This window comes from Notamacropus eugenii, chromosome 4, assembly GCF_028372415.1.
Source record: "Notamacropus eugenii isolate mMacEug1 chromosome 4, mMacEug1.pri_v2, whole genome shotgun sequence".
Lineage (NCBI taxonomy): Eukaryota > Metazoa > Chordata > Mammalia > Diprotodontia > Macropodidae > Notamacropus > Notamacropus eugenii.
Genome location: NC_092875.1, coordinates 176,266,676 through 176,555,033, shown reverse-complemented (window position 1 = coordinate 176,555,033; position 288,358 = coordinate 176,266,676). Strand labels below are relative to the sequence as shown.

The following is a 288,358-nucleotide window of genomic DNA, read 5'->3' as shown; positions in this document are numbered from 1 at the left end:
TTTTAGCTCTCCTGTCTCCCTTCCCCTCCTCAATAGTATTCACTTTTCTCCCCCTCCTCCTGCAGCCTTCCCCTCCTTCTTTCAGCCCCCCTCCCTTTTACTCCCCTTTACTCTTATTGCTTCTTCCCTCCCTTTTAGCCACCCTCCCCTTTCTTCCCCCTTCCCCTCCTACTACCTATAGAGCTAGTTAGGATTATCTACTTAAGATTATTGTTCCCTCCTTTAAACAAATCAGATGAGAGTACCTCTCAAACAATGCTCATCTCCCTCCCCTCCTTCCCTCTACTATAGTTTTGTACTTCTTCCTGTGATGTAATTTGCCATTTTCTGCTTCCTCCTTTTCACACCTCCTATTACACTCCCTTCTCATACTTAAATCATATTTTTGACATGACATCATTTACTTTATACCCGTTCCCTCTACATATATCCCTTTTATCATAATAGCTGCACAGTTCTCAAGATTAACAGGTATCATCTTCCCTTATAGGGAGGCAAACAGTTTGCCCTGATTGAGTAGCAAGTTTTTGTTTTTGTTTTTTCCCCCCGTTTACCTTTTTATGATTCTCTGGAGATCTGCATTTGAAGATCAAATTGTCTATTGAGTTCTGGTGTTTTGGTCAGGAAGCTCTGGAAATCCCTTATTTCGTTGAATGACTTTCTCCTTGCCTGAAATGTTATGCTGAACTTTGCTGGGTAGTTGATCCTTGGTTGAAATCCCAACTCCTTTGCCTTACGGAATATTGGGTTCTAATTCTTTCTATCTTTTAATGTAGAAGCAGCAAGGTCCTGTGTGATCCTGACTGTGTGTCCTTGATATTTGAATTGTTTCTTTCTGGCTGCTTGTAGTATTTTCTCCTTCACTTGATAGCTCTGGAATTTGGCAACGATATTTCTTGGGGTTTTGAGTTTGGGATCCCTTTCGGGAGGGGAATGGTGGATTCTTTCGATGACTATTTTGCCCTCTGAGTCTAGTACTTCTGGGCAGTTTTCCTTGATGATTTCCTGGAAGATATTGTCTAGACTCTTGTCTTCAGCATGGGTTTCTGGCAGGCCAATAATTCTTAGATTTTCTCTCCTGGATCTATTTTCCAGGTCAGTTGTTTTTCCAATTAAATATTTTACATTTTCTTCTATCTTTTCATTCTTTAGATTTTGTTTGACTGATTCTTGTTGCCTCATTGAGTCATTAGTTTCTACTTGCCCAATTCTAATCTTCATTGTATTGTTTTCTTCAGTTAACTTTTGCATCTCCTTTTCCATCTGACCAATTTTTCCCTTTAAGGAGCTATTTTCTCCATTTAATTTTTGTACTTCTTTTTCCATTCAACCAATTTTCCCAGTTAGGTTTTGTGTTTCCTTTTCCATTTGATTAACTCTTCCTTTTAGGGAATTATTTTCTCCAATTAATTTTTGAACTTCCTTTTCCATTTGTTCAATTTTCCTTTTCAAAGTGATGTTCTCATCAGTGAATTCTTTTTTTATAATTTTAAAATCATTGGCCAATTTTTTTTCTATTTCCTTCTTCAGCTGTTCCAGGTAATCTAGTTGTGCTTGCAAGAAGTTCATAGTCCCTTCTGAAGTTTCAGATGGAAGTACAGTCTCAGCTCTGACCTCTTTGGTGTTTGTGTTTTGGTCCTTATCCCCATAGAAAGATTCTATGGTTTTTTCACTTTTTGTCTGCTTTTTCCGATTCATGATGTTGGCTGAGTGTTGTAGCTTCTGGTTCTTTCAGTCAGAAGGTACAGAACTTTGTGTTGAGCTGATGTGTGTAGAAGCTAAAAGCAGGTTTTTGTTTTTTGTTTCCCAGATCAACCCTGGGGTTAGCTTGTTAGGTGTATGGGAAGGGTGGTCTGGTCACAGGAGATCTCCTCAGCTCACCTGAGGCAAAGGCAAGGTCAGGGGATGGTGATCCCAACTTCCCTATTGTCTTCCCTTTTCCCCTGGAGGGCTGGGGCACGCCTAGATGCTAATGCGTGTTCCCACCCCTCCTGGGGCTCCTCTCCCAGCGCTGAGGCTTGCCTGGGTCTCAGTGCGAATTTTCTCTGCCCTGGGTCCTCTGTCCTTCCGGATCGCCTCTGCCACAGTAGGATGAATCCCACTTTGCTATTTTCCTAGCCTCTGGTGTTATAAGACTATTTGCCCCCTTCTGCTGTTCCTGCTGATCCAGGATTTTTCTGGGGAAATATTTTATGGTTCTTTCACGGTCATCAGGGGGGAGGAGAGAGCATTTACTGATCACTCTGCCATCCTGGCTCCCGGAAGTTCAAGTAGGTGACTTACCGAAGTTTAGTCTTCAGGCTGAAGGTTTCAAGGGCTGCTGCGCTGATATCTGGCGCTCAGCGGCTCTCACCGGCTTGGTTTGGCTTGTCTCCTGCTCCACTGGTTTTGCCCGCCACTCTCGGGCTTCTCAGATCCCTTCCGCCCTGCTGCGCTGACCACGCTGCGCTGTGCGCTGGGGGCTCACCCCCGCGGAACAGATACTTCCCGTAGACCTTCCAGTCTAACCTGGGCTCCGAATCTGTCAAAGTCTGTCACCCACTGGATTCCGCACCTCCAAAGTCTGGTCAGATTCTCCTTTCAGAGATATCCAGAGGAGTTTGTCCAGGAGCTTAGGTGAGTCGTTGCTTTCACTCCGCCATCTTGGCTCTGCCCCTCTGTACTTTCTTATAAAACAGAATTGGATAGCAGAATGGTTCAAAAAGCAGAATCCTACCATATATTCTTTATAAGAAACACACTTGAAGCAAAGAGAAACACAGAGTAAAGGTAAGGGGCTGGAGCAGCATCTATTATGCTTCAGCTGAAGTAAAAACAACAACAAAAAGCAGGGGTAGGAAGCCTGATCTCAGACAAAGCAAAAGCAAAAATAGACTTAATTAAAAGAGATAAGGAAGAAAACTACATCTTACTAAAAGATACCATAGACAAGGGCAGAGCCAGGATGGCAGAGTGAGAGCAAGTACCCAAGCTCTGGAACAAACTTCTTCAAATACCTCTAGGAGGAGAATTTGAACAAATTTTGGAGTGGTGGAATCCAGTGGGAGACAGTGTGGCAAATTTCCAGCCCAGGATAGCCTGGAAGGTTGACGAGAAGGATCTGTTGCATGGACATGGAGGAGGTCAGAGTGCATGGGCTGTACCAACACAGACCCCACCATAGCAAAGCTGAGCAAGATTCATCTGGTGGTCTGAAGATGTGCCAGTTTTCAAACACATCAGTCCAGGATGGGAGTTCAGTGGAAGTGAGCAAGAGAAGCACAGAAACCCAGGTAACAACAACAACCACTCCTGAGACTATCAGCCTGCAGATTAAATGTTTGTAAGTAACCTACTTGAACTTCTGGGAGCCAAGATAGTAGAGTGATTTGTAAATGCTATCCCCTTCCCCTTGTTGACCTTGAAAGACCCAGAGAATATTTCCCAGGAAAAATCCTGGAATAGTGGGATCAGCAGAAGGGGCAAACAGTCTCTTAACCTGTGACCCTAGGAAAATCGCAAAGCAGGGTGGATCCTTCTTGCTATGACTGAAGGGGACCAGTGCAGGACCAGAGCTGTCCCAGTCAGCCCTACTTCCGCAAACTGGGAGGAGACCCTGAGACTCAGGGAGGGGGAGTGGAGCCCATAAGTGTCAAACCAGGACCCCAGATATGCTTCAGCACAGCCAAGGGAATCGGGAAAACACTATAACAGACAGGGTTCACCAACCACTAAGCCTGCCTGTGCTGTAGCTCAGGAAAGAAGACCTCTTGTGGGCAGACCACCCCCTCCCCTACATGATACATGGCTCAGCAAACTCCAGAGTAACTCAGGAAAACTCACAAAAACTTCATCTGGCCTCTGTTTTGACATACCAGCCAGCTCAGCACCAGGTAAGCTGCAGCATTCTAGCTTAAAGCTGAAGTAACCAGAGATCACAATACACAAAGCCACAAGCGCTAAGCAAAACAACCATGGGACTGAGCCCCCTGTGCCTCAGAAGCAGAGATCTACTTTAAAAGCTAGGAAAAGTGTGGTCATCATGAGCAGAAAGAAAACTAGAAAAGAAAAGACCACAGAAGCTTACTGTGGGGACAAGGATCAAAACACAAATATCGAAGAAGTCAGCATTGAGACTGTACTTCCATCTGAAATGTCAGGTGGAAATATGAACTTATATCAAGCCCAAAGAGAATTCTTGGAGGAGCTCAAATCAGAGAAGTAGAAGAAAAACTGATCAATCATTTTAAAAATATGAAAAATGAATTGACTGAAGAGAACAGTTCCTTAAAAAGGAAAATTGGACAAATGGAAAAGGAAGCACAAAACCTAACTGGAAAAACTGGACAAATGGAAAAGGAAGTGCAAAAATCTAACTGGAGAAGACAATTCCTTAAAAAGAACAATTGGACAACTGGAAAAACAGATGCAAAAGTTAACTGAAGAAAGCAATCTATTAAAAATTAGAATTGGGCAAGTAGAAGCTAATGACTCTAGGAGACATCAAGAATCAGTCAAACAGAATCTAAAGAATGAAAAAATAGAAGAAAACATAAAATATCTCAATGGAAAAACAACTGACCTGGAAATGGATCCAGGATAGAAAATCTAAGAATTATTGGTCTACCAGAAAGCCATGATGAAAAATGGAGCCTGGACAACTTCTTCCAAGAAATCAAGGAAAAGTGCCCAGAGGTCCTAGATCCAGAGGGCAAAATAGTCATTGAAATAATCCACTGGTGGGGTGGAGCCAAGATGGCTGAGTAGAGAGACACACATATGCAGGCTCTCCCCACACAGCTCATAAAATAACTGTAGAGAGGCACTCTCAACAAATTTTGGAGCAGCAGAAGAGGAGAACAACAGAGCAGAGGAGTTTTCCAGCTCAGGGTGACCTGAAAGGCCCATGGGAAACGTCTGTTGCACTAGACGTGGAGTGGAGCCAAGCCCAACTTTTGCCACAGTCCCAGTAGCAGCGGTTCGCAGATCACTCAACCCCCAGGCCCCAAAGGTCAGTGACAGGGTTTTTTCAGCTGGCTGGGAAGGGAGAAGGGCCTTCCCATAGCTCTGGCCTCAGGCAGCGGCTGCAGAGGCCACATGGGGCAGGCGGCAGCAGTTCCCATGGCAGCCCCCACAGCAGCCCGCATCCATTGTTGGATCAAAAAACCCCTGGGGGCACTGAGGATCTGATTCTTGCCTTGGCCCTGTGTGGAGGCCCTGGGGGAGCTGGTCTTTATTTCACACTGTGGTTCTGCCCACGCACATCTGAAAATCAGCTCCCAGTGCTGGCTTGGCAGAACTGGAGGCCAGGTGACTGTGGAGAGGAAACTCTGCTAAGATTCTGGGCACAAAAATCTCTCCCTGCTCCCAGACCAGTGTATGCACATGATTGTGCCACCTAGGAGGATCTGAGATCTCTGGTCCCCTCCTGAAAGGGATCCCAAACTGAAAACAACAAGGAATATCATTGACAATCCCAGAACCATCAAGTGAAGGAGAAAATACAGCATGCAGCCAGAAAGAAACAATTCAAATATCTAGGAGCCACAGTCAGGATCACATAGAACCTTGCAGCTTCTACATTAAAAGATCAGAGGAATTGGAATATCATATTCCATAAGGCAAAGGAGCTGGGACTACAACCAAGCATCAATCATCCAGCAAAATTGAGCATAATATTTCAGGCAAAGAGATGAACATTCAGTGAAATAAGGAATTTCCAGACCTTCCCATGAAAAGGCCAGAGTTCAATAGAAAATTCAACCTTAAAACACAAGTCTCAAGAGAGGCATAAAAAGGCAAACAGGGGGAGAAAAACAACTTTTTACTCAATATGGGCAAACTGTTTACATCCCTATAAGGGAAGATGTTACTTCTTAATCCTGAGAATTGTATATTTATTATGATATTTAAAAGGGATATACATAGATAGAGGGAGTGGGTAGAAATTAAATGTGATGATAAAAAAATGTGATTTAAGGGTGTGAAGGGATTGTAATGGGAGGTGGGAAAAGGAGGAGGCAGAAAAAGGTAAATTACATCACAGAAAGAGGCACAAAAACATATTACAGTAAAGGGAAAGAGGAAAGGGAAATGAACACTGAGATTTAATCTCATCTGATTTAGTTCAAGGAGGGAACAAGAAATTCAGTTAAGTATAGAAATCTAACTAGCTCTATAGGCAGTAGGAGGGGAAAGGGGAAAGAAAAGAAAGGGAGGCTAAAAGGGAGGGAAGAAGTAGTAAGGGAAGAGGGGGAGTAAAAAGGAAAGGAGGTTGAAAGAAAGGAGGGAAGACTGAAGGAGGTGGTAGTCAAAAATTAAAACTGAGAAAAATTTTGCAATGAGTGTCTGTGATAAAGGTCTCATTTCTAAAATATATAGAGAACTGAGTCAAATGTACAAGAAAACAATTTATTCCCCAGTTGATAAATAGTCAAAGGATATGAATGGGCAGTTTTCAGAGGAAGAAATTCAAGCTATCTAAAATCATATGGAAAAAGTGCTTCAAATCACTATTGATTGGAGAGATGCAAATCAAAAAACTCTGCGGTATGACATCACCCCTATCATATTGGGTAATGTGACAAAACCGGAAGATGATAAATGTTGGAGAAAATGTGGGAGAGTTGGAACACTAATTCATTGTTGGTGGAGCTGTGAGCCGATCCAGCCATTCTGGAGAGCAATTTGGAACTATGCCCAAAGACCTACAAAAATGTACATACCCTTTGACCCAGTGATATCACTTCTAGGACTGTATCCCAAAGAGATCACAACAATGGGAAAGGGTCCTTTGTGAACAAATATATATATATATAGCAGCTCTCTTTGTGGTGGCCTTGGGTGGCCAAGAACTGGAAATCAAGGGGATGCCCATCAATTGAGGAATGTCTGAACAAGTTGTGATATATGAATATATGGAATACTATTGTGCTATAAGAAATGATGAACAGGAAGACTTCAGAGAGGACTTGAGGGACTTAATGATGCTGAGAGAATGGAGCAAAACCAGGAGAATTTTGTACACAGCAACAACCACAGCATGGAAGGAATTTTTCTAATAGACCTAGCAATGCAAGGACCTAAAAAATTCCAAATGGACTCTTGAGGCAAAATGTCTTCCACATCCAGAGAAAGAACTATGGAACTGGATCTCAGAATGAAATAGATCATTTTCTCTTGTGTTTTGTTTTGTTTTGTTTTATGGTTTCTCCCACTCATTTTAATTCTTCTATGCAACATGGCTAAGGTGAAAATGTATTTAATAAGAATGTATGTGTAGAACCTATATAAGATTGCACCATCTCAGGGAGGGAGAGGGGAGGGAGGAAAAGGAAGTGGAGGGAGGGGGAAAATATCTAAGATTTATGGAAGTGATTGCAGAAAACTGAAAACAAATAGACTATTTTTTTTAAAAGAAAAGAGCTATGGAATTTTACTGCAGAATGAAGTAGACTATTTTCTCTTGTGATTTTGTTTTGTTTTGGTTTGATTTTTCTCACGGTTTCTCCCACTCATTTTAATTCTTCTATGCAACATGGCTAAGGTGAAAATAAATTTAGTAAGAATGTATGCGTAGAACCCATATAAGATTGCATGCCATCTTGGGGAGGGAGAGAGGAAGAGGGGGGAAGGATCGGGGAAGGAGGAGGAGAAAAATCTAAGATTTTTGGAAATGATTGTATAAAGCTGAAAACAAATTAATTAATTAATAAAAAGGTTTAAAAAGATACCAAAGACAATGAAGTAATATCAGCACTGAGCATACTTGCACCAAGTAGTATAGCATCCAAATTCTGTTTTTTTAAATTTTTCAAATTTATTAATTTATTTGTTTTCAGTTTTCAACATTCACTTCCAACTAATTCACTAATTCACTTCCATACATTTTAAATTTTCTCCCCCTTCCCCCTCCCCAAGATAGCATGCAATATCATATGGGCTCTATACACACATTCCTACTGAATACATTTACACACCAGTCTTGTTACATGAAGAATTATAACGTATGGGAGAAACCCTGAGACAAACAATACAAAACACAATGAAACATAACAAAAAAGAAAATAGCCTGCTTCATTCAGTGTCCTGACTCCACAGTTCTTTCTCTGAATGTGGATGGCATTTTGCATCATGAGACCTTTGAAAATGTTTTAGGTCCTTGCATTGCTGAGAAGGGCTACATCTATCAAAATCAGTCCTCACAGACTGGCTGTCACTGTGTATAATGTTCTCCTGGTTCTTGTCACTTCTAACATCCCAATTCTTAAAGAAGAAGTCAAATGAGTTACAGATTCATGACCAAAACAGGAGGCAGAGAACATTATGAGATGTAAAATAATTTTGATTATATCATATTGAAAATCTTTTGCACATACAAAACTAATGCAACTAAGATTAGAAGGAAAACTAAAAGCAGGTAAACAATCTTTACAGCACGTGTCTCTGATAAAGACCTCATTTGTCAAATATATAGAGAACTGAGTCAAATTTATAAGAATATAAACCATACTCTAAGTGATAAATGGTCAAAGGATATGAGTAGGTCATTTTCAGAAGAAGAAATCAAATCTATCTATAAGCATATGAAGAAATGCTCAAAATCACTTTTGATTTGAGAAATGCTAATTAAAACATCTCTGAGGTACCACCTCATTCCTTTCCTGCTAATATGACTTTAAAAAAAAGAAAAAATGACAAATGTTGGAGAATATGTGGGAAAATTGTGATACTAATGCACTGTTAGTAGAGTTGTGAACTGATCCAACCACTATGGAGAGCAATTTGGAACCATGCCCAAAGGTCAACCAAATTGTGCATACCCTTTGATCCAGAAATATCACTACTAGGTCTGTATTCCAAAGAAATCATAAAAAGGTAAAAGGACCTACATGTTCAAAAATATTTATAGCAGTCTTTTTCATGGTGGTAAAATGTTGAAAATTGAGGAGATGCACATCACTTGGGGAATGATTGAACAAGCTGTGGCATATGGATGTAATAGAATACTATTGTGCAATAAGAAATGATGAACAGACGGACTTCAGTAAAACCTGGAAATATTTGTATGAACTGATGAAAAGTAAAATGAGCTGATCCAGGAAAATATTATACATAGTATCAAGAACATTGTGTGATGATCAACTATGAATGACTCAGCTCTTCTCAACAATACACTGAATCAAGACAAGTATAAAAGATTCACAAAGGAAAGTGCTATCCCCACATGCAGATAAAGAACTGACGGACTGTGAATGCAGATGGAAGCATACCTTTTTCACTTTTTCTTTTTTCCCTTTTGATCTGTTTCTTCTTTCACAACTCTGACTAATATGGCAATATGCTTTACATGATAGCACATGTATAACCTATATCAAATCACCTCCCATTTTAGAGAGGGAGAAAAATTTAGAACTCAATCTTATAAAAATGAATGCTAAAAATTATCTTGATAGGTAATTGGGAAATAAGAAAATACTATTTTAAAAAGGAATTGACAAACCTGGAAAAAAACATAAAAATTTGGTTCAGTTTCTTAATTTCTTGTTTGTATTTCTGGTAGGTTTGCTTGTAGCTTTATTCTGGACGTGAAATGGGGTACATTGAAATCCTAAACAATTATTGTTTCATTATTTTTTTTCTTTTAACTTGATTAGCTTTTCCTTTAAGCTCATACGCCAGAATCAAAATTAAACAGAAATGCAGATTTAGAGGTACAAGACACCTTAGATATCATGTAATTCAACCTTCTTATTTTTACAGATGAGAAAACCAAGGTTCAGAGAAAATAACTTTCCCAAAATCACATGAAGAGTAAGTAGGAAGGGCAGGGTATGGTTCTCTGATTAAAAATCTATCATTCTTCCCATTATTTCATGATAGTAAGTATGTATATGTTAATATTGATTTTTAAAAATGTTTCAGCATAATGTTGTTTCCTTGATTATCTTTTAATCATATCTATTTTTACAATTCACTTGACTGAGATCATAATTACACTACTACTTTTAAAAATTCACTTGAAACAAAATAAATTCTAATCCAACCCCATTCATTTAATGCTTTGTGACTTTTTATGTTTTAGGTTCATCTCTTGAAATAAGCATTAGAATTTGCTTTCTCACTCATTCTTCCATTCTCTTTTCTTTCATGGGTGAGTTCAACCCATTCACACTCACAGTTATGATTTGTTTTTTATTTTATGTTATTCTACCTCCCTCCTTGTCTTCAAAGTATACAAAGAAAAATAAATAAAGGAGGAAGGGAATAATTTTTTTTTTTGAGTTTTCTTTCCTTCATTCTGTTTTTGATGATATAGGTTATTTAGTTAAGATTTTACATATTCTGTTCTCAGCACTTTATTCTTCTTCCACTTTCTTCCTCGAGTTTTAATTTCCACTTTTAAACCCCTTAAGACTTTTACTTCATTTTTTTACATCTACTCTTGGAGTTATTGTGGTCAGCACAATTCTTTTTATGAAGTTCAACTTATAATCATTGTAGAATTTTTTTCTTCTTTCAGAACTTTACTTCAGGTTTCTCTTGAGTCATAATATTTCTTCACTGTACTGGCAGTTTTCTTCTATTTGTCTTCATTCTCATTGACAGAAAAGGCTTGAAAATATCCCTCTTCTTGCTATTTAAAAAACTTTTCTCTTGGATCTGCATCTGCTAATGATTTACAAGCAACCACAATGAGCTTTCCTTTCCTAGACTTGAAACAGAGCCACCTAGAAGCCTAACTGATCAATTTTATTAACTGGCAGTCTTTGTGTGAGATAATGAGTGGTTTTAGTCCTGAATAGTGTGATTGAGCCTACAAGCCTAAAATCTATGCTGTGTTCCCTCCCACACTATTAATTGGGATAGTTGATCTGAGAGTGTGGTGGTCTTTCTTCCTTTGCTACTGCCCTCATCAACAGTCTTTCTTAGATAAGGCTTCCCAATTTACTTGGAGCTCCCTCCCACAGCCCTGGACGAGGATACCAAGGTAGAGAATATATTCTCTCATCCGTATCTATTTTAGATGGGATGGTGAAAGTCAGGCCCCACTTACCACTATAGAACTGCCCTGGCACTCAAAGTTTGAACCTGAATCTGCTCCAAAAGTCCTGGCTTAGAATGTGGAGGTGAAACCATGACTTGCCTCCTGTCCTGGACTTGGATGGCTTGGCGAACAGGGGTTCCTGAGGCAGGGTTGCCTCTGTGAGTTTCTCAGAATTAACTCATGATTATTTCTCTTGGATGTATTGCTCCTGATGTGGTTCTAAAGTAATTTGGGTTTAGTTGGTACTTTTCACACTGCCATATTTGCCAGAAATCTAGTATGTCCTTTTTTCAATGTCATCCTTGAAAAGCAAACAAATGAACAGGAAAAAACCAAAGTAAATACATGCCTTCTTTCCTAAAGGAAGATGTTAACTCTTGGTTCACTTTCACTGGAACATGTACACATTTTTTTTTTCCAAAAAGGAGGAAAGTATATGAGATAAACCACCTCTACCCACTTATAACCGTGAGCATATGTCAGTGAGACAGTTTGTCAGGGAAAATGCTCCACTCTGCTACCATGAAACATAATTCAGTGGCTAGGTCACATCTACATCTGTTTGTTTAATCAATTTTTTGTAAACAATGTGCCCATTATATGCTTCCATCTGAATGGAAATGAAAGGGGCATGGCTTGTGAGCAACTACAAGGACTTCTGCAATTGCCTTAGAGGAAATCTAAGAGAGAGAGAGAGAGAGAGAGAGAGAGAGAGAGAGAGAGAGAGAGAGAGAGAGAGAGAGAGAGATCTGGTATCATATATCACAGACTCATTAAGGTTGCTTATAGAAAGGTTTTAATAATGTGTTCAGTTGTTTTAACCAGCAATGTACAGTTGTCTCATATAGCTTGAGTAGACAGATCTTGGCAAATCAAAATCACTACTCCCTCTATGCTAAGGTATACAATATGGATGGAACCCATGTCTGACTCTAAGACTAAAGAGGGCACAAATAGGACATTTCATATTCAGAAGATGTCGGAAGAGAATCCTCAAAAAAGGCAATTTTCCACTTACTTGTGTGTAGGTTGTTTCCTCCCACTAGAATGTAACCACCTTGAGGGAAAGAGATGTTTCATTTTGTCCTTATGTTTCCATCACTTAGCACAGTGCCAGGCACATAGTAAGCACTTAAAAGATCCTTGTAGAATTGAATTCAATATTCTCATTTTTACAGATGAGGTGTCGAAGGACTGATTATCAGGGGTCCTTACACTTTTCCCACTCTTGACCCCTTTTCCTGTTGGCAGCATTGGTTGGCATTATGTGGCCTGAGGGCATGCTCAGTGCAAAGTGCACATGCTTTGTGTTCAGAACCAAGGCTGCAGGGAAGTTGTGCAATGGAACACAAGCAAGCACTGCCAAAAACACCTCAGATTCATTATATGTTTGATTTTTAATTAATTTTTGATCATTGTGTGTTCAAAAACCTTTTATTGGTTCCAAATTTTTCACAACTCCTTATGGGGTCACAACACACAGTTTAAGAAGCACTGAATATCGCTTAAAGTATGAGGGTTAGCTATTATAAATTAAAGAATATTTAGTCAGGAAGAGCTGGCTTCAAACTCTACCTCTGATATTGAAGGGGTCTTAAAGATCATAGGGTCCAAACCTCTCATTTTACAGATAAGAAAATTGAGTCCCATAAAGATTAAGGCACTTGCCTAGGGTTGCATAGCTAGCAAAATCTACAGTGGGATTTCTTCTTGACTAAACCCTATATCTGCTACACTACACAGCTTGTTTGACCACGGACAAATCCTTTAACCTTTTTAAGCCTCAAGTAATTCTTTAACAATGCAGGGTATTCCCACACCAATGAAACTCAAGTCCTTGGAGTATCATCCATTATGATGATGATGACTTCCTTAATCCCAAAGAGGAAAATAAATTTTTTCATAGAGAATGAAGGATTTAATAATTGATGAAGAGGTGCACTTAGTGGAAGGAAGGCTGATGAGTATAGATTTGAGGAATGTATAAGAGAGATGCCATTGTCTTACTGAATTATTTTGCTATGGACTTTTCTGAGCTTGTCTGTTCTTCCCAGTTCTCTGAAATACTATCAACTTGAGTAGTCTTTGAAAGAAACTTCCAAGGTCCACAATTCCAAATTACCATTTAGCATCCCTTCACAGTCCCTTACAACAACATTTCCTTGCTCACTTTGGGAATGAAATGACTCTTTCTAGTGTTAACAGAGGGATCCCAACTTTTGACTGTATAATCATGATGAACTCTCTCATGACATTTTCTTATAATCTAGCTCTTTTCAATGTGGTATTCTCACAATGCTATCCATCATATTCTCCAATTATTTTTATCTTGTGTATGACTGTATTCACCATGAGGTAGTATGGCATGGAGATGTGACTGGAGTCAGAAAGATCTATATTCAAGCCCTGTTTTTGATCCATACTACTTGTGTGTGACCCCGCTTGGTACATAATAGGAGCTTAATAAATGCTCATTGACTAAATGAATGACTCACCCTGGGTAAATCATTTAATCTATCAATGCTTTAGGTATCCCATCTAAGAATGTGAATTACAGATGTGATCAGCATAGGTGGAAGGAGTTTTTGTAACAGGAGCTCCCCACAGCAATGAAATCCTTGTCTGGATATCACCTTCCCCATTCCAAATCCTCCTCTAATATTATTCTCTATACCAGAAATGTCCTGATCTTTTACTAATCTGGATCATGGGATTTGGAATTGGAAGGAACCTTAACAATTATCTACTTTAACATCGTACCCAGAACAGGTAGACCTTCGACAGGATTCCAGACAGCCTTCTTCTTAGAAAACCTCAAAGACTTCATTAGAAGATCATAGATTAGAGATGCAAGAGATCTAGGCTATCATCTAATCTCACTCTCCTTTTTTTCCTTAAGGAAATTGAGGCAGAGAAAGATAAAATCACTTACCTAAGGTCACATAGCTAATAAGTACCTCAGACAGTATTCTAACTCAGTTCATTCTGACTCTAGCTCCAGCACTTTTAACCACTGTTCCCCAGCTGCCTCACTGGCTAGCTAGTGGCATGGCTGAGACTATAAACAAGGCCTCCTTATTCTCATTCCAGTTCCTTTTCAACTACATGGAGCTGTTATACTAATAAGGATCAAGAAATATGGGTATACAATACAACCAAATTTAAAAGGAAAGCAGAAAACTGAGGTGGGAGAGTTTGTGACAAGTATCTCCAATGAAGGCTTTATTTTTTCAAATGAGAACTGAGTCAAATTTATAAAAATACAAGTCATTTCCCAGTTGATAAATGGCCAAAAGATAGGAACAGACAGTTTTCAGACAAAGAATTCAAAGGTATCTATAGTCCTATGAAAAAAATGCTCCAAATCACTATTGATGAGAGAAATGAAAATTAAAACAATTCTGAGATATCACCTCACACCTATCAGATTGACTAATATGACAAAAATGAAAAATGATAAATGTTGGAGGTAATATGGGAAAACTGGGATAACAATGCACTGTTGGTGGAGCTGTGAACTGATTCAATCATGCTGGAAAGCAATTTGGAACTATTCCCAAAGGGTTATAAATAGTGCATACCTTTTGTCCAGCAATATCACTACTAAATTTGTATCCCAAGACATCCAAAAAAATGGGGAGGGGAGAAAGGATCTATTAGTACAAAAATATTTATAGAGTTCTTTTTGTGGTGGCTAAGAATCAGAAATCAAGAGGATGCCCATCAATTGAGGAATGCCTAACAAACTGTGGTATATGATTGTGATGGAATATTATTGTGCTATAAGAAGTAACAAGCAAGATGATTTCAAAAAATCTTTGACTTACATGAACTGATGCAAAGTGAAATGAGTAAAACCAGGAGAATGTTGTACACAGTAATAGCAATATTGTACAGTGAAAAACTGTGAATGACAGCATTTTCAGCAATACAGGGATCCAAGACCAAAGGACTCATGATGAAGCATGTTATCTGCCTCCAGAATTGATACTATCTGAATATAGACTGAAGCATGCTATCTTTCCTTCCTTCCTTCCTTCCTTCCTTCTTTCCTTCCTTCCTTCCTTCCTTCTTTCCTTCCTTCCTTCCTTCCTTCCTTCCTTCCTTCCTTCCTTCCTTCCTTCCTTCCTTCCTTCCTTCCTTCCTTCTTTCCTTCCTTTGTCTTCTTTTCATATTTGAGTTTTCTTATACAAAATGACCAATATAGAAATGTTTCACATGATTGCACATGTATAAACTATACTACATTTCTTACCATCTCAAGGAAAATACAGGGGAGGGAGGGAAGTAGGAAAGGATAAAATCTGGAACTCAAAACTTTTTTAAAATGTTAAAAATTCTTTTAACATGTAATTGAGGGGAAAAGATATCTTTTTTTTTTGATTCCTACTCTTTATTGAACTAAGAGGGTTCATACCCTCTTATTAAAGGGATTCTCTTCTAATTGCTCAATATGGTAAGCACTAGGACAAAGGCCTATCAACATGCCTAGAAATAGTGTATTCTCTGCAAAGAAGGGAAGAGCTTTCTTTGCATTTAGACAAAGAATTTGATAGTTTTTGTCCCAAAGTCGTAGGCTTTTGTTTCTTACTTAGATGATTTTAGTCTTGGCCTTTAAAATACTTTAAAGGAAAAAAATTAAATACCTTTATGGTATACATTTTGTGTTATAGATAAGGTGTTTGCTCTTTTCCCTAACAGCTGTAATGAGAAGCAACTTAAAACACTTCAGTCAACCCAAAGGACTGAGCTATGGGGCTGTAGTTTGAGGGTGAGGTGGAAGAAATGGTTGCCTTTGAAACTATGGTTATGAAACTGTGGAAATTGTATTTTGTTACCACAGTATTTAGCCCTCTTTCCCTCTTTCCTATGACCTATAAAGGATTATCTGGTATAAAACACATGGGTACGAGGGAATACAAGAGTAGGAGAGATAGGAAGAGAGAGACAAGAGGAAGGGAGGTGCAGAAGGTGGGGTAGGATACACAGAGATCAAATAAAACAGAAACTAGAATTAAACTTCACATTGAAATGATACCAATTTGATAAGCACAGGCCTAGAAACCATGCCTATCCTATACATCTGTGTGGGTAGGTACAGGCCCAGAATGTGGGTGAGGAAGTCCTGCAGAACTGTATGTACTTATGCAAAAATCATAAAGTATAAAGTTTTAAAAACAGCTTCAGTAAAGGAAAGCTCGGTCCCAGTCAGGGGGTGTCTGATTTATTACTTCAAACAAACAAAAAAACGAGCTCCTTTCTAATCTAGTCACATAGGGGATGATGGGCGATTGCCTTGGAATCCTTTACTGTGTATGAAGTGCGGAGAGAGAAAGAGGGCAGGGACAGGGATGAGGGATTGTATCTTCCTTCAACAGTCTGGAAATTAAAGCCTTGCCCTGACTTTCCTCCTTACCCTTATCTCGGAAAAAGGTGAAATGAGCAGCCTCCAGAACAGGGCTGGTGTTCGGAAGGAAAGGATAGGCTGGAGGAGCTTAGAGGGGGAAATGTTGAGGCTTGCTGAGTTTCCCCAACAGAGGAAGGGGGATGGCTATAATGAGATGGGCAAAGCTTTGCCAAAGAGCTCAAAAGCTGCTCAACTGAAGAGCCGACCCTGGGAGTGCATCCCAGCTCAAGGAAGATCAGTGGATGATGCAAACGTCCAGGATGCAGAATTTGGCCCTGTAGGTAGGGCAAGGCTGGAGAGCCATGTCTCTGAGTGCTTCTGGTCCTGGCAGCTAGTGAACCGCTTCACCATGCACATCAGACACCACATGGGGTGGCAATAACACTGCTGGCACTCGCCCTCCTTTGACTCCTGGCAGTTTTTCACCTGCTTAATGTTGGTAGTTATCTGCGTGCAGCCAATGCAGGATTCCAGCTTCTGGTTGCTAGAAATGGAATCAAGGTGAGATGATTTCCACGAAGGATGTAAATGTTTCAAAAACAAGTCAGTGAGGCTCTGGTGGGTTACAACAAAGGAGGCATTGCACATGGCATGGGGTTTCTCAGGCAACTCACTGTTATCTGTACAATTAAAGAAAATATCAAAGGCTTTGACCAGGGGATCCACACTGGCCACTTGGATAGTGAAAAACTGGACAGGCAGTTTGGAATTTGGCAAGAGCTCGTGCTAGTGCCATTCTGTCACCTTCACATGGACTTCCTGCTACAGAACCACATGGATGTGATAGTCCTTTATGTTTACTCTTCCTTCATCACCCAGGGGTCGGTCACAATCACTTGGGTGCCCAGAGCACTCATGGCAAAGTTGGCAATGCTCCAGAACTCTGTGTTGAAGGAAGATACCACCGCTGGCCACCCTAACTTTGGAAGGACATGGAGTGCCAGAGTCCCTCACTAGTAGGTGGAGGTCTCACCTGTTCTAAGACCAATAGTAAGCCATGATGCAGGTGATGGTGGGGAAGGCAGCTGAAAGTAGAAGAAACAGCTTCCAGCCTTTGGGGCCTGGTTCAAATAACACAGTTATTTTTCAGATGCTGCAAAGTACAAGGCGAGGTAGTACCCTAGCAGCAGCAGCGGATGGACAAGCATAGTGACCCTGGTCCTGCACTGGTGGCACTGGATGAAAACCATGTCCCTGATGACCAACCAGTGGTATAATAGGTTCTGCATGGTCAGCTCCTCAGAGTGGCACTCCTTGAACATAAAGACGATGAAGAATACCTTGTCTGCCAGGGGCTATCCATGGTGGCCAGCTCGGCATCTTCCGGCTGCCCAGGGAGGTAGCCCAGACCGATGAAGGGCCGAGGGTGGGGGGGAACGTGGGCCTATTTGACCAGAGAAGCAGAGGAAAAAATAAAATCTTATTAAAAAACAAAAACAAACAAAAAAACCCAAGCATGTTAGTTGCACCAGGTGCACCAAAGGTTAAGAAATAGTCCTTTGGGGAACTCTAGGGAAAAAAAAAAACCCAACTAGCTGAAACTTTAGTAGAAGCTAGGTTATTTTGATGCTTCAAAAGCTCTATGGCTTCATCATACAGGGAACTCTATCCACCTATGAGAATTACAGGTCCTCTATAGCCCAGCAGGAAGCTTCATGAGTTGTTATGGCCAAAACAAAGTGCATGCTCTTAGGGCCACCTTCTGAGGATTATCCGTGTGTGTGTGTGTGTGTGTGTGTGTGTGTGTGTGTGTGTGTGTGTTTTCCCTCTTTGAATCAATTTTTTTTCCTTAATAGCATTTTTACATGTAAAGATAGTTTTCAATATTCATTTTTGTAAAATTTTGAGTTCCAAATTTTTCCCTTTTCCTCCCTTCCCCCCAAGACAGCAAGGACTCTGATACAGGTTACACAAGTACAATTATGTTAAACATATATCCACATTAGTCATGTTGTGAAAGAACAGAATCAGAACAAAAGGGAAAAACCATGGAAAAAGAAGGGAAAAAACAAAAAAAGTGAAAATACTATGCTTTGATCTGCAGTCAGACTGCATAATTCTTTATCTGGATGTGATTAACATTTTCCATCATGAATCTTTTGGAATTGCCTTGAATCATTGTATTGCTGAGAAGAGCTAAATCTATCATAGTTAATCATCGCATGATGTTGTTGTTGTGTACAATGTTCTCCTGATTCTACTCCACTCAGTATCAGTTCATGCAAATCTTTTCAGGTTTTTCTGACATCTTCCTGCTCATCATTTCTTATAGCACAGTAGTATTCCATTATATTTATATATCACAACTCATTCAGCCATTCCCCAATTGATGGGTATCTCCTCAATTTCCATTTCTTTGCCATCATAAAAAGAACTGCTACAAATATTTTTGTACATGTAGGTCATTTCCTTTTTTTATGATCTCTTTAGGATATAGCCCTAGTAGTGGTATTGCTGGATCAAACAGTATGCACAGTTTTATAGCTCTTTGGACCTAGTTTGAAACAATTCTGATGAGAGTGAGGTTCGAGCATTGCCTGCCACCCCACCTCCATTTTCCCCTGTACTATAAAAGCTGTTCTTTACACACCTCTTTTATGTGAGACAATTTTTCCCTATCAACCTCTCCCTTCCTCCTTCTCCCAGTGCATCAATTTTTCTCACCCTTATTGTTTTTTCTTCAGGAGATCATCCCAGCATAATTGACTCACATTTATGCCTTCTGCCTATGCAGACTCTTTTAACTGCCTTAATGTTGATAAAGTTCTTAGGAATTACATGAATCATCTCTCCATATAGGAATATAAACAATGTAACTTTATTCAGTCCCTTATGTTTACCTTTTTATGCTTCTCTTGAGTCTTGTATCTGAAAATTAAATTTTCCGTCATTTCATCAGGAATATTGAAAGACCTCTATTTCATTAAATATTCACTTTCCTCCAAAAGGATTATCCTCAGTTCTGTTGGGTAAGTTATTCTTGGTGGTAATCCTAGTTCCTTTGCCTTCCAGAATATCATATTCCAAGCCCTCTGTGCCATTTACATAGAAGTTGCTAAGTGTTGTGTGATCATGACTGCGGCTTCGTGATATTTTCATTGTTCCTTTCTGGCTGCTCATAATGCGTCTTCTTTGACCTGGAAGCTTTGAAATTTGACTATAATATTCCTGGGAGTTTTCACTTTGAAATCTCTTTCAGGAGGTGATAAGTGGATTCTTTCATTTATCCTCTTCATCTAGGATACTAAGGCAGTTTTCCTTGATAATTTTTTAGAATTCACTTGTAAATCCATCTGGCCTTGGAGATTTTTTCCTAGGGAGTTCATTGATGGCTTGTTCAATTTCTTTTTCTGAGATGGGGTTATTTAAGTGCTCAACTTCCTCTTCTGTTAATCTGGGCAATTTGTATTTTTTAAAATACTCATCCATCTCATTTAGATTATTGAATTTGTTGGCACAAAGTTGGGCAAAGTAATTTCTAATTACTGTTTTAATTTCCTCCTCATTGGAGGTGAGTTCACCCCTTTCATTTTTAATGATTTTAATTTAGTAATTTGATTTTCTTCTTTCTTTTTTTAAATTAAATTTGCCAAAAGTTTATCAATTTTATTAGTTTTTTCATAAAACCAACTATTGGTTTTATTTATTAATTCAATAGTTTTCTTAATTTTAGTTTTACTAATCTCTCCTTTGGTTTTCAGTATTTCTAATTTGGTATTTATGTGGGGATTTTCAATTTATTCTTTTTCTAGTTTTTTCAGCTGCATGCCCAAGTCATTGATCTCCTCTTTCTCTATTTTATTTATGTAGGCATTCAAAGATATAAAACTCCCCCTAAGAACTGCCTTTGTAGTATCCCATAAGATTTGGTAGGTTGTCTCATTATTGTCATTCTCTTGAATGAAGTTGTTGATTGTTTCTATGATTTCTTCTTTAACCCACTCCTTCTTTAGAATTAGATTATTTAGTTTCCAATTGATTTTTGATTTCTCTTTCCATGGCCTTTTATTACATATAATTTTTATTGCATTATGATCTGAGAAGAATGCATTGATTATCTCTGCCTTTCTGCACTGGATTGTGGGGTTTTTATGTTCTAGTACATGGTCAGTTTTTGTAAATGTGTCATGTACTGCTGAGAAAAAGGTATATTCCTATTTCCATTCAATTTTCTCCAGAGATCTAGCATATCTACCTTATACAGAGTTTTATTTACCTCCTTAACCTCTTTCTTATTTATTTTGAGGTTAGATTTATCGAGTTCAGAGAGGGGGAGGTTGAGGTCCCCTGCTAGTATAGTTTTGCTGTCAATTTCTTCCTTCAACTCCCCCAATCTCTCCTCTAAGAATCTGGATACTATACCACTTGGAGCATACGTGTTTAGTAATGATATTGCTTCATTGTCTATGGTGCCTTTTAGCAGGGTATATTTTCCATCCTTATCTCTTTTGATTAGATCTATTTTTGCTTTTGCTTTGTCTGAGATTAGGATTGCTACTCCTGCTTTTCTTACATCACCTGAAGCATAATATATTCTGCTCCAACCTTTGACCTTTATCCTGTGTGTATCCCCCCCATTTCAAATGTGTTTCTTATAAACAACATACTGTTGGATTATGGCTTTTAATCCATTCTGCTATCTGTCTCTGTTTTATGAGAGAGTTCATTCCATTCACATTCACAGTGCTGATTACAATCTGTGTATTTCCCTCCATCCTTTTTCCCACAATTTGTGCTTTTAGCTCTCCCAACTCCTTTCCCCTCCTCAATAGTATTCACTTTTCACCACCTCCTCCTGCAGCCTTCCCTTCCTTCTTTTAGCCCCCCTCCCTTTTACTCCCCTTTACCCTTACTGCTTCTTCCCTCCCTTTTAACTTCCTTCACCTTTCTTCCTCCTTCCCCTCCTACTGCCTATAGAGCTAGTTAGGATTATCTACTTAAGTTTATTGTTCCCTCCTTGAAACAACAGATGAGACTACCTCTCAAACAATGCTCATCTCCCTCCCCTCTTTCCCTCTACTATAATTTTGTACTTCTTCCAGTGATGTAATTTACCATTTTCTGCTTCCTCCTTTTCACACCTCCTGTTACAATCCCTTTACATACTTAAATCATATTTTTAACATGACATCATTTACTTTATACCCGTTCCCTCTATATATATATCCCTTTTATATTTCCATAATAGATGCACAATTCTCAAGATTAACAGGTATCATCTTCCCTTATAAGGAGGTAAACAGTTTGCCCAAATTGAGTAACAAGTTTTTCTCCCACCCCGTTTACCTTTTTATGCTTCTCTTGAGATCTGCATTTGAAGATCGAATTGTCTATTAAGTTCTGGCATTTTTGTCAGGAAGGTCTGGAAATCCCTTACTTCATTGAATGACCATCTCCTTGCCTGAAATGTTATGCTGAACTTTTCTGGGTAGTTTGATCCTTAGTTGCAGTCACAACTCCTTTGCCTTACAGAATACTGGATTCCAATCCTTTTGATCTTTTAATGTAGAAGCTGCAAGGTCCTGTGTGATCCTGACTATAACTCCTTGATATTTGAATTGTTTCTTTCTGGCTGCCTGTAGTATTTTCTCCTTCACTTGATAGTTCTGGAATTTGGCAACAATATTTCTTGGGGTTTTGAGTTTGGGATCCCTTTCGGGAGGTGAATGGTGGATTTTTTCGATGACTATTTTGCCCTCTGGATCTAACACTTCTGGGCAGTTTTCCTTGATGATTTCCTGGAAGATATTGTCCAGATTCTTTTTTTCATCATGGCTTTCTGGCAGACCAATAATTCTTAAATTTTCTTTCCTGGATTTGTTTTCCAGGTCAGATGTTTTTCCAATTAGATATTTTACATTTTCTTCTATCTTTTCATTCTTTAGATTTTGTTTGACTGATTTTTGCTGTCTCATTGAATCATTAGTTTCTACTTGCCCAATTCTAATCTTTATCAAATTGTTTTCTTCAGTTAACTTTTGCATCCCTTTTCCATCTGTTCAATTTTTCCTTTTAAGGAGTTATTTTCTCCAGTTAATTTTTGTACTTCCTTTTTCGTTTGTTCAATTTTCCTTTTGAAAGAGATGTTCTCATCAGTGAATTCTTTTTTTATAATTTTAAAATCATTGGCCAGTTTTTCTTCTATTTCATTCTTCAGCTGTTCCAGGAGAGCTCTTTGTGCATACGAGCAGTTCATAGTCCCTTCTGAAGTTTCAGATGGAAGTACAGTCTCAGTACTGACCTCTTTGGTATTTGTGTTTTGGTCCTTATCCCCATAGAAAGATTCTATGGTTTTTTCGCACTTATTTTCCTTTTTTTTTGTTCATGATGGTGATTGTGTGTTGTGGCTTCTGGTTCTCTCAGTTAGAAGCTGCAGAATTTGGTGTTAAGCTGACTTGTGTGGAAAAGGTAAGAGCAGGTTTCTGTTTTGTGTTTCCCCTGATCAGCCCTGGGGTTAGCTTGTTAAGTGTGGGGGAGGGGTGGTCTGGTCACGAGAGATCTCCTCACCTGAACTGAGGCAAAGGCAAGCTAAGGGGATGGTGATCCCAGCTGCCCTATTGTCTTCCCTTTTCCCCTGTAGTTCTGAGGCACGCCTAGATGCTAGTGGGAGTTCCCACCACTCCTGGGGCTCCTCTCCTGGCACTGAGGCTTGCCTGAGTCCTAGTGTGAGTTTTGTCTGTCCTGGGTCCTCTGTCCTTCTGGTTTGCCTCCTCCACAGTAGGAGAAATCCCCCTTAGCTATTTTCCTAGCCTCAGGTGTTATGAGACTATTTGCCCCCTCTGCTGTTCCTGCTGATCCAAGATTTTTCTGGGGAAATATTTTATGGTTCTTTGAAGGTCATCAAAGGAGGAGGAGAGAGCATTTACTGATCACTCTGTCATCCTGGTTCCCGGAAGTTCAAGTAGGTGACTTACTGATGTTTAATCTGCGGGCTGAAAATCTAAGATGCTGCTGCACTGATATCTGGTACTCTGTGGCCACCACTCATTCAGCTCTGCTGGTCTCCGACCCTTGGCTGCTGCTTTGCTGGTTCCGCCTGCTTCTGTCTCAGGTTTCCTGGGGCCCTTCCACTCCACTGTGCTGGACGTTCTGCTCTGTGCGCTGTGGGCTCACCCCCATGGAATAGATCTTTCCCGTGGACCTTCCAGTCTGTCCTGGGCTCTGAATCTGCCACAGTCTGTCTCCTACTGGATTCTGTACCTCCAGTATTTGGTCAGATTCTCCTTTCAGAGGTATCCGAAGGAGTTTGTCCAAGAGCTTAGGTGAGTTGTTGCTCTCACTCTGCCATCTTGGCTCCGCCCCTCATAATTTTTTGAAAGATGATTCTAGGCTCTTTCTTTGATCATAACTGTCAGGAAGTCCAATAATTCATAAATTTTCTTTCCTGGATCTATTTTCCAGGTCAATTGTTTTTCCAAAGAGATATTTCACATTTTCTTTTATTTTTTTCATTCTTTTGACTTTGTTTTTTGTTTCTTTAAGTCTCATGAAGTCATTAGCTTCCACTTGCCCAATTCTAAGATTTTCTAGTTTGGTAAGACTTGTTAGAGATTATGTACCACTAATAGAGCCTCCAAGAACCCAGGGTCATTGTCAAACTGTGATGATGTGTCTAAGTAGAATTTCACTGGAAAAACAGAAGCACTTTTAATTAATATTTATAAAAAACAGATGATTCTTTGGGCAGTGAGATTCCTATAAACTGATTCCAGTGGACATATTCATCCTACCTCCCAAGCACCAACTTGAAAATATTCCTTTTGTCCATGTCCTCCCCATTCCAGTTGCAGTTCTGACATTCTCCCAGTACTTTGCTTCAACTTCCCATCACTCCCCAAATACCTCCACTAAAATTTTTCCCTCACCAGAATCCTTCCCTGAAATAGGGGGCTTATTCTACTTGCTTGAACTTTGGACCTAGCAATGAAGTGGGAAGCTTTGACCTGTCTAGATATTGCCCTATAGACTTTCTTTCTCTGCATTATGAATTGGTGGTCAGTGACATCTGTAAAATAAGATAGTAAACCCAAGAATCTTTTAGGATCAATAGCCCACTTTAAAAAATATATACTTGTGGGTTCCTTTTTTTTTTCTTCAATAAGATAAAAGATAACATCATAACAAAACAAAAATTTGCAAGAGAGGTTGCTTTACCTGGAGATTCTGACAATTATTATACACTTTTATTAACCTGACCTGAAGTTTTATCAGTATAGAAATCTTCCTGTGAATAAATTCCTTTATGAGTTCTTAGTAACACCCTCTCTGAAATGATAGTCTTAGTTGTTTGGGCACTGAAAGATTAAGTGTTTTTCCCAGCTAGGGTCACAAACCAGGCATGTGTCAGAAGAGGGTCCTGATGGTCTTTGAAATTCTTACCACACTCTTTCATCATATTTCCCCTTTCCTATCAGTAAATTTCTTCCAGAGCTTCCATTTTGAATAGGGGTTCAGGACTGCAATGGTTCATTCTTCTCTTATCTGTGCTTCTGACTTTCTGACTTAGCCACCTTCTTCTCACAAATATATCTTCCCCCACCACTTTTAAGTTCTCTTCTATGTATTTTCTTCCCCTATTAGAATGTAAGCCCCTTGAGGGTAAGAACTATCTTTATTTTTACTTAGTTTTGCATCCCTGGTGCTTAGTTCTGTTCCTGGCACATAGTAAGAAACTAAATACTAATGGTCTGCCTGCCTAAGTTAGCACAATATAGCACATGCTAAAGTTGTTAAATTCTTAGTCTTTGTCTCTCTCTACAACTTCTGTAGTCTTTTCATCCTTAATCATCCCCTTGTTTACACTGCCCTTTAGCAGGATAATAGGATATAGATTCCCTTTAAACATCCTGGTCTTAAGCAGTTGTTTTCTCATTGTCGATAACATTTTTAAAGGGCATCCACATTCTAAGAAATAACTATGGCACTTTAGGCATGCAGATGTTTTATTTGTGATAATGGTCATCTTATATCATAACTTCCCATATCTCATCAAACTAGGTTTTGTTCATGGACATTCTTCTAATTCTCTTGCTTAGCTAATCAGAATTTTGCATTGTTTAAGGGCAAAGGGCAAAGAAATAAATTTCTTCATTAAACTTGAACATGGATACATACTTAATGTATTATTCATTTTTACACTGGGTCTTAAGACATTGCAATTCTAGAAATTAACTCTTTACCACGGAGTACTAAGTCCTGAACTTAATTTTCTCAGGGAATAATCACCACATATGATAAAATGAGACTTTCCCCCAGTATCTTCAATGATTTGCTGAAATAATTGGTTTTAATCTTGTCACATACTACTAAGATGACAACTTAAATACTTAATATTTCAATAGTCAATGATGCTGGTTTTTTTTGTGAGAGTTAAGAATTAGAAATTGAGAGGATGCTCATCAGCTGAGGAATGACTAAACAAGCTGTGGTATATGATTGTGATGGAATAATATTGTGCTATAAGAAATAACAAGCAGGATGATTTCAGAAAAACCTTGAAAAACTTAAATGAACTGATGCAAAGTGAAGGGAGCAGAACCAGGAGAATACTATACACAGTAATAGCTATATTGTAAAGTGAAGAACTACAAATGACAGCTATTCTCAGCAATACAATAGTCCAAGATAATCCCAAAGGACTCATGATAAACCATGCTGTCTACCTCCAGAGAAAAAACTGATACTGTCTGAAAACAACCTGAAGCATACTATTATTCCCTTCCTTCCTTTCTTTTTCTTCCTTTATTCTTTCTTTTTTTCATCTTTTAAGACAAAATAACTAATATCGAAATGCTTTACATGATTGCACATGTATAACCTATATCTGATTGCTTACTATTCAGGGAGGGGGCAAGATGAGGAAGGAAGGGAGAGAGAGAATTTGGAACTCAAAGGTCTTTTTAAATGTTTAAAAATTTGTTTTAACAGGTAATTGGGAAAAATTAAATATTGTATTAAAAAACCCTTAAAATTAGTAAATGATACTGGTTAACAGACCAAAAAAATATGCCTGTTTATATCTTGGACCAAAATATAGCAGAGAATGTACTGGGTATAGGGTATAGGGTCAGAGGGTCTGGGTTTAAATCTTAGTTTTTGCTTTTTATAGATCTATGTCATCTTCAAAAGTCACTTAATTACCTTAGCAATCAGTTTTCTTATCTGCAAGGAAAATAAGGAGATTAAACTAAGTGACTCTGAACATTCCTTTCAGTTGCCAATTTATGGTTTCATTTTCATTTTAAATATGTTTATGTTCATTATCTATTATTGATGTCCATGGGTATTTTATAGTATAGGCATAGTACTTTTTGGGCATTCAGACTCATTAATCCTTTTAAATTTCTTTTTTTTTCTTTTCAAAATTAAGTTTATTTATTTTTAGTTTTCAACATTTACTTCTATAAGTTTTCATTTTTCTTCTTCCCTATTCTCTCCCTTCCCAAGATGGCTTGCTGTTTGAGACAGACTTTACATATACATTCCTATTAAACATATTTTCACATTAGTCATGTTGTATAGAAGAATTATAACAAATGGGAGAAACCATGAGAAAGAAAAAGCAAAACAAAAAAAGAAAATAGTCTGCTTTGCTCTGCATTCAGACTCCACAGTTCTTTCTCTGGATGGGGATGGCATTTTCCATCATGAGTCCTTTGGTATTGTTTTGAAAAGGGTTAAGTCTATCAAAATCAGTCATTGCACAGTGTCACTGTTATTGTGTAAAATGTTCTGGTTCTGCTCACTTCACTCAGTATCAGTTCATATAAATCTTTCCAGGTATTTTACATTTTTTTCTATTTTTTCATTCTTTAGATTTTGTTTGACTGATTCTTGATATCTCATAGAATCATTAGCTTCCAGATGCCCAATTCTAATTTTTAATGAATTGTTTTCTTCCATTATCTTTTGTACCTCCTTTTCCATTTGGTCAATTGTACTTTTTAAAGACATGTTTCCTTCAGTGTATTTTTTTTTCCATTTTGTCAATTGTATTTTAAAATTTCTTCTTCTACCTCTCTTATTTGACATTTAAAATTATTCTTGAGCTCTTCCAAGCAGGCTTTTTGGGATTGAGACCAGTTTATATTCCCCTTTGAAGTTTCAATGTGGGCATATTGACCATGTTGTCCTCTCCTGAATTTGTGTTTTGATCTTCCCTGTCATCAAGATATTTCTCTATGATTATTGATTTTTTTTATTTTTCTTGCTCATGTTGCTGGGTTTTTTTGGTGGGGGGGTGGGGTAAATTTGATCTCTGCTTCTGAGGCCCAGGGGTCCCTGTCCCAGACTTCTTATGCTGTGAGTTAGGGGCTTGGTTACCAGTTTTCTGTGTTGGGACCTTAGGTACTTGCAGCTGTATGTTGCAGTGGTCTGATATTTTACCTGGTGCTGAGCTGGAGGCAGTGTGTGCCTAGTGTTGGCTCTTGCCTGCTCCTCCACTCTGGGGCTCAGGATCTCCAGCTGGTCTGCTGAGGTAGGGCCTGCTGCTGGCCTGCTGGGATGCCTCCCATTCTGTACTAGTCCCCTTCAGCAATAGCAAGAGGAAGCTTTTCTGTTAATCCCCTAGCCTCCCAAGCTAGAGCTAAAAGAATTCCGTATCCTGTCTTTCTGCTTGCTCCACTATTCCAGGATTTTTCTTGGGGCAATATTCTCTGGGTTTTTCAAGGTCAAGGGGGAGAGAGAGAGAGACAGAGAGAGACAGAGAAAGGAATGCTGTTTACTGTACCATCTTGGCTCCTGGAAGTTTAAATAGATGATTTTCAAACATTCAGTCTGTGGGTTGATAATCCCAGGAGTAGCTACCTCTGATATCACTGTAGGGCCCATGCAGACTGCTCCTTTCTCTCACCCAGCTCCTACAGATCCCTGCCTGCACAGAGGGGTCTGGGAGTCACCACTGCTGCCAGTAATTCAGTGTGTTGGGGTCCACTCTGGCCTTACTATGATCAGGTCTGCACTGGGTAGCCTGCGTTCTAGATTGTGCTGCTCTCCCAGCAATGGATCCCTCCTGTCTACCCTGGAGGTTGTCCTAGGTTGGAAATCTGCCATACTCTGCCTCTTTGTGGATTCTACTGCTATAAAATTTGTTCAGATTCACAATCTGAAAAAATTTGTTGGAGATATCAGGTGAAACCCTACTTTCATTTCACCATCTTGGCTCAACATTTTACATTTCAAGACCATACGGTGACCCTACAGATAGCATATCATAGTGGTTTGTTCTGAACTTGGAGTCAGAAGAAACCTATATTTTAATTGTGCCTATGATATTTATGAGTTTTGTGGTCTTTCAAAGCTTAGTTTTCATCTACAAAACAGGGATAATAATGCATGTTGTAACGAGTGTTATAATGCTCAAAATGAGGTAACAGATCAAAGGCAAGGCAAACGTTAAAGCACTATATAAACGTGTTATAATTATTATAAGCTTCAAGTGTTTCAGTTAAATTCTTCTTACAGAACACAAAGTGGTAACGGAGCTAAATGTTAACAATTATCCTCATTGGGTATTTCCTAATAAAACATCTACAAATAGGCAGGAATTGGAACAAGAAGGTATCCCTGATTTACTGTCCCTTTGTTATAGACACTACTGATTCAACACTACAGATATGGACAGTCTGTGGGGCATTGTATTTTTTTCTTACTCTGATGAGGGTGTGATTCACTCCCAGATGGAAGTCTTTCTTTCTCATGAATGCCAAAGCTATTGACCTTTATGATGTTAATTTGTTTCTCCAGCTGGCATGCATTTAATGTAGATGTGAAGAAAGAATTTGATCTTCTCCAAAGGTGCCTTCTTTTTTTATGTTTGTCATACTGACTCCACTAAGCAGTTCACACCGTACAAATCTAAGTAAGAGCTGAAATTTCTTACCATCATATATTTGAAGTTTGTCTCAAAATATATTTCAATGCCATAGCCATTTTTTGTCTTCAAGTAAAACTGTTTATAGCTTCTTTCTAGACAGATAATATGGATTTGGGAAGCTACAGGGGGTATAGTCTGAAAAAGTAAGATTTATGATATTGCAAATTACTTATTTGCCAGCTACGATATTTGGAGAGTTTAACAATGCAGCAAGTCAGTTTCACCAAACAATATTTCATAAATGTCCATGATCAGAAATTGAAGAGGTCATACTAACTCTAATCATCTCAAAGATCTTATCACCTGCCTTAATTTAAATTTAAAGAGAAGGGACAGAGCAGATTATCATATAGATGCAAAATCCAATTTGGTGTAATTGATTTGAAAGCCTAATACTTTGCAGATAAATATATGGGACAACAAATTATGTCCTATGTCATCATCATGTACTGAATTCTATTGATTACCTTGCTTGGTTTGAGCCTTGTTCTGACCAGTTATTGTGGACTTTGATTCTGACTGGTATAAATAATTCCTTGTTATACTTAATTTGGCCTCTGGTATCCACCATTTGGATTGTAACTCCTAGTTTAACATTTTTTAAAAATCTTGGCTGTGTTTTTGTTCTGTGGACAATTGTTAGCTTAACTTCATCAAGTATCCTCCTTCTTACTTCCTGACTATGATTTCTTGTCATTCCTGAGGTAAACCTTGACAAAGGGTCGCAGCCTAGGTTATATCTCTTGTCATTTATGAAAAGGTTGAGGTTCTGATAAACATAATAAAAATTTTTATTTTATTTATCTGTTTTATGATTCCCTAGATATTAAATTTCTTGAAGACTTGAAGTCTTTCTCATTTGGTGCAAACTCTTTTGATCTAACATAATGTCATGAGTCCTAGCTACCTCATAAAGACTTTGCAATAAACCTCCCTATAAACTGTGAAGTAAATTATAGATAAAAATTATTATCTCATTATTAATGATGATACAAATTTATACCAACCAAATAATTTCATGTTAAACTTTTTTCTAAGCAACTATCCACAATTGACCTACAAGTATGGATTTGAAAGTAAATGATTATGAAAAACTAATTTCTTTGCCTTTTTTTACCTGTGCACCCAGATATATTCACTCCTCCCACTTGTTGATAAACCATTGTTGTATCCCTCTTACTTCATCCCTTGGGATAATTCAAGTATGCTGTTATTCCCTAAGAAATATTATGAACCAAATTCCTTTTACAACAAAAATATGGTGCTGATACCTAAACCAGGAAGAACCAAAATAGATAGAAAATTATAGACTAATTACCCTAATGAATACTAAGCAAAAATGTTAAATAAAATACTAGCAAAGAAATTACAGCAATATATCACAAGTATCATACACGATGACCATATGGGAATTATATAAGGAACACAAGACTGGTTCAATATTAGTAAAAACTATTAGCTTAATTGACAATATCCAAAACAAAACTAACAGAAATTATATGATTATCTCAATAGATGCAGAAAGAGTTTTTGACAAAATGTAACACCTATTCCTATTAAAAATACTAGAGAGCAGAGGGATAAATGGAACTTGCTTTAAAATGATAAGCAGTATCTATCTAAAACCATCAGCAAGTATTATTCGTAATAAGGATAAACTAGAAGCCTTCCCAATACAATCAAGGGTGAAACAATGATGCCCATTATCCCCTCTATTATTGAATATTGTACTACAAATATTAGCTGTAGAAATGAGAAGAGAAAGAAATTCAAGGAATTAGAATAGGCAAAGAGGAAATAATACTATAACTATTTGCAAATGTTATGATTTTATACTTAGAGAATCCTAAAGAATCAACTTAAAAAAACTACTTGAAATAATTAACAACTTTAACAAAGTTACAAGGTGTAAAATAAACCCACATAAATTATCAGCATTTTTATATATTACTAATGAAGTCCAACAGGAAAACAGAGAAAAAGAAATTCCATCTGAAATAAGTGAAGACAATAGAAAATATTTGGGAGTCTACCTGCCAAGACAAACCCAGGAACTGTCTGAATACAACTACAAAACATTTTTCACACAAATAAAGGCAGATCTAAACAATTGGAAAAATATTAACTGCTCATGGGTAGGCTGAGCCAATATAATAAAAATGGTAATTCTACCTAAATTAATCCATTTATTTAATGCCATACTTATCAAGCTACCAAAAATGATTTTATAGAGCTGGAAAAAACAACAAAATTCATTTGGAAGAAAAAAAGATCAAGAATATCAAGGGAATCAATGAAAAAAATGTGGTCTAACTGTACCAGACTGAAAACTGTATCATAAAACACATTATCAAAACAATCTGATACTGGCAAAGAAATGCAGTGGTGGATCAGTGGAATAGATTAGGTACAAATTATATTATAGTAAAATGACCATAGTAATCTAGCATATGATAAATCCAAAGATCTATCCAAGCTTTTGGAACAAAAACATTATTTGACAAAAAGTGCTGGGAAACCTGGAAACAGTATGGCAGAAACTAGGTATAGACTAACATATCATACCATATACCAACATAAGGTTAAAATGGGTACATGATTTGCACATAAAGGGTGATAACCGTAAGCAAATTAGGAGCTCATGGAATAGTTTATTTGTCAGATCTATATATAAGGGAAGAATTGAGGATGGAAGAAAATATAGAAAGTATTGTAAATGTAAAACAGATACTTTTGATTATATAAAATTAAAAAGTTTTTGAACAAACACATGCAATCAAAATGAAAAGGAAAGTAGAAAACTGGGAAAAATTTTGGCAATAAGTATATGTCATAAAGACCTGTTTCTCAAATATATAGAGAACTGAGTCAAATTTATGAAAATATAATTCATTCCCTAATTGATAAATGGCCAAAGGATATGAACAAGCAATTTTCAGACTAAGAAATTAAAGCCATCTATAGTCATATGAAAAAATACTCTAAATCACTATTGATTAGAGAAATGCAAATTAAAACAACTCTGAGGTGCCACATCACACCTATCAGAATGGTTATTATGACAAAAAAGAATGATAAATGTTGGAGGGGATGTAGGAAAACTGTGACATTAATGCACCATTGGAGTGGTGAACTGATTGAACTACACTGGAGAGCAATTTAGAATTATGCCCAAAGGGCTATAAAAACTTTGATCCAGTAATAATGCTGCTAGATCGATATACCAAAGACATTCAAAAAAGGCAAAAAGATCTATATTTGTACAAAGATATTTATAGCAGCTCTTTTTTGGTGGCTAAAAATTGGGAATCTAAGGGATGTTCATCAACTGGGGAATAGCTAAACAACCTCTGGTATACGATTATGATGGGAAATTATTGTGCTATAAGAAATGGCAAGGAGGACGATTGCAGAAAAACTTGGAAAGACTTACAGTGAATTGATGCAAAGTGAGAACTGTGAATGACGTAGCAATTCTCAGCAATACAATGATCCAAAACAACCCCAAAGGACTCATGATGAAGCATACTATTTCTAAAGAAAGTACTAATATTGCTTGAATACAGACTGAAGCATGCTATTTTGAACTTTTTTTAAATTCGTCTTCTTGTACAAAATGACTAATATGGGAATGTTTTACATGATCGCACATGTATAACCTGTATCTGATTGCTTACTCTCTCAGGAAGGGAGAAGAGGAGGGTTAGATAGAAATTAGAACTCAAAAGTTTAAAAAAATGTTAAAAAATTTTTTACATGTAATTGGGAAATATATATATATATTTTTAAAACTATTATGAACATTCTATACAGCATGACTAAAGTGAAAATGTATTAAATAGGAATGTATGTGTAGAACCTATATAAAATTGTATGCCATCTCAGGGAGGGTGTAGGGAGGGAGAGGATGGGGAGGGGGAGGGAGAGAAAAATCTAAGATGGATGGAAGTGATTGCAGAACACTAAAAACAGATAAAATAATTTAATTTAAAAAAAGAAAGCAAAAAAATTGAAATTCAACATTCTAGTGCAAAACAAATAATTCCATTTTGTGAGTAATCTTATTTAATTTACATTATGTAAGTGCTGTAATTTGTAAGGTTGATGATAATATGAATTATGATATTATATGTGTGTCTGTTATAAATTTTTATATATTCTTTAAATTTTATAGGTTCTTTAACAATAAATGTTTTCTTTTCCATTCAAAAAAATATTACTAACACTGAATGTGGTGGTACATGCCTGTAATCTCTGCTGTCAGGGAGATTGGGGCAGATGGATTTCTTGAGATCAGAAGTGCTGAGCTGCAGTGTCTAAGCTGATCAGGTCACCTCACTAAGTTTGGTGCCGATATGGTCAGCCCTGGGAGCAGGGGACCACTTGCTTTCTTAAACAGGGGCAAACTGGCCTAGGTTGGAAATGAACAGATTAAAGTTTCCGTGCCACCTAATAGAGGAATAAAGCCAATGAATGGCTGCTAAACTTCCAGCCTGGGTAAGGTAGGGGGACACATCCTCACAACAAATAAAAAACAAAGAACAATTAACTAACAGTAACTCCTAAATTAGCCAGAAATGCCTCTGACTTCCTGAGGGCCCAAAGCTTGATGAATGATACCTTCTAACTCTATTTCCTATAATTTTATGATTACAAGAATGCTGCTTTTGGGTGTTTCCTGAGTTTTCCTGCCAGGTGGAATTTGGATAGAGATTGGAGTGGGATTGACAACCAGGTGGTAGCACTTCCCAGACAGAATAAATAGCCTTTTGATATTTTGGTGAATATAATAAATTCATTATTCTGAGAAGTTAACTTTCCTTGCAGAAAATACTTCCTTTAATAAACACAAATACTGAGTCCTCCTAAGTGTATTGGGGAAAATAATAGTTTTGCCTGCACTCTTAGAACTCAGGCTCTTCCCCAGGAGGCCTCTAATAGGTGAACTTTTGCCTTATCTTACCTGGAACCAGGTCACTACACCACTCATCATCATTTTCAAGCCATTACCACTGGCATGAACCTTCCCTGTCCATCCCTAGGACCCCATTATGTTCTTTCCTTCCTTTCTTCTTCCTTCCTTTCTTTCTTTCTCTCTTTCTCTAGCACTTAGCACTGTGTCTGGCACATAGTAAGTACTTACTACATTTTTTTCATTTGTTCATTCCTCTGAGGTGTGTGTGTGTGTGTGTATGCATGTGTGTGCAATGATAATCAAACTTCAGCATATCAGTATACAACATCTGTGGCTCCATTTACATGTATATTCTCTCCAATAATGAAGATTGTGAGCACCTTAAGTAGATGGTTTCATAAATTGCACTGTTCAAAATAAATAAACAGAAGCAAGCAGCTGGTGGTTAACCTGATGATCAGTCCCTTCCAAATGTAACTAGTCTGATCCTTGAATATCAGACATGTATTTTCATAATTTCACCATTTCCAGACACATTCCATCACCAGGACTATTTTTGAAACTTTTCTAACTTAGAAACACCAGCAAAAGACTGGGCATAACCATCCTAGAACTAAAGAATCCAGAGATACCTCCTCACACCAAAGTAGAACAATCAAATACAGCAAGCATTACTTGTCCCAAATCAGTGCTAGCTTCAGTGGTGGAAAGAGCTCTGGACACGGAGACAAAAAACCCTCTCTCCAACACTGTGAGATTTTGGCAAAGTCATTAAATCTCTCTTGGGGTACATATGTCTTCAAGGAGGATTAGCACTTCTAGAGTGAGGGCTTGCGGAGCTATTCTCAGGGCTACCCATCCACCTTTGGTGTCCACCTGACGTTCAACTCTCACCTCTGGCTCTAAGAAGCTGTAATATGCAGCAGCCATACCCTGGTAAAACCAGCAAATGGGCTAAACCAGGTTGAGGGTAACCAATAGGCCAGTAACAAACCCATCAGTGAGTTAGGGGAATATCTCCCCTAAGTATGTGAAGATTTCATCCTGTAGAATAGGCAGATGAGAATAATTTGTTCCCATGCCCATAAAGATGACTGAAGCAGGTGCTATGGAGTGCTTATAGCTTGGTTAGACATTGAAGAGGCCAAGGTCCTCTACTGCATCCCAGGCCATTGCCAGTCATCCTGATTTTTGTCTTGGCTTTGAGGACTGAAAGAGAGAGTGACTGGTCCTTTTTGATCAGAAGGACAAACAACAAAACTCTCTTAATTCCACTTTGCTCATCCATAAAATGAAAGACAATGTGGTATAGTGGGAAGAGTCCTGAATTTGGAGTTAGGAGGGTTCTGAGTTTGGATCCTGAATTTTAGACTTCCTACGACGCTCTGTGATCCTGGGCAAATCACTAATCTTGAATCTGAATTTTCCTATGTGTAAAATGTGAGGTAGGTACCTCACAAGGTGATTGTGGAGCTCAAATGCAAAATGTAAAACACTGTGCAAATATCAGCTATCAATGTCACAATGAGAGGGTTAGACTAGATCTCCAGGGTCCCTTCTGGTTCTAAATCCCATGATCCAGCAAAAAATCCAGTTCTGCCACATAATTTTCATAGAACTTAATAGCTCTTGTAAAGTGATATTTTGTTACACATTTTTGGCTCTTTCTTTTGGGAAATTTTATACTGAATACCTATGGTCATTTGAGTTTTTTGATGAAAATTGAATATACTGGATAATATATAGCTAATAACAATACCTAGTGTGTACATAGTCTTTGGAGGTTTGCAAAAGACTTTACATTTGCTATTACCTTTGCTTCTCACAACAACCATGCTACTATTGCTCTCCCCACTTTACAGATAGGGAAAACTGAGGCTGAAAGAGTTTAAGTTACTTGCCCAAGGTCATACAGCTAGAAAATACCTGAAACAATATTTTATGTTTGATGTAAATATGAAATTTAAACATGGGCAATACAGATAAAGAGTTCAGAGAAACAGAGGAAGAAAAGGGGCTACAGAATGTAACCTAAGAAATTTCACTGAGAGCTCACTACCATTTATTTAGACATCCCCAAAGAGATGTCAACCAAGAGAAATCTTAGTGTGAAAGAAAATAGGATGATCAGATCACATGAAGGCACCCAAAGTCACCTATAGAAGGAAAAGAAAAATAAAAGTGAAAATCCATGTATCATTAAGGAATTGATCAAGAAACAGAAAGAAGGACATCTGTGATAAAGGATAAAAATAGATAGCTTGCCTCTGAAACCAAAGCAGTTGCAGACAGATGGAGGGAGCATGGTGTGGTCCTGTAAAGCATCAGCTTGGCATCCAGGGAGGGTTAGTGTGCAGCACATCTCAGAGAATGCCAAAGGAAGAGATGACCCCTATCAGGTACTTGGGATCTGAATGTGTGTAAATGTTGGCATCTAGAATAAAGAAAGTCGGTGTTCTGGGGGTTCAGTCTTCCTATAGCTGTTTGCCTTTATACTCCAATGCTAAAAAGATTTCTTCAATGCCCTCTTTCAGTTCCTCTGCTCCCTAGAATTGCAGAAACATCAATAGAGGCTAAATGACACTTGAATATGTAGAATATTAATTTTTCTGCTTTGTCTAAGATGACTCAGGCAGCAGCAGAGATTGAAGCTGAAGGAGTTTCCTTATGGGAAGATCCCTATAAAAATGATATCACAGATGCTGTCCAACATAGTCATACATATTTCATTCTTCCTTTTTTAATGAAGTAATTGGGGTTAAGTGACTTGTCCAAGGTCACATAGTTACTAAATATCTGAGACCAGATTTGAACTCAGGTACTCCTGATTCCAGGACTGGTGCTCTATCTACTTTGCCACCTAGCTGCCCCTTTTCTCTGTACTTCTTAAAGTACCAGGCATCTATACCATGTAAATAGACAACAATATTAAATTGAACACTTTTTATATAATGTATCAAATACACTTATCTCCCCAATAAGACTGGAAAGTCCTGGAGAGTGAAGATCATACTTCATACTTACACTTTATACTTTACACATTTATGGGTATATAGATGATGCCTAGTAAACTATGGTTGAATTAAACTGAACACATCCTCTCGAATAGAATGAAGTTCCAATCCAATTGCTACCTCTTTATGTTTCAGGATTAAAACAAACTACAACTAATAACCCCCTGACTTGAAGAGATTGAATTCAAATATACGAATCTCCTTCCATCCCTGCCTCAGCCCCAACATTCATCCTTTGCCAACTTGAGAGACTTTAAGAAACAAGGCTGGATTTTACGAACTATGATGAATAAGTTAAATACCAGCAAATTCACAGACCTAACACAGCAGCTGAAACTGCCTACTAAATGGAAATCAGCGCAGAACAGAAGAAGCTAATGACCGTGGAAAGTGCTGATTCCTTACAAGGGATTCACATCAAAAGTAGAAAACTCTAATGAGTGAACTCTCAGGTGCCTCCAAGCTGTCACCATCACAAAAGAAGGAGAAATCTCAAGTATAAATTCAAAGTAAAACTGCTAGTGTGTCTTATGTACTGAGTCTGAAATAATCAGGGGAATTAGTGACACTGCAGTTAATATAAAAAAAAGCCCAGTCACAGATTTATTATACACACACACACACACATATGTATATATATATACACACACACATATATATATCCACATACCTACACACATATGGGCATATATACATATATATTATATATTTAATCTTTATAAGACACATATGAATGTAAAACTTGGACTCTAACCACAGAAATCAACTGGAAAACTCAAGAATTTTAAGAATGTGAAGATTCTCAAATGTAACCTACATGGTCTTACATCTAATATGTCTATTTGAAAGAGACAGAAATAGACAAGTCTTGTGCTCAATTTAATATTGTTGAGTATTTTATGTATATGCTATAAATGGCAAATGTTTTAAGAAATATATACACAAATATATGTATGTATTGGCTACAGTAAATAAAGAAGTAGATCTCTTTATAGCACCAAAGAACCATGATTATATAATACACAGCTTAAAGTCCATTTGCATAAGACTCTCCTCCTTGTGGAAGTTGATTACACAATGCATGGGGAGAGGGGAGGAGAATGAGAGACCTTGGGAAAAAGAGATCTTAGCTTTTGGCTTCCAGCTTCAAGAAAGAAAATATCTGGTTCCAGATTCCCTCCAGGTTCCTGAAAGGAGTGAAAACATGTAGACAACATGTAGAAAAGCTAGCACCTCAATCATGTTCCTATTCCAAGCTTCACTACTTTAGAGACTTTGGGGAATTTCCTTTTTGGTAAGATCTGGGAATCTCTCTCTTGGTTGAGTTGAGATAACTCACTTCTAATGGAAGAACTTGTTTACTTTGTGTATTACCTCATATATTTTTATCTGCAGACCTTCTCTGATTTCTATTTGTTATCAGCTTGGATAAATGGCTTTATTTGCTATTTGCTGTGTGCTCATTGTAGAACTGTAATTTGACGGGAAGACAGTCAAGCCTTGGATATATAGCTTAGGACACTCCTTCCCCATTAAGGGATAATGATCAAGAGCTCATTTTGAACCTAAAAATTATTTCCCCTACTCTGATAAAGTGGGTAGATAGATATAATTTTGGCCTGATACCCTTTCTTTGAGGTAAGCAGAGAGAATAGCCATTGGCACCAATTGTTCTTGCTTCCCTTCTTGATAGGAATAAAAATTTTATTTGGAGAAGGGTGGGTGGAGGAGACTGCCTATGAACCACATCCAGACAGACCCATATGGACACACTTAATATGTGTTCTTTGCCTTACATGGACAGTGTATACTATACACCCCTAACACAAGCCCACATGCACACACATAGACACACACACACACATACATGTACATCCTTCTTCATGGAACACATGTATCAAGGGGAAACTTATTCAGTTGTTTCTCAGTCATGTCTATCTCTTTATGATCCCATTTAGGGTTATCTTCTCAAAGATACTGGAGTAGTTGGCCATTTCTTTCTCCATCTCAGTTTCCAAATGAGGAAACTGAGGCAAACAGGGTTAAGTGACTTGCCCAGGGTCAGAGACACTCAATATCTGAGACCAGATTGGAACTCAGGAAGATGAGTCTTCCTGACACTAAGCCCTAAGCACTGAAAGCTGCCACTCAAGGGGAAACTAGTGGTATGTAATCAATCAATTGTATGCAGAGGGCAGTCATTCAAAGTCTCTAATTTCCCCATTAGAAATTATGTATGTATGTACATATATATATAAATAATAAATGATAATGACTCACATTTATGTAGTTCTTCACATACCTTGTCTCATTTGATTCTTGCTGCCACCTTATACAGTACATGCTATTTTTCTCCTCATTCTGGGGAAGAGGAAACTGAGGCTTCGAGATGTTTCACCGAGTCATCCAAGTAGAAAGCGAGTGCAGCACGATTTAAACCCAGGTCTTCCTAAATCTAAGTTCAGGTCTTGCTGTTTGTCCCTCGTTCTTGAAGAGGACCACGGGATTAGAAAGGTGATGCCATGACATGCAAGTGAATTGGATTTAAGTGAAGGATGGCTGTGCAAAGTCACCAGTCCAGCTCTATCCACTAAGACAAATTACCTCTTTATAGGATGCACAGCAGTCACTCGGCTCTTTAGGTTAATTTTTATTGTAAAAGAGATTTCCAGTAGCATGCAAAGGCTGGTTTTCCTTTTGTCTTTGTGTTCCCAGCACCTAGCCCAGAATCTCAAAAATGACAAGTGCCACTTAAAATAATAAAGGCTGAATGGATTGAATTGATTTTATTGGGATCAGAGCACTCTGTGAACTACCACTGTTTTAAGTATCTTGATAATCAGACACAAAAATCAGTTCATTTGCTGTAAGAGATCAAGGTTGTATAGTGGAAAGAGGGATGGATTTAGAATAAGATGGACCTGGCATCTCCTCCCTACTCTGCCAGACTTCCTGTGTAACTTTGAACCTCACTGGAAACCTCACAGTTTCCTTCTCTATAAAATAAAAGAGCTGAACTGACTAAATGAATTATCAGGTCCCTTTCAGCTCTTTCTTTATGACCACTTACTTTCTGTAGGTCTCAGTTTCTTTGGATGGGGTGTAGTTAACTGATCTTTGGGGTTCATTCCAGTTCTATGTGACTCATGACATTGTGAAATCAGATATGGATCCTATATTGTTTGAGTGGATACAGTACTAGCCTTAGCTACCCCATAGAATGAGGGGATACAACCATATGATGAATTCAAAAGTCTTTTCCAGTTCTAACATTCTATGATTGTCTGAATAGTCCAACTTGCTTCAGAACACATAAGTAGATTAAATATTAACACCAAAGTGGCTTATTTAAAACATATCATCATCAAAAAAACATTATGAAATAGAAAAAAAAATTAAAAAACACATTCCTACATGACAGATCACAGAAGAGATTTCATTTGCTTTCAAAATACAGACAGAATAATGTTACTAAAGCCAAATTAAAAGTTGATGAAATAAAGTACTGTCTAAAACACATTATCACAGTAGCTGGCACATAGTAAATGTTAAAAATATTTATTATCATCAGCAATAATAAAAATAATAGTGAACATTATTCTTTGCACTGGGTCACTAAAGTAAACTTGATTCATTTGTACTTGGGTGGATTTGTGATTACATCACCCTGCACACACATATCCCAGGCTGATTCAAATTACTACCAATTCATGGCTCCTCATTCTGTAGAATTCTCATTAATGTTTTCCCCCCAAAAAACCCTTCTAAAGGATTTCTAGAGGAACATAAATAGAGGTCCTCCTCTTATATTTCCTATTCCTCTTTTTTCTTGTGTTGGAATCACCAATGTTATCTATTACACTCATGTTACACTCATGTTATCTATTTGTTCTCTCTCATTCATGCTAAGTGACCAGTCTACCATTATCTTTCCCATAGATCATGAGTGATTCTTTTTGTACCCCTTCATGTTCTCTGTCCTCTGATGTTATGCTACTTATATGCAGTGACTGATCCTGACTTCAGGGAACTAAAGGTGAAGCATGCTTCTAATCTTTCAGCAGAGAAGTGACGAACTCTAGGTTCAGAAAGAGGCTTATACTATCAGAAATGGCCAAGTTGCTGGTCTCTTTTGCTTAACTGAACTTCTTCGTTGCAATGGAAGGTTCTATGTACAGGAGAGTTAGTGGGAGAGGAGGACAAGGTACATACACATTATGTGAGTCTTTCCATTGATTGGTTTTAGGTTATGAGTCATTCTAATTTCCTGAAATCACAGGATTTAATGTTTTATATGCATCGAGTATCACTGAGTTAAAAGAGTTAGGATTTGTAGAAGGGAGATCTTTTGGAATCATTGAAAACACTGCATAATTTTGTGTAGTTGAAAGAATTAGGAACAAAGTAGGTGCCCACAGATTGAGAAATGACTAAGCAAGGAAAAAATGACAGCTTTGGAAAATCCTAAGAAGCACAGGAAAACATATGAGCCCATGCAAAGGGAAGGAGATCCAGAGACATACAATATACATTAAATACAGTGTTGATTCTATAGAACAATGGCAGCAAGAAGCAAACCTGCCTGCTGTGTAACTCTAATGATTAAGGCTGGCCTGAAGCACAGATATGTAAATGAACCTCTCTCCCTCTTTTGGAAAGGTGGGGGACTATGGGTATAAAACCCTGCATACATAGGGTTTGGTTGATGCGCTAGTTAGTTTTGTTGAATTATTTTTCTTCTTTTCTTTGTGTTTGTTGTAAGGAATGATTTTCTGGGAGAGAAAAGGATATATTGGGAAGGATAAGTCATATCAATAAAATCTTTTCAAAAAACACGACACATTTTTCTAAATACAATCGAGCTCAATCTCTTGTTCCTATTCAATTCCAGAACCAGCTCACTGTACATTGTAGTGCCTGTCCAACGTTCATATTCTCATTCAATGAACTATCTGTCTATCCACATATCAAAATCTAAACAATATGCAGCATGAATAAAATCATATTCTAGATGGGCAACTTAAAAACAAGCTCATTTTCCAAAATATTTTAACTTTTTCTTTAAAAAAAAAAGAAAGCAAATTATGAGCCTCCACAATGTTATATGCATTTGTTTGGGCATGAAGAGTGGCAAGAGCTTTACATCTAACTTAAAAAGTGAGCCTTACCATAGGACCATCTCAACCATTTGAGAAAACACAGAATCAAAAGCTATAATAATATCTGTTATAGATCTTTGGTTCACTAAAGAATTTCATTAAAAGTAATGCTCAAAGTTGACCTACAGCTGGTAAACATGTGTGCCTATACATTTAGAACCAAAAACTCACTGGTATTTCCTGTTATACTGGAGAAGTTCTTATCTCAGTTTTTCTGACTTAACAAAGGGACATTTTCGTTATAATCTCCTGGGAGCAGGAGTTCGGGTTAAATGATAGGGGGTAATACAAAGGCAAAATGAGTATTTTTTTCCCAAAAATATTGGATAAAATATCTCATCCTATTCTTGTGGGAAAATAAAGAGGTCTAGTTTTCAAAACTGGCTAAAAGGTTAGTTTCAAAGAATAATCAATAGTTTGATGCCAGCTTGCAAGGTCTCTAATGGATTGTCTCTGGGACTAGTGTTTGACCCTGTGATATTTCACAGTTTTTTTATACATGACTTGGACAACCTGATACCATGGCACACACCTGTAATCCCATCAACCAGGAAGGTTGAGGCTAGCAGATCTCTTGAGTGCAGGAGTTCTGAACTGCATTGGGCTATGTTCACTGCGTGTCCATGATAATTTCAGCATTAATAATAACTGCTCACAAATTTTCATATTAATAACCCCTTTTAAAATTTTGTTAGGAATCAAAGTCAAGATTACCAGTCATCTATCCAAAAGACTTTTCATTCAAAGACTTTGCCCTCTTCTCTTTTATGGGACATCAGAAGACAAAAAAAAATCTGTTCCATAAAATTTGTGTTCCATCGAAAGGCCACACTTAAAGACCTAGAAGGCTGCACATGGCCTTAAGGTCACAGGTTCCCCACCCCTGGTATATTATCAATAGTAACTGTTGCTCTTTCCCTCCCAGCTTGATTTACTTTTTTTTTCTTTTGCTTATAAAGGGACCATTCCCTGATTGCTTCTTAGAGAGGCTTATTCACTCTACGTGAGTACCTGAATAGGCCAAGGTCTCCCATTGCATCCTGGCCTTCTGCGATCATCCGGATAAATATCTGGCCACTGGATGCAGATGGGTCAGGAGGGGAAAGCAAGGCTGGTGACCTTGCCCTGCTCTCCCTCACTCAAAACAAAGTCAAGTGTAAGTCATGTCATTATTTCTCTGATGGCATGGTCTTCTTCAAAAACGAAGGATGAAGAGAGAGAGAGAGAGAGAGAGAGAGAGAGAGAGAGAGAGAGAGAGAGAGAGAGAGAGAGAGAGAAAGAGAGAAAGGGAGAGCAACAGGGAGGGAGAGAGAGAGAGTATTAATAATAATGCCTTTCAAGAGCAAGGGACCACTTGGTTGCCAGAAGGGTGAATTGTCCCAGGTCAGAAATAGAGGAGGTCAAAGTTCCATGCTAATCAGTAGTGGGATTGGCCATGAGTATTCCCTGCATTTGTAGCCTGGATGAGATAGGAAGACTCAATCTGTTTAGAAAATGAATTAGGACTAAGGCATAGATGATGTGCTTAACAAATATACAGGCGACAAATTGTTGAGAGAGATACTGAATAGAGTAGATGACAGGGACAGGATTCCCAAAGCTCTTTGTAAGTTTGGATTGTAAAATTATAGTTTAGAATTTAATAATAGGGTTAAATATGAAGTCTTGCACTTGCATTAAAAAAAAAATTACTCTACAAATCCAAGATGGGAGGACATGCTTGGATAGTAGTTTGTTTGGAAAAATGTGGGGGTTTTTTGGGGGGGTGTTTCAGTGGACTGTGTGCTCAGAGTGGTTTAGCAGTCTGATATGGCAACAAAAACAAACAAGAAAGCTAATACAAACTTGGCCTGCATTAAGAGAGGTATAGTTTCCAAAAGAAGGCAGTGATAAAGCCTCTGCATTCTGCCCTGGTCAGTCCACCTTTAGAATATTGTGCTTAGCTCTTGATGCCACAGTTTAGGGAGTACATTGAAAGACTAGAAAACGTAGAGAAAGACAAGTGAGGGATCTTGAATCCAATCCATGTGAGAACTGGTTGAAGAAATTTGGGGCGTTTATTCTTAAAAAAGAGGAAACTCAAGTGGATCATGTCTTCAATAATTATTTTTTTAATTGTTTAGTCATTTCAGTGGTGTCCAACTCTGAATGATGGCCTTTTGGGATTTTCTGGGCCAAGATACTTGAGAGTTTTGCCATATTCTTCTTCAGACCATTTTATAGATAAGGCAACTGACTCAGAAAGAAGTTAAGTGACTTGCCCAGCGTCACATAGTTAGTTAGTGTCTGAAGCAGAATTTTAACTCAGAACTTCTTGACATTAGGTCCAGCACTCCATCACACCACCTAGCTGCATGAGTCTTCAATGAGCCATCAGAGAGATCAGATTTACTCTCTCTTTGGTCCCAAAGGGTAGAACCAGGGGCAAAGGATAGATGTTTTTTTTTAAAGGACAAATTTAAGCTTGATGTCTGAAAAAACTTCCCAGTGATGAGAGCTTATCTTGGGGAATAGTGGAGGTCTTTAAGCGGAAAGTGGATATTTGCTTATCAGGTATATTGTAGTGAGGATTTTATTTGGGGGTTAGACTAGATAGTGGCCATGCTAAGTTTCAGCTCTCAGGGTCTATGATATTGTGATTCCACCAATTCTATTGGTATAAGTGGTTAGCTTTAAACTACCCTTTTAGAGTAATCTCAGGATAAGACTAGGTCTTTCTAATAAATTGGATAAATACCTATTATACTATGCCACTTGATGGAGCTTGTAGGAACGATGTGATAGAAAATGGGACAATAAAGGATAGAGTTCTTAGCATCAAGTTTTCCGTAATGGGTGACATACTCTGTATGATTAGTGCAAATGGAGACAGGGTGTAGAGACAGAGTCTAGATGTGATCCTACTATTCCTCTTCTTCCCTAGAGTAGTGCACAGTAGTCTGAAGACCCCACATGTTTATTTTCATAATGATCAGAAATCATGAAACAAGCATCTATTTATATATAACAGAGCCATAACTATTTTGGCACTTTCTATAACCAATCCAAAAAGATCCCTCAAATGAGCTGGTGTTGGGGGACAGGAGAGAATCTCTGGTTATGGATTCCATGATAGGGAGTGGAGGGAATACTGCAGTCAGGATAGAGGCATGGGTAGTGAATGCTGAGTGAGCTTAGGAAAGGTATCAATTCATGGGTTTATATCTTTTTATCTTCTTTTGAGTTCTGGGTGGTCTATACCATGGAGACAGTTGAAGATGATATATTTTTAATGCATAATTTCTGTTTTAGAGAGGATGGAGAAATCATGAAGATCAGAGAAAATATCTAGCCCTCAGTGTTGGTCATGTGACCTGGAAGGGCTCTGGTAAGGTTTCAAAAACATGATTTTATGGATAAGGTTGAGATCAGCATTTAGTGGCAGTCACTGATTCCTGTTAATTTGACCTACTTAGAAACTGTTTCTGAATCACCCATCATATACATATAAACAACCAGGGATCTTCAAAGGAACACCGTTCTTCATGAGATGCCATGAATCCCAGCTCCTCTGATCCAATGGCTCAGACCAGTATAAACAGAAACTAGCACAGGATGCTGACTAGCACAGGAATGGAATTCTGCTGAAAGATATATCCAGACATAAGTTTTCCCCAGCAATCTATCTCTCAGAGGAAAAGCTCTTCAGGATAGTAAAAAACACCAGGTTCTCCATAATCAGCACAAAAAGTGTTTTGTGTTGGATTTTTACAGTCTCTTATGAATGGGAAAATGTAGCTTCAGGAATGGACTTATCCACCGTTTAAGGCACAGATAATTTCTCCCAAGCTTTACACTCGGCCAACTTCAGTCAACAAACATTTATTAAGCACCTAATAAGCTCCAGTGGCTCTACTAAGCTACTAAGTTCAATCAGGTTCTATAATACAAATAAAAGGAAAAGACAGTCCCTGCCCTCAAGGACCTTATATTTTAATGGTCATGAGTCCTTGAGGGCAGGCACTGTCTTTTTCTTTTATCTGGAGAGTACAGCCATCGTTATATATTTGAGTCTCCTCTATAACTGCTCAGAGAAACCAGCACTGGGTATAATAGTTCTCTTTGGCTATAATCTCATCAGGAAACCTGTTGTTGTTTGTCCTTCATTCTCAAAGAGGACCATGACATCATGGAGGTAATGCCATGACTTGTAACTGAATTGGATTTAAGTGAGGGAGAGCTGTGAAAAGTCACCAGCCTCACTTTCTCCTCCTGAGCCATCTGAGTCCAATGGCCAGATATGGATCCAGAGGACTGGAGATGGCCCTAGATACAGTGGAAGACCTTGACCTTTTCAAGCTAAGATCTTTCCCAGGTCTCAGTTTGACTGAGGCAATGTTCATTCAGTGATTAAGGCTAGGTAAGAAATGAGGCAAAGAATGGCCTTTTTACCCAGTCAAAAAAAAATCAGTCTAGGAGGGAAAGATCCTCAAGATCGCTGACCAAGAGGAGCCTAAAAGAAATTTTGCTGTGGGTAAGACAATTTTAAAAAAAAAAATTTTTTCAGCCTGTTTTCAAGCTGTTACCTTGACTTGGTTAACACTAAACATTTTGTTTTATTCTTCAATTGTTCATTAGAATAGATACATATGCATTATATTACATATATGTGACAATACATTGCACACATGTGTACATGTGTGTGCATGAACACACATGTACACATGCATGCATTTGTGTATATAAAAATCAAGTCAGTCTCCAAGTAAGTGAGATAGTGCCCCCAAGTCTGCAAACATATATAGCCACAAGTCAGGGAAGCAATCAGTCAAGAAACATTCATTAAGCTCCTGCTATGTATGAGGCAGCATGTTAAGTATTGGGAAAAAATGATTACTAGCAGCCAATAAGGGATATTTCTATACCTACTTATCCAGCCTAACACAAATAACTAGTGGAAAACCTTGTTACTCCTCCTAGAACTTGATTGTGAGTCACTGCCAACACCCTTATGGCCTTTACCTAAGGGACCGATCACAGCAGTGGTAATTTTCAGTTTCTTCAGTCAGTTAATACACATTTGAACTGTGTAAGCTAGGCTTACAAAGAGGGGCAGAAGATAGTCCTTAGACTCCAGGACATCACAGTCTAATGAGCAGATTCTATGCTCTGGGTAGGCATTACCAAATTAATATACAAAAAAGGGTTTCTATGTCAGGCTTAATAGGAAATATCCCAAGTGTGGTCTCTGTAGAGCCTTCTCTCTCCTACTTTACCACCATGTTTCCCCAAATCTGCAGTCTATCACACTGTGGTAAAGCTATAAGGCAGAGCAAGCAGAGCTTGTCCGAAGGTCCAAAATCTAATGGATGATTTCAATATTTGCTGTTTTTCAGCCACATAGAGAAAATTGAGCTGATCACTTATTAAACAAAAATGATTTGCCAAAATAAGAAGCTACCAGGTGACGTGCCTATGACTACACCTCAGATGAATTCCTCCTTGTTCCATAGTCTCCCCTCCCCCAATCCAAGGACCCCACAGAAGCATCTGAGGATATATTTTATATCACTTGTTGGGAGTCTGTGCAAAAATTGCTAGTTATGACTTTTTATCTCATTGTTCTCAGAGTATAAAGATGCGCTAAGTAAAACCCCAAGGATTAGGGAAAACGAAAGGGCAAATAGTTATGCCTCTGGGGAAGAAACTTAGAGCTTTGTTTGATCTTTTTCCTTTGATCTCACTGTTTGTTCCCTGACTCTGTGTACAATGCAATATGTACACAGTACTTAAGCGGGAGTTAGAAAAGCTTTGTTCACTAAACACTATGTATGGATAAAGATGTGTGGGAGGCTAAACCACCAATGGACGATGCGTATAGGTGCTTGAAATTTAATTTTCTTCTGTATGGCTCTCAGCTACACTAAAAACTAATTTCAAGGCAATAGATGGCCTCCTTCTTCAACTAAGACAAAATAGATTAATGATCAATGCTTTCCATACACTTTTAAAGGACCTTGTGAGGTGCTCCATCTACCCCTGCATCTTTTGGGAAAATGTCTGTGCTGTCCATTGGAATTCTTGACTCATCATTGTTTCTTTTCCTTTCTTTACCCCATACAACTCTTCTGATCAAACAAACATACACACACACTATGTGTGCATATATACATAACCATATTCTTGGATATGTATATATACACATACGCACGTGTGTGTATGTGTGTGTGATCTTGGGGTTATTGAGATATAGTGTCTAGCACAAGAAGACAGGCTAGAGTCTTACTGTAAGTGGTCCTGGTCAGGTCCCATTTGGGGCACTATGATCAAATCTGGGGTGGAGCAAGAAGACAGCTAGGATGTCAATGCTTCTGGAAGTTATACGACAAAAGGTTCAACAGAAGGAACATCTATATAAGCAGGAGAAGAGAAGACTTGTCAGGGAGAGGTAAGCATGGGAAGAAGGAGTCGTAACAGTTCTCCTTCAGTGTTCAAAAAGTTGTCATGGAAAGACAAATTAGTTTTGTGCTGCTTGCTCCCATAGAACAAATCTAACTGCCACAAGTGAAAGCTGCAGAGAGGTAGATTTCAATACAATATAAGGAAATCTCTCTTTACATAGCCCTTGAACAGCAGAGCAACACACCTCAGAAGGTGAGGAATTCTGCCATCTCAAGAGGTCTTCAAGCAAAACCTGGACAACCATCTGCAAAGGCTATTGTAAAGTGGATTTCTCTTCTGGCAGAGGTTGGGCTAGGTGACCTCTGAGGTCCTTTCCGGCTTTGGGATTTTGTAATTCTAAGTTTGAAGGAGAGAATTCTAAGACAAATAAAATGAAAATAAAGCACCACTGCCAAGAGCACGCAATAAATATATAGAACTAATTAACCCCCATGAGGCTATGCATGCTGAAAATATAAATACAATAGAACTTCATAATATTATGACCAATTATTGCAAAGTTCTGGATATGCTCAAGAACAGAATGTACTTCATGGGGCAGAACATAAGATAAAATAGAAATCCATCCTCTCTCCCAACACGATCATTATAAAAAGCAGAAGTTCCAAGGAGATGATTCATAGACTACCTAACAAGTCAATACATATATCAGGTGCTTAATAAATGTTTGTTGTGTAGATCTTTATTTATATATGCTCATGATCCAAAGGGCTATAGAAGACTTTAGGGATTTTTTTCTCTTTTGTGGTTCATGGGCCCCATTCAGGAAACTTCGACAAATGTATGCAAATACCTCCTCCCCCAGTCCAATAAATCCTACTTACATTTCTCTCAAGTGTACATTTCACAAGGGAACAAAAGAAAAATATATTACAAGGAGGGAAAATAAAACCAAGATCCCTGAAGAAGCAGCTGCCAGTACAAATGATATATGTAAATCCTAAATCTTGAGGAAGAGGATTCCTCCAGCAGAGGCCTGCTTGGCCCTTCAGGTTTGTCATGCCTCTCGGTTCTCCCTTGTAAGAGGGGTGATTTTCCCCCATCTTTCTTTTTGCCTTTCTGTACTGTGTTCTCCAATTTAAGGAAGAGGGATGATTTTCTCCATATTTTTTCTTGCCATTCTGTTTTGGATTCTCCACTTCTATAGCATGATCACCCCACCAGTTTCTCAGACAAGTTGAAGACAAATCTCTAGAATTTTCCAATCTTTTGTTGTTATATTCCCTGTATGAGATGAGAGGAAAATCCTCTGAGTTCTCCTCCTTTCCCCCATTACTGCTGTTCCTCTCCTGTTAGCTCTTCCATTCGTTTTTCTTCTCTGTCCTCTATATGTTGCCAGCTCCATCCAACTGACTTCTCTAGCTTCTGGAGGGCACAAAATCAGAAGCAGTTATTGTGTGAAAAAATAGCACCTGAATGAGAAACTTCTGCAATACACTCAGCAAGTGGTCGTCTAGCCTGGCTTACAAGATTGCAAATGAGAGAAAAACACCCTTGCCTCTCTCCAGTTACTCCAATGGCAAAGAAAGGAGAAAGAGGAACAAGGTACAGCCAAAGATAAGAGAAGGGAAAAGATACCAGAGTAGGGAAGAAACGGGAAAGATATGGATGAGAGGCACAGAGTCTGTAATGAGGAGAGTGATGGTCCAGCTTAGGTGTGGGGAACCTGAGGCCTTGAGACCACATGTGACCTTCTGGGTCCTTGGATGCAGACTTTTGACCAAGTCCAAGTTTTACAGAACAAATCCTTTTATTAAGGGGATTTGTTCTGTGAAGTTTGGATTCAAAGGGCTGCACTTGAGGACCTAGAGGGCCATATGTGGCCTCAAGGCTGCAGGTCACACCCTGCCCCCATCCAGCTGTTCTCTGCTCTGTTTAGACAACTCCTAGCGTGTTTTATTCAGCTCTAGGGACCACATTTTAAGAAGGACATTGATAAAATGGAGTGCATCCATAGGAGAATGACAAGAATGGAGAAGGACTTTGAGTTTGTGCCACATGAGAAACAACCGAAAGATCTGGAAAAGATGGAAAAGAAAATACTCCACTAGCACATTAATGTATTTATTTTTTTACATCCCCTTAAGCATTAGTCATTTCCTTTTCTGTCACCTTTGTCAATCTGATGGGCATAATAAGGTAATTCTGAGTTGTTTTACTTTGCATTTATCTAATTATTATTATGTATTATAGATTATTATATAATTATTAGTGATTTAGAACCTTTTTTCATGACTATTGATAACTTGGATTTCTTATTCTGAAAACTTTCTATTCATGTCACTTGGCCATTTTTCAACTGGAGAATGTCTCTTACTTTCAGAAATTTGGATCAGTTCCCTATGTATTGTAAAAATGAGACCTTTATTAGAGAAACTTACTGCAAAGATTTCCCCTCCCCCCTTTTACCTGTTTCTGCTCTAATTTTAGCTGCATTGGTTTTGCTTGTAAAAAGCTTTTCAATTTTATTTAATCAATTTAATTTTAATTTTATGTAATCAAAGTTGTCCATTTTAAGTCCTGTGAACCTTTCTATCTCTTCTTTGGCCATCTTTCGTCTTCACCTATCCATATATCTGACAGGTAACTCATTACATGCTCACCTAATTTGTTTATGATCCAGTATTTTCCACTCACAGCAAAACCTCTATGTCTTCCAAAAATCCCAGATATAGAAGGGACTTCAATAGTCATCTGTTTGAACCCATACCCCCAGTAGAATACTCACTACAATGTACTTGACATACCATCCAATCTCTTCTTGAAGACATACCTAAAATGGCACAGTTCTGCACGACCCCTTGAAAAAGCCAATTCTACTTTTATATAAGCCTAAATATTAGGCCTGACACCAAGCTTAAATTTACCTCTTTACAAATTATACCCATTACTCTTAGCTATGTCTTCTGGATCCAAGGAGTACAATTTCAATCTATCTTCCACATGGCAGCCTTTCAAGTCTCTAAAGACAGCTATTGTGTCCCCTCTGAGGTTTCTCCAGGCTAAACATTGCCAGTTCATTTAACCAGTCTCCATACAGGATAAACAAGTCTTCACTATTCAGATTGTCCTCCTCTGGACACTCTCTAGCTTATCCTAACATGTAGTACCCAGAATTTAACACAATATTCTAGATATTGTCTGGTCAGGGTAAACTACACAGGGATGATCGATTCCTTATTTTTGTTAACTATCTTAGTTTAGGTAGGATGCCAGAAGAAGGTCAACCTCCACTAACAGAGAGCTATTATCTCTCTCTCCCCTAATGTTAAACTCAACTCTTTTTAATCCCTCTTCCCAGGTTCCTCTCTAATCTCATAGTCATGTACACTATACAGCTATCTATCTGAATGGACACCCCAAACAGGGTGACCATATTAACCCCTGGAAATCACTGTTAGAAACTGAATGCCAGATATGGACAGATCATTGGTCTGCCTAAAGAGGATATTCCTTACATTTTATGCCTATATTCCTTCCTCTTCCAGAATAAATCCAAAATCATATAATGTTCATCTAAAATACAGAGATGACCAAATATTTTAGTTGCAAAAACATTTTCCTTTAGAATTAAAATTGAAGGTGTAAAAAAAATTAATTAGTTCTGTCTATCTATCTATCCATTCATCCATCTATACATACATACATACATACATACATACATACATACATACATACATACATACATCTATCTATTAACAATAACAACAACTTACCTACCTAACATTGTTGGGATCCACTGGCAAGACTAAAGAGACTTCACAAAAAAATTAGACAGGTATAGTAAATGCTGAGAGCAAAAGATCCTTCTGTTGTTTGGTATATTTACAGGAAAGACACATAGAGGTACCCAAGGGAACATGGAGGGGGATACAAGGACTCCAAAGGAAGAGAGAGTACTAAGGCAACATCCAAACCTACAATGGGACAAATGCTATCTCCAAGGCTAGATCCTCTTACTGAGGTTGGGATTGTACTCTTTAAAATAGAGAAGTCTGATGCCACCCATTGAGAAAGGGATTGATACTTCCAAAGACAGAAGAGGACACGGCAGGGATCCAGTTATAGCATTATTAGATAATCTATGGCAAGATGCAAGCTGTGGAAGGAACATGGCTCCATCAGACCATGGAAGGAACTGGGAGTCCACCATGATCTTATTGGAGGTTACTCTAAGAATGTGTCATGTAACTATAGCAAGCTCTTGCCAAGACTCTGGGGCCATCATCAGGTCATCTCTGGGACCAGAGGAACTCTGTGGTTTTATAGGGATGTGTGGGATCCCATTCATGTGGGTCTAACTGGTTCCAAACTGCTGAGGTGACAGGCATGGTACATTCCAGACCAGGGGCAAGGAAGAAGGCAAGGAGTACTAGACTGTAGAGGAAGAGGGCATGCCTGTATAGTTTGCTAGAAATATAAAGACTAAGATTTTGAATGAGATAACATATGTAAAGTGCTTCTTAAACCTCAAAACTCCATATCAATGCTACATATGGGGATAATGATGTCAGAACAACCAGTGGTTTTTCTATGCTACAATAATCATATCTGTATCAACTATATAACAATAATTATTAACCATAGGAACAATGAACTAATAAAAAGTCTAACCAGAAAGAGTATTTTACATATAACCCAGTCCTTTATGAGTCTCACTTGGAAATTACAAAGCAAACATCAAAGATTCATAGTTGTAATAAATATAACATTTATTTGGAGCCAGAGGACCTAGGTTCATATCCCATTTCTGCTACTTTCTGTGTGACCTTGCACAAGTCATTTCCCCATCTGGGCCTACATTTCCTCATCTCTAAAATAAAGGGGTTGGACTAGACAGTTTCAAAGTTCTTTTCTTCTCTAGATGCCTGCCAAACTTGCCAAATGTGTGTGCTAAGTACACACAAATCTGTATAAATATTCAATGAACCTTGAGTTGCTTTGGTAATGGATTTAGATCACCATCCGAAGTTCGTCATTTAAGCACTTATCATGGAACAGCATGTTCTTTCCATTTCCTGTCTAGCCTCATGAGTCTCCTCTCCTAGTTTCAAAGTTGCATTCATGCCCCTGCTGACATGCACAGATCTCAACTTAGCTCCAGGTCTGCTGCAACCAGCTACTTAGTTCATGAGCAAAAGGAGTTCTTTTTTTTAATAGTATTTTTTCCCCAATTATATGTCAAAAAAATTTTTAGAATTCAGTTTTACAAGATTTTGAGTCCCCAATTTTTCTCTCCCTTCCTCCTTCCCTCCCTTCCCTCTTAAGCTCAAAGAGCAGCTTTGCTGGCTCGTGTCTGTGGAGTCTCATTAGAAGAATCTGATGACGTGCAGGGCAGAATTGCTGTTTTGACCTACCTGGAAGATGCCTTTTCACGAGTCTTGGTCCCTGGTCATATTCAAGTTAGTCCTCTCTCTTAATAAAGTTTATCTATTCCTCTGACACCAAATTACATCTGTGACTCATTACCTTGGAAATTTAACTTTGTTTTATTTTTACTGTGGAAGGAGGTTGACTTCAGCTGAAGACAATATCATATGTATCTAATTGCAATGAGCTAATTGTTTGGATCCTACCTATAAAGTCAAACATTTACTGAAAATCAAAACTTCTGTGGGAGAATCCATAGGAAAGATGATTTAAGATATGCCCAAAGATAGAGGTATGAAGTGCCCTTCCTCCATTTCAATCAATCCAAAATGATTCATGAAGAAACCCACTAGTTGCCAGGCATTGTTAGGTGTGGGAAACATGAATGCAAAAAGTCCCTTCTCAAGGAGCTTGCATTCTACCCTCAACTGATCAGTTTTTTGTTGTTCAATAATTTTTTTTTTAGTCCAACTCTTCCTGACTCCATTTGGAGTTTCCTTGGCTAAGATACTGGAGTGGTTTGTTTGCATTTTCTTCCCCACTTCATTTTCTAGATGAGGAAACCGAGACAAACAAGGCTAAGTGACTTGCTCAGGGTCACACAGCAAGTTAATGTCTGAGGCCAGGTTTCAATTGAGAAAGAGGAGTTTCTGGATTCCAAGTCAAGTGCTCTATTTTCTTTGCCACCTAGACACCCCAACTAATTAATTACAAACCTTATTTATGAACTTCAAGATTCTCTTTACATCATGTTCCATTGAACCTTATTTTCCAGTATGCCCACTACCAACATACTCTGTTTCAGACCAACATGTCAATGTACTGTACCCCATAGACCAGTGGTGTCAAACTCAAGTAGAAGCCCAAGTACCTAAGGATTGCTAAAGGATGAATATTGACTTAGAAAACCTCAAATTTATATTTTCTATGCTTTGTTATATTTTTATTTATCTTAACAAACGTCTTTAATTGCCTTTTATTCTGAGTCCAGGCAACACTCAGCCTCTTTTGCCATCTCTGCTGTAGAAAATCTGTCTCCCATGTTTGGTAGTTCATGTCTGTTTCATCCCTGCCACCATTCCACACCCTCTGAGAGGATTCTATGAAAGACAGGAAGAAAGGAAGGAAGGAAAAAAGAAAGAAAGAAAGAAAGAAGGAAAGAAAGAAAGAAGGAAGGAAGGAAGAAAGAAAGAAAGAAGGAAAGAAAGAAAGAAGGAAGGAAGGAAGGAAGGAAGGAAGGAAGGAAGGAAGGAAGGAAGGAAAGAAGGAAGGAAGAAAATGAAAGAAAAAGAATGGAAGAAAGAAGTAGGGAAAAAGGAAGGAAGAATAAGAAAGAGGGAGAGGGAGGGAAGGAAGGAGAAAGGGAAAGAAGGAAGGGAGGAAAAAAGGAAGGAAAGGAGGGAGGAAAGAAGGAAAGAAGGAAAAAAAAGAAAGAAGAAAAGATTCCATTTCCTATCCATGATTCTGTGTACATTACACCATACTTTGGGGTGAAAACCAGTCAAAGAGATTGGATGTAACCCAAACTATGCATAGATTGGATCTAAAGCCTTGGTGAGCAATATAGGGTAGTGGAAAGAGAGTTAAATTTGGTGTCAGTGGGCTAGGACTTAGATCCTGGCTCTATTGCTGACTGTTTCTGGGACCTTGAGCAATAACTCATTTACCCTCCATGACCCTCAGTTTCTCATCTAATTGTATAATCCTAATATCTCAAAATTTCCTTTCAGCTCTAGATTTATGATCTTACATTCATGATGGAATACCAGACACTCAGTATAGCTAAGCTTAATGATGGAAATAGTGGTTTCTCAAGGCCATCACTTTTAGACCTAGGATTCTATGATCAATAAACATTCAATAAATAGCTCTCCTCCCTTCTCCAAGTGGGTTCTTTTCAGATTTTAAAAGTCTGTCCCACAAGGCCATCTTATAAACCTACAGAACTGATTGACCTCTGTCAGGCTCCATCTATGTCTCTGAAGAATCTTTAAAATTTAAAGATTCCATGAAGACTCTTTAAATTTTAAAGGTTCTACTAGTTCTATGGAAGAGGGAGTCAGTATGACAAGAAGTAGTTTCTGAGGCCAACCTTACCTCAGAGAGAGAGTCTAAACGACCTAGAGTTTCTTCCACTGTCCTCTTTTTGTTCATTCTCATAATATATACCACTAAGGGCAGATATTAGGAACTCAAAGCAGGTAGATGATTACTAATTCTGATTCCTGTAAGATCTTCCTTAGTTAGGAAAAAAAAGGGAATGATGTATGCAAACAATAATATGAGTATCCTTGGTAAAAATATCACCTTAAAGAAAGAATTATTTTCAGTGGAAATTCTTAGAGTAGGGGCTAAGGAAATAGACTTTTCTTTCACTTCATTTCTCAGTGAGAGCTCTCTCTGCCAAAAGCAGAAAGTGAGAAAACTCTAACAAAAGCAGGTGAGCATTTTCTCTGCAATTTATATAACCTTAAAACACTTCCGAGTTACAGTGAGAGGTTAAGTGATTTGTCCAGGGTTGTATAGCCAATATGAGTCAGAGATGGGACTTAAACCTAGGCCTTCCTGGCTTCAAGATGCACTACTTACAACCGAAAGACCAAGGTTCCCTACTGCATTCTGGATCATTTTCAGTTGTCCTGATCTATATCTTGCCACTGGACCCAGATGGCTCAGGAGAACAAAGTGAGACTGGTGACTTTGTCCAGCCCTGCCTCACTTAAATCCAATTCATTTGCATGTCATGCCGTCACCTTTTGACGTCACGGTCTTCTTCGAGAATGAAGGACAACCAACAACACTGTCTCTTCATTATTAGAATGCAATAGCTAATCCTTCATACCTGAGGAAACCACATCTTTCTCCTTTCTCTTCAATCACCTCTGCCAGGAGAGGCAGCCTAACTTTCCATCTGCTATTCTATAGGAAGGTAAATTAAGGGCAACTCAGGATAATGGTCAGAAGGAAGCAGTAGAAGCGACAAGAACATTTCTACCATCTGGAGCTGTCATAAGCATGGATTTCCCCCTCTCCTAAAAGAAAGAAACTTGGGACCTCACTTTATTCAGATGCAAAGGTTCACTGCTGCAGCTGCTGCTGCTGTTTCTCCCACCAACTCCTTCTCTCTACTTCCAAAGTCATTGTCAGACTTTATGAAAAAATCTCCTGTGGCCTCTTTAGGGCTATAAAGGGACTGAAAGGAACACTTTGTCACCAACTGCCCAAATGCCATGCATGAAATATGATTCCAACCATCAGGCATATCCCTGTGTGATCACCACTGTCCCTACTCCCATCTTAGGGCAGACAAGTTTTTCTCCTGGATCTGACAAACTCATGGCCACTCTGGAAGGAAAGACAAACGACCTCTCAGAACTGAACATGTAGCTTTGGTGTCAAAGTTTTGCCAACACAGTGTACATGCCAGTTGATTTTTCACCGTTCTCCTCACTCCTCTGTTACCTCTACACCAACTTTCAGAGTGTTGTTTAGCTGGAATGAAGAAAAAACAAAACAGACACAAATGTTTCTTATCTCAGATGACACGTTTTGCGCGCAAATCAAGCCACATCCTTGGCAAATGTGTTTTGACTTCTTAGGTACAACCAGTCTGTGCGAAGGACAGACAATTACTCTGAATGAATAAAGAGTCTGCGCTCAGGAAATTGAAGCTCAAAATAAAACAAAAAGGTAAAGGGGCCCAGGATTTCTCGTTTCAGGCATTCTCTGTTTACTGAGAGCTTCCTGAGGGTTGTTATTAATTTCTGTAGAGTTCAGTTCCCTAAACTTTGGTATTAGACTTTTTTCTTATGGCATCACCTATAAGTGAGAAGGTGCGAAGGGCTGCTCTCTTCAGTTTTCAGTCCATGGGGAAATGCTATGGTCATGGCAGCCTGCCCCCTGTCATCTTCTGCTGGAGAAAAGTTCAACATTCAATCACCTTCCCTGCCCACTGGAAATGAAGCATTCTGAGAATTCTTCAAGGCAGTCCGTCCCCAGTTAGTGGACACTGGATAAGCTTCTATTAGGAGTTTTCTTTTCCTTATTGTAATTTGAGGGTAATAGAAGTTACCTCTCAGGGTTTTCATAAGGAAAACATTTCAAAATTATTAAGTGTTACACAAATGTGAGATTGTTATCATTGCTATATTCTTAATATATTTTTTCCTTGTCTCTCCAGCTGCTGGAGAGTTTTCTCCCACCTCAGGGAGAGTATAAGGTGGCATTATTTAGCTGGGTCAGTGTAGGGGTGGGGCTGGGCACATGTGAGGGACTGTGGTCTAAAAGGGGGAATAACAGGTTGCAGCCACTATGACTAAGAACACACCAATGTGATTGCCTTGGTAGCCACACCTTTGCCATGACTCAACCGCCAGGGTCCACTCTGTGCGTGAAACAACTGTCCCAGTGGACTCATAGGTCAAGGGTTAGAAATTCAATTAGGCTAACAAATGAGCAAGAATGTTTATGAAGGAATGCTCTGTGTTGGAGAAACTGGAATTTTTGTGTGGTTTATCCTTGCTGGGGTGACTGTCAAGTGTAAGAAAGTTGGAGCCAAAGTTTTTCTACTGGACTGGCAGTTTGGGGGTTTCAAAGTTTAGTGCAACGATAAACTAGCATCAGGTGTAGAGTATCACTTGTGGGTACTGTTATTATGGTGTTTTCCAGAGAGGATCCAGAGTAACAGTTCAGCATTTGCAAATGGCAGTGAAGAGCCAGAGGGCCAATCTAATCTGAGAGCTGCAAGCCTTTCTCTTTTCAGCTCTATCACCAAATGTGTCCCAGTTCCTGGAACTATGGGAAATCAAGAGCAGATGTTAGCCAGGGGAACAAAGAGGATAAGGCTGATAGGCTTTATTGTCGAGGCCTTATTATATTGCAATGGTATTTCAGAGATATGGCAAACAGGATTCTAAGACTGGGTTCGTTAGTGGGGTAGAAAGCCCTGAGTATCCTGAGTGAAGGTAGGCAGTGTTTGTGCCTGGCATAAGCAGGTTAAAGATATAAGTGGAAGAGAAGAAATGAAGAGAAAAGGATCAGAAAGAGTGTTGGAAAGTAGAAAAAGAGAGAAAACAGAGCTACCTGTGATAGGTTTAGAGAATCACTAACCACTAAGCTCCCTCCTAGATTGAAGGCTGCATAAGGACAGGAACTTAGTTTAACTGAACCTTGCACATGCATACACACACACACACACACACACACACACACACACATATGCACACCCATCCCAGTGTGCAGCACAGTGCTACAAAGAGTGGGTACTTAGCAAATGTTTTTTGATTATTTTCTTTCCCTTGGGGAGAAGTATAATACTTCAGAGATTTAAAAGTCATGAGATTAGAAGGAAATATGTACATATACCATATCTGTGTAAATGATTTATTTTAACACGTTTTTCTTTTAGTATCTAAAATTACTTAATTAACCTAGGAACATAAAAATGGTTGGACAAAATTTGATTTTCTCTTAAGATCATTGTGATTTGTGTATGTGAAATTACATAAATAGGCAAAAATTTATTGGGGCAATAAATAGGCAAAAAAATAGGGAAGTGGTTCCTGCTTTTAAAATTTTTTATTAAAAATGTGTATGCATGTGTTTTCCCAAACTTTTCTGGAAATAGTCTGTGCCTTCATATCACTGCCTATATTTGGGTTAGACAATATTGATTGCAGGTGCTGTAGGAAGTTGGGTCATGGTTAAGGCTGGCTGGCTGATTCAACAGGTATAGTCTCACCTTTATTTCTATGTCTGTATCACAATTGTTATATGCCACACTTGTGTGACACGTTGTCATAAATGGCTACTCAGTGTATCTGCAGGTTTTCAATCCTTCTCTCAAGCCATTAAAGTTAATTTTTAAATACTGCAGAGATACCACTGTGAAAAATAGATAGCCCAAGGGCTGAAGAGGAGCATGGGGAATGATATAGGGAGTAGAGCAAAGAGAAGTTGAATACAGAAATTAAGATGAACTTTTTGGAGGATCGACAGGAGAAGCTTTCTTCTGACATACGTCAGAAAGATGAAAGAAGGGAAGGGGAGAACCTCTTTGGAATAAGGAAGATAGAAGTGAATGAATGGGAGTGGACTGAAATCCTGGCTCCAGCTGTTAGGGAGGGAGGAAACCCAACCCTCTCAAGAGGGGGAGGGAGGAAAAGAAAAAGGAAGGGAGGGAAGTCTTTAAATTACTTAAGAGCCCCCAACTTCTGGTATTTTATTCCTTCCCTGACAGACTCTGTCCAGCTTGAGGAAGTCTCAAGGAGTCTCAGGAGAGAACAGCCAGCTCAGGGGACCCTCAAAACAACAGGTAAATGAACACACAACAGGAATTAAAGCAAATGTCTCTCATCCTGGAACCCTTAACTCTGACCAGCTTATACCCAGGTATGACCCATCCTCTCTGCCTGGGCTCCTGCGGTAGCTGGAGCCTAGCCTTCTCCCGGTTAAAGGGATCTGCTGCTGCTGCTGCTGCTTGCATGAGCGGGGAAGGGAACTCTTTAAAAAGCGGTCACTTTCTCTAATTCCTGTCTGCTTGTCCTTTCACCATCAGCTCTGACCTAGACCAGGGAAGGGCCACTTTCTATCAAGTTTGTAGAAAGGGATTCTTGAAGCTGGCCCTTGTCACTTTCTAAGAAGTTAACACGTTGGGGCTGTTTGGGGTTTACTCTGTGCGCCCCAAGGCACTGATGCAGGGCGAGGAACAAGGAAGAGCAAAGAGAAGACCGGGGGGGTGGGTTGAGGGGGGGAACGGGAGGGGAGGTGTAGGTGAGTGTGGCTGGTGGAGATTAGCAGGAAAGAGAAGACCTGACTGTGTGTGCCCTTCTAAGCAACTTCGATAAGATGAACTGGGTGCAGACTGGTTTCTCTGAATCCCTTTTCTATGTATGTTCAAGTTTTACCAGCAATACACTCCACTCTGCCCCGGCAGGGAAATCTCTTCTCCCCAGGTCTTGTACAGTACAGGGCTCTTGGAACTCCTGCAAACTGTCATTTTTTGGTCTTTCATCTTCAAGCTGATGGTCCTTCTTTCAAGTTCTTTCTTTTCTCTTTCGATTTTTTTTTATTGTGAACTTAATCCGCAACAAACACAAGCACTTTAATATGCATTCCCTCCTCCTTCCCATAGCTCCTTTTCCTGCTTCAAATCCATAGCCTCTGTCTCCGAGGTTTCCCAAGCAGTAGGAGAGAACCTAATGGTGCCCTAGTGAATCCTAGCCCACTCTCCCCATCTGTCTTCCAGATAGCAGACTTTCTCTCCTTTTTACCCCTCTTTCCTCTCCCTCTTAATACCTCCCTTTTGTCTTTCTTTTCCCAGTGGTCTGTCTCTTCCCCTCTCTTCTTTTCTCCCCTCAGCCATGCAGTACTCATTTGTGTATGTCTAGCTCAGTTTTATGTTTGGTATCCCCCAGGGTCATCCAGTAGACTTTAATAAATGCTTAAAAAAGAATAACATAATATACCTAGGCAAAAACAGGTTGTCCACTTCGGAGTGGTAACCTCGAGAAACTATACGTTTATTCTAATGATGTTATTTGAAATGTTTCTGGAATTTCTCCTTCAAAATTTCATTTAGATAGCACTTCATTCAGTACCCTCAATAATAAGAAATTACAGTGGTTTAATTAGTATACTGGTTTTCATGTGAGGCTTGAAGGCTTGTAGACCATCCCAGAAAATAATTCCAAAGGGAGTATTCCAAAAACGTTTTTGAGCAACAGTTTTGGAGTCAGAAGCCCTGGGAATGGATCTTCTTGCCACTTAACTAGTGTGTGTCATTTAACCTTTTAGAGTCTTTATCCTCATCAGAAAAAAAAAAAGACACTAGCTGCCCTGAGAGGCATTGGAATGGAGCACATGGAGATCTGAGCTTGAAGATAGGATGACCTGAGTTCAAATACTTTCTCTGACATACTAGCAGTATGACCTTAGTCAAGTCATTCAACTTCTCAGTGTCCTAGTCAACTCACTAATGTTATGAACTGAAGAATTGTTGCAAAATTCATTACCAATGAAATCACAGGATCTGACACCAGTTCTCTGCCTTCCTTGCCCCCCCAAAAGACCTCATTTTGCTTGACAATCAAATGATCAAATGAATTAACACAGGTAAATTGCTATATAAAAAGCTGGACACTAAGGGACAACTAAGTGGTGAAGTGGATAGATCACTGGACCTGGAATAAGGAAGACCTGAGTTCAAATCTGGCTTCAGAAACTTACTAGCTGTGTGACCCTGGGCAAGACACTTAATTGTGTAAAATGCCAAATGAGGTCATGAAGAGTTGGACAAAACTGAACACAATAGAAGGCAGCTTGCATCCCCAAATTTTTAATGGTACAAAAGGTGGTTATTTTATAAACCTATCCACTGTTTCATAGAATATTAAATATATATTTAAGTTCAAAATGAATAAAAATAAAAATTGCAAAAAAGAATAAGAAAAAATAAAAACCCTGAGATTGAATGCTGTGTAATTATAATGACCAAGCTTGATGCAGAAGAAGTCAATTGTTGACAAAATGAATCCTTGCTTTCTTTGAAGAGATTGGGGACCATGGATATAGAAAGTTGCATATGTTGTCAGATCAAATTGATATGTGGGTTAGTTTTTCTGAATTGTTGTTTTTTCCTCTTCTTTATTCTTTGTTTCATTCTTTAGCTGTCTGGGAAGGTGAGAGGGGAGGAATATATTCACAAGTGAAGGCGATATAGAAATAAGATGTACCAGTAAAAAAAAGGGTATTAAATCTAAAGGAATAATAGCAGGATTATATCTTCTCTGAGGACCATTCCTATCTGAGTTTCATCATGAAAGATGGAAAGGAGATGATTAACAATAGCTGATACTTAGTGTTGTTTTGTTGAGTCATTTCAGTGGAGTCCAACTCTTTGTGACCCCATTTGTCCTTTCTAATAGCAGAGATACTAGAGTGGTTTGCCATTTTCTTCTCCAGCTCATTTTACAGATGAGGAAACTGAAGCAAACAGGGTTAAGTGACTTGCCCAAGATCACACAACTAGTAAGTAGCTAAGGCCAGAATTGAGCTCAGAAGATGAATCTTTCTGACTCCAGACCCAGAACTTTATCTACTGTGAGACCTAACTGCCCTTGGTACTATACCAGGAAAGAAATAGATGAGGAAACTGAGTTAAAAGACTTGCCCAGGGTCAAAAAACCTAATAAGGGTCTGAAGTCAGATTTGAACTCAGGAAGATGAGTCTTCCTACCTTTAGGCCTGGCATTGCATCGACTTTTATCACCTAGCTGCTCACCTTCTATAGGCTCCCTGACAGCATTTTAAAGATATCTCCAGTAGCAGCCAGGATGATGGAGAAGATGTACACTTCATCCTTTTTCCACAAGGCTTTAATTTCTTTTGTTTGGTCTCAATATTTTAAAAATCATTTTCTGCCACATAACTTGGAGATCATCAGTATTTGTCATGGCAACGTGTATTAAAAACATTATTCTTAAATTTTAATAGATGAATGTTGTATGCAAGCAATTGTGTGCAAGCTAAGGTTTTGTCCGTGGTAATGCTCCAATTCCGATAGAGTTTATTGTTGTTGACTTTTTAAGGATATTTGAACTCTCTATTTGTAGCATGGGGATTTGACATTTTATGAAAAGTAATGCATTTCTGATCTATAATTCTAGTCACGAGGGCATCTTGTTAGATATTCTGTAGGTACTAAATCTTTGTGACCTAAAATGAAGCATTGCACAATTTTTGCAGTATCCTTACATCATCATCATCATAGCTGAAAGGTTTGCAAAGAACCATACAAATATTACCTCATTCAATACTCACAACAACCCTATGAGGAAGGAAGCATTATTCTCTTATCGAAGAGGAAACTGAACCTGAAAGTGATTAAGCAACTTGTCCAGGGTCATAGAACGATGAAGTATCTGAGGCCAGATTTGAACTCAGGTCTTCCTAACTCCAAGTCCAGTGATCTATCCTCTGTCCCACCTAATCTGTATTAACTAATGTCTGCAATCCTTAAAGACAACCCTTATGTATAATGCTTGTCATAATCCAGTCACATTCGATTATTGTTCTACTTTGTATATTTATGTATCCATATCACATATGTGAATGTATTTACATACACAAATAAAATCTCAAGAGAGGTAATGTCTTTGAGGAATGGAGAAAAAATAGCCCTAATTCATGAAATCTTTAGAATTTTTCATTTCCTCAAATAAAGGGTCCTTATGGAAATGTCTTCCCCTCCCCCCACTTTTCGTGTTTTGACAAGCACAAAATATCTTCTAAGCCCTTGGAGAGATGTATTCCATCGTTAAATTGATGCTTGTTGCTGTCTCCGTTTTTTATTTATGAGAAACTAAAAATGTGTATCTCAACTGCCATTCCACACTAATAAATCTCTCTCTATTTTTGAATCTCTCCAATATAACTCACTTCATGTATCTTTTTCTACCTCTTTTTCATATCAAGTTGCTGATAAAGCCGACAATGTCTGGAGGTACCGAGCCAGCCTTTTCCGGCAGGAGAGCTCTACCACCCAATAATTCCAATGGAGAAGAAGATAAGCTTCCCACCATGGAGATTGTGGGCCTTTTGCCTAAGGGAGTTCATCTACAAGGTACAGCATATGTCATAACACAGTCTGGCAGCTGCCTGACTCTGTGTCCCTTCTATCACAAAATACACAGCATTTGGGCTTACATGTTTGGTGGTGATTCTTCTTGCCAAATAGAACAAGGATGATCAACCCCTCTTTTACCAATCTACCAATGGGAAAAAAAACAAAACCTCTTTTCAAACCATCATGGTTGTTTTATTAGTCTGGTTTGTACCTCCTCCTTCCTTAGTTTGTTGTGAATTTCAGTGCTAGGAAAGGTGCCAGACCTTGACAGGGTTGGAATAGAAGCCCTTTATTTATTTCCAGAGCAAAAACAGCCTTAAAAAAAAGCAGTACAAGATGTTGTCCTCATCCTGAGGGAATGTTGGGGGAGGAACCTTAGGACTGGTCACCTTCAGGGTCATTGGCATTGATGGTTGGATGATTCAACAATTTGATCCTTGGGTGATTACTCTGGAAACTCCCCTCTCATGCCTCTGTATGCCACCTCGGTGCATCCTACATTCAGTGGCTAGTTCTCATTCTCCCTGGTGAAATTTGATCCTTCTTTTATGTTTTGCTGTTGAGTGTGGTTTGTGGTAGTTTTCACCAAGAAGTGAACATTCATCTTACTGTGGTAGATCAAGATATTTACCCAGGGGCTTTGTGGTACCTTCACCGCAATCAGAAAAACCTTAACTGTTTAAAGGCATTAGTTGGCTACAGCCCTCTTTGCAGGAAAAGGACAGAGGAGAGAGAGATAATAATTGACAAAAATATGTAGCACTTTAAAATTTTCAAAATACTTTGTGTACTTTAGGAGTGGAATTAGTGCTGGAATTGAGATCAGAAGATCTTGGATCTAATCCTGGCTCTGTCTGGCCAAGACACTTAACTTTACTGGGCCTCAGTTTGTTCACCTGTAAAATAATGAAGTTAAACTCTATGACCTCTGAAGACCCTTACTGTTTGAGCTTCACAAGATTCCTGTGACTTATGGTGGCATAACAGATAGAACCCTGGACTTCGTTCAGGAAGATCTAAGTTCAAATTCTGCCACAGACAGGTCCCAAGCAAGTCTCTTTCCCTCGTTTCCTCATCTGTAAGTTGAGAGTGGTTAGACTGGATGGTTTCCAAAATCTTTCAGCTCTGATCCTATGATCAGAGATACTTGTTGTAAATGCATTTAACACAGTTCCTGGCTTATAGTAAACTCTATACCTTTCCCCTTTTCCTCCTTTCCCCCATTTCACAAACTGAGGCTTAGACACATTAAGCCACTTGCCCATGGTCACCAAACAAGTATCATAGATTTTGTTGACTTCAGGACTGGTATTCTATTATGCCAGGTGTCTCTCTTATCATACAGACTAAGTCTTTGAGATAATTATTGTATCACAAGGGACAGCTTCTCAGGCCCCAAGGGAAGCCTCAACTGTGTTTTTAAATGACACCAGAGATATATAGGCTTTGGTATCCCTAGACAGCAACTCAGTGCTGAAACCAAAAAGACATCCAGTGCTGCAGCAGGCACCAACACTCTTCTTTAGGTGTTGTCAGAGTGGCAGAACAAAAGGCAGGGTGTCTCTCACATGGTTTTCTGATGATGGCTTGCAGAGTGTTAAGAGGCTTCCCTAACCCCAAATCTGTTTCCCTCAAAAGTCTGCATGTTTTAAATTCTATCTTTTCTCCTATTTAAGAGGATGATGTGTCTCTTTTCTTGCGAAAACTAATCCTTCTGCTTGTGCCATAGATAACATTCCTTCTCCACTAATTTTGGGTGTCCCTTAAAGCTCTATCCCGGGTCCTTGTTTCTCTCTATATGGAGATGGTGTGTTGGGTATGAGGTAGAGCATAAAGACTAGTTTGGCTGGACCAAAGAGTATGGGAAGGAGACTAATATAGAATAAGGCTATATATGAGTCAAGTTATGAAGGGGTATAAATGCCAAGGAAAGGAATTTACATTTGTTCCCAAAGCCAATGGTAAGCCATGAGAATTTTATTGAATAGGGGAATGACATTGCCAGACATGGACTTGAGGAAAGTCATCTTTGCAGTCATGCAGAGGATGAATTGAGATAGGGAGATCGAATTATAGGCTGTTATAATTGTTCAAATGAGGAGCTATTGACCTACGAAGGGAGTGGCTATATGTGTAAGGGAAAGGAATACATGCAAGAGATATTGTGTGATTGAAATGGCACAATTTGTCAGCTGATTGCCAAACTGGGGTGAGGGAAAGGGAAGGGTTGAGGATAATATTTAACATCCTAATTTATGTATCTTCTAACAGCCACTCCTTTTTATGATGCATTCTTCATATAGCTGTCAAATTATCTCCTTAAGGTATAGGATTAACTACAACGCTCTTCTATTCCAAAACCCTTCAGTAACTCTGCATGACCTCCTAGAAATACAAACTCTTTAGCATAGCATGGAAGGTAGGACACAGTTCTGCCTTCCAGTCAAACTGGACTATCTGTGGTGCCCTGAACCCATGACACCATCTCCTGCCCTTGTGCCTTTGCCATGATGTCTCCTATCCCGATAATCAAGAATCGAGTTCAAATCCTATCCCTGACACTTACTAGCCATATGACCTGAGCAAGCCACTTAGCCTTTCTTAGTCTCAGTTTCCTCAGCTGTGAAATGGAGATAATAATAGTACATGCCTTCCAGGGTTGATGTGAGGATCATATGAGAAAATATATGCGAAGCACTTTGCAAACCTTAAAAAACTATACAAGTGAGTGCTATTACTAAAAAGCAAAAAAGAATATGGAAACATAAATTGGAGAACCTCAGAAATTTGCTCCGTTCTTTCAGAATTTTGCCTGGCTCTGACAGTGCATTCGTGAAGAGGGAGTATTGTTGGCCACAAAACCCAAGAAATCAGTTGCCTAGAGCTCTTTCTCTAAGGCCAGCATATGTGACTTGACAGAAATGGGGGTGCCTTAAACTTGAAGTCTAAGATTGTGTCAACAGTTCCTGCCAATCCCCCTCCCCTCCAAACAATCAGTTAATTCAGGTGACTCAGTTTAAAAATCAAACAAACACAGAAGCCCAGGCAAATAAACAAGTCATAGGATTTTCAGCTGGTTGGGACTTCAGAGGTCATGTAGTCCAGATTAAATTTAAAGTCGTTTAAATTGATTGTTGTTTTGGTGCAACCAATGCTCAAATATAGCTCAAATGTTCCTCTGAGGGATACATTCCCCTGAGGGATAAATGGCCACTGGGCCAGCATCATCATGTCCTCTAGAAGGGATTCCTATTCAGATGCTGACTGGATCCAGATGACCTCAGAGGTCTCATCCATTTCCAAGAGTCTGTGATGGTAAATGTTAAAAGTATTGGAGATCTTTAAGAAGCACAGCAGGCAATCCAGATTGGCTGGGCCCTGAGAACTGCTGCATGCTAACTTTTGTGAATAAGAAGGGTAGAAGTAAACTAATAGGCCCCCAATATCCAGACTTCTGTTTTGTGGTTAAAAATAATCAGCACTGTGGGTTTCCTGGAACTAAACATGCCCAATTTTCTCTAAGTCATTTCCTGCTGGAAAGATGTAAAGCTCGCTCTTTTAGAGCTTAATACATTATTTCTGTAATTTGCTAATGTCCAACGAGAGGAAATATGCCTCCCTCCCCACTTGCAACTACTACCAGAGAGTACCATCAGTTCAGTTCAGTCATGTCTGACTCTTTGTGACCCCATTTGGGGTTTTCTTGGCAGAGATATGAATGGCTTGTCATTTCCTTCTTCAGCTCATTTTACAGATGAGTAAACTGAGGTAAAGAGGGTTAAATGACTTGCCCAGGGTCACACAGCTGGTAAGTGTCCAAGGATGGATTTTAACTCAGGTATTCCTGCCTCCAGGTCTGGTGCTCTATCTACTTCACTACCTACCTGCCCATCATTATTATGTTTCACAAATATTTGTAAATCCCCTGCTCTGTACGTTTTACTATCCTTGGGGGTGAAACTGATAAAAAAAGATAAAAATGATATGGTCTTTGCCTTCATGAAACTTATGTACGCAATTAAGCATAACACAAACAAAATAGAATCTGAGTGCATATCTAATGTACAAGCAACATAAGGTACCTTACATAAATTTCAAGAAAGAAGAGTGACTTAGGCACCAGGAAGAACAAAGACCTAAGTCAAAAACTCCCTCTCCTCCATTTTCTCTTGTAATACGCATTCCTTCCATCCTGTGACACTAGCTTCTTTGCATTTCTTCTGGCATGGTGCTCCATTTCCTGACTCCAGGAATTTTCACTGGCCATCCTTGGTACCTGATTTTCTCTCTCCTTCTTTATCTCCCTCTCCTGGTTTCTCTAATATCCTTGAAGTGTCAACTAAAATCCACTTTCTTCAAGGAACTAACCTATTCAGGTTTTCTCCCTATACTAGTGGCTTCCCTCTGACATTATATTCAATTTGTCTTGTACATATCTTGTTTGCATATAGCTTTTTGCATGTTGTCTAGCCATATTGTCTATGAGCAGCTTCAGAGGAGGGACTATTTGCTTTTACCTTCCTTTGTATCCCCAACATTGAGTACACTGCCTGGCACACCAAGGCAGCTCAAGCTCACAGCAGATAGAGTACTGGGCTTGGAGTCCCAAAGATCAGCATTCAGATTCAACTTCAGATATTTACTAGTTGTGCAACCCTAGGCAAGTCACTTGACAACTGTTTGCCTCAGTTTCCTCACCTGTAAAATAGAGATAATAATAGTACCTACTTTACAGGACTGTTGTGAGGATTAAATGAGATATTTGTAAAGCACTTAGTGCCTGGCACATAGTAGGTGCTAGATAAATGCTTGTCCCCTTCACCCAAGTAGGTATTTAATTAACACTTATTTACTTGACTTGACTAGGTCCTCTGACTCCAGAATCAATATAGGTTTGCTGAACCACACTTCAAGGTCATCAAATGAGTCTCAGGACCAGGATTCTCATGTCAGTCTTCCTGGTTTCGATTGCTGTTTTCCAGTTTAGAACTCTACTTCTGGTTAAATTTCTTGACTAAATACATTAGGCCTATAAGTCATGATGTTAGGAAGTACATAGTTAGGAATTATTTTGACAAAGAGATAGCACTATATGATGTCCTTCCATCTCAATAATGCAATTCACCACACCCCACCTTCCACTTTCCCAATATGATCAGAGTTAGAAAAAGAATTATAAAAATTCATAGCAAATTGGGTATTTTTTCATGTCAAACACTAACATTTAGCTGAACTACAATACAAACTCAGTCAGGGAACTTGGACTTTCGATAAACCACTTGCATTCACAAAGATACTTTTAGATGGGAACTTGTAAAAAATTGGCTTAGGGCCTTGTGACTGATTTAACATTACTTTATCAGCAATAAAAAATTGTTTTCTATGGTAGCTGTACTATTTAGCTTCAAACCGTGGTATAGTGAATACAAACAGAAAAGTACTTCTGTCTTCAGAGAACAAAATAAAATCTCATCAGTACTTGATATAGACATTCAATCTAAGATGAAATGACAAAGTTATCCAGATAATTTGTAATTATCTGAATTCTCAGTAATGTAAATGCTGATTATACCAAAGATCTAAGTCAACATTTGGCCCCGGTGGTGATATTGGGTCAGCAAAGGCTGTGCCAACAGAATAGATGATTTGGCAATTCCTACCAAGCCAGGGTTCAAGTACTGGCCCTGTGGTAGCAGACTCTATATCTTTTTCTAAAGTTAAGTAACTAAGTTTGGAAAGAATCATCTCTAAGTTGTCCACAAGGTGGTAGTTTTTTGGTGACAAGCCCCAGAGTAAATCAACACTTTCTTTATTGAGGACCTACTTTGTGTAAGACACTGCGCTGGTTAATCACTGTGGTATGAAAGAGCAGATGATGTTGGTCTGGAGCCAGAGGATTTGGGTTCAGATCCTGGCTTTGCCGTATGCTACCCGTATGACCCAGTGCAAGTCACTCATCTTCTCTAGGTTTCTAATCTAGAATATGAATATGCTTAGGGGAGGTAATCTCTAAGATTCCTTCTAGCTCTAAATCCATGATCCTCAGAAGCTTACAATCTACAAATTAATAATAGAAGACATATGAAGATGCTATATGCATCCAACAAAAGACCTGATAAATGAAAGTATGTATAGAATGGTTTTAAATATACATGTATATGTATGTATGCATGTATGTATACTATATGTGTACATACATATAAATATATTTACATATTAAATAATTATAATTAATTATATACATATAAATCTATTTATATACACACATATTTGTGTCTAATGGCAGTCATCTCTAGGGAGGGAAGGAAAAAAGGAAACAAAGAAAATTACGTGATAACATTATATATTTAAAATGAATAACAGATTTGCAGTTTCATGAACAATCATCTTATTTTTCTATTCTGCTATGTTATAGAAATGCTTGTTTTATTTCTTAAAGTTCAGAATAAAATAAATTAAATTAGAAAAAATTACAATCAACTCAAAAGAAAGTTTGGGGTCACTAGAGATATTCTCTTCTTCCTAATGCCTGCTTCCCAGCCATTTCCCAGAAAAACCAGCAAAATTTGAAAAACGTGCACAAAACATTAAATATTCACCATATGTTTTGTTCTGCTCATGTATTGGTCTCCATGGGCACTGTTGGGAACAATGGTGCTAAATAAGTAGGACCATAACCTTCATTTTCCCCTCTGATACATATGTCAATTCCTTCACTTGTAATTTTTAGACTAAATGTATGGCTTCAGTGGCTGCCTCTTCCCTTCTTTTTTTTCTACCCATCATATCCATTTGTCTTTTTCTTAAGTTCCATTACATTTTATAGTTGCTGCTATGCTATTTCAAGTAGTCACTGGACTTTTGGCGATACTTTCACACTTCCCAAGTACCTGAATCCTTGTCATACTCAAAATGTGTGTGTGTGTGTGTGTGTGTGTGTGTGTGTGTGTGTGTGTGTGTGTGTGTGTGTGTGTGTGTGTGTGTGTGTGTGTGTGTGGTGGGAGGCTGGGTATTTATTTCTTATTTCCCTTCCCCTATCTTTGAATGACACCATAGCTTCCTTCCTGAGTTGTTATGTGCTCCTAGAAAGGTTTACTTATTATGCTAATAAAGGGTGTCCCAAACATCTTAGTGCAGTTTTAAAGTACTAAATCTTACAACTGCATTAAAATCTTTGGGATACCCTGTATTTGTGAAATAATATGGTAATATTAATAAAATGGAATGAAGTATGAAAAGACCATTTGATATCACATCATATTTCTCCAATTCCTTGTTCAAAGTTAAAATTAAATTTTCTCAAAAGCATTGCCCCAAGAAAAGTCCTTCTTAAATCATCTCTAAGTAGTCAAGAACTAGAAACTTTAGTAAAGTCTTCTCTTTAGAGCTTTTGTCTTTGGTTTGATATACTCAAAATAATATTTTAATCATTCTCTTGCCTGGAAAGTGTTACAAGACAAGTTGGTGTAATGAACAAAGCCTTAGCCTTAACAGCTCGAAGGACCTGAACTCAAAGCCTGACTCTGACACTTACCATCTATTTACTAGTAGCTAGTTACTTAACTAAGTAACTTGCTTAGGTAACTTGGGCAGGTTACTTAACCTGTCACTGCCCCAGGCAACTTTTCTTTTACGCAGAAGTTGTTGATTTGCATCAGTGGAGAGAATTTCTACAATGGAGATTCTTCATACCTTTGAAATCATGAGCCTGGACAAACTGTGTGTATGTGTGTGTATGTGTGTGTGTGTGTGTGTGTGTGTGTGTGTACACATATATTTGTGCTATTTTGACTTGATATGTTACTTTTGATACTGACAGTGAAAACTCATCTTCATCACCATCCCCATCTTTATCAGCATACTTTTCCACACACATATTATGTACACTATTCTTGTGTACAAATTAAAGCTTTGTGAACCAAATGGTCTTTTCAACCAATCAACAAGAACTTATTAAGCACCTATTACTATAATAAGGAGGGGAGGATTTGCTATTTGGAGGAATCAGGGTGTGAATATTAAAGAATTAAATTAAATTAAACATTAAATTAAAAATTAAATTAAAAAAATTAAATTAACAAATTAAAGAATAAACCAACCCCTAACGAGTTTAATTTAAGAAATGTTTATTAAACTCCTACTTTGTACTAGCATTATGTAGTTGCTGGGCATACAGATCTGAACAATAATATAGTCCTTGCTCATAAAGAGTTTACCATCTAATAAACAGAACTTGGTATGTTAAAGACAGAAGATAGATGCTTTTGAAACAAAGGAAAAGTCAAAACAAAGAAATCTAAGAAAATTTGAGCAGAGATGGAATGATGTGAGCTAAGGAGATCAGAGAGGTAGATATTCATGCAGGAGGTGTCAATTGAGCTGATTGTTGAAGGAAAAGGATTTCAACAGGTGAAGATGAGGAGAAGGGCCCCTCCATTTATGGGGATAATCCAATACAAAGAGGAGGGAGCGACTGGAGGGTAAGAAATATATTGATAAAGCTGGCATCTCATCAATATGGGTATGCCCTTCCTTAAGGCAGATCACCACCCATGTCTCATCCATGTTCTCTCATAGATTCTCCACAGAGTATCTACCAAAGGTTCTGGAGATCTTCCTTTACAGCTAGAGTTCTTCACCTTTTTCATGTCACCCTTTGGCAGCAGGGTGAATCCTATGGTCTCTTCACAATGTCTTCAAATAATTGAAGGAAATACTAAATTTCAGTTAGAAGTTAGTGAAAATAAAGTCTTGGCTTTTGTCATCCAAGTTCATAGACCCACTGAAATCTTTTTAAGATCCCCGTTTTATACATTTTTTTATATTTTCTGTGTATTGACTTAGGACTTGGCTGTCCCTTAGTCTTGACAAAAGACCAGAATACTTTTTTTATGATCATACACTTCCTTAATGATATTCCTTGTGCTACTTTTTGCTCATGAGTCATTATTAATATATTGTCTGATGTAATACTCACAATAATCCTGGGAGGTAAGTGCTAGGTGACTTGCCTAGGGTCACATAGCAAGTAATTACTGAGTCCAGCCATATTTGAACTCAAGTCTTCCTAACTCCAGACCCAGCACTCTACCTACTGTCTAAAAGGGACATATACATCATCAAGTGGAAAAGGGATTAAACTTTTTATTGACTCCTCAAAGGACAGCACCTGGATCAATAGTGTTTGAATTTTTATGCTATTTGCATCCTTTCCCTCTTGTCCTGTGCTCTGGAGCTCATAGACTGGACCATAAGTCCCCACCCACCTAGTACAGAGTGGATTTAAATACTAAATAGTAATTGTTTCTCTTTTACCTAGGAACCCTGAGGGTCTTCTTCCAGTTTGATTTTTTTTTTTTATTAAAGGGACCATCCCTTGAGCAACTACTTAAAGAAGCCTGCCTATACATTGAATGGGTGTATCTCAGTCAAAGTGAGAATGCTGTAAGACCTTAGCCTGAAAGAACAAGGTCTCCCATTGCATCTTGGGACATCTCCAGCCATCCTGATGAAGATCAGGCCACTGGACCCAGATGGCTCTGGAGGAAAATGTGCAGGTGGTGACCTTGCACATCCCTCCCTCACTCAAATCAAAATCAACTGCAAGTCACATCATCATCTTGATGTCATGGTCCTCTTCGAGAACAAAGGACAAACACAACCCTGCTAGTTGTTGTTGAGTTGTTTCAGTCATATCTGACTCTTTGTGACCCCATCTGGGGTTTTCTTGGCAAAAAAAGTGATTTGCCATTTCCTTATCTTTTTGTAAGTGAGGAAACTAAGACAAACAGGGTTAAGTGACTTGCCCAAGGTCACACCCATGATAAGTGTCTAAGGACAGATTTGAACTCAGGTCTTCCTGGCTCCAGGACTGGTATTCCATCCACTATGCCAACTGGCTGCTCAGTGCAAGCCATGGATGAAGGTCACCATCTTCTTTCCATTTCTAATTGTATATTGCTGAACCCAGTTGGAGGAAGTGGTAGGATCATGCTAATTGGATGGACTGCAAATTGATATCAGCTAGTATCGGCTAGGCCTACTCTGCTGCACAGAAATTTTTTTTGGTCTTTCTTCCCTGATTAATTATCACACTCCCCACTGAGTATATTCTAAACCTTCATTTCTCCCCCCAAGCCATCTACTCCATCCCCTTCTCCCCTCTCAGCAAAATTCCTCACCTTTTTCTTTATTGACAAATCGAGATTGTGTCATGAGCTCCCTCTACTCCCTATTCTGTTCTAAAAATACTCTACACCATCATCCATCCATTCCCTCCTTTGTTCTCATCTTGGAGGTGCTCTTTCCTTTTATTAATCCCAGCTCCTCAACACATGTCCTTGATCCAGTCCCCACTCTGTGTTTAATCTCTATCAATTGACTCTTTCCCCAAATGTGTTCAGATCTTCTTCATTTTTGCAATTTTTTCTTCCTTTCACAGCAAAATTTCTAAAACAAATAAAGAAAATGCAACTGGCTAGATTCGTTGCTTTCTTTTTTTATCACCCTGTCACTTCTCAACCCCTTACAATGTGGATTCTGACCCCACCACTCAACAAACTTTTCCCTAAATTTATCAGTGATCTAGTTGCTAAATCCAGTAGCCTTCTGTCACTCCCAAATCTTGTGAGCTTTCCTCAGTATTTGACATTAGTGGTTATTTTTTCATCCCGCATTATCTCTCCTACTTATATTTTTGTCATTCTTCTCCTTCTCCTCCTTCATTTCCTCCTCCTCCTTCTCTTTCTTTTCTTCATACTCTCTCTCTCTGTCTCTGATTCTCTTTTTTTGTCTAACTGTCTCTCCGTGTCCTCATCTCCTCTCCTCCTTTTACTTGTCTGACACTGACTTCTTGGTTTCTTTTGATAGATCATCATGCTTCTTCCACCCTCTTTGTGCCTCAGTGCTCTGTGTAGGATCCTCTTCTCTACTCTCTACATTCTTCCTCATTTTAAAATCTCATTTACTTCTATGGGTCAACTATCATCTTTATGTTCTGACTGCTATAATTTTTTAGTTATTTCAGGTATTTTTTGTACTTTTTCTATGTTCTCCCTTCTTATTAAGCTCTTATTTCAAGGTTTCACTATGTCTTCCTGAAGTAGTTTCTTTACCCTCTTCTCCTTTCCCAACTTTAGTGATCTGTGGTGTCGGAAATCAGACAACCAAGATAGGTTACAACTGTGTGCAAAATGAAAGTAAGTCATAGCTTCCTGAGGGCATGAGCAGCTATCCTACCAGTCAAATCCATGAACTTCAGAGTGTGGATTTTCGGACATGTTTTTTTGAATTTTTGAAGGTTTTTTTTCCTTTTCTGATTCTCATCTATGTTTTGGAAGACCTTCCCCCTGGGTCGCCTAGCTCTGGAGAGATAATTTGTTATAAAGCAAAAAATTTCCAGCAAAATGAATCTTCATTTAAAAAATTCATATGGTATATTCCAAAGCAAAGTGAAAATTACTTAATGTAAATCTACTGCTTTTGATTATCCATGTCAATGTTCCTCTCCATTAAAGCAGATTAATGAAGAGTTCAGAAGACTTATGTTTTCAGTAATTTGTATAATAGAGACTGATGTGACAGAGTACTTTAAATTTTACAGAGCATTTTATATACATTATATCTTTTGCTCTTTATGACAACTTTATGGAACAGATACTTTTAATCTCGATTTTACAGATAAGGAAAATGATGCTCAAAGAGACAGTGACTTGTCAAGGATGGTGCAGTTAATAAGGGCTTGGGGTAGGATTTGAACTCAGGTCTTTCTGATTCTAAAGCTAGCATCCTAGTCACTATGCCACAAAAAGCAACACATAAGAGAAGCCACATCCTTCTGAGACTGGTTCTAGACTGAGAACACAGCATTACAGAAGATATAGAGCCTCGAGAAGTGGTAAACTTGCAAATGTCAGTCTAGAGAATTAAGCATAGACTATCACATAATGGAAGGGAAGTACTCTTTAGGGGATATGTGCTATGATGAGGCAGGGTAAAAATAAAGCTAGGAAGCAGGTTGCAATCTTGCTCTACTATAATACCGTAGCCAGGTTAACTCATTAAGCCTGTTTAAAAGGTCTTTCTGAAAGCCCATAGAACATTCTAACTGGAATCATATTTTTCTGAACTACAACTGTGTTTGTACTATGATTGATTCTCAGAGAGGAATTGAATTTTAATCTTTTGTCAGTAAGATTGACATTAGAATGAATTACAGATCCACAAAATACCTTCCTCATGAGACCTTGCTTTTGCCAACAGCCAGAGCTTTGCTTACAGTTGGGAAATTCCAGTTCCAATAGAGGTAAGATCCTCATAGAGGCTTTTAGCACAGATGGCTAAAGTTTTGTTTGGGTAGGAAGACAGCAGCAGAGAAGGATGAGTGAGACAGATACCAGAGGCTTGGAGAAATCTATAATTCAAAAGCAAAGTGAGATGTGTGACCCAAGTCAAAACAGTAATCATGACATGGAAAGGTAATTCAAATTTCAATCACTGTGAATGAACTGTGATAAAGGCACAAGGATTCATGGAGAGGAGTGCCCTAGAGCTGAGCCAAAAGAATAAAAAATCAGACCAAGCAAATGGTTTTTGGGCAAATCCTTCTTCCTCTTCAACTCCTGTTAATTTAATTCAATAATAATGGAATGACCTAGATAAATTCAGGTCCAAAGGGGCTTGCTTCAGGAATTTAGGATCATAGATTTAGAGGCAGAGGGGACCTTAAGGATTATCTAGTTAAATCACCTTACTTTGGAGATGTGGAAACCAAGGCCCAGAAATGTTGAGAGACTTGCCCCAGGTTATACAGAGGGATACATGGCAGAGCTTAGACTTGAAACACAATTCCCTGACTCCAAATCCAGCTCTCATTCCATAAGTATAAAAGAAAAGAAGGGTAAAGCCATCTTCATCGAGACAATTTTGTCCGAGGCATTGTAGGAGCAGACTCCTATTGAGATGTGTAAGAAGGCTCCAGGTATCCTCATGCACTCCCCCATGTCTCACTATATGTGTCCAGCGAGGCACAGCTCCGAAGGGCCCCAGCTCAGTAATTTAGCTGCTATGCTTCCACACCCATGCAGCCAAGTTCCTGGGAGCTCCATGTGGGTGGTTAGCACGTACTTACTTTATTGCTTCTCTCACAGAGTATACACACTATGGGATACTTGCCTTCAGATCCAGACAGAAACTGTGAGAGGGCAGAGCAAAGCTGGCCTCCCCTCCACAAGGTCATATTGTGGTACCTAATTGATGAGGCTAGGCAAAGAATCAAGTTTACATATTCTAACATTTGTATTATATCATAGTACTTAATTTACCAAATTCTGCTTTGAATGAAAACAAACTAAAAAACAAACAAACAAACTAGAGTCTCACCTTTTTTCCCTACTTCAATTAAATACCAAGCATAAAAGGGAAACAGGAAACCAAGAGGCAGTGACAACTCTTTTTCCCTTTTCCTACTTTAAAAATATCTCAATCTCTCTCTGTCTCTGTCTCACTGTCTCTGTCTGTCTCTGTCTGCCTGTCTGTCTCTTTCTCTCTGGTTCTGGGTCTGTTTCTCTGTTCCTTTCTTTCTCTTCTCTCTCTCCATACCTCCTCTCCTTTTTGTTTCTCCTGTCTCTCACTCTCTCTCTCCCTGTCTCTGTCTCTCTTTCTTTCTCTCCCCCTTCCTCCTCCTCCTCTTTCTCCTCTCAGTCTTTTTCTTTCTCTGACCCTGTGCCCAAACATAGCATTCTTATAAGTGCATTAAATAACTGTGTGTCTCTGAGGAGATCTTGGCTTATCATGAAGGAGGCTAATATACTCATGTCATCTTAAGATAATTTCTTTGATTAGGGAATTGCTTCCTACCATTACCCAAAGGAGGTTCAGCACTTTGTGGCATTGTAGAATCTATCTACTCTGGGGTGATGTGTGTGGGGGGGGGCAGGAAGGGAGGGAGACATGGAAAATGGTGAGGGGCAGGCATTTCAAAAGAGAAGTGCGTCCCACTAGGGAGGTGGGAGGACCTAGTAGCTGCATAGAACTAGAAATCCACACAGTTAATTCCTTTATAAGTTTCTCCAAAGTAGTGCAGCTGTGTGTAGCCTATGGTAACCTGGCTTTCTCTGCCAGAGTCTGTCTACCTGCCAGTGGCTGAAGGCTTGTACAGCTCTCTAATAAGACTGAGGGGAAGGAATCACAGAGTTGAGAGGACCTCAGAGGCATAGCTAGTGTAACCCTTACCTTCCTCTCCAGCATTCTCAGAAATGGTCATCCAGGTCTTTAGACTGTATTTCTTAAGGGGTACATTCTACCTTTGGAGAGCTCTAACTGAAATGCATTCATGGAGTAGTGGGCAAAGACGTAAGTATGGTGTCAGGACGACATGACCTCAAGCCCTACTTCTGACACACATATTAGCAAATCATTTAACCTTCCATTAACCACAGATGACTCTGTAGAGAGGCCAGTTACTCATTTGCATTTAGAGCAGAATTATTACTATATCAATAAAATAACAAGTTTGGACTCTGAAAAATGTTATGAAATGTTTTCCCCCTATGAAGCATCTATTTGCAATTTCTACTGATTTTTTTCCACGTCTTTCCTCTGGAGTCAAGCAGAACAAATCTAAGCCCTCTTCCATATGAGAGTCCTTCAAGATGAAATGTAATGGCAACAAATACAAAGTCTTACATATGGGATCAAAAGCTCATCATTATGGGTACGATAGAAAGAACCCATGACTAACTTCACAGCAATTCTTCTGAAAAAACAAACCTGAGTTTTTAGTGGATTACAAGCTCAAAATGGGTCAACAGCAATAAAGTTAACGTGATGTGGGTCACATTAACCTAACATGGAAGATTTCATCAGCCTCCATGAATTCAGTGATCAACTCCAAGCCGTTGATTCCCAAATCTGTTTATCTATTACTAACTTCTCTGCTTACTTCCATTATTACATCTCAAAATACCATTGGTCTTCTCAGCCTGGATGTCCCATAGACTTCTTAATACTCAACATGTCCAAAACTAATCTCATCTTTCTTATTCACTTTATTACTATGAAGGATACTGCCTTCCAGGCTCACCACAGAGGTATCATCTTTGACTTCTCACTTTCTCACCACTTGTATATTATCTGTTGCCAAGGTCTGTCTATTATTACTACATAACGTCTCACCTTCACCGCCCCCCTTCTCTCTTCTGACACTGCCTGGGATAGGCCCTCATCGCCTGACACCTAGGCTATTGCAATCATCTGTTGATTGATCTCCTTGCCAAAATCTCTTCCAACTCCAGTCCCTCCTTGACTCAGCTATCAAAATGATTTTCCTGAAGTATAGGCTTGACCACATCATACACCGTTACCACCACCATTACTTTCGCCACTACATTACCACCAACAATCACCCTGCCCCTCAATAGACTCCAGTGACTCACTATTGCTGCCAGAATCAGCACCTGGGAAATAGTAGGCAATTACTAAATACTTGTTTATTGATTGCTATTATGCCCCTATTCCTGGTTCATGGTATCTCCCAAAGTCCCCACCTACTTCATCTCTATAGCCAAGTATCTGTAGCACACAGAAGTAGCTATACTCAAGATAGAACATCTTATTTAGAACAGCTAATCAAAGATAAAAATACATATGTAAAAAGATCATAAAAATACTTATTCTAGTTCATAAGCATACTTATTTATTCATGCTTCAGATATTAGCAGATCTTAATCATTACCTTTACATTTTGCTATCCCATACATGCTTTTTTTCTACCTAATGAGAATCACTGACTGTAGAGACTTCCTTTTAATTAGTTAGGAAAATGAGTATTGTACAGTATACAAATGCAGACATATTCTCCTCAGTGTAGCTCTCTTACATACTTCCTCACTAAAGCTAAAGACTAGATACTGTTGTTTGTCCTTCATTTTTGAAGAGGACTAATGACATCATGGAGTGATATCTAGACTCTTGCCGATTTGGATTTAAGTGAGGCAGAATTGCACAAAGTTGTCAGCCTCATTCTCTCTTCCTGAGTCATCTAAGTCCATTGGCAAGACAAAAGTCAAGATGACTGGCAATGGCCCAAGGTCTCTGATCTCTGACCAAGTTCTAGGCTATCCACAGCGTCTGCTTCAGCTACCTTCATGACCCTTGGAACAAATTATTCTCGTACACAATCAGCCAGAGGAAGCCTTCACATGGAGTAGACACCCTCCTAACTTACCAATGGGTTTGAGACCTGTTGGTTACCCTCAACTTGGTTTAGCTGGTCTGCCATGATGGTATTACTGGGGTGTGGCCACTGTGCATGCTCCAGCTTCTTGGAGTCTCAGGTAAAAGCTGTGTGAATCAGGAGGACACCAAAGGAGGATGAATAGCCCTGAAAATGGCTCAGCAGTCCTCACACCAGTGCTGCTGGTCCTCCCAGGGCTTCGCTAAAGAATATGAAATCTCTCATTGTCATTACAGGCTTCATTCAGTGTAGCTCTTTTTCACGTTGTAATGAACATATTCTGTATCATTAGAAAAAGCTCTGAAAGTTCTCAACATAAAACTGCAATATTTCTTCAATTCAAAAGAGAAAATATTCAGAGGAACGTGCCTTTTCTATGAGTACCTGGGATTATTAAGAAGTTATTTTTATCTTCGAGCTTTTATAAAAATTGTTAAGGAGTTGCAGAGTATGAAAAGCTACATAAAGTAAGATTTTTATTTTAATATATGTGGTTCCCCTAATCCTGAATGTTAATTAATTCATCTTCTGTTTGTTTTGAGGAGTTTCAGGCGTTTTCTTACATGCTGGTTGCTTTTTGATTTTGCTAAAGAATGTGCTAAAGGTTTTGGTGACCATTTTTGTAGCATTTGTGAAAAAAATATCATGCTATTTAAAAAAGTGTTGCTATTTTAAAACATCTTTAATCTTTGATTTAAAAGAAAAAAAAACCTGTTTAATTGGAAAGAGAGCTGTATTCAAAATAAAAGCCTTTGAGTTTTAATCCCAGATCTGCTGCCTGCTCTCTATGTGGCTCTAGGCAAGCCACTTTTCCTCTCTGAGTCTCAGTTTTTAATCTGACAAATGAAGAGATTAAACAATCAATAAGTTTTTGTTAAACATCCACTATGTGCCAGGCATTACAAAGTCAAAAATGAAACAGTCCTTGCCTTCAAAGATCTTACATCTTATTGAGGGAGACAATGTGTACATATATAGGTATTAATAAAACAAGCAAAATATATATGAGGTGACCTAAGATAAGGAAGGCACTTGGAATTGGGGGGGGGGGTTTACATGGTGGGGGGAGAGAAAGGAATAAGAAAAAAATAGTGCTTAAGCTCTGCCTTGAAAGAAACCAGAGATTGTAAGAGGTAAAAGTGAGGAAAAGAGCATTCTAAGCATGAGGAACAGGGAATGCAAAGGCATGTGGGCAGGAGATGAATTGTCACTTGTGTGACAAGACTAAAAATTAAAATGGAGCAAGGTTATTAAGAGCTTTAAATGTTAAGTAGAAATTTATATTTGATCCTAGAGGTCATGGGGGTCGAGGGGGCAGCTAGCTGATGCAGTAGATAGAGTACTAGGCCTGGAGTCAGGAAGACTCATCTTTCTGAATTCAAATATGGTTTCAGACACTAACTAGCTGTGTGACCCTGGACAAGTCACCTAACTCTCTTTGTGTCAATTTCCTCATCTGTAAAATGAGTTGGAAAAGGAAACAGCAAACCACTCCAGTATCTTTGCCAAGAAAACCCCAAATGGGGTCCTAAAGAGTCAGAAATGACTGAAAAATGTTCAGACAACAACACAGAGGTAATACAGAGCCAATGAAGGTTTTTTTGTATGTAAAGTTGGAGAAGAGATGACATGGTTATACCTATACTTTAGGAAAACTACATTGGTAGCTGTGTGGAGGATGGATTAGAATTAGTGGATACTTGCTAACTTGAGGCAAAGTGACCAGTTTGAAGACTAGTAAAGAAATCCAGGTGATTGGAGTCTGTATTAGGGTACCAATTTTGTAAATGGAGAGAAGGGAATGAATGCAAGAGACGTTGTGTAGGTAGAAGCAAAGAAATTTGACAGTAACTTATGTCTACGGAGTGAGAGAATGTGAAGAGCCAAGGATGGTACTAAGGTTGTGAACTTCAGTGACTGGAAAGATGGTGGTGCTCTCAATAGAAATAGGGAGGTTGAGAAGAGGGATGGGATTGGAAGAAAAGATACACTCTATTCTGAATATGTTGGGTTTGAGATGACTATTGGATTTACAATTCCAAATGTCCCCTGGCAGTTGGTGTGAAGGGACCTGAGCTCTAATTGAACCCATGAGAGCTGATGAGATTGCCATTTGAGAAAGTATAGACAGAAAAGAAAAGACTGGATTAAATGACCATTAAGGTAGCCCATTCTCCTCTTGGACAGTCTAGTTCTTGGGAACCTTTTCTTCACAAAAATCCTAAATTTATCTTGCTTTGTGGAGAACCTGTTTTGGGAAAAGGGTATTGCTTGATGTTCCTTGAAGAGACAAATGGTCGGTATAACCAATAGTATAGCTTTTCTTCAATATATCTTTGGAAAGTTTCTCATTTTTAAAACATGGAAAATCTAAAACAGAAATTAGATGACTTATCCAAGCATATTTAAGTAGTAACTAATAAGAGCCCTTTCTCTCAGGCCTCACGTAGTACTTTGTGTGCAGTTGTCTAATGTATTTATCATATATTATTGTCTACTTTCATTATTGCTTGGATGTAGTCTTTCCTTGATAGGATGTAAGGTTCTTAAGGGCAAGTACAATCATATTTGAACTTTGTATCTCCCCCGGTGTTCATAATAGGCATTTTAGACATTTGCCAAATTAAATTGAATTGATAGAGGTGAGTAGATAGTAGTGTTGTGTTTTGGAAAAAACATTGGTTAGATAGAGGTCTCAATCTCACCCTTCTTCAGTAACTAACTATATGACCTCTGGAAACTTATTTGACCTTTTTCTATCTCAGTATCTTCATCTATAAGATGAGATAGTAATAACTGTACTATCTACTTCACAAGATCATTGTAAGAACAAAGACTTGATGATGTATATGCAATTTTAAGGCACTAAAGTGTCGTGAGATGGGATTGGATCCCAAGTCTCCTAAGTTCATGTCTAGGTCAGTGTTTCTAAGACACTTCTGCACTCCTTTCTGGGGAAGAAAAAGAATTCATTAATCTTCCCTATTTGTCTTCTCTACAGATCTAAAGATGTGGTTATCAAATCAAAGATACTTACTGATTTCCTTCTATTGAATTCTTTGAACACAGATTATCTGAATGTCACGGATGTCCACCTCTTCAAGGAATCCTGGGATACCAACAAGGTGGAGCATCACACAGACCGGTATGACAATGAAAAGTTGATCGTTCGCCGAGGGCAGCCTTTTTTTGTCCAAATTGACTTCAATCGCCCCTATGATCCCAAAAGGGATTTCATCAGACTGGAATATGTCATTGGTGAGTGCTATGACTAAATAAGAAGCATAATAGCAGGGGATTAGCGGGGTAGAAACTGGGGTGGTGATAGAGATGGTATTGACTGATGTTTGGAACAAGGATGTGAGTTGGGTGGTTCAACGAACTGAGAGGTAAGTTGGCACTAAAAAGGAATTCCCTACAACTGGATAGACATTAAAATTTATTTCCCATTACTAACTCACTGTGCTATGCAAAGTGGGTCACTAGACTGCTCTGTGCTGTAGATTGTGGAGCAAAGATTAGCTATAGGCATCAGTAAACTGGAGAGTGTTCAGATAAGGGCAACTATGATGGTAAAGTGCCTCAAGATCATAAACATTCATTCATTCAATTAATATTTATTAAGTGCCCACTATGTACCAGGTACTGTGTTAAGTGCTGGGGATACAAAAAGAGACAAAAGGCAGTCTCCATTCTCAAGGATCTTAGATTTTAATGGAGGAGACAACATGCAAACAAATATACGCAAAACAAGCTGTATGCAGGATAAATAGGAAATAATCAAAAGAAGGAAAGCAATGGAATTAAGAGGGGTCAGGGAAAGGTTCCTGTTGTTAAGGGAACTAGGGAAGGAAGAGTTAGATTGAAAAAAAGGAATATTTGGGAGGAACAGCATAGCTCTCTTCAAGAATTTGAAAGGTCATAATATGGAAAAGGGATTAGAATTGTTTTACTTGGATCCATAAGGTAGAATCATGAGCAATGGGAAGAGTCAATAGGAGGCAGAGTTTTACTTGATGTAAGGGAAATTTCCTAACAATTAAAGCTATCCCAAGTGGAATAAATTGCCTTTAGAAGTAGATGGTTCTTTTTCAATCACAGCCTTTGACAGAGGTTGATGATGACTTGTTAGGGATACTGTTTAAGTATAGAGTTGGACTAGGTGTCCTCTAAGGACACCTATTTCCTTTGAGATTTTCTGATTCTGTATCTACAACAATACTCCAATAAATTATGCCAGTCTAGGTATAATTTTTTTAAGGAAGAAAGAAAGAGAAGAAAGGGTAAAGAAATAAAGAAGGAAAGGAAGAAGGAAAGAAGGGAAAAAGGAAGGAAGGGAAGGAGGAAAGGAGAGAGGAATGAAGAAAAAGGGGGAGGGGAAGAAAGGAAGGAAGGAAGGAATGAAGGAGGAAGACCCAAGCCTTGGATGATTCCAATTGGCTGTATGTGATTTGTAGACATGATATCTGACTGACTGGATTTTTCTTCTCACTGTTTTAATTAACATACTTTGTAGGCACAACCTTTCTTTCATCCATACTGATTATTGATAACCAAAACAATTCTAAACTGCATTGTGTATAGTATGCCCTTTCTAAGTACACAAGAGTAGCACTTAAAATGTTGGCTAAAAACATATATCAAATGCAAAATTCTAATGACTTGTTGAGTACAATGTGATTTTATTCAGCATGTGAAGTTTATAGTTGTGAAAATAAATGAGATAAAATAATTGGATGAACAACAGAATGTACAGCATTTACAACACTAAATTTTAGATCTGGAAAAGACCTGAGCAATTGCCTAGTCCATTCTCCCCATGTTACAGGTGAGGAAACTGATATCCAGAGAAATGAAATGATTTACACAAGGTAATACAGATGCTTAGAACACCTAGAGTTGCAATCTATTCTTTGCATCACAGTATAACACCCTGGTAAATGCTTTTAGATAACAGATAAAAGTAATTTGCAATGTTTCCTTCAATATATTTCCCTTATTTTTTTTTATAAAGATCAGTAAAACTTTGACTAAAATGTCCTTGGTGAATTTTTAATAGAATGGACACTCTTGCCTTCTATCCATGTCCAATATCTAATAGTTTTAATGATTGCTACTTTATAACATAGTTTGAGTCCGAAAATCTTGTTTCCTCCAACTTTTTCCCCATTATTTTCCTCAATATCTCAGACCTTCTGGTTCTCCAAATGAATTTTGTTATTATTTTGTAGAGCTCTATAAAGTAAGCTCATAGAAGTTTGATTGGTATAGCACATTATATTTATTACCTTGGCATGGTTCGGTCATGAACAGTAGATGTCTTTACATTTATTTGTTTTCCCTTATTTATTTAAAAAGTGCTCTGTAATTATATTTTTATTTCTTACATGCACTGTGATATGCTTTTGGCTATTCTATGAAATTTATATTTTGAATGAAATATCTCTGTCATTTACTCCTTTTTATTGTCATTAGATATGTTAACAATTTATGTTATTGATTTTGTATTTTGTAATACTGAAATAATTGTCTCAATTTGTTTCTTTGATGATTCATTGAGGTTTTCTAAGTAAACTATTCTGTCTGTAATTAGGGGAATTTCTTCTTTTTATTGATAATTTACACCTCTAATTTCTTTCAATTTCCTTATTGTTATTATTAACATTTCTAGAAAAATGTCAAATCATAGTGAGGATGAGAGAATCTTTGCTTAATTTATGTACTCATTGGGAAGTCTTCTAATGTTTCTCCATAGTAAATAATGCTAGCTTTTGGTTTTAGGGTCATACTGTTAAGCATGTTAAAATAATCCTTGCATGCTTGTGCTTTTTAGTGTTTTGATCAGGAGTGTTCAATTTTGCTAAAGGGTTTTTCTGCATCTATTGATGTGATGATGTGGTTTTGATTGTTTTGTCTCTAATATTGTTAATTTTGTTAATTGTTTTCCTAATGTTTAATCACACATCTATAGTACATATTCATCTTGGTCATTTTGAATACTTTTTTGGCTATATTGCTGTAATTATTTTGGCTAGGTTTTTATTTTTTTATTTATATCACTTGTTATTAATGATACAACTTTATAGTTCTCTTTACTTTATCCTGTGCTGATTTATACATAGAACTATATTAATTTAATTTTTTAAAAAGTTTGGTGGAATTTTCTATCTCAATTCATAATAATATTAATAAGATAGGTATTAATTGTCCTTTGTATATCTAATAAAATTCAGCTGAAAGTGTGTCCAGACCATGGGGTTCACACCACCTCCATGTTTGGAAGTTTCTTATTCAATTTTACTTCTTATAATTGGGTTGATAGAAATTTCATCTTCTTTGAATTGAATATTTTAATATACTTTTGTAGGTAATTCTTTAAATTCTGAATTTTACTAGCATATGATTGTTATACTAATTTCTGATAAGTTTTTAAGAATTCTTTTCTGTCAATTCACCTTGTCAATTTTTTATTTTGGTGATTTGTTTTTCTCTGGTTTTTTTACATTTAGGTTAGCATAAGTTTATTGATTTTTGTCAGTCTTTTTAGAGAAACAGCTTTTAGTTTTCTCATTTCTAAACACTTAATGTTTTCTTTTTTTTGGCCTCTTCTCTGATTTGCAAGGCATTTTTCTTTTGTGCTTAGTTTGTGTTTGATAAATTGTTGATTCTCTCTCTCTTTTAACATTGCATAGTCAGACCATTATCCACCCATTCCTATTTTATTAATGTGTGTTTTCAGAGTTATAATTGTTCTCTGAGTACTACTTTAGCTGTATCTCAATTTTTTTTTTTTGGTATTTTGTTTCAACACTATTCTCTCTCATAGAGTTGGTAATCATTTCCATTTTTTTAAAGCTACTCATTATCCAAATTGTCATGATTAAATTTCCATTTGGGTCTGTATCTTCTACATGTATTCTCTTTTTTAAGTACTATTTTTATAATGTTATAGTCTGTGAAGGATGTATTTAATATTTTTCTCTTTTGAATTTATTTTTTTTATTTTCCCTATCACGTGGCTGATTTTTATAAAGGTATCATGAGATGCTAAGAAACTATATATATATATATATACATATATATATATGTATATATATATACATACATACATACATACACACATATATATACACACATATACATACACATACACACACATATATGTATATGTATATATACTTTTTTTAACACTCATTCAGAAGATGCCATAACTCTTTCAAACCTAAGTTTCCCCCACAGTCTGTTCAGTTCTATATTTTCTTTTGTTTTGTTTATCTGAATTTGTTTAGGTTTATTCAGCAGAGCTACATCCAAGTCTCCTATCTATCTATGTTTTGGGTTTTCTTTATTTTTGCTACTGTTTCTGTTATTTAGCAATTCAGACAATATTTCCTTTAGTCTTTCAGATGTGGTGCCACTTGGTCCATACACATTTAATGAGGATATTGGTTTGTTGCCTGTGGTGCTTTTAAGCATTATGTTGTTTCCCTGTTAACCTCTCCTAGAAATGTAAATTTTCTTTCTTTTCTTATTGCTTTTTCTGACAGCATGATCAAAACTCTTGCTTCCTTCGTCAATGTCAATATGTCCCACAAACATTTATGTCCACTCCTTACCATCCTATCCCTATCCCATTCCAGGAATATGAAGTAAATCATACTTCTGCCCTCTCTGCCTTCAAGGAAGCAAGAGCAGAAATCAGGAAGTTCTTTCCCCCCATCCAAGGTGTGGGCCTCCTTGCTCATTGTTAAGTCAGAAAATAATTGGATACTGAAAGTCTTAGGTAAAATGATGAGTAACTAGCCTTGAATTTGAGAGTATTTTCAGGGCATTTTGAATTTTTTCCCTCTGGCTATATATTCCTTGGTATAATAAAAATAATTTCTTTTTTAAACCTTTGCGCTAAAGTTCTACCACAATGCCTTATTGTAGTGCAGAACCGATCCTGGTTTTCTTCCAAGTTTGGTCAGTGGCGTTTAAGCTCCGGAAAGGCCTGAGGTATGGGTCCAGGGATGAATTACATCTGTTGGTGTATGAGGACCAGCTTACTTAAATTCTGAGACACTCAACAGAAGCTCTGAGCTCTGAGGTGATTAATTTCTCAGCTATAGGAGCTCTCAATGCTCTTCTGACAAGTTACAGAAGACTTGTTATCAGTGTTGGACTAATTGCACACTGACACAATCAAAGATTACTTGTTTTGTGGCTCAATGAATAGATTATGGGATTTGGAGTCAGAGGACCTGGTTCCAAATCCTGGTTCTGTCAGTTATTACCAGTATGACATTGGGCAAGTCTAGGTTCCTCATCTGTACAATGAGAGTGGGATAGGGTGAATTATATGACTTTAAAGATCCCTTCCATCTCTAAATCTAGGATTCTAAATATACTGAAGCATATTTTAAACCTATGTATATGCAAGAAAGGTGTGAGGTTTTCCTTCTTTTGTCCATTATCATTTTCAAAAACAACTAAACTTTATTCCAATGTAAATAGCTTTTTGGAGAATTTCATTGCATTTGAAGATTTTCTGTTTCATTACTACTGTGAAGAAAAGGAAATTAAAGAATTTTCTGTTCAACCCTGAGAAGGGAGGGAGGGAAGGAACAGCATTAATATAACACATATTATGTTTTAGGCTAAGTGCTTTACAAACATTGTTTCATTTGATATTCTCAACAGCCTTGTGAAGTAGGTGCTATTACTATCTCCCAATTTACAGTTGAGGAAACTAAGGCAAATAAGTTAAGTAATTTGTCCAGCAATTTGTCCAGTAATAGGTTAAGTAATTTGTACAGCCAGTGTCTGAGGCAAGATTTGAACTCAGGACTTCCTAACACCAGATCCAGTGTTATTCCCAGTGTTCCTAACACCAGACTCTATCCACTGTGTCACCAATCTAAGGATTCTCTTTAGTTAGAATTTTCACTAAAGTCCTTCTCCACTGCTTTATAATAATGTGGAGTGTTCCTATACTCTCAAAGGCTACACCAGGGTAATCTATATTCTGGCAGATCTTACCAAGCTAAAAAGCCTTGGAGTATCAGCCTGGCAAAGGATTCCATTTCAGACACCCAAAGATCAGCCTACCTAAGTTCAAAGAGGTTCATGAATTTTATCAGCCCCAGTAGACTACAAAACCATCTGCTAAAAGTATGAGAAGCTTAGTGTCTTTGTCAGCAGAGGGGGTATGCACATGAAGATATAGATCTCATAAAAATGAAGAAGCATATGAGAAATACAGCCTGTTTCAAGAGAATCTAGAAAGACCATGGTATATGACTTTTCTCTAACTGCACATCATAATGGAGTCTGAGCTTCAGAGAGGTCACACGGTTACTTCAGGACTTCAGTCATGAATGCAGTACTGAGCCACGTTTTTGCCTTTTAAAAAAAAATGTATTTCTGTGGCCTCATTTGGACTCAGAAATAACTCTTGAAATGCAGTGTTTTTCCTTTTCCTGTTGAACTGAATAAAGCTATGGAAATTAGGCTTTAAAGCAATTGTCTGTAACAAGAACAGACAAGAGCAGAATGCCAACTGGAAAGAAAATGGAATGTGAGGATCTGGTTTTATAGATCCTAGGTGTGCCGCAAGTCAAGGAAATTCAATATATGAAAATTGGGTTTAAGAAAAAAAGGAAAAAGAGAAAAAATAGATGGAGGGATGGTAGATTTTACAGAGGCATCCTTTGCTTTCTCCAATGAAGTCATCATCTAGTTCCTTCAAATAGCTCTCAGTGCATTTGAACTATGAGAAGATTCACCCAAGTTTGATTTACACATTTTCAGGAACACAGCTATTTCATAAAGTAAGTCACAATTATAGAAAATAGAACCCTTTCATTTTCTTTTCAATATTTATCACTGGAATTTAGAGCTGAATGAGATTCTAAAGATAATTTTGTCCAACTTCCTCCCCAACCCTACCAAAGTCCCCAACATTTTACATCAGAGAAAAATGAGACCTAGAGAGATGAAACGACTTATATCCCCTGTTGATTTATATCAGGTGAACTAGGTTGTACTAACAATATAGAATTATATCATTACTTTCCTCTACATCCAAGCTGTGCGGCCAGTTGATAAATGTGAATTTCTCTGATAACAAAATCTTCAGTCATCAAATTCTCTTAGTTTGACTCTAAGGTAGTTCATCTTATAAAGTATAGATAGGATAGTGGAAAGAACACTGAATTTGGAGTCTAGTGTTTGTAGGGTCAGATACCAAGTTCTATTATGGACTACTTGTGTGACCTTGGGTAAATCACTTAATTTCTTTGGGCCTCAGTTTCCTCAGCCATAAAATGAAGGGATTGGACTAGGTCAAGATTTCTTAACTTTCTTAACTTAACATGAGTCTTTTGACAGTTTGGTGAGAACTATAGATCCCTTAATAGATTATAAATGTATAAAATAAAAGATATAGGATTATAAAGGAAACTAATTATATTGAAATTTAGCAATATATACACATATGTATACATATATAAATTTATTATTTCTTTTAAACATTTTTTAAAATTTTGAATTCCAAATTCTTTCTCCCTTCCACTCCTCCTTCATTCATTGAGAAGACAAGAAATATATCAACTATACATGTGAAATCGCATGAAACATATTTCCATATTCTTCATGTTGCAAAAAAGCAAGAAAAATAAAGTCAGAGAACTATACTTCAATTTTCACTCAGAGTTCATCAGTTCTCCCTCTGGGGGTAGATAGCATGTTTTATCATTGGTCCTTTGGAATTGTTGTGGGTCACTGCCTTGATCAGAGTAGCTAAGTCTTTCCTGGTTGATCACAGACTCAATACTGCTGTTGACATGTATAATGATCTCTTGATTCTACTCACGTCACTTTGCATCAGTTCATATACATCTTCCCAGTTTCAAATGTACATTTTTTAGAAGTTCATAGACCTCTAGGTTAAGAAATTTCTCTAAATCCATTCCTACTTGAAAACAATGAACCTATCAATTCTTCTTGATTGTAAGCCATCATAGAGAGTTCTAGCATATTCCTCCTCCTTATCTCAATGTACTAGTTTTATTGATATTCTTTATGCTTTAATAACCCTCCTCTTTTAACTAACCATTGGTAATATACTGTTACTCATGTGAGTGAAGTGGGAGGTGTTAATGAATGTGAGGTGTGGGAGTGGGAGGGAAATAGACTCGGTGGTCTATCCACATCTCTTTTTCTTTCCACCTCTGTCTGTGGCCGTGATAAATCATGAAAGGTGCTGAACATTAATTATAGGTTCCTGTAACCTGGAGCCTGAGCTGTGAAAACTTAAGGACGGCTTGTGGTGTTAATTTGCTTTTACTGAAACGTATGCCTCCCTGCTGCTTTTGATATAATGTGGAAAGAAAGAAAAAAAAAAAGAATTCATTCTAAGGAAAGAATTCTCTTTTATATATCTCAAAGAACTGAAATATCTCAACCTCTTGAGCAACCTGGTACTTTGAAATAACAATAGGATTAGCCAGCAAGATTTCCCCTGGTACTTCAACGACTCCCAGGTAGTAAGCGAGTGAGGTCCGTAGGGGTAAAACACCATTTAGTGAAACATAGCTGTAATTGAAGGGGGAATTGTGCATGGAGCATTGCAGTCTTTCTTCAGCTCTCCTCAAGTAGCATGATGCTCAGATCTGACCTACAGACATCTGAATTTACAGACTTCCCATATCAGGTGAATAATTCCATATGTGCCCCAATGAATCAATTTACTTAAAGTTCAGGTCTTCTCAGCTGTGTTTCAGTAAACATGCCCTTCTCTTCAGGCTTTGTCTTAGAAGTAATGTATAAATGATTGCCACAGTATCTGAAATTCCACCATTAAAGATTCATTCTCTGGGATTTCTTTCTCCCTGTGGTCTTCTTTTAGAATATTCTTTGGGGAGGTAACACAAAATAATTAACCCTGAGGTTACCTTAGTGAGGCAGGTACTTCTGTCTCTCAAGGTTGTTGAAAGGAAAGCAGTTTGTAAGATTAAAAGTGCTATAACTTGTTACTGAGAGATAGAACCAGGGGAACTCATGCTAGAGAGATCCATCCTTCCTCACTTTAGAGCATAGGTTTTCTGGATAGTCGTTTACTTCCCTGAGAAGAGTCTGTGGGAGATTATAATCGTTCAAGTACATTTAACCATTGAATGAGGCTGAAAGCTACTCACTGGAGAGTCCTAGGTCTACCTTAGTGGCTTATTCATATCCTTCTATTGCAAAAGTTCTGAGTCAATACCATGGTCTCTAAGGTTATCAAAGGTTTTGTCTATGTTCCATGCTTCAGCTCTATGGCATGTCACCACTTTTTGCTAGGGGTAATTGATCTATCTTACCTACTAGCTAATCCTATCTTCTTTTAAATTAATATATCAATGCACATTAGACATATGACATTGGTGTAGCAGAATTGGTCCTTCCTAAAAGTAGACACATTCCAGAATAAGTAATATGCATTATTTGTTTCTCAACAAAGGGCCAAATAAATAAATGGTACTTAATAATCAGAGAACACCATGCATTATAAATAGTAACGTGTGACCATGAACTCACTCCTCTTATATCAAATGAAGCTAATAGTCCAAACTGAAACTGTGTAGAGCACTTTGTTTGGAGTGTGGTATGCACAAAAGGAATTACTATGAAATAAAGATAGAAAGAGAGGTTATAATCAGCTTGGGGATATCTTTAAATTCTAGGCTAAGATGTTAGTATTTTATTTGGTAGGCAATGGGGAGCTAAGGTTTTTGAGCAAGTGTGTGAAGTGATCAGAATCATGAACTTGAAAGATGACTTTGACCGGTGTGGAAAGGTTGAATTACAGAGGACTGCAACTGGTAGCCAGCAGAGCAGTACTATAAATAGAGATTATAAGAACCTGAGCTTAGAACTAAGATGGCAGCAGTGGGAAAGGGTAAGACTGGACAAAGGTGAAAGATGTCTCAATGCAAAATTGACAGAACTATAAATTGATTTGGTTTTGGAGACAAAGGGAAACAAAAGGTCAAAAATGATTCTAAGATTTTTGAACCTGAGTGACTGGGAAATGGAAGCACCATCAATGGAAGCAGAGAAATCAGGAAGTAGGACGTAGATTTTAAGTGAAAGATGATGAGTTTAGATTTCCAAACCAAAATCAAACCCAGCACTTGGCACAATGTCTGGCCCACAGTAGGTACTTAATAAATGCATGTTGATTTAACTTGAAATCAGTTGTTTATTTTAAAGGTACACAATTTTAAAAGCAACTCAAGCTATATTCCTTACATTGTTACTTATGAAAGTAAGAAATAAATGTCTAGGAATGTTTAGGAATCATAATGAGGATTTAATGTGAAATCAATTAAAGATATATCAGTGTTATAAACATGTAATAGAAATTTCAGGTGAAAATATAACAATGTCTTTCTACTTCATACTTTGTCAACAAAAGTTCATTAACATGCCTGAAAAATGACTTTAAACTAGTCATACTTAGCATCCTTTAAGTCATCTTTAAGGCATTCTCATGGTACACAGCTCATGATGTTTCAGTTCAATAGGTAGATGATGCAAGTCTGAAACTTGGGCAGAAGTGAGAGCTAGAAAAAGAAATTCATGAGTAATAGGAAAAAAGTGATTACTGAAGCTATAAGAATATATAAATACCCTAAGAGAAAGAATATACAGTGAGAGAAGAGCAGAGAAATTCCAGGAAAGGGTCATGAGAGATATTCACCCATTTTGTTGTTGTTCAGTTTTATCTGACTCTTCTTGACCCCATTTGGGGTTTTCTTGGCAAAAATACTGGAGTGTTTTGCCATTTCCTTCTTCAGCTCATTTAACAGATAAGGAAATTGAGGCAAACAGGGTGAAGTGACTTACTCAGGGTAACAGATACTCATTGTCCAAGGCCAGATTTGAACTCAGGTCTTCCTGACTCCAGGTCTGATCCTCTATCCACTGCACCACCTACCTGCGCACATTCACCCATAGAGATTGCTTTCCTCTCACCAGATGGAAGGGGGCAATGTGACTATAGAATGAAAAAAGGGTTGAATGTGTTGGAAAGGAAGTAAGAAGACAAATATTGCAACTTTACAGTTTTGCTGAGAACTGACCACTAATTATGTTGCCTCAGTTAAGTCCCTTGACCTCCCTGATCCTCCAATTCCTCCTTTTTTTAAATGAGTAGGATTGGACTGGATGATCTCTATGATCTCTTTCAATCCTAACATTTGATGATTCTTGGACTCTTTGAGCCTTGTCCCTATTTGCCCACTTATTGCACCCATCTGAAATAATGTCTCCATTGAATTTCTGCATCTCCGCCTTCCTTCAGCCTGCATTGATTTGTCCATTTCCAAAAGGTTAGCAGCTTTCATAAAAGTGCTAGGTGATAGAGTTTGAGCAACCAGGGAGCTGCATAATATCCTCTTCTAGAATATCGAGGAGAGGGATTGATAGAAGTGTAATGATTTTTCAGCCCGATATATTATATTCCCTTTAGTTTTCATTGTTATTTTTCTTTTTGACCTTTAAGTCATCATTCCAAACATAAATATAATTCTAACTACATGACTTTCATATTTTACAACTTTATCTTTTGCTAAAAGAAAATATTTTTTAAAAAATATTCAATTTTAAAATGTTACTGAATTATTGCATTAGATTTTCTTATATTGTGGTATGTGGGTATGAAAGTAAGTGGTTCCTGTGCACACTTGTCCTGTTCCCATCCCAGGAACCAATCTTTATCAAAGGCAATAGCTAAATAGGTTTCAATATGCACACATTTCTTTCACATTTTATCCATTTTATGAACTATGGTCTGATTGTGAGTCACTGAGTATATGAATAGTTTGAAAATGTACATGTACGTACCCAAGCAGGTACTAGGGAGTGACTTAGACAGGAGAAAAAAACCAACTAATAATTATTGAATTGACTCCTGTACAATTTCTGAGATTGTCTGCTTATTAGATTACACTTTCACTATTTTACCAGTCTTGCATAATTCAACCTGAGAAAAAAAATAACTCAATAAACATTTATTAAGGACCTACTATGTGCAAGGTTCTATTATAGGTACTGGGGACAGAACCATGAAAAATTACAGTCACTGACCTCAAGGAGACTAAAATTTAGTATAGGCAAGGAGACATGGACACCAATACATATAATACAATTTAGAAAATGGCAAAAAGTATAAGGATATGTCAGATAGTGTCCTGGCAGAGAAATTTACACAGGAGTCATTTCTGCCTAAAGGATTGGGCAAGCTTGCATATGGGAAAGGTGTGCTAATGTGCTGGGACTTGGACATTGGTGTTCAACTGAGGAGTAGAAGGTATAAGGAGCTAGTTGATACAGTAGGTAGAGTGCTGGACCTTGTTGTTAGAAGGACCAAAACTCAGAGCTGTGTGACCCTGGGCAAGTAATCTAGCCCTCTGTCTGCCTACATCATCCATAAAATGGGGGTAATAATACCACCTATCTCCCAGGGTTGTTGTGAGGATAAATGCAATGATGCTTTTAAAGCATTTTGCAAACCTAAAGGTGCTATATTATGGTAGTTATATTATGCTATTTGCTAGTAGTAAACAAAGATAGTTCAGATAAAATGTTAAAAATAGTTTATTTCAAGAGGATAGTGTGTTCAAAATCATGGGTGAAGAAGAGGAAAAGACAAGGTTGGAAAACAAAGAGTAATCCAGTTTGGCTTCAGTATAGAGTGTGTGAAAGGGATTAATATGAAATGTGCCGTAAAAGGAGTTTAGAACCATATCTTGGAGTCCTTGAATGTTAGTTTAAGAAGCGTGTAGTTTTATTTAGTAGACAATGTAGAGAGAGTCACTTAAGGTTTCTCAGCAGGAGACGGAAGTGGGCAGATTATGCATCAAGGAAATTGTTACCCTAACAGTATTAAGTATTAAGTATTAGAAAAGGAAGAGACTGGAAGCAGAAAGACTGGTTAGCAGGTTCTTTAGTTATGAGAACCTGAACTAGGAAAATGGTCAAAATGAAAAGGAAGAGATACAGGTAAAATTGGCAGGCCTTGGTAATTGATTAGATGTCAGTGGAGGAAAGGGAAAACTCAAAGACTGCTTATAAGGTTTCTGTAGTGTAATTAATAGTGGTTTTATATTTATTTTTTCAGCCTACTTTATTTCTGAGCATCCATGGTCATTTTTAGGATTAAGGTATATATTGGTAAACCTCAAACTCACAAAGAATTGTAGAGATGTAGTAAGTGGGCGAAGGAACTTCCTAAAAAGCAATTGGGAAATTGGGGAGGTGATGTCTTCTCATGGTAGAAGGATCCCAATATGCACAGTGTAGTGGGAAGTACATTTAAAGTACAAGGATATGTGTTCAAATTCTGGCTCTGTTACTTGCTAATTTGAACAAGTCATTTCATCCCTTTGGCTCTCAGTCACCTCATCTATAAAATGAAAGAGTTGACTTAGATGACCTTTAAGATCCTATTCAGTTTGACATTGATAATGCCATGATCTTATATCTTTGAGGTTTGCACTATGGGTGGTTGAGACAATGTGGGCACCATGAGTTCAAAATAATGCATGGTCAGCTTCTCTGTTCTTGCCTATCCCTATTCAGTTCACCCCATTTGAATTTAGATAGTCTTCACAGGTGACAGCCAGTAGTAGAAGACATTTCTCCCTTTCTTCCTCTTCCATGACTATCCTGTTCACAGTGTTTTAAGTTGCATGCTGATGGGTATAGTTCCAAAAGGCTACCCACCAAGTAGACCAGGTTCTTTAAATAAAAGGCTGCTATTAACAGGAAAATTCTTTCTGGAAGGGTACAATGTTCCACTATGGTTCTGCCAGTGTTTGCATGTTGGGCAAAGAGAGGACAGTGTGCATACTTTGATTAAATATAGCACCAACACAAATATCACATGTGAACACCCAATATCCATGCAACTTTGCCAATTAAAGTTAAAAATTCAAAACCACAGAAGCTGTGCTTTGCCCAGGGCTACCTGCCCATAGTTCCTGCTGAGGCAGTTTAAAATTAGGGGCAAATGGCTGAGGAAACAACTTAGTCACAAAATGGTGTCTCTGGAGCAGTTGGTCTCAGAATTGATTCACTTCTATATTACATACAAAGCACACTGCAGATTCTGAGTTGGTGGAGGTAAATGAGACTCAGAGTCCCCGAAGAGATCAAAATCTTGGTGAAGATGGAACTCATAGACAAGCAGTAGAAGGGACCTCAGAGGTTATCTAGTATCTTTATTTCTCTCTGTATCAAAATGGAAAGATGTCTCGCCATCTCTCTGTCTCTCTGTCTCTGTCTCTCTCTCTCTCTCTCTCTCTGTCTGTCTGTCTCTGACTTTGTCTTTCTCTCTGTCTCTGTCTCTCTGTCCCTCTGTCCGTCTGTCTGTCCATCTGTCTGTCTGTCTGTCTGTCTGTCTGTCTCTCTCTCTCTCTCTCTCTCTCTCTCTTTTTCTCTCCCCTCTCAGACTACCCATTCCTCATAAAAGGAAGCTGAGGACTAAAGAGGTTAAGTGATTTCCCCAAGGTCACACAGGTGAGAAGTGACAGAACTATCATTGTGTTACTCTTTACCTGGACAGGCAAAGGTACCAGAAATAATTGATCCATATTAAGGACATCACCCAGCTTGTTCTTAGCATGTACTGGGGAAGCAGCATGGTATGGTGGGAAAAGCACTGCCTCTTGAGTCAGGACCTGAGTTCAAATCCTACTTTTGCCACCTCCCATCTACATGACCTTGAGCAAATCACCTAATCTGCTCACCTTAGTTTCCTCATTTTAAAACAAGGTGCTGGACTAAATGAACTCTGCGTTCCTTTCAATCTCTGGATTTATGAACCTGTGATTGAGATATCTGAAGAAGTTGTCTCATGTGTATCACTTGCTATTCACAACTTTCTGTGTCCCTGTCCCCCATGTCCTTCTCTGTGTGAGATATTCTTTGTCACTTCCCAGAATTGAGAGACTTGGCTAACTAACACTTGTATAATTGAAATTGAGTAAGACCAGAATTCCATGTTCTGAATTAAAATATACCACAAAGTATATGCTTCCTGACTTTTGACATAAAATCATTGTGATTCATGGAGGAAAAGGGTCAAGAAGGTGAAGAAAATATTTAATGAAAATGAGTGTGCCTTATCTTGTTTTGTTCTCTCCTGATTTGTGCAAAGGGGGAAAGGGGATGGTGTCTGAGAAGAATTAAAGCCCTCTTAAGCATGACTACAAACTGGACCAAATATTCACATGTTTTGTCCTCAAATTTCCTCATTATAAGAATTAAAGAAAGAATGCCTGGCACGCTTTTTGAACTCCTTGGAAGGAATGACTCAATAATAAGATTGCCCTATTACTAACCTTATTTTTATTATTGCAATAGTGTAGGAGAACATTCTAATATTCCTTGAGGAGGCTTAACCTTCATAGCACACTCTTATGAAAGCCAGGGTCTTTCTGCTGTTAGAACGTCATATGAATGATCAATGAAGAGCATAAAATCTGAGAATCTATAAAGTGTTTGTCCCTCTCCTTCTTCCCTCCTCTCTTTCTTTCTCACCTATCCCTCCCTATTTCTTCCCCTCTACTAGCCTTTTTCTTCCTCCAATCTCTCTCTCTCTCTCTCTCTCTCTCTCTCTCTCTCTCTCTCTCTCTCATCTGTCTCTCTGTGTGTGTGCCTCTGTGTTTGTGTCTGTCTGTCTCTCTGTGTCTGTCTCTCTTCTCTGTGTCTGTCTCTCTTCTCTGTGTCTCCCTGTCTCTCTCCATCTCCTTTCTCTCTTCCTCTCTGTCTGTTTTTCTGCCTCTTTCGGCTTTAGGTCTCTTTATATCTCTTTTTCTGACTGTCTCTCTGCTCCTTGTATGTCTCTGTCTCTTTCTTTTTGTCTCACACTCACAGCAGTACACAACATGTATGCTGCACACACAAAATCCTTCCCTTACAGTACTCTCTCTAAACATATAATTATGGTATTTTAAAATAGTCTTTCACAGGATCGATTAGCAAAACCGTTCCTCTCTTTACTAAAAGCTGTTCATTCACTTCCTACAGAAAAGGAAATCTAGGCTCTAATATCCCCTTCACCCCTGTCCCTACCCCTTCCCTCCTCTGTCTGGGACAGACCCAGATGGTCATTTGGTTGTTCATGTTTCCTAATAATCCATACATTGGTTGCTGCCCTTTTAGAATTTCTTCAGTGAGCCTTCACGTTGCTTCTTTAGCCCACCCTTACCTTTTACTTAAGCTTGCTGGGGCCTCCTTCCATTATATTCTCAGTGCATCACCTAGGGGTGGTTTCTGTTAGAATGAATGAACATTGTTTTGGGGTCTCTAGAGAACCCGTGCTTTGCTTCAGCACAACTTGATTCAATTTTGAATATTTGTTCCATGTCTGACATATGTTGGGTATTGTAAAGGACTCAAGAGAAGAAGACCTGGTTTCTTTACTCAAAGAACACAGAGTCAGATTGAGGAAATGAAGACAACACATATGAAACAATTAGAGAACCATATAAGACAAGTGATACACTCAGCTGACTATAATCAAGTACTGAAAATACATAGCAAATATAATCAATCAACAAGTATTTATTAAATATATATTATCTGCCACCAGTTACTGTGTTACACTATGATATTTAGGAAGGGAAGAACTGACCATTGACTAAAATTCTTGGGGAAAGAGGAAGGATTTAAGATAGGACTAGAATAACTGGTAAATAATAGATTGTTAGAGAACAGAAGGAAAGCTATTGAAGTATACTGAGAAGGGGGATAGGACTGGTGGACAGGACATCATTGTTCAGTGACTATACAGTGCTGACAAAACAAGGATAGGATAAAACATCACTTGGCAGTTCCAAATTGAAAGAGACAGCTTAGGCCACAGTCAAGTTTTATGGAACAAATCCTTTTATTAAGGAGATTTGTTCTGTGAAGTTTGAATTCAGTCAAAGGGCTGCACTTGAGGATCTAGAGGGTCACACGTGGCCTTGAGGCCACGGGTTCCCCAACCCTAGCCTAGGGTATTTGGAGCCATTGTCTCATTTACAGATGTCTAAATTCCAGATTAAGCCAGGTGGTACAATAGAGTCAGGAAGGTCTGAGTTCAAATCTGTTCTCAGACACTTACTAACTATATGACCCTGGACAAATCATGTAATCTCTGTCTGCCTCAGTTCACTCAACTGTAAAATAGAGGTCATAATAGCACCTACCTCAGGGCTATTGTAAAGATCAAATTAGATCAAATTTGTAAAGTGCTTAGCCTAATGCCTGGCACATAGAAGTCTCTTAACAAATACTTGTTGCCCCCTTCTTCCTCACTTAGTAATTTGAGCAACCATCCTTTTCTTCCCACTATATCCAAACCTCATTAAATTTTTGTGAGTTTTCAAGGACACTTGCTAAGTAGCTAGATCAGTGCCTTAAGTCTCAATGAGGAAACATTTCATGTAGGTGAGGTATGAGGAGTTCCTTGAACAATACCTATGTCCTTTTATTTAAAACCTTTTGTGCAGATCTGTGTGTGCAGTTGAGAATTTGTAATTTGAATAAACTTAGCTGTTCACAATTCATTCAGCCTTGTACTGATCTGAAATAATGACTTAGCCCTGAAGAATTTGAGGGAACTATGTTTTGACTGCAGGAGAAGAGTTATCATGAAAAGGCCTTTTAAACTTTAACCATGACCATGGCAGCCCCATGATGTATGGTTACACACAAATTATTGTTGCCAAAAAGAACATAGGCCTAAAATATCTCCCCTAGTAGCCCTATATAGGCTCTGAAATTCTACTTATAGCTATTATAATAACTCTGATGACCCTTGTCTAAATGAAAATCTGTTTCTAGAGGTGGATAATGAACATAACAACACAGATTATCTGAACAGAAACAAAGGGAATAGGACAGCAGGACAGAAGACACATAAACATGCATATATGTCTATATAGGGAGAGAGAAAGAAAGGGAGAGAGATAAGGGGAGAGAGGGAGGGAGAGAGAAAAGGAGAAAGAAAGAGCCAAAACACAAGATGCTGCCCGAGGAGGGCAGATTTGGTAGGGATGCCAGAGTGTGGTCTTCTGGGAAGCAAGAATACGATATACAGGAACTAGGTATAAGGGAAGGAGAAAGGAGTTCTATTATAGCATGAGAGCTGGAAGAAGATATAAATGAGGGAAAACCTCCAAAATATGAAGCTGGTTTGGTTTAGGTCTGGGCTGAACATAAAATTCTCTCTTTAAAATGCTCTAGAATTCAGTCCACCATTTTTACCCTGCATATCCAATGGCATATTAGTTATTATGGAGTTTAGATAATACTGTACTTTACCTACTGTTCAAAGTGACTATTACCTGGTTCATCAAGTGATAGATTCAAAGAAAGAAAACTTTTTCAAATATAGACCTAATGCCCCACAAAATGTTTTCAGATTTTTCCATTGGGACCTCAGAGATTCCATTTTAAACTGTTTTGTCAAGCTTTTGCATTATTACAAGGTACATTTCATTTGAGGAAAAAAAGATTTCTCCCTCTGCAACTCTCATCTCTTCCTCCTAAAAAGGACAGTCCATTTTGATGTTCTAGCATCTCCAAATTAGGTTCATTTTGAAATTACAAACTTGTCAAGAAATTAGTCCTCAGTGAATACATCAGGCTTTCATGTTTGGAAGCAATTTGTTTCACACTCCCCCACTTCAAAATTATTCTGACTGAAATGATGAAAAGGAAGTAATAGAGACAGCCAGGACATCATTTTCAATCACACAACTTTTTTATTGGTGCAACATATTTCTAAGTGATGGAAAATGACACCCTGACTGTCTGCAGTGCTTCATTTCCATCAATCCTAACTTTCTTATTTGTGAAACAAATTGTTTGAAACATGTCAAAGACAAGAGTGTAGCATTAGCCATATTCAAAGGGAAAAAGGGTGACTCATAAGAAAAACAGTTTGAATCATAACCACAAGAACCATAACTTAAGAAGTCATTACCCTTGCTCTTTGGGACATCAACATCAGGCAATCAGTGACAGGAGGCAGGAGGAAAAGTTCATTTCCATGGGCTGGGATAGCCATTCACAAGAGAGGAGACACTTGCAATCCCTATCATTAAGGTGGAATTTTGTACAATGAAAATATCAATGGTTTTGAACTCAAAGGTATTAAAGTTCAAAAAATTACCATTGCCACTTACTACATGTGTGGCCTTGGGCAAGTGATTTAAAGTTCCTGGGCCTCATTTTCCTTATTTATAAAATGAGAGGGTTCAACTTCCAAAGTCTCTTTCAGCTTTAGGTCTGTGATCTTATCCTGTGAACCATTATCTAGTGCCATGTTTATTAAGCACCATAAAGTGTTGTGAGGAGCAAGTGAGATTATACCTTTAAAGCTATCTGCTTTATTAAACTATTAAACCACCATATAAATGTTAGTCATCATCTCCTTCATCATCATTATTGTTGTTTAGCTCTTGGAATACTGATTTCTTACTACACTTATAAATAAGTGTCAAGGGATGGGTCTTCAGTTATTTCCAAGACTTAGCTCATCAGTTTGATTGAAAGTTCCGGAAGAGGGGAGCCAAGATGGCAGATTAGAAGCAGTCAGCCAGCTGAACTGTCCCAACATTCCTCTCTGAGCAACTCTAAAATAACACTTCAAATAAAATTTTGGAGCATCAGAGCCAACAAAAGGTGAGAGTGAGACATTTTTCTGACCCAAAACAATTTAGGAGGTTGACAGGAGAGGTCAGTGACATGAGGATAGAGGCGTATCTGGAGCATATACATGAGGTGGCAGTAACAGTGCTAGGAGCAGCAGTAGCTTTGGGAGTTCTCAGTCCAGAGACAGAAAGGGGGTCAGAAGACTAGTTAGAAAGAGATCACAAGGGACCCATTCCTGGCACTGGTATAGCTGACACTGACTGGCAACTCTACTGGGATATGCAGTTCTGGGTCACAGGGCCAGAACACAGCAGAGTGATAGTAGTTAATCACAAGGGAGCAGGAGCCCTGGTCATAATTCCAAGGCAGGGAAGAGCCCTAGCAAAGTGGCTGCAGGAAAGCAGTGGACTTGATCACAGTTACAGGGCCAAGAGGAATGCTGGCATTTGCAGCTTCAGAGGAACAGGGGACCTTCATGGGTAAAGACCAGAGCACAAACCAAGAGAGGATGACCACATCTTTCATCAAATCACACCACCTTGGAAACACCAAAAACTTGTAGACCTCCAGGACTAGCTCTGAAAATAGCATCATGAAAAAGCCTGAAGCTTGGAACAGTGCCTCTCCATCCCTAGGTGAGCAGAACCCAATTTTAATATAAAATTAAGAAATAGGCTAGAAAAACTAGTAAATACAACCATCAAAAATTTTAAAAAAGAAATTGACCATTAAAAGCTACTATGGTGGCCGGGAAGACCAAGGCACAAACTAAGAAGCAATAACGAGAAGCTAAAAGAAAAGACTAAAACAAAAATGTTAATTGGACACAAACCCAAAAGGAATTTCTGAAAGATTTTTTTAAAAAAAGAAAGAAATGAGTGATAGAATAAAAATTGGGAAAAGAAATGAGAGTGATACAAGAATATAATCAAAGGACCATTAACCACTTGGAAAAAGGGGTACAAAAATGCTGAAGAAAATAACATTTTTAAAAACAGAATTGGTGTAATAGCATAAGAGGCACTCCTTAAAAAGTAGAATAGACAAAAATGGAAAAGGAGGTAAAAAAAATTCAGTGAAAAAAATAATTCCTTAACGTTAGCATTAATGATTTTATAAAACACCAAAAAACAGTCACAAAGACAAAAGAATTTTTAAAAATAGAAGAAAATGTGATATATCTCATCAGAAAAACAACTGCCCTAGAAAACAGATTGAGGGGACATAATTCAAAAATTATTGGACTATCTGAAATCTGATTTTTTAAAAAGATCCTAGATATCATATTTCAAGAAATTATCAAGGAAAAGAGCCCTGATATTTTAGATCTAGAGGGTAAAATAAAAACTGAGTCCACTGATCACCTCCTGAAAGAGATCCAAAAATGAAAACTCCTAGGAATGTTATAGTCAAATTCCAGAGCTTCCAGTTCAAGTAGAAAATAATGCAAGCAGTCAGAGAGAAATAATTCAAATACCATGAAGCCACAGTCAGGATCACAGAAGATTTAGCAGCTTCCATGTTAAAGGAGGAGAGAGAAAAAGAGATAGGAGAGACACACACACACAGAGAGAGAGAGAGAGAGAGAGAGAGAGAGAGAGAGAGAGAGAGAGAGAGAGAAATAGAAGAAAATGGGATGGAGGGAAATACACAGTAATCATAACTGTGAATGAGTGGGATGAGCTGACTCATAAAATGGAAGCAGATAGCAGAATGGATTAGAAACCAGAATCCAACAATATGTTGTGTACATGAGACACACTTCAAACAGACAGACACAGAGTTAGCATAAAAGGCTAAAGCAGAATCTTATATGCTTCAGCTGAAGTAAAACAGGCAGGGGTAGCAATCATGGTCTCAGACAAAGCAAGAGCAAAAAAAAATATCTAATTAAAAGGGATAATCAAGGAAACTACATATTCCAAAAAGGTATCATAGACAATGAAGTATATATTATCAAACATTTTTGCAGCAAGTTTCTCTAATAAAGACCTTATTTCTCAAATACATAGAGAACTAAGTAAAATTTATATGAATAAAATAAGAGACATTCCCCAGTTGATAAATGGTCAACAGATATGAACAGGCAGTTTTCAGAGGGAAAAAAATCAAAGCTATCTGACAGTCACATGGGAAATGCTCTAAATCATTACTGACTAGAGAAATCCAAATTAAAACTATTCTGAGGTATCCCCTTGCACCTTTCAAAAATGACAAATGCTACAGAGAATGAAAGAAAACAAGTACATCAATGAATTGTTGGTTGAGTAGTAAACTGGTTCAACCATTCTGGAGAACAATCTGAAACTATGCCCAAAGAGCTATAAAACTGTGTATACCCTTTAATCCAGTAATACTGCTACTCAGTCTATAGCCTGAAGAGATCAAAGAAAAAGGACATAAATGTACAAAAATATTTATAGTAGGTCTTTTTGTGGTGGCAAAGAATTGGAAATGGAGGGGCTGCTCATCAGCTGGAGGAATAGCTGAGCAAATTGTGGCATTACATTAGAGTATCATTGTGCTATAAGAAACGGTGAGGAGAGTGATTTCAGAAAACCAGAGGAAGACATATCGAACTGATGCAAAGTGAAGTGAGAAGAACCAGGACATCATTGTGCATGATAACAGCAATGTTGTGATGATGATCTGTTGTGAAAGATTTGGCTACTGTGATCAATAGAATGATCTAAGACAGTTTTCATGTCCTCTCTAGTTTAAGATTGCCTGATAGTGTTACCTCTGCCATATCCCCTGTCCTAAAGAAATTGAATTTGACATATACAGTACTGATGGGAATGAGTGACTATATGAGGTATAGGGGCAACGTTAACATTTATACCAACAATTCCAACCAGTTCTATTGTGTTCAAGGCACTGTATGATGTGCTAACAATATGAAGACTATAACAAAATAGACTCCGCCCTCAATAAGCTTCTATTCTACTGGGAGTGTATAGCATATATACTGATAATCAAATACAAAGTATATATAATTCAAATTTAGTACAAAATGATTTCTAGAGGGAGTATATCCTATCCGCCAGGAGGATCAGGAAAAGGCCTCATGAAGCTAGATGAATCCCTAACAGGGCTTTAGAAGGAAACTAGGAGTTCTAAGAGAAGGAAATAAAGAGGGAGTACATTCCTGGCATGAAGAACCCTATGGAAGGTGACACAGAGATGGAACACTGAACACATAGAACAGCTAGAGGCCTTTGGATTATAAGAGAGAATGTAACATATCATGAAACAAAGACAGAGAAGGTAGGGTGCAAATGCATTGCTTATAGAGAGGAACAAGTTTGAACAATGAGAGTTGTATGATCTGATGGACTAAAGATGGGATGAAAATTGACCTCTAACCATTTTGAAAGAGGCTTTCAGGAGCTCTTCTAAATATCGTTTTCCTTGTACTTTCCCCTGTTTTCTTCAAATTAATCTGTATTTCTTTTTTTCTTCTTCCTTTCTTTCTCCTTCCCTCCATGTCTCTCTGTCTCTATCTCTTTCTCTGTGTCTCTGTTTCTATATCTTTCTGTCTCTGTCTCTGTGTTGTTCTCTCTCTGCCTCTGTCACTTTGTCTCTTCTCTCTCTCTCTCTCTCTCTCTCTCTCTCTCTCTCTCTCTCTCTCTCTCTCTCTCTCTCTCTCTCTCACACACACACACACACACACACACACACACACACACACACACATACACACACACATATTAATTCAAGATTCTATTTAGGAACTGAACACTCAGTGTCTCCTTGGAAATCTGTGTAGGTCTGTCTGTCAGTTGTATTCACAGCTTGGGTTTTGGAGTAGATTAAATGTGACCAAAACAAAAATAAGTATTTGTATTTCTTTCTTTGTGCTCTCTGGTAAAATGCCTCTTTTTGAGAAAACTTTGTTCTATGTGAAGAACCTTTTGAACCTGTGATAAATTTTAATGGAACATCCCAAGAAAAGCGTCTAGAAGTTCAAATAATTTCATTTTGAGCTTTTTCAAGGCAAGCATCTGTATAAATTCTATGCAGGATTATTAATAGCTGTTGGAGGAAAAAAAAACAGTTTAGCTACAGTTTTGAAGTAGAGGTGACCTAAAGGGCTTCCTTCTGGTTCTTATATGGCTGATTAACACTTGAGTTAAAATTTGAAAATCTATGTCTTTCTTTTTTTTGAAAATATTAGATTTTATTCATATGTCAGTGATAAGCAATAAGCTTAATATGATTATAAAGATTTTTGTAGATGACTATCATATTAAAGTAAAGAAAAATCCATAAACAATTCAACTCTTATGAATATTAGATGTGGCCTTACCAGAAATTTTTATCCCTATACTAATCTTTTCTTAAATCAAATTTCAAAATACATCGTCTCCTCATTAGTACAAGTCATGGCATTTCTGTAATAACATTGCAAAGGCACAGTTAGTAAATACAAACTTAAATCTATTCAGCTACTGGGTTGGAAAACTTAATTTAACTGGTTCTTCAGGACAGTTTGAACTGTGACAAAAGCAGCTTCCAAAGATTCCTGCTTAATACCCTGGAGAGCTTATGATTTCTGTTCCATCAGAAGAGAAAGAATCTGAATCTTCTATTCCAGTATATCCAATATAGTTTCTTCAACCCTTCATTTGTGAAATATCCATTGGGTTCAAAGTGAAAACTCTAATAAGAAACCTATAGATTAGGTAGCATCTGAGGACTTCACTTTAATGTATTTCAAGTGCTTCGGAATAGTTTAATCATGTTACTGAATCATATCAATGAGCAAGTAAATATTTTTAAAGCTCTTTTTAAATTTCCAGAATTTAAAAATTCAGAAATTCCTTTAAGGTTTTCTATTTCTCGATTTACCGCCCCCCCCATCTTCAATATTAGCCTTCTATTTCATTTCCTCTGAAATGTCTTTATCATCATCCGTTTTCCATTCACATTCTTCTGTAGACTCATAAATTGCATTGCGGATTTCATTCTTCTTATCAAAAAGTGGCTGGTAAAGAACGACATGCTTTCTTTCAAGGGCATGAACTTCCTCAAAGAACTTAACAGATCCAAAGGAAGAAAAAAATGATACAGAATAACATAGCCACAGTTTTAGGGGGAACAGCCCCCTACCACTTCTAATAATTCTGGTTTGTCTTCTCCTAACTGTCAGGTGGCTCCTGATAAAGTAATAGACATTCATTTTAATATTAATTTAAGAAAAATCAATTAGAAAGGTGAATCTATTGGGAATAAATAACATATTGCATTCCAATGTCAACCAAAAGTGATGCATGGCTGATCTGTTATTTTGGTTTCTCTACACACTGTTCCTTTTTATTAATGACCAAATGTTGACTGTGCTTTTCCTGGAGAGCTTCATCAACAGATTAGGAGATTCTTCATCAAGATTATGATCTAAGCCATTGTTGAACATTTGTTATGTAAAATCATTTGTTATGATTTTAATTAAGTGAATATTCATCTGGGGACTTGCACAAGTCTGCTCCCATGATGAACCGAATAAACATGGATGGTGATGTTGGCTTCATGTGATTTCCATTTGCTGAGATGTTTCAATTCTTTGTGAGAGGGAGTGATTTATGGCACGTTTCTTAAATGTGATTAAGAAGATAAAAGGAAATTCACACAAGCTGCTAGCAGTCAAACAACTGGTTAGTGTTCCTCACCTGAAGTCAGAAAGTTGTTTTTGATAGATGTTGTTCCCCATCCCACCCCCAAAGAGTAAAAATAGCCAGGCATGAAAGTGGCAGAAATCCAGGGATTCCGGTAATATCTTTTTCCAGTCCAGAGGCCTCCATAGTGGCTTCATTAACCCATGGGAAAGGGTTGTGGTGTGAGGTTTGCTCTGGGCTTTTATGGTGAAGAACCAATAAAGCTGAAATAAATTGGATTTCCCTTCCCGCTCAGCCACCAAGGACTTCATTGTCAGCTCTTCTCCCTAGAATCACTTCTGCTGATAACCAGGATTTTGCTTTTTGGTTGATTTGAAAAAATAAAGCATAGACAAATTATTCTAACTCTGGTACTGTGGCACACCAACGATTAGGGAAAAATTGCAAAGTAGGCAACTTTACAAACATAGCTGCTATTTCCTACTATATTTTCCCCTCTATGACATCTCCCATTCCCAGAAGACCATACTATGAGAACGAAGACAATACCTATTTTAATAAAGTACCTACTTTAATAAAATAATAATAAAACTTACATAAAGGCCTATGGCACTGTGTTAAATGCTTTATAATTACCCTCTCATTTTATCATCACAACAAACCTGGGAAGTAGGTGCTATTATTATCCCCATTTTACAGATGAGGAAACAGAGGTCAAAAGATTAAATGTCTTGTCAAAGGTCACATAGCTAGTAAGTATATGGGTTTTGATTTGAACTCAGGTCTTACTGACTTCAGGCCCAGAGCTCTGTCTGCTTTCCTCCCAGAGAGCTGTCTCGGAACTAAGGGCTTAAGTAGCATGTCCAGAATTACATAGACAACACTGTTAGAGGTAGTACTGGAACCCATGTCTTCCTCTCAGCATAAAGCTTTGTATTCCACACAAGTGAAAGTTTGTTTGTGAGGGAGCAGTATAGAGAGGGGAGCCTTAGCTCCTGGTAGGATGCAACATTGAAAAAAATGATCAAATTATGTAAAGTCCTTTGCAGATCTTAAAATACCAGATACATGCTTGAAATTAAACTTTTAGAAGAATTTCTGGCTTAATTAAGCAGCCCTTAGACATTATTTATTAAGTTAAGACCTTTCTAAACATCCTGAAAATTGCACCATCACTGTTAGTCTCCATTTAAAAGTAAGGTAAGTCCTATACTGGGGTTATAATAACCACTTTATAAGATTTGCATTCTCTCTTTGAGTCATTTCAGTCTGACTTCATGACTGGTGTTTTCTTGACAGAGATACCAGAGTAGTTTGCCATTTCCTTCTCCAGCTCATTTTATGGATGAAGAAACTGAGGCAAACAGGATTAAGTGACTTGCCCAAGGTCATGTAGCTAGAAAGTGTCTGAGGTCACATTCGAACTCAGGAGAATGAATCTTCCTGACTCCAGGCTGGCACTCTAGTCTACTTCACCACCTACCTGCCCCATTATATTCTCTAGGGATTAACATACTTAAACCTTCAGTATAATCCAACCTATAGAATACAATAACACTTTGTTGCCATGTTTCCGAGTACTTGAGTAGAAGATATAGGGGTAGGGTGGGGTGATCTTAACAGAGAAAGGTAGCTTGATTCAGAAAGACTTCAGTTTAAATTGTGCCTCAGACACTTATTAGCTTTATGATCCTGCGCAAGTCATTTAGCAGCTCTGTGCCTCAGTTTCCACCTCTGGAAAGAGGGATAATAATAGGACCTACCTTCCAGGGTTGTTGCAAGGACCAAATAAGATAATGTGTTTGTTAGGCACTTAGCAGTGTGCCTGGCACAATTACCTGCTACATAAATGTTAGCTATTATTAAACTAGAGAAGTCCTTTCACTGGGGACGTGTGGGGTGGATATCTGGTTTGCAGCAATGTCAGAGAATTTGGTAAATCCCACTTAACTAAACTGGACCCCTTATTTTTAAAAAATGGGGTGGATTGGGTACTATGTTTATCAAAGTATGTAGGATATTCATAGAATGTTGGAGCTCCAAGGAATATTAGCAATCATCCCATCAAACCTCCTCATTTTAGAGGGGAAAAACAAAGAGGTTAGTTGGTATAGGGGGCAGCTAAGTGGCATAGTGGGTAGAGCACTAGAACTGGAGTCAGGAAGAGCTGAGTTCAAATCCAGCATCAGATACTTACTGGCTAAGTCACTTAATTCTGTTTGCCTCAGTTTCCTCATCTGTAAAATGAGCTGGGAAAAGAAATGGCAAATCACTCGAGTTTTTTTGCCAAGAAAACCCCAAATGGTGTCATGAAGAGTTGGACGCAACTGAAAAAACTGAACAACATTTAGTAGAGTGGAAAGAACCTGGGTTTTTGAGTCAAAGAACTTGGATTTAAAAATGTCTGAACTCTGCTACTTGCTACCTATATGATCTTAGAAAAGTTGCATCACATCTTGGGAACTAATTTTCTTTTTCTACAAATTATGGAAAAACTCAATCAAAGTTTTCCAAACTTCGACCTTTCTCATCCCCATTGGAGTAACAGAGGAAGAGTAAAAATTATTAGACATTTTTCAATATAACTCCTATGTAACAAATATATCTACTTTAATACATGAAAACAAGGTCTAAATCAAAGGGACCAAGTACAGATCCTTGGAGGTCTCCCACTGGAGACCTCCTGGCAAGTTCACATTGAAACGTGAACTACTACTTTCTAAAGTCTGATCATTCATCATGTACTGAATCCTCATTGAATTGTTAGCCCACATTTCTCATCTTTTGGTTTTCTTTACAAATATATTATGAGATACATTAGTAAATATTTACCTAAGATCTAGGTAAATGTGCATATCTCAGATCTACCAGTTTAGCATCTCTGTCAAAGAAGATTACTCTGTCATGATTTTTTCTTGATTAAGCCTGGCTAAGCTCTTGCAGTCACTGCCTTTTGTAGATGTTTATTTATCAAAGGGATAGGAACAAGACCTGTGCTTGCATTCCACTCCAGAAACTAGTTTCCACCAATCACTCTGAATCAGACCCAGTTTCATAGGGAACTCCCTAGGTGAGAAAATTCCCTCAACTAATGCAGGCCAGCACTTTCTGTGAGAATTCTAGATAGTTGCCCAGAGTCCTGAGAAGTTAAATGATTTTCTAAGAGTCCCACAACCACTATATATCACATTTGAACTCAGGTCTTCTTAATTCAATGCTAGCCCTCTGCCAACTATACTGGGGCCTCTCTCACTAATAACCTATAATTTTTAATAACTTGTTCCAATATTTTGCAAGGAATCAAAGTCAAGGTCACTGGTCTACAGTTTATAAAGTCTGCTCTCTTCCCCCCTCCTTTTTTTTTTTTTTTTTTGAAGATCAGGATATTTGCCTGTCTCCATCTTTGCAGAATCTGCTTGACAGTCTGTAACACCAATGCAATACCCACAGCAGCCGCTATGGATGTGGATATGCATGTGTATTTCCAGGGTAAATTTGTAAAATATAAGTTTTCTTACACAAAAATGAAATCAAAATCTTCATTCAGATATCAGAAAGTCAATTTCACCATGCTAACAAAGAAGTTTGTACACATTACCAACCCAGGGAGCATCAACATCCCCAAGCCTTCCCTCCATTAGGCCTCCCCAGAAACAAGCTCCCCTAGGCAAAATTCCTCCCTCTCTCACTCATGCTAGCTGCTCTGCCTCAGCTCTGCCTCCCTCTCTCCCATCTCTACCTCATTCTTTCTTCCTGCTCTACCTGTTCAGCAAGCTCCTCCCACAATGCCATGTGACTCAGGCTCCATGTGGCTCAAGCTTTGAGTTGGGGCAGAGCTTGAAGCAGGTCACATGGGCCTATTAAGGGGCAGAGAAGATCTTCAAATTCCCTTAATGTTACACAGTCATGACCTCCAGGTGTTTTAGTACCTGAAGATGTAGTTCATATGAACCAGGGAATTTGAATTCATCAAGGGCAGCTAGGGACTCTCTTACTATTTCCTCCGTTATCCTGGGGAGTGATTCCCTATTTGCCATTTTTGTTATCCTTTCCAGTCCAAAGATTGTTCTTCTCAATAGAGAAAATAGAAGAAAAATCTGAATTAAGCAGTTCTGCCTTCTGTTGTCAGTAATCATTGTTCCATCCACCCAGGAGTCCTTCACCTTCTTACTTTTCTTCCCACCCATGTAGCTTTAAAAGGTCATTTTGTTGCCCTAATTCCTCCAGCGCTTCAACTCATTCTTTTGCTTTAGCATCCCTGACATTATTATTTCAAGATCATGCCCCACTTTTGTATTTATTCTCTATTGCCTACACTTGCTTCTAATTTCTGCATATATTTCTTTCAACTAAATTTGTTAGCGGGTGTTCTAGATATCTAAAGTGGCCTCTTCCAATAACTCCTATTCTTTCCGCAGAATTGTCTCATAATTGTCGTGCTTCAGAATTTCATTCTTGAGTTTCTCATCTCTCCTCAGCTTTCATCCATTGAATTTTTATTCCATTGAATCCTACCTTTATTTTCTTATAACTTTTAGAAATAGTGCATTTCAAAAAATACCTGACTTTTCTAATCTCTTTCACAAACCCTAGGTGGGAATGATCTCTTCTCTACTACATTCCCATCATTTCCACCCTAGATGTTAGTTCGAATGTATAAAGGAGAATCAGACCCAGAACAGTATCTGCCTTGTTGACTTCTCTACTTTTCAAAGAATAAAATTATCATTAGAATAAGCGAATGTTGGTACTCCCTGTATTGGTAATGTGTACAAACTTCTTTGTTATCATGGTGAAATTGGCTTTCTGGTATCTGAATAAAGATTTTGATTTTGTCTTTGAGGAAGAAAGCTTGTATTTTGCAAATTTACCCTGGAAATACACATATATACGCACATCCATAGCAGCTACTGTAGGTATTGCACTGGGTGTTACAGATTGTCAAGCAGATTCTGCAGAGATGGAGACAGGCAAATATCCTGATCTTCAAAAGAAACAAAAAAACAAAAAACAGCAATAAACAAAAAAACAAGAAGAGGAAGAGAGCAGAGTTTATAAACTGCTTTTTTGCAGGGAGAACTCCAGAAAGTGTTTGGATCATTCAGGTAGAATTATACTGCTATGTGATACACCTGCACAGCTATTTTATTATTTTATTTCCCAAACTCCATTCTATTTCCCCCTTCTGCCTTGATGATTCACAATATATTCTGATTACAAATAGCTTTTGTTTTTCTCTCCATTATCTTCATTCAAATACTCTCCACCAGGTTTCTTTCCTGCGTATTTCTTTTCCTTTGACAAATTGAATTCACCAACACTGATTAAAGAGTAAACCTAGAGGGAGGGAATTAGGAGAAGAAAAATCCAGGTAGGAGAGGACAGGTTCTTAAATTCCATATTTTAATGATGCTGTTTTGAGAATTTGTTTTTCTTCTTACTAGCTGTGATAGCTAAGATTTTAGCAATTTGCTAATTTATTATTGCCTCTAAAAGTCTTTCATGGACTAATTATGCCATGGCCTCAGAATACTCATATTACTTCCGAAGGTTGTTTGTTAAAGTAAGGTGTGCTGCTCTTTACACTTACATGGTATTCAGACTCCCAGCTCTGGTTTATTTATGCTATTACAGGAATCATTTGTAAATAAATTCAGCATTTTAAGTGTGAAAGTTGGAACTCAGTAAAGCAAATGAATCAAATCAAAAGACAAATTAATACTGTATCTTTGGTGACATAATGTATTCTTGCTTTCTTGAGGAAAGTCTTCTCATAGCATTTTAACAATAATTCTCCAGTCTAGTTGAAGTCAGAAATGTTGATACTTCCATAGTAGATGTAGACAAAACTTGCCTCTTTTTTAACAACTTAATGGAAAATATTATCCAAAAATTTAACTCTAGAATGGAATTTTTTACTCAATACTCAAATCTCCTTAGTCAGAGGTACTGGTTATCTATTTGTGGGGCAGCTAAGAATTGACAACCATGCTTCCACAGGTCATTAATTTCATTTTTTTAGGCATAACACATGATCAATATCAAACAGGCCCAGTAGGACCTCCAATGCTATTGCATATTTGTGGTTGGTACATATTATCTTATTCAATTAACCCTCTGATTCTGAATTGACTTACAATTTTACAGAAGTCCCACAAGCTGTGACCAAATCTCCTCAGCCAATTCCATCACACTTCGTGGGGAGTATCACTCCATTTTATCCATTGGCTTTCAAGGACTTTTTTCAGTTAGTTTAATGCCCTTGGTTGATTGATTTAATAGAGGGGCTCTGACCTGGTTAAGATTATTTCTTTAAGGAATTAATGAATTGATTCAATAAAGATGGGTTAGGCCTTGTCACACCTAGTTTTTACCTCTGATTGATTGACTCAAGGTACTACAAGTGTATGTACAATCACATACAGAATAACATTAAAAAGAATAAATAAAAGAAATACAAACTAGTTAAATACAAGATAAATTGAGATTGTCATTAGTACTTGAAAGGATCAAGAAAGGCTTCGTGCCTATGCCCAAAGTGCTATGAAGCTGTGCATGCTCTTTGACCTAGCAGTACACCTAGCTAGTCTATATCCCAAAGAGATGAAAGAAGACGGAAAAAGGATAAATTTGTGCAAAAATATTTATAGCAGCTCTTTTCATGGTGGCAAAGAATTGGAAATTGAAGGGATGCCCATAAATTGGGGAATGACTGAACACTGTGGGGTATGATTGTAACGGAATACACAGTCCTTTAAGAAATGACGAGCAAGATGGGTTCAGAAAAACATGGAAAGACTTGTATCAATGGAAGCAAAGTGAAGCACGCAGAACCAGGAAAACGTTGTACATAGTAATGCTAATATTGTATGATGAACCACTGTGAATGATTTAGCTATCCTCAGCAATACAAGGATCCAGGACCATTCCAAAAGACTCATGAAGGAAAATGCTACACACCTCCACAGAAAGAACTGATAGAGTCTGAATACAGATTGAAGCATACATTTTTACTTTATTTTTCTTGTGTTTTTTTCATCTTTGTTTTCTCTTGCAACATGGCTAATATGGAAAAACGTTTTTCATGATTGCATATATGTAGTCTATATCTAATTGTTTTCTGTCTTAGGGAGGAGGAAGGAAAGAAAGACAGGGATAGAATTTGGAACTTAAAATTTTTTTAAATGAAAATTACAAATTATTTCTACATGTAATTTGAAAAATAAAATATAAAGTGTCAGAAAAAAATAAACCATTTAAGGGGGAAAGAAAGAAAGACTTCATGTAGAAGGTGATATTTTTGTTGCATCTTGAAGGATGAGAGGCATTCCATGAAGTAGAAGTGAGGAAAGATGACGTCCTAAGGGACAGAAGATGGGGTACGCCGTGTGGGGAACGAAAAGAAAGCCAGTTTGTTGCATTACAGAGTGGAAGAGAGGAGAAATGTCTAAGGAGGTGGTTGAGGCTAGGTTTGAATGGTTTTAAAAGCTAAACAGAGGAATTAATCATCTTCCTTAGAGGAAATAGAAAGCCACTGGAGCTGATTAAATAGGGGACTGACATAGTCATCAATGTGCCTAAGGACAACTGGAAAATACTGAAGGATGAACTAGAGTGAGGAAAGATTTGAGACAGAGAGAACAATTAGGAGGTCATTGCAGTAATCACAGAAAGAGGTGATAAGGCTCTGAATTCAAATGGTAATTGTGGGAGTATAGAGAGGGGATCAAGTGTGAGAGATGGTGTACAAGTAAAACAGCAAGGTGGGACAATTTGACTTGGTATATGAAGAAATTGAGGATAACATCAAGATTATAAATCTAAGAGCCTGGAAGAATGGTCATTCCAGAAGACATGGAGAAGTTTGGAAGAAGAGTGAATTTGAAGGGAGAGACAGTGAGTTCTGTTTTGTACATGTTGAGTTTGAGAGGTATCTGGGCCTTCCAGCTTGAAGTATTCAATAGATAATTATTGACACAAGATTGAACCTCATGAAAAAAATAAAACAGGCTGGATATAAAAACCTGTGAGTTATTGGCATAGAGATTATAATTAAATCCATTCTGAGAAGCTAATTAGAGAGAGAGGGAAAAGAAAGTAGGAGGTATAGAACAGAGTCTTAAGAAACACTTATAGTTAAAGAGAAAAAATGTATGATAAACCAACAAAGGACTTTGAGAAGGAGTAGTTAGACAGATAGGGGCAGCTATGTGTTGAAGTGGATAGAGTGCCAGACCTAGAACCAGGAAGATGAATCTTTCTGAGTTCAAATTTGGCCTCAGACACTTACTAGCTATGTGACCCTAGGCAAGTCACTTTATCTTGGCCTCAGTTTCCTCATCTGTAAAATGAGCTAGAGAAGGATATAGGAAACCACTCCAGTATCTTTGTCAAGAAAACCCAAAATGGGGTCATAAAGAACCAGATACAACTGAAATAACTGAACAGTAACAACAAAATGGAGGATATGGATTGTGAAGGGGTAGGGATGGCATGAGAGCATAGAATGAGGTCTTTCCCTGAATATCATTCAAATGTGTGGGAGAATCCAGAATGAAAGTGCCCAAGTTCCCATCCCTCCTTTCTACCTTGCAGATGATATCATTATGTTGTTCATTCATTCAATTTGATAAACATTCATTTAGCACCAAGAGACATGCTGAAAGGAGACAGAAAGAAATCAGAAATCTGAGAGGAGCTGACTTAATTTCTTTTATTTCATTGAGAGAGAGGAGGCAGGAAGGGGGCGGAAGAGAATCTGTGTTGGAAAGTACTGCTGGGTTGGCTGCAGGCAGATTCTGATGTTCTCTTGGCCTACCACAGCAGAGAGGGTTCACTGAGACAAGGGAAGCATGGCAGTGGCATCTGTGGTCAGGACCCATGTGAATTCTGAAGAGCATGGAGCATTTGTGTAGGGCTTATGGCTTTCTAAAAATAATTCGTAAAACCCAATTAAGGAAGAAACTAAGAGTATATGTTAATTTCAAATTCTCTTGGGGAAAGTAATCAACTTTATATAAATTGTGAAAGAATAAAATGAATATTCTTAGCAATTAAGTATTTAGGAGACCAGTTTCACAGACCCTACATTAAAAAACAGAAGAACAGCATCATTTAGAAGGAAATATTTTTTCTTGCATAACCTTTTTTTTTTTAAATCAAAAAATGTTCCAAACAGTGAAAGATCAATATACATTTATGTAAATACATACGTATGTGTATATATGCGAAATAGTGAAAAGGTAATTTACATATGCAAATATGTTTAAATTGATGTCTCACTGTTTTGTAACATACATATGTTGCATATGTGTACATATTTGTATGTAACTCCATGCAACTCATAGAGGTAATAGGTAAAATAGATTTATTACGCGTGGATAGTGCCTTGGTATAGATAGAGAGATAGATATCTAAATTTACATATCCAGACACTATTCACATGTAATAAATATGTTTATAGCTGACATCTGTGTGAAGCATATGTGATATATAAACACGTCTATATCTAGGCACTATTCACATGTAATAAATGTGTTTACGGCTGACATCTGTGTGACACATGTGCAATATATTAACACACGTAATCTATATCTGGGCACTGTTTACATGTAATAACTGATAGCCATCACGAGTGTGACATGTATAATACATGTAACATATAAATGTAGATATATCTACATTTTGTTGTTAATTCATTTCAGTTATATCCAATTTTTGTGATCCCATTTGGGGTTTTCCTGACAAAAATATTGGAGTGGTTTACCATTTCCTTCTCTAGCTCATTTTACAGATGAGGAAACTGAAGCAAACAGGATTAAGTGACTTGTCCAAGGTCACACAGCTAGGAAGTGTCTGAGGTCAGATTTGAACTCAAGTTTTCCTGACTCCAGGGCTAGTGCTCTATCCATTGGGCCACTTAGCAGTGTATGTATATGTACATATATCTATATCTATATACTGAGGTACTAATCACAGGAAATAAATGCGTTTATAGCCATCATCTGTGTGACCCGTGTGTGAAACATAGGTATATGTATACATATGCCTATATTTATGTCTATACATGTATATACATATATTTCTGTGTATGTCTATATAGGCACTATTCACATGTAGTAAATATGTTTATGGTCACTGCCTGTATGGCTTGTTTGGAGTTGTTTTGTCTTTGATTTTCAGACCAATGGATGAATGTACAGAAAAACAAGAGTGGTGACAATTGTGTACTATATAAACACATTTCTATATGTAGACAAATACATTGGATATGTAAACATATGTAATTGGATACACTATGGAAGCACTGTCTTGCATCTGCAGTTCAATAGTTAATAGAGCCCTTTTCAGCATGCTAGCAGCTCAAGGTGAGAGGGTTATTTCACTGGAGGAAGCTTGCTCCTTTGCGTGCCTTCCTTGTTCCCAACTTAATCACAGAAGGCTCCTCCATGGTGCTGTCACTGAAGAGGTTAGATATAGAATTAAACATGACATAATAGAGTAACTGACAAGACCCTGAGGTTCTATTGACACTTCAAGCTACACACTAATAACTAGCTTTTATGTACTGTACATAGGAAAGTGTTCACAGATCTTGGTGTTCATTTTTTTTCCTTTGGAATTAATATGCTCACTAACAGTTCTTAACATAGCTACAGTCTTGGATTATTTATCTCTATACACTGATGTGGGATTGTGTTCATATTTAATTCTATTATTTTTTCTTCTCTCCTCTCCTATACCACTCTAGCAACCTCTCCTAATTCCCAAATCCCTTTAGCCTTCTGGAAATCTCCCCCAAATAACATCTTCAACTGCTCATGATTACTAAGGGCATACTTCTAGGGCATTTTTAGAGGGTGCAGAGCCAAGACATACTTCCATCACTTCCCTTCCTTTCCTTTACCTTCTTCTCACCCCTAATATATACAGATAGACTTAGATTAAAATGACCATTAATGGAAATCTTCAAGAGCACCAGCTCTGAAGCTCTGAGTTCAAATCTCCCCTTTGATGCTTGTCGTACTCATGTGTTGTTGAGCAAATCACTTGACATCTCAGTTTTCTCATCTGTAAAATGAGGAAGTCAGACCAGATGACCCCTGATCTATGATCTAAGAAGTCAAGAAAAAAGAATATACAGCCTCGAGGGGAGGCATAGCAGAGTCTAGGCAGAGATATTTCTCCCTTCCTTTGCCCTTAGTACATCTAGAGTGAAATACAAACTCCTTTGGCATTTAAAGCCCCTCACAGTTCAGCTCTAGTATATTTCCAGGTTTATTGTACAGTTATCTCCTTCACATAGTCTTTGTTCTAACCAAACTGCCCTACTTATAGTTCCTCCTATATGAAACGCCGTCATCTGTCTCTGGGTCTTTCCATAGATTGTCTCCCATTCCTAGAAGGTACACCCTTCTCTTAGAATCCATGATTCCATTCAAAGCTTCATTCAAGCATCACCACTTGCAAGTGGCCTTTTCCAATCTCCATCTGCAACCAGCACCTCCCCATTTTGATGGTATATATTTTGTAATTACTGAAATGTGTACATGTTACTTTCCCTCATAGAATATAAGTCCTTGAATGCAGGGATGGTTTCATTTTTGACTGTGTATGCCCAATATTTGTCATAGAACCGGGCAAATATTAGTCATATTTAATGACAAATATTAGTCACAATATTGATACGTTTGTTGATTGATTGATTGATTTGATTAACCTGGGGCTAAGGTTAAATGAGTTGATGATGTGTATATGAGTCTCCAGTCTTTCTGAGTATCCTCTTTTCCCTTTGTTGACTGTCTCACTCCTTTTTTTATTGTTTTCAGCCATAGCCGACTCTTCTTGATCCCATTTGGGGTTTTCTTGGCAAAGTTTTTGGAGTGGTTTGCCGTTTCTTTCTCTAGCTCATTTTACAGATGAGGAAACTGAGGTGAACAGGGTTAAGTAACTTGCTTAGGGTCAAACAGGTAGTAAATGTCTGGGGCCGGATTTGAACTAAGAAAGATGAATCTTCCTATCACTCTATCCACTGTACCACTTAGCTGCCTCACTCTATCACTGCCTAACTCTCAGTCACTGCAGAGCTTCAGGGACACCAAAATTAGAGGATTAAGAGTCCTGATTCCACCAGGTTAGGTTTCTTGTCTTAGCTCTTTAGATACCATAGAACATAATTTCTAATTTCATTTATTCCCACTGCTGCCTATTGATCACTTTCTCCATGAACTTCCCACTTTCTAGCATATTACCTCCTATTATGTTTATATGATATTGCCCGAACATTTCCCTGGGTTTCCTAAACTTTCATCCTATTCTGATATTCTCTCATTTTGCCCTGTTCTCTTCCATCATCTGCTACACACCTACCCTTTCCAAGGATCCTCATAATTCCCTATACTAGTATCAGACTTTTTTAAACTAGCTCTGTGACCCTGGGCAAGTCACTTACCCCTTTTGGCTTCAGTTTCTACATCTGTAAAATGAACTGGAGAAGTAAATGGCAAACCATTCCAGTGTATTTGCCAAGAAAACCCCAAATGGAGTCACAAAGAGTCAGACACAACTGAAATGACTGAACAGTAATAACATGAGCTAACTTGGTAAATATTAAATATCCTTTAAAATATTAAAAAAAAATTTAAGTGTCTTGGCAAGTATATGTTGGAAAATTAAACAAAAATTTAAAATATAGTCTCCCGTGATGGAAACAATCTTTGAGACCACGAGAACTTAGATGAGGTTGAATTTGAGGAAAATGGAGAGGGAGCCTAAATCCAATCAATAGCTGGAAGCATTCACTATTAGGTTGGCAACAAAGCCCTAGACAGAGTAAAAACTTAGTGGACTGTTTGGTTTTTTAAGTGCTTGTGTTTGGGAGTGGGAGGGGGTAAGGGAGAGAATAGAGAGATTAATGTCCCCAGAGTATAAAATAGAACCACTCAGAACACCAAAGATTACCTTTAGGCCAGCCTGTTTCAGGTAATCCTTCTGTGGTTATCCAGGAATCAAGAAAGCTTTATGGGTAATGATGAATGCACCCATTATTGATGGCCTATGCAGGACCCCTTGACAGTGTAATGATTCCTCCAAAGCCATTTGCACCTTAAGGGAAAATGCCATTTGCAAGGGGGTTTTGATCATGTGTATTTGCTGGCAACATATGAAGGCAATTCAGCCACAAAGCTAAGAGAAGAAAAGGAAGAGAAGGAAAAGGGGGATGGGAAATGATGGCAAGTAAGTTTTCCCAACATGAAGCAGGCTTTCCTTGGGTCATCTGCCTCTTTTCAGGCTCAAGATTAGACCTGAAACAGATCATTGCTCCTTTCCCCAGTCAGACAGAGCTGACCCCAGAAAAGGATTTTCTCCCACTTTATCCTGAAAGAACCTAACCAAACCATAGTGATGGAGGTGCCTGACAAGAACTCTGAGGGTACTTTCTATTCCCTATCACCACCACCATCTTGTGAACCAATAGGTTTGCTGACAATATGGATCGTTCTGAACAAGACTTCAGAACAAGACTTTGGCTATAACAATCTCATGTGATTAATCATAGGATTCTAAATTTAGAGTTGCAAGGGACCTTAGAGGTCATCCCATTCAACCACATCATTTTTCAAATGGGGAACCTAAGTTCCCATAAAGTGAAATGGTTTGGTCAAAGTCATTAGATAATAAGTGACAGAGTGAATCAAGATCCTGACACCAAGTCCAGTGCTCTGTCACCTGCACCTTGCTGCTTCCCTTAAGCTACCTTCTCAGTTATCTTCCTTCAGTCTCTCTCTAATCATTCCATTTTATGTGTCACTGACATTCTCATCTTTCTGGGTTTTTTTTTAATACCTACCACTCACTTGCTCAGGCAACCATTCTGTTTCTCCATAACTTATAACAGCTTCTCTTTTATTCCCTTGAATGAACCTCTGGTAAGACTGGTCTTCTTGCTGGTTCACAAGCTCTATTCAGTCTTAACTCTGTGTTACATTTGTGATGCTATTTTGATTAGAGTGGATAGAAATCTCCTAGATGGGATTTGTAAAGTCCACAAACCTTTAAAAAATAAAAATTAAGTTATAGGGAACTATGACTTTCCATAGATCTATAAAATACAAGAGCTAAAAGTAATCACAAACATGCATGTACACAAATATATGTATATATGCTATGTATACATATGTTTATATGTAGGTATGTATATATAATATATGTATATATTATTTACATTTTGCATGTGTAACACATAAAAGAGCCTAAATAAATCATGTATGTATAAATAGACACATATATACAGTATATGCATACATATATGCATATGTGGTCATCTCCCGTCATCTTCATGTATATCCTGTCACTGGACCCAGATGGCTCTGGAGGAGAGAGTGAGGTTAGTGACTTTGCACATCCCTGCCTCTTTTAAATTCAATTCACTTGCAAGTCATGACATCACCTTCCTGATGTTACGGTCCTCTTTGAGAATGAAGGACAAATGACAGCAACAAAAACAACACACACACACATATGTGTATATATATATATACATATATATATATACACACATATATATACATATATATACACATACATACATATATAGTGTATACTCACAAATTTTGTGTGTGTGTATATACACATGCAAATATTCATATATATGCATGTGTATATACATATATACACATACACATAATTGAGTCAGACCCATTTATTTTGCATATGAAGAAACTGAGGTTCAAAGGTGTGAAGCAATTTTGTCAGTTTTGTAAGTGACAGAGTTATAAATAGAACTCAGTTTTCCTGACTGCTAGTCCAATGTTTTCTCCATTGTACTATGCTTTCTTTTCCTTACTACTAGAATGCAAGTTCCTCGAGGGCAAACACTGTCCTTGGCACCTTCAATGTCTAGCACAGTGCCCTGCACAAAGTAGATACTTAGCAAGTGGTGAATTTGGATTGACTTGAGTCCCCCCCTCACCTTGTCCACAGTGATGAATCCATGTTCAGTACTTATTACTTGTAGGGTTGACTAAATGATGGCTGGCATGAGTGAATAAGTCTATACATTATTCTGGGTAGAAGGACCAGGTCACCCATAGTCATCATTTTCTTTTTCTTGGTCAGATCATCTTGTACATATTGTGTAGAGGTGTTCACACACACACACACACACACACACACACACACACACACACACCACCACCACCACCACCACCACCACCACCACCACCACCACCCATATTTTGTCCCCTATAATACAGAATAGTTAAAGATATTCCTGTTCCAATCATATCTGTGGTGTAAGAGTGGTGTACAAAGCTTGTTGCATGAATTAATTATGTAAATTCCTGTGAATTGTTTATTATGACCAGTGACATAGAAAAATGAGAAAAAGGAGCTCCATTTAAAAAAAAGTACAAGTCTAGCTGTAAGGGCTAAAAAAAATAATAGAACTGCTATTTTCAGAGTGGTCTTAACAACACCTTCAGTAATGAGTATTTGTCCCCTTCTTTCTGGGTCTACAGAGCTACAAGGAATTGTTTATGCAAAGAAGACCAAGACACTAAAGCCCTTCTGCCCACCTTCTCCTTAGCTCTCAAGCTGGTGGCTTGGTTGGCCTTTTTCCTAGAAGCATTGCTGCTCTCTAGAGCCCTCATCACTCTGCAGAAGCATAGACATCAAAGACAAACTTCCCAGCTATGGGTCCATAGTTCATTTATTAAGCTGTTTCACATAGCAGCTGATGTAACTAAAAACTGCCTTAGATTAAAAACATACAGTACTAAGCAGGGCAGGAAGTTTGCCACCAAATCTCTCCTGGCATAAAAGCCCAGGAGATAATAACAAAACATAAATGAAGAAAGATGAAAAGGATTGAGAAATGATTACCAAAGTGTGAACTTTTAGGTAAAACAGAGAATGGGGCCAGCAAACCTGACTTCTCTCGACTTGATTGTTATGATTCCTATCCCTTAAGTACTTTGAGCCTCAGTTCTATTTCTATGAAATGAACAAAATGGCATCGCCCTTCACAGAGAATACTGTATGAAAAGATACGCTACTACATAAATGTTAAAGATGATCATTGGCCTCTGCTCCAGAACTCCAGAAACTCTATCGGACCCCTGACTATGATCTATAAGCTCACTTGACAAATTTAAATTTTTTTAATAAAGAAATAGAGAACAAGAAATCAATATATTCTAAAGGTTGCATTTCAACACTAAATCACAGGTCCCAAAGACACTAGTATTTAAAAGGGAACACTTTAATGTTAAAAGTTTTATTATAGTTTTTTTTTTTAATGTTTGGGATCAAATCTCCCTGAGAGTTAGGGGTCAGATCTCCAGCTTGCTTCCAAGAGGACTCATAATTACAGTTCCCAAGCACAAAGACTATAAAAAGGGCAGTGATTAGCTATTTTTACTTTTCACTGAAGATAGAAAGGGATATAAAATGGCATAAGAAAATAGGTTATCAAAAAAGATGAACTTTTTAAGATCAGGAAAAGATTATGGAGTTTTTGTCCAGTTTACCTTTTTGGAAGAGTGCTTCCTCCTCCTCCCTCAGCTTTCTCTAGTCTTTAATTGAGGGGAGCTTGAAATTATATATGTATGTATACATGTATGTATACATACATACACAGACACATACATACACACACACATACGTACATACCTATATATAGCTTTTTTTTTTTAATCTGAGGTTTCTTTACTCTGAGATGGAAAGGATCTCAAGCCTTCCGGTCCAACCCATACCTGAACAAGATTTCCCTTTATAATATCCAATGTCAATTTGGAGAGCTTTGGTGTTAAGTAACCCAATACCTTCTAAAGTGTCTAATTTCATTTTTAGTAGCTCTAATTATTAGAAAAGTTGCATTTGCATCAAAACCTTCTTTTCTGCAAGCTTCATTGCTCTTAGTTCATTGCTTAAGTAGAAAAAAATCAAAGCTTTGTAATAAGCATTCCATACTACTACACTATGGGTTCACTGGTGGGGCATCCTTTGAGCCCTATCCTGTATATTCTCTACACAAATCAGAGGAACCAAAACTCAAATGACAAAGTATGCCACTAAGGCAGAAATATCAAGAAATGAAGCAAAAGTAATAAGAAGGAAGTGCCAAGAAATGGAATCATTCTCATCCCTCCCTCCCTACTCCACCTCTTCTACACAAATGGCCATATTCTCCCACAGTATTTTATTCACTAAACTATCTAGCTGTTTAAAACATGTAAACTGGCAAAACAACCATCCAAACCATCCAGTATGGAGAGAAATATTTAGGGGTTAATACCCATAAAAGGGTTTGGGGGCAGAGTAAAAAAGAAAGAATTCTAGGATAGAACACTTCCCTCCTTGCAATATTCAGGAATGAATAAGTTTCTCTCTCTCTCTCTCTCTCTTTCTCTCTCTCTCTCTCTCTCTCTCTCTCTCTCTCTCTCTCTCTCTCTCTCTCTCTCTCTCTCTCTCTCTTTCTCTCTCTTTCTCAAATCTTATTTAATTGGCTCTTTGTTTTTTGAGGGCAGAACCCGAACCTCTGATTTCAGTACGGTAGGGAACCCCTGCTCTTAAGGAACTCCCTCTCCCATTATAAAGTCAGGCACTTGTTTGAAATTTATCATCTTACAGAGCTTCCCAGTGGCACCAAAAATGAATGACTTGTCCAGGGTTTCATGGCAGTATGTCACAGAGGCAGGGTTGAAAGCAGGTTTGAACCTGAAGCCAAGACTTCCTGGCTCTGAGGCCAGCTCTCTATCCACTACGCCCTGCTGCCTATTATGAATTTCTTTTGTTTTTATATTACTTTAATATCTGAATAAAACTCTTCCTCTCCCCTACCTACAGAGCCATCTCTTTAAAAAATTAATTCAACAAAATCAACCAACACATCAATCACTTTTGAAAAAACATGAAATATTCCATACTCATAGTTCCCCACTTCTGAAAAAAGGAAGAGGACATAGATCTTGTCAGGTACCATGGAGAGGGAAGGGACCTAGACTGCTGAATCTCCTGCTCTGATAGATTCAAAAATCGATTTTAAGTAATATAGCCAATATAGTAAAAATTGAGGTTCTATCCTTGTCAAAATGCTGCTGGAAGATGAATATTTATCTGTATATTTTTTTAAAAAGAAAGTACTAAAAAAATAGGAGATTCTGCTCATAATAGATTAACATGGATACACAGAGCTGATTCATGTATGGAGACACCATTTATGTGGACACTGGAGCTGAGAACAAGGATCAAAATCCTTACTTTACTGTCCTCTTAAGGATCTACTTTATTGGGAAGATAGTCTCATGAAAACTAAAATTCTGTGTTCCTGCTTTTTCATCTTGATTGTATGTCTTTACATTGCTGAGCACAATGTACATGTAAAGTAGGAGAAGTTTGAAAATTCTTACTAAATTCTACTTCATATATTTTTTTTAATAGGTCGCTACCCCCAGGAAAATAAAGGGACTTACATTCCTGTTCCCATCGTGTCAGAGTTTCGGAGTGGAAAGTGGGGGGCAAAGATCATTTTGAAAGAGAACCAGTCTGTCCGACTGTCTGTCCAATCCTCCCCAAAGTGCATTGTGGGGAAATTCCGCATGTATGTTGCTATCTGGACACCCTATGGCATCATCCGAACAGACCGAAATCCAGCAACTGACACTTATATACTCTTCAATCCTTGGTGTGAAGGTAAGGGAATATATTATACACTTCTTCTTTCTCATGAAAATGCTGTAATTCATTTATTTCTAATCTGTGAATCTTTGGTAGAAAAGGGATTGTTTTGCAAAGAGACTGACCATAGCAACAAAAAAAAAAAAAAAAAAAAAAAGGAAAAGACAGAAAGAAAAAGAAAAGAAAAAAAGCCATAAACTTCCATTATCTGCCCATTAAGTATCGGTCATTATTCCATTAAATGAGGATATACATTCCATGGGTTATGACCCCAATGAGGAAACTTGGGTCATGTGTCCCTGGCTTTCAAAGGTGTTATAATAGTTGCCTCTGTTTTCAGATGAGCCAAATAACCAAATCTCTTACCCAGTACCCATTGATGCTTGTGGCCTTCCTCCTATTTTCTTTTTTCCTGATGATCCATTATAAGCTTAATATCAATACAACCTGTTTCACAGCTATTTAAATTTAAATAAATTAATTTTCATGCATGAATGTTCTGACCTAAAGTCTCTATTAGGATTCTCTGTACATTCATTCCCCTTCATTATCTTTTCTCTTAAGTGGTCATAATCAATGAGCATTCAGTTCTAGGGTTTTTTTCCCCATTTTGTATTGTTTCATAGAGATCTTTCTATTTTTCTTCATGTTTCTCACACATATCTCAAATCTTTCTATCCCATAAAAGCACAGTTCTGAGGCTCAGAAGTACCCTCTGAATCTTATTATTGCATTTATAAATGTGAATAATTATAATAAATGCAAATAATTTCATATCCACATTCTTTTGAAGCATGTTAACATTTTTATTGATTTTGAATGATTCCTCATAATGTTTTTTTTAAGTGAACAGGCTGCATGGGATATGACATATATACTGAGGCTAGTGACCTACTCTCTGTAGAATTAATGTTTTGAATTGGTTGTTAGAGTAGTGGTGACAGGTTTCATTGGGCTACCCAGAATTGTTTTTCTCCCTGGCCTTATGCCTCACAACATATATTTGTAAGGTAACTGGCCAGCCTCAGGACATTGAGAAACTAACTCAGTCATATGAAATTCAAAATTGTATCTTATCTTTAATAACATTGTCTTCCAGCCAATTGGCAGAATTTGATATCTATTATTATGTGGCATTGGTATTCAGGTTAGAGATGGAGGAATGTTTAGAGCCTTAATTTTGATTTCCCAGGAATCTGTCTCTTATTTATAACATTGTTCCATGAAACTAAATGCCCCTGTAACATTATCCTAACTTCATCTTTTCATGAACCAATTAATGACATTAAGTAGAGATGTGCCTACAAAAAGCTGCACCAATTTCCTCCTCACCCCTTCTACTTCACTACATAATCAGACACATATAAGCACTGAATATATTTCTTTCTTATCAATAACTATGGGTGCTAAGGAAGTGAATATCTCTAACACAGTGCTGATATTTTTTATGATTAAAAAAATATGTCTAGATAACAGAATGATTATGGAAAAGGATAAAATAAATGGACCATAGAAAAGATTGGAAATTATGGAGGTCTTGATATTGAGGGAACTTTTTAGATATATGATTAAAATTTACTTTGTTTAGTCTCATATGTTTCCTTAGTCTATGTTTCAAAGTGTTAATTCCCCACTTCCTTCTTTTTTCCCATGCCCTTGGAAACAGATTTATGCAAATGTATACTGAAATGCTTAGGGTATTTTTACATTCTGGGTGTGTGTGGGAGGTACAGGTGGGAAGAGGAAAATGAAATATTCTTCCTCGTTCCATTCACTGTCTGGGTCTTCCCTGCATGGTCCCCTAGGGCATAACTCTGAAAGGAGGCCTGTCTGAAGATGAGTGTCCTGGAATTAGCTATTTGGAGATACTCCATAACCCTTCTCTATATTTAAAGTGAATGACTATGCCTATATGTGCTAATTTATAAGGAATAAATCATCAGGGCCTGAGATGAGCAACAAAGGAGGGGTGTAGTGGGTCCACAGACCTAGAGGAAAAAGAGATCATGATAAGTAATGGGAGAGATGCTTTTGTGTGTTAAAATTGAGTTGAAACATTTTTATAAGAGGGGTTTTTAGCCAGATATCAATGAATTAAAAAATATTTTGATAACTTTATTGTAATATAATTGGTTTCCTGTATAATGCTATTTTAGGCTTTTAGAAACATTATTCTAAGAAGGGGACCCATGACATAGGTTAAGAACACTAGAATAGAAGAGAGAGTCAAAGAATCAATAGAGGTATAATTTGATTTGAACCAGGAAACCAGTGGGAGCAATCTACTTCCTTGAGTGGCCAGGGAGAGAAGACTTGGACAATAGAAAGAAAGAGGGAGCAAGAGAAGATAAACTTCTTGTTGACTGCCAGGCTTAGAAGAAACTGAGTCAGGAAAATAAGCTAGATAGAGGCATCAATGTGATGCAGTAGATAGAGTGTTGAGCCTGGAATCAGGAAGCCCCGAGTTCAAATTTGAGCTCAGACACTTACTAGTCTTGTGACCCTGGGCAAGTCACTTCATCCTGTTGGCCTCAGGTTCCTCGTTTGTAAAATGAACTGGAAAAGGAAATGACAAACTAGCCAAGTATCTTTGCCAAGAAAATCCCAAATGGAGTCATGAAGGGTTGACTCGAAGACGACTGAACAACAACAACAACAAAAAAAACCAAAAACTGGAAGTTGATGGGAAAGGGCAATATTCCCCATTCATATCCCCTCAAGAAGAAATCCTTATGTTCTAAGGTTGTGTCAGCAGAAATGCTAGCAAAAACAGGAGCCTGGCATTTTTTTTGCAGACTGTTCATGCTGGGCAGAAGAAAAACAGAGTGACTTAGGAGCAAGTGGCCATTAATATTTTTTGGGTATGCTCACTGTTTCCATGCTTATACTTTAAGTTTGTACCATCTGGGATCTCCCCACTCAAGCCTCCCTCCAGCTGCCTCAAAGGCTGTGGGAGGACATTTCTTGTTCCTCTCTACCTACACTGCGTGTTGCTAGTTATTTAAGAGAAGAATATGTTGGCCAGTTCAGTTTTGACCAAGTTTGCTGAGTAGTCCACTCGGGTCTAATAATGAATTAATAATGATAGTTAAGTGGTCTAATAATTAATTAAGAATTAGAATTAGCATTTATGTAGCCCTCGAAGGTTAGTAAAGAGCTTCACACTTCATCTCCTTTGATCCTCACAACAACTCCAGGAAGCAGGTGTTATTATCTCCATTTTATAGAGGAGGAAACTTGCCCTTGGGTGGCTAGATGGTGTCATAGTGCATAGAGTGCTCCACCTGGAGTCAGGAAGATTCATCTTGCTGAGTTCAAATCTGGTCTCAGACACTTACTAGCTGTGTGACCCTGGGCGAGTCACTTAACCATGTTTGTCTCACTTCCCTCATCTGTAAAATGAGCTGGAGAAGGAAACAACAAACCACTCAAGTATCTTTGCCAATTTGCCCATGACCCTCAAATAGGGTCATGAAAAGTTGGAAATGACTGAAAAATGACTGAACAAAAGGGATGCCTAGGGCCAAACATAGTTGAGCTATGGGATTTTTGGTAGTTTTATTTTCATTTTGAATTACTTTTTGATCCTTGACTAACGTTTTCAGAAACTTGGGTACCTATTAGAAACTATCAGAGGATATTAGAAGGGATCTTAGAGATCATGTAATCCAGGACCTTCTCAGATGAGGAACTGAAACTCATCAAGATTAAATTACTTCAATCAGTCAACGTTTTAAAGCACCTACTATGTGCCAGGTACTTTGCTAAGTGCTAGGGATACACAAATAAGCAAAAGACAGTCTGTGCCCTCAAGAAGCTTACAACTGCATAAGATAAACAGCATGCAAACGAATATATACAAAGCAAGCTATTACGAGTAGGATAAATAGGAGATAATTATCAGAAGAAAAGCACAAGAATTAAGAAGTGTTGGAGAAATCTTCCAGTAATAGATGGAATTTTTAGTTGGGACTTAAAGGAAGCCAGGAGGAGCAGTAGGTAGAGCACTCAGAGTATTCCATGCATGGAAGGCATCCAGAGAAAATGCCCAGAACTCAGAGATGGAGCATCTTGTTTATGGAACAGTCAGAAGGTCAGTGTCAGGGAGTAAAGTGTAAGAAGACTGGAAAGGTTAGAGGGCTTTGAATGCCAAACAGAACATTTTGTATTTGCTCTTAGAGGCAATAGGGAGTCACTGGAGTTTATACATTTGAGGGGGTGGGATGATATGATCAGATTTGTGTTTTAGCAAAATCACTTTAGTAGCTGAATGGAGAATAGATTGGAATTCAGAGAGATATGGAGCAGGAAAACCCACCAGCAGGATATTGCAACAGTCTAGATGTGAGGACATGAGGGCCTGTACTAAAATGGTAGCAGAATCAGAGGCGAGAAGGGGACATATTTGAAAGATGTTACAAATGTAAAATCAAGAGCATTTGGCAACAGATTGGATATGGGATGGGGGTTGGGAGAGAGGGGAGGCTGACAAATAATGAGAACTCCAAGATGACTCCTTGGTGGCTAGCCTGAGGGACTGGGAGGGATGGTGTTGCTCTTTACAGTAATGGGGAAGATAGGAAATGGGGAGAATTTAAGGGGAAAGATAATGAGTTCTGTTTTGAACATAGTGAGTTTAAGATGTCTACTGGACATCCATTATAAAATATGAGAAGCAGTTGGAGATGCAAGATTGGAGGTCAGCAGAGACTGGGTCAGGAGAGGTAGATTGAAATCATCAATATAGAGATGAGAATTAAATCCATGGAAGCTGATGAGAAGTTGTATTAGAGAAAGAAGAGAAGAGAGCCCAGGATACAACCTTGAAGGACACCTATGGTTAGAGGGCATCTGAAAGAGGATCCAGCAAAGGAGACAGAGGACTGGTCAGATAGGTAGGAGCAGAATCAGGAGTTGCCTATAGCTATACAGAGTTCAGGTGGTTGCAAGATGGCTGGTTGGTTGTTGACCTTTGTTCTTGAAGAGGACCAAAATGACACCACCATGATAAAGTGAAGTTTCAGTGTGTCCGAATGTGGCTGATCAGACCAATACTAGAGCTTGGAATGCTCTACCACAGATTGGGCACAGATAGTCTGTGTGAATATTTGGGATGGTTACTCCAAATTTGTGCATCCTATATTTCCTTTGCGCTGTCTCAATTCTGCTTCGCTCATAGAGCACAGCACCCTTTCTTATGGACAAGACAGGGCAAGACAAAGAAAGAGATTCAAGCACTCATGAAGCAGCAGCACTAGCTTCTTTGAGGCACTCTGTCTTCCTACTCTGCTCCTTGTCTTTGGTTCTCTCCCATTCCTGGAATACTCTCCCTCCTCATCTCTGCTTCCTGATGTCTCTGGCTTTCTTCAAATCTGAGTGAGGGATCCCATCTTCTTTACGAAGCCGTTCCCCATTCCTTCAATGCTGGTGCCTTCCCTCTAACTTTATCTCCAATATATAACAACAAGGGTTCTTCATGAAGTCTCTACACAGAGAGAAGGACTTTAAGAGCAGATGTTGTGAGGGAAACCTTGTCATGCATATTTCTGAAGCATGTGTCTCATTACAATTATGGTGGTCTAAGTTTAAGCTTACTCCTCACATGGAGACTGTATTTGTGGAAAGGAGTGAACTAGCTTCATAGGAGAATAGCAGTCACACTGCCTTCTGGGGACCCAACCTGACAATTTGTGCAGAATTGGGAATTCCTGTCTTCTTCTCCTCCTCCTCCTCCTCCTTCTTCTCCTTCATCTTCTTCTTCTCCTCCTTCCTCTTCTTCTTCTTCTCCTCCTCCTTCTCCTTTTTCTTCTTCTTCTTCTTCTCATTCTCCTCCTCCTCTTCCTTCTCCTCCTACTTCTTCCTCTTCTTCTTCTCCCTCTTATTCTTCTTCATCTTCTTCTTACATGTTAAAACTTCTTTCAAGTTTTATGTTCCAAATTCTATCCCTCCCCCACCCCAAAATGATAAGCAATCTGATATAGTTGTACATGTGAAATCATATAAAACATTTCTATATTGGTTATTTTGTACAGGAAGTTTCAAAAAAGAGAGAAAGAAGAAAAGAAAGTGAAAAACCATATGCTTCAGTCTGTATTCAGACAATATCAGTTATTTCTCTTTTCTTTTTTTAAAAAAGCTGGGACAATTTACTTTTGGTCCTTCCTGTTTTTCATTTTGATTTCTTGACATATAGCTCGGAAAAGATAGACTTTTAAAAACTCATTGTGTTTTAAATGGAGCTACTTGACTCCACCTTACAATTAAATCACTCTGGCCTTCATGGAAAGGCCAATAATAGTCCCAACTCAAGCTTCTGTGACTTATTGTTCAGATTTTGATGGTTTAAGTGTAAATAGGAATTGTTTTCTGTTCTGCCAGAAACTGAGGGTCTTCCTCTCCTAGATTTATATCTTTGGAATGGTAAATTGGGCCATCTTTTGTTTCAACTCTTACCCAACCCTTAGTCATTTAATGGGCATAACCTCAGGCAAACTGAGACTTGGAAAGACTTCAATTTAGAAAGGCCGAGGTCACTCACTGCATCCTGGGCCATTGCCAGTCATCTTGATCTTTGTCTAGCTACTGGACTTCTAGGACTCCGAAGGAGAGAGTGAGACTGATGACTTTGTGTAGCTCTACCTCACTTAAATCCAATCCTGGAGCAAGTCAAGACCTCATCTTTGTAATGTCATCAATCCACTTCAAGAAGGAAGGAGGAACAACTACAATAGTTGTTTGCAAGTTGTCTTCCTCATTAAAATATGAACTCCTTGAGGGTAGGGATGGTTTTTGTCTTTTTTGATATCCCTAGTACTTAGCTTAGTGCCTGGCATATATTAAGCATTCAATAAATGCTTGTTGGCTTATTTGAACTTTGTTACCCAGGAACTAATAAGCATTGCAAGACTTTCTTCCAAGGAAGGAGTAACAAGGCAGGAACTGGATTATTCCTACATTGGAGTTCTAAGGCCTAGACCTATAGAGTCATGGGCTGCTTACTCCAGCACTCCCTGATCCATGGTACTCTTCCTCCTTTGAACCAGCCATTTCAGTACCCGGCTCAATTAGGTCATCTTCTGAGTTCTAGCTGCCACCACTTGCCTTCTATTTCTTGAATTTCTCCATTCCGACCTGGTCCAGAAGGAGGAGGCTTCTTTCCTTTTCCTCTCACAGCTTCCTGAAAACAGCGCATACAAATCACCTTCTTATGTGTTTTAAATGAAAATTTATAGTAATAGTATTTATGTAGTTCTTAAAGGTTTACAAAGCACTTTATATTAATAATTATTATTGTTATTAAATTATTAATAAAATTCATATTATAATAAATTAATAATAATAATAAATATTGCACTTACTATGTGCTAGGCACTGTGCTAAATGTTTTACAATTATCTCATTAGATCTGAACAATAACCTTGGGAAGTAGATACTATTATTATCCTTATTTTACAGATGAGGAAACTAAGGCAAACAGACATTTAGTGACTTGCCCAGGGTCACACAGTTAGCAAGTTAGTTTTTAAAAAAAGAGGCTAGATTTGAACTCAGGTTTTCTTGACTCCAGGTCCAGTGCTCTATCCATTAAGCTATCTAGCTGCCATCTTATTTGATACTCATACCAAACCTGTAAGTTATTGTTATTATCCCTGTTTTATAAATGAGGAAACCAAGGTTGCCCAGAGTCACACAGCTTTATTTACTATAAAAAGGAGCAAAATAAAAAGTGTTTCTGATGGCTGAATGTTTATACAAGTGAATTCAGACTATTATTGTGACTGTACAAGAATTCTGGATAATTCTATACATTTCAATAGGTTTGAGATCCTGAATGAGCTAGATAGTTAATTTAGTCTCCTAGGAATCCACTGGGTAATAGTAGTTTTCTTGCAGCTATGACCTTAGGAAATATATCCATTCCCAGCATCAGATTTTATTTATTTATTCATTTTTATGTAGTTTTAATGGGGAATGGTTGACTCAGCAGTAACTTTTTTACTCACAAACATTCACTCTACAAAATAAAGTTTTATTTTCCTCTAGACCTGAGTTACTCCCAGAACACTAGGTGAAGTTCATTCAGTTATTCAAATGAACCCACAGCCCCTCCTCACCTCAGTTAGAACTCCACTGCTTAGCTCCTATCAGTGGTAGCCTGGAGGACTCAGATAGTGAAGGTGCTCTCCTAAGAATGGTGCTGACTCCCAGGTAAAAAGTCAGCCGAATAAGAAGTCTCCACACCTGGGCTATGTTTGTATGCTCATTTATTTATCAAATTCTTGCACCATTAATAACACTACTAAATATGCATAGCACTTCATACTTTTCAAGATAATGTCCCATCATTATTTCATCAAGGGCCAGTCCACTGAAAAGTGTTGGGTTTGGAGCTGGAAGTCCTAGCTCCTGGCTCTCTCATTTAATATCCTTTATGACCTTAGTCAAATTACTTTACCTCTCATGATCTCAGTTTCCTCATCTATAAAATGAAGGTGGAGTAATGAAATAACTGACCTCTAGGATCTATAATCCTCATAACAACCCACTGAGATTGATGGAGCATCATTTACCCTAATCACTAAGTATTATAATAATACCCCATTTTACAGATAGAGAAATAGATTCATTGACTTGCCCAAGATTACACAGAAAGCTAGTAGTAATAACTTAGGTCTCTGGACTCTTGGCTCAATACCTTGACTACTTTTTTTTTGGAAAGTCAAAGTCCTTGATTCCTCTGATTCCATATTGATCAAAAGACATGCCTGGAAATTTCCATAATTGTAGTTTCCAGGGCTCTAACCAAGATGGTACAGAACCACTGTGAAAGAGAAAAGGGAAGGAAGGTCCAAGTTGATATTCATGAGATCAAACAATATTTTTCTGTGCAAAGAAAAATAATGTATAGCATCAAGGGCACTCTACTCCCCAAGAGGGTAAGTGCTAAATAAGGAAAACCTGACATTTTCTTTGTAGATACTGTTCTGTGAATAGGAGTCATATTTCTGAAGGTATTTGAATATGATTGAAAATTCCTTAAACAGCAAATCTGCAAATGAGCACAAATCAAAGAAATTTTCGGAACAGATATAATCTGTAATGCATGCAGCATTTTAGCAGGTTTGGCTTCAGGAATTTGTTAGACTGTAGGGTCAAGAGGGCCATCTTCTAGTCTGTTTGCCTCCTTTAATGACAAGAAGGTCATTAAACCATTCTAGAAAGATGGATGAGTCTAAAATTTCCAGAAAAGCTAACTCCAGAAATGCCATTTTTAATATGTTACCATGTCTCACAACTCCTACAGGCAAGATGTTGTTCCTAATGTCAATTCCAAATCTCTCCTAATGTAGCTTATCACCCCACCTGCTTAATTTTAAAGATGAAAAATATTTTTTAGGCTGAACTCCTTCATGTTGTCTTTCTCTAGTGATTCAATCTCCAATTGCCTTTTAAATAGTTAACAGTAATAGCTAACATTTGTATATTATATATTTATATGTAATCATATTATGATATATTTTTACATATGTAGAATTCATATATTTATATTACATGTGTATATGTATATTTGTATATGTGTGTATGTGTGTGTATTATATATACATATATGTACATATTTCTGTGTACTAGACATTGTCCTAAGCACTTGACAATTCTTATCTTTTTTGATCCTCATAACAACACCGGGAGGTAGATGGTATTATTATCCCCATTTTATAGATGAAGAAACTGAGGAAAATAGAGGCAATGACTTGCCCAAGGTCATAGAGTTTCTAAGTGTCTGAAACTAGATTTGAATTCAGGTCTTCCTGACTCCAGGCCTAGTGCTCTCTCCACTGTGCCACCTAGCCGTGGAGGTATGTATTGTGTGTTATTTCCCCTACCCAGTTATTACAAATCTCCTCATTCAGGCCTGCTCCCTTCAGGCATTTTCAAGGGGACAGATCTTTTACTTTTCCATGGTTTTTGAATAAGGCAAAGGATATTTCTAAGTATGTAAAAGCTAAACACACATCCTCAAGAAATCATTAAGAGAGAAATGACTTGAAGGTTAAAGGTAACATGGGATCATAGCTAGAAAGTGGAGCTTGGAGTTAGGAAAACCAAGGTTTAGATCCTGTCTCTGAGATACATTAGCTGTATAACCTTGGAGAAATCATTTCACCTCTATGTACATGAGGCAGCTCCTTCAAACTAATCTACCACATCAGAGAACGCCTTGGCAGGTCCTTTGTACATCGCCAATTAGTAGGAAAAATCTTAGCAGTCTTCTGAACAACAGCTTTGGATTTTCTTTGATCCCTAAATCCAACCTGCTGGAATCCAGACCTCTAGGAAGTGAAATACTTCCTAAATTTGTAAGTGACTTACATTTTACCTTAAAGCAGCATATGAGTAAACTCAAAAGACTTATCAACCGATAGCAGCTAATGGACTACTCTCTCCAGTAGAGATGATTCCCATAGTCAAATTAATTAAGTCAGTATTCCTTTCTACTATTCTAGTATAAATTCTAATTTTCCCTGGGTGAGTAGGCAAATAGCAATTTCCAAGGCTGCCTGAAATCAATTCTATAAACATGTCCTAAAAATTTACCAGCCCACAATTTTATTTTTAACTATTCCAACATCTCTACAAATGGCAACAGTAAAATAAATGAGATCATCTTTCTTTACTATTTGCCTGGCATAAAATGTTAACTACCATTGGTGACTGGTTATTTGCAAGATTGACTGAAGATATGCTCTGGCCACCCATGGGACAACATGATTTTATGCTGGTGGGGTTAGTATCTTTGTGTGTAGTCTCCTGTACCATGATCACCATCAACACCACTGGTCTTTTTTTGGATGGGGGGAACATTCATTGTTGTTTGCCTTTACTGACCCACCCCCAAAAATCACCTGAGACCTCTAAGGGCTGTTACATTATTTCAGACCCATTGAACTATGGGATTTTTGTGTCTCAGCCTGGTTCTATGACCTTCGGAAATGTGAAGTCTAAGGTAGGAGATGGAGAGCCAGCACTGAATCAAAAAGATCTGGTTTTAAGTTAGGCCTCTGATATGTGCTGGCTGTATGACCTTAGGTAAATTACTTCACCTCTCAGAGCCTCAGGCTTTAAAGTTCCAAAGTTCTAAACTGCAAAACAGTTGTGGGGATATCAGCTGCCTTTGACGATACCAAAGAAATCACCTTCGGAACTGAAAATACCCCAAAACATGAGATGTTGTAATGTTTGGCTTACAGAAACGTGAGCAACTTTGCTGGATCTGTCTTTGTTGCATGTTAGCTTTCTTAAGTACAAAGATTCCTTTCTCTCTCCACTCTTCACAAATGACTCAAAAAAAAAAGGCAGATAAAAGACAAAAGAATTCTAGGGGTTAAATCACCAAGTTTCCACTTTTTTTTTAGCCCATCAAACAAAGATTTTGGGAGTTTCCATAGAGATGTGAATATTTTTTACCTAGCTCTAGGACAACTGTATTTTAAAGTGACACATGTGCTTTACCCCTTCAATCTTCCCATAAAGTCAAGAAAAAAATTTAAATTTAAAATGCAGGCTCCTCTATTTGACTTTCTATGACTTGCCATGGATTCATGATCATGCCTGTCCATCTTGTGGCATGATTTAGTTGAGTGGCTAGAAGGAAAAGGAGACCTATTCTTGAGTCACAAAACTAGCCCCTGTCCCTGGTTTATGGCTTTGATTTATAATGTTCTATCAATAATAACCCAAAGATACCAAACAAATTCTTGGGTAAGGAAAGAGTCCCTTTTCCAAGTTTCTTTCAGTTCCAATTTTGTTATAAGTATATGAAAACAATTCATAATAGCAGAGAAAAAAATGAGAATTATTATAAGTATATAGCCCTAGCTAAGATTTGCTATGAATGTGTCAAAGTAAAGCCAAGTCAACAAGCATTTCTTAAGCACTTACAGTCTACCAAGCATTGTGCTAAGTGCCGGGGGTATGGAGGAAAGGAGATACCACGTCACAAACTGGTAATGACAAAAACAAGCAGTTATCTCATAGAACTGGGATAACAGGCATCGTCATGGGAGCTGACATGTAGTTAGTGGTTTAGGGTTTATATCTGGCTTATCTTCTTTCATTTGATCTTCACATCAACTTCTCTGAGGGAGTCAGGGCAGTATCGTGATTCTGACTCTCCAGAGAAGTTAAGTGGCATGCACTCCCAAGTCTACACACCTCATTATGGGATAAAAATGGATTTGAATACAGAACTTCTAAGCAGAATTCGAATTCCTCCTACCATAGCTTCCAGACTTTTACTGTACCTCCAGTTGGCTTCTACTCCATTTGTAGATAACTGTTTAATATCATTTTACATACACTATTACCTATATATGTATAATTTTAAAATTCCTTTCTCACTTTCTCTTAATTCATATTCCAAGTGTCCCCATTTAGCTTTATCTTTCACTTTATTGAAAGTCTTTAAATCTAAAGTTAAATTAGTCAGATTGCTTGTTGATTGATAGATCTGAAAGCAGCCAATTTTTGATTAATGTTTCTTACTGTGTGACCCTGGGTAAGTCACTTAACCTTGTTTGCCAATGGCAAAATACTCCAGTATCCTTGCCAAGAAAATGCCAAGTGGGGTCATGAAACATTGGATCTGATTGAAAAAGACTGAAACTACCATGTGCAAATCATTGTTCTCAACCTTGGTGATATAAATAGCAAAGTGAGAGAGTCCCTGCTCTCGAGGAGCTCACCTTCTAATGGGGAGATAACATTGTTTGAAGGTTTCAGCTACAAGTCAGATGGAGAGGTCCCATGGTCCTTAGGGGCAAAGCAGATATCTTTTCTTTAATGTTCCACAGATAAAAATCATACTCACTTCTGATGTTGAACTGTTTGACAATGCCAAGAATTTTGGTGGCAAGAATAGTCTTTTCTAAGTCCAATCTAACTATAAGATATTACAGTAAGCCCTAAGGATATAAAGATTTTTTGTTTTAATGATACACCTCCTGCTTTCTTGTAGCTTACTTTTTCTTGAGAGCAGAGGGGAAGACCCTAAATATACAAGAAAGCATCATGGAAGATAGGAAAACTATTACCTCTAGGATAAAACATAAATCACTCTATTTGGCACAAAAACAAAAAACTCTTAACAATCTGGTTCCAACCTACTTTTCCAGGCTTATTGCACACACCTTCTCCTTCCCACAATCCGTCTTCCAGTCAAACTGGCCTCCTTACTACTCCTCACCTGGGACTTTCCATCTCCAATATCTGCCTTTGCAGACGTTATGACTTCCAGTGCCTGAGATGATCTTCTTCCTCATCTCCACCTCAGGAATCCTGGTGCTGCCTCATGTAAGAAAGCCACCCGTGACAACCCATTTCTGCCCACCATCTGTTAATTATGATATTATTTATTGTTTATCATAACTTTGTATTTAATTTTCAACGTACATGCTGTTTCCACCCCCCATTATATTTTACATATTCTTGTATATACACACCTAATTATTTGCACACTGTCACCTTGATTAGAATATAAGCGCCTTGAGGGCAGGGACTCTGTATTCCCTGTGACTAGCACAGTTCCAGGAATTTAGCAGGTGCTGAATATTCAGTATAACTGGATAAATGCTTTCTTTTTTTTTCATTGATTAATTGAATTGGAGGGGATCAGGGAAAGTTTCACAAAATAAATGGCCCCAAAATGGAGTTTTGAAGGGAAAGAATTCTGAAAGAGATGAGGAAGAAAAAGCCTTCCAGGCACAGGGGAAATAACCGGTATAAATGAATTAAGGGCAGAGAAGGCAGAATGAAGGGAAGTAGGTTGTGCTAATGATGAAAAGATAGTTTGGAAGTAAATTATGGAGGGACTTAGATGCTAGAATCTTTTTATTCTAGGAAGAATAGGGAATCATGGTAGATTTTTGAACATATGAGTAACATGGCTAGACCCATGCCTATAAGACAGACATAATATTGTGGAAGGAGCTTCCTAACTTAGTCGTCAATTTGAGTTCAGATGTGATTGAACCTAAGGAGATGAGAAAAGGCTTCATTACAAAGACATATGAACTGAGCTTTCATTTTGCCAATTAGGGGAATAACTTGCTATGTCTCCTTAAAGGACCATGGATAACAAGGAAAATGCAAAAAGCATGAGAAACTTGATTGTTAGCAGAATGCTGGACTTAAATTCAGGAGAAATTTCTTTTAATATTTAAAAGTTATGGGACAGTTCCTAGATCATGTTTCCTCTCTGAGCCTCATGTACAAAATAGAGATAATAATCCAACCTACTCACAGGAGTGGGTGAGAATCAAGTGAGATAACGTGTGTTGCGAACCTTAAAGGGCTAGAAAAACATTAGTTATTGTTTTCACATTACCAAGAATCACTTCTGTGTATAAGGGACCATTCTGGAAAAATAAGACCAGGAAAGGAGCTAGGGTGATCATATAAGTCAGTCAGCAAGCACTTACTATGTAGTGCTAGAGGTATTAAGATATGCAGTGGCCAAGGAGCTTGTTCTGATGTGGGAGACAGCATTATGTACATGCATACAAGTTATATACAATAAAAAAGATGGAAAACAAACTCAGAGGGAAGACTTTGCAGGATGACAAGGGTGGGGGGCAGGATTTAGTGGGAGAAATGAGAGAGACCTGCTGTGGAAAGTAGAATATGAGCTGGGTCTTGAAGGAAACCAGAAGAGAGAGGTGAGAAAATAGACTATTCTAAGCATGAGAGACATCCATTTGGGAAAGTTGGGGAAATAGAAAATGGGGTATCCTGTGAGAGAAACAGCAAAAGCCAATAGAAGGACAGAGAGTTGTACAGATAGCCATGTAATAGGCCTGCAGCATGGTGGATAGATCATTTCTATCAGGTGTTTGCCTGAACAAGAGTCCCCACAGGATGAGAAGGAATGGATGAGTTGTGATTAGCATTTCTGGAGGGGAATACACACCTTAATGAGATTAACAGGTCATTTATGATATTCAACTTTATAATGTTATAACTAGAATCTTAGAGCTGTAAGTGACCACAGAAGTCAACTGGTTGATCATCTTATTTTGCAGATAAGAAAATTGAGACCCAGGGAGGTGCTATTCCAAGACCATAGTGAATTAGTGGAAGAAATGGGTCTAGAACCCAGGTTTCCTAACTCTCTCAGTCTCACACTCTTTTCACTAGATCACCACCTGTTATATCTCTCCAAAGGGAATCCTGAGTTTGCTGCTAGTGAAAAGAAGAGATGAAACATTTTACCATTCTCTTTTATTCTGGTGCGTTTACTGGTAACATTGAAGAGAAGGTAAATAGGTCTTTTGAGCACATCAGGGGTTGGGCAAATGATGCTTCTATTTGCCTAAAGCTTGGCTGGATCAAAAGGGGGACATGGGGAGGGAATGGAGCAGGCTCCTTTCTCTTGCACTGGCTGGAGAACACAAGTTCCTTGGTGCTTCAGGGAAATGTAATTGAACCCTGAGTTTTTAAAAGATGTCATAAATACTTTTGCAAGGGTAAAACCCTGCTGTGTCAATGTAAGGTACAACTTTATGGCTAAATTATAAATACAGTGGCTACAGCACTTACATCAGTAGTGCCAGTTCTATTTTAAGTAATCTGACAGATATATGAGAGCTTTAGGGCTTTTAAAATTGAATCCATATTCTTAGATGGGAACTTATGAACACAAAGCCCAGTGGTGGGAAGAAATAATCAAAGGATACAGGCCTTAAAGGGGCCTTTCGTGATCATCTAATCTTAATGCTATTTGTCATTCAATAAACATTTATTAAGCACCTACTATGTGTCAGGCACTTCAAACTTTCCTTCAAACTTTCTTCAGGTTTCTAGCATTATTGCCATTTCTATGAATATCGTGGTTGTACAATATCTCCTTAACTTTGTCAGGATCAGAGCTACATTTGACCTTTAATTGTTGATGAGATGGTAGAGAGAGATAAGGAAAGGAAGGTACTGAGATAAAGATATATATAATATATAAATATATATACATATACATATAGAGAGAGAGAGACAGAGAGAGACAGAGAGGCAGACAGAGATAGAGAGAGATACAGAGACAGAGACAGACAGACACACACACACATATATTATATATATATATGTATATATATATGTATATAATGACTGTGAGAATTAATTGTTATTGGGTAAACAAAACGTACAGCTCAAGATCTCCCAAAATTCATTAAATAATTCTTCGATTTAGGGAAGCCAGATGTCTGGGAAGAAGGCAAAGCGAAGGAGGGAAAAGAATCAAAGATTTTTCTCATAGAAGCTGACCACCAGCAAAGAGGAAATATTCAGATAAATGTTTAGCTCACTCTGTAATGGGAAAAGAAACAAATTAAGAGTGGAATTAAATGGCAGATTTTTCAGCAATACCAGGGAAAAGAACCAGAAACTTAGAATATCTAGTCTCAGATGCTTGGGGAGAAGAATCCAGAGCTGAGAGAGGGTAGTAAGATTTGTTCTAAACTAGACCAAGGGGGACTCATGGACGTGGAATCAAGTTCATACTTCATTTATACTCTTAAAGTACCCTCAGAGATAAGATTCATACCTTCCTGGTATCCTCAGAGACATAATGAAAGCATTTTTGTTATGCTCAAAAAGCCTAGACTAAGAGTGTTACAGAATGCTCACTATGAAAAGGGGAGACAGAGTAATGGTGGAATGTATTTTCAAGGCTATAGCCACAGAAAAGAAGCCCCAAATCCACTGGGGAGTGAGGGGGCAGTCAACACAAGGAGCTATGACCATGAACACTCACATGGAAAAAGTGAAAAAAAAACTAACGTCCTTTCAATCAATCAATAAACATTAAATAAGCATCTACTGAAGGCAGTTAGGTGGCGCAGTGGCCTGGAGTCAGGAAGACTCATCTTCCTGAGTACAAATCTAGCCTCAGACATTTAGTAGCTATGTGACCCTGGACAAGTCGCTTACCCTGTTTGCCTCAGTTTCCTCATCTGTAAAAATGAGTTGGAGAAAGAAATGGCAAATCACTTCAGTACTTTTGCCAAGAAAACTCCAAATAGGGTCATGAAGAGTTGGAAATGATTGGAAAAAGAACTGAACAATGACAAGTATATACTACATGTCAAGCACTGGGGACATAAAAATAGACAAAAGATAGTCCCTATGTCAAGGACCTTACAATCTAAGTTCCCTATGAAATGGACACCCTGAGTGATGAAACAGCCTTCTAAACCACTGAGAGTGGTCACAGGGCAAGGATTAGTAAATGCCAAATAGGTAGGCATCTATCTACTTCTCTACAAGTAGGTACTGGTATTCTTAAGGTATCAAGGAAAAGTGATATTTTGGTTAGACCCCTGTCATGCACTCATGAGAGGACAAAGACAAGAATCTCTCTTGCAGGATGGACAAGACCAGAGGGGTTGCCAGCTGCATGGCTGGAAGGAATATCAAAATTGATGCAATTATATATTCTGAATATTGATGTTTTTGATGGATGTGTGATTTCTTAGGCCATGGATTTATTTTAAAAGTCATCTGTCATTCAGCTGTTTTCTATTAACATTAATAGGGTAGGAATTGTTCTTTGATCTGTGGTGCTGATTTGGAGCTGCCTCATAGAATTCTGATTTTGAAATTGCTGGTGCATGGTAATCATAAAATGCTTGATGAGACATGGTGATATAATTGTGCCATCCTGAGCACATGCAGAAGAGTCTGGACTTGTCAGCATTTCCCAGCATGCCTCATTTACTTTCTGATTTTTAGTGCTGATTGTGCTCACTGTTGACTCAGATTCCATAGGAGGAAATGAGAGAAGACGCTGTGAAGTAGAGACATTTTTTCATCATATTTTTCATGTTTCAATTAAAAAAATGAGACATTACTTTGGAGTATTTGAAAGTTGCTTAGTAATGACTACTATTATATTTAAACCCTTCTTCAGAGGATGCTGTGTATCTGGATAATGAGAAGGAAAGGGAAGAGTATGTCCTGAATGACCTTGGGATTATTTTCCATGGAAACTTCGATGACATGAAAACTAGGAGCTGGAACTATGGTCAGGTAAGCCATTTTGAACTTTATCATCACCTTCCCAAACATTTATTTAAATCCACAATGCTCAGCTTTTTGGGACCCTTTTATAATGGCCAAAAAATAATAATAATAAACTGTGCTCTTCTACTTGAGAGTAGTTGGATTATAATCTGTTGTTTGAAAAAACTAAAATGCCCTAACGGATTTGTGATCTCAGTTATGTGGATACGCCCAGCAATCGTACAGATTTCTATACATACATACCTGGTTTTACCCTCACCCTCATCATCCCTTACATTCATCAAAGAAATCTACCCAATGTATGAGGGATCTTCCTCAGTTTCTCTGAACATCATGAGAATGGCAATGGACCATAGATAACCAATAGGCTGTCCATTGATTATGCCTCATCCTCACCACAAGACCAGCCCATATTTCTTGATTATGCCTTTCTTTTTGGAAGTCCTTTGCTCTTATTCTTCTTCAAAATTTCTCATTTACACGGTGTTTCATCCCACCAATGCTCAACATGTATCTTTCCTTTGCCCTTCAGACAAATCTTCAATTTCAATACTTCAAAGACTCATTATGAACCCCATAAACCTCAAGATAGTGTCTATGAATTCTAGTTTGCATTTTATTCATTGCTGTAGTATATCCATACATGTTTAAATAATGAGCCTAGAAATGCAAAAAAGGGCCATGAAAGATACTCCAGTTGTAGAGTGTCTTCCAGTAATTGCATAAATGAAATGCATTGCACAGGAGAAGAGCCATCTCAGGCCCTAGATTCTTATAGTTGGGGTTTGCATAGGCCATGCCAATGGGGAAAGGTTCTACAAGATTTGTGATCTTATACCAGAACAGCATGAATCACACTTCTCTTCAGATGAAGGATTTGATACCCAAAAGAAAAGCTGAAAAGAAAAATACTGACAGCCTTCTCGTGACCCTGGGGAGTGATTTTATGACTGTTTCATTTGGTGATATCCTCTCTGAGATGACCTAGGGAAGTGTGTCTTTAGGGAAGACAGAAGCTCAAGTGAAGTGGTACTAAATTGCTTTGTCTCAAGGTAGAGAGGAAAGGCAAGTTCTAGAGAAAAAGAAGATACAAAGAAAAAAGAAAGGCAACTTGTGGAAATTTGGGAGTTGTTATCAAAGAGATGCCCCTACCTTCTTCTACCCCTTTATTTATGTTATTTTGAATTCTCATAATAGAAAGACTTCAAAATATTCTTTTGTTCTACCATTTCTCTTTCAAATTTAGTCTGGTATTGCAAACATTTATGTCTCTTCTACATAGGAAACCCATATATTTCATGAGGATGGTATCTGAACACTTAAAAGGAAAAGACCATGTTTTTGGAATCTGGACCCAAAAGGGAAAAGCCCAGGACTCTCCCACATGGCCTAGGTCCCTGGCATTCACCAGAGGCAACAGGCCCTTCCCAGTTAATTAACTGCCCTTTCATTGTGGACTCACACCCAATCTCCCCAATTCTCTGTTACACCTAACCCAGCCCAGCCCTCATTGTCTGCACCTGGCCCCACCCTAGACCACCATCTAGACTCCTTCCATCTGACCTAGGTCCCTGAGGTACCCAGTCCTTCTAGGTCCTTCTCTGTTACCTCCCAGTCACTCCAGACTACTTGGCTACTCTTAGATGCTTCCCATAGTCTTTCTGTATATAAAGTACATCTTGCCCCTGATTAAATTGCTTAGATTTTTTAAGAGTCTGATCAATGCTCAGATTCCTGAAGAGTCTGGTCAATGTGGTGGATTTTTAGAATCATGCCCACTTTGACCAGTGTTCTAATAAACCTTGTCTTTAGCTGAAAGAAGGCTTGAGTCAAATTCATTCAAAGCAGAACCTACACATCATCATTTTGGGGTGCCAGTACCTCTAAATCTCAACATATCTACATAAAATATTCTTTTTTCCCTTTGTTACCAATGAATTTTAAATTTTACCCTACAAGCAATAAAGAGTCATTCAAGGAGATGAAAGAGGGGATGACATGGACAGATATTGTTTTAGAAATATCAGTTTGACAGTTTTGTGAAGGTTAGATTGGAGGACAGAGAGACTGGAGGCAGATAGAAGTTCAGAGGCTGTTGCAATAATCAAATTGAAAGATGATAAGGGTCTGAAACAGGGTAGGAATGAGTACCAGTAGCATTGAGGGATTAGATGCAGGAGATGTTGTTGAGGCAACTGATTGGATAATGAAGTTAAGGAGAAGTAAACAATCAAGGATTACTATGAGGTTGTGAATTGGAGAGCTGGAAAAACGGTGATGCAATTAACAGAAATGGCATAAATTTGGAAGATGGGGATAGGTTTGGAGAAGCAGAATAGAATAATGAGTTCCATTTTGGATGTGTTGAGAACAAGATACCTATGTGACATCCAGGTGGAGAATAACTCAGGCAAGAGAAAAAGATTAAAACTATAAAGATATAATGGTGCCATCAAAACTTGTTGCTCCCAATTTCTCACAGTAAGGGTATGCAAGCACACTTGGTCCTTGTTACTCTGTACTTCCCCTATTCTCCTAAGAATATTATACATGTATTTCTTTTGATTTCTGCTTAGCTTTGTAAATCATCCCCTTATTTCTGTCACTCATGACTCCTCTTACTCACAGTTTTCTTAACTATTAATACATTGGACTATGTAGCTGGTATATTTCAGACTTTTTGCTTTCTTTCTTTTCTACACAAGAAGGTTAGGTGTTGGTAGAAAGGATTATTAGAAAAATGTTTTGTGTCTTGTTACAGAACCAGAAGGGACCATAGAGGTGAGAGGGGCACTCAGTTTTTTTGTGGCCTGCCATATGTTGTAAATTGAGCTTATCTATTGTTTCTGGGCCTCTTTTAATCCTTTAAAAATCCTGAGCTGCATCTTATCCAATATTTCTATCCTATATTTTATTTCTGCCTGTTTCCTAGACCAGATCTCCACTATTCTATATGAGTATACAATATACTTCAGGTACATCTAATGGATTGAGTAGACTGTTATTGGACAGGCAACCTAACTACTCTTTATGAAGGTCCTTTGGCAAAATATGCTTAGTTTTTTTTCAAAAAAATTTTTGACATCTTTGGTTTTTTACATTAGAATTTCTCCCAGTATCCTGCCCCCTTAGCCATACTATATAACAAATAATGATATTTTTAAAGAAAAACTAGAGGAAAAAGAGGGGGAAATCATCAAAGCCAGTCAATAGATGGAAAAAAGTCTGATAATAAATGCAATGTTGCACATGTGTGGACCTCTACCTCTGCAAAGAAGGGATCTTCCTATGTTTCTCCTTTAGGGACATGCTTGTTCATAAAACACACTTAATTTCAAACAACTCAAGTAAAAAAATAACCATTTTAGAACATAGATTAATCATAAATTGATGGATTGTCATTATTACTAGCAAAGTCTACATTGTCAGTTAAGAACATAGGTTTTTATGGGCTATTAACACAATGTTTCTATGCATGAATGCTATTAATTACAAATGGGTATTATCCCTGTATTAAAGCAGCAACTGTAATTCCTCTCCTTAGAAATGTGTTGTTAGCAGCTAGTAGAATTATAACTATCTGCACTTAAAAGTGATGAGTATTTCTTATTTTTTTATTGCAATTCAGCCCATTTATTAATTCAGCCCAGAAACCTTTGCCCCTCGAAAATTAGAACTAATTAATGAATTCTAGTGTACTTCCCTAAGAGCACACACCTTTCAAGAGGGAAACATTTTGTAGCAATAATAAGAGGAAAAATAAATAGTTGTGCTGCATCTGTGAGAACATTTTTCTCGAGGTCTAAAAATCAACAGCTAGCATCTTCCAAAGGTGAGATATAGTTTTGTCTTTGATGTCTGTGCTCATGAGTGATGTTTTAAATAGCGTTGCTGTATGTGAATGTTTGTGGGGGAATAGTAATGAAGGTCTATCTTCAAGCAGTGTTGCTCTCTATGGCATAGAGTCACTGTTAACTTGAATGCCCCATGAAGCTCAACCTATAAAGATGTTGAGTGGTTTGAAAGTCTTTGAACTCAGTAAGCTGCAAACATCATCCTGAAGACAGATGTCCAGGAGCTGGTATATGACTAAGGTTGTACTACTGAATTTTGAAAATGCAAACACAATGAAATGAAAATGAAGACAGAATATTTTGCAGAAACAAAATAGTCTTATGAGCTGATTAGCCAGAAAAAGACAAAGGTAGTGTGCTAGGATACATCAAGGAAATCCAATACATGATAACTTACATTACTAATTGGGGGCTTGTTTTCAGATCCTGCTTTCTGGGTAATACATTATGTAATCAGTGTTCTTTTAATTATCAATAATCAATAAGTTCAGTGTCCTATGGGAATCAGTCAATTAGCAAACATTTATTAAGTACCTACTACATGCCAGACACTATATTAGGTACAGAGTATACAAGTAAAAAATTGAAATAATTCTCACCCTCAATGAGCTTACATCCTACTGAAGGAGACAACATGTAAATCTTGAAGGATTCTATAAGACGCAAAGGAGGAGGGAGAGCATTCCAGGCATAATAGATGGCTATCACAAGGGCATAGGGATGGGAGATGAAATACTGTGTGTGAGAGACAGATAGAAGGTCAGTTTAGATATGTCATAGAGCATGAGAAAGGAATAATGCATCAAACTGGCAAAATAGGTTTGTGCCCATTTATAAAGGGCTCTAAAAGTCAGAGAGGAGTTAATATTTTATCTTAGAGATAATAAAGAAACTATTAGAATTTACTGAGGAGAAAACTGACCTGGTCAATTTGGTCCTTAAGGAATGTCATTTTGGCAGTTGGTTGGAGGATGGATTGGAGTAGAGAGAAATCTGAGACAAGGAGACCAATCAGAAGACTATCCTCATGCCCACCCATCCTCCACACAACTGTTAAACTTATTTTTGTTGTCAGTCTACATGTCCCTATGGACCTCCCTGAAATCTGATGCCTAAAGAGCTGGTGGAAATGTAGTCTAGTCTAATCCTTTACCTATACCAAGAATACTCTCTCCAACCTCTCTGACAAGTTGTCAATCAGTCTCTGTTTGAATACTTTCAGTGATGGGGAACTCACTATCCTGCAAGTCAGCCTATTCCACTCTTAGGGATCCCTGGTTGTTAGGAAGCTCTTCTCTGTGCTGGACTGAAGTCTTTCACCTAAAAAATTCAGCTCATTGACCTTAATTCTGTCCTTTTCTAGAGCCACATAGAATAATCTAATCCCTCTTCCCCCTTAGACTCCTGCAAGCGTACATAATCCCTTTCATTTATCCTTAAGTCTACTCTTCCCTGAGCTAGATATCCTCAGGTCTTTTAACTGATGGCTTTAAACTCCTTCACCATACTGTCCTTTGGATTGATTCCAATGTGACTGGTACAGAGGTACTTATTAGCTCCCTTGTCCTGGAAGCTGTGTTTCCATGAACACAAGAAGTTCAAGTTTATAATATATTGTAATGTCCCCAGTAGCTTCCCCACCCTTCCTTTTTTTCTCCAAATTTATTAATTTGTTTACAATTTTCAACAGTCACTTCCATAAGTTCCAGATATTCTCCCCCTCCTTTCCCCCTCCCTCTCCAAGATGGTATGCAATCTCATGGATTGTACACATGCATTCCTATTAAACACATTTTCATATTAGTCATGTTGCATAGAAGAATTAAAATAAATGGGAGAAACCTTGAGAAAAACAAAATAAAATGTAACATAACAAAGGAGAAAATAATCTGCTTCATTCTGTGTTCTTACTCCATAGTTCTTTCTCTGGATGCGAATGGCATTTTGCATCATGAGTCTTTTGGAAATGTTTTAGATCTTTGCATTGCTGAGAAGAGCTAAGTCTATCTAAAACAGTCCTTGCACACCATGGTTGTTATTGTGTATAATATTCTCCTGGCTCTGCTCACTTCACTCAACATCATTTTATATAAGTCTTCCCAGAATTTTTTTCTTTTTTTAAAACTTATTTATTTATTTTTAGTTTTCAACATTCATTTCTACAAGATTTTGAGTTCCAAATTTTCTCCCCATCTCTCCCCTCTCCCCCCACCCCAAGATGCCATGCATTCTGATTACCCCTTCCCCAAATCTGCCCTCCCTTCTATTATACCTCTCCCTTCCCTTATCCCCATCTTCTCTCTTTTCTTGTAGGGCAAGATAGATTTCTGCACCCCATTGCCTGTATTTCTTATTTCCCACTTGCATGTAAAAACAATTTTTGACATTCATTTTTAAAACTTTGAGTTCCAACTTCTCTCCCTTCCTCTCTCTCCACCCAACCTCACTGAGAAGGCAAGCAATTCAATATAGTTTATACATGCGTAGTTATGCAAAAGACTTCCATAAAAGTCATGTTGTGAAAGACTATATTTCCTTCCATCCTATTCTGCCCCCCATTTATTCTATTCTCTCTTTTGACCATGTCCCTCCCCAAAAGTATTTACTTCTAATTACACCCTCCTCTCATTTGCCCTCCCTTCTATCATCCCTCTACCCCCCATTTATCCCATTTTCCCCTACTTTCCTGTAGTGTAAGATAGATTTTCATACCAAATTGAGTGTACATGTTATTCCTTCCTTAAGCCAAATGTGATGAGAGTAAGCTTCACTTTTTCCCTCTCACCTCCTTTCTTTTCCCCTCCATTGAAAAAGATTGCCTCTTTTATGAGAGATAATTTGTCTCATTTCATTTTTCCCTTTCTCCTCCCAATATATTGCTCTCTCGCCCCCTAATTTTATTTTTTTAGATATCATTCCTTCCTATTCAACTCACCCTGTGCCCTTTCTCTACATGTAGATAATCCCTCCAACCACCCTAATATTGAGAAAGATCTCAAGAGTTACCAATATTATTTTCTGATGTAGGAATATAAACTGTTCAACTTTAGTGAGTCCTTTATGGTTTCTCTTTCCCGTTTACCTTTTCATGTTTCTCTTCATTCTTGTGTTTGACAGTCAAATTTTCTATTCAGCTCTGATCTTTTCATCAGGAATGCTTGAAAGTCCTCTATTTCATTAAATTATCATTTTTTCCCTAAAGTATTATACTTAGTTTTGCTGGATAGGTGATTCTTGATTTTAATCCTACCTCCCTTGACTTCTGGAATATCATATTCCAAGTCCTTGGATCCCTTAATGTAAAAGCTGCTAGATCTTGTGTTTTCCTGACTGTATTTCCACAATACTTGAATTGTTTCTTTCTGGCTGTTTGCAATATTTTCTCCTTGACTTGAGAACTCTGGAATTTGGCTACAATATTCCTAGGAGTTTTTCTTTTTGGAATGTCTTTCAGGAGGTGATTGGTAGACTCTTTCAATATTTATTTTACCCTCTGGTTCTAGAATATCAGGGCAGTTTTCCTTGATAATTTCATGAAAGATGATGTCTAGGCTCCTTTTTTGATCATAGCTTTCAGGTAGTCCTATAATTTTTAAATTGTCTCTCCTGGATCTATTTTCCAGGTCAGTTGTTTTTCCAATGAGATATTTCATATTGTCTGCTATTTTTTCATTCCCTTGGTTTTGTTTTATAGTTCTTTATTTTTCATAAAGTCATTAGCTTCCATCTGCTCAATTCTAATCTTTAAAGAATTATTTCCTTCAGTCAACATTTGGATCTCCTTTCTCATCTGGCCAATTCTGCTTTTTAGGGCATTCTTCTCCTCATTGACTTTTTGGATCTCTTTTGCCATTTGGGTTAGTCTGTTTTTCAAACTGTCATTTTCTTCAGCATTTTTGAGGTCTCCTTTATCAAGCAGTTGACTCATTTTTCATGATTTTCTTGCATCACTCTCATTTTTCTTCCTAATTTTTCCTCTACATCTATTACTTGATTTTCAAAATCCCTTTCGAGCTCTTCCATGACCCGAGACCAATTCATATTTTTTTTAGAGGCTTTGAATGGAGGAGCTTTGACTTTGTTTTCTTCTGTTTGCATGCTTTCATCTTCCTTGTCACCAAAGTAAGATTCTATAGTCTGATTCTTTTTCTGGTTTTTGCTCATTTCCCCAATCTTTTGAGCTGTTTGTCATGGTAGATCTCTGCTTCCAGTGGGGATGGGCGGTGTACTGTTAGCCACTCGATCCCTCCTCAATCTGTGGGCCTAGAGCTCCAGAAACAGTGGCTGCAGCTGCCCCTGCTGCTGCCTTGGGGCTGGGGTCAGACCACTCCACTTTCTTGCATAGGCTTTTCCCATTGACCTTCCAATTTATCCTCAGCATTTTTGGGTCCTGAAGTCTGGAAACCACCACAGGTAGGAGAGATTCAGTCTCCCCAAGGCCTTCTCAAGTCCCCTCTGTGCAGCACAGGTGGTCCACACTGGACAGTGCTCTGCCCCCAGCATGGTGTGATAGACCCTTCATGGTGACTTTCCAGACTGTCTTGGTCTAGAAATTTGCTTCACTCAGTCATCCTATGGGTTCTGCAGCTCCAGAATTTGTGTAGAGCCATTTTTTACAAGTATTTGACTGGGCTTGGCAGGAGCACTCTAGAAAATCCTTGTTGTTACTCTACCATCTTGGTTCTGCCTCTTTCTCCATCCTTCTAAATGAAGATGCCTAAGGGAAACTTAAAACCCCTAAGTCTGCATTAAAACATACATTAATATAGCATTTTTGTTTTTTGCAATTACATTACTCTGTTCCCTAATTAAGTTTGCAATCAACTAAAATCATAGGTCTTTTGTCAAATATGTTTCTAATTCCGTATGGTTTTTTTTTTTATTCCAGTGATGAATTTTAAATTTATCTCTTTTAAATTTCATCATTAAATTATGAACATGCCTTCATTCATGTTATTGGTAGGCATTTCATTTAGAAGCAAAACAAGGGCAGAGCCCTACACTAAGGCTTTAGTGATTGACATTGGTCCACTCTTTGGATATGGGTGTTTACCCCAAACTGAACTTTCCTGAAAGTATTATCATCTAACTCACATTCTTCCATCTATCAATAAGAGTATCTTGAAAGATCATCATATATCCCACATGAAATCCAGGTATCACCTATGTTAGGTAGTTTTAGTTACTCAAACAGATCTGTGACTCATTCATTTGGAAGTTTCCTTCCTTCCTTCCTTATAGCTCACAAGCCATCAATGCCTACCCATTTTGTATGACTCCCATCCTATCCAGGCCTGCCCCACATTCACCATGCTGAGTCTATCCAACATGCTCGAGGTCTACCTTGCTTTCTCTTAGCATCACAGAAATACCCAGGGAGCACTTGAGAAGTTCACTTCTCAACTCTGGTCCACACCCCATGATTAACCCATCTTCATTCCTGTAAAATTTTTCTTGATGATATCTTTGAATCTTGTTCTTATTCAAAGTGCCCCATTGGGTATATGTTGTAGGTGCTCACTCCCACCATGTGCCCCTCCATTGCCTTTTATTTGCTAGATATTTTTAATTCCTCCAAGAAAGTTGTGTTACATGTATTGAAGATGTACAATAAAGACAGTAGAATGATGCCATTAAAAAGATGAGCTTTACTTTCTGGGAGGAACTTGAGGTCATTAGAGACGTTTTGTAACTTCCTGAAAAGAATCTAGATCATTCTTCTCCTTGGGCTTCATTCTGGGCCCAAATTCGATGTCCATTTGTACTGTACAATGCTATGTCCATCCCAAACCTGGGTACTAATAGAAAAATTCTAAAGATTGTCCGTCCAACTGGACATTCTATGCTTGGAAGTGGATATTTTTCATCCACTTGGTCTTTCTTATTTGGATAGTAAGGGCAAACACTTTTGAATGGCTACTGATCTCTTCCAGGATGCTCTGCATTGTTCTAGGACTTGAAGCAACCCAGACAATGTTATCTGTAGAAAGGAGCTCCTATCTGTATGATGAAAATAATTTTCTGTTTATATGATATGGAAACAACAATAGTAACAACTAATTGAGTCAATCTGTTCATACAAAAAGCTTAGTCAGATAAAATGTGAGTGACGAAGAAGCCAAACAGCCTATTGTTTGACTGTTTTGTTTTCTCTTTTACTTTTCAACTGGAGGCTGTGCTATGAAGTAGATGGCTCCACTGACTCACTTGTACACTTGATAAACTACTATAGTAATACACTCCTGCATCTTATGTTTGAGGGCTCATGCTTCACTGGTACATTAATTGGTTCCTTAAGGAAGGATTAAGCATCAATTACTCACACAGTCAGGCTAAGATCAGAGACAGAAGCATCTGAATAAATGAAAAATAAAGTATAAGTGACAGGAGTACAGGGCAAATGCACTTTCATTGATTAATCTCTGAGCTTTGACACTAGCTTGATGGCTGGATGTAAAGAGAAGTCTCCTTCCTTACACTGGCAAAAGTGATGAGTGACAGAAGAAGGCCATGGGCAAGGGGAATAGGGACTGAGCAACTGTGAGATACCCTGTGTGTATATATACACCTCTGTGAAGATAATAGATAGACACAGACCCCAGGCAGTCTTTGCTGGGCTTATGATTATTTAATAACCAGAGAGACACAACTTGGTCCCATGCAGTCTCTTCAAGTAATCTTGCTAGTAATTTCTGGTGACACCCTATCCCAGTAGGCCTTTTCTTTTCTTCTCTCTCTTTACTCCTCCATTTTGCCTCACTCTTAGCTATGTCCCTTATTCCTCAAGTTTTCCTCTAAATGAAGGTGATACTACAGTCATCCTGATGAATATCTGATCACTGGATTCAGATGGTTCTGGAGGAGAAGTAAGGCTGGTGACATGCACAGCCCTCCCTCACTCAAAACAAAGTCAATTGCAAGTCATGTCATCATTTCTCTGATGACATGGACTTCTTCACCAATGAAGGACGAACACAACAACTTTCTCCCTCTAGTGATTCTGACTAGGTAGCAGTGGGTCCTAAGTGCTTTATCCCCACTGAGAATGCTTGGGACTTGAATTGCTAACATGACCTATAATGGTCATTGCTCTGGATGAATTGGGGTATTTGGGTTATTTTGGGGGTTTGTCATTAATTTTTCATGGACCCTGGCCTATCAGCACTCTGGAATCCTCTTCCTTTCCTTTACCTGGAACCCTCTTCTCTTTGTTGGTAACTCCTTCCTTGGGACCACCATTGTAGGAAGGACCCTAGATGTGTTCTACTCTACCTCTCCTAGACTCTCCCTTCTTTCCCTTGCCACAAACTCCTGTTTTCTAGTTCCCTACTATGTGTTGTCTTCCCCCATTAGAAAGTAAATCTCTTTACTGCTTACTTGTATTTGTATCACTAGTGCTTAGCACATACTGGTACATACTAATTGTTTACTAAATGTTCTGTCTATCTATCTGTGTGTCTGCCTGCCTCTCTATCTACCTTCAATAAAATAATGTAAAGGAGAGTAATTACCAACTGCTTCTTTCACCAGAGGATTTGAAGATTAACTGAGATTCATGAATCACACTTTGAGCTGCAACCTTCATTGGAAGGCAAGCACTGTATAATTATGAATTATTGTAGTAGTACAGCCTGGACACATGAGGTCATTGAGAACCTCGCCTTAAAAAGAGCTTTGTGGTAGTCCCATGGAAAATGACTCTAATCATAGCTTCTAATATGATCTCAGTTCTGAGCTATGTCCCAAGGTCAATCCCAAATGACTATTTCTCAAAACGGCAACAACAACTAAACTTAAGGTCATCGCAAGGAAGAAAATAACGTTATAGGAAATATAACCAAAGACCCATGGGTACAATGATCAGTTGAAGAAAGGGTATGATTTTATTTTTTCTATGTTTTGCCATAATTTTAGAGATGATGAAATCTAATACCCATGCTTTAAAAACAAACGAGCAAACAAACAAAAGCCTAATTAGTCTAGTGTGGAATCAATTAACAGTATTAACTGCGATCTCCAGCAACTTTTCCAGCTGAGCCTGGTCTTATGACTTTCCTTCTCCAGCCAGATAGAGATAAACAATGTCTTCTTCCCTCTCCACAAAACATCATTTTGGTTCCCAGTAATGCAATGGCACTCGTGTCTTATGTCCCCATCACTGAGCACCATGTTTGGTCATAGTAGGTCATGATAAATGTATGTTGAATGGAATTTCCAAGATACATTTTGTTCTGACCCAGACCCACAGGGAGACATACAAACCTAAAAAAGAATAGCTGAGAAAAGAATGTCAGAAATTGTAGGTGAGGCAGTCTTTCAGGGTTTCTGCTACAAAGTTCTGCTTGTGCATTCTGCCTGTGGAATCATACAGCAACCCCCCCCCCCCCCCCCCCCCCCCCCCCCGCCAAAGTAATTTTCTTCAGCTTACCAAGGCCTGAGGATAGAAGACAGAACCAATAACAATTGATTTACCACCATTAGACAAGTTCTCAATGCTGGTTGATAAAGTCCTAGTTGGATTTCATTTTGCATGGGAAATGACTGATGAATAGTGAAACTTATGAGCTATTAGTCTATGGATCCATGCTTCTGGTACCCAGAAGCCTTTGTCTTTTGTTAGTATCAAGAATTTTTGCCATTAACAATAGCTGATATTGGAAACTGGTTTTTAAGAAACTGGGGAAGACAAATTCACTTTCTCAAGTATCTATAGAAATTCATAATCAATGAAAATCAATTTAAAAAAAGATACATTGGAAAAAGCAATGAAGTCAGATTACCTGGATTCAGATTTTACTTCTTATAGCTGTATAACTTGGAGAAAGTCATTTAATATCCTTATGCCTCAGTTTTCTCATCTATAAAATGAGGAAGTTGGATTAGATGGCATCTAAGATCCCTTGCTGCTCTCAAGCTATGGTCACTATGGACTAAATAGTCACAGAAGATTTTGTTTCTTGAGCAAAGCTATTTTCCACCCATTCAGAAGATATGCATGCATTACCGCTTGTAGGTAAGCCATAGGATTCACAGATGGACAGGATATTAGGGGGTCATCTAAAACAAGTCCTTTCTTTTTTTGACAAGGAAAGGTCCCTAGAGATTAGTGATTTGCATAAGGTCATACAGATAGAAAGGGACAGAGTCAGGATTTGAGCTAAGATCTTCTCACTCCACTCTTGGTCTATCCTACAGTATACACGATAGCTGACTATAATGGTATTAATGATTGCCTCTAATCATTATAAATGATTCTGGCGCTTTCTGTGACTAAATAATTTGTCCTAAACAGATTGAATTGTATTATTGTAGTTGCAAATAGGGTAAATTCTACCCTATGTAGACCTATCTGTCGTTCTGTTGATGCTGGGACCCATTCTTGTCTCAGAAGAGTAGAAGCCTTAGACTTTCATTCTCCAGCTAAGCTCACTCATTATTTCAGAATACAATCTGAATAAGCCAGGAATTCTTCAGAGTGATATACCTAAGAGGCAGTTTATTTTTAAAACTCACAAGGACTCCTGTTGTTTCTGAGGCTTAGGGACTTTAGTAAATCATTCACTGTTTAGCCTTGGGCATTCTAACAGACGAGTTTGAAGAGTCTTCAGAAATGAATAGGTCATTTTCAGAAAGACTTAAGTTTTATGTTCATTAAATGAATGAGCACTTTTGTGGTTATCTTAGTAGTTGTGGCTTAGTATGTTGGGGTTTTTTTAGGTATGTTAAGCTTTATGTCCAGTATCTTAAATGTAGTAGGTACTTGATATTTGTGGGATTGAATATACTATTTATTTAGAAATATAATTATCACCTTTCATATTCAGTCCCCTAAAATTGCCTTGAAAATAAGAATATTTTGCTCCCTTTCATCAGAGCATTTCTCACTAAATGTGGGTGATTAATATATTTTTTAAAAATCTAGGTTTCCAAACATTGGACTAAAATACAGTTTTACTTCATCTATTTTTAGGCAAAGAACATTTGCTGTGCCGAATTGATATTAAGCAGTTTAAATTTTTTTCTTTCTTACTGCAATAGTTTGAAAATGGCATCTTGGATGCTTGCCTATTCGTAATGGACAAAGCACAAATGGATCTCTCTGGACGGGGTAACCCAGTGAAAATCAGTCGCGTTGCATCTGCGATGGTAAGCAATAAATATCAGTGATTATGGTGTATTGGATGTGATTTCTTCGATCTGATTTAGAATTGCCACTTAATTAAAAACTATTGAAATGATGAAGAACTTCTGGATGAACTTTTGATAAATGTTCCAATGGTGATTACTCTTGGGATTTTTTGAATAATTAGTTGAAAAAGGGATCTCTTCTCAACGATTTCATATTACTTATATTTCAGATGATTGAAGAAAAGTGATGATTAAATAATCTGAACAAGTGATTCTTAAAAATAGTCTGATTTTGGTGTCAAATGGGATCATGTCAACACTATAGACAATGGCTATAATCAATCTGTTGTATTATGAAAGGTATAAGGATGATTTGTAGAGCACTTTAAAGTTTACAAAGCACCTTTGATCCTCACAACAATTCTATGTTGTAGGTGCTATTTTTGTCCTGATTTTACAGATGAGGAAACTGAGGCTGAAAGAGGTCAAATAACTTAACCAGGTCACACAAACTAAGTGTCTGAAGCAGGACTGGAACTCAGGTCTTCCTAACTCCACGTCCAGTATTCAATCCATTGGCCACAAAAAAATTATGTGACATCATCTCTCTGAACAAAAAGTCTTTTCTGGTCTAGTTGTAGACATATTACATATGTGCATTAAGCAATTAACAAATAAATAATTATGTAAAATAAGGTGCTATTTGTATGGGAAAGTGTCCTTACACAGTATAGTCCATTGAAGGCCAACTTTGAAATCAGGAAAAATGGATTCAGGCCCTTCCTCTGACACATATAATATTTGTGATCATAAGCAAGTCTCTGAATTTCTCTATGCCCCCAAGCTACCCCCTTCAATTATACGAGTTGCATATGTATGGCAAAGTGAGTTTCCACATTGGGAGTTCCCAACACCAATTTTTTAAATTGTGTGTGTTTCAAATATATCTTCAAAAAGACTGAGGGGTGAGAGAGAGTACTGTATATTGGAATCATCTGATTACCAATCTACAGGGATTAATTAGAAATTAATTAATAATGAGGAATGAATCTGCTTCTTAAAAAGGATAGGTAGGAGATTTATAAGCTTGACTTATGTAAACTTTTCTGATATTTTGTCATGCCCTCCCCTTACTACACAAACCCCAAATCGATCTTGAGGTAGAGGAAGCCCCATGTTTCTTCCTCTGTTCCCCTCAGTCCTATTTTTAGTCTCTACTTCCAGTTGTTCAAGTACCTACATTTTTTCAGGAAGGTTAAACTCTGAAGTTATTTTTGTGAATGTAAGTATAGACTGCCCAATAATCAATTTTTAAAAGCATTTTTGAGTGTTGTGCTGAGCTCTTTTCTTAAGGAATTCATTAGCAATCATCCCTATCCTCTAAGACAGGAAATCATTATATGTACATGAAGAGAACACACAAACAGGAACTAAACAAGGACTGCATAGAGGATAAACATGTATTTTTTAAGTCAGGTAAAAGAAAAGTTAAATATTTATATTATATTCAGGTGGAGGATAAATAAAGCCCTACATTAGACAAGGAAACATTCATGGAGGTTGTACATTCAGAAGGCTCTTGAATGAAGAAAGCAGCAAGGTTCTGGCAAAATGGTTGGGGCTTAGCAAAAATGAGGCAGAAATGGGATGATAGGAAATATATTCTGGAGTAGAATACCCACTACCCTGTGAGGTAGGTACTGTCATTAACCCCATTTTATATTTGAAGAAGATGAGGCAGACAGAGGTTAAATGACTTGCCCTGAATCTCACATCTAGTAAATGTCTAAGGATTTGAACTGCGGACTTCCTAAGTCTAAGACCAGAGCTCTATCCAGTGGGCCTCTAACTAGGAGTACACAATGGTAAACTGATTCTTCCTCAAGCTTTCTTACGGTGATATTCTTTAGCTGAGGAAACTTACTCATAGATATCATGAATTTTTTTTTAATTTAAAAAATTGTACAAACCACAGCAATTGGGAAGCAAACATCAAGTGATCCAAATACTACATGCACAGGCACTTAGTCAGCCTGAAACTCTGAGTCTTAGACCAAGGAAATAATCCTAATATAAACTATATATTTGTATTAATCACACAAAGTCAATGAAGTTCCAGACTGGGGAATTTAACATTGCATAAAATTCAGTTCACATATTTCTAGCTAGTGGTGGGCGGAACTGGTTTGAGAACGTTACCACTGCCTTGGACTCCTCAGACAAGACATGTTCTCCAAAAAATCAGTCTAGCTTGAAAAATTAAAATATTGAAAATATTGATATCTCACTAAGAATTTCTAATCATCTCAGAAATTTCTCCTCTTCCTTTCAAATTCTGGGTGGTTTTAGTAAAATGGAAGGGAAGTAGACAAACCTGTAAATTTTTGATTATGATAAATCCCCTTTATCTAATGCAGAGAGTCTGGGAAGTGAGCCTTGGAATGTAAGTTCAAGAGGAAACTGTAGGTGAAAGTCTTCACTACAGTTATCCCTCCCCCATGGCAAGGGGTTAGGGGGTGGTTAGGAGCACAGTGCCCCTTTGATCTAGAAAATCCACAAAAAAATTTTTGGTCTTCCCTTCATAGCAGAGAAGAGTCTGAATTTTTTTTCTTTTATGGGGTGCTTATAGTACTTTATTGTGAAATTTGGGTTGATATTCTACAATACTATACATATATTTTATGCATTCCTGAGTTTCTAAACTTTTTCTGTGTAGTGTAATCTGCAGCTTCCAAATTCCCCACCCCATAAATCCCATTTAATTTCTTATGCTGACCCATAATGTATTGATGGGGAAAGTCATGATGTGGAAGGGAGAACTGTATATCATGTCTGGGTAAGTCCCTAAGCCCCTTAGCCAGAGTCCTGCCTAGTAAATGGAGCACTGTGCTCTATCTTCACAGACAAACTTGGAATATTCAGATGACTTGTGTCTGAGGCACCCTAGAAGAATTGATGGAGTCATGAGTAAATCAATAATCACTTATTATTTGCCCAGCACCCTGCTAGGTACTGGAGATAAAGACTAGATTTGGATTTCATTGGAAGGGGCAAATCCAAGGTGAGGAAATTTCTTTTACCAATGCAAGAAGGCAACTCCTCTACAAAAGAGAGCCTTAGGCGTTGCCTAGGGCATTGAGAGAGTAGGTCACTTGCCCAGGTAACAGAGCCAGTATGCATCATAAGCAGAACTTGAACTCAAGTCTTTAGTGACAGCTCTCAGTTTATTTCATGTTGCCTTATGTGGTAGACCCTGGAAATTTAAAAAAAAAAAGGGGGGGGGATAACAACAACAAAAACCTAAGTTTAAATTTATTTTATTATTAATTTATGGACTAAAACAAGCATTTCCATAATATATTTTAGTAAAAAAATGATTGCACATGAAATTTCAAATTATTATGTACAACTTGCTATTCCTTCTAAATATATAATAAAATTATCAATTTTTCCTTTTTTTTCTTCTCTTCTTACCCCCCACCCTAAAGATAGCTACCATTAGACACAAAAGATACACACACATGCACATACTATACACACACACATACATATACACACACACACATATGTATGTATGTAAAATTCTATATCTACTTCTATATCAGTTATTTCTCTGGATGCAGATAGTATCTTCCTTCATATGCCCTTTATTAGTTTGAGTATTCATAATAATCTTATCCCCTGATATTTCCTACCTGGAGGACCCTAAGCAAATCATTTAATCTCTGAGTCTCAGGCAACTTCCTATTCACTAACTAATAGGAGGACTGTATATTTAACTACCCCAGGCTAACTTAGCTAAGTTTGGAGAGGTTCATAGCCAGAAGTGTGGTCAGCAAATGAAGAATTTTCCTTCTTGGCCATAGTCATTTACAAAGACTTCCTGATAAAGTGTGGAGGAGCAGTTGTCTGTGTGAGAGGAGTGAGTACCCACATGGATGAAATAGCAGATCCTTGGAATGCTGATGTAAATATTTTGCTTTTACCAAAATATCATCATAAATTAGATGTGGTTGACTAGCCCATCATACTTAAGTTCCCCTTGGTCAAAGGAAGGGACAATTTGGTTTTCTTTTCATAGTTAGTCCAGATGCCTAAATATCTGACTTTTCTTCAAAACATTTTCCTTGTGGTTTTCTTTTTTCATTCTGTAGTACTGTAAATTCAACATTTCCTCTGGATCCCTTTACTGAATACTGCAGCTTCTCTGTAATGTGAAAGGGGACTAGTTTATAACCTTGACTGCTTGAGGCAAGAGGACTTTCCCAGAACAGAAAGAGCATCTCATAGTTGAAACATTTTTGCTTGGGTACAGAGACAAGACCAGTACCTGGGGATTGAGCTAGAGATGCTACAGACCTTTACAAACCAATCTGTATTTAGATTTCTGAAAGTGCTAAAAGGTATGTGCTACCAAAGAAAGGATGGTTTAAGAAAAGAATAACTTTTTCTAGACAAATTGATACTACTAACCCTCTTGAAGTCCTAATATTTAACTGCTCTTTTCTTTCTTTTTCATTTCTGATACGATGCTCACCACCAAAAAGGAATATTTTATGCCATCTAAAAACTATGGTGTTAATGAAACAAAAGGTACTAGCCTTAAATTATTGCAAAGGAACCAGATGTGGGTAAAGGGATGTTAATCACAAAGTCATAGCAGTCCTGCCATGGCATGTCTTGACAAGGTGAATCTAGGATAGAGGAAAGAGACGGGTATTAAAGACAACCAGTTCTTAGTGCTATATGGGTCCCTGCCCCTTCTTACCTGTGTCAAGATGGCTATTCCAACATATATATGGGGCAGGAAAAATTTCTCACTACTAGTTGCTGTATCTGTTGTCATCACACTATTGCTTGTTAGTATTTTTTGAATGGCATTGATGGAACCCAGTGTTCCCCACCATCACCAGCACCACTGCTTTGACTTAAGATAATGGGATCCTATTAATTTTGCAAAAAACAAATAATCTTAGAACTCTAAGGAACCTTAAGAATAACCTCACAACCATTGACAATCCTTCAAGAGGAAAAAAAATCATTTGGGGGTAATAGTCTTAGAACGTAACTTTTTAAAGAGCCTTAAAACAAATATTAGGGCAACTGGGTGGCACAGTGCTGACTCTAGAGTCAGGAAGACCTGAGTTCAAATCCAGCCTCAGATATTTACTAGTTGTATGACCCTGGGCAAGTCATTTAACTCTGTTCGCGTCATTCCTTATCTGTATAATGAGCTGGAGAAGGAAATAGAAAACCACTCCAGCATCTTTGCCAAGAAAACCCCTAAAGGGGTCACAAAGAATCAGACATGACTGAAAATGACTGAATAACAACAAAATAAATACGTCACATACGTAGATAGCACCTAGCACAGTGCCTGGCATATAGTGGATACTCAATCAATGCTTGTTGAATTAAATTAAATATTTCTTTGATGGTAGAAAAATTTTATACCAACTTCATCTGGTTAATATACAACTTAATTATTCCATTTTATTTACACAGGAAAATATATAACTAAAAGACCATATATTTATTCATCTCCACAAGTATCTTGTTATTATGTTATAAATTATGCTTTAAAATGTTCTAGGAACTGAAAGAAGAGTTATGAGGAGATTCCTATAGCCTTCTCTCATTTGTACATTAATATAATTAATTTATCTGATTAGAAAATATTTCTTAGGAAGTCAGAGAGACTCTGGTTCTGAAAGAGTATGTGTGTATGTATAAAGAGAGAGAAATGTAGATATGTAGATATATTTATAGGTAAATAAATACTCAGATATATGTATATGTGTATATGGATATATTCATATATGTATATCAATATATATTTAAATCAGAAGTCCATAGAATAGGGAAAGGGAGGTATGGGAGGATCATGTTAGGGAGGGACCTTTTCCCTTCTAAAATTTCCTCTGTCTTTCTAATATTTTATCTTTCTTTTAGACACTGACTTTTCTGCCTAAAAGTTTAAAAAAAGAAGGGGACATTGAGGCATGTTGTAAGTAGCAGAAAAATCTGTGATTGATAGCTCTACAGAGCTATCTGTACTCGTATTCACCTCCTCTCCTCCCACTCACTTTTCTGCCCCAGCAGTTTGGCTTCCAATCCCACTGCTCCATTGAATGTCTTCCATCCAAGACTCGTGATGATTTCTTAATTGCCAGATCCAATGGTCTCTCCTCATTACTCATGCTTTGAGATCTTGGTTCACTGCCAATCACCCTTCTTCTTGGATACTCTCTCTTCTTTATGTTTTCCTCTCTCCTGATTCTCCTCCTACTGTTCTGACACTTTCTTTTCAATCTCTTTTACTATATTTCATCCCCATTGCATGGGTCTATCCCAGGATTCTGCCTTTTGCTTTCCTTTCTCTCACTAATACAATTTTTTAGTGATCTCATCCGTTCTCATCGATTCAATTATTAGCTCTGTGTAGATTGTTCCCAAATGTACTTAGCCAGCCTTCATCTCCTAAGATGCAACCCTTCATTACCAAATGCCTGCTGAATATCTTGCGAGTATCTCACAAACAAGGGGTGGACTATTACAGCTGGACATCCAGATGCCATAGTCCAGGTTCTGGAGTAGAAGCTGTATAACTGGAGTAGTTGAGGAATGGAGGGGCAATTCTGATATTAAGGGGTAAAGGGCACTAAATATAAACTTCCACCTCATGATTTTACCTAAAGCTAGACCCAGAATAGACTCTAATATTTTTAATCAGGTGATAGTGGGATTGAAGTGAGAGACAAAAAGGCGGCAAATCCACTGTACAAATGATGGCTAACAAGTGATGACTATTACCGTCTAACAGAATCAAAAGAATCCATTCTACCTCTTGGCTGTCTTTTACAAGCTAGAAGGCAAGAGATAAAGGTTCTAGGCCTGACGGTGCCCCTGGTTAGGTATATGACCTTGGACAGGACACAATCTCTGTGGACCTTCTTTTCCTCATCTGTAAAATGAGGGAATTGAAATATTAGCTAATCTCTTAGGTCTCTTCTAGTATTAAGATTCCGTGATTCTAGTCTTTTTTCCTTTTGGTAAACCCAAGCAGACAGCTCATGAAAGAGGAAAGCTCCTTCCTACTGAAAATTGGTTTATTTTACAATTAATTAGGGGAAAGTATGACTCTTATTTGACTTTTATTTTTTCATGGAAGTCATCAGTTTAAATATACTCCTTGGCCTTTTCTCCAGGATATTTATATACTGTTACAAAATATAGTGACATTGACAAGATAGGGAAATGGGGTACAAGAGTAACATATTTTTTAAAGTCCAGTACTTTATATCACTGCTAACTGAGAAGTTCTTATTCCTTTGAGATGTACACATTTATTTTTAACCCTGGTCTTTTGCTAATATTGAGCCATGATTCTCTCATTAATCCACATTAATCTGCTGTCTAATAGAGCCTTCTGGGAACTTGATCTAGGCTTCACTTTGGTTTTTAACTAGTTAGTGAAAGATATGTTTCTTAGCACCCTAACATTTCCTGAACTCAGGCTACTAAATCAAATTGACCATAGCTGATGGTGGGGGCTACGAATATTTAAAAGGGGGAAATGAGGAAATACTGACCCAGTGTGAGTGCCACATGGGGATCATTGGTTTCAAAAAGTGTGTTGCCTCTATAGAATTAGACTGCCTTCTGGTGCCTCTTAGGACTGCAATTTAAGGTCTTAGAAATAGATGAATAGTCTCACCAGTCTGCAAAATCTTATCTCATACCATCCCTACAACAATTGTGTAAGGTAGATACTATGATCTTACAAATATGATGGTTTTACCAATGAGAAATGTCTCAGAGGTTTTATGTATAATTTGCCCAAGGTCCCACAATTGGCAAATGCCAGAGGTGGGAATCAAATCCAGGTCACTCCTAATTCCAAGTTCTATATCACACCACAATGTCCCTTTTGGGAAAAAGTGATGTTCTACTTTGTGGGTCTGACCTCTGTAATCTAAATGTTAAAGCTTATGAAGCATGCCCAGGACAGTAGCTTTATTCCTACTATTATTGGAAGGAGTTTTTACGTAGGCATGCCCCCAAAGAGCACAAACTATATCATCCCAGAGATATAGGATCAGAAAATGAAGCTGATTATTCATGAAGTGAAGATAAGGTTAACAGATAGATTAAATTCTATACTAGTATTCATGGAATATTCAAAAGATTGAGAGCAAACATTCTTATCTTGATCTGTGATCTTATTTTTAATGATAATTTGATAACTATATTTCAGTATGATTGATTTTTTTTATAATTCTATATATTTTATTTTTTTACATTTAAAATATGATTCTGCTTAGGAGTCCATGATGACACAAAAAGGGATAAGACCTCCTGGCTTAAAGGAATAACTCTAAGATATGGGTGGATCATTTATGGAAGACTTTTGGGAAGCGTGGGAAAGATTTACTCAGAATTGAAAGAGAATTTACACATATAGGAAGAGAACCCATCTTTATGAGCCTGCAGATCCATTATAGAATTGAAGTTTCAGCAATCTTTGCTGAAACAATGGAAATTGGCCATAAACTTTGCTCTTAGATCTTTGGGAGGGGGATGGGGAGGCAGGGTGGAAAGCCCAACATTTTCTCTTCCTTCTTCCAGAAAAGGATACCCTCAGTACTAAAGATTTATGACAAAACTCACTTCTTTTTTTTCTTGCCCTCTGTCCAACTACACACTACTCCAGCATTAATGCCTTTTACCCTTATTGTTCCAATGTTCATACCTTGCTAATATTCCTAGCCCTGGGTCATCACCATACAGAGCCATGTAAAGTTGTGTTAGAGATAGTAAACCAATCTGACCAAGTCCACCATGAATTTATGTTATATAACTTCAGTTTGGCCCTTTATATTGCATGAAAATCTTTTTATTGACCTCTAATTGGCTCCATGTCACCCAACCAACCAACTCTATCTCCACTGCCTTACTATCAATAAATGACCTCAATGCCTACTTTATAGGAAAGATCAATGTTGTCCAATTTTAGCTCCTGCACAACTCCCTTTCTTCATTCCATAAAACATTTCTGTCTTCTTCCATATCTTGCTCTTTTTATCCAACTGCAAAGGCAGCTTCATAACCGAGAACCTAAATCCTATACCTTTACAAGTTCTCTGTGTCCTTGATCCATCAGCTATCTCCCTGCTGATCTTGGATATCTCCCTCTCCATTGACCCATTCATCTACAAACGTGCTTAGATTTCCTCTGTCCTAAAAATGCCCTTCTTCTGAACCTTCTAGTTCCTTGAGCTATTACTGTCTGTTCTCTCCTCTCCTCTTCAATGGTAAGTTTCTAGAAGTAGTCTAACCTCTGCCTTCAATTTTTTATCAGTCACCTACCATTTTTGTCACTCAGTTGTATCAGTTGCGTCGGACTCTTCATGACCCCTTTTGGAATTCCCTTGGCAAAGACACTGGAAGGAGTTGAAATACTAGTTAATCTCTAAGTTAATCTCTAACTCAACCCCATAACTTTATAGAGGAAAAAAATAAGGCCTAGACTTGAATCAACTTACTTGAGGCAATTTTTTCAGTCATTTTTTGCAGTGTTATCCAAATCTTGGTGACTCCATCTGGCAAAAATATAACTAAAATGGTTTGTCATTTCCTTCTTCAGCTCATTTTACAGATCAGAAAATTGAGACAGACAGGGTGAAGTGACTTGCCCAGGGTCACACAGCTAGTAAGTATCTGAGGCCACATTGGAACTCAGGTCTTCCTTACTCCAGGCTTAGTACTTTATCCACTGCACCACCCAGCTGCCCTATCACTTAAAACCCCTAAATTCTCATTTCCATTCAGACCACTTCACTAGAATTGCTCTAAGTCCAAATGCCAAATCTAATGACTTGTACCCAATTCTCCCATTCTTTGACCTCATTCTCTCCTCTTTTATAACTTTATATTGACTTCTGTGACATTGCACTCCCAAGTTCAATCCACTAAACATTTATTAAGTGCCTACTGTGTGCCAGGCACTATGCTAAACACTGGGGATACAATTAATTAAAAAGAAAGGCAAAGACAAGTCTCATCACGTTACTTCCCTGTTCAAAATCCTTTATCTAAACTGAAAACTCATTGCATAGAAGGCTAAAATTTGTTTTTAGCTTATTCTTTAAACTTTATGCATTCTAGTGTCTGGTGTCTAGTGTCTAGAACTAGTCTCCATTCTTAGACTAACTACTCCTTCACTTATTTATTTTATGTGTTGTCATCTTTCTTTGCAATAGACTCTCCTCATTTCTCCACCTATTGAAATCCCTCCATTTTTTGACTGGGTCCTTTTCCATCTGCCTTTCTCTGATCCACTCAAAGAAGACAACACTGCCCCTGACCTACCACACATCCATCGACCTCTCCTGAGCTCTTCCCTCATTCCAACTCATATTACATTATATCTATACACATGCCTCATCCCATTACTAATAGTAAGCGCCTTGAGGGCAAGAACAGTGACATTTTTCGTCTTTGAATTCCCAGTGCACAAAGTAGGTGGTTAATGTTTGTTGACTTTGTTGAACTGTGGATTTTTTTTTTCCAAAAGAGAAAAGATTTCTCACACACACTTGCCTCTCAGCAATATCAGAGCAAACCAACCCTTATTCCAAATAGAGAGGCTTTTTTCTTGAGGTAAAATGGCTTTTACCTCAAAGTAACAATGCTTCCATCTATGGTTAAACAGCTGGGTTTCTCAATTACAAAGGTTAAATTTCTTATGGTTTCACTCCTTGTATTTTTAACAGAAATACTAACATTTATTACAAGCCATCTCTTGAATGCAATAATCACAGTCAATCTCAGTGTCCATGTTTTCAGAATTGCTTCCTGGAATGAGGTTTCAATACTACGTCTATTTTGTAATCACAGTCTATTTCTGAAGCATGGGAATATGATTTTCAGCGCTCCCTCCCTACCGTGAAGTTGGCTGTTGTTCTGATCTCCTGGGACAGGCATCCTGTAGCTAATGGATAGAAGCAGAGCAAGACACTTCTTGCCCTTTAGAATGTGGTGTGATAGCTTTATGCAATTTACCTTTCCTTCCATCTCAATTCTTCTCCTTCCTTCTTACCTCCTTCCTTCAGACTCTCCCTCTCTCTTTCCATATCTACTTTCACTTTAATTGTTATTTCCTATCAGTTTGATAAATGATTGTCCAAATGAGGACAATATGGTTAGAGGCAGAGTGAATTACCTATTTATATAAATAACCTAAAAATTTGTCTGATTATAACCATTCTCTCCATTCCTAAAGGGGAGAAAGAAGAATGCACTATTGTAAGCCTCAGAGTAGGTGTTTAACCCTTGCCCTTGAATGTAGAATTACCACATAGTAGGCCTGCATGCATTTCCTTGTAATCTTTATTATCATACCCCAAAGGGGCCAGGATGAAGAGCCAGGGTTAGGGAGAAACTATGGGGGAAATGCCTTATTTTTTTTCTGATATAATTTTTTTCATAATTAGCTTGTTTTCAGTTTTCAACAATCACTTTCACAAATTTCAAATTTTCTCCCCAACCCTCCCTGAGATGGCATGCAATCTTATATGGGTTCTACACATACATTCTTTTTTTTTTTTTAAATTAATTAATTAATTTATTTATTTAACTTTTAACATTCATTTTCACAAAATTTTGGGTTACAAATTTTCTCCCCTTTTATCCCCTCCCCCCCAAACACCAAGCATTCTAATTGCCCCATGACCAATCTGCTTTCTCTTCTATCATCCCTCTCCGCCCTTGTCTCCGTCTTCTCTTTTGTCCTGTAGGGCCAGATAGCTTTCTATACCCCTTTACCTGTATTTCTTATTTCCTAGTGGCAAGAACATTACTCGACAGTTGATCCTAACACTTTGAGTTCCAACTTCTTTACCTCCCTCCCTCTCCACCCCTTCCCTTTGGAAGGCAAGCAATTCAATATAGGCCAAATCTGTGTAGTTTTGCTAATGACTTCCATAATAGTTGTGTTGTATAGGACTAACTATATTTCCCTCCATCCTATCCTGTCCCCCATTACTTCTATTCTCTTTTGATCCTATCCCTCCCCATGACTGTCGACCTCGAATTGCACTCTCCTCCCCATTCCCTCCCTTCTATCATCCCCCCCACCCTGCTTGTCCCCTTGTCCCCCACTTTCCTGTATTGTGAGATAGGTTTTCATACCAAAATGAGTGTGCATTTTATTCTTTCCTTTAGTGGAATGTGATGAGAGTAGACTTCATGTTTTTCTCTTACCTCCCCTCTTTATCCCTCCACTAATGAGTCTTTTGCTTGCCTCTTTTATGAGAGATAATTTGCCCCATTCAATTTCTCCCTTTCTCCTCCCAATATCTTTCTCTCTCACTGCTTGATTTCATTTTTTTTAAAGATATGATCCCATCCTCTTCAATTCACTCTGTGCACTCTGTCTCTATGTATGTGTGCGTGTGTGCATGTGTGTGTGTGTGTAATCCCACCCAGTACCCAGATACTGAAATGTTTCAAGAGTTACAAATATTGTCTTTCCATGTAGGAATGTAAACAGTTCAACTTTAGTAAGTCCCTTATGACTTCTCTTTGCTGTTCACCTTTTCATGGTTCTCTTCATTCTTGTGTTTGAAAGTCAAATTTTCTTTTCAGCTCTGGTCTTTTCATCAAGAATGCTTGAAAATCCTCTATTTCATTGAAAGACCAATTTTTCCCCTGAAGTATTATACTCAGTTTTGCTGGGTAGGTGATTCTTGGTTTTAGTCCTAGTTCCTTTGACTTCTGGAATATCCTATTCCATGCCCTTCGATCCCTTAATGTAGAGGCTGCTAGATCTTGTGTTATCCTGATTGTATTTCCACCATACTTGAATTGTTTCTTTCTAGCTGCTTGCAATATTTTCTCCTTGACCTAGGAACTCTGGAATTTGGCCACAATGTTCCTAGGAGTTTCTCTTTTTGGATCTCTTTCATGTGGTGTTCTGTGGATTCCTTGAATATTTATTTTGCCCTCTGGTTCTAGAATCTCAGGGCAGTTTTCCTTGATAATTTCATGAAAGATGATGTCTAGGCTCTTCTTTTGATCATGGCTTTCAGGTAGTCCCATAATTTTTAAATTGTCTCTCCTGGCTCTATTTTCCAGGTCAGTTGTTTTTCCAATGAGATATTTCACATTATCTTCCATTTTTCCATTCTTCTGGCTTTGTTCTGTGATTTCTTGCTTTCTCATAAAGTCCTTAGCCTCCATCTGTGCCATTCTAATTTTGAAAGAACTATTTTCTTCAGTGAGCTTTTGAATCTCCTTTTCCATTTGGCTAATTCTGCTTTTGAAAGCATTCTTCTCCTCATTGGCTTTTTGAACCTCTTTTGCCAATTGAGTTAGGCTAGTTTTCAAGGTGTTCTTTTCTTCAACATTTTTTTGGGTCTCCTTTAGCAGGGAGCTGATCTGCTGTTCATGCTTTGACTTCATGTCTCTCATTTCTCTTGCCAGCTTTTCCTCCACCTCTCTAACTTGATTTTCAAAATTCTTTTTGAGCTCTTCCATGGCCTGAGCCCATTGAGTGGGCTGGGACACAGAAGCCTTGATTTCTGTGTCTTTGCCTGATGGTAAGCATTGTTCTTCCTCATCAGAAAGGAAGGGAGGAAATGCCTGTTCACCAAGAAAGTAACCTTCTATAGTCTTATTTCTTTTCCCTTTTCTGGGCATTTTCCCAGCCAGTGACTTGACCTCTGAATATTGTCCTCACACCCACCTTGCCTCCTGATCCTCCCAGCCAGCGTTTGGGGTCTGAGATTCAAATGCTGCTTCCAGCCTCAGGGCTTTGGGTGGGGGCAGGGCTGCTATTCAGTGTGAGATTAAGTTCAGATGCTCAGGTGGGGGCAGGGCCTCCTCTCAGGCTCAGTTCCCTCAGGGAGTTTATGCACAGACCTTCAACAATGGATCCAGGCTCCTGCCTGTTTGGGGAGCCCTGGTCTGCCGCCGCCCCTCAGCTTCTGCCTCCCGAGGGGGCCCGAGCCATGGGGGCACCCCACTCCCCCCTCGACCCGCCAAAGAGAGTCTCTCACCAACCCCGTCACCTGTGGGTGAAGGGACTTGTGCGGCCGCTGGAGATCCCGTCCCTGAAGCCTGCTGGGATCTGCTTTCCTTGGTGCCGCGGCCGTGGCAGGTCTGGGCTGGGCTCCACGCCTGCAGCGCGATGGACCTTTTGCAAGAGGTTTGCAGGTCCCTCTGTGGGTGGAGGGACCCACGTGGCCACTGGAGATTCCGTCCCTGAAGCCTGCTCGGATCTTTTCCTCTCAGTGCCGCGGCCGCGGCAGGGCTGCCCTCAGCTCCCAGTCCCAGCGCCCAGTCCACAGCGCGAAGGACCTTTTGCAAGAGGTTTGCAGGTCTCTCCGGAACAGAAATCTCCCTCGCTCCAATGTTCTGTGGCCTCTGGGTGCAGAATTCGCCGTGAGTTACTTCTTTGTAGTTGTTCTATGGGTTATGGGTTCGGAGCTATGTGTATGTGCGTCTTTCTACTCCGCCATCTTGGCTCCTCCCCCACATACATTCTTATTAAACACATTTTCAAATTAGTCATGTTGCATAGAAGAATTAAAATGAATGGGAGAAACCATGAGAAAAACCAAAACAAAACATAACAGAAGAGAAAATAGTCTGCTTCATTCTGTGTTCTGACTCTGGATGTGGATGGCATTTTGCATCATGAGTCCTTTGGAAATGTTTTAGGTCCTTGGAAATGCCTTATTTTTTTAGTGTGTGCTTGCTAATAGGGATACCCTAAGTAAAATTGTGAGCCAGAAGAATTGACTAGCAATCAATCAACAAGTGCTTTTAAAGCACCTGCTATGTGCTAGATCCTGGGGATACAGAGAAAAAAGAGAAATAGTCTTTGCCATGAAGGAGAATACATTCTATCAAGAAGGCAACATGTGCATGTATAAGTATATTAAAAATACATACCAAATCAATACTAAAAATATTTAATAATTTGAGGAATGATGACACTAGCAGCTGGGGGAATATGGAAAAAGCTACCTGCAGAAGATGATGCTAGAGCTGAGCTTTGGAGGAAGCAAGGGATTCTAAGAGATAAAAGCAGGTGGTGAGTTCAAGTGGTGGGAAAACCTGTACAAAGACCTGGAAGATGATTAATGGTGGGTCATTTGGGAGCAAAGCAGCAGGAAGGCCAGTTTGGCTAGACTGTGGAATGTATGAAAGGTTGTAACATGATAAGACTAGAAAAGTCACTTAGAGTCAGGTTGTGAAAGACTTTAAATGCCTGACAGAGGAATGTGTAGTGAACTATAGACAGGAGTAATAGCGAGCCACTAGAGAGCTGGCCCTGGAGCCCAGAAGAACTGAGTTCAAATCTGGCCTCAGACTAGTTGTGTGACCTTGGGCAAGTCACATAATCCAATTTGTTTCACTTTTCTCATTTGTAAAATGAGCTGGAGAAGAAAATGGCAAACCATCTTCCAAGAAAACCACAATGGGATCACAAAGAGTCAGATGTGACTGAAAATCAACTGAACAACAACAATAAAAAGAGTTTTTTAGTAGGAGGGTGACATGGTTAAATTCATACTTTAGGGAAAATCAGCTTGGGGACTCTGTGAAGGACTGATTGGACAGAAGAGGAACTTGATTTAGAGAAACCATAGGAGACTATGGAAAAAGTCAAGAGGTGAAGAGGGCTTGAACTAGGTTGATAACCATATGTGTGGGGAGAAGAATACAGATGTGGAAAATGTTGGGGAAATAGGAATGAGTTAGCAACTGATTGGACATGTGGGGTGAGGAATAGAAAATGGCTCCAAAGGTGTGAACATGGGTTACTGGAAGGATAGTGGTGTCATTCCAGAACATACCTTCTAAAAACATGGTTATAAAGAACACACTAATTTTTAAAATATAGCTAGAAAGTAATCTCATAAAAGATATTTCATACTCACATAAAAATACTTTTAAATGTTTACATTTTACATATTACAAGTGAATGTATTAAGAAATGGAATATGTAAGTCTTAAGAGGATCTATTAGATTAATGTTTTATATGACCAACTTCCAAATGGTTGTATTTTATGGATATCTATAGGCTGAAAAAAATTTTAATGATAATTGTAACTTCTCTTTCAATTGGTAGTATGTTTCTGTTCATGTCACATCATGTCTTCCATTCATCTGGTTCAAAAACATTCACTGTCTGATGCATATAACACTATGTTAGGAGAGATTCAAAGATAAATGAAATGTGGACCTTGACTTCCAGAAATTTATAATCTAGTAGTCACTTGGTCTATATTGAATTGCAACTGAAATGTATCTAATTAGATAATGCTGATATAAATAGTATTTTTAAAGGATCAAATGAAATAATATTTGTAAAGTACTTTGAAATATGTGTCAGTTACCATCATCATTACCATCACCATCATCATCATTGTTGATTGAATGATTTCGTCTGGTAATGAAACATCAATGTATGTCATGGCACTACATGGGAAGAGCTTGGAAACATTGGTCCTAGAGTGTATACCAGAAAAATGGCTCCAAAGAAATGAATTGGACCAAGTATATAGTTCTGTTAGACTTGGCTACATGTGTGTATGTGTGTGTGTGTGTGTGTGTATCTGGCCTCCTAAAGATTTCTATTAGACTTGTGTAATAGGGCATTGCCCTTTTAGTATACCTGACTTAGGGACAGCTAGATGGTGCAGTGGATAGAGCACCAGTGCAGGAGTCAGGAGGATCTGAGTTCAAATCTCACCTCAGACACTTGACATTCACTAGCTGTGTGACTTTGGGCAAGTCACTTAACCCCAATTGCCTCATCCTGGGTCATCTCCAATCATCCTGATGAATATCTGGTTACTGGATTCAGATGGCTCTGGAGGAAAAGTGAGGCTGGTGACCTGCACAGTCCTCTCTCACTCAAAACAAAGTCAAGTGCAAGTCGTGTCATCATTTCTCTGATGGCATGGTCTTCTTCGGCAACAAAGGATGAACACACACAGTACCTGACTTAATATTTCCTAGGATTATCTAGTCACATTCCTAAGTTCTGTAATAACCTGTATTCTTAAAGAGTTGCCTAAGGCTCTGAGAGTTCAAGTGACTTACCCACGATGCTCAGTTACTAGATGTCAGAGGTAAGACTTGAACCCAGGTCCTTCCTGACTCCTACTCCAACCTTGAATCTATTACCCTCTGTCTTGTAGAGTTGCTGATCTGTGTCAGTGAAGGGGGTTTCTATTTCCCGGAGTTCCCTGTACTAGGACAATAGTAGGCATGAAAAACAACAATAAATACTGAATAAATAAATACTGAGAGTAACACAAGCTTCAAAAAGGGAAAGGAAAAGAGAGATTATCTTGGGCAGATGAGACTCCCCCTGAGAAGATAGAATGAGATAACATTATAAATCTCTTTGCAAATCTTAAAGCATTATATGTGCTAGATTATTATTATTGTTACTGTTAGAGACTGGCTTCATTTCCTGTTTCCCCTAGAGATCTGTTCTACTTTTAGGTAGACTTGAAAGTCCACTCTACAACGGTTTTCTGAATCTCATCTGGACAGTTCCAGAGCTCACAAGCTGCCAAGGCAAACCCAAGATCAAGGGTGATTGTGTGATGACACATTGAACCCTTCACAGCTAATCATTCAGATAGTTAGCATTTGCAAGGAGAAGGAACAGCATGTCCTTGAAGTGTTACTCCCCCAGATAGACCTCTCTGGTTAAGGAGGTGGATATCACCTTAACCCTTTGGGTCTGTCAGGAAAGACATATCACTTTCAATCTCTGGGCTCTTTGGAAGTCGATTTTCTAATTAGAAAACAGTAGCTAATCCAGCCAAATACTTTTAAATGAGAGTTGTGATTTATCTAGCAACAGGGGAACCATCCAGTATTAACATAATTAAAAGGTCTGGAGTAGAAAGAGATTTTTAAAAATACTCTTCCCTATGGCCTCAAATGATTGGGTTCAGCTTGCTGCTATAAAAAAAAGTTGTGCTAATTAATGACCATCTTTTAAAAAATCAATCATTAGCACACTTTTTGTCGCATTACCTGGTGTGGACTCTCATATTTCTGAATGACAAGGGAGGTGATAATTGGAGTACCAGACAACATATTGTCTATGTACTCCATATGACAAGGGCATAGTGTGCCCTATCATTTTGACCTTCTTAACAATAGATGCATATTGCTACATAATCAATTCAGCAGCAAGAATGACCATGAAGGTTATGGATTATGAAGACAGTTAAAAGGATTTAAACATTCTACAATCCACTCATTTCATGGCTGTTCTCAAAAGGATGGGTTTGCAATTACTCACTTAATTCAGCTGTGGTAGATGGGCCAAATCAAATTGTTCTCCCAAAATGCTCAACTCTCTAGGCCTGTTCAAATGATTAGTGTAGTACCCTATTCTCTCCTTTGTTTTGCAATGAATAAATATAGTTTCAAATAAAAGAGTCCTGGCGAGTCTAAATGGGGAATTATAATGTCCCTGTGGAGAGGACTCATTAAAATCGGTGCCTTAGAGGATTGCCACCACTGTTATAAGTGCATCCTACCTTTCAGTAGACACTTTGCCCCAAATCTAAAAGCTTTTGAAACCTGACTCAAGAAGACTATGCTTTCTAGCCTTAGGTGTTTTCCATCTGATATTTTTCATATCCTCTCATTTATATGCTCCCGGGGCAACATCTCCCTAAGTTTGCTAAGAAGGGTAACTAATATTCAGAACTGGCATTCAATGTGACTTTAAGGAAGACTGGCCATTTTAGGAAAGATGAAAGCAATGAAGACAGGAGAAAGGAGAAGTTAGCATCAGAACAATTGGCCATTGCCAGTCACAAAATGAAAGAAACTTAAAAAGTATGCCCCTAAGAATAAGAATAAAAATTCTTCATGTGTGATTTAGGGTGTTTGTACTGAGGAGCTTAAAATATCAGACAAAGCTTCTCTTTGACCAGATGCCCTGGCCTCATTCGGAAAGGGCACTAATATTTGAAGCTTGTGAGACTACTCAGGCAATGTTGGAAGTCATATTGTACTAACTTCCCCTTTCCAAAAAACAGGGGAGGGTTGGTTTTACTTTAGATGTTTCCATGACCTCATAATAGAACCAATCTACTTTTTGATCTCCAAAGGCAACAATTATTCGCTTTTGTCTTTGTGGTCTCCTGGGTCTAGCACATAGTAGGAGAAAAATAAATGTCTGTTGATTGATTTTTTTCTCACTAGTACTCTTGATAAACTCTCTATGACAGGGGTTCCTCAGTCACCTTGAACATCTGTGGAGAGATTTCAAGGGGTCCATGAACTTGGATAAGAAAAAAAAATTATTCTTATTTGAATACCAATGATTTCCTGTTCTATTCCAACCAAATGAACCTACTTATTATTCTCCAAATGTCCTATATACTTTCCTGCACCTTTTTATACAACATTCAACTAACTTACAAAATTCACAACTACCACCAAAAACCCTGCCTCTTTGACCCAATCTAAATCTTTCCCATCCTTCTAGTTCCAACTCAAATCCTCCTTTTTCTGTGAATCTTTCTGTGATTACCTACTATCTCCAAGGCCACTGACCTTCAATGACCCTTGTGATCTATACTTCTCATTTAGCTGTTCTCGTTTATCACCTTACCTCTTTACTGGATTGCAAGATCTTTGAAGGCAATGGCCTTATTTTAGAATTATTTTTATCACTCTAAGGGTTTTAGGTATAGTCGGCACTCAATAAATATTTGATTGGTCTAATTTATAATTATCAAAATAGGCTTGCAACTAAAAATTACATTAATGAAATTGAGTAGGAATAGGATAGAATTTGATATTTTAAATAGTTAAACCAGATCACTAGGTTTTTTTAGGTTCCTTCTAGCTCTAAAACTTTATGATTCAAATAACAAATATGTGAGATTTCATTGAAATTCCATCTGATAGTCATTTAAAGAATTTACAATTAATATTTAGATTTTAAGAATTTACCACTATTTAAAAGTACAACACTAATAATCCCTTAAATTATGTATAAAATTTTTGCTGCTTAGAAAATGTTTTTACATACATAATCTCATTTGTAACAGGGGAGGAAAGAGAGTAAGAAGGATTGTTAGTTTTCTAACCTATCTTGGAAAAAATATACAAGAAAGGTTATATGCCATGAGTATTTCATTGCCAACTCTGGCCAACTTTAGTAGGAAGTCATTTGGTCCATACACTTTTACTTTACCAATACTCTGAAACCAGGATTTGTCAGAAAGAAATTGTTTTGGGCAAAATGTTAGCATTTTGTCCTGAAGTTCCCTATACCAAAATATTTCTGTTATATATGGTCATTGAGAGAGCTTTTAAAAATCTCTCAGTCATTGAAATCTCCTAATCTTCATCTGACTAGGTGTTATTTTTTATGAAAGCTTATGTTTTTAGATGCTTTTAGTTCCATGTCAAAGTTATGAATTAATTGTAAAGCAGTGATTCTAATATTATCTTGAAAATTACACATTCAATCACATGGGGAAAAAGAATACTTTTTTGCATAGTATTTTACAAAAAAGGTTATGTATATACACATATATGGGTTTTATATATGTATGTATGCATATGCACATGAGTATATGTATTGTATACATGTACAAATACACACATACATGTATATGCATACATGTATACATACAGAGATATATGTGTATGTGTACACACACATATTATATATATTTATGCACACACACAGTATAAGCATAAGTGTTTCCAACACAAAAGGAATTTGTTCAGAAAGGCTAGGTGACTTGTTGTTATTTAGTCTTGTGTGACTGTGACTCCATTTTGGATTTTCTTGGCAAAGATACTAGAATGGTTTGCCATTTCCTTCTCCAGTTCATTTTACAGATGGGGAAACTGAGGCAAACAGGGTGAAGTGACTTGCCCATGGCCACAGAGCTTGTAAGTGTTGGAGGCCAGATTTGAACTCAGAAGATGCATCTTTCTGATGCCAGGCCTGACACCTTATCCACTGGGCCACCTAGCTAGGTGATTTGCTCATAGTTAATTAGGCACAGCTTAGTGGCGCAGTGGATAGAGTTGTTGGGCCTAGAGTCAGAAACACCTGAGTTTTCCACAAGATGAAAAATAACTGTGTCCTCCAAGGAACGCACTGCCAAACAAGGAAGATATGGTATATAGACAAATATGTATGAGACAAGAGTAAAGAATAGGTGCGTTGTAAGTGGTCTAAGCAAATTTGAGACACCTGAAAGTTCTCTAAAATGGAGTGATAAGGAAAGCAGAGGAAATAGTACCTGGATTTAATCTTGAAAGAAAAGAAGGCTATGAACAGGTGAAGGTGAGGAAGGGATATATACTGAGCATGGAGCATAGCCTAAATGGATGAATGAATGCATGGAGGAAGGAAAATGCACAATAACAAAGAAGTCAATCATCTAGTTTGACTGGGAGGTAAAGTTTGTACAGGGAAGAAATGCGAGGTAAATCTAGCTGGGTGGACGGGTGCCATATTGTGGAAGACATTCAATGTAAGGCTGAGTTGCTTGTGTTTTATCCCGTACTCTCACAAAGGAGCTTTTGAGGGTTCTTGAATAGAGGAATGACATGGTCAGAACTGTGTATTAGAAAGATTCTTCTAGCAGCTGATGAATCTACAGATGGGAGAGCCTGGAAGCAGCCTTACTTGCAGGAAGGGTAATGTTTTAGTTCAGATCTGGCATCAAAAGTCACAAAACTCATCATAATTTTCAACCCAGGAATTCTGTTGCTAGGATTCCAAAATATAGTATAAAAAGGGGGAGGAGGACACAGCTATAAAGGAAATATATTTACTGCTGCTTTGGAAAATCATATGCCCAACATTTGGAGATAAGCTAAATAGATGATGCTATATTAATGCAATATAATATTATGGTGCCATGAAAAGCAATACATATGAAGCATATGAGAATATCAGAAGCCTGTATGAGGTGACATAGAGGGAAATCATGGGAATGGTGTGATAATAGTAATAATTAACATTTAGAGAGTGTTTTAAAATCACAAAATACTTTATGTACTTTGCTTCTCACAACAGTCCTGTGGGATGGATGCCATTATTATCCTTATTTTACAGGTGAGGAAACTGAGACTGAGAGAGATTATTCATTCAGGGTCAACTAAACTAGTGTCTGAGGTAGATTTTGAACTCAGTTCTCTGTGACCAGAGAGTCCAGCTCTCTATCCACTATGACACCTAGTAACACAGTGTATTAGGTAATGTTTTAGTTTCTCCATATAAACCTATGATCCTATGAACTTTTTTTAAAGAGAAAGAATGAAGGAAGGATGGGCACAAAGTAACAGAATTTCAAGCCTGTTTTCAGGGAAACACAAAACAAAAGCAATTTCTTTGTTTTGGGGTTTTGTTTTTTGCTTTGTTTTTTTTTTCTTTTGTAAATTTGTCCACTTCTCCCTTTGTTTGTTTTGTTTTAAGACTAGATCCCCCTGTCTTGCCCAGGCAGGAAGGAAAGTGGCCACTAAAGGGTCTAATCCCACTACCTGATCCATTTCCAACCTATGTCTGTTCACTCCTCCTTAGGCAGTGTGGTGACTTCTCATATTGATGCCAGACTTAGTATGGGTGTCCTGTTGGCTTAGCCCTATGTACTGAAGCTCAGAACTCCAGAGATCAAAGGATTCACTAGCCCCAGACATCCTGGTAGCAAAGATTATAGATGTGTAATCTCCACCATGCCTGGTTGGTTATTTGTTTAAGATATTGTTAAAATATTAATCCTTGTTTTGTATATTTGTTTTTATTTAGCTAAGAACTTGAAAAGCATGTTCAAATACAGGGTGTCCCAAAAGTCTTGATGAAGTTTATATATTATTCCATATATTATCTCATTTTGTCCTCACAACCCTAGAAAGTTATAATTATTATTACTATTATCTCCATTTTATAGATACGGAAACTAATGTAGGCAGAGGTTAAATGACTTGCCAAAAGTCATACAGTTAGTAATTGTCTGAGGTTACATTTGAATTCGGGTCTTTCTGACTCCAGGTCTAGAACTGTGCCATCTAACTTTCTCAATTTGATTAAGTTTATAATTAATTAAATGTAAGAATACTAGGAAGAGACTATATAAATGCTAGCTGTTACGAAGGAAAATATCTTGTAAGGGTATATAGATAAGAGCCAATAGGCTTTGAATTGGATGATAAATATAAATAGCCTGAACTTCAAAAGTGGGAAAAGATGGTCGAAGAAAGGGGTTTGTACATTAGCCCCCAAGGGTTCAGTGTCAATGGCATATGGGATGAATCTAAGAAGATAAGAGTATATTGGAGTTCATTTACTAGTTCAAGTATATTTTACCCCCTGACAAAATGCTAATCTCAACATGTTTTCTTCCTTCCTTCCCCTTCTATCCTTCATATAGATCAATGCCAAAGATGATCAAGGAGTTGTTGTTGGATCCTGGGACAATATATATGCCTATGGAGTTCCTCCTTCTTCCTGGACTGGGAGTGTTGACATTCTGTTAGAATATCATAGTTCTGGGAATCCAGTACAGTATGGTCAGTGCTGGGTTTTTGCTGGTGTCCTCAACACTTGTAAGTATCCAAGTGAGACTTTCTAGAGAACTTACAATTATTTAAAGGGTAAAGAAGAATTTCATAGAAGTCCCTTCCAGCAGATAGAGAGCTAGCCTTAGAGTAAAGAATTCTTGCCTTCAAGTCTTACCCTTACACTGACACTAGCTATGAGACCATGGGCAAGTTATTTGACCTTTCAATTCCCCAAGGCAAATCTCTAAGGCTGTAAGTTACAGATGAGTTTCTGGTCGCATCACTGGAGGGCTTCTCCATACCAAAGAATTCACATCACCAATGAAACAATTTGTTTACTCATTTTTCAGTTGTATCCAACTCTTTGTCACCCTTTTTGAGATTTTCTTAGCAAAGATATTGGAATAGTTTGCCATTTCCTTTTCCAGCTCATTTTACAGATGAGAAAGCTGAGGCAAACAGGGTTAATCAATTTGCCCAAGATCACACAACTAATAAGTGTCTGAGGCTGGACTTTAACTTTTGGTACTCTATCCACTGTGCCATCTAGCTGCCCAATAAAATAAAAGGTTCAGACCAGAAAAAAATTTTTCATCATAAAGCATTTCATTTGGAACCTAGTTTCCCAGTGATGTTCCCACAGCATTCCTGTAGTGAATATTTGAGGATATAGTCAATACAGAATGAAAATACCAGCTATGCACCTAGGTTTCTTCGGTCTTAGAATTCTTTACACAAAGATTACACTGACCTGTTTAAAGCCCAACTCTCTATACATGTATACATCTGAAGAATTCAAAGAGAACACGAAATGGGAATGTGGTTATAAAAAGTCATACCCTTTTTTATCTCTGAAACTACAAATTTTTAAAAAGAGGTTTCAAACACAAATACTCAAATACCACGAAACGAAGTGTCTCCTAGCCTTCCTAGGGGAAACGTGGGGCAGGGGTTGATGATTTATCCAGTTAATTCTTTTCCCTTGCTATAGGAAGGGCGGTGGCAGGTAGTGATGACTTTATTCTAAACAGGGAGAAATAGGTTAAATGAATTGCCTAAGGTCCCTGAGCAATTAGGTAGTATAACCTCAAGCATAATCCATGTCTCCCTACTTCCCTCCCGCTGTCCTATCTGCTGTTATGTTTTCTCTATGGGAGAACAGATAGAGGCAGAAAAGAATTCTTTTTAGTTCCCTGTGTACCATTTAAAAATGATGTTTGCATAACTTTAGCATAGATATTGCTTTTTCTTTTTTGTAAAGTCCCAAAGAAATGTATAGAAAATATATTTCTTTCACTGCATGTTAGTTGAGAGGTTGATAAGGTTGCTATAAAAGTCAATGAGTTGGAAATGAATTTTCATTTCTCTACTATATACGTAGCCTTGGAGAAAACCAGCAATCTAAGGCTAGGGAACATTTCTGAAAGATCTCTATTTTTTTTTAATACTGATTTAATTTTATTTATTGATTCATTTTTATTTTTATAAATGAGGAAAGCCAAATTTTCAAGGGATAGGGAGTCAAATGGATTTTCTTTTTTCAGTTAGTGACTTTTTTTATACTCACTGGCAAGGCAACATATGACAATACCATGATCTACTTGCAATCAAAGATTGTGACTATCAAAGAATTGGTCAATAAATTTACAGGAAAAAAATACCTCTTTTATATGGACTCTTTAATCTGATGACCTCAAAGTCCTATTCCTAGGCAGGCTAGATGGGTGGAAATATCTAGTGACCTATAGATGAATTATATATGTTAAGAAGTTTTCTGGATATAAAGAGAAATGTCATTAGTTGACTGCTGTATTTTCCCTGTCTCTCTTTATTCCACATGGACTGTTGCTAATCCCTTGAAATTAGGATCCATGGAAATATGCCAACTGGAAATGACCAGACTCAAGGCCCTTTACCTTCAAGTACAATACTCTTAAGAATAGGGTAGCCTAGGAGCTGTGGGAAATTATTTCAGCAAGGCCTAGAATATAATCCTATCCTTCCCCCCTCATTTTTCCCACCTCCCCCTCATGCCTGAAATTCCACCATAATGTCTTTGCTTTGTGATATTGACTTTGAAAATGCAAACTATGATAACACTTTCATCTTTATCAGTCATCTATAGATTACTGTGAATGAAATGATCAAATTTTTTCCCATGAGCATGTTTTAGTATGAGGTATGGAGAGAAATCTAGAGGGCCCTCAAGCACTTGTTGTGGAGGTAAAGTACCCTATAATAGGGGGTACCACAAAGAAGGAAGAAGAAATGGAGGCTAGAACCCTAAATTCAACCTTCCCCCCAATAACAATTATGAGTTTGACTGACACTCGTGGAGTCTTTCTTATTTTGAACATGGCTTAACTCAGAGGAAGGCTCAAGGAGTAGAATAAAAGAGTCTACAACATTAGCTTTTAAAGCCACTATAGCTCAATTAGAGGTGAAGAGGTAAGTAAGAAGGAAGAGGCAACCTCTCTCACTATTTGGGTGTTATGGATTAAGTCATTTAAGGAGGCTGACAGCTGACACTGTCCTCCATTACAGACTTCCAAGGTTATCCTATTGAATGGGGTTGGACAGCCATTGGTTAAATATGCTAACCAATCTCAAAAGAAAGAACCAAGCTCAGTCATTAATCTTAAAATTGTCAGCTGAATTATTTTCAATGAGCCCTGATAGCTCAAGTCCTGGTAGCCAGGGAGGGCATTTGAATTAAGTTTAATCAATAGGTACATATGGCAAAAGATGCATCTGAGTAATTTATTATCAAGCAATTAAAATGAATCTTTGGTGTCACCCTCTACAGAGAGGCACCAGAGAGAATTCCAGCCAAAGATGAAAAAACAACTGAATTTCTGCCCTATAAAACCCTAATTCCTAAATTTAGCTTTCCTTCATTCTCAAAGATAGGTCTCATTAGCATATCACAAAGCCTGTTTAATATGATTAAAATGTTTATTAATTATAATGTAATAATATCTAATCAAATTATTAAATAAATAATACTTAAAATAATGTAGAATGAGAATTATTTTTGTGTTACTAGCACTGACACCTTCTAACAGTGGTCGGGATTCTGTTATTAGACTATTCAGTTTCATCCTGTCGTGTAATATCACATAATTTTCTTCACAATGAAGGAGTTGGTCTAGATAACCTCCCACATACCTTCTAGCTCTAAATCTATGATCCTTTGTTCCTCACATGGTGTTTTCATTACATTACAATTGTATTCAATTTATTAAACATTTATTAAGCACCTACAATGTGCCAGGCACTCTGCTAAGTGCTGGGGATACAAAAAAAAAAGCAATAGACAGTCCCTGCCCTCAAGGAGCTTACCATCTAACTGTCTGGGGCAGCTAGGTGGTGAAGTGTACGGAGATCTGGGCCTGAAGTCAAGAAGACCCAAGGTGAAATCCAACCTCAGACATTTAAGAACTGAGTGACCCTGGGCAAATTCTGTCTGCCTCAGTTTCCTCATCTATAAACAGGGATTCTAATAGCATCTACATCACATGGTTTTTGAAAGGAGCAAATGAGATAAGCACTTAGCATAGTGCCTGGCATGTGGTAAGGGCTATATAAATGTTAGATGGTAGTAGTAGTAGTGGTAGGACTAGTGGTGGTAGTAGTAGTAGTAGTAGTGATGGTGGTGGTGGTGGTGGTGGTGGTGGTGGTGGTGGTGGTGGTGGTGGTGGTGGTGGTGGTAGTGGTAGTAGTAGTGGTAATAATAGTAATCATAAATACAACTTAATATTCTAGGTCCTCCATCAACTGGTCCCATCTGACCTATCCAACTTTATCTCCCACTGCTCCTGTAATTGGTCCCTCTACTCTGGAAGGAGGGGAAGAAGAGAAAATTTTTTAGCCCTGACTCTTCTATGAGTTTATTTTTAAGATTGTTGAACAGGATAAGTCACAAATATAAGGTTTTCTGAGCTATAAGATGAGGAAGTTGTGTAAGAAGAGTTTTGGGGACCATTCTAGCCCTGAAAATGGCAGTCTATGAAGCCAGAGGTGTCCACTTAGCTCAACTTTCTTTGGATTAGCTCTATTCGTCCAGTTCCTGAAACCAGACCTGCTGCATATCAATAGATAATTTTATTCCTTCTTTAGTGGAATATTTTGAGGAAAAACCATATAGTAAAACTCTTTATTATGATACTACACTACTATTTTTATCAAGTAGGATTTTTTCCTGTTTGTGTTTATCAATGTCTGATGGTAATTTCAGAAGGTTAGTCCAAGTTTGTTTGCTTCTTTTTCTAGTTTTTCGTTGCCTTGGAATACCTGCAAGAGTTGTCACCAATTATTTCTCAGCCCATGATAATAATGCCAATTTGCAAATGGACATATTCCTGGATGAAGATGGGAAAATAAATCCCAAACTTACAAAGGACTCAGTGTGGTGAGTTGTACCTTCAATGACATTTGCTAAGAAATAGTAGATTTGATGGTTCATAATCACAGCAAGGAAACTCAGTCCAAACTTTCTGTCTTTCTTTCTCTCGGTTCAGCATCATGAGTAAAAATGTCTGATTTTTACTGATGCTGTTTGTTTTTAGATCAACCCATCAACAAGTATCTATTTAAGTGCCTACTATGTGCCAGGTGCTGTAAATATATAGGCAAAAGTGAAACAGTCCCCTCCCCCTATTAGAACGTGAGCTCCTTGAAAGTAAGAACTCTGCTTTTTCTATCTTTATACCCCAAATCTTTAGCACAGTGTCTTCTTCGTAATAAATGTTGATTGATAGAAAAGACAACATGTCTATATATGGATGCATGTAAAATAGATATAAAACATGTAAATGATAACTGGGGGGATTAGGAACTAGGGAGATAAGAAAATGTTTTATATTTGTAGGAGGTGGTATTTCAACTGAGTCTTGAAGGAAACAAGGTAAGGAGGGATACTGAGCAGGCACAATTCCTGGTATCAACCATTATTCATTTCCTAACAATAAGAAAAGACCACAATTTAGTGTCTGGATTTGCTCCAATGAATGTATTTCAGACATAATACCTTTCCGTTGCAAATGATAGTGAGAGGATTGTTATAATGATTTGCTTTTCTATCTGTTTTCCTTTGAATCTAAAGATGGTGCTGCTTTCACTGTTATTCATTGTCAATTTATCACCATCAGTTAGAAATGTGAGCAAAGTGGGAACAGTGGACATGGGACCATTTTCCATCTCCTCATCCATCTGCTGCCTCTCATTGACCATAACAAGATGGCTGACAGGAGTCTGCATAATCTGTTCAACATCATGCTCTATAGATTAGTTCATTAAGATACCAGAGAAATATTGTATCTTGTGACCTCTCAGTCCAATAGGTTTAGAAGAGGAGGAAAAAAAAAACACACAATGATAATTTCCCAGGTGTCCCAACTTAAAGGTTATTTACAATGACATTTACAAGGGGAAATGGGACATAATTTTAGCTGTTATCATGCATTGAACAGATATGGGATTTCCAAGCAAGTATCGTCTTTACCCTTAAGGTTATACTCTGCAAGCAATAAAGGTAAACCACCATTGTGAAGACATTTAGATTGGGGTGATGAGAAGGTAGACGCTCATCTGAAGATGAGGAGTGCTCCATTTTCTCTGCTACAGATGACTCAAATGGCTGCCAGAGCAGCATTAACTCCCAGGATCAGGGAGAGCTCATTTGGCAGTGTAGAAAGAAGGAATCACTGAACTAGCTGCAGAGAATTACTATGAATAAAACATAGCCTGGTTCATTTTAAGGGCTGGGGTAAGCTGAGGAGGAGCGAAGCCGAGAGGCTGTGCTGAAAGAAGCGATCTGACCTCAGCAGACAGAGTGACAATTTGAGAAACACTTTAAAGAGAGATTTGCGGTGTAAAGTCTCTGAATGTATAGTATGGAATTAAAACAAACCAAAGTAGTTGCTGTAAGGGCCCACCAGGACTTGATAAAATGGTAGATTGATGAATTTTAGGCATTCAACACTCTGTATCTCTTCCTCCAGTTATACACACAAACATATACATAAAGAAATCTTGCACCTTCATTGCAACAGCCCCCAACTCTTAGTTTTTCCCCTCTATTCTTCTCCTCCCACTTTACATCTGATAGATCTCACACAGCTTCCACCACAAACACCTATATCCTGCAAGTCTTTCCCCTTCTCAAGTGCCTAGGTTAGGAGTTCCAACACAGGCCTTAGGAGACCTTGGAGATCATCTATTCTAGGGGTTCTTAATCTTTTTTTTTTTTTTTGTGCCATGGACCCCTTTGATGGTCTGGTGAAACCTGAAGGCCTCTTCTCAGAAAAACATTTGTAAATGCACAAAATAGAAGATATAAGAAACTATTATGTTGAAATAGAATTAATGAGGAAGGAGAGAATTTGGAACTCAAAATCTGAAAAAAAAGAATGTTAAAATTGCTTTTACACGTAATGTGGAGGAAAAATAAAATGTTAGATTTCATAAAAATAGATTTCATAAAAAAATAGAATTAACAAAATATTTTAAAATATATTTATAGACCCTAGGGTAAATACCCTAGGCTAAATTTAAATTTAGATTAATTTAAATTTAGCTACTAATACCAGAAAGGTTCAGCATATTATCTATGGTATACATGTTAAATGGTAGAGACAGTCCAAATCCAGAACTCTTTCCAAGATAAAATACAGTGTGGGCCAATGTTCTCTAGCTTAGAGGCTTCCTGGTTCTTTCCCTACTCCTCACTGTCTGTCTGGTAACCTCTACAAGGCTGCCCTACCTCTCCTCCCAACCTAGCGCTTGTTTTGTGTGTGTCCCCAGGCTATCTCCCAAATTGAAACATTCCTATTTAGTAGTCTCCCCTCTTCTCCCTTCCCCCCTCCTCTATATCTTCAACTGACTAATGAAATATTTATGCTAACAAATTAAGGCAAGGACAACATGAATTTTTATAATGGCCTTCTAGAGATTATGCCAGGGATAGGAAATGGGGGCCTCAAGTCCATATGTGAGCCTCTAGGTCCTCAAGTACAGCCTTTTGACTGCATCCAGACTTCAAGAACAGATCTCTTTAATAAAAGGATTTGTTCTGTAAAACTTGTATTCAGTCAAAAGTCTGCACTTGAGGACCTAGAAGGCCACATATGCCCTCTAGGCCACAGGTTTCCCACCACTGGATTATACCTCTGCCTTTGTTTTCTAACTCAGCAAGGGGACTCCAATGTAACTTTTAGGGCAGGTAAAAGAGGAAGACAAGTGCCATACTAGGTTGGTGGTGGGAGAGATTTAAGAGATATCCTTATCAAATTTTTCTGATCACAGTGTATAGTTAGCTCCCTAGTCTGTCTATGTGCTGACCTGGACATCCTTCGAGACAACCTCTTGGGCCCTCCTCCATTCATCACCTCTTCCTTACAGACCTGCACATGATCAGTACAGGTAGCTCAGTAAGGTATTAAAGACAATAACTGTTGTTCATTTTCTCCTCCCAAATACTCTCTCCTCTCAAAGTTTTCATGACAGAGCTAAAAGCTGGTTCTATTTTTTTTTATCATTCCTTCCTATTCTCTGCTGTTTCTTCATCTGAGTCATATACAGGGGTGTCCCCCAAGGCTCTGTCCCAGACCCTCATTTCTTTCCCCTCCTTATTATCTTACTTGGTGATCCCATCAGTTCAACTATCATCTCTATGAAGATAATTCCCAAAAGATACTATCTTCCTAGTCACCAAGGCTCGTCATCTCAATGAGATGCCTCACTCTTCTACCTTACACATCTGATCCATTGCCAAATCTACCTTCACAGCATCTCTCACAAGCCTCTTTCTAGTCACAGAGATATCACTTTAGTTCAGGACCTCACCCTTAGCTACTACAATAGCTTTCAGGTTGATCTCCCTGTCTCAAATCCCTTCTCCTTCCAATCCATCCTATAACTCAGTTCTCAAAGTGATCTTTCTGAAGTATGGTCTGACCATGGTGCCCTCTCCCCAGCTTAATAAAACTTCATTGCCTCTAGGATTAAATCTAAAGTCCTCTGCTGAGCATTTAAAGCTTGTCATAACCTGCCCCCTTCCTACCTTTTCAGGCTTCTTTAATTCAGGTCCCCTCCATACACTCTTAAGATCTAGTTATAAGTAAATTGTTCCATTAAGCTACAGTTCTATCTCCTTGCTGCCCCTCATGCATAGTGCTCTCTCTCTACTACTGCCTGTTCCCCCATGCCTGGAATGCTCTCCCTCCTTCACCTCCATCTTCTAGCCTCCCTGGAATCCTTCAAATCTCAGCTCAAATCTTTCCCTACACAGAAGGCCCATCCCATCCCCCATCACTTCTTTCCAACCCAGAAGTTGGACTTTTCTTCTGTGAGGACCTTCCACTTACTTACTCCATACATGTCCTATACAGACCTAGTTATTTGCGAGTTGTCACTCCAGTGGGAATATAAGCTCCTTGAGAACAAGGGATGTTTTTGATTTTCTTTGCATCCTCAGGGCTTACATTTGTTCAGTTGTTTTTCAGTTTTGTCCAGTTCTTCATGACTCCAATTGGAGTTTTCTTGGCAGAGCTCCTGGAGTGGTTTGCCATTTCCTTCTCCAGCTCATTTTACAGTTGAGGAAACTGAGGCAAACAGCATTGAGTGACTTGTTCAGAGTCATTCAGCTAGTAAGTACCTGAGGCCAGATTTGAACTCAAGGAAATGAGTCTTCCTGACTCCAGGTCCAGTGCTCTATTCACTGAACCACCTAGCTATAGAATACCTTACACATGAGTAACTACACAGAACAATAAATATGGCCAGAGCAAAAAGATGAACTGTCACATAGCTAGAGTGAGAATTAACCAAAAGAAAATTTGGGTGCACATTTGGTATCCATGTAATGACAAAAAAGACCCTTCATACTTTTGGTGAACTTTCCTGTGGTTTATTGAGGCAGTTAGCTGGTACAGTGGAGGGAGCATAGTGTCTGGAGTCAGGAAGACCTGAGTTCAAATCCAGCCTCAGACTAAATTAGATGTTGAATCTTGGGCAGGTCACTTTATCTCTGCCTCAGTTTCCTCAACTGTAAAATGGGCATAATAATGACATCTACTTTCCAAGGTGGTTGTGAGGATCAAATGACACAATAATTGTAAAGTGTTTAGCATAGTGTCTGGCACATGGCATATATGTGTTACATACATACATGCATACACATATGCATATATACACATATGAAACATATGTGTGTTATCTATGTGGTGTATGTAAAATATATGACTTTATATATATAACATATACATTTATATATAAATGTTAGCTATGGCTATTATTACTATGTGGATGAAAGTCCATAAACAAGAATTACCCAGAATGGGCAGGCATGAATAGGCTGAGATTCAAATCATTATGGGAAATAGGGACATCAATAAGTTAGAGATCAATGGGTGCACTGGGCATTCTTTCCACCTTTAAACAATGATTTTTGTCTTTTCCATATACATATTTGCAAACCATGTTTCATTGTTCAGCCCAAAGTTTCTCCCTACCCCCTTCACTGAATCAAATGCCATAGATCTGAAAGAGACTTTAGAGGATATCAATTCAAACCAGTCCTGATGAACTGTGGATTTAATTTCAGGAAGTTCCCCAGGGCCAAGTAGGTAGGCAGGGAAGGTTGGGGAAGTGAAAATTTAAACTTTGTGCATCCCTGAATCTCTCCACGTTCAATCTATCTGTAAACCTCAGGCCAAACCTCACTTGATCTCCCAATCACCTATAGGCTTGATTTTTGTCAAATTCCAGGTGACTTTTAAAAGCAATTTCAGAGGAGCCACAGACACCCAGAGGGCACCCTGTCCCATCTAATGTGGGCTGTAAGTGACTCCCTGGAAACATCACACCAGAAGGTGGTTCTGATTCAGGGTTGCTGGAGCCTTGTCCTGAGGAAGCCTTTCACACACACTTTCATCCTGTCTAAGTTTCCCCAGAGATATTGGAGCATCTCAGGAGGTGTAGATTGTCTGAAACAACTTAAAACAGAAGCTGGATGTCATCCTAATTCCCTTCATTGAAAGAGCTGGAGATTGTTTCCGTATGAGTTTAGGGATTTTGATGTCCCTTCTTCTGTGACTCCATCTATAAATGCCTGTCTATTCAGGGGGTTGCCCCAAACTGAATCAGAAGCAGCAGGTCAAAGAAATGACACAGAAAAGAAGCATGACCCTCCTTGATGTTGACATCCTTGGACGAACTCCCATTCATCCCACCCTAGTGCGTCTTGCATCATCATCTACCAAAAAGTTTCGCTTAGGTTTGCCTAGACTGGAAAAGGTAATGAACAGATAAAATCCTTACCTACAGTAAACTCTTTCTCTCACCTTATACTCCCTATGTAAGATCATTCTTTCCCACTACAAACTCTAGTCAAATAGATTTCTTCTCTTAGCTGATTTGATCACTCTTAACTTGGTGCTTTTATACATATCACTCCCTCCAGATGAAATGCCCCATTTCCCTCTGTTCTTCCAGTCTCTTTCCCCTCCCTCCTTCAAAGCAATTCTTCAGGTTGTCCTCTGCCATGAACCATTTCTGGACTGAATCCATCTGGCTCTCCTCTCTTTGATCTATGGCCCATCCTCACTTATAGTCTGTATGGTATTTCTTTACACCAGCAGGTACCAGTTCTCCACTGGGTCTACTTCTCCAGTGGTTAAGAGATCAAGCTAGAAGCAGAGCTGGGGCCAGGGATGGTGGGGATCAGAGTAGACATGAGCGTGTGTGTGTGTTTGTTCTCTGATTACAAACCAAATAAAATTTATTTTTGATGATTGGTTGCTTTATAGGATTGCTACTAGACCTGTAGTTTCACTCCCACGGGTAACTCCTGAACAAAGGAGCTCCCTGTTCCAGTGCAGATCAACCCCTTCTCTGCAGCTTGTGATCTTAGAGAGTTGGCTCTAAGAGGTTAAAGGACTTATCTAGTGTCACTACAACCTGCATACGTCAGAGTCAGGATCTGAATCCAGGTTATCCTGACTCTGAGGTTAGTTAGCACCCTAGCTATTCCCCCCTGCTTTCCTTTATTATTTTTCTTAAATGTTTTCCACTCATGACACTTTCGCATGTTTTGGCAGTATTTGCTGACCATAACGGAAGGTATGCACGGTGCAAAATGCACCTGCTTTGTGTTCAGAATCAAGGCTGCATTGAAGTTGTAGGATGGAACACAGGCAAGCACCGCCCAGAAACACCTTGGATTCATGACACTTTGCATTTCTAATTAATTTTTAGGCGTTGTTCATTCAGAAACCTTTCACTGTTGCCAAATTTTTCACAATCCCACATGGGGTCATGACCCAAGTTTAAGAAGCACTGCATCCCACCCATAGTGACTCATATGGTATAGAAGGTAGGAAACTAGCCTTGGAGTTGGAAAGACCTGGGTTTAAGTATTGCCTCTGCACACAGTGCCTGTGTGACCTTAGGAAAGTAACTTATCATCCTGGTTTCCTTCTAATTCTGTGAGATACACATCTGCCAATGCATTCTTGGTGGTGGAAGTTTCCTCAAGGAAATCACAAATCTGTACAAACAAAATTTGCATTGTATTGTCCTCACTATGGATAATATTCTATAAATATTATTGCTTCCAGTTTTGCAAAAGGAGAGTCTCCCCATTATCTCTTCAATCCTCCTCTCCTTTCATTTAGTACATCATTAAAGCTAGACTCTAAATTTCTTGATAGGTGAGAGGTAGTAGGCAGAAGGCATAGCGGATAGAGCACTAGACTTGGAGTCAGGAGGACCTGGATTTGAATCCTTCCTCAAGCATTCACTAGCAGTGTGATACTGGGCAAGTGACCTGAACTCTCTATGCCTTAGTTGACTCATCTGTAAAATGGGAATAATAGATATCAGTTGCCTTATAAAGCTGTAGTGAGGATCAAATGAAGTAATACGTACTAGGCACTTTGCAAATGCTTAAAATGCTATCTAAGTGTAAGTAATCATCATCATCATTAGTTATTCCTGTATTCTCTTTGTAAGTGATTTTCCTGTTCTCCCACAGCCACATTTAGTTCCTTAATGGGGTTTTCCAACCTTTCCATATAATGTAGAAGAGGGCCATTGTCATCACATTATAAATGGTGAGTGACTGAGTGAGTAAGTATTTCAACCAGTCATGAGGAGAGGAGAATGGTAGACCATCAAAAGGACATATCCAACCTGAGCTATTGAACCTCATGGAACTGAATGAAATTCAGTGTAGACAAGTACAAGGTAACAGACATTCCAAGAACCAACTTCAGTTACTTGTCCCTGGTGTGCTGATGGTTTCTGAATTATTTGTAACCTCTGGGAGAAAGTACCTATGAATCACTGTGGATTAAGTTTAATGAAGATGCTTGCTCAGGGTTCAACCACAGTCAAAAGAGTAAATGGGTATATTTGAGTGTCCTGGCAAGAATCAGGAGCATGCTCAGATGGAATGAGATAAATTAGTGGTTTGATCTCCCCTTGGAATAACTCAGTTTTGGTCACCTCATTTCATAAAGGACATCATAGAATAGAAACTATATAAAAGCAGGTGGTGAAACTTACAAGTGGCTTGGGAGAAACCTTTCCTTCCAAGCACAGTTGCCATCATTCTCCTTACCTGAAAAAGTCCTCACTCTCTGGGAGTAATGGCTGTCTTTTACCATTCTTTGCATCCCCAGCACTTAGTACAATGCCTGGCACATAGTAGGTACTTAATAAATATTTATTAAATAACTGACTCCCTGATGGTGATACTATGTGAAAGAATAAACCCTTGGTAAGTGGAACCAAATAAATGAAATAAGGAAGCCTCAGGAGGAGATCATCAAGTCTGATCAGCTCCTAATTTTTTCCACTAAGGGGAGCAGATGTGTGGATGAAGCTAAATAGGAAATCATCTGAAGATCATTCTTATTTGACTTTCAGAATGAGTTTTTATATTTTGAATATGTCTGGGAATACTCTTTTAAAAGTTGTGAGCCACACTTTAAAGATGTGACTTGGGAGGAGCTGGGAAACGATCCAGTTTACCCATGCTGGATTCTTACTCAGATCCTCTCTGCAGCATACCCCAGGCTAAGAATAAACACTTTCCATGCTAGGAATAGGTTTTCTCTCTTCCAGCTGGATAGAAAGTTTGCTCTCTCACACATCGTATTTGGAGCAAGGGAGGTGGTTAGTCGCTTGATTTTCAAAGGATTTCTTCCACATGCAGAGTAAATAGAGAGAATTGATTTTGTCAACACAAGAAGTTCTTAGGTAGAATGATATTAATAACTTGCATTTATGTAGTGCTTCAGGGCAGTTACAAAATGTTCCACAAACATTATTTCATTGACTTCTCATAACAGCCTGACTGCCACCCCCATCCCAGATAGGTAGTCTAATCATTATTATCATTCTCTAATAGATGAGAAGACCTAACCTCATAGAGGTTGTGACTTGCCCAAGGTTACAGACCTAGTGAGTGAGAGACCCAGAAGTTGAACCAAGGTCTTTTGTATCCAAATCCAGGGTTCTTTACACTGTCATACTACATCCAGCAAACAACATAAAATTTCCCTAAAACAAAGCACATTGTCATGAACCATCTTTCTCTAAGCAAGGGAGTCAAGCAAAACCCAATCCACTTGTATTATATCTTCCTGTATACAAAGACTGAGGTCCAATATCTTACCCAAAGTGGATAGTCACTAGTGATACAGCATTGGTGGAGGAAGGAGTAACAAGTTGCTGAAAAGCAGGCACTCCTCTGCCTTGATGGAAGGAATTTTCTTCCCTGAGGATTCCATAAACCAAGGAAAGTACAGGTCTAGTCTATACGTAAGTTGTTGTTTAGTCATTTTTCAGTCATGTCCAGCTCTTCATGACTATATATATAGTGTGTGTATATGCATATGTGCATACATATGCATGCATACATACACATATGCAGATATATAGAAAGAGATAAAAAGAAGATCCTAGGCAAGTCACTTTACCTTGTTTTCCTTAGTTTCCTCATCTGTAGAATGAGCTGGAGAAGGAAATGACAAACCCCTTCAGGATCTTTGCCAAGAATATCCCAAATAAGGTCATGAAGAGAAAGACAACTAATCTACAGAACAACAAATAAAATATATGCAAATATAAGCATGCAAACCTACACATATCTGTATATGTAGGATATATGTGTGCATATATACATGTATACACACATATGTATGGCAGTGTGGTAGAGTGAATAATACAGACAAGGAAAGCCAGGAAAACTTGACTTCAAGTCCTGCCTCTGATCATAATGGTTGTGTGACTCTAGGCAAGTCATTGAATTTTCTTGGTGCTCCAGGTAGCTTTCTTAGACTATAAATTGTAGAAAAAGTACTGACCCCTGTAAAGGACTTACCTCACCAACCAGAACTTAATTTCATTGATCTAGGGAACTCTCAGTGAGGAAAATCCTCCTGCTAATGCAGATAGCTACCTGCTCTGTACATTATAGACTTTGACAGTTATCTGGGGGCACTTAGAGTTTAATGGTTTACCCAGGGGTCACACCACCAGTAAGAATCATAAGAGGGACTTACACATACACATGCATATGAATTTTATCAGATTTGGAATATCATATTCATGATATTCCATGCAGAAGTATAATTCCGGGGCTTACTCAACCTGTTGGTTTACTTTTATTAAAAAAAAAAAAGTCTTCTAGATAATAAAAATGTACAAATATGTACTTTCTTCCAGAATGTGTTTTTTTAAAAAAAGCTGTCCTACAGGATATGGGCTCAGGCTTTTGTTGATATGTTTTGTCATTTTTCAAAGGAGAAAAACCCTCTGAAAAGTGGGGGAGGGAGCAAGCTCTGATATATTTTCAGAACTATAGGCATAAATGTGTTTACTAGCAGTATGGGATAGTCTTTTGTTGGGGGCAGTGCTGGGTAATAGAGCACTAGCCATTCCTCACTCCAGTTTCCCTTGGCTTCTTTGCCACAGTGAGAAATGAACAGAAATGCTGAATGATTTTTTAAAGCCCTATATTAATACTCCAAGCACTGCTAAACTCTTGTTTTTCCCTGCAATGAGAGGAAAGGTCAACACAGATGCCTGAAATCTGCAGGTAATCCCCAAATCTTAACTGAACCATTCCTGTCAAGCTCCTTCTTCACCAAGATCACTGTTAATGTGAAGCGGCCCTGAGGAAATGAATTCTGCCTCTGTTCCCATCTCAATCCCTGTCACCACTGGTCACAAATGACAGTGGGCAGAAGGGTGGCTTGAGAGAGGACAGGAATACAGGATCTGATAAGTTGACATTATTTTCATGTTAAAGACCTTTCGTTTCATTACTGTGGATTATTTCACTAAGGCAACTCATCAGCCTTCCACACCTTCGTGAAAGAGTGATTAACGTTTTTGTATGTTATGGAGCCTTTGGAAGTCTGATGAAAACTTTGGATTCCTCAGAAAAAACTATTTTTAAGTACACAAAATAAAATATATAGTATTATAAAGGAAACCAATTACATTTGATATGGTTATCAAAATATTAAAAAAATTATGGACCCGCTAAAAATCTATCCACAAACTTCCTAAGGATCTGTGAACCCCAAGTAAAGAACCCCAGCTTCGATTGATGGTTTCCTGAGCTGAAATGGTTGAAACAATTTGTTAACTAGTAATCAACCTGAAGATTGCTGTCCCTTTACTTATCTCCTCTCTCTCTTCTCTCTCTCTCTCTCTCTCTCTCTCTCTCTCTCTCTCTCTCTCTCTCTCTCTCTCTCTCTCTCTCTCTCTCTCTCTCTCACACACACACACACACACACACACACACACACACACACTGCTGTCCTTCTGTTAGTAATGCCAGAATCTGTACTCTGTATGCCTAGTTTAAGAACTCAGCCTTACTACCAAATGAGCCAGTGGAGTCAAGCCTGGATAGAGGGGATGAGACACAAATCACAGCATTAGCTCCTGCAGAATCAAAGGCTGATTCTTCTTCTTTTTTTTTAAAGGTTGATTATTCTTAAGAATTCATGAAAACCCCTTTAAAGACATTTTCATAGGAAATAACTATGACTACAGACTTAACAAGAGAATCTTCTCAAGAGGAATGGAAAATCACGGTGTGTGTATATATACATACATGTATATATACACACATATATACATACACACATGTGCTATTATATGCAAATGTATATATGCTGTTCAGTCATTTCAGTTGTGTCCAATTCTTCATGAACCCATTGGAGGTTTCCCTGGCAAAAGTGCTGGAGTGGGCTGCCATTTCTTTCTCCAGTTCATTTTTACAGATGAGGAAACTAAGGCAAATAGAGTTAAAGTGATTTGCTCAGCTAGTAAGCATCTGAGGCCAGATTTGAACTCAGGAAGATGAGTCTTCCTGACTCCAGGCCTGGCACTCTATCCATATGCCACCTAGCTGCCCCATATATGTATATGCATATACATATACATGAAACTCAGGAATCTATTGTATAGAAAATTTTTAACATGGAAACTTCAGAGGTATTTTATTATATATGTAAACAAAGAAATCCATTTTTTTATATTTTAGAATATGCCACAAATCTCTCAAATTACTTAGAAGTAATTTACCCACCCCCAATTTCTCTAATATCAGTGTTGTTTAGGCAGTCAACAAAGATTTATCAAGCCAGGACAATTGTAATGACAACCTTATGGGTGTGGTAAGCTATCTAAGTTCTAGATAGATCAATGGAGAGAGAGAGAGAGGGAGACAGGGAGAGAGAAGTGGAAGGAGAACATAACTCAAGATTCTAACCAAAACTAGTGATTCTGCATGAGATGCTCATGATTGGTGGAGAAAAAGCTTTGGAGTCAACTTCCACCCTCATACAACTAGGCATGGTCCAACATTATTGAGTCAGCATCTTCTCCATTAATTAAATGTGCTTCATTCAAAATGCTTCAAGCTTCTCTGGAAACCTGGGTTATGAGAGATAGAAAGTAACAGAAACAGAGGAGAACAAAAAGAGATGGGAAGACAAGAAGGAAGAGAACTTGTTTTATACTGGGGTTCTCTTTGGTAAAAATGTATAGCTGATATGACTTCTTTTCTACATGCTTTCCTCTTGTCTTGACTGATCAGTCACTTAGGCAAGAAGGAGGCTGGCACAAATCCTCCAAACATCTTCCTCTCTTCCATTTGTTTGTTTGGTGATTGTTTCCTGCAATCCCATCCTTTTCTATATTAAATTTTCCTTGACAGCCTCCATTCATCTCTCTCACAGCCCTACTGCAAAAGTTAGGCTATTTCTGATTGCTTCCTTAGGGAATTCTTTAGTTAGCTGCCAACATCAGAAAAATAAAGGGCCTCATAGGACACTGATTCTGCAGAGCTCAAGTTGGCACATACCTGGAGAGGCCTCTGGCAAGCCCCACTGACTCTCCTGTCCCTGGAGAACACCAAGGCTTCCTGCTTCTTAGCTCCTCCCCAGGCCCTAAGAGGAAACAGCAACATCTCAGAGAACAAAGCAGGGCGCAGAGCTCTCACTCAGTCACATAAAAGATTCCACTGACATGCCTCCCTTTTCCTGAATAATTTCTTTTCTGTCTTCTTGCTTCATTAACTCTCCTAACTGACAAGTTTTTCCTCCATCCAGGCTTTCATTTCCACTTTGAAATGTCTTGTTAGACAAGCCTCAGAGCCCACTGATTTCTTTCCATTTCCTTTTTTTTAACCTATTGTGAATAGAATGGCCAGAATTTAAGAATGCTGGGACACCAACATTTTTTCCTTATTGAGAATATCATTGCCAGCATTAGGTGCCCATCAGCAGAACAGGGGAGGTGGGTCTATTCTATCTGCCACAGGAATGCAAATTATTTCCCAGGTAAGTGACTTACTCCCTTCCACCCCCTGCCATTTTTTTTCAATAAAAGAATTCAAGCATTTGGTTTACTCTTAAAACTCTTCCAAGCCAGTCCCTCTAGGGTTTTTCTCTGTCTTATTTGTGCTTTCTCTTGGGCCTTAATAAAACTGTAGAAACAAAGTTACAAGCCTATCTCTCTTTCTTTGCTTTTAAGAACTATTTCTCTTTGAAACTTTCTGGACAGATTGTAAATGAGATGACCCTGTGGTGTGCTTAAGCATCCAGCCAAGTGAAGGCATTAAAGCCCTCATTGCTTTAATTAACCACTTTATTACCTTGAACATACAGCACTTGAAACTGCTGAGGCTGACCTTGGGTGGGTGGAGAATATTCTAGGTCTGGCTGTCACCCTTCCTGTGGCTACCCCCCCATAGCTGATATGACCTTAGCCAGATGTTAGGGATGGCACAGCTTTTGGAGCTGGATTCTTGCTTCCGAGTACTGCGAAACCAATGCACCAGCCTCACGTTAGGAGCTGTCTCACTGTTAGAGGTGCTGTTTGCCTAAGGAGAAATAAAAAGGCGCTCCTGGCCATTTGCCATTGGTGAGGAGCCACTGCAGAAAACGCTGAAGAGTTTCTTGCAACAGCACTGCCAGAGAATTAGCATTCTGCAGGGATACAGCAATGCTTTGGAAAGAAACACGAAAAATTGCCTTTTGAGAGGGGCCCAGAAAATAAAATAAATGGTGTCTTTTACTTATCATTATCAGAAGCATTATTAACACCTCAATTTATCAGACCCCCAAATGAAGTGGAGTTTGTGGAGGTTTTGACCCTTCTATGTGGGGAAGAGATACGCTTAGAGCAGGTATTTTTGTAAAGAGACAAAAACATACTTGAGTTGACTCCCATCTCCACCTCCTGCTATCTTGGGGATCCTGGGCAAGATGTTTAACCTCTATGGGCCCCAGTTTCTTCATCTGTAAAATAAAAAGTTTCAATTAGATGATCTCTAATATTCCTCCCAGTTCCAAATTTAAGATCCCATGACCCAAAACATTCAGGGTTTCTCATCCAGGACCCTGCCTGATAGTCCCTACGTACGTCACAGGTGTCAAACACTCCAGTGCACATTGGTCACCACATACCCAAGTGTTCCAAAACCAGATTAAAGTATAACTGGGAAATATTTAAAAACAAACAAACCCAGAAATAGCATAGAACATAGATAATGTTAATGTGTAGTTTTCTGAGTCAATATATGTCCTTCAGGGATCCTTATTATGGTTTGTGTCCCTGCCTTTCTATTTGAAGTTGATATCACTCTCCTATATTTATAATCACAAGACTACATGATAATAATTGATGTTTAGAAATGACTGGGGCAGCTAGGTGGTGCAGCAGACAGAATGTTGGGCCTGAAATCAGGAAGACTCATTTTCCTGAGATCACATCTGGCTTCAGACACTTACTGGCTATGTGACCTTGAGCAAGTTTTCTACAATCACTTCCATAGGGCTTAGATTTTCTCCCCCTCCCTCTTCCATCCCTCTCCAAGATGGCATACAATTTTACATGGGTTCTACACATACATTTTTATTAATCACATTTTCACATTAGTCATGTTGCATAGAAGAATTAAAATGAATGGGAGAAACCATGAGAAAAACCAAACCAAACCAAAACATAACACAAGAGAAAATAATCTGTTTCATTCTACATTCTGATTCCATAGTTCTTTCTCTGAATGTGGATGATATTTTGCCTCAAGAGTCCTTTGGGAATGTTTTAGGTCTTTGCATTTCTGTGAAGGGCTAGGTCTACCAGAGATAGTCCTCACACACTGTAGGTGTTACTAGTACAATGTTCTCCTGGTTCTGCTCATTTCACTCAGCATCATGTATGTCCTTCCAGGCCTCTCTGAAGTCTTCCTGTTCATCATTTCTTATAGCACAATAGTATTGCATTACATTTATATACCACAACTTGTTCGGTCATTCCCCAACTGATGGGCATCCCCTCAATTTTCAGTTCTTGGCCACCACAAAGAGTGCTACTATAAATATTTTTGTACATGTAGGACCTTTTCCCATTTCTATGATCTCTTTGGGATACAGTCCTAGAAGTGAAATTTCTGAGTCAAAAGGTATGAACATTTTTGTAGCCCTTTGGGCATAGTTCCAAACTGTTCTCCAGAATGATTGGATCACCTCACAGCTCCACCAACAATGAATTAGTGTTCCAACTCTACCATATCTTCTGCAACATTTATCATTTTCCTGTTTTGTCATGTTAGCCACTCTGATAGGTGTGATGTGGTCACTCTGGGTTGCTTTGATTTGCACATCTCTAATCAAAAGTGATTAGATCATTTTTTCATATGACTATAGATAGCTTTAATTTCTTCCTCTAAAAGCTGCGTGTTCATATCCTTTGACCATTTACCAATTGGGGAATGATTTGTTTTCTTGTAAATTTGTCTCAGTTCTCTATATATTTTAGAAATGAGGCCTTTATCATGGACACTAGTTGCAAAAATTCTTTCCCAGTTTTCTGCTTCCTTCCTAATCTTGGTTACATTGGATTTATCTGTGCAAAAACTTTTCAATTTAATGTAATCCAAATTCTCCATTTTGCAATTCATAATGTTATCTATCTCTTGTTTGGTCATAAATTTCTTCATTCTCCATAAATCTGATAAATACCCAATTTCTTGCTCCCCTAATTTGTTTATAGTATCATCTTTATACCTAGATCATATATTCATTTGAACTTTATTCTTGTGTATGGTGTCAGGCATTGTTATATGCCCAGTTTCCACCACACTGTTATCCAGTTTTCCCAGAAGTTTTTGTCAAACAGTGAGTTCTTATCCCAGAAGCTGGAGTCCTTGGGTTTATCAAACAGTAGACCACTATTTTAATTGACTACTGCATCTTGAATACCTAACCTATTCCACTGGTCTACCCCTCTACTTTTTAACCAATACCAAGTGGTTTTGATGATTGCTGCTTTATAATACAATTTAAGATCTGGTAGGGCTAGGCCACCTTCCCTAGCATTTCTTTTAATTAATTCCCTTGATATTCTGAAACTTTTGTTCTTCCAGATGAATTTTGATCCTCCTGATTTTTTAAGATAAGAAGAGAATGAAATATTTAAACTTATAAGCCATTGAAATTGGTAGAATGGATCTTTAAAGGGATGATCAGTGAAGATCTAGAAACAGAAATAGTCATCTTAGAAAACCATCATATTCATCAAGAATAGGTCATGGTAGACTGACACATATATTTTTGATAGGCTGATAGATCAGGGAAATGTAGATATAGATTATCAGGGTTTTCACACACACACACACACACAATGAGTCTCATATTATTTTAATGGAAAAGACTGAGCCATCTGAGTTAAACAATTGTAAAGGTAAATAGATTTGGACCTGATTGAAAGTCTAGACCCAAAGAGTAGTCATCAGTGGTTCAGTCTGACCTTGGGAGGAGTTCTCTAGTGTAGTACTCTAATGATTGGTGCCAGGATGTCTTCTGTTTGACATTTTTGTCATGATTTGGATAAAAGCAAAGAGAAGTGAAACTGAATCAATAACTTTCTTTCCTATCCTGAGCTCCCAGTCATACTCTGGAAAAATATAAGTTTTAAATTTATTTCCATTTCCAAATTCTCCTGATTCTGAATCTTCCTGCTGTACTGAATTCTAACACTAATATAGAGTTTCATAATATATTATCTGTTTTAAGAGAAAAGGTAAGTCTTTGACAATAATGGCTAGTAGTTACCTGAAAAAACCTTAGCCTAAAAGGTCAAGGTCTCCCACTGCATCCTGGGCAATCTCCAGTCATCCTGATGAATATCTGGTCACTGGCTCCAGTGAGCCCTCCCTCACTCAAATCAAAGTCAACTTCAAATCATCCCATCATTTCTCTGATGTCATGGTCCTCTTCAAAAACAAAGGACAAATATAAAGGTCTACAAAATGTTTTACAACATTATATCATTTTATCTTCACAACAGTCTTGGAGGGTAGGTGCTATTATTATTCCCATTTTAAAGTTGAGAAAATTTAAACAGGCAGAGGTTAAGTGACTTGTCCATGATCATATTATAGTTGTCTGAGGTTCTATTTGAACTGAAATCTTCCTGACCCTGGGTCCGGTGCTTTATACCTCCTAACTACCTTTTTAAAAATAAAGGTAAATAAATGTTTATGAAATAGATGTAAACCTCTTACCAGAAAACTCCAGGCTCACACCCTCTCAGAAGTGAAAAAGCAAAAGAGGAGAAGGAAAATGTATAATCCTCATCTTGGTGGTGCCCAAAATGGATCTGCCATCTGGACAGGTTTGCAGTCCCTCTCCCATTCCCATTGTGGCCTCACCTAATCTGTCCCCCTTGAAAGTTTCCACACAGTTCTCCCTGCCTTCTTCTTCTACCTTTCCACAAATCCCAAGTGTTAGAAAAGAAAAATTTGTCTTTCAAAATGAAGCCCTCCACCAGGTTCCAAGGATAGCCTAAAATCCCTGGGGGATCACAGAGAGGGATGATGGCAGATCTTTTTCCATCCATGTCTACGTCTCCTGATCTTGTTAGCAATGTCTGGATTTGGTGTGACCAAGATAGTGCTACATTCATATAAATATGAATGGCATGTAAATACATGTCATGTATATATATATATACATATACATGTAAACACATGTTATGAGGTCATAGAGTTGGACACAGTTGAGCAGTGACTTAACATATATACACATATACATACACATTTATATACATATATGTATAAAATACCTATGAAAACATGTTTTCAATTTCTTCTTAGCTAGATAGTCCTCAGGATGTCTGTTATCATATTGTTTTAGGTCTTTCCAAGGGCATAGTATTACTTTTAATCACAGCAACAATATGATTCATACTGACACTTTCTTTCCCCCTGCACCTTAAGAACTATGTGTCTCTAAGGCAGCAGACTGAACAATTCCTATTATGTGAAGGTCCCATTCTTACCCCAAATTTCCTTCTTTATTCAGCCCTAAATGTGAATTTATAATGATTTATATAGAATTATAGTGAATACAAAACGATTTCTATAGCAGTGGTCTAGGACCATAAGCACCAGATGGATTATCACTGTAACAATCCTTATGAAGAACCATGCTTTTTATAAATCAAAGCTCAAATGGGCTCAGAGAGGGAAAGGGAAATGGGAAGAGGAACCAGTGATGGAAGGTTGCCTCAGAATCTGCAGGGGAGATTGGCTAGAGAATGGTAGGAAAACCAGCCTTACCAGATGGGCTCAAATGTTGAGTTTCCATGGCACCCAGTAGTTTCAAGTCAAAGCTATATATAAAAGAATACAGAGGCATGTGTTTCCCATCCAAATAACCTCTGTTCTCCATACCAACCACATTTATACACAGCTCAAATGATAAAATTCTCCTTTTTCAAATTACTTTTTATTATCTTGAATACACTTTGTATTAGCTTATTTGTTCACATTTTGTATGCCCCCAATAGAAATATGAGCTCCCTGAAGGGAGTAACTATTGGTTTTGTCTTTTTTTTTTAATTTTGAATGCCTTACATATAGTAGGTGCTTAATAAATGTTTTAAATTGAACTTTAAATAGGTGGCATAAAAACCAAACTGTATAATCCAAAGTTTGGAACTTTCTTGGTATTTCTAGCCTAGCAGATACCTGTGGCTGACTTCAGTACTCATACTAGAATGGGGATGAAGCCTCGCAAATAAGCAGGTGCCAATCCAGAAGTCATTTGATAGGTGGATGATACATATAGGAGGTCAACATTTGGTGTCCCAACACCCACCTCCCCCATTCCAGTACTGCTGGCAGGCAATCCCTACATTTCTCCATTTCTATAAGTTAGCAATAGCAATCTATGGGACATTCATAGCTAGTGTTAATTTAGAGTCCTGAGTATATAATGGAAAGTTCACTTTTGTGTGTTCTTTTTTAAGGAACTACCATTGCTGGAATGAAGCTTGGATGACTAGGCCTGATCTTCCTGTTGGTTTTGGAGGATGGCAAGTGGTGGACAGCACCCCTCAAGAAAACAGTGATGGTAAACTGCTACGCCTTGAGACACTGTTTTTTGGCTGATCCTTTCTTTGTTCTTAAAATTGCTTTAGTTACTTAAGGAATCGCTGCCCCTAGCAGGCAAAACCAGAATTATTTCTGTTGTCTAGGTCTGAATCTCAGATCTGCCACCCAGTGGCAGAGGCTTGGGCAAGTCAGCTAACACGTCTTGAGCCTCAGTTTCCTTATCTGTAAAGTGGGATTAGTCATACTTGCAACTACCAAGGGGAGTGCTTTATAAACCTTAAAGTGCTCTCAAATGAGATATTTGTAAATTATTCTGGAAACTTTGAAGTGCTCTATAAATGTTAAATATTGTTATTATTATTGATAGTTGTAGTTGTGGTAGTAGTAATATTATAGGTATGCAGTATTCCATGCCTTTACATGGAGTTGTTTGCAAGTTCTTTCTGAAATTCCAATTTTGTCATAAGGTCATAGATTTACAGCGACCTCTAGTTCAATCTCTTAATTTTATAGGTAGGCAAACTGAGGCCAAGAGACATTAGAGGCTTGCCCAAGTTTACTCAGGTGCCAGAATAAGGATTCAAACCCACATCCTCAGAACCCAAGTCTGGTATTCTTCCCATGGAAGCAACTACTTGTTTCATGGCTCTTACAGGAAAAGAAAATACAAACAAATCTAATGGAATCTCTCTTGTTTTTTATAAGCTGATAGAAAGGAAGGAAAAAGGAGAGGAGAAGAGAGGAAATCTGTGGAAATATTTTAATCTGCCTATAAAAAGATATTTTTCTGCCCTCTCAGGATGTGACCAATTAAAGGTCTGATGGTAGAAGGAACATTAAAAAAAACAAATATAACCGTGGATTATCTCTGCAATTCTTGTGAAACTTATAATTTACAATGACTTGATTTTTTAAAATAATCTATTTTTTTGGAACAATTTATTTCAGACTCTGTGTGTGGATGTGGGCTAATGGGTATGATGAGTATTAAAAGGTGATGGGAGCTATGGCCTCCCAGAGATTCTAATTAAACCAGAATAAAGGCTTAACCTTTTTTTATTTCACATGAAAATAGGGGTCACAGTAGTATCAAGAAATGCGTATATAAATTCACAAAATTAAATCTCCACTGTAATCCAGGCATTGAGTTAAGTACTAAGAAATCTAAGTCCAAAGGGTAAAATTCCTCATATGTATGTATGTATAGAAATACATGTGTGTGTGCATATACACACATACAGAGGAGAAACATCTGTAGGGTGACCAACTCAGTAGAACCTTGGAACACTGGTAATGTCTAAGGCTATATAAATTTATTTGTATACACATATATAAGTCTCAGCTAAAAATCTTACCTTCTGCAAGAAGTCTTTCCTTATCCCTTTTATGGTAGTACCTTGCCTCTGAGATTACCTCTAATTTTCAGATATATATATATATATATATATATATATGTACATAAATACACATTAAATATGCAATCTGAAATTATCTCCAATGATTTCATAAATAAAAAATATATATGTATGTACACATGTGTGTATATATATATACACACATGATACATATAAACACATATATTTTATACACTCTATATTTACATACATATGTATATATGTGTGTGTGTATGTATGTTTATATGTATTAGATTTAATCTGAAAGGGAAGGCACTATAGCATTAAGAGGATAAGTAAAGACTTCTTGCAGAAGATAAGATTTTGGCTGAGACCTGAAGAAAGACAAAGGAACCAGGAGGGAGAGCTGAGGAGGAAAACCATTTCAGCCATGGAGATAGCCATGCACACAGTAGGGAGGTGAAGTGTCTTGGGTGAGAAAGAACAAGAGACCACTGTCACTGATTATAGAGAAATCTAACAAGACTGGAAAGGTAGAAATGGGCCAGTTTACAGAGGCTGAACAAAGGAGATTTCAACCTGCATGTAACAGTGAGCCATTGGAATCTATTGTGAATAGAGGAGTTCTCTTTAGGAAGATCATTTTGACAGCTGAATGTCGGATGAACTGGAATGAGGAGAGACTTGAGTCAGGAAACCAACCAGCAAGCTGGTCTGAGGTGATATAGATTTCTGACAAGGTGGTGACAATGTCAGAGGAGAGAAGGAGACATCCTGTATGAGAGATGTCATGAAGGTAGAATTGATAGGACTCAGCAACAGATTGGATATGGAGGATGAGAGAGAGTGAGGAGTCAAGGATGACATCTTGATAACTGGAGAAATGGTGGTGCCCTCTAAATTAATAGGAAAGTTAGGAAGAGGGGAGGGTTTTAGGAGCAAAGATAATGAGTTCAGTTTTGGCCATGTCAAGTTGAAGATGTCTCTGGGAGCTCCTGGTCAGGATATATAATAGGCAGTTCGAGATGTGCGATTGGAGATCAAGAATGAGGTGAGGGCTGGATAAACAGATCTGAGGATCATCTGTGGAGAGATGATAAATGAACAAGTGATAGTATTATAGGGCAGAATTTGAGCTGTAAGGTAACCAATGCAGTAGAGCACTGGCAATGTCTAAGGTCTAAGGAGAAGAGAGGAAAGAAATATACATTTAAATAGTGCTTGCTAAGTGTCAGGCATTGTGCTAAGTGCTTTGATGATGAGATTTATTTACTAGAAAAAATTACTCTGTAATTCTGTAACCTAGAGTATGTGAAAAATGGCTCAGAGAGAGAGAGAGAAGGTCCAGATCCTGGAAAAAGTTAGGAAATTTTTACAGTGATTACACTGGTCTCAATGAAAGGGATGAGGGATTGAACTAGGGTGGTAGTGATGACTATGGAATGCATCTCATATTAAAGAATCAGAATTCACAGGACTTAGCACCTGATTGGATATGGAAGTTGAGGAAGGGAACTGACTTAAGGCTGACTGTGGGTAACTGGCAACATCTTGGTGCCATTAATAGGAAAGGGAAAGAAGTTGGGGGGAGGGGTAGGTTTTCCAAATTTTCAAATTTGAGGGGACTTTCATGAAAAATAAAAGACTCTTGGTTCATACCTTGTCTTTATATACCTTTCTCAGTCCCTCGTAAATCAACCATTGAGAAGGAGGAAAGCATGCAGGGCCAATTAGCACAAAATAAACTAGAAAATTTTGTCTCATATAGCCATAGCTTCAGCATTATGAAGGATAATTTCTCTAATTTCTAGTGATTCCCTAATGTAACCTGGAGGCAATAAGCTCATAATTTCCTTTGCTCTCTCATCTAGGGATGTACCGCTGTGGCCCTGCCTCTGTCCAGGCTGTTAAGCATGGCCATGTTTGCTTCCAGTTCGATACACCGTTTGTTTTTGCAGAGGTAGGTGAGAGCCTGGGGACAGTGGGGGCAGACCAACGTATGTGCTGTCCCCTTCCAATAATATCCCTACCCGCCATTGCATCACACTAAATGCTCTACAATCAGAAAGACGGTATCTATAGCCTATAGGCAGAGTCATAATTGGCAATTTTGAAGCTAGAAACAAACACATGCTCTTACACGAACATGTAAATCGGTAGGTATGATGCATAAATGGCCAAACTTGCATTCAGGCAGATCTCAGTTCAAGTGTTCCTCTGACTTAATACTTACTAGCTCTGTCAACAGGAGCAAACCATTTAATTTCTCAGTGCCCCAAGCAATTCTCTAAAACTACACATCACAGAGGAGTTTCAGTCTGCGGTGGTGGGGAGATTTTTCTCACTGGGAGTTCCCAACATCATCATCATCATCATCATAACTAACGTTCATGTAGCATTTTCTTTGTGCCAGATACCATACTAAGCACTTTTTTTAAACAAATATTATCTCATTTGATGTTCACAACAACTCTAGGAGATAGGTGCTGCTATTATTCCTATTTCTACAGTTGAGAATACTGAGGCAAAGAGAGGTTAAATGACTTGCCCAGGATCACAAAGTTAGTAAGTGTTTAAGGCTGATTTTTGAACTGAGGTCCTCCTGATTCCAGGCCTGGTGCTCAATCCACTGCACATGAGACTAGGAAAAAAAATTTTAAAAATTAAAACAAAAACCAATAAAACCATATTATAGGCAAGACATTATTCTAGTTAGTATGAGGAGAAAAGGGATTTCAAAAGAGTACAAGACTTAGTTATTAACCACCCCCCTGAAGTCTATAATTGAGTCAGTAAACTAAGACATAAAGAAAAGTTATATAACAATGTGTGGGATGAATATTAGTTTCTGTACTGGGTGCATTCCCATATTGACCTAGATCCTTGTTGCTCCGGTGGATTTTATTCTAATATCTGGTATTGGTCCCCTAAACTAGAACTGACATTTCCTTGACAATCTTAACACTTTGATAGAGTGTGAATTTCTTGCCTGGTCCTGGAATTTGTTACCTAATTGACACTATATTGATAATGATTGATTGAGTCACAATCAGTTGGCTTACTCTTTAAAAGGAAGATGGAAAACAAAGGGGGAATGACAAAAGCTTAGAGCTTATACAAAGACAAACCAGTCAGAGTCTTCCTGCCCCACCAGGAAGTCAACCCTATGCTTCAAGAACTCTTGGTTGCTCAAGCACATAGCTCCTTGAAGGGATCACTTGGGTCTTCCCCTCTAGGGAATCCAGTCTTTGACTTGGTATAGCCCTGTCTTCTCTGCCCTTCTCTCCAGCACCTTTTTAAAGGCCGAGCTCCCAGGTAACTCAGCTGTAGGAACTAACTGTGAATTATTGCATCAGTTATTCTCAAAGTGGGGCAATTACCCAGGACAAGAGAAAATTTACATCTTATCAGTGAGTTAACCCTGACCCTTCTGTAACAAGCCAGTAGCCATGGGAGAAAAAGATACTCATCTATGAGACAATAAAGATTTTAGAATATCAAAGAAAACTAGGATGAATGGGATCTTCGATTTAGAAGAAGGAACTTTAGGGATCATCTCGTTATTATACTGCTGTTATACTGTGCGAGAGGGAAGTGAGGCCCTTGGGGTCAAGAGATTGGCCCAAGGTAGTAAGTTGCAGATCCAGGTTTTGAATGCAGGTCCTCTGACTCCAAATACTGTGTCATTCTTACTGCCAAAAAGAACAAAACAAAGAATCATTGGAAGGGGGTGAGGTTTGGAGCAAGGAATGGAGGGACCCCAATGGTGCTGAGGAAAAAGTGCTAAACCTGAGTTCAAATCCCAACTCCACCATTTACTTATTTGTGTGACCTCAGACAATTTATTTAACCTCTCTGGTCCTCAGTTTTCTCATAAGTAAAATTAGGAGATTAGGCTAGATTTCCTCTATGGTATCTTCAAACTCTAGCTCTATAATCCTATCTGTGACTCAATCAACATCCTCAGCGACAGAATATGGGCCTCACCAGTGGGAATAAGATTCAAAACATAGTACCTGGGAATACCCACTACATATTTAAGGGCTGTCATGAGGCAGTGCATGACAAACTGCCAAATGAGTGGCAGAGACATAAAGTCCTATGATTTTTCCGAGTATTCACATATATCTATGTCCTCTAAAAAAGGATCTTTGCTGTATTTTCCTCTTTGTAGGTCCCTGTTATAATTTGCAGGCTCTCCAGAAGGGCAGACATATTTGGAACACTGTCTCTATAATGTCACTTTGGGTTTTTGTTGATTTACACAACCCTCTTGGGTTGCATTCTTCTAGTTTATGATGCTGTAAGAATCTCTTGATGGAAATCATGCTCTATATTTCACAAATCCTTATATTATTATTATGTTTTATTACCAGAGAGAGGTAGACAGGACTTCCCACCAGGAACAAATTGATTTAATCACTGCTAATGTCAACACACAGTGTCATTATTAAATCCAGATCTTGATTGTTAAGAATGCTGTTAAGATTTGCAAATGAGAATTCTTTTTCTCTTATCCACTGAAGTCCTCAGTAACTATCCGCAGCATTTCTCATGCTTTCTGTCAGAGGTCTGAATCGGAGGGCTATCCATTTTTGAGGGATGTTCAGGTGGCTAAAAAGTGAATAGGGAAGCTGTTCAGAGATTCCAAAAAAGGAACTTCATGCAGATGCAATAATCTTTAAAGAGAACCCCCATGAATCGAGCTCTCAACTGAATGTGCTCTTTCCCTCCCTTCCCCTCCCTCCCCTTCCTTTCCCTTTCTTTCCCTTCCCTTTCCTTCCAGTCTCTTCCCTTCTTTCCCTTCCCTCCTTACTTATGCAGTATTTTAAGGTTTGCAAAAAGCTTTACAAATGTATTATCTCATTTTATCCTCACAACAACGCTGGGAAGTAGGTACCATTATTATTCACATTTTATGGTTTGAGGAAACTAAGTCAGACAGTGGTTAAGACTTGTGCAGGGTCCTACAGCTAGTAAATGTGGAAGACTGACTGAACAGAAGTCTTCCTGACTCCAGACCCAGCGTTCCATCCATTGTGCCACCTACTGAATGACTTGACAGATATAATTGCTGAGATACCATTAAAGATCTATGAAAGCTAATATGGAACAAGAAAGATGTTGCAGGATTAGAGAAGGGCAAATGTTTCCATTTTCAGATATAAAAAGAGTGGAGTTTGCAAACTGCAGGGCAGTGAGCTTAATTTCCATTCCTGAGAAGTTCCTAGGAGGCATTATTCAAAGGATAGTTAGTAAACATCTAGAAAGGAAAATAGTTATTACAAAAAGTCTTATCAACAACTGCTCTTGTCAAACAAATTTCATTTCCACTTTTGCTAGGATGAGATTGGTAGATTGGGAAAATTCTAGACATAGCTTCTCTAAATTTTAATAGAATATTTGACAGTATCTCTCATCTTGTTCTTTTAGAAAATATTGATATTATAGAGGTTAGATGATACTATAATGAGGTGGATTTGGCAGTGGTTGAATGGTTGGACCCAAAATATCATTACTGGTTCAATTTTACCTTGGAAGGGAATTTATAGTGGTGTGCCCCTGGGATCTGTGCTTGGAGTTGTGTTGTTCAACATTTTTATGTTCAATTACTTGAATCCAGTCATAAAAGTTCTCCTATTCAAATTTGCAGATATCCCAATGCTGAGAGATAGCAAGAACTTTGGCTGAACAACTTAAGAATGTGACAGGCTAGAACAATGGGCCTAATGTAAAATTTTGCATTTGAATTTGAAAAATTGACATCATAAACACAAGACAAGAGTACATGTGGCTAGATAGCCATTCATCTGAAAAGGATATGTGGCTTTATGAAACTGCAAACTCAATATGAGTCAACAGTGTGATATGGCAATGAAAAAAATTAATGCCATCTTATTAGAAGGATAGTGTTCAGAATGAAAAAGGTGATAATCCTGCTAGGGCAGAATTTTGGGAACAATGAGGGTCACATACAGGAGCAATCTCATATGGTCAATGAGGGTCATAAACCCCAAAAAGAGAAGCTGTGTCTTGTTTTTTTCTTCTAAAACCAATGTGATTCTACCAATTTAGTCCTCAAGTGGTGATAGTGGTGGTGGTGGTGGTGGTGGTGGTGGGGTGTGTGTATGTGTGTGTGTGTGTGTATGTGTGTATGTGCATGTGTGTGCTCATGTTGGGTAGGAACTGGGTAAAAAGAAGAGAAGGAAAGGGAAGAGAAATTTTATGAAACATCTTGAAATAGCATTGGGAATCAGGAAATGCAGAAGCTATAGAACACAATTTGTTAACAAATAATTTAATTGAATTAACCTTTTCTTTGCATCAACTGGCAAATATAGAAACAATGGGTAGAAATTGCATAGCAGTACACTGCACTTCATCCTTGATATATAGAAATGTTTCCTAATGCTGAATGCACTCCAGAAACACAATCTCCTACTTCTGGAGGTAGATTCCCTATTCCCAGAGGTCTTGCAGAGAGGTTAGATAACCATTTGTCAGGGATATAGTCCAGGGGTTGAACTAGATAGCATCTCAGATCTCTTCCAACTCTGAAAAGCCTTTGATTCTAGGCCCAGATTTATTCCTGAGAAGCTGTGTGACCTGGAACAAGTAATTGAATCTCTCTCCTCCTCAGTTATCTGTTAAATGAGGAGGTTGGACAAAAAAAAATGAAAATGAAATTTGTGAAATTACAGAGAATATGTTTGGCTCCATAGAAGATATATGAGAAGACACCTCCTTTTGACTCTCTACTGAGGGAAGGGCATAAGTATTTAAGTGCCTAAGTACTTTACAAATATTATCTCATTTAATCTTCAACACAACCCTGGGAGGTAAGTGCTACAATTATTTCCATTTTACAGTCAAGGAAACTGAGGCAGATAAGGGTTAAGTGACTTGCCCAGAGTCACAAATGTAGCAAGTCCCAGAGTCCAGATTTGAAATATCTTCTAGATTCCAGGTCCAATGATCTATCCACTAGGCCCACCTAGCTGCCTTTCCTTTGTGGAGGTGGTGGTAGGAAAAGTTCATAAGTGTAGGATATTGCATATGTCAGGTATTTTTACTTTTTGATGTATTGATCAGTTTTGATGACATTTTTCTCTTGTTTTTTTTCTTAACTCTTTGTTATAAAGCATGACTTTCCAGGATGGGGGGAAGAGAAGGAAACAACAAGAAATCGAGGCAATGTACATACAAATAAAAGTTGTCAATAAAAAAAAAAAATCTCTTTTTAAAAAATAAAGGTGTATAAGGTCTCTTCCAGCTCTAACATTCTGTCTATAATATAGCTTCTGGAGGTAAGCTTTCATGGACCAAGCATAGGCTTCAGCAATATGAGTAATAAAATTGATCTTGGGGAGAGCTTGGGTACTGGCCAACATTGTTTTGCCATCCCACATTTGATCCCCCAAATCTTAGGTACCCAACTGCAGGCTACTAAAGTTTTGTGTGAATTTCTGCTAGACTGCTCCTACAGTTTTATGGAAACTATTTGATTGTAGAATATTAATCTTCCATTGAGGGAGAAAAAATCCCAAAACATGGAAGAAGGGAAAATAAATTGATATGTTAAAAGTGTTGATAATGAATCTCTATAAATGGGTTTCAAGATTATTTAGATAACTACACCTAACAGAAACAAATGTTTTGGTGGCCAAGTCAAAAGATGACATGGTGCCCTCTTCTTTTTTCTTTTCAGGTCAACAGTGACCTTGTGTACATTACAGTCAAAAAAGACACCACTCACTTGGTTGAAGCTGTTGATAAAACCCACATCGGGAAATTAATCGTGACCAAGGAAATTGGTGGAGATGGAAAGCAGGACATAACTGATAATTACAAATTTCAAGAAGGTAACTTATTGCAAGTGGCAAAAGGAAATGCTAGTTGAATGCATGTGTTTGACTTGATCGAATTCTCCCGGTTGTTTAAGTGTTTATTTGCTGCTGCCCCTGAGGAAATGGATTCAGAGAATACAGTGGTATTTGTAGCACTTTGATGTAAGTACTTATTTGTACGGAATCATATATTTTAGAGTTGGGAGGGTTTTCAAAGGTCATCTACTTCAACCCTTACCCAAATCATGAATTCCATTTACAGTATCAGCAAGTGATCATGAAACTTCAACATGCAAACCTCCAATGGTACAGAACTCACTTGTCTGAGGAAGTCCATTTCATTTGACCTCTTCCTAATTGTTGAAAGGTTGATCTGCATGCTTAGTGGATATTTCAGTCCCCATAGCTTCCACCCCTTTCATCCCCAAATTGAGCTAAACTCTTTGATAGGTCTAAAGCTACCATGCTCCCTCTCCCAAGTCTTCCCTTCTTCAGGCTAACCATGACCACTTCCTTCAGCAATCATCATATGATATGATCTGTAACTGAACAAATTCATCTAGCTGGGAGGTCCAGTGAAGCTATCACCTTCCTCAGTGCAAGCACTCTGTTTCCTTTACTGCCACCTGATGCCCCATTAGCTCTTTCAGTTGCCACATCCCATTGTTGCATCATAACTGAGTTTATGGTTTAGTAAAGCACCAAAGGAAAAGGAAGTTCCCCTTATGCATTCCCTTGATTTTAAGCACTAATACATAGCCTCTGAAAACAAAGCCAGGAGTTAAAGAAAAATAAAGAGCAAATGGCTTCTTATTAGACTTGAGAACTAACTGGTTAATTAGTTATAAAGATCTCGGACTCTTAATGAAAACTACCGACACATAGCAGCAATAAGCATTTCACAAGTTTTTGCCATGGTTAACTTTACATTTTTTGCCAACTAATTTTACAAGCTAATTTTTATGTTGAAGTTGAAAATTATCTTTCTCAGAACTTGCCCATTGACTCTTTAACCCTCTAAATGAAACAAGAAGCCTTTCTTACAGCTCTAGGATTTCATGATTGAGACAAAGAAAATAGAGAGCTTTCTTATGAAATGTTTTCAACTTCCTCTTAGCTCATGTGTAAGGAACTTCCTTCCATTTTAGCATATTGTGAGCGATTGTTAAACCAAAGCTCCTGGCCTACCAATCTTCTGTCCGGGTCAGAAATAGAAGAATATTTTGGCTTGAACCAAGCCAGGTAATTTCTCCTTCTTTCAAACCTCAACCTGAACTTTACAGTTCTCAGCTTTACATTTTCAGTTGAAGAAGCTGCAGTTTCCAGGCAAGAAATAGCTTTTTGCCAGCTAGCTTTGACATGCTGACATCCACTTCAGTGACCACCTTCATAGGTATGCACTATTAAGTCAGGAATGGCTTTAAAGTATAAGTTTGTTCTGGCATAAGATGAAGTACTTCTCAGCTGTTTCAGGGAGTAATCCATATTACAAAATCACCATTTTTTTTCATCTCTTTTCCTGCATAGTGAAAGCACAATTTCACCATGTGTATTGACAAGCGAAGTTTTTATTCTCCTTTCAACAATTTCCTGTGACTACTTGAATTTTGCAGATGGTCTACAAATGTTGTATATTAGAACATAGAATACATCCAGAAGAAAATATAAGCCCTACCTGACTCTGGGAAAAATGTGGATCCTCTCCCTACTGGCACTCCCCTCTACATGACTTCAGAACTTCCATCTGCTTATTTGTTGCTTGGTTCAACACATCCTAGGAATAGTCATGCTTCCCAGAACCACCAGTGAATTTCTGAAACACATCATTTCAAAGCTATAGCTAGGGAAAAGTAACTGGGGCTTACTCCTAGGGCACCTGAATTTAGAGGGCACAATATTTTTTAAAATTATTTTTAAGTGTGCAATTGTTAAGTTTGTTAAATTTAAGATTTGACAGCACTATGTCCCTTCTGTGCTGTAGCAACAACTAGTCTCAACACCTAATTAGTTAGAACAAATAGTTAATATACAAAGCTACCATTCTATGCTTCTTTCCTCCACTAGTAAGTGAGCTCCTCCCTAGCTTTGCCTGCCTTGTTCACCCAAGGCAATGGCCTTGTGACTCATGTCATCCTCAGGTCTCTCTGCTGTCTAGTATCTAATCCCACAGGATTGTGTGCAAGGGTCTCCTAGCATTAGGCACATCTACAAAATCTAGTTTCAGGGTCTTTTCCCCTATCAGGGTCTCTCCTCACATTGTTTTGGTGTACTGTAGTCTTTCCATTTATTCAACTAAATTGGTTTTAATTACTTCTTATATTACTTTGATAAGGTGAATTACAAAGTCGCTTTAAAGGCCTGCTTCATGTTGCTTTTCCCAGGTGTCAAACTACTTGACTTGCTTCTAGTCCTTTGTTTCAGGTGTGTCTGACTCTTTGTGACCCCTGGGGAGGTTTCTTGGCAAAGATACTGGAGTGGTTTGCCACTTCCTTCTCCAGGTCATTTTACAGAAGAGGAAACTGAGGCAAACAGGGTTGAACAACTTGCCCAGGGTCACACAATTAATAAGAGTCTAAGACTGGATTTGAACTCAGGTCTTCCTTACTCCATGCTTGGTGTTCTGTTCACTGTGCCACCTAGTTGCCCTCCCCCAAAAGTACTAGACTGCTCTACTTCATTTCTGTTTTATACTTGCAAGTGGCCCTTGGTAGGGGATTTTCTATAGGGTAGGCTGGTGATTCTTTTAATTCTCTCTTTCAGTTCCCCATTGAAGCTGTGTTGCTAATGACACAAATTCTATCTCTTTGTTCATTGACCCCCATTTCCACCTATCACACCAACATACGCTTCCAAAACCGAAATAATGATAATAGCTAGCATTTACATAGCACTTTAAAACTGGCAAACTGCTTTACAAATATCATCTCATTTGATCTTCACAAAAACCCTGACAGTTAGGTGCTGCTTAACTGTTAACTTCATTTTACAGATGAAGAAACTGAGGTAGACAGAGGTTACGCAACTTGCCCAAGGTCACATAACTAATAAATGTCTGGGGCTGGATTTGAACTCAGGTCTTCTTCAAGTTGCAGTGCTCTATCTGCAGTGCCACGTGGTTACCCTGCGCTATTATTTTTAGCTTTTCTCCTCTCCAGTTTTATCTGATCCCCACCAGGAATGATAAGAGCTCATTTGGAGTTGCTTTTTTTTCTATATTAGCATAGATAAAGCAGATAATTGGCCTGTGGTATTTTAATTCCTCATTTCCCAATAAATGGAATAAATACGCTTACTTGATGATGCTATGAATGTGCAAGTGGGTGCCAGCTTCCCAGATCCATTTGATCTATTCTGCAATTATTTTTATCCAAGCACCCATGAAAAGACTTCCAGGTGTGTCTTCATACCATATGCTGGCATGTTCCATGCACTTGCCAGAATCAATGGGGCAGCCAGAACCACAGCAGATTTGCATATTGTCTAGTCCAAACATGTCACTGTACAGCTAAGAAAATAGAGCTCCAGGGAGGTTTCATGATCTCCCCAAGGTCAGGTACATCATAGAATCATTGCAGCATAGATTCAGAACTGGGAGAAATCCTAGAGGTCATCTAATCAGACCTCCTCAGTTTTCAGATGAGAAAACTCCATCTCCATCCTCTCACCTAGGCAGATCCTACATTTCCAACTTCCTAATAGTTGTATCAACCTCTGCCACCTCAACCTCAACAGGCTGACCACTAAGTTCATTATCTTTCCCCCTAAACTAGTTCCTTTCCCAACTTCTCTTTTATTGAATAATAGCACCATTATCCTTCCCACATTTGGAATCTTGGAATCATCTTTGATTCTTTTCCTTCTTTTAAATCATCCATCCAAATCAGTCAGCAAATTCTTCCATTTGTAACTGCACAATACTTTAACTTCCATTTTAGCTTCTTATCTGTTCCCATGATAACTGCCCTACCCTAGGTCTTCATCTCTAACCTAAACTACTGTAAGTCATTGGTCTCCTAGCCTTCAGTCTATTCCTTTGCTAACCCATCCTCCACCCTGATACCTTAGTAATTCCTTAATGTATAACAAATATGATTCCCCTCTTCTGCTCAAAAACTTTCTGTGACCCATAATTTCCTGCCCCCCCCCAAAAAACATTAACATGATCTTCAAAGCCCTACATAATCTTACTCTCACCTTCTTATCCGTCCTTATGTCATATCATTTCCCCTTTGTGAACTCTTATGTTCCAACTATGAGCAGCTAGGATCAGACATCTTTTTTAAAAAATTTAATTAATTTATTTCTTTTCAGTTTACAACAGTCACTTCCATAAGTTTTAAATTTTCTTCCCCCCTCTTTCCCTCCCCAAGACGGCATGCAATCTTATATGGGTTCTACACATACATTCTTATTAAACACATTTTCACATTAATCATGTTGCATTGAAGAATTAAAACAAATGGGAGAAACCATGAGAAAAACCAAACCAAACCAAAACATAACACAAGAGAAAAGTCTGCTTCATTCTGTATTTCAATTCTACAGTTCTTTCACAGGATGTGGATGGCATTTTGCCTCAAAAAGACTCATATTCTTGAGTTCAAATCTGGCCTCAGACATTTACTAGCTGGGTCAGTCACTTAATCCTGTTTGCCTCATTTTCCTCATTTGTAGAATAAGCTGGAGAAATAAATGACAAACATTCCAGTATCATTGCCAAGAAATCCCCAAATGGGGTCATGAAGAGTCAGACACAACTGAAAAGCAACTGAACAATAACCAAATATTCCAACTAGACTAGTATATTGATCAGTCTCAATTAGTTCTAATAATGAATCCCATGAAATGGTGGCATGTCTTAGAATTTGCTCTATTTTAAGTTTAGTTGTGCAAAATGTGTTCAGTTATTACAGCCCAATAGAAATATGCAGTGCCAATTTGAATAATGTCTCCACTACATGGTACTCATTATTCACACACTAATCAGACCTGTATTATAAGGATGATCCCATGGGATTATCCATGGGGAATGGGACAGATAATTTCCCTGTGTGCTAAAGGATATGCTAAAGAAATGACCCCTATTGCATTAGATTTCTACTCTTGCTCATCCTGTCCTCTCATGTCTCCATGCCTCAGTTTACATTGTTCCCCAAAACTAGAACAGAACCCTCCCTGATCTCTATCTGTCACTGTCCCAACCAATAAAACAAGGCAGCCATGACTACTACTTAAGTGTATAACCCCCAGAAAACATATGGGTAAATAAAATAGCTTTAATTTAAATAAAAGAAAGGTTGATGAAAACATTTGTCTAGCACTTAACGGTATTCAGAGCATCTTCACAAACATTACCTTACTTGATCCTGTCCAAGAAGACAAATGCAACAGTAATTCAGGGATCTGCCATTTTGTTGGTAGATTCCTTCCGCTGACTCATTTTGAAAGTGCTCCATAATTCAATGGATTGTCTTCAAGAGCTGCTATGCCAAGTTGCAAAGTATAACAAAGGTGATATTGTCCCTGCATCATCATGTGCTAGAAATGATACCATCACCCTTCCTCCCATGAGCTGCCAAGAGTACTGTATAAACTGCTCCAGCAGATGCTTTGCCCACTAGTATCCTCATGTCACCCTTCTCTTACCAGAAAACAGCCAAACATTCTCATTAGGTCCCTTGGTCATTATCACTATCATTGTCAGATAGTTTGTTTTGTTGTTGTTCAGTCATTTCAATCATGTCCAACTCTGTGACCCCATTTGGGATTTTCTTGACAATTATACTGGAGTGGTTTGTCATTACCTCCTCCAGCTCATTTAACAGATGAGGAAACGGAGGCAAACAGGGTTAAGTGACTTGCCCAGGGTCACACAGCTAATAAGTGTCCGAGGCCAGATTTGAACTCATGAAGATGAGTCTTCCTGACTCCATGCCCTGTGTTCTATTCACTGCAGCACCTTGTTGCCCTTTTTAGGTAGTGTACTAATTCCTAAATGATCCTATTAATGTTTGTATCTTTGGGAATACTACAGTGTATCAGTGTACCAAGTATTGTATATGAGTGGTGTCAAATTCAAATATGAACAGAAACCTCTGGGTCAATATTGACTTAGAAAACCACAAATTAACATTATCTATATTGTATTGTGTTTTTTGTTTATTTTGTTAAACATTTCTCAATTATGTTTTCATCTGGTTCGGCTATACTTGGGAGTTCTGTGGGTCACTTGCAGTTTGAGTTTTATACCTATTTTACAAAAGAGTTACTATTCTTATGCTTCTGAATGCCTCATACCATACACTGCCACTTTGCAAAGTATCCTGCTACCCCACAAAGCTTTTAAAAACACCATCACCAACATCTAGTGGTACTCATTAAATTAATGGTCCTTAATGTGAAGCAGTTCCCATGAAAGACAACCAATCTTTTAATAACTGAATAGCCATAGGAACTCTTTAAACTAATAACCACAGTGTTTTACAATATTCAGTAAAGTTAAATATAGGCTAGCCTCAGAGTGATACATATATATGTATACATATATGAGAAGAGAGGGAGACAGGGAGAGAGGAAGTGAGGGGGAAACAGAGAGACAGAGACACAGAGAGAAAGAGAGAGACAGAGGAAGAGAGGGAGAGCAAGAGAGAGAGGAACAAGAAGAGAGTTGACTTTGAAGTCAAGAAGACCCGGGTTCAATCCTCACCTGTTACACTTACTTAACCTCTTAATGTTCTAAGCAGCTGCCTAAGACTAAGATACCGAGAAGGTGTCCATCTGGCTTGGTGAAAGGACATTCCTCACCTAGGACAATGAAATCACAGGTCAAATCCCCAATTCCCCATAAGCAGTGATGCATCAATGCCACCTTGACACATAAGAGTAAAACAATTGGTCCAGCCTATAAAAGTCACATCAGAAAACCCTGCTGTACAATGCCAGTCTAGGAAAGGTAAGATATTTTTTGAAAAAAGAAAATCTTTAGTGGCTCCCAGTAATGTTCTGTGGGTATCCAAGACAGAGATCCCAGATGAGTTCTTCAACTGTATTCTGGTGTTTTGGGCCCTCAGAAAGCTAACTCAAGTTAACCACTCAAAAAACATAACCCATGGCTCCACCCTACTCGGCAAGATGTGTTTCTTTTATGGAACCAAATAGAAGAGGACTTAATTCAAAGGGAAAGCATAGCCAAAAATGTGATAAGATCCCCCCACAAGGACATCACAGTTCCATGGTTTCCTCTCCCGCAGGTTGCCATACCATCTTTAGAGGAGGGGAACACATACAGGGAACATTTGCAAAGAGCAAACAAACAGGGAGGAAAGCAGGGTATCGGGAGTAGGAGAAACGTAATGTCTCTGAGGCAGAAGTGGAAGGAAGAATGCTCTGCTTGAGCCAGGCAGAAGAAAATTAGACTACATTCAGAAGCAGAACTCTAACTAGGGTGGGATAACTATGACTTTTCTCCAGGTCACCTACTTTAGAGGGTGCTTTCAAAGTTCTTCAGCAGCAGGATCAGCAGCATAGAAACAATGGAGCTACATGCCTAATTAACAAGAATAATTAGATAAAATAAGAAACTACAGGATTTGAGTTCCTCCCCTCCCCTTCCCTACTTCCCCCGCCCCCACATGGCAACCTTTCCCAGAGTTTCTGTCTCTCCTCCATGGGGTGGTATCCTGCTGCTCTTTCTCACCCTTTCCTGTTTGCCCTACATGCACTTTTTGGTATTTTCACCAGGTACAAAAATTCATAATTAGGCTTTGGTTCACAAATAGAGCTAAGTTTTAGTAGCTTCATGTTTCTTACTTCTCAAATGCCAAAAATAGCAGTAAAGAAACACATCTTGGAGAAACTTCTAGTGTATTTCCAGAATTCAGCCCCCGGACAGATGGGTAAATTGATTAAATAAATATCTGGGCCTCTATAACTTCATTATTTTGGTTTCTTTTCCTCTAGGCAAAGAAGAAGAGAGACTTGCCCTAGAAACTGCTCTGATGTATGGGGCTAAAAAACCTCTTGACACAGAGGGCATCCATCAGTTCAAGGCTGATATTGACATGGACTTTGAGGTAGAAAAGGCTGTACTTGGAAAAGACTTCAAAATCACCATCACTTTCCGGAACAGCACCCCGAGACGTTACACAGCTACGGCTTATCTCTCTGGCAATATCGTCTTCTACACAGGTGTTGCAAAGACAGAATTCAAGAATCAGACATTCGATGTGAAAGTGGAGCCCTACTCCTGTAAGTTGGGGGGGATTTTTTCTCAAATTTCTGAGCCCCAAACTTTCTTCCTAGCATCTCATTGGTGATGTCTCCCACTTCGTACTTTCCTAGCGCATGGACACCAGGCACCAGGAAGATAGCTCACTCACTTGTTGTCTAGATCAGCCTTTTTGGTCTTCAGTCTCCAACAGAAAGGAATGAAAATTCAGATATTGTGCCTCAAGAATTCTGTGAACTGAGAGATTAGGTGTCTCCTGGGGGTTAGTATATTTCTCTAGAGAATCTCTTTGCCCACTTAGGAAAGGAGATATGTCTAATGGACACCTTTGGGAGAATCTCAACTGCTGTGAACCATTTGACTTTTGAAGGGCATAATAAGAATTGCAGTTTTAATTCCTTCACCCCTAAAAAAAATTGAGTTTGGGAGGAAGACTCAGAATCTATGATTTCACTAGTGTAAGGACCTCCCAATGTGGGAACTCCCTTCACAAATTCAGATAAGCAGCTGTGCTTTAATTTGTAATTGTTGGAAGTTGCCTGGGGCATGAAGTTAAGTGACTGCATGGTCAAAGTCTAACATATGACAGAGGTGAGACTTTTTGGTTGGTTTGTTTTAAATAATAGTTTATTTTTCCCCTAACTACATGTAAAAATAATTTTTAACATTCCATTTTTAAACACTTTGAGTTCTGAATTCTCTCCTTCCCTCCCTCCCCTGGAGATAGTAAGCAGTTTTACATAGATTATTAATGTGCAATTATGCAAAACATATTTCCATATAAATCATGTTATGAAAAAAGATACAAACCAAAAACATCCACACAAAAAAGGTGAAAAATAGTGCTCTTCATTGTGCATTCAGACTCCATCAGTTTTTTTCTCCAGATGTGAATAGAATTTTTCATCATGAATCCTTTGGAATTGTCTTGTTATTGTATTGCTGAGAATAGCTAAGTCATTCACAATTGATCATTGTACAGTATTGCTGTTACTGTGTACAGTGTTCTCCTGATTCTGCTTACTTTACTTTGCATCAGTTCATGTGAGTCTTTCTAGCTTTTTCTGCTTGTCATTTCTTATAGCACAATAGTATTCTATCACGATGATGTACTACAGCTTGCTCAGTCATTCCCCAATGGATGGACATCCCTTCAATTTCCAATTCTTTCCCACCACAAAAAGATCTGCTATAAATATTTCTGTACAAATAGGTCTGTCTCACCCCCCTTTTAAAATCTCTTTGGGTTGCAGACCTAGAAAAGGCATTGTTGGATCAAAAGATATGTACAATATTATGACAATTTTCATCATAAGTCCTTCAGAATTGTCTTGGAGCAAACTACAATGCTTTAGACATGGCTCTGCTGCTTCCTACCACTTTGAGTTCCCCTATCTTATCCCTGACTTCTCCCACCGTGCTTTTTTTACATACCCTCCTAAGTGTTTTCACTTTGGAAAAATTCAGAAACTTATCCATCAGGGCTCTCATACACCATCTTGAACCTGAAAGAGATACTGGAGTGGTTTGTCATTTCCTTCTCTAGCTCTCCAGTTGAGGAAGCTGAGATAAATAGGGTTTAGTAGCTTGCCCAGGGTCCCATAGCTGGGAAGCATCTGAGGCAATATTTGAACTCAGGTGTTCCTGAGTCCAGATCCATCATTGTATCCACTGCACCACCTAGCTACCATAGCCTATAAATCAGCAGCTCTAGCTACCTGTTCTAAATTGGGGAGGAGGATTTTAAAATTTGCCAGCGGAAGTCCTAGGTTCTGATCATCCAGAAAACTCTGAAAGATTCACTTGGATGTTGTAGAAAGCCCTGCAGGTATCATTGGTCTCCCATACCTGCAGTATAAAAAGTAATTTCTTAATTATTAATGAAGAAAACTATTTTAGATTCCTGTTATTCTATGCATATTAAGAACTCAAGATAAGGTAAAAAGGCTGCCAAATTATAGGATACTTTAGTGAAGTGTAATGAAACTGGTACCTGTTTTGGATAAAATTGTATGATAATTAAAGTTGACCTTTAAGGTCTAGCTGCTTGTTACAAGTTTCCCTAATTTGAGTCCCTTTCTGTTCCACTGATACCTATTTCCAGGGTACTACATTTGAAAAAAAATTAGCTTTAGAGTCAGAGGCTCTGGGTTCAAATCCCAGGTCTGCTAATCTATACTTGTGTGACTGTGATCAAATCATTTAGCCATTTGGGGCACCAGATCCTCTTCTGTTAAATAAGTAAGGTTACATTAGGCAGCCTCTCTGGTCCTTTCTAACTCTAAACACCTTGTTAGTTGTTGTTCAGTCACATCTGACTTTTTGTGACCCCATTTGGGGTTTTCTTGGCAAAGATCCAAGGAAATTTGCCATTTCCTTCTCCAGCTCATTTTATAATGAGGAATCTGAGGCAAACAGGGTTAAGTGACTTGCCCAGGGTCCTACAGCTAGTCTGTGTCTGAGGCAGGGTCTGAACTCAGGTCTCCTTCACTCCAGGGCTGGGGTTCTATCCACTGTGCCACCTATCTGCCACCATTGAAACATGGCATACAGAATTAAAAACAGTACTCTAGATGGTATCTAATTGGAGCAGATAGATACTAAACACTAAGTTGCTATTAATGGAGCCTAAGACTGAATTAAATTGGGGAGCTATTACATCACACCATTGGCTTATATGGAGCTTGCAGCCCACAAAAAGAAACAAAGGAAGGAAGGAAGGAAGGAAGGAAGGAAGGAAGGAAGGAAGGAAGGAAGGAAGGAAGGAAGGAAGGGAGTGTGTGTCTGTCCTTGGTTGCTGAAGAAGACCATGCCATAAGAGAAATGATGACATGACTTGCACTTGACTTTGTTTTGAGTGAAGGAGATCTATGCAGGTCACCAGCCTCACTTCTCCTACAGAGCCATTTGAATCCAATGACCAGATAATCATTAGGATGACTGAAGATGACCCAAGATGAGACAACTGGGGTTAAGCGACTTGCTTAAGGTCACACAGCTAGTGGGTGTCAAGTGCCTGAGGGAAGGAAGGAAGGAAGGGAGGGAGGGAGAGAGAGAGAGAGAGAGAGAGAGAGAGAGAGAGAGAGAGAGAGAGAGAGAGAGAGAGAGAGAGAGAGAGAGAGAGAGAAGAAAGAAAGAAAGAAAGAAAGAAAGAAAGAAAGAAAGAAAGAAAGAAAGAAAGAAAGAAAGAAGGAAAGAAAGAAGGAAAGGAAAGAAGGAAAGGAAAGAAGGAAAGAAAAAAACACCTGTCTTTTTCATGTAAACTGTTATCTAGTTACATCTTCCCAATCCTCTGCCTGTATAGTTCATTCTGTAATTCAATTATAAGACTTAACATTCATCCCCATTAAATCTCATCTCTTTAGACTCAGCAGATTACTTTAGCCTGTCAAGATCTTCTGTCCTGATTCTGTTGTTCAGCACATTAGCTCTCCCTCCCAGAATAATGTCACCCCCAAATTTAATAGATGTGATTTCTGTCTTCATCCTAGTCATTGATTAAAAAAACTTGAAGAACATTACAATCTAGATGCTGAAATGAGGTGGGAAAGGTATTTTCACACTAGAACTTAAACAAGCAGGTCAAAGACAGGTATTTTTCAATCTATTGAAATAAAAGTTTCCCAACTGGAATTGAATGCATGCTTTCCAGATTGATGATTAAAGGGAATGTGTGGGCTGGAATCAGCTTGGAGGATCTGAATAACTTAAACCTTCCAGTGCCTTCAAAGGTGCTATGATTTCAACTTGGCTATATTTAGTTTTCTTTTCTTTGGGGAAAGGAGGCAAGGCAGCTCAGGTCTGTGTCTCCCCTGGCTTTCCCCAGGCACAGTAAGTGATATTGGCAGCAACCCAGCTCTACCAATAGTACAGGGGAGCTCTATTCCTCTTTCTCTTGCCATGATTAATAAACTTTATCTGGAACAATTTCTTGTTCAGTAACAAAATACAGCAGTTACATAACATGCTATTTCAGGAATACTGTTCTCCTGGGCTCTGAAACTGAACCTAGGTTCTTTAGTCCTACAATTGAGGTGACTCTTTACGTGGCACTCAAGGAGTGAAAAGGGTCTGAGTGACCCTCAGATTATCGAAGATAGCAAGAAACCAGGGATATCCCCAAACCTTGAAATCTTGCCAAATGGTCTCACATCAGGAAAACTAGGAGAATTTTTATCATTATTATTATGACTAGAGCTAGCCCTAGGCAAGATTATCTCTTCTGTAGATTCTTTCATTTTGCCATTTCATCAGGCAGCAGTCTAGTTTATCAGCTTCCTTGACAATGGGCCAGTTTAGAATATAATTTAGGGGCTGAATGGTTCCTGGGTTCCATTCACCACTCTTGGTTTTGGAGGTGCCTTAGTTGGAAAACTGATAAGGCAGCCTAGGAGGAAGGATGATGAAGGCAAGTCAAAGCTAGAAGGAAATCCAGAGCCTAGGCACCACATCAGGAGGCAAGGTTATATCCTCAGTGGGCTCAGAATGGAGTCAGAGCTACTGCGTGGCAGAACGAGGAAGCTGTGTATAGAACACCAGGTCCCGATTCAGGAAAAGCTGAGTTCAAATCCAGCCTCGGACATTTAGTAGCCCTGTGACCCTTGGGCAAGTCACTTAGCTTTTGTTTGCATCTGTTTCCTCATCTGTAAAATGGGAATAATAGTCATAGTACCTATTTGTTGTTGTGAGGATCAAATGAGAAATTAAATCTGAAGTTCTTAGCACAGTGGTTGGCACATAGTAAGCACCATATAAATGTTAGCTATCATCATCTTCCTCTTTAGCCTGGAACTCTGAAGGTTTATATGGTGGTTCAGGAACAAAGATATGGACAGTGGAAGGGGTGTGTCTTCAGTTATGAAGAAATTACAAGTTTGGGTTGCTCTTCCAAGATAGAAATGTTCCGTAGTCTGTTTCTAAAGTCAAGTGTTGTTTCATCTGACTCATCCCCTAGGTTTTCCCCTTTTCCTACCATAAGGAGGGCTCATGACGTGTAGCCTGGAGAATCCCATGCTCTGCAGTTCATGAGCTCATCTTCATTTTTCTCCTCCACCCATCTCTCACCTCCACTGGTCACTTTGCTGAAAGGTTTGTCTTTGGGCCTTCCTACCATTCAGAATCCCAAAGTCGTTACCCAATACCTATTATTGTTCAATACAGCTAAAATGAATCATTTGCTGGAGCTCCAACTACCAGTCAGGGAATTTTTTTCCTTCGATAATTTTCATTGAGGAGCACAGTGAAGGATCTATGGAAGAGACAGAGTTATGAGCAGGGAAATGATTGGGGGAAAATGAGTGAAGCAGTTGCCTTCTTGTATTCTGCCTGTAGGTTTGTCATAGGTTGAAGTCTGACCTGAGTCACCCAGCACTGAAAGGTTAAAGGTTTTGCAGCCCTGTATAATGAGGCACAGAGTAGGTTCTCCACAGGAGGGTTTTTGCAGGCATGGGTAGCCATGAATCCTCTTTACCTAATTTTCTCCAGGAGCTTGGGACCTACAAAGGGGAAAGAAAGTGAGAAAGAGAATAAAACAATGCAACAGAATATAGTTCAGTTACTTATCAGGTGAAATAAGCAGTCACCTACATGATTTAATTTAAAGGTTCCCAGCAGTTCCACATACCCCAAAATATCTCCTTTTAAATGGCTTATCATGGATTCCTGAAAACCATTAGAGACTGGCTAAATATTGTCCATTCCCTGAATAGAACATAGTAATTAATATCCTAGGGTTCATTTTATAAAATTATTTCCTCTGTGGAAGAAAAGACTGGGATCAACATGAAAGCATTCAGTTCTTAGAAGGTAGGTGATAAGAGGGAGGCAGAATTTTTTATTATTATTAAGAATATATTTAGAATATTAAGAGAATCTTTATAATAAAGAAAACCTATTTTATTATTTGGTAGAGGGGCCACCCTGGCCACAGCTCCAGTTTAAGACTGGACTAGGATTCCTTCTGTTGTTCCTTTATACTCCAACATTCCACACTATGTCTAAAGTCCCCTTAGCATTCCTAGTTAAAGATACTTTCAGTTCAGCAATTCAACAAAAAAGTTGCCTAGAACAAAGTAAGTGTTTAATAAATCCTTTTCCTTCTTTTTTCCTTCTTTTTTCTTTCTTTTTCTTCCTTTTTTCTTTCCTTCTTTTTTCTTTTCCTTCCTTTCTCTTCCTTCCTTCCCTCCTTTCTTCCCTTCTCACTTCCCTCCTTTCTCTTCCTTTCTTCTTTCTTTCCTTCCTTCCTTTCTCTCTCTTCTTTCTTTTTTCTTTCTTCCATATATTAAGTGTCTTCTATATGCAAAGCACTATGCATTAAAAGCCCTTCTCATTGAAGATGGCCAGAAGGTCATCCTTTTGGGGAAATAAAAAGAATAATTGCATTGTGACTGCCTTTTGACTCAATCCAGTGAGCCTTTACAATTTATCATCCTTTAGTCATTTCACTGAGATCTCCCACAACAAATGCGCACTGCTCCCAGTTGACTTTCTCCTCTTTGTCCCTACCTCTGTGGCAGTCCCAACCTGTTATTTTGTTATTGGAAAGCTAGATTAAGTTGAAAAAGCAACAGGCCCCTTTTCTGGCTTCACTCTTTCACGTGTTTGCTTCTCTTCCTGGCCAGTTACAAATGAGGAGGTGCAAATCAAAGCTGGAGAGTACATGGGCAAGCTGTTGGAACAGGCCACGCTCCATTTCTTCGTCTCATCTCGGATCAATGAGACCAGCAAAGTTCTCGCCATGCAGAAATCAACTGTGCTGCATATTCCTACAGTGAACCTCAAGGTCAGTTCCAACAATTCCAAAGAGGGGCAAGACCAATGCATGCCCTAGTTCTTTGAGAAGTTGGGCATTCATTGATCCCAACTGGGTGTCAGTAACAAGTAGCCCTGTGTGTGAGTGTTTCTTATTGCTCTAAAACCTGAGCCAGAATCTTCTGTTCTTTGAAAGAAATAAACAGCCCTATATATAGTCACACAGACATTTCTCCACATATAAATATGTAGCTATAGCTGGAGATATAAATGTATCTCTGGTTATAAATGTACTTATAGAAAAGTAACTAAAAATGTGATAGATACAGAAACACAGCTCACACTATTAATTATTCAGAATAAATCAGGGAGAAACAGCATACACAAATGAAATACTCCCCCCACTCTCAGGTAAACTCCCCCACTGTGCTCTACCCAAAAGGTTTTCAGCGTCGTCAACCTCCAGTACCTAAAAAGGTACACAAATAGACTGGTTTGTATCAGACCTTTAAATCTTTGCCAATCTCTTGCTTCAACCTTCAGAGTCTGTGGTTTCCAGTTACTACCAGAAATCGTGGTGAAGATTTAGGGCCAATTCCTTCAAATTTTGGGGTGGAGGAGGTTTCTTTTCACACCACCCTCCACAATACCATTGATAGTTCCTAGGAGCAGTGAAGGCAGCAGCAGCTGTGGGAGAGGGGGTGTGTGGGAAGAGCTACTTTCCCATATGCCTTAGCTTAGAATATAAACCAATCAACATTGGTTTATGGATGAATTCATTGATTAATTCAGTTCATTGATCAATCAACATTGGTTAAGTACTTACTGTGTTCTAGTCACTGTGCTAAGTGGTGGGGATTCAAAAAGAGGCAAAAGATAGTCCCTGCCCTCAAGGAGCTTACAGTCTAATGGGAGAGACAATATGCAAACACACATACACACACATACATATATATACGCATATATGTGTACATATATACACATATATGTATATGTACACATACCTATACATATATACATAAACACATATATGTACATATACACATATGTATATGTGTATATAGTGTGTGTGTATGTGTATATTATGACTATTAATGAAGGATAGGCACTAGAATCAAAAGGGGTTGGGGAAGGGGTTTCCTGTGGAAGGTGGGATTGGGGGGGGGGTATAAAAGAAGCCAGGGAGTGGAGGAAGGAGAGAATTCCAGGTATGGGAGACAGCCAGAGAGAATGCCCAGAGTTAAAAGATGGAGGGCTCCTGGCAACACTCAAGGTCACAGCCAGTGGCACCTCACCTATAAGCAAAAGCCCAGTTTTGATAAAGGAACTGAGATTCCCAAAGATAAAGGCACCATCAGATGTCCAGCAGGCATCCTACACTAATGGGTGCCAGGAGATTTCTCAGGTTAGTGACAGCTAACAACTGGCACCCAGATCTTAGACAGGAATACTTCAGGCAATAGTCATTTTTCTGAAAAATGGTGTTTAAATTACAGAATTATTCAAAGTTTCAGATGGAAGCAGTTTTATAACAACCATAACTATAATAGCTAGCATTTAAGCTAGCATTAGAGCTTCAAGTTTGCTAAGCATTTTGCATGTGTTATCTAATTTGATACATACAAGAACTTATATATGTATACATATATACACACATATATATGTATATATGTGCATAGACACACACACATAATGCCAGAATTTTCCTTTTCCTCACTCGTACGTCTAGTTGCTGATAGTAGGCCTTTGTATGTTTTTACAGACTCCTAGTCTCACACATTTGAAGCTGAAATGAATCTTAGAGGTCCTGTAGTCAAGCCCCCTCAATTTTACGTTTGGTATATACAAGTATGACACTGTATATGGAAAGATTTTGGTGATTTCCTTTCACACCCAAATATCTTTAAAGTCCTTTTATGAGTGGCTCCGCGGATTCACTCCTGTCCCTAGTAGTAAACTATATTTGATAGTCTTTGCTTCCACGTCTTTGTTCACCCCCTCCCCCCAAAAAGACAAACATGAACTGGGTAAGTCATTTCTCTGGGCCTCAGGCTTTCCTCATATATAAAATGAGAGTGGACTCAGTACCTCTGAGGCTATTGTCCCTTCTACCTCTAAATCTGTAAAGCTATGAACACTGAACTAAACGTTATAGAGATGGTTAGAGAAAGCATTGTTCTTCACCTTTTAAAGCTTCCATGTAAATAGGTTCTGCTAAATTTTGAAGCCCGTTCCCCCTTGGGGTGACTCCTCTGCATAGCACCCTCATTCCCAGATGGGTACCTGTCTGGAAGACCATAACTCACCCCTCTTTGGCAGGTTTTCCATTCCACACGCATCTCGTGAATCATGGATGATTTTGTCCACAAAAATATTTACTGTCATAATAAACAACTCATCCCCTGAATGTATATTTGTCGAAAGACTTGGGTTTATGAGAGAACCCTACTATTACAGAAGGCACATTTCACTTCCATTTTTTCCTATCAAGAGAATGATAGAACAATATACTTTAGAGAATGAAAAAAAGTAGTATGCCATTAGTGACTAAACTGTTCCCTAGATGGAATTTGCATTAACTCAATGGATTCAGTGCCATCTGATTCATTCTAAAAGTGTTCCAAAGAGGCATGGGGAAAATTGCCTATAAGTCCCAAATCACTGTTTTCTGCTGTATGAGAACTGGTTTTATTCTGACACCATTTTAATGAATGATAGTCCCCTTTGCCCTAAATGAAAAAAAAAATGCCATTATCATCAATTAATATATATTGAACACTTGTACCAGGGTGCCTGGCAACTTAACTCTGATGTATCATGCAGGAATCTGGTTTGGTTTGGTTTGTTATTATCTACCAAGTGAAAAAGATTGGTAGGAAGAGTTCACCTCTGTTTCTTTGAGAATTTAACTGAAGTTAATTCATGATCATTGACCTTACCTGGTAATAAGTAAAGAAGGTAATATAGGAAGCCATCCTTCAATGTCTTCCAGGAAATAAATGTAACCTTCCTTTTAAATAGATGTTAAAATCTTTGCTCTTCCACTATCAGAAAGCCCTAGTTGTATTTTCCCAGCAAGTAATTGATTATAATTGGTTACAATTACAGGCTGATGTAAAGGACAGAAGACAGTAGGATGGGTAATTAATTGCTGGTAAGATATATATGTATGCATCACATATACATATATAGAGCAAATCTTGACTGATTTCAATCAAAATAAAAGTTATTATAACTCTTTCCTCCCCCACTTCATAAATGACGTAAACATAAACAACTAAGATCACTCTTATTCTTCCTCCAAATATTTTTCTTCTGAGCTCTCACGTTCAGCTGCCCTTTACAATAAAGATTTTCTTAAAAGCACACACTAAATGAAAGAAATTTTTAGAAAGAAGTTTCTTGACAAAAGCCTGTAGCCACAATAGTGACTTTCCAAGACACCAAATTTTGGGGGTTTTCTATTGAAATAAAACACTGACCTTGTCCAACTGGCCAAATTAAATGTCATGGACAAGAAACCAATATGTGAACATTGGTGAACTATATTTAAACTGGAAAAGTGCCAAATAATGTTTCTTTTTTTGAAAAGGCGAAACATGTTTGAATGTTATATAGAAAAAATCAGAAACGAGGAACTTTACAAATATGAAAATTGATATTGATGTCACTTTACGTGACTATTTGGAAGCATTAGAGTGACTAAACTAATTTGTAAAGCAGACGCATGTAAAAGACTTTTCTTCTGGATGAGACAAAGGGTTCCTTCATTAAAGGTTTTATAAAGGCAAGAATTCCGAAATACAAGTAGGCTAATTGGGAATGCTTTGCCCAGCAAGAGGATTGAGTGCAAATAAGCAGAAAGCTATGGAACACCCCTTAGACACTAATATGAAAAACCAACTTTTTCTCTTTTTTTTTGCTCCAACTAAACTGGCAATAAGTTAGAGTTTTCAGTGCTTCATAAATACCTTATACTGTGATACATTTTTTTATTGCACCCATCCCACAGGTAAATTCAAAGTACAACAAAATATTGTATTTATGCCTAAACTGATTTTTCTTCTGTGATAACAAGGGGAAAAGCATAATAGAATTTCCAACCAAAGCTGATAATGCTGAACTTGGCCTCACTTTTCACAATTATTTTATTTCTAAGGTTAATTACAACATCTCTCCACACAAAAGTCCTACTCAGACGTTTCATTGTGATGTGGAGGTGACCCTAGGGTCTCTAAGGCTAACCCAGTGAAAGTAAAGCTCAGACAGATTCTACCAAACTTGAAAGGCTTCAAACAGAGGTCCAAAAACAGACTGTACAACCTAAATATGGAATAAAAGAGTGTGACTTTGTGCCATTAGACTTTCTATGTGAGGCTAAAACAATCTCTCAATGCACCTGAAGGGAAAGGGGGAGTGGGGACAGGGTACCTAAAATAGCTGTTTTAGATCATAGAACCCCAGCCAAAAAGATAAATCCCATAGTTGCTGACTGATTTAAAAAAAAATACTTCAAGTTCTGATGGCATTAACTCTTTGGATACTAACTTCTAATCTCAGCAATAGCAAAGGGTTGTGGTGAAAAGAAGGGAGAAGGAAAGAGAGAAGGGAAGGGAAAAGAAGGAAGGAAGCAGAGAGAAGAAGAGGAGAGGGGAGGGAAAAGAAGAGAAAGGAAGGGGGAAGGGAGAAAAAGAAAGGGAGGGAGGAAAGAACAGGGGAGAGAAGTCTTGAGCCTTAATGCATTAAAATGTCATGACTCAAAATACAAACACCTTTTTGCCCATTTATGATTTCTATGTTCATTGTGGTCAAATCAGCTGTGACATCCTCCTGTTCAGCCATGCTGATTTCAAGTGCGTCCTGGAATCTTCAGAGGCAGGTGCAAAGCCGTGTGGAGACTGTCTTCCACTTCTGGCATCCAGCACCTGGCCCAGCTTTGTTCTGCCAAAGGAACTCTGAAATACAGGCTACCTGGCAGGAAACCTGAGAATCACCCTAAGAAAGGGATTCATCTGGTGGCCCTCACCTTTGAAACCTGACATCCCAAGGAATGACTTCCTACCTCCTGTTGACAATGAACAGCCAGCGCTCTTAGCAATTATCCCTCACTCTAATTAGATGTATAGGGTTTTTTTGGGGGGGGGGGGGGCTGGGAATGTTGTTTTTTATTTTTGTTTTTTAAGAAAAGGAGCACCATTTTGAATGACATTTTTCTGTCTTCTTGATGCACATCCCTCAGTCAAAGAGACAAATGACTCTCTCCTCCTTAAGATTCTTCTGACCAAATCAGTTGCACTAAATCTTTAAAATGAAAAAAAAAAGGAAATTTTGTTTGACTCTGATAGGTTGCACTTGTGTTCCCTTTGCTCCTTAGGTTCGAGGACAAAAAGTAGTTGGTTCAGACATGGTTGTTACAGTAGAATTTACCAACCCACTGAAAGAAACACTGTACAATATCTGGATACATCTTGATGGACCTGGAGTAATAAAACCAATCAGGAAAATGTTTCGGTAAGATTCACTCTGATATTAGTGGGGTCACTTCCTCTGTTTCTCATTCTTCCCTTTCCTGTAGCCTAGGAGAAGAAAGGGGGCTCAGGATGATGGGTCAAAAGCTCTGGATTCCAAGGCCATATCTGTCATTTACTACCTGGGTGACTTCCAACGGTTATCTCTCTGTGCCTCAGTTTCCTTTTCTATAAAATGATGTGAATGGACAAGATGATTTCTAAATCCTGTGAAATGCCCCCAGTAAATGAACAAATTTCTTATCTGTGAGGGGGCAAAGTGGAGAGGCAGCATAAGGTAGAAGTAATAGAACTGGTCTCAGAATCAGGAAGATATGGATTCAAGTCCTGTCTCTGATACATCTGGACTCTGTAACCCTGGACGAGTGATTTAATTTCTCTGTGCTCCCAGACATCTTTCAAGTAGAAGAGCATGTGCCATCTGAACTAGCTGATGAAGTTCCTCACCAGGAACTCCTTATACCAATGAAATCACAAATTGAGTGCCAGCCCCAAAAGTATAATTAAATAAAAGCATTATTGATTTCTCTTCCTAACTACTTTAAACCTCTTCAGGGCCCAGCCCATCCTAATAGAGGAAACTCAAATTCTGAAGGTCCTTCCTAGCAAAAATTTAAGGAGGAGCCCCATTTCCCTTTATTGACTATAATATAAATCCATTTCCAGCAGAGAGGGCTAAATAATAATAATAGCAATATTTTTTAAGTACCTACTTTGTACCAGGCACTGTGCTGTGCTTTACAATTATCTCATTTGATACCCACAACAACCCTGGGAGGCAGGTGCTATTATTATACTCATTTTATAGATGAAGAAACTGAGGCAAATAGGATGCCCTCCCTTCAAGTCCTGCCTATACACACATCCTGAATTGTTTCTTGGATAATTTTTATGACTCTCTACTCCTGCACTGTCAACCTGCTTCCTTAGCTGCCCACAAGAAAATGCTGAGTACAGGGGTAGAGAATGAGGTCTTGGAGGGTCCAGCATTTGAGAAAGGCAGAAGCTACTCCAGGGTCCATGGAGTACTGATGGAGCTGAGCCTCAGTCAATCTTCATGCCAAAGTTTATCTGATATGACTATCAGATCCCACAGCGTTGCTGACTTCAAATTCCTTAAGAATCAGAGACGCTGGGAGTCAAAAGACTTCAGATTTCATCTAACCTCCTACCCATTGCAGAAACTCATTCTTCAACATCTCTGACAGATAATCATCCTCTTCTGTTTGAAGATTTTCAGTGACAGGGAACTCACTCATTTCACAAAAGTCTATTTCTTTTTATATTTTTTTAAAGAACTCTGTTAAAAAAAAAAAGTTCTTCCAAAAACTGAACCAAAACAGATCTTAACATGCAGATGCTATGGTAAGAACATGGGATGCAGAGTTAGAAAAGCCAGGTTTAATTCCAGTCCTACTCCCTATTACCTGTAGTAACCTTAGGCAGCTACATGACCCAGTGGATAGCACTATGGACTTGAACTCAGGAAGACCAGAATTCAAATCTAGCCTCAGACACAAACTAGCCATGTGTCACTGGGCAAGTCAATTAAACTCCCTAGGCATCATTTTTTTTGTACAAGTAGTATTATAATAATGTTAATAATTGTTATTATAATATTATTGATATAATAATAATTATGATAGTATTACTGGCATTATAATATTAATAATTTTTATAGTAGTATTATAGTAAGAATTATTACAATAGCATTATAACAATATTAATAATTATTATAATACTATTCATTGTTATAGTATTTTGATGATATTAATATTATAATCATGTTAATAGTAGTATAATCATGTTAATAGTAGTATAATAATGCCTACCTCCCAGGGTTGTTTTAAGAATTAAGTAAGATAGTACAAGGAAAAGTACTTTGCAAAACTTTAAGCTATTAAAACTGAACTGAGACATTTGAGATGCCCTGTGTAAATACTATTATCAATCAGTCATTCAATAAACATTTATTACAACGGCTTACACTAAGCTCTAGAGATAAAAATAAGTCAAAAGATGGGCCCTTCCCTCAAAGAACTCACAATCTAATGGAGGAGACAACAAACAGATATATTTAAGCAAGCTGTATACGGGATATGTAAAAAATAATTAACAGAAGACAGCACTAGAATTAAGATGGGTTGGGAAAAGCTTTCAGTAGAAGATGGGGTTTTAGTTCGAACCCAGGGAAACTGATAGGCAGAGAGGAGGAGGAAGAGTTTTCTATAAATGTGGGAGAGACAGCCTAAAAAAATTCCTGGAGCCAAGAGATGGAGTGTCTTGTTGAGGGAATAGCAGGAGGCCAGTGTCATTGGATTGAAGATTACTCAGTGAGTAGAAAGGTGTAAGAAGACTGGAAATGAAAGAGGGAGATAGGTTTTGAACACCAAGCAAAGAATTGTGTATTTGATCCTCGAGATGAAAGGGAGTCATCAGGGTTTATTGAGAAGAGGGGGTAATATGATTGGACCTGCTCTTTAAAAATATCACTTTATTGGTTGAATAGAGGATTGAGTGGAGAGAGAAAAGACTTGAGGCAGGCAGGTCGACTAGCAGGCTGTTACTTACAGTGATCCAAGCGGAGGAGGTAAGGGCCTGTATGAGAGGGATAACAGTGTCAGGGGAGAAAAGGGAGCTCATTCAAGAAATGTTGCAAACAGAAAATCAGCAGAGACCTTGGTAACAGACTGGATCTGAGGGGGAGAGGTGAGAGAGTGAGGAGTTGTGGATGACCCTAGACTGCTAGCCTGAAACACTGGAAAGTTACTATTACCTTCTACAGTATTAAGGAAGATAGGCAGGGAGTGTGTTCATCCTTTGTTTCCAAAGAAGAGCATGCCATCAGAGAAATAATGACATGATTTGCACTTTGTTTTGAGTGAGGGAGGGCTGTGCAGGTCACCAATCTCACTTCTTCTCCAGAGCTATTTGAATCCAGTGACCAGATATTCATCAGGATGACTGGAGATGACCCAGGATGAGGCAATTGGGGTTAAGTGACTTGCCCAAGGTCACACAGCCAGTGAGTGTCAAGTGTCTGAGATGAGATTTGAACTCAGATCCTCCTGACTCCTGCACTGGTACTGTATCCACTGCACCACCAAGCTGCCCCCAAGGCAGGGAGTAGGATGTAGGAGGAAAGAGGAAAGGTAATGAGTTATGTTTTAAATAAGTTTAGTTTAAGATATTTACTGGACATCTAGTTTAAGATGTCTGAAAAGCAGTTGGGGAAGCAAGATTGGAGGTTAGCAGAGAGGTTCGGTCAAGATACGTAGATTTGAGAATTGTTAACATAGAGATGGCAGTTAAATCCATAGGAGCTGGTGATATCAACAAGTGAATTAGCATAGAAGGAGAGAAAAGAGCCTGAGAGACGTCTACAGTTAGAGGGCTTGATCTAGATGAGGATCCAGCAAAAGAGCCCAAGAGGGAGGGGTCAGTAGATGGGACAAAAATCAGGAGAGAGAATGTCTCCAAAACCTAGAGAGCAGAGAGAGACTAAGAAGAGATTGAGTATTGAGAAGAGGCTATTGGACTTAGCTATTAAGAGATCATTCATAACTTTGGAGAGAGCAGTTTCAGAGGAACAATAAGGTCAGTAGCTAGAGTGTAAGGGGTTAAGAAGAGAGTGGGAGGAGAGAAAACAGAATCATCCATTATTATTATTGTTATTGTTACTGCTGTCACTATAATTTTATTAATTTGCCTCTTGACAGACCTGCAAGGCAGTTTCCGCGTACCTCACCCATCCCTCTCCCTTGCTGTCCTCTTTTGCCCCAGACTTTTCCCTCCACCATCCTTTATATACATGGTTTCCAGACCCTTTTCCATACAAGTCACTTTCCTCTGTGTCCAAATTAGTCAATCTTCCTTAAGGTTTGTGCCTAGAACTGAACACAGTTCTCTAGACATGTGCTAGTATTCTTTCCAACTTTTTGATCTCTAAAAAAAATATACTCTGCCCCAAATGTCTTTAAGCTTTAATAATAGCTTCAAATAGCACTGTCTTTTGGGACATTCTATTAATTACTGGAATTAATAGCTGGCATTTCTATAGCCATTTTACATTGGAAAACACTTTGTAGCAGCAAGCATCCTGACACATCCAGGAGGTCCTGCTAGCCCAGGTTTCTTTGATCTTCTTTTCTAAAAGGAAAGCAACTTTTGAGAGGTCAACAATCTTTAATTATATATCCCAACAGAGAAGATACAAGCAGAGAAATAAAGACCAACAGACAGGGCTTCTAACTGTCTGACCATAACCAATACACACATCACAGATCAACAGACAGATCCAACTGTCTAACCATTACTTACAACATCTGGGTTTTCAAAGCAGGGTAGGGGGGCTCCTTAATGGCTACCCAGAGTCTCATCTGGCACAAGAGCCTTCTTTCAAAGAGTAATCCTACAAAGCAAAACCTCACCTCAGAGTATATATACACTTTTCAGAGATAGAGGCCATTACAACCCTCATGATCCAGTGCCTCATTAACAATTAACAAAAGGTGTGGGCTTCCTAAAAAACAAGCCTCCGCTAATCAAGCTTCTCTTCATGGGCTCCACCTGAGGCCTGTTAAAGGGTGAGGAAGATCTTTCATTAATATTATGCACTTTATGTACCTGAAATATGTGTTAGTCTCACAACTCTCTGAGCTGATACAAGTATTATTAATGCTTTTTGCAGATAAGGAAATAGTTGACTTGAGATGGACAAGAGACTGACTTGTCCATGGGTCATATAATGCTATGTACCATAGGCAGTATTTGAACACATCTTTTTTTTAAGCTCCATGAGAGCAGGAACTGGTTTTGTTTCAGTGTTTTTTGGTGTTTTTGTTTTGTTTTGTTTTGTTTTGTTTTTTTGTATCTCCAGTGCTTACTTAGCACAGTGTCTGGTACATAGTAGGAGCTTAATAAATGTTTATTGAATTGGATTTTTGACTCCAGCTCCAGCCAGGGTCAGTTAAACACTGTTTTTGTTGCTGGTTTTTGTCCATTTTCTAAAAGGGCCAACAATAACATCACAGGCAATATATTGTCTTGTGAGTGAAGTGGATTTAAGTAAGGCAGTTATACAAACTCATCAGTCTCACTCTCTCTTCCAGAATCATCAAAGTCCAGTGGCAGAATAATAGTCCTCTAGAGTGTGACCTTAGAAGGCTTGGGGAAGGAGTTATGGGATTCACTTCACCCTGGAAACTGCCTTGTGACTTGATAACTGTGGGAATTTGCTCAGCCTACTTTGTAGAAATCCTCCTCCTCTGAGTTATCCCTGTGGCAATTGCTCCCAGGCCTCTCTCAGTCCTTGTGTTTTACCATTTTAATACTGAGATTTCCACTAATATCATTTGTATCTCTCAAATGTCAAAACCCCATGAGCTCCCTAGCCCATGCTTACTCCCTGTGTCATCTTAGGCAATTAACTTAAGCTTTCTCAGGGGCAAAATGATAACATTGGACCATCAGAGATATCAATTACAACACTCCCAAGTATGTCCACAACCAGATCAAAATGTGATTGGGAATTATTTAACAAAATTAGTAAAAATACAATAGAACATAGATAATGTTAACATGTGGTTTTCTAAGTCAACATGCTGCTTGCAGGAATCCTTATGTATGATTTAGTGCCCTCCCACTTGACACTGCTAGACTAGATGAGTTTTAAAGTCCCTGCCAGCTCTAACTCTATCTATTCTGTGATGTGCAGTATCAGAAAGAAGAGCAGTCACTTTGGTAATTTTGCTTCCTCTTATTGATGCAATAAGTAGGAGGAAAAAATCATGAGGTTTCTACTTAAAACTGGCATGCAGAAAATATTCAGCTATTCACTTACATACAAGTTGCAGGAAAATGAATTAAATTAAAAATCATGCTCAGCTAGAGAGAGAGGTCAGAACAGACCACCCTGCTTCAGTCAGACACTGCAGCCTCAGTCACCCATTCTCACACCTCCCCACACTAATCAGCTAAAGGAATGTCTCAGGCAAAGGCAAACAATGTTTTCTTTTTTTTTTCCCCAAACAGTCCCCTTGTTACTGCATCCATTTTTTTTCCTTCTCATCCACTATCCCCCAAGCTTTTGATCAAGACTCACCGTCCCCCTGGTCATTATTACAGTATCTAGAAAAAGATCTGTTCCCATGAGCCTTTCCCTGTCAGGCATCTGTTGTGTGGGCATAAGCCTACATATTTGTCTGTAGGTGAATAATATGCCTGCAAATACAAAGGGACTTAATGTATAGGTATACAGTAGGGGATAGGGGATATGTGTCATTTGAAAACATGGTCCCTGAATCAATTTTGCTCTATCCTGTGAAGGCTCCCCCCATTATGGAAACTTGAGGTTTTAATCAAGATGAGATCCTACAAGAGCTTAATTTTAGTATCTCCCCCTTACCCTTCTTGAGATCTGTTGTGGAGGAAGGTCAAGAGGAAGGAGAAAGAGGGAGAGGAGCTATATGGTGGCAAAATAAATGGTCCAACCTCAGCTCCACCAAGAAATATGTCCTTAATTGACGAGATAGATATGTAGGATGGCTTTTAGGCCATTAAGGCTCTTGTAAAGAAACATATCTAAGGTATAATCAATTCCAAATACATGAAGCTTTGTGGTTCAAAACTGGTCAGACCTTGGCAAGAATAAGCCATGGCAATATCATACATTACTTAGATCAGTGAAATAAGTGACATTTGCAATGAAGAGGGAGGGTCTGTCTCATCCTAATATGCCCTGGTCAACACAGTTCAACTTAAATGCAGAAGCAACAGGGAACCTTAGTGCTGTAGAGGTCTAGTCTGAGAATGACTGCCCTATTTTAGTAATTCAAGGTCTCAGAACAGGTGAATCAGGAAGATCTGAGTTCAAGCTAGTCCCAGACACTTACTAGCTGTGGGACCTGGGCAAGTCATTTAACCCTATTTGTCTCAGTTTCCTCATCTATGAAAGGATCTTGAGAAGGAAATGGAAAATTATTCCAGTATTTTTGACAAGAAAACCCCTAAAGGGTCATAACTGAAAAATTCTCTCTCTGTCTCTGTCTCTCTCTCTCTGTCTCTCTCTCTCTCTCTCTGTCTCTCTCTCTCTCTCCATCTCTCCCTCTGTCTCTGTTTCTTTCTCTCTGTCTCTCCATCGCTTTCTGTCTCTCTCTTTCTCTGTTCTCTCTTTCTCTGTCTCTCTGTCTCTGTCTCTGTTTCTTTCTCTCTCTCTCTCTCTCTCTCTCTCTCTCTCTCTCTCTCTCTCTCTATATATATATATATATATATATGTGTATATATATATATATATACACACACATATATATATATATATATACACATACATAGATATATGGTAATTATATAATGAGTCAGTGCCAACTTCCTTTATTGACTTGTTCTAATTTTAGGGCACAAAGACCACCCTTGGTCGTCCAGAGTTGGGGAGGGCTAGGTGCCAAGCTACTAAATGACAGAGAGCCTGAGAATTCAGTGGCTCAGGCATATAAAATTGAACCAAGAGTGGAGAGGAGAGAGGACATATCTCATTCTTCATCTATGCTCCCATCTTCACTGTCACACAACTCTTCCTACCACAATTCTAAATTGTATCATATGTGCCTTGTGACTTTCAACTTCTAAGTTTATATTTTTCGGAGGGTATACCAACAGCTTATCTTCCAGACTTAATTTTCTTTAACAAAAAAAAATAGGAAAGATTACACTCAATGAGTTATTTAAAGGAAAATGTCCTGGCTCTTATTTTGGTTTTTCATATTAAGTTTCCTGGGCAGATCAGAGGCTGAGAGTTAGACACACAGGACAAACCATAGGTAGTAGCAGTTTATTGTAATAATAATCTCATTTGCCTGCATGTATTCAAGATGATAAATGGCTATTGGATGCTGATGGCTCAGCACATTACTTGGAATCATTTATCACAACATCTATTCCCAGGCAAATAAGATTATTCCAATGCTACTCCATTTACCAATGGAGGAGGATGGGAGGGAATAACTGTCTTCTCTTTTTATCTAATATCTCTGTATATAAATATAGATAAATAAATATGGCACATACACATACTCATTTAGTATGTATGAATAATCAATACATTTCTATTTGGGGAAAGGGAACACTGGACCTATGATCTTTTCTATAGGGAGCATTCCATAAGGAACCTCCCACCATCCATGCAGAATGGCAACTGCTATAGGACCTAGAGAATTTTCATCTTCGGGAGTTGCCCTGGGAGCTGAGAGAGAAATTGATTTGCTAAGAGTCACGTAGCCAGCATGAGTCAGAAATGGGATTTAAATTCAGGGCTTATTGACTTTGAGACTAGCTCTCTATCCACTGTGCCACATGTCCCTCTAGTATATATACATTGATATGTGTGCACATAAATGAGTGGTTGGCTCAGTCAGAGGAGAATGCAGAAATGGTTATGAGTCATTAAAAATTAACTGAAAATATAAGCAGTGCTGTATCTAAAGCTAGCAAATTTGGGTTATGGGTCTTGGCGGCTCAGCCATAAACTCTTTAGGTGACTTTGTGTGACTTGTGTCGTCTCTCTGAACCAGTTTTAGAAATAATGATAACCATAGCGACAGCAGCAGCTAACATTAATTTAGAGTTTCAAAGTTTGCAGAGCATTTTACAAACATTGTGTCATTTTAGCCTCAATAATTGTGGGGAGTGTAGGTGCTACTATTAATTCCATTTTACAGATGAGCAAAGACAATATAAGTGACTTGCCCAAGGTAATACACGTAGTAAGTATCTGAAGCAGGATTGAAACTCAAGTCTCATTGGAGTCCTGTACTCTATCTGCTTGCCACCTAGGAGGTGGTGAGGGTGATGGTGGTAGTGGTGGTGGTAGTAGTAGAAGTAATAGTAGTAGAAGCAACAGCAAGTAGTTGTTGTTTGTTACTTTCTCATCTTTAAAATGAAGGGGTTCAATTAAACGTCCTCTAAGGTTCCTCTTTGTTCTAATTTTATAACCATCTCTATACTAGAAGCTTATTCATCCCTTTATGGCCTGGCCTTTTCCTAAAAGCCCCCAATCAAGACTCAGGCTTCTAGAAACTCACTTTCCATGGCTGTTAAGGATTCTCCTAACCAGGAACTCATTTCCTAGTCTATTGTTTCTTCTTGAACTTGAACTTCAAGCGTAAAACACTGACTTATTTGTAATTCAGATATATTTGGATTTCTCTGATCTTAGATTAAGTGCTTTTTAATACATATATGAATGGGATGGAGGACAGGTAGAGAAATCCTAACCCTATTATAATCACAAAGCACTCAGCATAGTAACAGGCTTAAAAAAAATCACTTCAGACCCTAAGCAACCTGGATTGATCATCTACACTGAGTAAAGAAATTTTGCTAATGAAATCAACCACATTTCCCATTTTATATTCAACTGAAAATATGTCCTAAAATAGGCTATATCTACACAACACCAAAACAAAGTCAAATTAGTCAGTTTGTAAAGTAGCCAATCAATTTACAAACAAATGTAAGGTTAAATTATATTCCTGTCATTGTGCTATCCACTAGGGATTCAGAATTGCCCATCTTACCGCTGTGAGACAGTAGTCATCCTGTAAAAAACAGGGAGGAAGGGGACAAACATTTAGTATGTGCCTATTGTGTCCCAAGTACTTTAATATTTTACAAGTATTATCTCATTTGATCTTTACAACAAGTCTGAGGTACTTTAAATTATTATTTTTCCCATTTTACAGTTGAAGAAATTGAGGTAGACAAAAGTTAAATGACTTTTCTAGGGTCACAGAGCTAGGAAATATCTAAGGCTGAATTTGTACTTAGGACTCAGGTCCAGCATTCTATTCCCTGTGCTTCTCAGTTACTCTTTAATAGCAAAGTTAGCCATGGAGACAGCTGAGTGCCTTAATGGATAAAGCACTGGGCCTGGGGCCAGGAAGATCTGAGTTAAATCTGACTTCCAACACTTACTGGACAAGTCACTTACCTCTGTTTATCTCAGTTTCTCATTTGTAAAATGAGCTGGAGAAGGAAATGGCAAATCATTTTAGTATCTTTGCCAACAAAACCCCGTGGACAGTATTGACATACTAGGGTCCATGTGGTCACAAAGAGTCAGACATGACTGAACAGCTCATCTGATTAATTTTTTTTAACTTTTCAACCAGGTACTTGGTACAGACCCACTCATAATGTATTAATTGTATAATATAAATAGAATGAATATTATAACTAAATTGTAAGATTATGATAAAAATAAAAAATATTAATTGTATAATATAAAACTACTCATTTTGTTTTGGTTCAATACTTTGTTTTTTTTTTTTGAATGGAGACAAATAAACTTCCTATTATCATAATAGGTGCTTCTAATTATCAGCATAAACCACATATTCAGGCAGGACTATTCTGAATATAAATGGATCCCAGAACATACAAGGTCAGTTTTCACTCACAATTATTCATAGCCCATGCACTAATATTTCTAACTTGTTATTAACTTTTAAGCAGCTAAAAATGTGTTAGGTATCAACTCCCTGCAAAATCAACAATTTCAGTAACAGTGAAGCAACTCAGAGCTTTAGTCAGATTTCTTTTGGTGTGCTATAACTTTTTTTTTTTACTGCTACTTTTGCCCCTCTGGTCACTATCAACCCAGGTTGTCCATTCTGCTGAGCAGGTCCTTTCTTTAGTCAAGTATCAACTCTTCAGAAGACAGCATTCAGCTCTCTGATGAAATGCAGTGAATCATGTCCTAGACAGATAAATACAAAAGCATGGCGTGCGAGCATGACAGTATTTGGTGCTCTAAAGCTGAGTCTGGGAATGGACATGTAAAAACAAGAGCAAAAAGAATTTTTTTTTTTTTAGAGTGGGGAGGAGAAAGACAAAACATCCTAGAACCTGCATTAGCTAGCCATCCAGTAAATCCAGGTTCAGGGGTTAAAGTAGTAATAAAACCAACTTTACTCATTAAAGAAAATGAAAAGAATAGATTTCTAAACTTAAAAGGATATCAAACATTATTCCCCCCCCCCCCTGCCCATGAACAGTCACCATGGAAACCAATCAAATAAGTTAGGAATATAGAAAAGCTTTTTTTCACCTGCAGTAGGAGCTCAGGTGCATCATCCAACTCCAGTTCCCAATTGTTTGGGCTTTCTACGCTTCCAAGGGCAAAGAAGTCAAACTGCCTCCTTCAGTGACTGACCTAGCCTAGGGGCTGCCATACCTAATATGCCAGGTATTGGAAAGGCCTGCCAAGGGAAAGGGAGAGAAAGAGAAAGAGGCTGCAGTTAACCATGCTGAATATGCCACACCCCACTCCTCCTCAGCAGCTGCCTTGAGCCATCCCTACTTCTACCCCTGGTCCAGATGTCCCAGAAGAGGGAGCTCCTACCATGGAGAAGAAGGGGAAGAAGGCTATCAAAGGAACGATAGGATGACTGCTTAGGGTAGACAGGACAATGGAGAGAAGGCAGAATGTCTCTACAGTCTCACTGACCACCCTCCATAATTCAGGAAAGGCATATATTTCTATATAATCACAGATTCATAGAATTATTAGTTGTAAAAGAAAACAAAAAGATCCACTAATAGACCCTCTTCTTTTACTGATGATAAATGGCTTTCAGTCATCTGAGAACCAGAATGCTGAAGTGACATAGCCAAGTTCCGAGTCTAGGAAAAGCAGGGTGATTTGGCCAAGGGTTAAAAGACTTGATTTGAGTCTTAGCTCTGTCCCACATATAAGCTGTCAAGTCACTTAAACTTTTCTGATACTTATGACCTTGGTCAGTCAATGATCAGTCAAGCAGTCGGACAGCAAGAGCTCTAGCTATGAGGGACAGCCAGTGCGGACAAAGAGATGGAAAGGCATTATCTTTGTGGAACTGCAATAGGTCAGCATAGTCAGATTATATAGTCGTAAAGAAACTACACTGCAGTCTGTCCAATCTAGGGTAACAAATAAGAGATGAGGGCAGATCTCATGCAACTCAATCTAGTTCTAGCTGGAAAATAAGAAGGGACCAGGTTAAAATAGCCTATAATACCAAACTGAGTAGTTTGCATTTGAGGCTACAAGTCACTTACCCTCCATGGTCTTAAGTTTCCTCATCTATAAAATGAACTTTAAGGCCCCTTCCAGGCCTAGACCTATATTTGAAGACCAAAACACTTGAAAACAAAGATTATAAAAAATGCTGTACAAACATGGGGTAAAATTAGGAATACATCCTTTAGAGATGAGATCCAGAAATGCCAGTCCTCCCACTCTAAGACACCTTCCAAGAAACTTGTCCTATCAGGCCTCATGGTATCAAAAAATTGGCGTCATAGAGACATGGATCCACAGAGTGAAGTAAATAGAGACATACACAAGCCAGGACCACCTTGCCCTCACTTGCCTTTAAATGTGTCTGTAGACCAGAAATAATCTAGAAAGTACTTTCTGAGGCCTGAGAGTTAATGAGTAAAATCTGCAATGAACCTTTTAGTTAGATTCATTCATTCATTCAACAAATATTCATTCATTCAACAAACATTTATTAAGCACCTACTGCATACATCTGTGCCAGATGCTGGGGAAGATAGAAAGCTTCATCCCATTCAAACTTTAGGTGTTCCCTAACCCCTGACCTCATGGTTTATAAAGGAGGTTAGAAGTATTAGTAATGATAATAAATAGGTAGGGGTAGTGGTAGATAGTAGTTGTATCAGTAGTCTTAAGTAGTAGTGATAGCAGTAGTAGTAAATAGTAGTACTAAGTAGTAGTACCACTAGTAGTAGTAGTAAACAGTAAGTAGTAGTAGCAATAGTAATCGCAGTAGCAACAGTAGAATTAAGTATTAGCAATAGTAATTAGTAGTAGTAATAGGATTAGTAGTCATCTTAAGAACTATTACTAAGTAGTAAGTAATTGTAAATAGTGGTGGTAAATAACAGTAAGCACTAGTAGTAGTAGTGGTAGTTGTAAGTAGTAGTAGTAAGAAGTGGTGGTTGTCGTTGGAGTAATTCTTATTTATATAGCATGTTAGGCTGGCAAACACCTTTCTTCACAACAACCCTGCGAGGTATAAAAGGCAAGCATTATTTTCCCATTTTACAGATGACAAAATTGAGTGATTCATCTGTGGTCATACAACTAATAGGCATTTTCAGTATGATTTGTCCCAGGCCGGTGACTCTAAGTCTAACATGATATACAATATTACATGATGGTTGTATTATACAGTCCAGTAATGATGAAGATGTACCATAGAAGGTTGAAGGGGGAGGAGTATTAATCACAGAGTTAATTGAGGAGGTAGCATTTGAGTTCAGCTTCTAAAGACTGGATAGAAATACAATAGGAAAAGGGTAAGGAAAGCTTTTAAGACCTAAGAAATGGCATCAACAATGTATATGAGAGGGCACATCACATGTTTAGGGGATAGACAGAGTAGATCACCAAAGGAACTTGAGATGGAGAACAACACTGCAGTCTGTCCAATCTAGGATAACAAATAAGAGATGAGGGCAGATCTCATGTAACTCAGTCTAGTTCTAGCTATAATTTGTTCATGGTGCCTAGTAATAGAACACTCCACAGCACAGATGAGCAGCATGGTACAAAGGAAGAGTCTTGTTTTTCAAGTCAGGGGACCTGAGTTCAAATACCAACACTACTACTTGCTATTTGTATGACTTTGGGCAAACTACCCAATCTTTTTGAACCTCAATTTCCCCATCTCTACAATAAAATTAGGCTAGCTGGATTCTCTAAGGACTCTCCTAGCTCCATATCTGTGTGATCTTGTGTTAGTGAGTAGTAGTTAGTGCTCCACATCTCCACTTCTCCACGTCTGGATTTTCCCATGTGTAGTATGGGATGCATGTTCCTTCAAGAAACCAGGGTGAATGACCCACATAATTCTTACTACTCCCTGTTGGGAATCAGGATCTGCCTTATGAAAAGTAAAATGTTTTTGTGTTCACTTCTTTTTTATTCTTTCAGTGAACTTCCACCCAATTCTACCTTGACATGGGAAGAAGTGTGTCGGCCCTGGGTCCCCGGCTCACGAAAACTGATGGCTACTCTGAATTGTGATGCCTTGAGACATGTGTATGGGGAGCTTGAGCTACAGATTCAAAGAAGGCGATAGGCATAAACCTGCAAGGGAGAAGGTGGAAACAGCTTCTCCAAGTCTTGGTTAAGAAATTCTGATGCAAAGATAGGCCAGCTCTTCTTTTATCTTAAGTGCTAGCACATTACACATTCCAGAAGGCAAGGTCAAGAAGGAAAGAGTCTGGTATGCATTGAACATCCCCACTGAGAAGCTCTCTTCCACACTTTTCCCAATTCCGCCTCCTCAGTCTGGAGGTGCAAGCAGACAGACTAGAGAGATCTTGAATAATTCCAGCTTCTAAAGTGTTCTGAGCATTCGCTTTAATTAAGCTCTAATTAAGCTCTAATAGCTCATCAAACTAAAAGTTATCATTTATCATGGCAAACGGCTCAGATTCCATTAATCAGAGGGATTTTCTAACCCAAGTAATTTGCCTGTGACCTGATTTGATTTCAGACAAGATTTCCAGTGCCTAGGGAAGTAAATCTACAAATGAACAGAGAAAGACCTCCAAAAAGACCTGCCTCCACTCCCCCCCATGATCCAAGTTCTTTCTTTTTGTCCTTTTTGCTATGAATATTTCTCACCCCATTGCCTCCCACAGGTCACAATTATATTCTGTATATAGGTTATGGGAGGGGAAGGTATTCCCAAAATCTCCTAGGAACTGCCTGCCAAATTTCACAGATTTACTGTATGAAAAGACGTGTCCCCATCTTAACAAACTACGTTTATGAGGAACGTAATCACCTAAGAGATGAGGAAGCAGAAGCAAGGGCACCACTCAGTCCTTTTAAAACAAGACAGCTTTATGATGCATTTGATAGGAGATGTCAGACTGTGGCCTCATGCACAGGAGCCTTTTAGCTCCTAGAGTTAATGAAGTATGCCTAGAAAGTAATGACTGTGTGGAATCTGTCTCACTACTTTAAATTCACACTTTATCTATATCTCCTGAGTCATTCACCTCCCCCAAAATTCAGGCCCTAGAAGTCTCTTAAAGCAAAGTCAACTAAGTCAGTGCTGTGGAGGGAGTGGTGAGTTTGGTGACTGAGCGTAAATGGAGAAAGATTGATTCCTACTAAATCTCTCCGGACATCTGTATCTTTCATGCAGTAACCTCAGCTAGTACTGGGGGGCTGAAAACTCAGATTTACTCAGTCTTGCAAATAGCCACTAGCACTGTGATGCTTTAAGACAAACGATAAAGAAGTTGTATTCATTCATTTTATTCCCTGAGGGGAAGAGTACAATTGGACCAGTGGTTATTTGCCATGATAGTTTGTGTTAAAAGTCTACCAAAATGCCCAAGAGAATAGTCTAGGTCAACAGACCGTGATTTTTGGCAAAGCTGTACAGAAGAATAGAGAAGGTGGGTGAGGAGGATGATAAAGGATAGGATTGCATGCTGGGTGCATATGGGCACCATTGGTGGAAAATTGGGCCTTGGATGCCCTTTCCAGGCACCTGGACATAAGTCCTACAAGAGCATCAGTTAATCAGTGCTAAGGCTTTTTTAAAATCACTTTTATTAAACAGTATCAAGAGTTTCTGCTAAATCTTTTGGTAACCAAGTTTTTAAAAGTTTTTGCTATACTATAAACCAGCTTGACCTTGTATACTCTTATTCATTTGCATGTTTTAATTAACCAGAATGTAATGGAAACTTAAAATAAAGTTAATCTGATTACACTTGCATACAGCACAAGGGCTCCTCATTCTATTTCAGATCCAGCAGACTACCAGCCACTCCTGCCTCAATCACAGCAGTCTGTCTGACAGCAGTCTGTAGTGAATGTAAGCTATTTTATTGGTAAGAGCCAAAAGACCTAAGTTTGCTTCCTGGCTCTGCCCCTATGTGACCACAGGCATGTCTCACTGAGCATCTCTCTGTGCCTCGCTTTCTAAATTTGTTAAATGAGAGTATTGAACTAGAAAACCTCTGAGGTCTTGTCCACATTTAGAAGCTATGATCCTACAAGTCCTCCTTGGGGGTGGGGATAAGGGTGGGCAGGAAATCTGGATAGCAGCCCGTTTCCCTTTTCAAGAACATCATAAAACAAGAGTAGATACTGTTATTCATTGTTTCCCTTGTGGGGATCCCTACAACCTCATTTATTAAAGGAAGAAGGCCCTATGTTAAGGACAGAGCACAGTAACACTCATCAGAATTAATAGAGGGGCACAAGAGAAATTCTTCAAAAGTGAGATAATGAGCTGGTACACCCCTGCCCAAGGTATAACCAGTTTGATGCTACTGGCCAAAAATATACCTAGGATGGGGTCAAGGGACTTTTTCCCAGGGTGCCAAATTTAGAGGACATTTGTGGCATAAGAAGCAACAGACTTCCAATAACACAGAAACAATTGAGCTTGATAGTCAGTTAGCAAGAATAATTAAAATGGGAATATTTGGGATGAGTTCTTTCCCCCTCCCCAACTTGCTTTTCCCATCCCTTCAAATGAGGTCTCAGGAAAAACCTGAATTTAGAAAGGCGAAGGTCATCCACAGTAGTACATGGTATATCATAAATATTCACAAATAAAATTTGTGGAGAGAAAGAAAAAAAAGCAATGTAGACTAGCAGGTAGAGAAGAGGAATCCAACTAGGCCTGCTCCTATCCCTGCATACATACATATATACATACATACATACAGAACCTCTAATGTTAAGGTACCCACCTGCACTAGTGGATGGCAGAGGGACTATCAGTGAAGTCACAGGTCCCATCCCTATCCCTTGATGAGAAAAATGAAGTTTCCTCCCTCATCAGTCGGGAAGCTGGTGCTAACTTTTGCCTTGACTTTTTCCCCCTACATTCATTTGCATTATCAAAATTTTATGGAAATTGCATCTTTTTATATGGCCCTGGGACTGTCTTAGATACCTGGCAGAGGATAAAGGGAACAGACTATGCACCAAGCCCACCAAATACCCCTCCCCCAACACTAATAAGAATTGGTCATTTCAGGGAGAAAAAAGAGTAGAGAAAACCAGAGTATATCTGACCTTTGCAATTCTCTGCTCCAGCCCTAAGAACTAACACTTAGCCTTAGCAGTTTCCCTGCACTTGTGCCAGAACACAAAGACCAATAGGGCTTTCCCATTTTGTTCCTAGCCATTTTCATCTCTGTATTGTCACTTCCAGCTGTCTAATGATCTGATTATTGAAACTAACTCACATTTCTCTGGGTCTTTAATGTTTACAGAAAGCTTCCCTCAACCACCACCCTGTGAGGTAAGTAGTATGAGTATAGCTATCCATATTTTACAGATGAGGAAGCAGCTCCCATAAGGAAAAGTGGTAAGCCCCAAATCACATAGCTAACTAGGGAAAGAGCGGAGATCTGAACCCAGATCTTCAACTCCCCTGACCCCAACCAAGAGCTGCATTCTTTCTCCTATACAGTGTCTCTCGTTGCAATCTTTGCTACTGCTCATTATGTTATATTAGGACAAATAATATGTTTTGGCTGACTGGAAGAGGAACCCACATCTGTCAGATAACAGATACATTGGAGCTTTGGAAGACAATGCAAGCAACACCTTCAAGTTAGAAAGCAAACTTCTTTGGAGGGTCTCCAGATTTTCTAGTCACTAATCCAGGTAGTTTAAGGATAGCCACCATCCACATTGGGCATCTGCCTGCCAGTTTCATCATCAGCTACTTCCAAGAATCCAAAATAAAGTTGAGAGTAAAGAAAAGTGGTTGAGAAACTACCCAGTCCCATTAAAAAAGCAAAGGCACTCCTATCCACTCTCTGCCACGTAGCCAGAATTGAGTGGAATGCTTGATCCCAATTTTATTTTTTGCCTTCTATATTTATGTATGAGACACAGAAGACTGAGCTCATACATTGTTCCCCTGTCTTGGTCATAACCAGGAGTTCAATATTTATGGCTCCAATAAAGAAATCTGCCTTATATGTGGATCGTTAAGAAAGAATGCTTGATATTTTCAATAACAGCACAATTAACTCTATTGAGCGTGCACTACTGAAAACCCATACAGATCAACAAAATGTTATTATTGACTCAAATTAAAAAATAAGAAGAAAGCAATCAAACTTTCTGAGGAAAGCAACAACAGACCTTAGCTATATCTTCTCTAGCAAAATTAAACAAACAGTGGAGGCCATTAGCTGAATAATTTGAACTGATAGCCCTAGTTTCAAATTTTCTATGTCACAGAGACCTCATGTGTGCCTGTTCTTGCCTCTGCCTGGTTACTAGCCTTGTGTCATCTACCACAGGAAGGATGTATGATTTCATCAGCATAGGAAACTCCCATTGTGAGAACTCCTTTCAGCAGTAAAGTCCCAAACTTATTTATAATTTACTAGAGAATACTAAACAAGATAATTTCCTTAAGCCCAGAGCAATTAAGAATCACAGCATTCTACTATTATGCTGTAAGAAATGATGAGCAGGATGCTTTCAGAAATACCTGGAAAGACTTACATGAACTGATGCAAAGTGAAGTGGGCAGAACAGGAAAACATTTAAAACAGTAACATACTTTGATTAACTGTGAATGACGTAGCTCTTCTCAGAAATACAATGATCCAAGACAATCCCAAAGGACTCATGGTGAAAAATGCTATCTACCTCCAGAGAAAAAACTGATGGAGTCTAAGCACAAATTGAAGCATACCATTTTTTACTTTCTTTGTTTTCTTGAGGGTATTTTGGTCTGTGTTTTCTTTCACACCATAAGTAATAGTGAAATATATTTTACATAACGTCAAACACATAACCTATATCAAATTCAGAGAGGGAGAGAAGTTGGAACTCAAAAAAAATTTTTTTAAGTATGTTAAAGAGGCAGCTAGGTGGCACAGTGGATATGGCACTGACCCTGGAATCAAGAGGACTTGACTTCAAATATGGTCTCAGGCACTAGCTGCGTGAACCTGGGCAAGTCATTTAACCCCAATTGCCTCCCCAAAAAACACCCCATAAACAAACAACTGGAATGTTAAAAATTGTATTTACATTTAATTGGAAAAAATATTTAACAAACCAAAGAACCATATTATCATTTCAGAGTTGAAAGGGAACTCAAAGGCTATCTAATGCAATCACCTTGTTTTTTTGCAGATGAAATATTGAAGCTTAAAGGAGTCAAGTGACTTACTCAGGATCTCACAGCTAAATGATATTGGTGGCAGAAAACACAAACACAGAAATCTATCCACTATAATATGCTGTCTCTTGTGTCATCTACTAGGTATTTTAATTTCAGGATTTCCTCTGCCCAAAAAACAAGGACAAGGAGTACCTCTGTATTCTACCCAGGGTTTAGTAACCTTTTAGTACTCAATAAATGTTAAATAAAAATTAATTATAAAGAACTTACTGCATTTGCATCTTGAAAAGACACAGATCAAAATCAGACATTCAGGTATCCAGTAGATTGATATGTTGATTATTATTGTTATTAAAATTTATTGAGCACAGACAGCAGGCTCAGCCCCATATTGAATCTAAAGAAGGAAGGCATGGTGCCTGCCCAAGTAGTTAAATGAAAGATTGGTGCTGGAATTACCAGGCATCCAAAGGCCACAGTCTTTTGCAAACCTAAGCTTTTGGTCCCATATTTACTTTTGTTGGCTCAAGAAGTCCTCTATTTCACAGCTGACTTTTATTAGTTTCGAGTCCTTTTCCTGCTTAACTAAAGGCACTGGACTGTGGGGATCTATTTCTTGGCAGAATATTAGCCCCCTAGATCCACACTTTCATTGTCTAATGGATAACTAGAAGACTATGGAGGAACTGCTAGGTGGTGCAGAAGATAGAGCACTGACCCTGAAGTCAGAAGGACCTGAGTTTAAATCTGACCTCAGAAACTCACTAGTTATATAACCTTAGGCAAGTCACTTAATCTTGATTATCTCCAAAAAACAAAGAAGAAGAAGAAGAAGAAGAAGAAGAAGAAGAAGAAGAAGAAGAAGAAGAAGAAGAAGAAGAAGAAGAAGAAGAACAAGAAGAGGATGATTGATGATGATGATGATGATGTTGATGAATTAGTGTAAAGAATCCTGGGTAGAAATTTAAGAGACCTAGAATCCAGTTCTAGCTCTGTAACTACATTATCTCAAACAATTTACTTCCTTTTTTTGTTTTCTTATCTGTACGTTGAAAGGTTGTACTAGGTAATCACTATGGCTCTTTCTAGTTCTACTACTCTAAGAAGGATGGAAGAAAGAAGATAAGCCTTTATTAAGTACCTACTATGTGCCAGACACTGTGCTAAGTGCTTCACAAAGATTATCTCATTTAATATTCACACAGCCCTGGAAAATAGGTGCTCTTATTTTTATCATTTTAGAGTTAAGGAAACTGAGGAAGACAGACATGAAGTACCTTGCCCAGCTACTACACAGCTACTGAGCACCTGAGACTGGATTGAATTCAGGTCTTCCCGACTCTAGGTACAGTGCTCTATCCACTGTAGCACCCAGCTACCTCTGTTACTCTAGTATTCACCACCTTCCGATGGAGAGCTCTCCAACCAGACAATGTCTTGGGGAGGGTGGGGCGGGAGAGGGGAGCGGTGGGAAGGGAGACATACCTTCCTCAAGGCCACAAGGGAGGCAGTGTTTAGAAAAAGGTACTGAACCTCTGAAGTCTGAATCATCTCAACCAGATTCATTCATTCATTTAGGAAAAATGTAAGTACCTACTCTGTGCAATTCACAGTTTGGGTCACTTAGGGAGATAACAGGCCAAAGAAAATCATAAATGCCATTAAGCCAAAATACAAGGCAAGTCTATAAGGAATGATGGATCTATACAGGATGACCAGAAAGCCAGTAACAGTGCGCACTATTTGACCTAGCAATGCAAGATCTATACATCAAAGAGATCAAAGAAAAATAAACAGACACATATGTACAAAAATGTCTAGAGCAGCTCTTTTTGTGATGGCCAAAAATTAGAAACTGGAGGATACCCATCAATTAGGGAATTACTAAACAAGTTACACTATATGAATATGATGGAATGCTATTGTGTTGTAAGATGTGATGAAGTGATGATTTCAGAAAATCCTGGGAAGATATATGAGATGATACAAAATTAGGTGAAGAGAATTAGGAGAAAAATCTACACACTAACAGTAATATCATAAATATAATGAACTGCAAAAAGCAGCAATCATGAACAATGCAATGATCCACCCAATTCCAAAGGACTCGTGACGTAAAATTATATCCATCTCTAGATAAAGAAATGATGGACAGAAGGCAGATTGAAGCATTTTTTTTTGCTTTATTTTTTCTGGCAACCTCCCACCTCCAAACACAGCTAATGCAGAAATATATTTTACAGGACTTCATATGTATAATGGATATCATATTTCCTGTGTCCTCCATGCATGGGGGAGGTAGAAGAAGGGATAGAATTTGAAACTGAAGATAAAAATAAAATCTATAAATTAAAAAAGGGAGCCTGTAAGAGTAACCAGGAACTGCACACAGAAACAGGAGTCTACACCAACAGGGCAACCACACACAATGAATGTTCCCATGTGGTAACCACCATGCTCGCTATGCACATCTTCAGAGGCAACAACTGAGGACTGTGGGAGTCGGGAATGGGGCAATTTACTACCTTTGAGAAAATGGTTTCTGTAGAATGATTGAAAAAGATGACAAATTGCAAAGGATTGAGGAATAAGAAAGAAACAAAGAATTAAAGTCAATTACCACAGTGAAAGAAGAGATTGGGTGGTAGCTTGAGAGGTGAGCCAGGACAGGTTTATCATTTTTAGATTTTTTAGGATGGGGAAAATGTAAGTGTGTGTTTATGCATAGGAGAAAGGTTTAAAATAGAGAGGCTAAAGCTGTATGAGGGAAAATGAAAAATAGATGGAGGGTATGAGAAAGAATGAAATCAAAGACTATGGTTGAGAGATTCAGGAGGAGACCACAAGACCATAGATGTAGAGTTGGAAGTGACCTCGGAGGTCACTGATTTCAATCCCCTTCATTTAGCAGATGAGTATAACCAGAGGTTAAGTAACTTGTCCAGGGTCCACAACTAGTAAACCTCTGAGGAGATAGCCAAATTCCAATCTTTCTGACAAGTCCAAAGCTGTATCCACTGTACCGTGCTTACCTACATAATGAGAATAGGAAGGAAGGAGGAGTGGGGATGGATAAAAATACAGATACATTTTAAGATGAGGAGGATGGGAGCTAAGGATGCTCCCATTCTGTCATTTTCCCATCTGGAAAAACCAGATAACTACAACATGGGTTCTTTAACAGTCTTTATGGGAACAAAGGGAAACCTAATGGCCTTCAAGCATCGGTAAAAGAGTAGCTTGAACCAAGTTTAATGAGATCATAACTTTCCATAGCAGCTTTCGCTTGGTCTGATTTCCTTCCCAATCTCTATATAAACTTACACAATTTGGTTGATTGTCACTGTGATTTGCTTTGCTACAAACAGAAGTTTTTAAGGATTTCAGTGCAGCTTATCTAAACAACTCTTTTTTATCTTGTAAATTAAGGAGTGATTCTTAAAGACTGTTGGTAGAGGTGACTTCTCCATACACAGGTCTGGCCACTTTAAGGTAAAGGACTTATTCACTTACCACCATCACCTTGACTACCACCATTACCTGGGACTTTTCATTAGTCTTTATAAATCAAATCCCTGTTTCCTGACTATCTAGTCGCCTTCAGTTCTAACCTGAGCACCAAGGATCATTAAATAGCAAAGTATTCTGGGCCAGGATAAATTCTCCCATGGTCCTTAACCCTGTCAACCGTCTTTGCTAGTTTGTGTGTTGGTGTAGGTCTAGATGTGTTTAGTGCAAGGGAGTTTAGATGAAAAACAATAGCTCACACAGAGATGGCTTTAATAAACCTTATTGCTACTCACAAGGGAAGAAGGAGAATAACTATTATGAGGAACAGCCCCAATGTGTGGCCTCTGTGCTGGTAGTGAGTAACACATAGAGAGAGGGAAGGATATCCATTCCCTGGTCAAAGGCCAGAGCCCCTCAGGGCTCAGACTGATATATCATTTCAGACAAAGAGTCAATATAATACCAATGGAAGACTGCTCCGTCATCTACAGGACCAATAAAGTGAGTGTATTTTCTAAATTATGGCAGCTAGGTGGCACAGTGGATAGAGCACTCATCTTAGAATCAGGAAGCACAGTGGATAGAGCACTCATCTTAGAATCAGGAAGACTCTTCTTCATGAGTTCAAATCTGACCTCAGACACTTGCCATGTGACCCTGGGCAAGTCACTTACCCTCTTTGTCTCAGTTTCCTTATCTATAAAATGAGCCAGAAGAGGAAATGGCAAACCTTTCTAGTATCTTTTGCCAAGAATACCCCAAAATAGGATCACAAAGAACATGACACAACTGAAACACCTGAACAATATTTTCTAAATTGCACAATAGTCAATAAACCTTTATTACTATGTGATAGTCACTGTGCTAAGCACTGGGGATACAAAGAAAGGCAAAAGACAGCCCTCACTTTTAAGGAGCTCATAATCTAATTTGAGAAGTAAGAAGTAATAAATATGTTTATAAATACGTGTGTGTACACATACACATAGTATGTGTATACATATACATTATATACATATAAAAACACACATACATATATACACATATACATATATATGATAAGTAGGGAATAATTAACAGAGGGAAGACACCAGGATTAAGAGGGATTGCAAAAGGCTTCCTGTAAAAGGTGACATTTTAGCCAGGATTTGAAGGAAACCAGAGAAGCCAGGAGGCAGAGATGAGGAGGGAGAAAACTCCAGGCATGGGGGACAGCCAGTGAAAATGTCAGATGATAGAATGTGTTATGTGACAAAAAGCAAAGAGGCTTGTGTCACTGGATCAAAGATCATGTGCAAGCATGTAAGGTGTAAGAAGACTGGAAAGATGTGTGGAGAGAAAATGGGGGTCATAGTTATACAGGGCTTTGAGTGCTAAACAGAGGATTTTGTATTCAATCCTAGAGGTGATAGAAGTGGCTGAGTGAGAGGGAGGGGGGCCTGCCATGGTCAGACCTGTGCTTTAAGAATATCATTTTGGCAGCTTAATGGAGAATGGACTGCAGTGAGAATACATTTGTGGCACGCTCACCAACCATTAGGCACTAGTCCAGGAATGAGGTGTTGAAGGCCTAGATCAGTGTGGTGGCAATATTGGAGGAGAGAAAGGGGTATATTCAAGATATTTTGTAAAATAAAATTGACAGGCCTTGGCTACAGATTGGAAATGAAGGTGAGAGATAATGAGGAGCTGAGGATGACACCTAAGTTATAAGCCTAGGGGGCTTGGAGGATATTAGTACATTTGACAAATAATAGGAAAGTTTAGAAAAAAGGAAAGTTTAGGACGAGTGATAATAAGTTCAGTTTTGAACATGTTGAGTTTAAGAAGTATTAAATTTGAAACTCAACAACAACAAAAAAATTTGAGACGTCTGGAAGGCAGTTGGAGATGTGAGACTAGAGGTCAGCAGAGAGCTGGGTAAGTCTATCTGAGAATCATCAGGGTAGAGATGATAAGTAAATCGATGGTATCCAATACAGCTGCTGTACTTCAAAGTGAAGGAGCACAGAGGAAGGAGAGAAAAGAATGGAGCACTGTGGGACGTCAACAATTAGTGAGTGTGAACCCAATGAAGGTCTAGCCAATGAAGTCAAGAATGAATGGTCAGAGAAAGATGGAGACTTAAGGACACTGGTCCTTTTGGACGTGGATGCCTCCTCATTTGGTTGAGGAGATGCCCAGCCCTTGAGGATATGTTGTGCTGAGGTGACATTCTGTCTGCATAAAGTCTCTGCTCAGATTGAAGTCTGAGCTCTGAGTCAGCAGCTCATCAACTCAAGACGTATTATGAAAAACGAACAACTCAGTACCCAAGACATTGATGGCAGAGATACTTTCTACGGAGGGGAACTGGATGGTAGTTAGACATCCTGTGGGTTGGGACTCACAGAAATCCCTAAACCTTTGTAGATTTCCTTAACCAAGAGTTCATAGACACCAGAGGCAATTATACCAATCTGCAACATGCATGCCACCTAAGGTATAGTATCTATTATATATTTTATATAAACCTATTTTGTAGTATCTGTTAAATATGCTACATATTTGTTTTGCAGATTTGTGTGTAGCAATGTCAACATTTATATCAATAGATGTACATATCTCTCCCAATGGATTTAGTTCCTCGAGGTCAGGAACTGTCTCAGCTGCCTTGGGGCCCCCAGCCAGAAGGCTGCATTCAGGTTCTGTTCCTTCCAGCTTCAGCTGCCCGAGGTATAGCCTGCTGGCAGGTTTAGAATCAGTGCCCCACTCCAAACAATCAGGCCACCCGACATTAGCCTGTTTCTGGTGTTCTGCCCGCACATCTTCTTGTGATAACTAACTTATAATTAGAAGTATACACAATAAAAAGATTGATATGGCACTCGTTGTCCTCCCAAAGGAGGATGGACAGTGGGATCATAGGAGTCACATCTTGGAGGAATCTTAGAGACCATTTAGTGCAATAATTTCATTAGTATATGAAACAGAAGCCCAGAAAAGTGTTCCTGCAATCACATAGTGAATATTATAGGTGTCATTTGAAGAGAAGTCCTATGACTCCAGATCTTTCCATTACTCTGTTAATGATCACAATATACACTATTTCTTCTTTCCTCTCCCCTTAGGGGTGTCAGCAGAGAAGCATAACAATATATTGAATTCTTTGAATTCTAAATTAACTTTATTGCACATGGAGGTCATGTCTTCCTTCCTTCCATCTTTTCTTTCTTTCTTTCTTTCTTTCTTTCTTTCTTTCTTTCTTTCTTTCTTTCTTTCTTTCTTTCTTTCTTTCTTTCTTTCTTTCTTTCTTTCTTCCTTCCTTCCTTCCTTCCTTCCTTCCTTCCTTCCTTCCTTCCTTCCTCCCTTCCTTCCTTCTTTCTTTCTCTCCATCTTTGTCCCTGTTAGAAGAGTAACACACTTAAATACTTCCAATGTCTCCTGCAGATATCATCACAAAGTTTTTCTCTGGCCCTCCTCACTACTCAGCGCTACTCCCTGCTGGACCTGCAACCAGTTGTTAAGTTATATCTCTGATGTTCCTCACTGAGTACTGCATCTCAGCTGCTCCCTGTCTTTATTATTCCAGGGCCTAGAGTTTGGAATAGTTACCTCTTCTCCTTAATCAGAAGAACAGGCGCTGCCATATGTTTTGTTTGGTGGAACTTCCAGAGATCTGAGTCATCCTGTTTGCCTTAGAAAGTAGAAGACTCAGGGAAGAATTAGAAAGCAAGATGAGGGTCTCGTGTTTGGGGTTGATGAAGGGCTGTTGGACTACTCTGGCAGGAGTTGGCACTGTGCTCAGTTTCCCCAAGATGAATGAGTTAATCAGTCCCCCTCTACCTCTGAAGTTTGTAAGTCAAACCACATACAGTCCCTTAGGCATAGGTACAAAAACACTGCACTCTTCTCCTGAAGCCTGTTGTCATTGTCACATCATCATCATCATGCTTTAAGATTTATGTCCCAGGGCTTTTGACCATCGTGATTGTTCAAGAGCACAGAAATGGTTAAGAGTGCTAACCAGCTGGCTATTAGCCTTGTAAGCTGTCATTCATAGCTCCCATGGAGACCTAACACTTATATAGACTTGCAAATGTCCATGAATATATATGTATGTATATATATATATATATATATATATATATATATATATATATATATATACATACATATGTGTGTAACATTTTATAGAAGAGTCTCGAACAAGAGAAGAATAAGAACAAATCTTATTAATTAGAAACATGGCAAGTAAATTTTACATATATATATATATATATATATGGATATAAATACAAACATAGCCATTCATTATACTTAATATAAACATTTCTCTATTTGCTTTTTATTTGGTGACCAAAGGCAGAAAGAGGTCGCTAAGAAAGAATGAAAAGAGGAAGGGTGCCATAGAGAGGCTCCACCTAGGTTGCACAGAGCCAGAATTGCTCCTGACTTTCTTCCTCAAGCCAGAGCTATAGAACTGGAAGAACTATTATGTGAGGAACATGGAAGGGAACTGGGTTTTTCACCATTCTGGCTGCATGGGGAAGGTGTTACTTGGCTTTCTCACCACCAGATGGAGCAAGAGAGTCTTCTGTTTTATAGGTAAAGCTGACCCCCTTGACATATACACTGAATGCTTAGCATCCCAAGATGCTGTCTCATTTCTAAAAGGTCCTAAGTGTCAAGATTTGTCTGGTCAGCACAGAGAAAAGTACTAAAGCTGATGGCATGGTGAACACCCTCTATGACCAAGACGACATTCATATTCCCACAGAGCACATGAGAAGTCAGTTCTGTGCAGCAAGATCACCAGTCTAAATCTCCCCCATCTACATTTATGCCTTTTGAGTTGTCTTTTGTGAAAAGGTAGGCCTATAGCTCCTTTTCAGGAACTATATATGCCTTATTTATAATACAAGGTGGATGTCCACCACTTTCACATTTGTCAAAGAAAATAAGCATAGGCCCAAGTCCCTAGGAAAACAGAACTAAAATGAATGATGGGGTGAGAGGAAAAGGAATTTCTTATGGCCCAGAAGATAAGAACTATTCTTGTTCAATACATATACTGCTGCCCTTGCTATTGATCACATCAGCTCATGGACTAGAATAGACAGTGCTGGAAAGTTTCTGGGAATGGGAAGAAATGTCTTCAGGACAACTGGTCTACCACATCATATTGTCTTTATGTCCATTTAGACTGAGCTGCAAACATTTAATTATCTCTTCCCTTTCTTTCTCTCCCAAAGGAAGTATTTGGGCCTCATTTGCCTCCTCCTGTTTACCTTCTCTCACATTTGCTTCCTTCATGCACATGAAAGAAGTTAGTCAGTGGCAGCATCTGAAATGGGGGTGGTGTAAGTTTAATGTGGGGAAGGATGGACCAGCTAACCTTTAACCTTTCTGCTAGCTTTAAGTCTATGAACCTTTTTGTGTAGTATGACAAGAATTTAGGAATAGGGAAGAGAATGAAATAGGAATCCAGGTGCTAGAACAAGGTATAAGCTATGTGGTAGGTAGAGGAGAGGGACTTGATCAAAATGCACAACTTAAGAACTCTGTTATTAAAGTTAGGACACAAGTTCAAAGGACTAATATGAAAGCATAGTAATAATAGAGGCAATAAATAACACTGTCCCAGGACCCAGGAAACCCAGATTTTTTACTTTGGCACTACTATGTGGCACACCTAGGTGGTACAGTGGATAGAGCTCTGGGACTGTAGTCAGGAAAACCTGAGTTAAAATCCAGCCTCAGTTGCTTACTATCTAGTGATCCTGGACAAGTCATTTAGCCCTGTTTGCCTCAATTTCCTCATCTGCAAAACGAAATGAAGAAGGAAATGGCAAACCACTCTAATATCTTTGTCAGGAAAACCTCACATGGAGTCAGAAAGAGTCAGACATGACTGAAATGACTAAACAATAACAACAGTATTGATTATTGAATTTCTTCTAGTGCTTTGTAGTTTACAATTCTCTCTATATACATTATTTCATATGTGATCCACACAATCATCCTAGGAGGCAAGTAGTATAAATATTATCCCCGCTTTATAGATAGGAAAACTAAGGTCTAAGAAGGCCTAAGAACAAAAATAATTTGTTCAAGTTATTATAGCTGATACATAGCGGAATGAGTACTCAAACCAAGATATCTCTTAATTTCAAATCAAATTCTCTTTCCACTAGACTACAACAAACAGAAAGAAATTTAGATTTGGATTTAAGAGGGCAGAAACAACAGCAAAACAGCAGGGTTACTCTATTCTAAATGACTCTTTGCTATGCATGCCTTCCTTGGTGGTTGTGATAATGATATTTCTAGCCTCTCTACATGCAGTCCCACATCAACATCACTACTATACCGTGATTTTATTACATGCAATTCGCATTCTCTATAATACCTTTCCATTTTACTCTCTTGAATATTAAAGGAAAGGAAAAACTAAAAAAGAAAATGTGGAAAGTACACTTACAGCATAAGGGGGAGGGGAAAGAGTTTTCACTCAGTGGCCTTTATCTGATGCCTTTAGAATAAGTTGTATCATGGACCCCTTTGGCAATCTGGGGAAATCTATGGACCCTTTCAGAATAATGGTTTTAAATGCATAAAATAAAATACACAGGATTACAAATGAAACCAATTATACTGAAATAGTTATCTAAATCTTTTGTTTTTAAGTTTTCAGACACTAGGTTAATAAATCTTTCTAAAACCTCACTACACAGAGCTTGTCTACCCCTAAGGCATTTGATTGGATATCAGTCAGTAGAACCTCAGTTTAGTTTCAGTCCTGCAGGATCCATAAATTGATTGCCACATGTTGGCAATTTTCATTTGAAAAAACTATCCAGACTCCAAGTCTTTCTGCATAATATAAAACTTCTGTTTTCCTACTTATCTTTCCCACTGAATCTTATTACCTTGGATTTTCTTATTAATCTTGCTTTAGGCCATCAATTGGGAAATAACTAAACAAGTTGTGATGTATGATTGTGATGGAATATTATTGTGCTATAAGAAATGACAAGCAGGATGCTTTCAGAAAAACTTAGGAAGATTTATATGAACTGATGCAAAGTGAAGTGAGCAGGACCCAGAGAACATTGTCCACAGTAACCACAATATTATATGATGATTACCTGTGAATGATTTAGCTATTCTCAGCAATACAATGATACAAGACAATTCCAAAAGACTCCTGATAAAAAATGCTACTCATCTCTAGAGAAAGGACTAATGGCATCTGAATATAGAGCAAAGTATACTTTTTAAAACTTTTGGGGGGGTCTCTTTTTTACAACTAATATGGAAATATGTTTTGCTTGACTACACATGTATCATCTATATCAAATTGTTTGCCCTCTCAAGGAGGGAAGAGAGAAGGAGGAGAGAGAGAGAGAGAGAGAGAGAGAGACAGAGACAGAGAGAGACAGAGAGAGAGACAGAGAGACAGAGAGAGACAGAGACAGAGAGACAGAGACAGAGAGACAGAGAGACAGAGAGACAGAGAAGGGGGGAAGAGAGAGAGAGACAGAGAGAGAGACAGAGAGAGAATTTGGAACTCAAATGAAAAAAATAAATGTTAAGACTTGTTATTCCACATAACTACAAAAAAATTTTTTAAATCTTCCTTTTAAAAAAATATTCTTTCTGGGAAAATGATGCATCTAATCATTCTAATTTGTATGGCTTCCCACAACTATTAATCTGTGTTATCTGCTGTATGAATTTGTGGAAAATAGTTTACCTCTTGCCAAACTCTTCCCTTTTGCACTAAATCATTTAGAGCATTTTTAGAGTGTTTCATTTTTCTTGACTTAATTCTTCATTCTTTTCCTGTATAATTGTCATGGGATTTCACAAAGAAATCACAAAGACTGGACCTGTGATTTCAATGATGTGGGGACATCCAAGATGAGAAAATATCCTTTATCAATACAGATCAACTTCTTCTCTGCAACTTATTGTCTTAGAGTTGCCTAAAGCTGTGAGTGTTTGAGTAACTTATCCAAGGTTACACAGCTAGTATGTGTCAAAGGTAGGACTTAAACCCAGGCCTTCCTGGCTCTGAGGCAGATTTTCTATCAACTATACCAGATTGCCTTTCAGGTTTCAAATGGAATTGCGAACTTTATCATTTTGTGTTTAATCTTGTAGCCATCAGGGCCTGTTAATGTGGCCCTCTCCTCACTTACACCCAGGTCCATGGTACTGTTCATGGCAGCTACTATTCAAATGCAGAGTTCATGTGGCCCCACAGATGCTTCTTTTACCAGAGCAAACAAGGTAAGCATAAATTCATAGCAAGTGCTAAAATGAAATATGATAACAAGGCAATAAGAGGAATGGATCAAGTATTTAACTGCAAATATGTCTGCCTGAAAGCACCACTTTAGATTCCTGATTAAGCATTCAATTCCCTCCAACCCAAAAGGAGAGGGACAGGTCAGCTGCTCACAGAAAGGTGCTTGGAAAAGGTATCCCAGTTCTGGAGAACCCTGGATTTCTTAGCATAGCATATTACACTTGAAATGATGGACTTACGGACAATGGAACTGTAAGTAAAGGAGGGCCTTTTCGGTAGAGAAACCAGATTACCATGGAAGCAATGGCCCATGATTCTCAAGGCCTAGACTGGATGCCAGGACTCAGAACACGGCTGCCATTTTCTTACCATCCTCCTTCAGCTCCTCCTTGCATGTTGTACTTGTTCTGTTTCCTGGGATTTTTTTTCATACTTACTCCATTTTTTGTCTAACTCTCCCATGATTGAAGGCTCCTCTTATTACAAACTTACACAAACTCTTTTGGGAGTTATAGTTTCACCAAAAACATTCTAGAACGTGAAGTTCGACAACATCTCTTTACAGTGCCATGGGAGAATGGATTCTGCATTTAATACAGTCCTGTCACATATTAAGTGCTTTATTAATGTTTGTTGATTGATTGAAGAATGTTAACCCAATCCAAATGATGTTATGACCTGGGCATTTTCTTCATAGTAGAAACTGCCTACTAGACATAAAAACCACATCTAAGTGCTTACCAAATCCTATTACTGGACCTGGGAATTATGAGTGACCTTAGCTCTACTTCCTGACTCTACACAAGGTATAAATTAAATGAAATTGAAAAATGACACATGGAAAACACTTTGTAAATCTGAAAGTATTATGTAACCTGCAGCTCTTGTTGATATTACTATTATTTCCTTTCTCTTTTTTTTTTCTGCCAAAAAACAAAAAGAGAAATCAGGCTTAATCTCATCCTGTAAAGTTACTGGGAGATCTCCTGTCTCTTACATTTCTGAATCAGAACTCAGAGGTAGAACTATCACTGGGAATTGGGAAAATGGGTTCATTCTATTCACATGGTCCATAGTTGTCTGCCACCATCATCAAACCTTCAGTGCAGGGTTTGTAATTCTAGAGACTAGCTTCTAGATTCTAAATTAGAATTGATTCTGCTTAAAGGATTTAACCATATTGCAAGAAATGGTGTTATAAAATGCAATGCCTTCCCTACCCTACCCTAAGGTGATATGTTTATAAGTTTGTAGGCTTCTTATACTTGGGCCTAAAGGAGGGAACAGGCATTCAGAACAGGAGCAATTAGTTTGGGTAACCGTAGGCTTTTCACAGGCTTTTTATCACAGGCTTTTCAAAATTTTCACTTCCTCTCTGACAAAGTTTTAGGTGAGGGGGGTTTCACTGTGGTATAGTATACCCAGAAAAATCACAAGGAAAGCTATTACAGGTGGTGGTGGTAGCCAATAGCTCAAGAACTAAAGGAAAAAATGGAGAGATTCATGGACTGAAAGATGGCAATAGAGTTCTCCCAGAAGATGGTAGTACCAAAGGAAGCACAGAGATAGTAACATTTCAGTTACTATTGAATTGGTGTCACATGAAGTTGTCCATTCCACTGACACTGTGAAATCTTTGTGTTGCCTTTTAAATAACACTATTTAAAAAAATAAATGGATATATAGCTTATTTAAAATCTAGATTTTCTGTTCTAGTATGTATACTAGTTATTCCATGATCTTTGCATTTCATCTCCTTTCTCCATATCTTTGTATTGGTAAACTTCCATTCCTGGAATGCACTCCCTCTACCTTTTAGAACATTTTGCTTCCCTCAATCAAAGCAGCTAGGTGACACAATGGATAAAGTCAGGAAGATCTGAATTTTAATCCAGCTTCAGATGCCTACTAGTTGTGTGACCCTTAAACTCTCTTTGCTTCAGTTTCCTCAATTGTAAAATAAGAATAGTAACAGCACCTGCCTCCCAGGGTTGTCATGAGGATCAGATGAGATGACATTTGTAAAGCACTTAGAACAGTGTCTGGAACATAGTGGACATTTTATAAATGCTTATTTTCTTCCTTCAAGGATCAAATAAATAAAAAATCAATCAATAAACATTTAAGTGCCTACTTCATGGCAAGCACTCTGTTAAATACTAGAGATAGGAAAAATGGTAAAAGACAGTCCCTACCCTCAAGATGCTTACAGTCTAATGGGGAAGACAACATGCAAACAAGAATGTACAAAGCAAGCTACATATAGGATAAAGAAGAGATAATGAACAGGGGGAAGGTATTGGAATTAAGAGGGATCAGGAAAGGGTTTCTGTAGAAGGTGGGATTTTAGTTGAGACTTAAAGGAAGCCAAGTAAGTCAGTAGTCAGAGCAGAGGGGGCAGATTGTTCCAGGCATGGGGGGCAGCCAGAGCAAATGCCCAGAGTTGAGAGATGGAGTGTCTTGTTAATGGAACAATGAAGACATTGTCACTGGATGAAATAGTACATAATTATTGTTTGTCCTTCATTCTCAAAGAAGACCATGACATCAGAACAGTGATGTCATGACTTGCAAGTGAATTGGATTTAAGTACATAACAGGAGTTAAGGAGTAAGAAGACTGGAAAGGTAGGAGGGGACCAGATTATGGAGGGCATTGAATGTGAAACAGAGCATTTTGTATTTGCTCTTGGACACAATAGGAAGCCACTGAAATTTTTTGAATGGGGGTAGAGGTGGAGTATGATTGGACTTGCATTTTAGGAAAATATCTTTAATTACTGAATGAAAGATAGACTGGAGTGGGGAGAGACTTGAGGCAGGCAGAAGCACCAGCATGAAACTGCAATAGTCCAGGCAAGAGGTGATGGTGGCCTGTCTTAGAGTGATAACAGTGTCAGAGGAGAAAAGGGGGCATATTTAGAGAGATGTTGTAAAGGTGAAATCAGCAGGTTTGGGCAACTGATTGGCTCTGGGGGGTGGGGAGAGATAGTGAAGAGTCAAGGATAATGGATCAGTTACTACCTCCTCCATGAAACCCTATCCTGATTCTCTCAGATTGTTAGCTCTTTCTCCATCTTCAAATTACCTTACATTTACTTGTGTGTACATGTAATATCCCATCTTCCTAAAGAATATAAGGTTCCTGAGGGAAAGGATGTTTCCTTTCTCTTTTTTCTTTTTTTTCTTTCTCCCTCTGTCCCTTTACCTTCTTCTCTCTTTTTCTTTTATTATTTTATTATTTATTTATTTTATTATTTCCTTCCTTCTTTTTCTTTCTTTTTTCTTCCTTCCTTTTTTCCTTCTTTCCTTTCTTCTTTTCTTTCTTTCTTTCCTACTCACAGCACCATATCCATAGTCAGCACTTTTAGAATGTCAATAAAGAAAAGCTCCATATTCCACTCAGTCAGGCACATCATCACTAAATTTCAAAACTACCACAACAAAGATCTACTTCTAAATGTGGGTCCTTTCTGGTTGTCTGAAATCCCATCTCCAAGTTTAAGAAAGGCTATCCCAGGACCATATGGAGGTATACATATATATAGAGAGAGAGATAGACAGACAGACAGGCAGATAGATAGATAAATAGATAGATAGATAGATAGATAGATAGATAGATAGATAGATAGATAGATAGATAGACAGACAGACAGATAGATAGATAGATGATAGCTGTTTTCCTTGTTTCTCTGGTAATGAATGGAACATGTTATTCAGGACATGGTGTATGAATTCATCTATGATCACATACTGAGAACCTACCATAAATAATTCATTGGTCTAAATTCTATGGGTGGAAGCTAAAGAGGATTAAGCCATCATCCTTTTCCTGAGGCCACTTAGTAAGGAAAGCTATGATAAGTTTAGAAACAATCACATGAAGAGTATGATGAAAAGGGTAAGGGATGATTGTTGTAGGTAAACATCAATCTGGACAGAATTAGCCAGAAAGGTTTCATGGAGCATATCAAATCCTGAGGGAGACTTAGATAAGTAGTAGAGAAGAGTGAGAGCCTTCCATGTCAGAGGGAAGATATGGGAGAATGAGCATTGCATGTTCCAGAAGCATGGAGAAAATCAGCCTGACTGGGGCAGAGATAAGTAGCATTCTTGACTAAAAGACTAGATAGTTGTTTCCACATTCTGGGAAAAGGAAATATTGTATCCTTTGAAAGTCTGCCCTTGAATTTTCACTAGAGGAACTTATAAGAGGAAAACAGAGGAACATTTAACAGGAATATTTATCCCTGTAAAAGTTGCTCTTGTAGTAACAGAAATTCCCACTCTACCACCAGTTTTCTCAGACCATTCTCTACTAGTAGAATAGATCACTGAGTTTCTAGTTATAGCTGTCTCTCAACAGAATAACTCTTGAAAAAATATGGGATATTCACAATATATATGTGTGTGTGTGTGTGTGTGTGTGTGTGTGTGTGTGCGTGTGCATGTGTGTGTGTGTGTGTAGGGCATTTGCAATATATACACATGTGTGCATTGCAAATGTCCTATATTTTTTCAAGAATTATATGTATATGCACATACACATACATACATACATATATACATATACAACACACACACATACATACATACATACATACATGTATATATATATATATGTACACACACACACCTTATGCTAGACTATCTTATTTCTCCCTGTTAGACCTGTTGGTCAGAGTGAAGGTAAGAAGCAAAGTTGTAATCTTATATTAATTTTCTCTAACCTCTACCTGTTCATCCATGAAGTAGGCAAGATTTTGGTTCGAGCATCAGTTTAAGTAAGAAAAGTAGGAAAAGGTGGGGTAAATTATGATTGAATTAGCAACTTTCAAATATCCAATTTCATACAGAATCACTGATACATTCAATAGAAATAATTTTATTCAAACAAATTAAAAAGAGGGAAGCTTCAGATTCTGAGCTGAACATAAAAAGTAGCAAGAGATCATTCTGCTTTCTACCAGCATCGCCTGTCCTGGCTCAAGTAAAATCCTAGGTTTCATTGGTTTTAGCCCTACAAAGAATGTCCTAGATTCTCTGTTGTCTTTGCTGTTCCCATTCCCCTAACTTAGTTGGAAACATTTCAGTGCTTTCTATGTGTATGTAAGAACTTGTAAGGCCTTTTGCTGAACTGACCCCAATTCTTTATCTCTTAGGATTTCCCCCACTCTATCTGTGTCAGATCCATGATCTATTCTAAAATTCTGGATTGGGAGGGCAAGTACTACCACTATACCTGATCTTAAGGCCATTCTGACCTTTTTAGATATCCTAGAGAGGTAATATGGTATGACAAAAAGATCCATGAAAAACTGAAAAGGCAGCTTGTGAGAAATTATGTTCGACAAGTGTCTTATAATAGATCACAATGAGCTCCAAAAGGATATTTGACCTACATATAGAAGGTCATGTCATAAAAGACAGAGGAAATGGAAGGAGATTTCTTCCACAACCAGGGTTAGGGTGTGAATTCTTAATCAATTAAAAGATAAATGTACCTATAAAAATTTAACAGGCAATTTGATTACATCAAATTTTAAAACTTTGCATGAACAAAATCAATGCTCCTGGACGTAAAGAAAAAAAATGTCAAACAGGAAAAATCTTTCTATTAAATATTTCTTGATGAGCTCAATGATCTTAGAAAAACATGGATAGACCTGTACAAAATAATGAAGAGCAAAATGAGTAGAAACAAGAAAATATTGTACACAGTAAAAGCAATATTGTTTTAAGAGCTAATAACTAATTTTGACTATTATAAATACCCAAATTAACTACAAAGGACATATATACGAAGGAAGTTGTTATCTGCATCCAGAGGAAGAAGTATGTATAGAATGATTTTACATGTATACATATTTGTGTGTAATGGTAGCCACCTCTAGAACAGGGAAGGGGAAAAAAGAAAAAAAAAAGGAGTTTACATGATAACTTTATTATATATTTAAATGAAATAGTAAATTGTACTAAACAGAATTATTTGCAGTTTCATGTGCAATCATTTTTTATTATACTGTTATAGAATTGCTTGTTTTATTCCATAAATTAAAATCTTGAACTTAAATTTAATGAATAAATAAAATATTTCTAATAAAAGTTTGATATGACACAAACACATAAAGCTGAGAGACAGTATATGTGGTCAAGTGATGTAAACAAATAGTTAACAAAAGATCACATGCCCATTATGAGAGATTGTTCTAAATCACTAATGATAAAAGAATGGAAATTAAAATAACTTTGAAGTTTCACCTCACACTCAGAAGATTGTCTTTTCAAAAATAAAAAAAATAGGAATATTCAATATTGGAAGAGGAATAATGTTGTGGGAAGATGAACATATTGACATACTATTAAGGAATCTATGTATTTGTCTGATCATCCTGAAAAACAATTTGAAATTATAATAGAAAAATGATTACTAAGCAGTTTATCATACTTTTTTGACTCAGAAATTCTACTATTGTGCATCTCTCACAAGAAGGTCAATGATAGAAAGATATGTGCGTGTGTGTGTGTGTGTGTGTGTGTGTGTGTGTGTTCCTACCAAAAGATATTTATAGCAGCACTCTTTGTGGTAGCAAAAACAACAACAAAGGACCAGAAATAAAATGGATGGCATTGGTTGTGAAATGACTGAACAAATTTTGGTGTTTGGATGTAATGGAATATCATTGTGCCAAAATAAACAAGGAATATGAATTATTTAATCAGGGAAATCACTTGTATGAAGTGAAGCAGAATAAAGAGAAGCAGAATCAAGAGAACAATATAAACAATGACTATAATTGTAAGCATAAAACGAACTAAAAGGGAGATAGATTCTTACAGGAAGCCTTCCCCAACTCCTCAAAATTTCAGTGCTTTCCCTCTTTTAGTTATTTTCTATCTATTCTGTATATAGCTTGCTTGCATGTATTTGTTTGTCTCCCCCATTAGATTGTGAGTTCTATGAGGGCAGGGACTGTCTTTTACCTCTTTTTATGTCTCCAGAGCTTAGCATAGTGTCTGGCACATATTAGGTGCTTAATAAATGTTTATTAACTGACTCATTGACTATTGCAATGAACCATCCCTATCCTGAAGAACTTATAAGGAAACACACCTATATCATCTTCTTGGGAAGAGTGACAGACAAGAAAATTAGAATATTGTTAGGTGCCGACACTGTCAGCTGGCTTTAATTAAATTTTTATTGTTGCTATTATGAGGAATTGTTTAATGAGAAGGGGATTAAAATGAAATGGCTAGCTTAAAAACAACTTCCAGACTTCTCAACCCCAAAATGCCAAAGACAGCTTCAAATGTCAGTGGGAAAGCTCTCACCTGCGTGAGAGGAACATGGTCTGGTCCCAGCCGCAGCCCCAGGGTGGTAGCAGTCACTGTCACAGAAGCGATTGCTTCTGGAGCTCTTTCCTACAGATAGCAGGGCAATCAAGCAGCTGATCTGGGTCACAGTCCTGGGTGGTGATCCAGGGGCAAGGAGAAGCACTGGTGTGGCAAAGCTGGTGTTGCCTATGGAGAAGGAATCCTACTTGCAGTTACAGGACTTGTGGTTGTGGTTGCTCACAGACCACATCACAGCCCAGGAGAAGAGAAAATACCTCTTTTTTGATCATATCACTTTGGAGGAACTGATAGTTTGCAGGTCCCTAGAGGTATCTCTGAAAATAGGTGCACAAAACCCCTAAAATTTGGGGCAGTACACTCTCCACTTAACAAAGAGCTCAAAAGTCAAGTAATTGGCTGGGAAAATGACCAAAGGAGGAAAAATAAGACTATAGAAGGTTACTTTCTTGGTGAAAAGATGTTTTCTTGTGTCCTTGGGGATGAGGAGGATCAAAGCATACAACTGGAGGAAGACAGCAAGGTCAAGGATCTATATGCAAAGCTTCCAAGAAAAATATGAAATGGTCTTAGACAATGGAAGAGCTTAAAAGGGATTTTTAAAATCAAGTAAGAGAAGTCAGGGAAAAATTGGGAAGGGAAATAAGAGCGATGTTAGAAAATCATGCAAAACGAGTAAACAGCTTGATAAAGGAGACCCAAAAAAATGCTAAAGAAAATAATACTTTAAAAATAGAATAACCCAAATGGCAAAAGAGGTTCAAAATGCCAATGAGGAGAAGAATGCTTTAAAAAGCATAATTGACCAAATGGAAAAAGAGGTCCAAAAGCTCACTGAAGAAAATAATTTCTTCAAAATTAGAATGGAGCAAATGGATGCTGATGATATTATGAGAAATCAAGAAATTATAAAACAAAACCAAAAGAATGAAAAAATGGAAGGCAATGTGAAATATCTCATTGGAAAAACAACTGACTTGGAAAATAGATCCAGGAGAGATAATTTCAAAATTATTGATCTACCTGAAAACCGTGATCCAAAAAATGCCCTAGACATTATCTTCCAAAAAATTGTCAAGAAAAACTGCCATGATATTCTAGAACCAAAGGGTAAAATAGAAATGGAAAGAATCCACCAATCATCTCCTGAAATAGATCCCAAAAAGAAAACCTCCTTGGAGTATTGTAGCCAAATACCAGAATTCCCAGGTCAAGGAGAAAATATTATAAGCAGCCAGAAAGAAACAATTCAAGCATTATGGAAACACAATCAGGATAATGCAGCATTTAGCAGCTTCTACACTAAAGGAATGGAGGGCTTGGAATATGATATTCCAGAAGTCAAAGGAACTAGGATTAAAACCAAGAATCAAATACCCAGGAAAACTGAGTATAATACTTCAGGGGGAAAATGGAATTTCAATGAAATAGAGGACTTCTAAGCATTCTTATTGAAAAGACAGAAAACTTGTTTCTCCAGTGCAAGAATCAAGAGAAACTTGAAAAGGAAAACAGAAAAGAGAAGCCATAAAGGACTCATTAAAGTTGAACTATTTATATTCCTATATAGAAAGATGATATTTGTAACTCATGAGACCTTTCTCAGTATGAGGGTAGTTAGAAGGAATATGTGTGTGTATGTATATGTATTTATGTGTATATTTTCTATGTGTAGATATGTGCATGTATATGTATATATGTGTATGTGTATATGTATGTATATATGCATATATGTGTGTAGATAGATAGATCAATAAATAGACAGACAGACAGAGGGCATAGAGTGAGCTGAATATGAAGGGAAGATATCTAAAAAAATTAAGTGTTGAGAGGAATGTACTGGGAGAAAGAGAAAGGGAGAGGTAGAAAGTAGTAAATCATCTCACATAAAAGGGGCAAGAAAAAGCTTTTACAGTGGAGGAGTAGAGGGGGAAGTGAGAGGGAATAAGTGAGCTTTACTCTCATGGATTTGGTTTAAGGAGGGAATAATACACACTCAATTGGATATGGAAATCTATCTAACCCTTCAGGAAGGCAGAGGGGAAGGAGATAGGAGAGGTAAGATAATAGAGGGGATGGCAGATTGTGGGAAGGGGTAATCAGAAGCAAACACTGTTATGGGGAGATAGGTCAAGGGAGAAAATTGAATAAATGGAGGGCAGGACAGGATAGAGGGAAGTGTGATTAGTCTTTCAAAACATGACTGTTATGAAAGTATTTTGCATGGCTACGTATGTATGATCTATATCAAATTGCTTACTTTCTCACTGAGAGTGGATAGGGAGAGAGAAATGAAGAGAATGTGGAACTCAAAGCTTTAAACATGAATGTTAAAAATCGGTTTTGAATGCAACTGAGAAATAAGTTGTACAGGCAATGGGGTATAGAAATATATCTTGCCCTACAGTAAAATAGAGGGGAGGTAGATGGGAGAAGGATGGATCACAGAAGGGAGGACAGATTGGGGAAAGTGATAGTTGGGGGCATGCTATTCTGGGGTGGGAGAGATGGGGAGAAAACTTGGAATTCAAAATTTTGTTAAAATGAATGTTGAAAACTGAAAATAAATAAATTACATTAAGAAAAAAAGGAAGCCCATTGAACTTGGGACACTTAAATTTGAGTCTAGGTTCTATCACTTATAAGCATGAAATCAGTTTGTGAGCCTCATTTTCTTTCTTTCTTTATTTTTTTTACTGAAAATTGACTCAAAAATTTTAATTTATTTATTTAACTTTTAACATTCATTTTCACAAAATTTTGGGTTCCAAATTTTCTCCCCATCTGTCCCCTCCCCCACCCCAAAACACTGAGAATTCTAATTGCCCCTATCACCAATCTGCCCTCTCTTCTACCATCCCTCCCTTCCCTTGTCCCCATCTTCTCTTGTGTCCTGTAGGGCCAGATAACTTTCTATGCCCCATTACCTGTATTTCTTATTTCCTAGTAGCAACAGTTGTTCCTAAAACTTTGAGTTCCAACTTCTCTTCACCCCTCCCTCCCCACCCATTCCCTTTGGGGAGGCAAGCAATTCAATATAGGCCATATCTGTGTAATTTTGCAAATGACTTCCATAATAGTCATGTTGTGGAAGACTAACTATATTTCCCTCCATTCTGTCATGCCCCCCATTGCTTGTATTCTCTCTTTGGATCCTGTCCCTCCCCAAGAGTGTTGACTTCAAATTGCTCCCTCCTCCCATTGCCCTCCTTTCCATCATCCCCCCAACCCTGCTTATCCCCTTCTCCCCCACTTTCCTGTATTGTAAGATAGGTTTTCATACCAAAATGAGTGTGCATTTTATTCCTTCCTTTAGTCGAATGTGATGAGAGTAAACTTCATGTTTTTCTCTCACCTCCCCTCTTTTTCCCTCCACTAAAAAGTCTTTTGCTTGCCTCTTTTATGAGAGATGATTTTCCCCATTCCATTTCTCCCTTTCTCCTCCCAATATATTTCTCTCTCACCACTTAATTTCATTTTTTTAAGATATAATCCTATCCTATTCAATTCACTCTGTGCTCTCTGTCTCTCTGTGTGCGTGCGTGTGTGTGTGTGTGTGTGTGTGTGATCCGACCCACTGCCAAGATACTGAAAAGTTTCAAGAGTTACAAATATTGTCTTTCCATGTAGGAATGTAAACAGTTCAACTTTAGTAAGTCCCTTATGACTTCTCCTTGCTGTTTACCTTTTCAGGCTTCTCTTCATTCTTGTGTTTGAAAGTCACATTTTCTTTTCAGCTCTGGTCTTTTCATCAAGAATGCTTGAAAGTCCTCGATTTCATTGAAAGACCAATTTTTCCCCTGAAGTATTATACTCAGTTTTGCTGGGTAGGTGATTCTTGGTTTTAGTCCTAGTTCCTTTGACTTCTGGAATATCTTATTCCACGCCCTTTGATCCCTTAATGTAGAAGCTGCTAGATCTTGTGTTATCCTGATTGTATTTCCACAATACTTGAATTGTTTCTTTCTAGCTGCTTGCAATATTTTCTCCTTGACCTGGGAACTCTGGAATTTGGCCACAATGTTTCTAGGAGTTTCTCTTTTTTGATCTCTTTCAGGAGGTGATTGGTAGATTCCTTGAATACTTATTTTACCCTCTGGTTCTAGAATCTCAGGGCAGTTTTCCTTGATAATTTCATGAAAGATGATGTCTAGGCCCTTTTTTTTTATCATGGCTTTCAGGTAGTCCCATAATTTTTAAATTATCTCCCCTGGATCTATTGTCCAGGTCAGTTGTTTTTCCAATGAGATATTTCACATTATCTTCCATTTTTTCATTCTTTTGTTTTGTTTTGTGATTTCTTGATTTCTCATAAAGTCATTAGCTTCCATCTGTTCCATTCTAATTTTTAAAGAACTATTTTCTTCAGTGAGCTTTTGAACCTCCTTTTCCATTTGGCTAATTCTGCTTTTGAAAGCATTCTTCTCCTCATTGGCTTTTTGAACCTCTTTTGCCAATTGAGTTAGCCTATTTTTCAAAGTGTTATTTTCTTCAGCATTTTTTTGGGTCTCCTTTAGCAAGGTGTTGACCTACTTTTCATGCTTTTCTTGCATCTCTCTCACTTCTCTTCCCAGTTTTTCCTCCACCTCTCTAACTTGATTTTCAAAATCCTTTTTGAGCTCTTCCATGGCCTGAGCCCATTGAATATTTATTTTGGATGTCTGGGATACAGAAGCCTTGATTTCTATGTCTTTCCCTGATGGTAAGCATTGTTCTTCCTCATCTGAAAGGATGGGAGGAGATAACTGTTCACCAAGAAAGTAAACTTCTATCGTCTTATTTTTTCCCCCCTTTTCTGGGCATTTTCCCAGCCAGTTACTTGATTTCTGAGTGTCCTCTCCACACCCACCTCACCTCCAGATTCACCCAGCCAGCACTTGGGGTCTGAGATTCAAATGCTGCTTCCCAGCCTCAGGGCTTTGGGTGGGGGCAGGGCTGCTATTCAGTGTGAGATTAAGTTCAGGTGCTCAGGTGGGGACAGGGCCACCATATGGGGCTCAGTTCCCTCAGGGGGTTTATGTGGAGACCTTCAACGATGGATCTGAGCTCCTGCCTGCTTTGGGAGCCCCTGTCTGCTGCCGCCTCTGCTGCTGCCTCCCGAGGGGGCCTGAGTTATGGGGATACCCCACTCCCCCCTTGGGGAGCTAAAAAGACCCTCTCACTGACCTTTGGCACCTGTGGGTGGAGGGACCTGCAGATTCTGTCCCTGAAGCCTGCTCAGATCTGCTCCTCTCCATGCAGCATGGCTGAGGCAGGGCTGGGCTCTGCTCAGGGTCTGGGGCGTGATGGACTTTTTGTGTCGGTCTTTCAGGTCTCTCTGGAACAGAAATCTCCTCCTCTCTGTTGTTCTGTGGCTTCTGCTGCTCCTGAATTTGTTGGGAGTTCTTTACAGGTATTTTATGGGCTGTGGGTTCAGAGCTAGCATATGTGTATCTTTCTACTCCACCATCTTGGCTCTTGCTCCCCATTTTCTTTATTTTTAAAAATGACAACACAGGGTTTTGTGGTGACCAAATGAGATAATAAACATAAGTTATTATAGAAATATAAGAAAATCAAGTGTATCTATATGTGTGTGTGTGTGTGCTATGTGTATAATATGCACAGTAGAAGAAAAATTGAGAAAAAAATGAAAGTCATGTAAGAAAATTACAATAATAAAATTGGCATCTGGGTAAAAGAAGTAAAAAAAAAAATTCCAAAGAAATAACTCCTTAAAAATCAAAACTGACCAAATGGCAAAATGAGATACAAAACTTTACTGAAGAAATTAACTCCTTAAAAATTAGAATTGGCCAGCTAGAAGCTAATGAATCCACAAAACATCAAGGAACAATAAAACTAAGTCAAAAGACAGAGAAATAGGAGAAGACATAAAATATCTCATAGAGAAAACAATTGACCTACAAAATAGATCAAGAAGAGATAATTTAAGATTCCCTGAACTACCTGAAAGCCATAAACAAACAAAAAAAGGAGTTTAGACATCATCTTTGCAGAAATTATAAAGGAAAAAGTATACAGATATTTTAGAATTAGAGGACAAAGTAGAAATTGAAAGAATACACAGGTCACCAACTGAAAGAAATACCAAAAAGAAGACTCCTGGGACTATTATAGCCAAAATCTATAGTTCCCAGGTCAATGAGAAAATATAGCAAGCAGCCAGGAAAAAATAATTAAAATACTGTGGAGTCATAATCAGGATCATACAAGATTTAGCAACTATCAGTAGAAAAAAGCAAAGATTTAGGAATATGAAATTCCAGAAGGTAAAGGAGCTAGGATTACAACAAAGCATAATCTACCCAGAAAAAAAACTGAGTATAATCCCAAAGGAGAAAAGTAGACATTTAATGAAACAGAAAGCTTTAAAGCAATCCTGAGAAAAAGACCAGAGCTGAATAGAAAATTTATAGTCAAACATAAGACTCAAAAGAAGCACAAAAAGGTCAACATAAGTGATAAATCATAAGGGTCTAAAAGAGGTTAAATAATTTATATTCCTATATAGGAAGATGTGTGTAACCCCAAAGATCTTTATCATCACTAGGGCAGTCAGAGAGAGAGAGGGAGTCTACTTAGAAGTCATGGGTGTGAGCCTATTATGTTGGAATAATCTCAAAAGAAGAATGGAAAGATGAGAAAAAGGATGTACTGGGAGAAAGGGAAAAGGGGAAATTATGTCATATAAGTGAGGCACATAAGTAAGAATTTATATAACTGAAGGAAGAAGGCAAGAGGGAGGCCAAAACTTGAACTTCCTTTTCATCTGAACTGGTTCAAAGTGGGAAGACTTTATATAAACACACAGTTGGGTACAGAAAAACAGGAAAGTAGGAAGGAACGAGGCTAAGAGAAAAGTAGTGTGGTGATAATAAGAGGGAAGGTAGATTAAGGAAGGCAATGGTCAGAAGTTGTTGTTTGTCCTTTATACTCAAACAGGACCAATGGCATCATGATTTTGGGTCAGGGTACAGTGTGATTGACTGTGGCTGATCAGTCTAATACAAGCTTTGAAGTCTCTACCACATATCAAGCACAAATAGTCCATTTGAACATTTGGAACGGAGATGTCTCTAGGTTTGGGCATTTCACATTTCTTTTGAGCTGCTGAAATTATGCTTTGCTCATAGAGCACAGTGCTTTTGTTGATGCAGGCACATCATGCTGGAAAGTCCTGTGTCAGTGTCTCCTATGTCTCATAATCAACATTAAAGTTCTTCAGAGAAACTTTAAGGGTGTCCTTGTACTCCTTCTTTGACCTCGATATGAGTGCTTGCCTTGTTCAAGTTCTCCATAAAATAGTCACTTAAGTAAACGTTCATTTGGTATTCAGGCTACATGTTCAGCCCATCAGAGTTGCACTCTCTACAGTAGAGTTTTAATGAGTGGCAGTTCAGCTCAAGAAAGGACCTTAGTGTCTGGTACCTTATCTTACCAGGTGATCTTCAGAATCTTCTTAAGACAATTCAAATGGAAACAGTTCAGTTTTCTGTCATGGCACCAGAAGATTGTCCAGGTTTCATAGGCACACAACAATGAAGTCAACACAATGGCTCTGTAGACCTTCAGTCGGATACGCAGTCTATTACTTCTTCTCTCCCACATTTTCTTTCAGAATCTTCCAAATGCTGAGCTATCTCTGGGAATGCATGTGTCAACTTCATTATCTATGTAGACATCAGAAAGTACACTGCCAAGGTAAATGAACTTATGCACAACATTCAAAATTTCTCCATTTACTGTAACCACTACCAATGGTTCCATGTATGGAAGGTGTAGTGCTGATTGAGGGAGAACTTATTTCCTTGACTGGCAGATGATCATCTACCCAAGAGCCAGTGTGGCTTCAGAAAGGGCCAAGGAACAGGCAACATGGTGTTTGCTTCCCGACAGCTAAAGGAGAAATGCCAAGAGCAAGATGGAGTTCTCTCCATAACATTTGTCTACTTAACCAAGGTTACTGATATTATCATGAGAGCTTGTGGAAGATCATGGTGAAATTTAGTTGCCCAGAAAAATTCATTGTATTGTACTCTAGCTTTATGATGGCATGTTTTAATGGGTCTAAATAATGGATGATGCTCTTGTACTTCCTAAGTACGTGTTTTAGGTCCTTGCATTGCTGGGAAGGGCTAACTCTATCAGAAACAGTCCTCACACTCTGTGGCTGTTACTACGTACAATGTTCTCCTGGTTCTGCTCCCCTCGCTCACTATCAGTTCATATAAGTCTTTCCAGATATTTCTGAAGTCTGCCTGTTCATCATTTCTTATAACACAATAGTATTCCATTACATTCATATACCACAACTGGTTCAGCCATTCCCCAATTGATGGGCATTCCCTTGATTTCTAGTTCTTGGCCACCATAAAAAGAGCAGCTCTATATATTTTTGTACATGTGGCACATTTTCCCATTTTTATGATCTCTTTGGAATACAGCCCTAGAAGCAATATTGCTGTGTTGAAAAGTATACACATCTAAGAAACAGAAGGGTAGATCAGTGGAATGGGTTAGGTACACAAAACATAGTAGTCAATGATTATAGCAGTCTACTATTTGATAAAATCAAGGTCCCCAGATTCTGGGATAAGAACTCACTGTTTGACAAAAACTGCAGGGAAAACTGGATAATAGTGTGGCAGAAACTGGGCATAGAACAATGCCTGACACTATACACAAGAATAAAGTCCAAATGGGTAAATTATCTAGGTACAAAGGCTAATACTATAAACAAATTAGGGGAGCAAGGGATAGTGTATTTGTCAGATTTATGGAGAATGGAGAAATTTTTTGACCAAATAAGAGATAGAGAATATTATGAAATGTAAAACGAATTATTTTGATTACATTAAATTGAAAAGTTTTTGCACAAACAAACCCAATGCAACCAAGATTAGGAGGGAAGCAGAAAACTGGGAAAGAATTTTTACAATTAGTGTTTGTGATAAAGGCCTCATTTCAAAAATGTATAGAGAACTGAGTCAAATTTACCAGATTACAAGTCATTCCCCAGTTGATAAATGGTCAAAGGATATGAACAGTCAGTTTTCAGAGGAAGAAATTAAAGCTACCTATAATCATATGAAAAATGCTCTAAAACACTATTTACTAGAGAGATGCAAATTAAAACAACTCTGAGGTGCCACATTGCACCTATCTGATTGACTAACATGACAAAACAGGAAGATGATAAATGTTGGAGAAAATGTGGGAGAGTCAGAACACTAATTCATTGTTGGTGGAGCTGTGAGCTGACCCAACCATTCTGGAGAGCAATTTGGAACTATGCCCAAAGAAACATACTTTTACCAGAAAGATGCACAAAGAGTTGAAAAAAAAAGGGCTGAAGCAGCAGCTATTATGCCAGATTAGCAATCATGATCTCACACAAAGCAAAAAGCAAAAATGGAACTAATTAAAAGATTACCAGAGAAACCAAGCTTTCTGAAAAAAAGGTACTATAGACAATGAATTGATATCAGTATTGAATATATATTCACCAAATGGCATAGTACTCAGATTCTTGAAGGAAAAGCTAAATGAGTTACAGGAGGAAATAATAAAACTTTATAGTTTTATAGTGGAGTTTTATAAGTGGACTTTATAGATTTATAACTTTATAGTGGAGGAACTCAACTTACTCCTCTCAGACCTAGATAAATACAACCATAAAATAAATAAGAAAGAAGCTAAGGAGATGAATAGAATTTTAGAAAGATTAGATAGATAAACCTCTGGAGAATATTGAATGGAAAGAGAAAATATTATACTAATTCTCAGATACATATGACATGCTCACAAAAATCAAGCATGCACAAAATCCTAACAAACAAATGCTGAAAAGCAGAAATATTAAATGCATCTTTTCTGACTTTAATGCAATAAAATTACACTCAATAATGGGATTTTGAAGGATAGATTAAAAATTAATTTAAATTAAATAACCCAATCCTAAAGAATAAGGGTTAGAGAATAAATTGTAGAAACAATCAATAATTCCATTAAAAATAATGACAACAATGAGACAACATATCAAAACTTGTGAGATGTAGTCAATTCTGTACTTAGAGGAAATTTTCTATCTCTAAATGCTTACAGCAATAAAAGAGAGACAGCTGCTCAACAAATTTAGCATGCAACTAAAAAAATACACTAGAAAAACAGCAAATTTAAAGTCCCAGTTAAACACAAAACTAGAAATCATAAAAATTAAATGAGAGGTTAATAAAATTAAAAGTAAAAACATAATTGAACTAATAAAATTAGGAGCCGGTTTTGTGGGGGAAAATAGATACATTGCTGGATAATTTGATTTTTAAAAAGAAAACCAAATTACCAATATCAAATATAAAAGAGTGAATGAACAATTCATTAAGATGAATTAAAAGCACTGATTAGAAACTATTTTTTCCAATTAGTATATGTCAATAAAACTGACAATCTTAATGAAACATATGAATATTCACAAAAATATAAATTGCCTAGAGGAACAGAAGAGGAAATAGAATCTTAAATAATCTTATCTTTAAAAAAGAAATTGAAGGAGCGATAAATGAGCTTTCTAAGAAAAGAAACCCCAGGACCAGATGAATTTATAAGAGAATTTTATCAAACATTTATATATATTTTTTGTACTTTAACATTCAATTTTTCAAAATTTTGAGTTCCAAATTCTCTTCTTCCCTCTAGCCCCTACACTGAGAAGGAAAGCAATAAACATGTAAAGTCATGCAAAACATATTTCCATACTAGCCATGTTGAAAAAAAAAAGCAAGAAAAATAAAATGAAAAAATATGCTCAGTCTGCACACAGAGTTCATCAGTTCTCTCTTTTTGGAGATGAAGAGCATTTTTCATTATGAATCCTTTAGATTTGTCATGGATCGTTGTATTGATGTAACCTACCAAATATTTAAAGAACAATTAATCTGAATATTATATGATGCCTTTGGGGAAAAAATGGGTACAGAAGGAGTCCTACAAAATTTCTTCTATGTAGAGCAAAAACAGAAAGAAAACTATAGACCAATTTCCTAATGAATATTGATGCAAAAGTTTTTAATAAAATGGTAACAAGGAGATTATGACAATTTATCACAAAAGATCACACGCTATAACAATGAAGGATATAGATGAGGAACATAGTACTGGTTCAATCTTAGGAAAATTATAGGTATAACTGATCATGTCAATAATAAAACCGTGATTATTTCACTAGATGCAGAAAAAGCTTTTGACAATATACAATACCCATTTCAACAGTAGGAAACATAGGAATAAGTGGAATTTTCTTTAAAATGATAAGTAGTATCTATGTAAAGCCAAGAGCATGCATTAGCTGTAATGGGGGAAATTCTTTCCAGTAAGATTAAAGATGAAGCAAGGAAATTCAATATCACCATTATTATTATTATTATTATCATCATCATCATCATCACCATTGTTATTCCATATTGTACTAGAAATGCTAACTGTAGTAAGAAGAAAAGAAAAATGAAGGAATAAGCACAGGCCAAAAAAGAAATAAAACTATCACTTTTTGCAAATGACATGATGGTGTCTTAGAGAATCCTAGAGAGTCAAGTAAAAACCTAGTGAAAACAATTAACAACTTCAGCAAAGTTGAAGGATATAAAATAAACACCCAAATTATTAGCATTTCTATATATAACCAACAAAACCCAGTAGGAAGAGAGAGAAAGAAAAATTCCAATTAAAATAACTGCAGGTAATATAAAATATTTGAGAATCAACCTGCCAAGATACACAAAGGAATTATATGAATACAATTACAAAATATTCCACAGAAATATATTAATTGCATGTGGGTAGACTAAGTCAATGTAATAAAAATGACAATTCTACCTAAATTAATTTACTTAACCATTGCCACACCAAACTACTAAGGAATTATTTTATGGAATTCAAAAAATAATAAAATTCATCTGGAAGACCAAAAGGTCAAGAATATCAAGGGAATCAATTTTTAAAATGCAAAGGAAAGGGACCTAGCAGTACCAGATCTTAAATTATACTATAAAACTATAATCATCAAAACAATTCGATGAATAAGAAACAGATAGGTTGATCAACGGAACATTTTAGGTGCACAATTTATGGAAGCAAAAGAACACAGTAATCTAGGGTTTAGTAAGTCCTAAGATCCCAGTTATTAAAGCAAAAATTTACTATTTGACAAAAACTCCAGGGGAAACTGAAAAATAACCTGGCAGAAACTAGACATAGACCACCATCTCTCACTGTATACCAAGATGAATTCAAGATGAGCACTTACTTTAGACATAAAGGATGCTATTATAACAAATGACGGGAACATAGAAGAAAACAGGAGATAGGGAAGTAAAACTGATTGTTTTAATTACATAAAATTAAAAAGGGTTTGTACAAACAAAACCAATGCAGCCAAAATTAGAAGAAAAAAAGGAAGAAACTGGGGAAAAAATCTTTGCAGCAAGTTTCTCAGATTAAGATTTCATTTCTCAAATATACAGAAAAGTGAGGCAAATATATAAAAATAAGAAACAATTGCCCAATTGAAAAACTATAAAGGGATATGAAGAGCTAGTTTTCAGAGGAAGAAATCAAAGCTACCAAAAGTAATATGAAAAGTGCTCTCAATCACTGAAAATTAGAATAATACAGATGAAAACAACTCCGATCACT

General features: G+C 38.2%; 1 protein-coding gene and 1 pseudogene across 2 annotated transcripts; one reads left to right on the top strand and one right to left on the bottom strand.

The window, feature by feature from the left end:
* Positions 1-16,668: 16,668 nt before the first annotated feature.
* LOC140502381 (E3 ubiquitin-protein ligase TM129-like) lies at positions 16,669-17,695 on the bottom strand (annotated as a pseudogene).
* A 42,711-nt stretch (positions 17,696-60,406) lies between these two features.
* On the top strand, positions 60,407-253,121 carry F13A1 (coagulation factor XIII A chain). Of its 2 annotated transcripts, XM_072603741.1 has the most exons (16): positions 60,407-60,519; positions 64,680-64,827; positions 84,134-84,322; positions 127,798-128,049; positions 145,991-146,109; positions 159,996-160,103; positions 174,381-174,530; positions 183,540-183,714; positions 187,942-188,080; positions 207,514-207,617; positions 210,825-210,913; positions 216,662-216,815; positions 224,760-225,047; positions 231,648-231,808; positions 237,152-237,288; positions 251,302-253,121. In XM_072603741.1, the coding sequence occupies exons 2-16, from the start codon at positions 64,698-64,700 to the stop codon at positions 251,447-251,449; spliced, it is 2,343 nt and encodes a 780-aa protein (XP_072459842.1). In that variant the 5' UTR covers positions 60,407-60,519; positions 64,680-64,697; the 3' UTR covers positions 251,450-253,121. The 2 variants fall into 2 exon arrangements, with proteins under 2 accessions (XP_072459842.1, XP_072459843.1); XM_072603742.1 differs by lacking the exon at positions 174,381-174,530 and having other exon boundaries at positions 60,409-60,519.
* The last annotated feature ends 35,237 nt before the right edge of the window (positions 253,122-288,358 follow it).

Coding starts and splice junctions, on each gene's coding strand:
- F13A1 (XM_072603741.1), top strand. CDS start 64,698: ATGTCTGGAGGTACCGAGCCAGCCTTTTCCGGCAGGAGAGCTCTACCA. Junction 84,323..127,797: donor CAGACTGGAATATGTCATTG/GTGAGTGCTATG, acceptor TTTTTTTAATAG/GTCGCTACCCCCAGGAAAAT. Junction 160,104..174,380: donor GTCGCGTTGCATCTGCGATG/GTAAGCAATAAA, acceptor TTTTCCTCTCAG/TGCCGCGGCCGCGGCAGGGC.